The 288,358-nt window shown below is 46.2% G+C and overlaps 1 long non-coding RNA gene across 1 annotated transcript; it reads right to left on the reverse strand.

Annotated features, from left to right (window-relative positions):
- Window positions 1-5,161: 5,161 nt before the first annotated feature.
- LOC138302059 (uncharacterized) lies at window positions 5,162-174,019 on the reverse strand. Its single transcript, XR_011205249.1, has 3 exons — window positions 173,773-174,019; window positions 110,046-110,128; window positions 5,162-6,275 (listed from the first exon to the last, which is right to left on the reverse strand). It is a non-coding gene; the product is annotated as an uncharacterized lncRNA (long non-coding RNA).
- Between the last annotated feature and the right edge of the window lie 114,339 nt (window positions 174,020-288,358).

The raw sequence follows: 288,358 nt of genomic DNA on the forward strand, positions 1-288,358 counted from the left end.
GCATTAAAAAATCCAGGGAGAAAGTTAAGGATGGGAGTAAGCCCTCAAATTAAAGAAACTTTGCCATCACCTATACAGATGAATGCATTACTCCGATGGTTGCAGGCTTATCCAGATAAAGATTCAGCGGAATTGCTAGTTAAGGGCTTTTTGTTTGGTTTTAGGATCCCTGCCCTCAATGAACCCCCTTATTAAACATTGGAGAAATCTATTATCTGCCTTAAAGACCCTGGAGGTAGTGGCAAGAAAGATAGAGAAGGAAAGGAATCTGGGTAGGTTGGCGGGACCCTTTTTCTCCCCCCTACACTGAATTTTGTTTGCTCTCCTTTGGGGGTAATTCCCAAAAAGGAACCAGGCCAGTTCAGGTTAATTTATAATCTTTCAGCACCTCGGGGTTCATCTGTGAATGAGGCTATTGACCCTCAATTATGCTCAGTGCATTATGCAACTGTTGACCAGGCTTTGATGAAATTAAGGGCTTTAGGTCGGGGAGCTTTGTTAGCAAAGACAGACATTGAATCAGCTTTCAGGCTTCTTCCAGTTCACCCTGATGACTACCATTTATTGGGGTCTCATTTTAAGGGTTCATACTTTCACGATAGATGCATGCCCATGGGGTGTAGTGTATCCTGCAGTTACTTCAAACAGTTTAGCTCCTTGTTACAATGGATATTTACTAGACACACTGGGCACAAGGAAGTGATTCATTATTTGGATGATTTTTTAGTACTGGGCCCTCCGGGGTCAGCAAAGTGTTTGTGGGCTCTACAGGCTTTGACTGCTATGTTTAAAGAATTTGGGGTTCCATTGGCCACGGACAAAACAGAAAGTCCCTCTACTTGCATTACATTTCTAGGGTTTGAGATAGATTTGGTGGCTGGAGAGTGCCGCCTGCTTGCGGTGAAGCTGCAGGTGTTTAAAGAGTCCATTAGAGTTGTGTTATCTCAGAAGAAAGTCACTTTGCACCAGCTTCAAGTTCTGGTGGGACAACTGAATTTCGCTTTACGGATTATCCCCATGGCTCACCCCTTTTCTAGGTCCATGGCTGGTTTGACTGAGAAACACCATCACACTAGGCTGTCATTAGAAGTTAGGGAGGATTTGAAGGTTTGGGACGTCTTTTTACAGGACTTTAATGGGGCTGTAATTTGGCCTCACCTTCCTGTTCCTAGTCCTACCCTGGTGTTATTCACTGATGCTGCAGGCAGTATAGGTTTTGCTGCAATTCTGGGCACACAATGGTGCAAAGCCAACTGGCCAGAGGACTGGGTTGCCAAGGGAATGACTAAGAACATAGCATTGTTAGAACAGTTCCCCATTAGCGTCGCGGTCACCATTTGGGACATGACGTTTAAAGATAGGTCGGTGTTTTTTTTTGTCAGATCACATGCCTGTAGTTGAGGCAATTAATAGACAAAGGGCAAGATGCAGAATGGTGCTCTGCCTCCTGAAACGCTTGGTTCTGATCTGTTTGAAACTAAACATTACATTTCATGCAAAGCATGTACCGGGGTTCATAACAATGCTGCTGATGCTCTATCTCGCTCATTGATGCAGGATTTTATGAGGTTCCACCCCCAGGTGGCAGAGAAGATGAGGGAGTTCCCAGCATTTCTGTGGAAGATTGGTGCCCTGCCCTCCGATCCTTAGTAGCAGCATCCCTAGCAGCCCGTACAAAGGGGTCCTATGAAAATGCATTCCAGGAATACAGAAATTTTCCTGAATTCACAACAAATTTCAGACTTGTTTTCTACAATGGCCATTTGTACCTTTTTACAACATTTGAAAGAAAGGGGCAGACCAGTTTCTTGTGCCGAAGCTTACTTAGTCGCCATTCTTTTTTTTTGCGAGGTTACAGAATTAGGAGTCCCATTTAAACACCTTTGTAGTTAAGCAGGAGGTGGCTGGGTGGGTTCTAATTGAAGGTCCACAAAGGGACACCAGGCACCCCATAACTGCTTGCTTACTAGGGAAGCTCTTGGACAAAGACCCCAAGGTGTGCTCCTCGCCTTCTGAGGCGACTTTATTCACTGCAGCATTCACTTAGGCCTTTTATGGCACTTTTCGCATTAGCGAATTAGTGGGCGCATCCAAAGGTGACCACTCAGGCGGCCTCCAGCGGATAGATGTAAGGGCCAGTCCAGGATCGGTAACAATTCAACTACGAAAGTCCAAAACAGATCAACTGGGTAAGGGTTCACACACTGCACTGAAAGCTGCTCAAGGGTCTCCAGTATGCCCGGTGAGCCACTTGGGAGCTTACTTGTTGGCCCGCCCATCTTAAGGGTCATCCGCACTTTTTATACATGCGAATGGGGAATGCGCTACCAATTTTCAGAAGTGTAGAAAGTTACTCTTAGGGCCGCAGAGGTTGACCCACAAGGCTACTCACCCCATTCATTCAGGATTTGTGCAGCTACTTTAGCGGCCGGCGCAGGGATGTCAGTGGCGGATGTAAAATCCATTGGGAGATGGTCATCCAATTGTTATAAGCAATATATTAGACCTGAATTGTTGTGATCAGTGCTCCCTCACTCTACATTTATATACAATACGTGTTGGTTTCTCATTCAATTTTCTTTCATTACAGTTCAATGGTGCCACACGTGGTTTGCTTTATTCTTTGTTCGGCGGGCGACCTACCGGTTGCAACAGCTCCGTAAGCCTAAACCGGCGGTATTCCAAGAAGTGGACTTTCGCTGGTGCGGTGTGGTCGGAATAGGAATCTCGCAGCTGCAACAACTAGTCGCATTGGCAAGGAGATACGAGGGACTTCAGTTCCCGGATCTCATTATTATTCACCTTGGAGGCAATGACTTGGTGTCCATGGGACGCAAGGCACTTAGGGAAACAATTTTTGCAGAAATTACCAAGTTATCCAAGGAATTCCCGGACGGGGCTATCGCATGGTCGCATATGGTGCCTCGCCGCAAGTGGGGTCCAAGCATTAAATCAAGGACGATCAATGTGTCGGTTTGGCAGCTCAACGTGGAGATGGCAAAGCTATGCCCAGGTCCCAGACGATTATGAAACATTACGCATAAACTTTTGAAAGGACCTGATATGTTCCACAGGGATCTGGTGCACTTGTCAGATGCGGGGACAGACTAATTTATTTCAGATATGTGGTTCTTCTCTCACAGTTTGTTTGCGGGTGGGGAGGGCGAAGGACCTTTGGGCCCCTGGTCGCCCTCATGGCGGGAGAAGAAGTACTAAAGTAACCAGAACTAACAGAGGAGTCCCCAAGGCTGAGGCCCCGGGATAACACCAGAGGTAGGATCCTGAACTCCTGAACCAACCTGCGGATGTACACACCAGATTAGGGGGTAAGGAGCCCAGATTGCTGGGGTGGCCATGGGGCTCGTGCTCCTGGCCACCCCATTACACCCCTTGGCAGATTGGTGTTTGGAGAGGGGGCGGAACCCTGAGCGTGAGGACAAGGGACGGTGAAGTCGGGGGCGCCGCCCCCTTAAGGGATACAGGTGAGGTACGGTTCACCTTTGTGGTCCAAGAGAGGTTCAGGACAGGAAGGGATCCTGTCACGTTTTATGGTTATTGAATCTTATGAATATGGTTATTACATTGTAAATATGTTTGAAGTTTCTGTTTTAAGTGATTTATTGCTAAACGTGTGTTATGAAATGAACAGGTAAAAAAGTAAAATAAAACTTCTTCCAACAAATTTAATTTGTCGGTCTGCGTGTGGCAGGTGTTGTGGTGAGGGCTTTCTGGTGGTCTCCGAGTCCTATAGGTGTTGCCTGAGGAGTGCACCCTGTGAGAAAAGGGTGAGTGGTGTGCTCATGTGAGTGAAGGGTGCCCAGTGAGGTTGTGTGAGTGCAGGGTGACTAATGTGCCCCTGTGAGTGCAGGGTGAATGGTGTGTCCATCTAAGTGGGGTCCTGTCTGAGTGGAGGGTGAGAGATGTGCCCATGTTTGTGCAGCGTGAGAGGTGCACCTTTGTGAACACAGAATAGGCTGAGTGCCTGTGAGTAGTGGGCAGCATAGTTGACCAGTTTTGGCATTATTAGGTGTTTGACTTGTCCATACTAACTTGTTCCCAACAGCCTAACAGGGATCGTGACTTACACACACCAATAGAGGTTGTTTGAGGCTCTTTACAAGCAGTGGCACTGAGTTAAGGAGTACGGAGGTCTCCTGCCCACGAGTTCTCCCCTGGAATTTGTAGCTCGCAATGTGGTGGGCATCACTGATCAGTTTTGGACATACAAGGTGTGTGATTTGTCTGACCTATTTATTCCTGATAGCAAATTATACACACCAATGGATGTTTGAATTCTGTAACTTCATTGGTAAACACGTAAGCTAAATGGCGTGACGTGGCTATGATTGCTCACATTTGTGAGTGATGTTAAGATTTAGAAATATAGTAGTTCAATGCTTGCTCTTGTTTATTAGGTGAAAACTATGATGATCATAGTGGTCTTGTAGGTGAATGGATTCACACGGAACAGTAACAGCAGACCTCGTTGTGTGTCACAAATGGTGTAAATACTTAACTGATAGCTATGGAGTTAGGACATAGAGGTACTCTGACACAGTAACCCTGGTGACACAAAAAATCCTGAATGAGGTTGGAGGGTGTTTGACTATTGATGTATAGACACCAAGGTAGACCCATGTAGTGTAATTATGGACCTCTTTTTGATTTTATCCTAGATAGGATACCTCAACACCGTGGTCGTGAGCTCAGTAATATGGCCATATGTGATTTTATTAGTAGAGAGTGTTGGTAATTAGGTCCTTCCACTTTTTACTCCATAGGTGTGTCAGTTGGATGTCGGCATCCTGAGGAGACCCCTTAAAAATATTGGGGTCAAAACATCACAAAACCCCCCTGAATGGTTGAGAGCTGGAATGAACAGAAGAGGCTGGCTAATTCATAAAAACTACCCCTGATAGTTTAAACCTTTAGAAGCATATATAGCCATTGGGGATTGCACAGTGTGTCTGTGTTGTAAATATTGGTTATTCTATGTATTTTCCAAGCACAGCGTCGTCTGCACTGTTGAATCACTTGTGCACACTATACCTGTGTTTATTTTCATTTGTAATAACACATATATGACTAAAATCTGCCTGTCCAGCACGTATTTTATTGCATAGCAGCGTGTCAGCATTGAGTAATTGACCCTGAGGAACGATTGTGGTTTAAGTTAACTTTATACTTTAAGTGAAAAGTGAAATTCAGAGTCCGCATAACATTGGATGATTACTCTGACTTAAAATAGGTCCTTCATGTCTTTCTCTATATATTGATGGGTGAGTTTAAGGAATACACCAGTGTGAGTGCTGGATTAGGAGCTGTGCCTGCATGAATGCCGGTGGAAGTTGTGCCTGTGTCCCGGAAGAAAGGAGTGCTCATCGAGTGTCGTGTGTGAGAGGTGTACCCATGTGAGTGCAGGGTGAGCGATGTGCGAGTGATGTTTTTCTATCACTGTAGTATGACAGGTGTGTCCATGGGATTGCAGGTTGATCGGTATGGCTTTGTGAGTGCACATTAATGTGTACTCAATGTCAGACTTAGTACATCAATGTCAGACGTATTGGCATTGCCAGTGCGTCTTTATTGTGGTCAGAGGCGCAGCGTTTTTAGACATTTTTTACCAGATTTTTTTTTTAACTGTCAAGGATAGACATGGTTGAACAATGAAACGCAAAGTCGGTAAACCGGAAACTAGTACCTGTAGTCAACCACAGCAACGCTTCAGCACATTGAATGTGCAATAACATTAAGATTCAAGGTAACAGCAAATCACAAAGTGGTTGCAAGAATGTTTCATAAAAATGGTTTGCTGAAAGGATAATCTATAACTTGTTTACAGAGGATGCATTTCAGGTTTCATATGTAGTTTGGATTAAAAATATGATGTCTGTGACTAATAATTTAAGGGTCTGTAAATATTAAAAATAAACCATAGCATTCTTGTTCACTTTCAAATGAATGCAGTATGCAATATACACATAACGCTTTTTACTGACACTTAATCACATACTATAAAAATTATGTAAAGAAAATCCCTATTCTTTGGGTTTTTGAAGAGAGGAACGCACTTGACTGAATGTGGAAAGACGTGTATTCTTCTGCCTGTAATTTTTCTTTTTTCTGGTGCCATCAAGTTCTTTGTATGTTGAAGGAATATCGTTTTTTTTCTTTTTCTGGTACCATCAAGTTCTTTGTATGTTCAAGACAGGTTTTTCCGGAGCAGACAGGTTTGCCTTGAAACGCCTGACTGCTGCGGAGTAAGCAGAAATGTGCTGAAAGAAGAAAAAGAACAAGATTAATCACAGGAGAAATGCATGGGATGAGCACATAAACACGCAACCGAAGCCGCAATTTAAATCACTACCACCAGATCGACTGCCTTTGTCGTTCTTTTTCACTCCTTGGTAAGATAACATCAACGTCCAAAGTGTGTTTGCCACTAAGGCCCTCATTACCAATGGCCCCGTTTTTTATGTGTTATTTATCACACCTGATAAAATTCGATTGCAGCTGAGTCGGAATTTGTCGCGAGCAATACACACCGCCCACTTCTAAGATTCTGGGGAACAACATGTTTATGTTGGTGAAAAATGCCCGGTGTTTGCAGAAACGTGTAGATTTTGGTGGTTGACGCATCAATCTACACAAGTTGCAGTAAAATAGTGGACATTTTCCCCCAAGACAAATATCGCAGTTTTGACCTGTTGATACTTATCACAAAAAGTCATAACTGTCATATGTATGGAAACAGAAGTTAATCTGATCGCTCTTTATGATGACAGTGGTGTGGTGCTTCATTAGCGCACATGCTCAGGTAAAGAAACAGCCCTCCTCAGTTTCAGGGGCTGTCCAAGTTTGTCCCTTTGCCATGAGCAGAGGGTGCTTCAGTGGTGTACTGTGCGATAACTCATAGACGCACATCTGAAGGAACAATAAAATCATGCCCAGGATAGCTCTTAAGTGCACTTGTTTGCCATTAAAGTGTGGTTCAGTACACACTCAACCTGATGCTAATTTCCAGAACCCTTGGTCTCATGTTGATGGTTGGTGAAACTGCTGACTGACTTAGGCTTGCACGGAAACCAGTGATCAAAGCCCAAGGTGTAAGGGTCAAATGTAATTCAAGCAATCCCAGCTAAAGCAACACAGTGAAACAAAAAAATCAAGACAAAACTTTACTCCCTCCTGTAAAGCTCACAGATCCTCAGCAGCTTGTGTAGACTTGTTTCTATCAATAGGGAAATCCTTTTACCCTGAAAGGAAGTCTTCTCACAGTCTTTAAGAAGAATTGATCCCATGGGCATCTCCAATTACTTCCTTTTTTAGAAAGCCCAGCGTGTACTAGATGAAGTGCAAGAGTATCTTCTAAGGCAGAAGGCCCAAGTGTATTCCTGGTTCAGTGATTCATTTTGGCAAATAGGGAAGCCATCTACCTCCCATTATCACATCGTTGACCACTAGCAGGATAATATCGCTTGTTCAGCATTATCAGTTCTGTGTACTACCTAGTTCTAGCTCCTAAAATGTATTCCCAGTCAACCATTAAAATAATCCCCCCTTGATTGACCTTGCTCAAATAAAATGCAATTTTGGTGTGTCGGTTTCTGATTTATTGGTAATACATATCTTTAATTGGATATCATTTTTCTCCCTTCTCTGGCAGGTTGTCTCAGTTCCTGTTAGAACCTGAATGTTCTCCCTGTCACCAAAACCCAACAGTAGTTCCTGCTACCCTCATAATGCTATAATGGGCCTTACCTCTAGGCCTCCAGGAGTGGCTGTTCCCTGTGGCCAGATTTATATAGGCATCCGAGTCCCCCAGTAGACAGCGGTCCTCAAGCATCCAGGAATCAGCAGGGACAGCTTCAAGTTCTGTAATTGGCTGGCAAAGCATAAGACTGGAATAGGGATCGGACACTAGGCCCCATCAACCACCGCACAAATAACTGGATAGAAGTTCACACAGGTAAGTGTGATTTGACACCGGTCATTCAAAGTGACTAGGGGACATAAGGCGAGTGAAATGTCATGGCAGAGGCCCTGCAGAGTGTGTTCTCCCGATACACCTATTCCAAAGAAAAATCTTTGCCTAGGCCCGATGAGACCCACAGACTGGTCAGGGAATACCCTTCAACCTCATTTTTTTTTATATCTGATTGCGCTTGCTGAGTGCACATTAAATCTAAAATATGCAAAGTGACCATATTCTAGAGCTTTAATCTATGTGACAATTTTCTCACCTACCTTCTTTTTTAGGTTTAAATCTGTTTTTACTGTTAATGTTTTAATGGAGAGTAGAAACATTACAAATCATCTCTCACCTACATCCACAGGCCGGTGAAGCAAGAAAGAAACAAGCCAGAAGAATACAGACAGGGTGGGGGGAGGAGGAGAGGAAAGCATACATGGGGGAAGAACTTGGAAAGGATGAGGGTATTACACTCAACATTTCTCAGCAACATGTGTGACAATGAAGCCGGCTCAATAAGAACAAATTATCAATCAGGGATCCCGTTCCTCTTGGCTGAGGTGTAGTACTCTTTGATATGTCAGACAGGACAATTCCCAAAACTCTTTGGATAGAAAGCATATGCATGGTCCCCATGTCTTGTCGAATTGGGGTAACCTACGGTAAACCACTGCTGTCAGTTTCTCCATACACAAAAAGCCCCATAGTTTGTGGAGCCAGTCCAGCTTCATGAGGATGGTATCAGTTCCCCATTTAGCTAAGATGGATTGTTTTGCAACACATAGAGCTAGAGTAACAGCTTTGCCCTTCATCGATCTTAGGCAGTAAGTTAGCACATAAGGGAGTACTAGTAAAATGTAGCTGGGAAAGTGTGGTATGTCAGTGTCGTACATCTCAATGATATCGTCCAGCACCTGTGACCAAAAGGTCTGCAACTTGGGGCATTGCCCGATAATATGCATTAGTGTCCCTGGTTGACCACAATGCACCAGTAAATGTTGCCCTTGTCCAGCTTCCACTTTGCCAGTCATGCAGGAGTCTAGTACCAGTAGTGTATGATTGTTAGGAGTCTTTCTTTACCATTGGTGCTGAATGCAGAAGTGCATGCTCTATGCAAAATGTCTGCCCATTGTTTAGGGGTGAAGGAGCAGTCACACTCCAGTTCCCAATGCCACTGTGAAGAGGACAGAGTCTTATGTGTCCATGTGTTAAGAAAAGCATAGATGTCCGATAGGAGGCTCTTGTCTGAGGTGCATGTGAGAAGCCACCATTCAAATGGAATGAGCGGGCGGCTAGCGTGTGGCTTGACATGTGGTTGCATGACTCAGTGTCTGATGGATAGGTACTGTTAATGTGCAGTGGAGGGTATGTCATAGTCTGATTGGACTTGCGCAATATCCATAAGGCCATCTAAGTCAAAGAGATCACCCACCCTTTTACAGCCTGCAACCTGCCATTATGTGAATACCTTGTCTTGCAGAGCAGGGGGGAAGTCAGGGTTCCAGAGGATCGGCGTTTTGTTTGAGACTTTGCTCCAAGTGTCCACTGTTGCCTGGAATACTGGGGAGATATAAAATCCCACTGGTCTGTATGGTTTAGGGAGCCAAGACATTTTCCAAATGTGGATCCCAGCTACTGCTTGGTTGATAAAACACCAGTGTTTCTCTGTCTGTCTGGACCATTCCACCATGCTTAGTTGTTCTGCCTGGTAGTAGTGTGTCAAAATAGGGATTCCCAATTCTCCCTCTTTTAGGGCTAATATGACTGGTTCCTCATCATGCTGGCTTTTTTACCGTCCCAGGTGTACTGCTCAATTAAGTGTTGCAATTTTCCCAGAATGCGTCGAGGAGACTGGAGAGGCAAAGTCTGCATCACGTGAAGTATTCTGGGCAAGAGAGTTAACTTTACCACAGCCAGTCTTCCCAGCCAGGAGAGTGAACCCCTAGTACAGGACTGCAGGCCCATCCTGGCTGCTGAGAGAAGAGTCCCGCAGTTACACTACACAGTTTCCTCTAGCATGGGGTGGATCTGTAGGCCCAGATTTGGGACTCCCTGTGTTGCCCATGTGAAGGGAAAGAGGCGACTGAGCTGTAGGCGGTCTGCTTTGGGGACCATGAGTCCTAGTATTTGCGATGTATATAGGGTAACTATAAATCCAGCTACCCTGCCAAACGCCTCCAGCTCCAATATCAAATGTGAGAGTGACGTGAACGGGTGAGTGAGCGATATCATGACATCATCTCAATACATGGCCAGTTTGTGTTCCCTTCTTCCCATAAGGATGCCCGTTATCTGTGGCTTACCCTGTATCCTCTCCACCAGTGGCTCCATATATGAAGCAAACAGAACAGGGGACAGACCTGTCTGGTGTGTTCAATATTAAAAGGCTGCGACAATTCCTCACTGTGCCCTCGGTTTGGCACAGCTGCACCAGAACCATTTCTGAAGCCATGTGCCGAGGCCAGTCTTGGCTAGCTCTGACAGTAGAGGTAGCCAATGGATGCAATCAAATACTTTTACAGCGTTGACAAAGAGGAAGAGCTCAGTTATACAAGATCGATCATTTTTGTCTATGAGATGACAGGGGTGCTTAGTATTGTCACTACACCCTTTCTCAGGGATGAAGAAACCTGGGCAAGGTCGATCAGTCTCTGCATATAAGGGGCTAGACGGGCTGCTAATACACTTGAATAGTTTGGCATCTACATGCAATAGAGAGATGGGGCGGTGTGAGGCATAGTGTGATGGGATTTTCCCCAGGTTAGGAATCACTGTAATCGTGGCGTCTGTCATTGTATCTGTGAGGGAACCTGTTATGCTAAAAGAATAAGAGAGCTGAGAGGGGAGCCATTGTTGGTGCAAACGTCTTGTAGAATTCTGAGGGTTAGCCATTTTGTCTTGGTGCCTTACTTGGCGGAAGCCGTGTTATAGCTGAGAGTGCCTCCACTACTTGGATATCTCTATCCATATGTGTTGGAAAAGGCCAGTTTAGCAGGGTTATCCCCAACCCTTTTTGTTTCTTCCTCTTAATTGTTTTCAGATCTGTGTGTTGGCTTTTTGGACTCTTAGCAGTTTACCACTGCTGACCAATGCTAAAGTGCAAGTGCTCCCTTTCCAAATTGTATTGGTGATTGGTCTATCCATGATTGGCATATTTGATTTACTAGTAAGTCCTTAGTATAGTGCCCCAGCTGTGCAAAGGCCCAGTAAATCAAATGCTACTAGTGGGCCTGCACCACTGATCATGCCATGGGAACCCCTTCCCGTTTGCGAATGAGTTACCATCCACTTTAAGTGGATGGTAACTGCGAGTTGACGGTCCCAAATCAACTTACATTGCGGTGCGAGTCGCAAATAGGAAGGGAACACCCCTTCCTATTTGCGAGTCAGAAACGCATTTTGCGAGTCGGTTCCGACTCGCAAAATGTGTTTCTGCATTGCGTGCGGGCATTAGCGCCTCGCAAACGGCGTTTTTCGCCGTTTGCGAGGCGCTAATGCCTTGCTACATCTGGCCCTTAGTTCTTCCTCGCATTGGTCTCCTGAGTGTTCCAGTGTGTCCAGCCTTTGTCCCATCTCTTCCAGCTTATTCTTAAGTTCTTTTAACTCAGCTGCCATATCGCATTTGGGGGCCACAATATCGTCCCTCAGTGCTCCAAAGAGCTCTTCCGGGAATGTGCAGGTAATATGCTCCTCGGGCTATAGTGCATCAGATTCGGGCACTGCCACTTGAGAGGTGGTATTGGGAGAAGTGTCAGGGTGGTGCTCTGACTTGAGGGTGGAGGGTTTCCTCAACATTTCATTTCTTTAATGTTAGTGTCCTTTCTGGAGTGGTTCGCAGCCATAGCGTGTAGCGGGATACACTGGTCCAATAATAATAAGCCCCCTCATGTCAAGCTGTGGCGTATATGTGTCACGACTTATGTGCTGCTTTACCCTGGAGTCCACAGAGCGAGTGGCGTGGATCCTGTTCTTGAATGTTAGGCCTTGACCCAGGTAGGGGTGACTCTTTCTGGTAGCCACGGTGCTGCAGGCAATGGGTACGCCAAGAGCAGGCCATGTCCCTCAGAAGTAGTGCCAGAGTGGAAAAAACCCTGAAAGGGGAAAAAACCTCCAAAAAGATAGGTTCCTGCAACAGGAACAAAAAGAATAGGTAACAGCAGGAGCAAAATACAGGAAAATACACTGGAACCAACGAGAACCAGCACAGGAATACAAGGAAGCAGGAGCGAAGGAAGTAAAAGGACACCATCTTAGATAGGGAAAAGCACATACTGTAGAACAGAATGGACTAGGAGCTATAGAGAGTAGGGAACAAGGAATGCTGGGAAGAGAAGGGTGATATGGGAAAGGGAGAAAAAACATAAAGGAAGGCACAACCAGATGTCCAGAAAAAGAAGAAAAGAAAAGAACAGGTGAGTGGGGGGTCAGACCTGCCTAGACCCACGGTGCGCTAAAAAAGAACGAGGCCCCATGCCCAATTTGGGGCCTCGTAAGGTACAGAGCAGGCTGGGAGCGCAGCGCGTCTTAAGACCGCGTGCTGCGGCTCAAGCCGATTGTTCGGCTTGTGCTGCGCGCAGCGGTGTGACAGTAGGTCCCCCCGAAGGTCCAGGTTTGTGCAGAAACAAGCGGTGAAAATGGCGAATCAGAAGAGGTGCATGAACAGAAGATGCATCTTCCCAAGAGCATTCACTGAGAGGTTAACCCTTCCAATTAATCAAATACTGAAGACGTTTGGGAAAGATACGAGAGTCACAAATCTCTTGTACCTCATTTTCAGGTACATCATCCACTAACACAGGAGGAGGACAAGGAAACTGACGAGTAAGGATCAGGTACATAGGGTTTGAGCTGAGAAACATGAAAGACCGTGTGAATCCTCCAGGTACGAGGCAAGTGAAGACAGACAGTGACAGGATTGATCAGCTGAAGGATACGGAAAGGACCATAGTAACGAGGTGTGAACTTATTCTGAGAAAGGCGTAAAGGTAAAAATTGTGACGAAAGCCAGACTTTATCCTGAAGGTGATATTCTGGAGCATCCCTACGCTTCTTGTCTGCTATTCTCTTCATGTATCTCTAGGTGTTCAACAAGTTAGCTCAAATTAATCTATGGATCTGTAAAAGTTGTCTGGAGAATGAAGTAACAGCAGGAAGAGAAGAGGTAAAATGAGGAGTAGTAGGAAAAGAGGTAGGATGATAGCCATAAGAATAGAAAAAAGGAGTGACCTTGGAGGCACTATGGACAGTGTGATTGTAAGAAAATTCAGCGATAGTAAGGTAAGTGTTCCAGTTGCTCTGGGTAGAATTACAAAAGCATTAAGGTACTACTCCAATCCTTGGTTCAGATGCTCAATCTGTCCATTGGTTTGCGGATGGAAAACCGATGATAGTGCTATATTGATAGTCAATGTCCTACAAAAATGTTTCCAAAACCGGGAGATGTACTGAGGTCCTCTGCCAGATACAATGCTGTGTGGAAGTCCATGGAGACGGAAAATATGGTGGATAAATATCTGGCTTAGGGAATTAGGTAGTTTTTTCAGGGCAGTGAAGTGAGCCATTTTAGCAAAGGAATCTATGGTGACCATGATAACCCGGTTTCCTGCTGATGGAGGTAATGAACACATAAAATCAGTAGAAATGGTGTGCCAGGGAGCCAGTGGAACACGTAATGGTTGTAGTAATCCTGCAGGTCTGGTATGGGGGTCTTTACTTGAGCACATATGGGACAAGCCTGAACGTATATATCGACATCCGATTTCCAGCTAGGCCACCATAAAGATCGCAAGAGTAGTTCTTGTGTGGCCTTAATGCAACTATGACCAGCAACTGGCGAATCATGGCACATTTGTAGTGCCTTTTCTCTTACTCCATTAGTAGGGAGAAACAACAAGTTCTTATAATAATAATACCCTTGCATTTTATATATGTTCAGTTTCTTTAATGCTTGATCAGTCAGGTTGGAATATTCCAGTTGTACCTCATCCAGGAAGGACTGAGCTACTCGAATGATCTTACTGGGCTCAAGTAGATACTGTGATGGGGTAGAAGTACAATCTGGATAACGGCGAGACAGAGCATCGGCCAGAATGTTTTGGGATCCAGGAATATAGGTGACATAAAAGTCATACTGACTGAAGAAAAAGGCCCAACGAGTCTGACGACTGTTCTGGCATAAAAAATTACGTAAACATTGTAGATTACGATGGTCTGTTCTCACCTCGAAGGGCTCTTTGGAACCCATAAGAAACTGTCTCCACTCTAGGCAGGCTGTTTTCAGAGCTAACAACTCCCTTTCAAGTACTGAGTAATGTTGTTCCAATGCAGTGAGCACATGGGACAAATAGAACACAGGATGTTCAAGACCGTCATCTTCTTGTTGTTGGAGTAAGGCAGCTTCGATGGCCCTTTCGGAAGCATCAGTAACAACAATAAATTGTTTGTTGGTATCTGGGTGTCTCAATATCGGTGCTTGAGAGAAGGCCTTTTTTAGACTCTGAAAAGCTTTTTCAGCCGCCCTTGTCCAGACAAATCCTTTCTTTAAATTTTCCTTTTTTAATGTTTGAGTTATGTGGCTGGTTTGTTCTGCAAAGTCTAAGATGAACTGCCGACAAAAATTAGCCAATCCTAGAAAACATCGCGTTTCCTTAATAGAGGAAGGAGATGGCCAGTCTAGGATGGCTTGTACCTTTTCCTGATCCATTGCTATTCCAGTGGGACTAAGGTGATATCCCAAATATTTGACTTTGGTCTTGTCAAACTCACACTTTTCCGGTTTACAGGACATTTGATGTTCCCAGAGTCTTTGGAGGACTTGTTTCACGTGAGAGAAATGAAGTTCAGGACTTTTAGAATAAATAAGGATATCGTCTAAGTAGATGACGACCGTATGGTTCAAGAGATCAGAAAACACAGAGTCCATAAATCTTTGGAAAATGGAGGGGGCATTAGTGAGACCAAAAGGCATAACTCTGTACTCATAATGACCAAATGGGGTCCGGAAAGCCTTCTTCCACTCGTCTCCTTCTTTAATACGCAAACGGTGGTGGGCTCCACGAAGATCCAGTTTGGTAAATCGTTGAGCCCCTCTGACTGCCTCTAGTATATCCTTGATGAGGGGGCAAAGGATAACGGTCTTTTACAGTTATTTTATTTAGACCTCGAAAATCCAGGCAGGGATGAAGATCCTTCGTCTTCTTGGGTACAAAAAAGAGGGGAGCCCCTGCCAGAGAGGACGATGGTACAATAAGGCCGCTACGCAAGTTTTCTTGCAGATATTCCTTTAGAACTTCCCTTTCAGGTTCCGTGAGTGAATACGTCCTCCCAAAGGGAACAATAGCTCTGGGTTCAAAGGGAATAGCACAATCGTAATCTCGATGTGGGGGTAACACAGGTCTGGTTGATTTTTGGAACACATCTTGAAATTCTAGATAGTGATCGGGGACTCCTTGAACTGTATTGATGGAACATCCGGTAATAATTTCAGTAGGCATCAACCTCTTGGGTGACCAATAAGTGTCTGAAGCAAAGCAGTTCTCATGACAAAACTGTGATGACAAGGAAATAATCCGGGTTTCCCAATTTACATTAGGGTTATGTCTTATGAACCACGGAATTCCCAAAATGATAGTATGATTGGGGGATGATATTAGATCAAATGAGATGTGTTCTTGGTGGTTTCCGAATTGTAAACTTAGTCTCATGATGGTAGTATCAACTGGACCAGAGGATATTAAGGACCCCTCCACCGTGTGAACTTGTTCTGGGATTTCTTTGGGTCACGTTGGTATTTGTTGAGTCATGGCCCAAGTCTTATCCATATATATGCCACTGTCACCACACTCAAGTAAGGCCATTGTTCTTTCTTGACGGCCGTCCGGTAAATGTAACGTCACAGGTAACATAAACAAAGTTGTGGCATTGTCCTTGAATGAACTGATGGAAGGTGTAGCAGATGATCTCATCCCCTCCCTTTTTACAGAGGACGGGAACTGGCGTTTCCTTTCCTTTGAGGACGAACGTGGCAGGTACAAAGCATGTGTCCGGCAGCACCACAATACAGGCACAATCCTTTCCTACGTCTGTCTTCCCGCTCGCTAGCGGAACGTGGGCCTCGAGTGGTATCCACCTGCATAGGTTCACCTTCGGTGTCTCTGGCGGGAGGACGAGGTTCCTCGGGACGATGCATAAAGACACGTGAAGTGCTTGGCTGGGAAGATCCTCTACTCTTTCTCTTCTCCATACGTCGTTCTTGGAGACGGTATTCGATGGAAAGAGCCTGATCCATCAGACCACGAAGATCTTCAACTCGGGTGGAGTGTACTAACTCATCTTTAATCTCCTCTTTCAGTCCTCTACGAAATAAAGTCACCAGAGTTCGTTCCACCCAAGTGGTCTCAGCCGCTAGCTGTCGAAAGCAGGTAATATATTGGAGGACATCTTGTGAGCCTTGTTGGATGTCACATAAGGCTTCTTCCGCAGAGGCCTCCAATCCTGGACGACTGAATATCTGTTTAAACTGATTCACGATTCAAGAGCAGGCAGTATCCTTCAGAAGTAGTGCCCGAGGGAAAAAAAAACTGAAATGGGAAAAAACCTCCAAAAAGATAGGTTCCTGCAACAGGAACAAAAAGAATAGGTAACAGCAGGAGCAAAATACAGGAAAATACACTGGAACCGACGAGAACCAGCACAGGAATACAAGGAAGCAGGAGCGAAGACACCATCCAAACAGAAAGTGTTGCAGCGCAAGGAGAGAAAGAATCACAGCCCTTAAATACCAACAAACAGGAAACGACCAACAGGAAGTAAAAGGACACCATCTTAGATAGGGAAAAGCACATAGAACAGAATGGACTAGGAGCCATAGGGAGTAGGGAACAAGCACTGCTGGGAAGAGAAGGGTGATATGGGAAAGGGAGAAAAAACATAAAGGAAGGCACAACCAGATGTCCAGAAAAAGAAGAAAAGAACAGGTGAGTGGGGGGTCAAACCTGCCTAGACGCGCGGTGCGCTAAAAAAGAACGAGGCCCCATGCCCAATTTGGTGCCTCGTAAGGTACAGAGCAGGCTGGGAGCGCAGCGCGTCTTAAGACTGCGTGCTGCGGCTCAAGCCGATTGTTCGGCTTGTGCTGCGTGCAGCGGTGTGACAGTAGGTCCCCCCGAAGGTCCAGGTTTGTGCAGAAACAAGCGGTGAAAATGGCGAATCAGAAGAGGTGCATGAACAGAAGATGCATCTTCCCAAGAGCATTCACTGAGAGGTTAACCCTTCCAATGAATCAAATACTGAAGACTTTTGGGAAAGATACGAGAGTCACAAATCTCTTGTACCTCATTTTCAGGTACATCATCCACTAACACAGGAGGAGGACAAGGAAACTGACGAGTAAGGATCAGGTACATAGGGTTTGAGCTGAGAAACATGAAAGACCGGGTGAATCCTCCAGGTACGAGGCAAGTGAAGACGGACAGTGACAGGATTAATCAGCTGAAGGATACGGAAAGGACCATAGTAACGAGGTGTGAACTTATTCTGAGAAAGGCGTAAAGGTAAAAATTGTGACGAAAGCCAGACTTTATCCTGAAGGTGATATTCTGGAGCATCCCTACGCTTCTTGTCTGCTATTCTCTTCATGTATCTCTAGGTGTTCAACAAGTTAGCTCGAATTAATCTATGGATCTGTAAAAGTTGTCTGGAGAATGAAGTAACAGCAGGAAGAGAAGAGGTAAAATGAGGAGTAGTAGGAAAAGAGGTAGGATGATAGCCATAAGAATAGAAAAAAGGAGTGACCTTGGAGGCACTATGGACAGTGTGATTGTAAGAAAATTCAGCGATAGTAAGGTAAGTGTTCCAGTTGCTCTGGGTAGAATTACAAAAGCATTAAGGTACTACTCCAATCCTTGGTTCAGATGCTCAATCTGTCCATTGGTTTGCGGATGGAAAACCGATGATAGTGCTATATTGATAGTCAATGTCCTACAAAAATGTTTCCAAAACCGGGAGATGTACTGAGGTCCTCTGTCAGATACAATGCTGTGTGGAAGTCCATGGAGACGGAAAATATGGTGGATAAATATCTGGCTTAGGGAATTAGGTAGTTTTTTCAGGGCAGTGAAGTGAGCCATTTTAGCAAAGGAATCTATGGTGACCATGATAACCCGGTTTCCTGCTGATGGAGGTAATGAACACATAAAATCAGTAGAAATGGTGTGCCAGGGAGCCAGTGGAACAGGTAATGGTTGTAGTAATCCTGCAGGTCTGGTATGGGGGTCTTTACTTGAGCACATATGGGACAAGCCTGAACGTATATATCGACATCCGATTTCCAGCTAGGCCACCATAAAGATCGCAAGAGTAGTTCTTGTGTGGCCTTAATGCAACTATGACCAGCAACTGGCGAATCATGGCACATTTGTAGTGCCTTTTCTCTTACTCCATTAGTAGGGAGAAACAACAAGTTCTTATAATAATAATACCCTTACATTTTATATATGTTCAGTTTCTTTAATGCTTGATCAGTCAGGTTGGAATATTCCAGTTGTACCTCATCCAGGAAGGACTGAGCTACTCGAATGATCTTACTGGGCTCAAGTAGATACTGTGATGGGGTAGAAGTACAATCTGGATAACGGCGAGACAGAGCATCGGCCAGAATGTTTTGGGATCCAGGAATATAGGTGACATAAAAGTCATACTGACTGAAGAAAAAGGCCCAACGAGTCTGACGACTGTTCTGGCATAAAAAATTACGTAAACATTGTAGATTACGATGGTCTGTTCTCACCTCGAAGGGCTCTTTGGAACCCATAAGAAACTGTCTCCACTCTAGGCAGGCTGTTTTCAGAGCTAACAACTCCCTTTCAAGTACTGAGTAATGTTGTTCCAATGCAGTGAGCACATGGGACAAATAGAACACAGGATGTTCAAGACCGTCATCTTCTTGTTGTTGGAGTAAGGCAGCTTCGATGGCCCTTTCGGAAGCATCAGTAACAACAATAAATTGTTTGTTGGTATCTGGGTGTCTCAATATCGGTGCTTGAGAGAAGGCCTTTTTTAGACTCTGAAAAGCTTTTTCAGCCGCCCTTGTCCAGACAAATCCTTTCTTTAAATTTTCCTTTTTTAATGTTTGAGTTATGTGGCTGGTTTGTTCTGCAAAGTCTAAGATGAACTGCCGACAAAAATTAGCCAATCCTAGAAAACATCGCGTTTCCTTAATAGAGGAAGGAGATGGCCAGTCTAGGATGGCTTGTACCTTTTCCTGATCCATTGCTATTCCAGTGGGACTAAGGTGATATCCCAAATATTTGACTTCGGTCTTGTCAAACTCACACTTTTCCGGTTTACAGGACATTTGATGTTCCCAGAGTCTTTGGAGGACTTGTTTCACGTGAGAGAAATGAAGTTCAGGACTTTTAGAATAAATAAGGATATCGTCTAAGTAGATGACGACCGTATGGTTCAAGAGATCAGAAAACACAGAGTCCATAAATCTTTGGAAAATGGAGGGGGCATTAGTGAGACCAAAAGGCATAACTCTGTACTCATAATGACCAAATGGGGTCCGGAAAGCCTTCTTCCACTCGTCTCCTTCTTTAATACGCAAACGGTGGTGGGCTCCACGAAGATCCAGTTTGGTAAATCGTTGAGCCCCTCTGACTGCCTCTAGTATATCCTTGATGAGGGGGCAAAGGATAACGGTCTTTTACAGTTATTTTATTTAGACCTCGAAAATCCAGGCAGGGATGAAGATCCTTCGTCTTCTTGGGTACAAAAAAGAGGGGAGCCCCTGCCAGAGAGGACGATGGTACAATAAGGCCGCTATGCAAGTTTTCTTGCAGATATTCCTTTAGAACTTCCCTTTCAGGTTCCGTGAGTGAATACGTCCTCCCAAAGGGAACAATAGCTCTGGGTTCAAAGGGAATAGCACAATCGTAATCTCGATGTGGGGGTAACACAGGTCTGGTTGATTTTTGGAACACATCTTGAAATTCTAGATAGTGATCGGGGACTCCTTGAACTGTATTGATGGAACATCCGGTAATAATTTCAGTAGGCATCAACCTCTTGGGTGACCAATAAGTGTCTGAAGCAAAGCAGTTCTCATGACAAAACTGTGATGACAAGGAAATAATCTGGGTTTCCCAATTTACATTAGGGTTATGTCTTATGAACCACGGAATTCCCAAAATGATAGTATGATTGGGGGATGATATTAGATCAAATGAGATGTGTTCTTGGTGGTTTCCGAATTGTAAACTTAGTCTCATGATGGTAGTATCAACTGGACCAGAGGATATTAAGGACCCCTCCACCGTGTGAACTTGTTCTGGGATTTCTTTGGGTCACGTTGGTATTTGTTGAGTCATGGCCCAAGTCTTATCCATATATATGCCACTGTCACCACAATCAAGTAAGGCCATTGTTCTTTCTTGACGGCCGTCCGGTAAATGTAACGTCACAGGTAACATAAACAAAGTTGTGGCATTGTCCTTGAATGAACTGATGGAAGGTGTAGCAGATGATCCCATCCCCTCCCTTTTTACAGAGGACGGGAAGTGGCGTTTCCTTTCCTTTGAGGACGAACGTGGCAGGTACAAAGCATGTGGCCGGCAGCACCACAATACAGGCACAATCCTTTCCTACGTCTGTCTTCCCGCTCGCTAACGGAACGTGGGCCTCGAGTGGTATCCACCTGCATTGGTTCACCTTCGGTGTCTCTGGCGGGAGGACGAGGTTCCTCGGGACGATGCATAAAGACACGTGAAGTGCTTGGCTGGGAAGATCCTCTACTCTTTCTCTTCTCCATACGTCGTTCTTGAAGAAGGTATTCGATGGAAAGAGCCTGATCCATCAGACCACGAAGATCTTCAACTCGGGTGGAGTGTACTAACTCATCTTTAATCTCCTCTTTCAGTCCTCTACGAAATAAAGTCACCAGAGTTCGTTCCACCCAAGTGGTCTCAGCCGCTAGCTGTCGAAAGCAGGTAATATATTGGAGGACATCTTGTGAGCCTTGTTGGATGTCACATAAGGCTTCTTCCACAGAGGCCTCCAATCCTGGACGACTGAATATCTGTTTAAACTGATTCACGATTCAAGAGCAGGCAGTATCCTTCAGAAGTAGTGCCCGAGGGAAAAAAAAACTGAAATGGGAAAAAACCTCCAAAAAGATAGGTTCCTGCAACAGGAACAAAAAGAATAGGTAACAGCAGGAGCAAAATACAGGAAAATACACTGGAACCGACGAGAACCAGCACAGGAATACAAGGAAGCAGGAGCGAAGACACCATCCAAACAGAAAGTGTTGCAGCGCAAGGAGAGAAAGAATCACAGCCCTTAAATACCAACAAACAGGAAACGACCAACAGGAAGTAAAAGGACACCATCTTAGATAGGGAAAAGCACATAGAACAGAATGGACTAGGAGCCATAGGGAGTAGGGAACAAGCACTGCTGGGAAGAGAAGGGTGATATGGGAAAGGGAGAAAAAACATAAAGGAAGGCACAACCAGATGTCCAGAAAAAGAAGAAAAGAAAAGAACAGGTGAGTGGGGGGTCAAACCTGCCTAGACGCGCGGTGCGCTAAAAAAGAACGAGGCCCCATGCCCAATTTGGGGCCTCGTAAGGTACAGAGCAGGCTGTTGCGCGGCGCATCTTAAGACCGCGTGCTGCGGCCTGAGCCGAATGTTCGGCTCCTGCCACGCGCAGCAGCGCGACAATATGGAGGTACCCCGAGTATTGCCCATTCCAGGCTTCACTACAGTGGAGCCTCCTGGTTGGGGCTCCACTGTAGTGGAAAGTGCTTTCCATAGGGAGTGTGTGCTGAAAGTTCTGGGGCCTCACCACTTCTATGCTCGCCCAGTCTGTAGTCGGGATAGATATTGTGAGAGGTCACAGTGCGAGTCACATCTGCCCCTGACCATGGAGTGTAGGACTCAAATTGCTCTTCAGCAAGTCCCAGGTGTCGGCATGTTGAGGTGCTGTTTCACTTGGCGCTATGAATGTCAGTTTAACGTTAAGCCGCATAGATTTCCAAGCATGGTTCGCACAGCCCACGGCTGATCAGTACAGGCACTCTCTCTGGGTGCCTCCCCCTCCTGTCCCAAGTAGTGTGAAGCAGCAAATTAGGTGGGTGGGCACCCATCCAGCTCCTGACACACTGATCTCTCCTGTTCTCTGCTCTGCATGCTCAGGGAATAGGTGGCAAGGACCACAGTGGAGGCCAAGGATGATGCTGTCCCTTCGCACTGCGTGGCAACACACCCATGTGCAGAGGTGCTCACCCGTCGAGGTGTAGAGGGAGCCTGCGGCCGCCACTTCAATGACTGTAGTCTTTCACCCGCCGGACTGCATTTGTATGCAGCAGTTCATGCAGGGCTGGGGTGCTGCCGGGGCACTCTGAATACGTTACTCAGTGGCCTCCAGTTTGGGTTTCTGGCATCTGGCTTTGCAGGGCCACAGGCTCTGTTATCTCTGTTTTGCAGTCACTTCTCCAGAGGAGTTGACTCTGCTAGTGCCCACTGGTGTTCTGAGGTCACTCCAGTGTCGCTATTACCCTAGCAATGCCGTCGCTGTTATTTTCTTTGGTAGATGCGGCAGAACTCTGCAATAGAGCTGCTACCATGCCGCCATCTTGGACATGCTTCCCTTTACCTTCTTTTTTGAAGGGACACAATTCATGATAAAATCTCTAGAATATGTTAAAGATGTCCCAAGTAATGTGTACGGACATATCAGAAGCAGTATTCAACAGGAAGTTTTTAAATCAGAACTTATTTGATCATTTAGCAATGTTGAATTAAATCTACATCTTCTATTTCTGAGACTGACCATATAAAAATTAAAACCAGAGATGACTAGAGTGTGATCAGATAATATAATAGCTCCTGTTTCAAATTAGAAAATATTATTTAAAGCTGCACTAACAAAAATGTGCTCTACTCTGGTTATTGAGCCATGAACTGGGAGAAAGAAAGTAAAGTCAAGATTACTAGGATTACATTTTCTCTGTCTTTTTCAGGTCTTTGTAAAATAGTTTTCTAGAATATTTGTACTTTTTATTGGGAGACATACCTGCATTTGAAAAGCCTGCATGGATGGATGTGTCAAGCTACAAAAGCTGTGAGGCCTGGGAATAACAGCACAAATAAACAATGGCACACATAGATATAATGTTACACAACAAGAAACAATGTACTTGGCTAATTAGCCCACAGCAATGATTGCCATCTTGCTCTATTGAAAAAACGGACCACTATAATGATTGTATCAATTTTTTTCAAATTCGTTCATAATAATAAGCAACATTTTAGTCATTTATAGTAAATAAAAGCATGTGCACCATGTCCCCAGTGAGCTTGAGAACCACCAACATATACAATCAACTAATAAAAACTGTGTTTCTTTTAACAAACAACATCTATTGTAAAGAAATCGATTCAGCCTCTCTGGGCCATTAGTTATCATATGCTTTTTTCATTAATTATCTCGAAGACACTTCGACACTGAAACGATAGTGAGATCTCATCAGGACATAGTAAATAAGGGGAACGTCTAAAATAAAAAATAAAATAAAAATGAAGGTACCAGGGAGAGTTGGGGTTGTCTTAATTTGAAAAATTGTGAAGAAGTAACCTATACTATCTCGCACCTGATAAATGTGTGCACCAACTTTAAAGGAATGAAAAGAATGCATGACAGAAGCCCACTGATAGCACTAAGCATAATGGGTATCACCCTGAGATTTTGAAAAATTGTGACTTTGGGGTAGAAACTGGTACCTGTGAAAAGTATCACATTGATATAAGTACAGACATCAATATCAATGATATGCAATATACACATAAGAATGTTAAGAGGTGACTTATCCCGGAAAACTAATTCAAGACACACGTGTAACTAGGGCACTCCAAAAAATGTGGCCAGAGGTAGAGAATAGCCTGCATAGAACGTGGCTGGACTGTCACTGTCATGTGAGTCCGAAAAAACAGAAATCGAGAGTGAAGCTTGGAGCGCAGCATACATTCCAACTCTCAGAGGGGATTATGGGACACAGAAGGACTCCGAGTCTGCATTGGCCCGTTATGGAATGGGAGATGCCCGGGGTCCCAAATAAAGCAATAAAAGTGCTCAGACGTGAGAACAGAGAATAATAAACCAGAGGACATAAACTACATAAATGGTACAACAATTGAAAAAGAAAAAAAAAAATGGACTGAAGGGGTTAAAGAGAACTTCCCACAAATAAACAATTGCTCATCTCGCTAGAGGAATATGGCTAATTGAATATGACCCCTAGAGGAACTGTGGGAAGCGTAGCAAGAGTATTAATTGAGAATTACATCAATCATATTCCATAGTGCATGTAAATGTTTGTCTATGTTAGTAAAGTCATATTACAATCTTTGTGGCAGTGGAAGCACACAATTTCAGTCCTAAAGTAAGGATACAAGGATGCGTCATTCTACGTTGGAGTTCTGACCATTATCAATAGAGTTGCAGCGCATAATCCATCTGCATTCAAGTTCCTGTAAGGATGAGGGCACATTTCACCCTGCATGCGGTGGTTGTGCAACTTCCAGTACTTGCCATCTAATGTCATTTTTTGAGTGGTCAGCCTCAATGAAATGAAGTACCAGTGATGCTGAGATGATGCCGCATCCAATCCTATTTCTGTGTTGTCTAATGCGGTCCTTGATCTGCTGGGTAGACTTGCCAACATAGATACGTGGGCATTGACACCATATGCAATATACAACTTTAGTGGTGTTACAGTTTGAGAAATGTCTCTGCTCTACATCAATGTCACCATGTACAAAGTTCTTAGTATTGTTCATGAATAGGCATGCCACACAACTACCACATTTATAGTTTCCTTTAATGGAGGTCAAGCCCCATAAATCTGTTTTTGTGGTTCTGTGGTTGATTTTTTTTTTATTTAGAATGTACTAGACAATCTCTGAAATTTTTACCTCTTTTGTACAAAAACAATGGTAGTTCAAGGGGTGTGATCTATGCTCTGTATTCTGTGGTAATGTTTCTTAATAGAGGCCACAATTTGTTTGGTGTGGGGACAAAAGGTGGTCACACATACCCGTTTTTGACACTTTTGCTGGATTTCTTCTGGAGTAAACTTGATCACTGTACCAGTGTGGTTGTGTGGTTGAGAAAGGAGTTGTAATTTGTTTACATTCACTACCTAGAATGCAATTGATGTTAGAATGTTCACCAACATTTGTACTACAATTTCCCCAAAACAAAACATCACAATTAATTGCACCAGATGCATTAATACCTGTAAATTGTATCCTATCTGTAGAAACCTCCAAACAAAATCATTTTTGCCTCTGGATCATTGCTTTAGCTTCTACATTCAATGGCTAAAAATGTATGGAAAATAATTACAATTCATGTTTTCTTATGCAAAGCTTCTGATGCAAAGACATGACACACACCTGGATGTTTTGACTTCAGAGTGTCATCTAAATAAAGATGTGTTTTTTTCAAGTAAACAACATTAGCTTTCAAATTGAGGGTGTACTCTCTGTCTATTTTGCATTTAAGATAAAAAATGCAAGCTAAAACATATAAGTATGTTAAGCCCTCCAAAAAGAAAAAATAAATAAAGATGTAACACTGCCAAAGCTTATGTTAGATTGAGTGGTACATGTACTCAAGCTAAATGTGGTTCCTTGCGTTCTTTAGAATTGCCTAGCCAGCAATGCTCATTTATATCCACAGATTTTATTGTGGATCTACCAAGACCGAAAGTACAGACCACATCTATGATAACAGTAGATTCCTTTACTAAGATAGCCAATCATCCTCCTTTCCGCAAGATCTCAACAGCCTCTTAATTTTCTAAACTTTTTTTCTGATGTTATCAAATTCCTGGGTTTTCCTGAGAAAATAGTTGTGACGGAGATGCTCATTTTATTTCAAAATGTTGGACTCATTTATGCAGTAATTTAAAAATCCACAGAGCCCTGTCATCTGGTTTTCATCCTGACATGAATGGACAGATTGAACGATTGAATAAAACCCATAAAGAATATTTACATTGCTTTGTAAATGCCACTCAAACAAATTGGACATATTGGTTGCTATCAGCTGAGTTTATTTACAATAATGCTAAATATGTATTCACAGCATACAGTACAGTGGGCCAGATTTAAGAAAAGTGGTGCTCCACTAAGTGCAGCACCACTTTTCTTGCTCCCCTTTGTGCCCCCCTAAAGCCACCATGTGTGCACCATATCCAAGATACGGCGCACCATTGCGGTAGTTAGGGAACTAGCATCAGAATTATTTATTCTAGTTCGGAACTTTGCAGGATTACTGTCAAAAATGTTGATGCTAATCATGCAAAGCCCATTGAAGCCCATTGTAAACAATGGTGTGCCTCCTTTTAATGCATGTGCTGAGCAGGCATTAAAAGTGCTGAAAACAGGGGGGAGGGACCCCCTTTGCATACATTATGCCTGACGCAGGTATAATGTAGCGCAAAGTGTTACAAAGTGGTGCAATGCGTGCATTGCGCCACTTTGTAAATTTGGCACATAGATTTTTGCCTCGTTGGGCCACATTAACGTAAAGAAAATGACACTAATGAGGCTCAAGGAGGCACTAGAAGCTCCTAAATCTGCCCCATTGTTTGCAATGGTTAGCATCCTTGATCTTGTCTCTTATTCCCCTCTTCTGAGATAACTGTTCCAGCAGTATAATATCTTCTTCAGAATTTAAAGAAAGTTCAAGAAAATGTCTTATCCCACTAGAAGCATAATCAGGAAATGCAGGTCAAGCAAACCAAATTGAAGCAGAAGACATGCCCCTAGATAAAGTTTGGCATTCTTATGTTCATTTACCAACTAGAATTTGTCCAAACTATCTCCACACTACTTTGTATCCCTTAACATTAAAGAAATGTTATATCCAGTTACTGTTTGTTTAAAATTGCCTTCAGCCTTGCAAATTCATCAAATTTTTCATGTATCATTGCTAAAACCTACTCCTCCTGCGGACATACACAGAACTCCTGTTTATTCCTAAATCTATTCAAGTCTAGGAAGAATTAACTGTCAAAGAAATGTATAATTCAAAAAACGTTTGTTTTCTTTGGATGGTCATGCACCTTGTGATAGGTCAATTGGGTTCTTGCTCTTGGTAACAAAATGTAGTCATTTGCATACAGAAACGCCTTTCTGAGGAGGGAAGAGTGTAACGTATATCTGAAGATGGCTAAGTGATTAGTTAGCAGTTACAATAAATCTGAAGTGGTATTTTCCTTCACAGACTGTCAGGGTAATTTTTGAAGGTTAGTGGATTCACAGGAGATGATATGATGGATGCGTGCTTGGGCTGGTAGGTTTTGCAGATGCCAAAACGTTCACAGTCTCTGTATCTCAGTTCTGTGTCGCTGTTTTTCCTGTTAGGTGGCTGCTTTAGGGTTTGGCTCCAGATTCTGCTATTTTAGGAACCAAATTCCATCATGTAGCTTATTTTAGGAAACTAGCAATTGAGCTTTCCAATTCACCAGCCTTTTTCCAATCTAGATAGTGAAGGGAGTCTGTAACTGCCTAGCAGATAAATAGCTCTTTAATTTGTTTCAGCTCATTGTACTGTTGTTTCTTGTTTTTGCTTGCTCCAAACTGTTTCAGTGATGTCTCTTCTGCTAATTTTCGTGTGCTTCTGATCTGAATACTTACATGGATTTGCAAGATATTTTTATCTGGTGGTCAAATTTGTTTTCTAATGGAGAGGTGATTTTCCGGTTAGTTCTGACTGTTTGTTTTGGCATGAGTGTTATTTCAATTCATCTTGGAGCTAGATCAGACTGATAGGAGCTACAGGTCTCATGTTAACAGATGTGGCGGTTGCATTGTGTAACTGCTGGTGGAGACGGGGTCCAGGGGGTCCCATGCACTTCCCATTCATTTGGCATGGACAGTGGAGGGGCTCACCTGGCTAGCCCTGTGATAATGTTCACTGTCTGCTTTACTGCCAGTGAACATCGTGACGGGTGCTCGTGCACCCTACACACTACAGCATTGCCGCCAGCTCTATTATGTGCCAGCGTCAATGTTGTAGGCTGTTTCCCACTGCGCCAGCGGGCGGAAACACCGTTTCATCGGGAAACTCTTAATGGGGCCTGAGGGAAGGCAGTAGCACTGGCGGCAACCTGACTGTTGGGACTTTGGATGACGGCCTTTTCCCTCTGCTGAAGTCATAATCGACCTCTAAGTATCATTTCCTTTTATCTGAGCTCAATATTAAAAGGCTGTTGGTCATCTAACATGTGACTTGAAGCAAGAGGTTCCTGGAGTTTAAGTGGAAAGGCAGAGTTATTAAAATTTAGCTGAAATAGGAATTGAATATCAACAGTGAAATTGAAAAAAGCAAAGAATTACTTACAGCAATAAAAGAGGTTAAATAATTGTTGAAGATCTCCACAAAATGCACAAGTCTTAATAAATCGATGTTAATGGATTTTACTTTAAACTAATAAAAGCTGCTTCTATTTGCAAGCATCTAAATACTAAACAAAAATGTATACATGTACACAATGAAAATGGGACCTCTTCGGCACCACCTGATATCTGTGTCAAAAGGTCTTTGAATGATAATCAGTGTGTAGGCCTTCCATATGGTATTCGTCCATTGGTTCACATCAGGAGATTTTTCCTGTTGCAGTCATCACAGAGTTAATCTCTCAATGTAAAACTCTTTCTGGTGCATTTGTCAAAGAGTCCATTCCCTGACTCTCTGGGTATTAAGGCAGAGCAGTCCAAGGCTGACTAAGGTAGGTGTTGTGGGCTAGGAACTCAGAGCTGGGAAACTGACAAAAACAATGCACAATATATCAAGTCCCAAATAACATGTTTCCTTTAAATATGAAAAGTGCTTTAATGCACACACAAGTGCATACTATGTAAAAACGACACATTTTTGCAGGATTTCGGTTGAATTGCAAATTAAAACCCCACCCAACTAGTACTTGCAGATTATCCAGAGTGCAAATTACATATCCTACAGAAATGTCACGGAGGGAAACTAGATATGTAGATACAGCCTGCTCTCAATATCTCTCAGGTAGCATGTGACATTTTTCTCAGTAGCAGGATCTAAACATCAAAACTTGCAATGGTCCTTAATAGACCTATTGAAAAACATGAAGATTTTCACAATCAAAATGGTTACATCTAAAGCTTTTTCAAAACCATTCACTAGTAAAATGAGAGGCCTACTGCATTTGTCAGCACATTTAATAAACAGTAAAGCAAGTCTGTTAGCTTGAACTTGAACTTAAACATGTCCATTCCATCGGTCTAGAGAGACCATCAATCAATTTAGGCAGATCGATAGCAAAGATTGATATGAACTTTAATTCTGTTCTAGAGCCACCATGCATTTGCTGTGACAGTACCTAAACAAGCATTTGCAATGCAACGGGTCTCACGTTTACTTGAGTTAGAGCTATTCACGTTTTAAACTCCTAGCCAGACTTCTCTTACCACATAAACTGAAAAGTTAAACAGTTTCACATAGGCGATCCCACGGCCACTATGAAGCGTGACGGAGACACACAAAAGGAAACAGAAGTTTGCTCGCAGTGAAACATATCGGCAAAATTGCAATTAGCCATGTAAGTGGCAAAAGTGCAATTAGCTATGTAACAAGGTCAATGTCATGCAAAGCGCTCGACTACTGCCCAGCAAGATCGCACTGCCTCCAAAATAAAGAGAAAATGTAGTCCAGAAACTATACGGAAAACATGGAGCCTCGTATGTTTTCAGTGGCTGGCCGGTACACTAGAGGAGGGCTAAACACCGGAAAAGGCATGACGTATGCATGCCTTCCACTAATGAAATGAAGCGAATTGTAAAAGGCAAGCCCACGAACTAACCAAACTCATGGGCGTGGTTAAATGCCCTTAGAGAGATTACACCAGGGACAGAGGGCATTGCGCTCGACCCCAAAAAGGGATATATTTACTTGTTGACAACGTAAAATCCATACATTTTGTGTTTCAGAAATACTTAAAAATGGACAGCCTCTTCCTCATTTGTATGAGATTTCACAGCATATAGCCCATTCCTTTAGCAGTTATCAGAGTTCACAATGTGAAATCCCTTCCTATTTCATTTTTATAGAGAATTCATAATGTTAAGTCCCTTCCTACGATGTTTGGCAAGATGTTCACAGGACAAAATCCCTTTCCAATGTAATTGTCAGAGAGTACACAATATGAAACTCCATCCTATGGTATTGTTGACAGGACTACGGGATCTGAGTTAACAATGTGCCTATCAGTTATGAGAAGTGGGCCCACTTCTTTAGGGCACTACTATAATTCTATTTCAATTAAATGATTTTACAGACAATAAATATGTGGGCAACTCCACAGCCACTCTCTTAGTATTGCTTCTAATAGCTCTTTTTCTTTGTGATCAAATAAGCTAGAGTCAAGAGCTGCACTGCGGGGGCCTAAAACAATTCAGTTCCAAAAAACAGGGTTATTCAGAAAGGCTAGCCCAAACCTTTGTTTACTTCTGTAATCTATGGGAATCCATGCTAGAAAGCACTTGTCTACAGAGTTTAGTACTGTGTAATAACACTCCACCTGTAATGGCCTAAGGCCAGGTGTAAGTAGCTTTTTCTTGGTCGCAAACAGTCCGATTTGCAGAATTGGGCCATTTTTTATCATAAAAAGCATTTTCCAAAGTAAAAGCCCAATTTTGCGATTTGGTTATCTATTTACTGAGTCACAATGGGTTTGTGAGTCGCTATTAGGAAGGGGACTTACCAAGGGAATCCCTTTCTAATTGCGAGTCGCAGTGGTATGTATGATTGTTTTAGGACTGTGAATGCGGTCACAAAATAATCACAGTTACCACCAATTTCTAATTGGTGGTAACCCATTCGCAAATGAGACATAAGGCCTGACTCCATTTTAAGTAGGCCACGTCTCCATTTTCTGTATTTTTGCAGAATAATCAACATGTCTGCCTTTGATGCATATGTCATCTGTCCTTATCTTTCCAAGAACTTTGAAAATATTGAGTCATTTATATATCGACATAAACAAAACACCTGATGCGACATCAGTCTTGAACAAGTGCCTTGTTATCTCAATATCAAGGCTGAATAAGAACAATAGCCAAAGCAGTGTGGTCTGAACTGTTGTATGTTTACCTTATATGTTTAAGGAAATGCCTCTTAGGCTAACATCTTGATGCATATTGGTTAAATCAAACATTGCAAATTCCATCTCAGATAAAATACATTATAAAAATATTTCCCTTGACCACCTTTCAGGAGAAGTTCTTCGCCTCAGATTATCGTGAGCAAGATACTTCCAGACCAGAAGACATTCCTGCCTGCCAGAGATGCTGCTGCTGTATCACACGTTCTACTGAAATTTGATATTGAGCCTGAACCTGGAAAGAGTTAATGCGGATGCTGAATGTGTGTTTGCCTTTTGCAGGGAACACAACTTCCTTGACACCTGATAATTACAGTGTTTTGCTGTTAATAAGGTATGCATTGCCTTCAGCATACCAAAGAAAATATAGATGCAAGTTATTCTGCTTTCCATGCTCTCCTAGTTTAGAGCATAGAAGTAGGGTTTAGGGTGTTAAGATTTCAGATGATATTTTAACCATGTTAGGAATGCTCATTTTATTCTTGTTGTTCCCAACATGCATTTGTGCTGCCTTAACCATATTTCTTGTAGTTATTTCAGATGTGTATTTTTCTTAGGGCATCTTGTGTGTATGGATTAACAAGAACAAAAAAGGTTTGTTTCTGATCACCATGGTGTCCCTGGATCTCTGTTTGGGGACTGATAGCAACCAAAGAGCACTGACACCACTTCAACTATATACTGGGTGGAGTTCTGCAGGGCTACAAAAAACTGTTGTTTACATTCAAGTTCTGGTGTATTGAAGTTCACTCATTTTACCTGTGAGTGGGAAAGCAAACCTTGTAGAGCTGAACCAGAGACTCAGTTTACCCAACAGGGGAGTTGGGCAGCATGATGGAGACAAATAGATCACCAAGATCCTGCTGTGAGGGCAATGTGTCAATTCCCCTCTTGTGTGCTCAACCCAATGGCAGCCCAGTCAGGAAAAGAGCAGTTGCTTTATCTCAAGTCTGGCAGCACTGTGTTGTAGGAGCCCCTGTCTGTAGTTTATTCTGGTGGAATGTTTCTCTGCTAAGTGGAAAACCTTTTATGGCCAGTGAAGGGGTCAAGATAGTACAAAGGGAATGAGCAGGGGGGCTTGGGAGCTCTGGCTCCAAGGCTAAGATGATGAAACCAGTCTGTATGGACCTGTATGTGTTATGGAATGTAAAAAACGAACCTAGTGAATAATATTAAATAATCATATTTGGTCAGATTCACAAAAGCATTTATGAGTTTGGACGTACTACTCAGGAGTACACTCTTACATATACACAGCCTGAAACTGCCAACTTTGTATTTGTAAAAGTGCAAAGAGGACATAGTTCTTTTATATGTATTAACTGCGATGAATATTCCTTAAATTATACCTTTTTCTCATTTCAGATGTTTTTTGGCCAATTTATAAAGGTATGTAAGAATATGTAAAAAGTACTACGGGAGTACTTTTTTTTATGTGCTCCAAAATATCTCTGTGAGTAGGCCCCATAGCCATCAGTCTGTGACCATTCATGGGAAAATGTATATTATATAGCAGAAAAACTTTAGTGGACAGAGGGCATACCAATGGAATTTCTGCCACCTTGGACTCCTTCTTATGACCTCTGGTGCTTTTTGGGGAAGAGGCTGATATCAGAACATGTTTCTGCTGTCAGGATCAGGTTATCTGTGGCCAGAGACCTATAGCAAGGTCAGTGAGGGATTTACTGAAAGCTCTGCCCCTAGAGGGATCTCGGCGTTTATGCTTAGCCTAGTAATATTTAGATGTTGAGTTACTTTTGTGTAAATGGTTTGTTAAATGGTTTATCTAAGACCAACTTCTGTTTCTTGTCCTCTGTCAAGAGTTGCCCCAGCCTAGGATAAAAAATGTTGCTTTTGCATAGAATGTGGAATTACTGATTTATGTGGGAACCCCGGAGGAAGAAATGCAGGCAGAGAGCTAAAACAAGCTGCTTCACTTTAGACCTCTGCTGGGAGAAGGGAAGCCAGGTTCGCTCCAAAGAGACTTTTACAGTTTCACATTTTAAAATACTTTATGTAGAATTTGGAGCTTCTCCTCGCCAAGCCAAATGCTTTATGGCTTTAAAGTAAACACCATTATTTTGTCAAAGCTGGCTTCCACTACATTAACAATTTGAAGATTTCCGGGGGTATTATAAATAGATAAGGAAAGTGACATCGATTTCCTTGTAAAAAGCGGGGAATGAAGTGTTTTAATTTTCACCAAGCTGATCTCACGTAAATTGTTTACCTTCCTCAAACTAGTTTGCATTTTTAGAGACTAATGGGTCTGAAGTCATGCAATCGTAATGTAGCAGCCTTGTTGCAGATCACCTTTTGAAATGTATACTGAAAATTAACGAGTATCATCTTAGTTTTGCTCTATTGTAAGTGCTCATAAACTTTTATTCTCAAGACGCAGCCAAAAGCAATTCTAGAATTAGGAATCCTTTTACACGTTTTATTTCTATTAACACTTCTCTTTTAATCACTTCTTTCTATATGATCAGCATAAGATGTGCTTATTGGAATGCAACAAATGGTCCACTTCTTGTTTACTGACTTTTTTTGCGCTCTGGCCTTTAATTATTAATTTAAAAACGTATATTTTTGGGCTGGAAGCCAGTTAGCTCCTTCAAAACAATCCCACTGCTCAAATGACCCAGATCGGATAGTAAAGTTGAAGAAAAAGGGCTACCTGACAAAAGCAAAACAGTTTGTAATGGGAAACCTTGCTTCTAACTAACTGTTAAATTTCGGGAAACTAGATTTTTAGTCACTCATCTCTTCCTTCCCTATTAAACAGATAATTATACGATAACGCCGGCATTATTTGAACAAAGCTATCTCGTGGGAATTGAATGTTTCACTTTCAAACTATTTGATATAGGCGGGGTCGCCCAATCTTGGAGATATTAAAGATAACACTTGCCTTGCTGGTTTTGAAACTATGGTACAGAATCCCTTGCAGGTGTAGCATGTTTCTGTCCTGCCGTTTTAAGTGACTGGAGGTTTTTAGAACAAACATTTGGCAAGGGAACATTCAACTACAGAAGGGCAATCCTCATGTCTATTAATAGCTCAAGCGGAATTTTAATAGCTAATTTTGTGAATGCCCTTTTAAATTATTGGATGAATTTTTTAGAACGAATTGGTTTTCATTTATGTAATGGAATGCTTTGACTAGAAATAAACGTTTTACTCACTCACTCACTGTCTTGCTTTACAGTTTTGAGTACTCATTGTTTTCAACAATGTGTATTATAGTACATTATTAAATACTCCAAGCTAAATGAATAATCTAATTTTTGCTTTGGTTTCATACTGTTTTTGCATCGTTCCCCATCAGTTTTCTCCAGACAATGTACCATGTCAGACCCTCCTTCCTTGACAAATTCTCTATCAGCATTTGGATGGGAGGGGTCTGCATGGTATTGAAATGTCAGTGTGGCATAGCGAGCTACTTAATCCATGATATTATGGTGCAACGTTCGGGAAACTGAAAATTCATGTCAACGAGATATATATAAATATATATATGCAAACACACACACGTGTGTGTGTGTTGTTATCTTGTTCTTGAGACTGTTTAATATGCTCCTGCTTGAGATGCTTATTTCTCTAAAAGGAATGTGGTTAAAAATTCACTTTTAGTCCAATAATCCATGGTTTATCATGTTATAAAATGCAACACATATTAGATGTTTTGCTAAAAGAGTAATTGTTGACAGTTTTCAAACCATAAAGGCCCAATAACATAACGCACCGGACCGGGTATATTGTTAATCGGGTCACTGTTTTTGCAGAGCATCAGGGACGCTGCCAGGCCAAATCACTGCACTGTGTCCACGTGTCAACGTGTCGCAGCGCGAGGTCTCCATTTACAAGCACTTACCCTTGCTATTAATATTCATGAGGCAGAATGAATTTGGCAATCTTGTGACGGGCACTAAATACATGAACGGAGGACTGAGAAGGCCAGAGCTCTCCATCTCGGCATTCCCGCTGCTAAAGTGTCTGCATTGTGATCTCTGTCTCTTGGAGGGAGCCGGAGGAGCTGCAATACCAACTCAAGGTGACATAGCGAATGGACATCGGGGTGCACACATCAGCCCATGGAAACACTCTCCTCACGCCCCCCAACATTTAAACTTGGCACCACCGCCATCCCAACTTCGCAGATGTTAGTGACTGAGAAGGGCAGCAGGTATCGTTCAAGCTATTCTAATGCGCGAGCGGCTGCAAGCTAGTGACACTTTTTTTTGCAAATCGCAAGAAAGGAGAGGATGCTAACACCTCTTGGGGCAGCATGTATGACAAAGTGTGAGTTGCAAAGACCTTTGCAATTCACAATGTCATTTTGATACACTGCCATTCTTTGCACACCTCAGCTTTTTCAGGATAAAATAGACCATTCATAGGACCCAAAAGTGAAAAATACTAGAAGTTTAGTTGGACGTACACGCTACAGCCAAAGGCACATAAAACATTTGTATCAAGGGAGTAGAGGCAGCCGGCCTGCAGAGCGTACAAACACTGCTCCCTTTTGGAGAACCGGGATGCATTACCAACCAAGGTTTTCGGCAACTAGAGGATAGAGCATGTGGGTGGGAGACGCTCCTGTGCTTCGATTGCTGTCGGGAGCAGGGTGGGCTCCAGAGGCGTTTTAAGGTAGGGGCAAAGTGGGCGCTAGCCCAGGGCCCCAGCCTTTTAAGGGATTGCCTGACAGTCAGCTCTCTTTTGTAGAGAGGCTTGTACTGGTGACCTTGAGTAATTCTTAAACAGATCCCAATACTGGGATGGCAGTGAGCGGTGCATGTCAGGATTTAGGTACACTGACAGAGTTTTGCAGGGGTACTAATTCCGTTTTCCTTTCATTTATTTTTACTGTTGGCGATGTGAGAGAGTCTATTGCAGACATTTCGCAGAGAAAGGTGTTTATGTTTCATGCAACATCCATACAAAAAGTTTTTTAGATCAAAACAGGACCTCACGTAAGAGAAATAGGAGGGTGTCACAGGGATTATTTGCAGTAGCTGCTGCTTTGTTACAGTATTGAACGGACGCATCACTATACCGGAATGTTAGATGTAAATACATTTAGAATTTGAACAAGTGTGCCTGTGCACTATCAGTGACCTGGCCTAAGAGACATGAAAGAGCTAAAATTGGATCACAAATTGAAAACTGTCCTCAACAGGAGCCACTAAATACGTTTGGCCCAGGGCCCCCAAAATCCTTAAGGTGTCCCTTTAGGGCTCTTCATCTCTGGCTGCTGAACCCCAGTGGTAGCAGCCCCCAACACCGCAGCTGGAGGGACAAGATAATTCTGCAGAGGTGAAAGGCTGAGCGGGATGACTGTAAGTGCGGAGTGGGCCTGATATAGGCCTTTGGAGTCTAGAGTGGGACACCTGATGTATCCCAGAGGCAGAAGGGGGACGGAACTCCCCCGCATTGCTGCCTCCACTGACCTGGGCCGTGTCATTGAGATCTGAGGGAGAGCCAGCCAGGGTGGAACAGCAGGAGCTCTGGTGGAGCAAGCCTGGACACGAGGTTATGTGACTTGACGGTTGTGGTAAAGTGGGAGAGGCATTATTGAATACTGAGCCGTGAGCTAGCTCCTCATATTAGTTTGACTGCTGCTACTGGACTACAACCGCAAGTTCTGAGAGAATGCCTAATAAAGATAAAAAGAGAAAGGTGACTGTTACTTCACAATGTGGGATGTCTATTCTGGATAAGAGGTCAGAGAATGATGTCACTCTTGTGAACCACGAGGGGCATGCGCATGCGCATGCGCATGCGCATGCGCATGCTGTGGAGTCTTGAATTCTTGTGATTCTTCAAGATTTACAGAGTACCGCTATTTGCATAGTAGAGAATGTAGCCTTGATCAATGCATCTCTTCTGAAGATGGACAAACGTAACTAAAACTAAGGGCGAGACACACAAAGAATATCTCTTTGCTAGAGCTTGCAACAGAAACATTTGAGGATGGAGGTAAAATGAATTTCACAACTTTGTAGTGTCTTCACTGCTCCAGTATGAAGCCCAGATCGAATACATAGAAAACACCACACATGCTGCAAATCTTTGCCTTCTTGCAGAGCTTGCCCAGGCTGGAGAAGCTCTATCCCGCACTTCTACAATTCAGAGATTTCAGATGGAAGATGTTTCTCACCAATGACTCTTCAGACCCTGTTGAAGTGCATAGAATGTATGGCTGAGATGATAAAGTTAAAGGAGCTTCGTAACCTGGAAAAGTTAGGAGACAGAGCTGCAGCACATCAAAAAGGAATTCATCAGTCTTGGCCTGGAGGTGGCACAGTGACACTCTCCAAAACATAGGGCTCAGCTAGAGGAAAGGCAGCATATTTTCAGCCTAGGGGAAGCTATGAAGGCCTTTTTGAAGGCACAATCAAAGAGTTTGGAGTCAGCTAAAGGAAGCTCCACTGGACAAAAATGGTGATCCAGTGGTCGAGATCTGCTGCATTTTTTTCTTACTCTACAGCACAAAGACACTTCCTGAATTTGCTATGGGTTTGTGAGTGGGAACTGGGAGATTTAAAAGGAAACTTGTATCTGTGTTGATGATGCCTCTCTAGGCCCTTCTCTTTCCATCTTTCCCTCCAACCCTCTCCCCAGGCTGTAGTAGGGGGCAGTGGATATGGACAAACATAATTTTATGGAGCTTAGAGTAAACTAAATTGGGGTTGTTGCATTTCATTGTTTTGGGATGGAGCTTTCTCCTGTTCATAATTTGTACTTAACCTCAATAAAAGGTATTGAAACGTATTTGTATTCTTAGAATCTGGTACCTAAAATCGGAAGTTTGAGTCATTTTCAGTAATCAGCCCAACAGTGGTTTCAGTAAGATCTCTGAGCTTCCTGAAGTTGTACAGTGGGAGGGATGGGGGGGGGGTGAATATATTTTCTTCCCTGAAATGACATTGAGAAGTACAGTAACAAAATCTCAATCACAGTAGTCACACATTTATAAATGGAGGACCATACAATAAAGGTCAAAACAATCTTAAGCGCGTTCACTTGTGCACAACTTTATCCAAGAGAGAAATTACACAAAAATTCCAAGAATACCTAAAACACAGCATTTAAGAAGTTGAATAATTATTTTGGGTGGGTGACCACCTATGTCAAGGAAAAATTACAACTATTGTCAACGTGAACACTCATGAGTCACTAAATTACCCTGAGCGCAAACCCTTGTTAGCTACGGCACGGAGTCCCTGTAGTTTGAACAGGAGTTTAGCCTTATGAAACTTGGAGTCCACTTCTTTACCTGGGCACAAGAAAGAACAGGCGCATGCCTGCCAAGCGTCCAGTCCTCTTCTCTTCTTCCTTGGGTCCAGGCAGTGTTCTAACATGGGTGCCTGGAGGTGCCACATTTAAGCAACACAAAAGGATGATGGACAGAGTGCTGAAACGATTCAAACACTCACTCCCAGTCACAGATCTGGGTTTAATCAATCATTCTTTTCCTCACCATGCCACCATAGTTTGGACCCATCCATATGTAAATCAGTCTTGACCCTGTTCTCCATGGGAACAGTCCAGCCTGAACTGCCAGGCCAGGTCCTCCTTGGACAGGAAAAAAAGCATCCTGGGACTGTTTTCGGGGTATCTCCCTTCTTCAGCTAGGCTAGCTTGAATCTACTGGCACAGTGAGCATGGTACCCAGGTCTGGGCATACCTTCCCACTTAGGGCGACTTTAGCAACACAAACGGTTGATGGATGGGGTGCTGAAACTTTTCAAACACTCACCCCCAGTTACGGATCTGGGATTAAATCACAGTTTTTTTGCTCACCATGCCACCCCAGTTTGAACTTAGCCATATGCTAATCATTCTTGACCCTTTTCCCCAGGGGAACAGTCTAGCTCAAACTGCCAGGCCAGGTCCTCCCCAAAACTGCTTCCAGGGTGTTTGGTTCTAGTCCAGTAAGGACCTGGCCTGGCAGTTCAGGCTAGACTGCTCCCATGGGGAGCAGGATCAAGACTGATTTGCATATGACTGGGTCCAAACTGGGGTGGCATGGTCAGCAGAAGAACAATGGATTAAACCCAGATCTGTGGCTGAGGGTCAGTGTTTGAAAAGTTTCAGCACACAGTCCATCATATTTTTGTGTTGCATAAGTCACCCTAAGTGGCCAGGGTATGCCCATACTTGGGTTCCTTGCCCACTGTGCCACTGGATTCAAGCTAGCCTGGCTGATGAGGTATGATACCCTGAAACTGGTCCCAAGATGCTTGTTTCTGGTCCAGGGAGGACCTGGCCTGGCAGTTTGGGCTGGACTGTTCCATGGGGAGCAAGGTCAAAACTGATTTGCATTTGGCTGGGTCCAAACTGGGGATGCATGGTGAGCAAAAGAACAATGGATTAAACCCAGATCTGTGACTGAGGGTGGGTGTTTGAAAAGTTTCAGCACTCTGTCCATCATCCTTTTGTATTGCTTAAGTCAGCCTAAGTGGCCAGGGTATGCGCAGAGTGGATCCCTTGCTCACTTTGCCACTGGATTCAAGCTAGCTAGGCTGATGAGGGATGATATCCCAAAACCGGTCCCAGGTTTCTTTTTTGGGGTCCAGGGAGGCCCTGGCCTGGAGGTTTGTGCTAGACTGTTCCCATTGGGAGCAGGGTCAAGGCTGATTTGCATATGGCTGGGTCGAAACTGGGATAGCATGGTGAGCAAAAAAACAATGGATTAAACCAAGATCTGTGACTGAGGGTGAGTGTTTAAGAAGTTTCAGCACTCCATCCAACATCCTTTTGTGGTGCCACATTTAAGCTCTCCACTAGTTAGTGGGTGGGAAAGATTTCTGGAGAAGCCCTAACCAATATGGTAAACGTTCCTGGGGTCAACACTACACAACCTGCATAGAGGTGACATTAATGTTTAAAGGGATATTTTACCTGTCAAATGGGATTTATTTTGACAGGTCAAATTGCAGTTTTACACAGCTACAGACAGGCTACAATGGTAGACCTGAACCAATGTTTGCACTGCCACTGTTGTGGATGGCAATTCAGGTGATGCAGCCCATTAGAGTCATTTAGCTTCCAGACACTCTGTACACTTTGCACCATACAGTGGGGACTTATTGACAAGTTAAGTATGCCAGTTAGGAATATGCCAATTCAACCATGTTTAAAGAGGTAGCACAGGCACTTTAGTACTGGTTAGCAGGGGTAAAGTCATAGAATTCCAAAGCTATTAAAAATATAGGGTCCAGCAAAAGGTGAAAAATTCTGGGTAACCACGCAGAATTGTGGATTTCCTATGGTAAATTGATATCAATTATCAAAGAAGACCATTGCCAGAGATCATCAGACCATAAGATCTTGATCGATCTCTCATCAGTCTAAGTGTCTAATAAAGTGCAATATATATGCCCAGGGCCTGTAAATTAAATGCTACTTGTGGGCATGCAGCACTGATTTCGACACCTACTTAAGTAGCCCTTTAATCATGACTCAGGACTGCCATTGCAGAGCCTGTATGTGCAGTTATACACTGCCATGTCGACCTGGCACACTTACCCTTTTGCAAAATAACCCTTTTGCCAGGCCCAAACCTTTACTTCTCATACATATGTCACCCATAAGGTAGGCCCTGCACACTCCAGACTTATGGTGAAGTTGGATTTTAAATTGCAATTCTGAAAATGCCACTTATAGAAAGTTGGCATTTTCTAACTTTAGCCACATGGTGCTGCCTGTTCCTGATCACATGTCTGGGGTGGGTAATAGCTGGGCTTTGTGTTTTCTGCCTAGAAAGCCACACACAATGGGAGCTTAGGTGTGATTTTATGGGCCATCCTGGTAGGAAGAGAGGGATTAGCTGGATCCAGCCTCACTTACACTTTATTAGGCTCAGTTCTGTTCCCACACAAAGGGCTACATACCCCCTAAGGCAGTCTGGAGCCAGGCAAGTAGTGCAGGATCTCTGTGTACTTCAAAGACTTGTCATTGAAGTCCCTCCCCACTTCGAAGGCCCGACTGGGTATATGTACTGGACCTCTGACACCACCATGTCAGTACACTTCTGGACCTGTGAATACTCTGCCAGGAAGGACTAATGTGCTGCTGAAGGACTGGTACTATGCTGGACTGCTGCTTTGCTGATGCCCTTCCTTGCTATGCTGCCCTGCTGTTCCCTGCTGGGGTGAGAAGGACTGGACCTGCATCACTTGAACCCAGAGTTACTCCAAGGGCTAGCTGGCTGGCCTCCTGATCTGAAGTCTCAGGGGCATAAAAGACTTCCAACTACCTTGCTTCTGAACCTGGACTCTGCCATCTGTGAGTCTATCCTGCCAAGTGATGACACCCCAGTTCTTGACCTTGGAAGTGGGCATTAAGGGGCATTCTCAGCAGTACTGATGCATCCTCTGCTGAGAGACAAATCCCGAACAGAACCAATGCATCTCCTCAGCTAAGCAGCGTATCTTTGAGCAGAAGCGATTCATCGTCACTGTTGCGCGAATTGGCAGTGTCCCAACAGACTTGCATCACTGCCACATCCCACATCTTGGCTGCCACGCATCACCTTTAGAATCACCACTGCATGTCACTCTACCTGGTGCAAGCCCCTCGCATCTCCCATCAATAACAGTCTTGTCGAACCTGCCTCCGAAATTCGGCATTGCAGCTTCACCGCTCATTGGAACCGACGTATCGTCTAGATTGTGCAAAACATCCTTGACACCGGCCTTCACATCACAAGCCCCATCGACAGGATCCTTGACATCCACGCAACAGGACCTTGCACTACAGCCTCATCGCACCTCAGAACTGACATATCACCTCAGCTGCGTGATGCATCTTTGATGAGGATCCACCCAATACTCTGCAACCAGGATAAAGGTACTTTGGTTTAGCGGGCCTAACTGGATCCCTGTAGCCGGTCTGCACTCCATCGTGGTCAGCCTGAACCTTTGACTTTGTCCTGGTCCGGAACAACAAGATATCCCCAACAGCGCTTTGTGCTTCTTGGCGCTATTTTTACTTAAAACTTTGAAATTCCATATCTCTAGGGCTAGTTATTGGATTTTTCTCATCTTGGCCCGCTTTTATTTATTAAATTCAGATCTATTTTTCTAAACTGGCGTGGAATCTTTTTGTGTGGTGTTTTCACTGTTTTACTGTTTGAAGTGTTGAACAAATACTTTACACATTGCCTCTACGTTAAGCCTGACTGCTTTGTGCTAGCAGAGGGTAAGCACAGGTTAACTTAGTATTTACTTGTGCCTTACCCTGACTAGGACTGTGGTTGCTGCTTGACCAGAACTTACACCCCAGTCAACCACCACCCAATTTCTAACACTAAGTTGTGATAAATCTGACCTTTTTTGTGAAGGGCTGAGAGACAGTAACAGCATCTCATTTGTCCTTCTTCAACTGAAGGCCAACTACTCAAGATTGGTGCCAAGCAGTGGCATAGAGAGGACACCACAGGCCCTAAAACTAAACAGAAAATTGGGAATACCATTCCCTGGGTTTATGGTAAAAACAGCCACTGGTCAGGTAGACTTTGGCATGTTTGATCCACTGCACTTGCTGCTTTATTGATCCCTATGCTTCTGGTGCAAAGAAATCATCCAAGCACACATTCAGTGTCGCATACCAATGGGGTCATCTTCCATCTTCCTTTTCAATCTATACATTACCCCATTGGCTCAGGTAATTGAGCAACATTAAGTGAATATTCAGTTTTTTTTAATGCTGCACATATCCATCTGTGACAAGGGGATTGAAAGAGCGCTCAACGGTAACACCAAATATCTACCAACTGATTAGTGAGTTATGCCTCTTTTGTAACAGAGGTCAATCAGAAATCCTCATATTAACTTGCTGAAAGGACACAAAAATCCACCTCACATGGCCTTTGTGTCTAATAATAGACTTAAGCCCCAAACTGACAGTAAGGAGCCATGACATAGTTTCTAGTTCGTATGACCATTCCCAAATAGTTGCAGTGTTTAAAGTATGTGTATGTCTAGGGTAAAGCAGGTGTATCTAGGACAGCTGGACCCATGTCAGATCTTCAATATTATTAGTGACCGTGTAAAATTGTTCAATCCATTGGATGTACATCAAGCTTCCATGAACCTCTTGCTCATCATACAGGGATCTAACACTCCTATACATATGTTGGGCATACTTGGTTTAAAAAAAATACCTTTTTAAATTGATGGGGCATAAAATCATCTCATCCTTATTATGAACCCACTGAGGTGCTAGGAGGGCCAAAAAAAATGGTGCAGTGAAATTTAACAGACTTGTTGTAATTTTTAATGCATACTCAGAGCACCCATTTAAATCAATGGGCCTCCTTGCACTTTGCTACACTAGTGCCAAAAGTTTTGACGCTAGTGTACCAAAGCGCTACAATAGCGTCAACAGTTTTGACGCTATTGTTCCAACTACCACCATGGTGAGCCGTATGTTAAATACGGTGCAATCATGGTGTCGTTAGGGGGCGCAGAAAAAGTGGCGCATCAGAGCTGATGTGCCACTTTTTCAGAAATCTGGGCCTTTGTCTGTACCAGGTTGTGACTGTATTCACTGCTGAGTTTAGGAAACTATTTTTTCTTTGTTTGTTATCATTCAATGAAAGTATATGACTTTTTCTTGTTCTTTTCCACATTGCACCCTTGCCCCTCACCTACCTGCTTCATTTTGTAGTTACTTTACTTACTTATTAGCTGAACACTGGTCAAGGACTACTACAGGTCCACTTGCATCTTGCTCTCTGCCCCCACACCTCGGCTCATCTGTTGCGCTGCTCCCCTCCAAAGACTGTTGCTTTTATATTTATTTTAAAAATACACATTTTTGCAGAGGGCCACACAAATCCGCACTGCAATCAGACCTCTGTCTCCTTGTTGCAGTAGCACACACATTGTTTTTAATTTACTCTAGAAATATCGATGTCAGAAATCTTTGGTTGGTGCTGCTAATTGAAACAAATATTGGCAAAGTCAATAGTGTGTAAAAAAAAAATATTTTATAGATTTAAATAAAATCAATCATAATGCATATGTGGGGCCATATTGCACAAGTGCCCTGGGAGAGCAACAGGTGTTTGTGCTCGCTTTGTGCACCCTGTGGCACTTTGGTATTACAGAAGCAGACGCAAATGCTTGTGCGGCCCCTTCTGTGATACAAATAGTGCTAGTGCACATATAGTGCCAGTGCTATCATTAGAGGGTGTTCCCTTATTGGTATGGGGGTGCGGCAAAAATGAGGGAATCACTTTGCCTCTGCGCCTTTGCCATATTACTGATGTGGGTGCAGAGGCAAACATGCCTTCACAAGGCGCATTGAAAGTGCGCCACCAAAAGTGGCGCACTTTCAGTGTGCTCTCTAAATGCAGCCGTCTAAAAGGATGAAAGGGGGTCCCAGGGACCCCCCATACATCCCCTACCCGCCAGCAAAGGGATCTCAAATTCCTTTCTAAATTGCAGGCGGTTTGTTGCCTGCACAGAGAAACATGGTAATCTTTTAAGCAGCTGCTCCGTATTTATCTTGAATGCACTGCCCCAAGTGCAGTGCATTCTTCCTGATAGGGTGCACTTTCCATGTTTGCATCCGGCGCACCTGCTTTAAGGTGCGCAGTGGCACAAACATGGAAAGTGCTCCCTACCTGTAATACGGGCCCTGATGCTAAACCCTTTTCCAATCTAATGGGACAGTGCAGTGTTGAAGATCTTAAACTGGGGATCTGCTAGATATTTTTTAATAAAAATGGAGTCAAGATTCTAGTGGGTGTAAGTTGTAACATTGATGAGCCTAAGGAAGAATCAGGGTCATTTTCATATTGGCACCAGTGATGATTTGGCCACTTGCCTCATTACATTTAGGGCCATATTTATGCAAAGAGGCACAGTGCAGCACAGCAGGTCTCTTGCTGTCTGGCACTACATCATGCTCTGCATTCCTGTCCTTTCCCCGTGCACTGGCGCACAAGTGCTGCCTCGTGCCAACGCAGGCACACTCGCCCCATGCAGGATTGTTTGTGTGCAGGAAGGGGCACACATTACAGAAGTAGGGGACGGATTTAGTGCGTATAATTTCGAGATGAATAATTTCCATTTTCCGTATGAGATGTTATAGTCAAATGATGTCTAATACATTAAGAAGTCTTGACCAATAAGCATCCAAACGTTCCTGGAGTAATTAAAGGTAATATATTATTGTCCATAAATTATTGTGTTTAGTCAAAAATATTGACAATAGATTTTTTCAGTTTATGCTTTAATTATTTTTTATTTATTTTTTAAGCTGTTTTTTGGGGGTTTTGAAATAGCCTTCATACCGCAAACATGTTGGCTATCTCAGTGCAGGACATACACTTTGTATTGTACAGTACAGATGTGGAATGCCCACATAGCCCTTTGCAGCGAGATGGCATAGCAACTTTGGACCAGTAAATCCAAAACAGCAACTGTGACCCTAACCCTTATACACAGGAGGGTGATTCTTGTATGGTATGGGCAGCCCCTCCAACGTGACAGGGCCAGGGAATGAGTGGTCCCCACTATGTCCTGAGGGAGCCAACCATTGTGGATGCGTGGTATGCTGAAAGGAAGAAGGGTGAAAGTATTTAATTATTTTATTTTATGATCACGGTTGGACTGGTCAGTCTCTTTCACCAGTGATTTTACTGTTTTCCTGAAGTTGTATTTATTTACTGATATTTAGGTGCCATATTTATCTAATTTCGCCCTTGATTGAGTTGCTGATAAGTTATTCTTTGGCGTAGTCAAGAGAAAAGTAGACTGCATTATGGGGAAATAGTTTCCACTTAGAGATCATAGTTAGTCCGCTATTTCTATTTGTTATAGCTGAATTCATCAGATTATTAGAAGAAAGGTTGCTTGTAAAGTGATTTAGCATATTAAGTGATGCCATGTTCCAGCTTATCCTAAAGTTATTAGAAATAGTGTATTGTTCTGAACTTAGGGCCTCATTACGAGTATGGTGGTCCTGTGACCACCATGTTGGGGGTCCGACCGCCAACAGGCTGGTGGAGCAGACCACCAAATTATGGGTTTGGTGGTGGTGCACACAGAAGACCGCCAGAAGTCCGCCAGCAGTGCCAGGTAGTACAGATGGCGGCGGACATCTGGAGGCATAAACAGTCCAGCTGAGACCATGTTTCCAGTGGACGAGGTTGCATACCTCCAATGTGACCGCCACGGTCCAACCACCATGGAGCACCAAGCAGAAACGAACAGTAGAAAAGGGGACACTCACCTCCAGAAAGTCATGCACATCTGAAGTCGCCATGGAACCACAACTAGACGTCCTCCTGCTGCTCCTGCTCACCGAAAGACAATGTAATCATCGCTGACGAGGACGACAACAACCGTACACACAGTCACCTGTTACCTATGTAAAATGTGTATATTTGTACATCTACATAACATACCATAGCGAGGGTGGTGCGAAGGACTGCACTTACACTTAACAGCACAATGACACACACATTCACATACTGCATCAAGGACAGCCACACATACGCATCACACACACTTCAGCCAGCACACACACACACCACACCACACGTTAAAAATACACATTCACGCATGGCAACACAGCACAGGCCCTGGGTCACATATTCCCATACAACATACAAACTTGTTACAACAACTGCACAAATACATGTCACACACTCCCACCCAACACTGGCCAGGGACTGGACACATATACAACACACATGTACATCCCTGTGTAATGGAACACTCACAACAACACCATCAGACAACCCAGCAATCGACGCACACATCAGACACACAGCACATCATCTCTATCATGCCATGCACAATACACGCAGATACAAGCAGTCAAAGCAGTCAAAGCAGTCAAAGCACACAAAGCAACACATCACAACAACAACAGGAAGGAGGCCGTACTGGGACACATCTCCTGTTGAGCAAGGCCAAACTGGCCCCATTCAGATCTTATGGAAAAGCAATTGCATCAACAAATGTAATGCACAGTCACACATATGGGTGAAGGGCAAGGCTACAAAGCATACTTACTCCAAACACCATACAAGACAACAGCAAGCTCTGACAGACACACACTGATATAACCACATGCACACAAAAGGAAGGCACACTTGCACAATTCAACGCACTCCATGTCTATACTGAAAAAACTCCTGAACACACACCACATGTACACAATAACCATATCAGGGGACAATGCTTACACCATACATGACCACAGCGCCCATCACTACAACAAACACATATCACTACAAACACAACACAATACCATGACAACAACATTTCTGTTACACATATCTATCACACAACACACACCCTACTCCTGGTGGACAACAGCACTTCACACAACCTCACATACTGCTAACACAATACATGTAGCAGCAAGCAGCACACACAGCAAAATACTAGCACACAACCAATGTCGCCCAGGAACAACTCAAACCTAGGAAAGAAAATGCAGGACAAAGTTGTAACCAAAAAACCAACAACTGGTTGGCTTTATTACGATGGCAGTACAATATTTATGATCGTCCCAGGCCATTGGCCAGTCCATAAGGCATAATATTTGCACCAAAGGCACAAAATGGTGCCCCAACTTGACTCCTGACTGCCATGTAACCTCCACATGTAGTGGCATCAAGGGGGCAGACAGGCACCTCAGGGAGTATAAGAAGATGGTGGGGAGGGGTTGGGCTTGGGAGGGGTGGATTTTGGCTTTGATTTGGGAGGGGTGGACCTTCTTGGGTGGGGTGAACCTCTTCCTAGCAGGGGGGGTGGCATGAGTGCTAGCGGGGGGAAGAGGAGGCCCTGGAGGTGGAATGGATGGCCTTGGGAGGGAAACTGCTCTCTTGGCAGTGTCACGGGGGGCGAGTAGGGAAAAGGTCTAGGTTACGTAGGAAAACATTTTTGACACATGGAGACGGTTATCAGAAGGGAGTTTGGCTGTGGAGGGTGAGGGAGTGGTTGTCTGGTGTTTAGGTGTGGATGTCTTGGGTGTGGGTTTGTGAGAGGTGTGCTTGTGTGTGGTGGGTGTCTGTTGAGTTGGTGAGTGAGCGTGTTTATGTGTCTTGGGCTGAGGGGATTGTAGGTGCTGTGTGGTCAATCAATCAATCAGTATTTGCAAAGCGCGGCAACTCACCCGTGATGGTCTCAAGGTGCTGGGGGGGAGGGAGGAGCCTCATCCGAAGAGCCACGTCTTGAGGTTCTTCCTGAAGATGTTGAGCGACGGGATTTGTCAGAGGTGCAGAGGGAGGTTGTTCTAGCTCTTCGATGGAGTGTAGCTAAAAGACCGTCCTCCTGGCAGTGGTTTTGTGGATGCGAGGGACAGTGGCCGTGCGGATGCGAGGGACGGTGGCCAGGTCATCTGGGCGGAGCGGAGGGATCTGGCTGGGGTATGGAAGGAGACGCGATGGTTCAGGTAGGCTGGTCCTGCATTGTGTATCGCCTTGTATGTGTGGGTGAGAAGCTTGAAGGTGATTCCCTTCTTGACTGGTAGCCAGTGGAGGGTCCTCGGGTGTTGGGAGATGTGTTCTCGGCGAGGAAGGTCCAGAATGAGTCTGGTGGTGGCATTCTGGATGAGTTGAAGTTTTTTGGTGTCCCTAGTTGAGGTGCCGGCGTAGAGGGGTTGCCGTAGTCGAGCTTGCTCATGACTAAGGCGTGAGTGACTGTCCTGTGACAGTCTACTGCGATCCATCTGAAGATCCATCCACCTGAGGGGTTGACAGTTAGTGGATCATGTGTAGCTGTGCTGTTTTGTGTGGTGGGTGGGTTGTGCTATCTGAATGTTGGAGGGGGTCTATTTTATGGTACTGTCTCTGATTTTGGGCTCTGGCTTCTAAGTGTGGCGTTGTAGATGCAAAAGATTGTGGTGTGTGAAGAGGTGTGTTTTATAGTGCACTTTGTAGGTGTGTTGGATGTGTGAATGTACGTCAACTGTGCGGATTTTGATCCGATCCAATGTGGTGTTGTGTAATACTGTGGTGCCCGCCGACAGCCGCAGTTCACGGCACCATTGGCTGACCACAATGGAAGAACCACCATTGTAATTTGTGACTCGTAATAGTTTGGGTGGTTTGTTGACGGTCTGAGAGTACTGGAGAATGGACTGCCTATTTCCCACCCTCCAAAGTCCTTGCGGTGTCGGTTTTTTGCCTGTGTTTTGGCAGCCCTGCCTGATCAACTCATAATACAATGGTCTGTTGGCGGCCACAACCCTGGTCATTTAGGCTTACTATAATATCTATTGTCCAGATGCAGGCTGATATGGTGGCAATGATTGCTCTATTTTGTTATTATTTGAAATGAATTGGAACAATAATAGCTGTGCAGAGATATTTGAAATCAAAAATAGAACTGATGTTGTTTGCCTTAACTAGTAGGTCAGCTGGACAATCGTAATTGAGATGGCCATTTAGGGCCTGATTACGACCTTGGCAGAGGAGATTACTCTGTTACAAAAGTGACGCATAACCCGTCCACTGTGTTACGAGTTCCATAGGATATAATGGAAATTGTAATACGGCGAGCGGGGTATCCCTCACTGTCTGACAGAATAATCCCCTCCGCCAATGTCGTAATCAGGCCCATAGTGTTCTAAAGTCAGGTCATTGAAGAAGGAATAGATTCTCTTTCGAGTAATTGTAGACTGTTTTCCGTTCATATGTACAGGTGGTATGTTGTAATGAAAATCAAGCGAGAGTTGACAGGAGATGTTCATTAAAATCTACGGGGATCAAAATTGTAACTTGAAAATGGATGCCACTGAGCTACTCTTTATTGTTGTAAACTTAAAAATAAGCCTAGAAGGGAAAGAGTACACGTTCACTTTCATAAACCTCAAGCGATTGAGTTTGCCAGGGCTAGTTTATAATCTTTGCTTTTGAATTCTTATTGGATAGGCAGTTTTCCCTGGCCACAGATGATCTGCGAGAGGCGCTCAGAGCTCGTGAGGCAGCAGGCAGTGCCCCTGAGGGCAGAACTGCACACTTATGTTTTTCAACAGGGGGCATCCATCGCTGACAGGGGAGCCAAAACAAAGAGATGTGACTTGGCGAGAACAAGACGTCCTATGAGAAGACTACAGGCAGTGTCCATAATATACACATATCTTCAGTGCATGTTTTCATAACATACCACTTTATTCCATCATGTGGGTTTTCTCAATGAAGAAAGCAACTCACGCGGTGCATTCTTAACACAGCCTTCTTTTCAGTACCCCATAATACCGAAATCGTTATTTTTTGCATGCTGTATTTTTATTACGTAATTCAAGCAACAATAACGACGATTTATAGAGGGCTCGCTACACAGCCTTGCAGTTCCATAGTCCTGCAAAATAAAGTTTGGCCATGGCAATGGCTGAATCCACCTGTCTCCACTTGAACGCCTTCAAGTTACTCAGATTTCTGCAGCAGGTGAATTGATCCGCTGAACTAGCTGAGAGGCAATATTTTGTCATTTATTTATTTCCATGGCATGGACATAATATCCCTTTAGTGTTTCGTTCATATCATGCTTCATAAAAAGCAAGGTTATTGTTACTTTCATTTCAACCCCTCTGAATCTAAACCAAGTCCGCTGCAGTGTTTAGTTTAATTTTCACTTTCGGTTCAATGTAGAAGTGAAAAGGAGCAATGCCAGGCGATTTCTCTAATGTCTCCTGATCGACGGACGCCGGATGCTGACTTGTACTGGTTGTGGACGAGCAGTGAGCTCGCAGAGGGTGGGGGAGGGGAGGGGTGAGGGGTTGTACCTGTAACCTTGTCGCCATCCCCTTAGAAAACCTGGTTCACGGTCTGAGAGCGAGACACAAAGACACCGTCATTCACAGCACACGTCAGCCGTTGCCTGTTCTCCTCGCCATGCTCTTGAATTCCAAAGGTGCTGAGTTCATGTGTTTGAGCCTGACAGAAAGGCTGAAACAACACCAAGGGCTGACAAAGGTATTTCACAAACAAAGCACAGCAACATCAAGGTGGCGATGTGCTCCGCCCATGCACCTTATGCTTATAATAATGCAAACAGCCCCGACCAATACAAACAAAAAATACAGACATTCAGTGTTAATCAATTACAGTGTTGCATACTATGGGCCACAAGTACAAAGATCAGGTTTTGCGAGTCGCAAATTGCGAGACTTAGAGAGTCGCAATTTGCGAGTCGCAAAACCTGATGTACAAAGGTGTCAATGACACTGTTTGCGATTCTCAATGGAGTCGCAAATGACCTACCTCATGAATATTTAAGAGATAGGTCACAATTTGCGACCCCATTGGGAATGGCTGCACTCACAGAAATGGTGGCCTGCTGGGGTGAGCAGACCACCATGTCTGTGGCTGCTTTTAAATAAAGCAGTATTTTTTTGTTTTTAATGCAGCCCGTTTTCCTCTCAGGAAAACAGAATGCATTTCGAAAACAAAAATGAAAAGTTTTCTTTTCGTTTGTTCAGAGCAGGCAGTGGCCCGTGGGACCACTGCCTGCTCTGAAAAAATGTTTTCGCTACCTTTCACAAAGGGGCCCCATGGGAACCCCTTCCCTTTTGCGAATGGGTTAGCACCAATTTGAGACTGGTGCTAACTGCGATTGTTTTGTGACCGTGAATAATCATACATCGGACTGGGACTCGCAATTAGGAAGGGAATGCCCCTTCCTAATTGCGACTCGCAAACCCTTTTTGCGATTCAGTAAATAGATTACCGAATTACAAAAATGGGTCTGTACATACCAAAATGCTTTTTTCTCTGCGCAAATGGCCTGATTCTGCGATTTGGGCCATTTGCGACGATAAAAAAGGTATGTACATGTGGCCCTATATGCGTACAAATCGTACAATGTACAGATACATATCTGAATGTGACCCAGTCATATGGAAGTAAAAAAGGGATAGTCGGGGTGTGCACGAAATTAAGGTAACACATGGGTCTTGTAGAAAGCCATGTTTACGCTCCCTGATCCCAGAGCCTTGCAGATGCCTTCATTCCTTGCCGAATCCCTTCTAATGCTAACCACAGACACTAATGTATACAGGGAAAGCCCTAAGCAGGTAGAGACAAAGACCAGAGCACAGCCTGTGGCCGGCCCTGTTTTCAGGTCGAGCCTAATGATGCATAGCTAAACATAAACCGTGTAATCTGTAGGCCTTAGCGTGTAACCGAGACCAAAGGGGAGGCAAAGGGGCTGCCCAGAGGCTTCCTGTGCTCGCCAGGGAAGCTGATTGACGCTATAATGATTGCTCATCTTCTCAGCAATCGCCTGATGAAATACAGATATTTACCAATTTACAACAAACGAGCGCAGGCGATGTGTTGATAACTGTTTTTCAACATTTTAAGGAGAAATAAACAACTGCAATTTGCATAGCCTGGACGCAGGCAATAAACACGCCTACGAGACTAACTAGAAATTAAGAATAACGAACATGCATTCCAGAAAACAAATAGCTTGCAAGAGATGCAAACAAAACCAAGTGGAATGATCACTGCAACCATGTTGGCAGTGAGAATGGAACCCACGTGCCTTTCTTCTCTTTAGTTCTTGCTTTTTGCTTTATAGTCATCACATACTATTATGGCAAAAGGCTATAACTTTCAGCAGGGATCTGTTCTGAAATCATCTGTATCTTACCTGCATGTGTGCTGCTTGATACGTTTTTTGAAACACTCTTGACAGGTGTGGGCTCCATGACCTTCAGAGAAGTGGTACTATCAGGCATGCCCTGGAATGTCTACATCGCAACAATCATGAAACGGCACAATACGTTTATTATGAGCAAAACATGTCTGGGTCTTCTCAGAGGTGTTGAGGGGTTGTACTCAAGAAAACCTAGGGGTAGACAGCACATTTTCCATTGTCATTTCCTTACAATATCTGTCAATGTCTCATATTTTTTACTGGCAGTTCAATTGATCTAGGAATGACATTTAACAAAGTCTTTTGCCATCTTTCTAAATGTTTACATAATCTTTCTTCCATCTACTTTCCAGCTTCTTCATTTTCCTGGCCTGGCCTTTCCAAGTTGGCATATGTTTCAGTTTCCCCTGACAAACACCTCCCTGTCCCTCCTGTTTTTAACAGAGGACAGACAGCGGCTGGACTAATGTGCAAAGAATTCATAAAAGTCAGGAATTGCCTCAAACTGGCTCCAGACTGAACGTGTGGAATATAATCCACTGTCTGCAGACTTTCTAATAAGTATGGGGCAGATACCCCGATCCATGGTGCCAAGATTATTCATCGATTAATGCCAGTGGTCCCACACCAGTAGAATGTCTTCTGGTCTCCAGTGTTGGAACTGCCAACTACAAGCTCCCATTTAACAGGCATAGGAACTGGAATCTGGAAGTCCTTTTTCCTTCCAAGAAGAGCTGTCTTGAAAATACCACGAGGAAATAAGCTGATGTACAGATGAAGACGGATTTCAGAGGTACCCTTGCGTTAAAGACAAACTGTCATGAAAAGGAGGGCTGCCTAGAAGCTGTGCAGGAGGGACTGTAGTGGCCCATTGTAGCTCAGAGAAAGTTCTGCACTTCGAACTGCGTAGTGTGGCCTTATGACCCTGGCTCCCCTATCATGTGCCCTGGAATGAGGAAAAGTGTTCACAGCACTAACCATCTGCAAACTATCCCATCAGCCTCATGAGAGGGCCAGTGATGACAGAGCATCCCAAAGGACAGAAATGACAAAAGAAGCACAGTGGCACTGTGGTACTATAATACTTCATAACCACATTCAGCAGTTTATGTTCCACAATATGGAGCGACCTCTGTGATGATTTGGCACTACATGGAATCACAACCTCATTTTGCTGGTCACAGAAAAACTAAAATCACCACTGCGACTCGAGGTCGGATCTTTGGCTCGTGGGCTTGATCTTTGAGTCTGAGCCAGGTGGTCTGAGAAATATTACATCCCTCCAAATGGTTTGAGTGTTTGAGGCCCAAAAGATCTGAACAATTCCATGAAATGATGGACATTCAACAGACAAGGACACCATGATCAACATAACTGAATGCATGTGAGCAACATTAACAGTACTGCTGCCCTCTGTACCCTGTTTGCAGAAGTCTCTCCCGCATACCTAGCAACAGAGGCTGAATTCTTAAAGTAGATCTGGAAGAATGGCTTTAGGTTCCAAAATTGTCATCAGTCGATTCATAATCACCTTTCAAGAATTGTGGTGATAAAAAGAGCCCCAACTATACATCCATAGCTGCTCTGTCCAATTGATATATTGGTGTTTTTTTTTTTTTTTTTTTTAAATAAAGACGTAATTCAGTCATGTTTCAGAGATTCTGGAACCCAACTCTCAAAGAAAAAGCCATTTATAACTTCTGTGACTACTGGAGTCAGTACATGGAACGATATGGCTCCTCTGGATATTGTGTCGTATTTAGATTTTTTACAATCACACCACCTCTTGGATTATGACTTCCTTCCACGAGAATGTAGGTGGGGCTGTAAACTTAATCAATTAAGGAGTTCCTGACATGGTTAATTGTGGATTGGTCGCATTTTTAGGTCGAGTCTATGTATGCCCATTGCTTACCATTTGTTGGCTTCTGTGTCCTTCTTCTTTGGTGCCTCTCAATTGCCTAGTGCAGGTAAAGCATCACTTCCATTCCTCTATGTGATGTGGTGCATGGACCAAGCACAGATTGATGCCACTTAATTAATGCTTGTCTGCTACCCATGCTGTGATTGAGGTCCTGTTTCTTCACTCTCCTCCTCAAAACCACTGTGTGCCTATGTCTCCCAAGGCCTTTTTTACAGTTGTGCATGACACATCACCCTTTCAAAGGTTATGGGCTGAGGACAAAGCAGTGTTGCAATGAAAATTACCAGCTGCCCTACATACAGTAGTATCTGAGTAGATGTGGGATGGACTGAAATAAAGGAACCTAATTGCCCTTTTCTCCCCAGGGCTGCCTCAAAATGCTGAAAAAAGGAACCGCAGGGAAACATTTGTTGTGCGTTAAAGTGGAGCCAATCGCAAGCAACGTTACATGACCAGGGCTCGGCTTCTCTTGCATTTAATTCTTTGCCTCTTTTCTCGGGGCAAAGTTCAGTTCTGGTTCTGCTAGGGCACCATTTTGGTACCGTAAATTCAGGACAGAGTTAAAACAGACACATAATTCAGCCCCAGTTGTTTAGAGCTTGAAATAAACCAAGAATAGATAAAACACATTTAATTCTAGAGATTACTCAATTTGTATTGTGCTGCATAAGTAGTAATCCCAATTAGTAGTATTCTTCTGGTTACTCTACCCTTCTCACTCCACTCTACAACACCCCACACCACTTCTACTCCACTCTACTCTGATCCACGGCACTCTATTCTACTCTACTGTACAACATTTCCCTGTATGACACTCAGTTCTATGATACTCCACTCTATGGTACTCCACTCTAAAACGCTTCACTCTGACACACCAGTCTATAACACTCCACTCAACTATACTCTAGTCTATGCCACTATAGTCTATGGCACTTGTACTCCACTCTACATCACTCTCTTCTATGCTTCACTGCACAACTCCACCCTATGACACTCTACTCCTCTCTTTCCCATTGCACTCTACAACACTCTGCTCCAGTCTACGCCACTCCACTCTATGAAACAATATTTCACTCTAAGCCATTCTACTCCACTCTATCCCACTAACATTTAGTCATGCTGAACAGCAGCCACACTGATGTACATCATGAATAAAACACATTGCCAAAGCCCATAGCTCTTACATAGGAAAGGCCTGTTGGCTTTACCAATGCTAGTTTCCATTCATACTCATACTTCTTTCAGAGGAAACTATATTTTAGTAAGCTAACCTTCGGAATACAGAAGCTCTACACTCCCTGGGATTCAAGGACTCTTGACAAATTGCCAAAGACCAATCTACGATCATCTCCCTACCTTGTGTACACTACTGTCGTTCTCAACATATTGGCCTCTCTTCTACCTTATTTAAACCTCTTTTACTTATTCAAAATAATGCAATAAGATTGCTGATAGCCACCCCTCCTCTTCAAGTCGTACCCAAGTATTTAAATGCCCTGCTCTGGCATCTGGTGCAAAAGAGGTTTATCTTCAAGGTCCTTTGTATCTGTCGCAAGACTCTTTCTGGCATTTGCACTAAAGGGTTCATATCTTTCCCTATTATCCTGTGCATAATCTTTGCTCCTCGTCTGCCTGTATTTTGTCCATTCACAGTATATAAACACCTTGTCTTGACTGTAGATTCTTTTCATATCATTCAACTAAGATTTGGAATGAGCTCAGTTCAAGGACAGATCAGAACTCAAATATCTGGCTTTCAGAGAGAATAATCCTATAATGACTGTTCAACCAACATTCATTTATTTTTTCTTGCACCTTAGCACCAAGATGCCATTTATTTGGGTTATTGCTCAGATTTATAATTTTCATTTTTCATTTGTTTGTGTTTCTCAGAATACCACTTCTTGAATGGTCTAGCTTTACTCTTAGCAAGCATCGCTGAAAGAGGTGTGAATGGTGGCACTCTCTTATCAGCGAAGGTTTATGCTGAATCACGCAGTTGTCTGTTTCAAATGATATGAATGCATTTAGCAATTCAGCAGATAGGGTTTCAGATCTGGATAGTTCCTTTAATATCCTCTTATGGCATCCTCAAATTTTTACATACCAATGTGTTTTTCGGAACGAAATATGCAACAAATCAGAACATGAACAGTACAGGGTAGAAACAGGATATCCTTGTGAAAAGATAATCAGCCTCTGTGTTCCAGTCCAATGGTGGCCATTCTCATGTGAAGGGTCCTATTTTTTCCCAGCACTTCAAAGACCAGGCCATACCCAGATTCTCCCTCGGCTCACATAGATAAAAAAAGCCTACATTTCCAGAGTAGGTTGATTATAGCCTGCCACTGATTTGGACATGTCTGTAACACCATCTCCCACATCAGTCTCTGCTGCTGCTGGCTGACATGAGCACAGATGAAAATTCACAAAACCTCAGGGCCACCAAGACTATACTAGCCACCTCTTCCAAAGTTACACTTTTTAGGGTCGCGCGCACAAGCGCTCCCTGTTGTATTCTCTCTTTGGGAAAAGCGTCCCCCAAGATGGGGGGGTGCGGCCCCTTAGGAAACGGGGCCGCTGAGGCCCAAGAACCTCTTCGCACTAGTTGTGCGATGGGCTGGCCTGTTACTTCCGCCCCCTCGCCTCGTGAGTTGTGGGAGCAGAAGTCTAGGGATTGGAACGTTTCGGCGGCGTCAGCCACCGTCTGGTTCCAACCGCCGCATGCCAGTGGTGGGCTACATAAGCGCCCCCACAGGAAGGCTCAGCCTTCTTGCATCGTGGCAGTTGGACTGGCGGACGGCACGCAGTTGTCCCACCCACCCTCTCCTTAATTTAGGTTGTGAAGAAGGTATTAGCGGAATATGAGGTATTAAAGTAACCAGAAGCAACACAGGGGTCCCCAAGGCTGGGGCCCCCGGGAGAACACCAGAGATAGGATCCTAAAGTCCTGAGCCAACCTGCGGATGTACACACCAGATTAAGGGGTAGGGAGCCCAGATCGCTGGGGGGGGGGCATGGGGCTCTCGCTCCTGGCCGCCCCGTTACACCCCAAGGCAGATTGGTGTTAAGAGGGGGGCGGAACCCTGAGTGTGTGGACAAGGAACGGTGTAGTCAGGGCAACTGCCCCTCCTAGGGATACAGGTGAGGTACTGTTCACTTGTGTGGTCCAATGGTGGTTCAGGACAGGAAGGGATCCTGTTATAAGTAAATGATTTATGGTTACCGAATATATCTTATGGATGTGATTTATGTTTTGTAAATATGACTGAAGTTTACTTGAAGTGATTTATGTTTCAGATATGTGTGATAAAATATCATGAAAAAATTTGTAATAAAACTTCTTCCAACAAATAAGTTTGTCGGTCTGCGTATAACTGATGTTGGGGTGATGGCTTGCTGGAGTTCTCCGGATTCTACGCCTTTTAACCACGCCCATGCCAAGCCTATCACTTCCATTGGTTCGTGGGCTTGCCTTTTAAAATCCGCTTGATTTCATTAGTGAAAGGCATGCATACGTCATGCCTTTTCCGGTGTTTAGCGCTCCTCAAGCGCACCAGCCAACTACTGAAAACATATGAGGTTCCATATTTTCAGAATGGTTTCCGGACTACTTTATCTTTTTATTTTCCACGCAGTGCGATCACGCTGCGTTTTACATAGCACAATCGCGCTCATTTTTTTATTTTAATTTGTGTGGCAAGAAAAGTCCGGTTAGGAGTTTACAAAGTTAATAGCTCAAACTCGAGCAAATTGCAGACCCGTTGCATTGCAAATGCTTTTTGTTAAATGGAGGGAATATGTTCGCAATTTGTCATAAAAAACAGTGGCACAACCCATTGCTGTTTGTCATTAAAATCAATGGCGCAATCCCTCCGTGCAGCACAGTGACTCACTTGATTTTTCATGGCCTTCTTTGTCAGAGATTGCCAAGCTACGTTACACAGCTCATGGGCTGTGGCTTCAGTGAAATGACTGCACCTCAAGTCCTCAAGATATTAGCAATAATATTTTTTTATTTGTAAGATCATTTTACCGAATGGCATCTATCTTGACTACAATATTGAGGGGCAGAATGATATGTTTGTATACATTTTCTGTTAGTAACTCCACATTTACATACATCTCAGGAGTGGAGGACCACTTCTTGGTGTATTCCTATGTGTAGCCAATCTACTAGGTAGGCATCTACCACAGATCTGGAAGTTCCTTCTTGGCAGGAACTTGCTATACAGTTTGCCACAGCCACATTTGCTTGATAGGTGTCCCCGGGTTTACCTTTTGTTTTTATTTACCAGTGATACTATCTACAAATTACCTGCTTCCTTTCAGACGATTATCTGGCTCACTCGATTCGACTAATTGGTTTTTGGAATACTGAATCCATTTAGGAGCCGAGTTCATTAAGGCATCCAGGAAAGATTTTATCAAAATACTAACCTTTCAAAGAGGTAGCATAACCCTGAACTTCATCAGTAAAGATATGATTCATGCCTGGATAACGAATGCGTACGCAGTACTGCTTTTGTAGCAACCAACCAACCACACGCGGCAGCAGCACTGAAGGCTTGGAGCCCCCAAAGCTGGTTTCATTCACACTGCATGACGAGAGTGCTATGTGTCCCACTGTAACCACATGAACTGGCCTCTATAGTGACAATCTACTATAATTAGCGTGAAGTGGGTCCTTCACACCCCTTTGGCCACAGTGCCACTGCACTTGTTACAATTTTGATAGCTGCGCCCCTGTTCATTTATGAAGTGAAGTATTCTAAGTCAGAAGAGAACAAAGCAGTACAGAGACACTAAGCCAGACCACGTGACATCCTCAGCCGTCCATTTATCTTCAATTTAAGCAAAGGTCAGGCCAGTGGCAACCCAAGCATATTATTAGTAATGCAATCCATGCTTTGTTTACACTGTTCAGTGACAGTTCATTCAATCACACATTTGGCTGTGTTTGAGGTTTTCAACAAATATCTACAAACTCAATCCTAATGGCCTTAGTGTTTGTATACGTGAAACAAAATAATTTTTTTAAAAATTCGTTACAATTCCAAAGCAAAGGTAAAACGGTAGATACTTTCATCTGGCCTCCCAGGATGGCTTTGTTTGGGCCTAAAGGTATGTGGGTCAATTTACAAATCTTTTGACCATGACTAAAGCAAATTTTGTAAGCTGCAATCTACACATGCGTGAATTACACATGATTATACTTGTTATCAATGCAGCTAGTTATGATAGAATGTAAAGTTTAATTTGGTACTTTCGGCCACTCTGGCAATTCCTGCAAAACGTGTTTGATAAAACGAAGAGACATGAAATGCAAGTAAAAACAATAGCATTTCACTAAAAAGCCCTACTATGCTCTCTTTGGTATGACTTCGACACAGGCAGTCATTTAGAGTCCGACAAGAGGGCTGTCAGCCCACTTGTTCCTCAAGCCAGAAGCCAGAACCTGAAGTCTGTTTTTAAGTGGTGGACGTGAAAGGCATACATAGCAAAATATTGCATTGTAGGTACTTGTTAGACCTGGCAGCTTTTTGGCGTGTCTCCCCTGTCTTTTTGCCTTCTGACCTCCTGGTTTTGGACTCTGTTTTTGCTGGTTTATTGTCTCTGCGCACTTTACCACTGCTAATCAGTGCTAAAGTACAAGTGCTCCCTATATAAATTGTACTGTGGATTGGTTTATCCAGATTTGGCATATTTGATTTACTAATAAGTCCCTAGTAACGTGGCCTAGAGGTGCCCAGGGTCTGTGAATCAAATGCTACTAGTGGGTCTGCAGCACTGGTTGTTCCACCCACATTAGTAGCCCTGTAAACATGACTTAGACCTGCCACTGCAGTGTCTGTGTGTGCAGTTTTAAACTGCCAATTCGACTTGGCAAGTGTACCCACTTGCCAGGCCTCAACCTTCCCTTTTACTACATGTAAGGCACCCCTAAGCTAGGCCCTAGGTAGCCCCAGGGGCAGGGTGCAGTGTATGTTTAAGGTAGGACATATACTAGTGTGTTTTATATGTCCCAACAGTGAAATACTTCCACATTCGGTTTTCACTGTGCAAGGCCTGTCCCTCTCATAGGTTAACATGGGGGCTGCCTTTAAATATCCTTACAGGCCAGATCCCCTTTGAGAGTAGATAAAAATGTGGAGTTTAGGGTCTCTAAACTCACAAGTTAAAAATGCATCTTTTAGTGAAGTTGGTTTTTAAATTGTCTGTTTGAAAATACCACTTTTAGAAAGTAGGAATTGTCTTGCTTATACCATTCTATGACTCTGCCTGTTTGTGGATTGTCTGTCTGGGTCAGTTTGACAGTTGGGCTGTTTTGCACCTCACTAGACAGTGACACAAAAGGGAGCAGGGTGTAGCCTGCATATTCTGATGAGCCATCTGAGCTAGAGAGGAGGGAGGAGTGGTCGTTCATACCTGAAAGGACTGTGCCTGCCCTCACACAATGCAGTCTCCGACCCCCTGGTGTGCCTCTGGGGCCTGGCCTGGAGAAGGAAGGATCTTGCAAACAATTGAGACTTTGCCTTGAAGCTTGCCAACTTCAAAGGCAGAACGCGGTATAAGAAGAAGACCCAAAACCCCAGACTTTTAGAATCTTTCTGGAATCAAGAGGAACCTTTGCCTAGGAGAAGAGCTGAAGGAGGAGTACTGTCCATTTGCTGTGTTGCTTTGCTGGACTGGCCTGCAGTTGATGCTTCTGCCTGAAAAGAGTGCAAAGGGTGAACTTTGCTGTGTGTTCTGCTTGAGAAAATTTCCAAGGGCTTGGAGTAGAGCTTGCCTCCTGTTGGAAGTCTCAGGGACACCAAAGACTTCAGTTTCCACGACCTGCAGCACTGGGAACTGTGTGTTTTGTGCTGTTCAAGAGGAGAACCCACCGCAACGTGACCAATGACGCGCTAGCCTGCACCGTGACCTGCCGACGCCAAATGGAGTCACATTGCCCCGCTTCGCACAGTGACCCTGGCCTCACTGACGCCATCATCGGACGACGTCACCGAGCCGCTGCTCACACCACGACCTGTGGGCCCCGCACTCCAGCATCACCTGCTCACACCGCAGCCTGGGCATCCCTTACGATGACACTCCTGCTGACACCGGTGCCGCTGCCTGTACCTTGGCCTGTGGACACCGCTCGTGAGGTACACATAGCACCGTCCCGCACCGCAGCCCCGGTCCACCGACGCCAGCACCATCGACTCCTGTGTCGTCACCAAGCATCCTGCCTGAACTGTGGCCTGTGGACACCGCTCGTATGGCATCCATTTTAGGACATCCTCATTCCTCACTCCTCATCTCTACTTCTCCTTCCTGCTTCTCATCCCTACTTGTCATCCATCATACATCATCCCTACTTCTCACCCATCATTCCTACTTCTCTTAAATCATCCCTACTTCTCATCCTTGCGTCTCATCCCTACTTCTTATTTATCATCCCTACTTCTCATACCTACGTCTCATCCCTGCTTCTCATCCATCATCCTTACTTCTCATCCATCACACATCATCCCTACTTCTCATCCATCATCGCTAATTCTCTTCCATCATCCCTACTACTCATCCTTCATCCCTAATTCTCATCCATCATACATCATCCCTACTTCTCATCCATCATCTCTGCTTCTCATCCATCATACATCATTCCTACCTTTCTCCCATCATCCCTGCTTCTCTTCCACCATCCCTACTTCTCATTCATCATCCATCATCCCTAATTCTCATCCATCATCCCTGCTTCTCTTCCATCCTCCATACATCTCATCCCTGCTTCTCATCCATCATACATCATCCCTTCTTCTCATCCATCACCCCTGCTTTTCTTCCATCATCCCTGCTTCTCATCCCTCATTTCTGCTTCTCATCCCTACTTCTCTTCCATCATTCCTATTTCTCATCCCTCATCCCTGCTTCTCATCCTTACTTCTCATCCATCTTCCATCATTCCTACTTTTCATGCCTCAGCCATCATCCCTACTCCTCATCCATCATCCCTACCCCTCATTCCTCATCTCTCAGTCATAGCAACACATTTTCATTTTTGTGAAACACACCTTCACACTGATACATATGAAACTGAAACCAGAAAGGTTTTGGTTGAACTGTAGATGACCTCTATAACCCTTTCTCCAAGAACTGATTTATGGCCCAAGCTGGTGCTCCTTGTATTTCCCAAACCAGCAGAGCTTTCTGCAGAGGCCTGTGTAAACAGAAAAACACTTAGTTAAATGAAATGAAATATTGTACAGCCTTGAATTCACTGGAAACAAACATGCAGTTGTATTTTCTCTCCTCCCTCTTCACCCACCATGTGCAATGAGAAGGCTGTTTTTCAGTGAAATAGATTGCAGCTCTCTCTCATAACTCTGATTGGCTGTTCCCAACCAATCAGTGTGAAGGTGAGTTTCACAAAACTGAAAATGTGTTGGTATGACTGAGGAATGAGGAATGAGGAGTAGGGATGGTGGGTGAGGGGTAGGGATGATGGCTGAGCCATGAGAAGTAAGAATGATGGATAAGTAGGGATGAGAAGCAGGGATGATGGAAGAGAAGCAGGGATGATGGATGAGAAGTAGGGATGATGCATGATGGATGAGAAACAGGGATGATGGATGAGAAGCATGGATGATGGAAGAGAAGCATGGATGATGTATGATGGTTGAGAAGCCAGGATGATGGATGAGAAGTAGGGATGATGGAAGAGAAGCAGGTATGATGGATAAGAAGTAGGGATGATGGATGAGAAGTAGGGATGATGTATGATGGATGAAAAGAAGGGATGATGGAAGAGAAGCAGGGATGATGGATGAGAAGTAGGGATTATGTATGATGGTTGGGAAGCTGGGATGATGGATGAGAAGTAGGGATGATGGAAGAGAAGCAGGGATGATGGATAAGAAGTAGGGATGATGGATGAGAAGTAGGGATGATGTATGATGGATGAGAAGCAGGGATGATGGAGGAAAAGTAGGGATGATGTTTGATGGATGAGAAGTAGGGATGATGTATAATGGATGAGAAGCAGGGATGTTGGATGAGAAGTAGGGGCGATGTTTGATGGATGAGAAGCAGGGATGATAGACAAGAAGTAGGGATGATGGATGAGAAGTAGGGATGATGTATGATGGATGAAAAGCAGGTATGATGGATGAGAAGTAGGGATGATGTATAATGGATGAGAAGCAGGGATGATGGAGGAAAAGTAGGGATAATGTATGATGGATGAGAAGTAGGGATGATGGATGAGACACAGGGATGAGATGTAGGGATGATGGATGAGACGCAGGGATGAGAAGTAGGGATGATGGAAGAGAAGTAGGGATGATGGATGAGAAGTAGGGATGATGGATGAGAAGTAGGGGTGATGGATGAGAAGTAGGGATGATATATGATGAATGAGAAGTAGGGATGATAGAAGAGAAGCAGGGATGATGGATGAGAAATAGGGATGATGTCTGATGGATTATAAATATGGATGATGGATGAAAGGGGTTGAGAAGTAGGGATGAGAAGTAGGGATGAGGAGTGAGGAATGAGGATGTCCTAAAATAGATGCTGTACGCTTGTTAGGGTCACAAAGCACCATCCCGTCCCGCACCCCTGGCTTGGGCCTACCGATGACAGTGCTTCAGTAACGACAACGACGTTGCCTGCACCGTGACCTGTGAACACCGCACGTTGCACCACCCCGCTTCACACTGTAGCCCGCTGGACGCCGTCACCTAGCTGCTGCCTGCACCGTAACCTGTGGGCACTGCACGTCGCATCCTCCTGCTTCGCACCGCAGCCCCGACGCCATCCACGCAGGCGCACCTGACTTCTTCAGCCTGGAGTTCGATCGCAACGGGTATGACCTCAAGGTCCTGACGACTCCTGCACCGACTTTGGAACTTTGGAATGATTAAGGTACTATTTTGTCTTTTTTACCCACTAGTGCCCTGCACACAGAAGGATTATGAGTGTCAAAAATGTGCCCAGCAGGACAAACAAAATTGCAAAGTTTTATTTTTTATAGCTAACCTTCTTTTATTTTGCCAAGTCGTCTCTTCTCATTTTGCACTCATGTTTTCTTTTGTTTTTGGTTGTGGGCACTGTTATCAAAAGATGATGATTATCTTGTTCTTAATATTGCAAAGCAACATTATTGCTTTATTAAGTGTAAATTCTGAAATTACGCTTTAACACATAATCGTGCAGTACCCCCCAATCCATCCCACTACAATCCACTCCACTCCAACCCACCGCACTCCAATCCTCCCAACCCACCCCAATCTAATCTGCCCAACACCAGTTCGCCCCACTCCAATCCAAAACATTCTGCCCTACTCCAGACAATCTGCCCCACTGCAATGCAAAACAATATGCTCCATTCCAATCCAAAACAATACGCCCTACTCCCATCTACCATGCTCCAGTATGCCCCCCTCCAAACCAGAACAATCTGCCCCACTCCAATCCAAAATATTCTGCCCCACTCCAATCTGCGCCAATCCAAAACAATCTGCCCTACAGCAATCTACTGCACTCCAATCCAAAACAATTTGCTCCACTCCAATCCGCCCCTCTCCAATCCAAAATAATCTGCCCCACGCCAATCCGCCTCACTCCAATCTGAGCCACTTTAATCCAAAACAATCTGTCCCACTCCAATCCAGATCAATCTGTCCCACTCCAATCTGCCCCACTCCAGTCGGTCCCACTCCAATATACATAATTCCAATCTGCCCCACTCCAATCCACCCCACTCCAGTCTACCCCACTCCAACCCAAAATCATTTGTCCACTTCAATCTGCCCCACTCCAATTCAAAACAATGCCCCCACTCCAATCTAATCCACCTCACCGCAATCCAATCCACCCCACTCCATCCCTATTCAACCCCCTCGAATCCACCCCGCTCCCATTCAATCTAGCCCACACCATCCCAGTCCACCCCACCCCAGTCCAATCCACCCCACTCCAATCCAATCCACCCAACTTCAATCCACCCTAATACAATCTACCCCACTCCAATTTAAAGCAATCTGCCGCACTCTAGTCTGCACCACTCTAATCCAAAACTATCTTTCTCTTTCCAATCTGCCCCACCCCAATCCAAAACAATCTGTCCCACTCCAGTCTGCTCCACTCCAATCCAAAACATTCTGCCCTACTCCAATCCATTTCAATCTGCTCCAATCTGCTCCACTTCAATCTGTCCCACTTTAATCCAATAGTGCCTGATTCCGGCCTGCCCCACACCAATCCCAAACAATTCACTCCAATCCAAAGCAATCTGCCCCACTCGCTTTCACCCCATTCCAATCCAATCCACCTCACCCCAATCCAATCCACCCCACTCCATCCCAATTCACCCCACTCTAATCCACCCCAAGACACCCTACCACAACCTAATCCACCCACTCCAATCCAATCCGCCCCAATCTCATTTTCCCCAATCCAATCCACCGCAATCCGATTCATCCCACTCAAGTCCACCCCTCCCCACTCCAATCCAATTCACCTCACCTCCTTAATCCAACCCCCCTAACTGAATCCACCCCGCCTCACTCCACTCAAATCCTCAAATCCACCCCACCCCATTTCAATCCACCCCACTCTGCTCCAGTCCACCCCACTTTATCCCAATCCAGTCATCCCCACCCCAGTTTAGTCCACTGCACACCAATACAATCCATCCAGTATACCCCACTCTAATCCACTCACCCCACCCCACTCCAGTCTAATCCACCCCAATCCAGTCCACTCCACAGCAACCCAATCCACCCCACTCACCTCAATCCAATCCACCCCGCTCCAATCCACCCCAATCAAATCCAACACACCCAACTCCAGTCCAATCCACCCTTCCCCACTCCAATCCAATCCATCCAGCCGACCCTATTCTAATCCACCCCACTTCAATCCAATCCACCCCAATCCAATCCACCCCACAGCGATCCAATCCACTCCAATCCACCCACTCCAATCCACTCCACCACAATCCAATCTTATCCAACCCACTCTAATTCACCCCACTCCAATCCAACCTGCTCCAATCCACCCCAATCAAATCCTGCACACCCCACTCCAATCCACCCTACCCAGCTCCAATCAAATCTAATCCATCCCACTGAAAACCAACACCCCCCAATCCAATACACCCACCCCACCCCATTTCAATCCACCCTGCTCCAGTCCAGTCTATCCCACTCCACCCCACTTCAATCCAACCCACTCACTCCAATTCACCACACTCTCTCCATTCCAATACCACCCCATCCCAGTTCAGTCTACCCCACTCTAATCCAATGCATCCAAACCATTTTACCCCAATGCACCCCACACCAATGCAATCCACTCCATTTCAATCCACTCCAATTTAATCCACTGAACCCCACACCAATCCAATCTATCCCACTGCTACCCACAACACCCCCAATCCGCTCCAATCTGCCCCACACCACCCCATTTCAATCCACCCCACTCCAATCCACCCAACTCACTCCAATCCACCACTCTATCCCAATCCAATCCACCCACCCCATCCCAGTTCAGTCTACCCAACTCCAGTTCAATCCATCCAACCCCCCAACTCCAATCCACCCTACTGCAATCCAATCCAATCCACCCCACTCCAGTCCAATCCACCCACTCCAATACAATCCACCCCACTTCAATACAATCCACCCCCAAAGTCCTCCCTACCCCACCCCAATCCACCCTACCCCATTTCAATCCACTCCACCCAGTCCAATTCACCCCCTCTAATCCAGTCCACCTGACTTTATCCCAGTCCAGTCCACCCCACCCTATCCCAAATCAGTGCACTGCATTCCAATCCAATCCATCCAGCCTACCCCACTCCAATCCAAACCACACCAGTCCAATCCACTCCATGGAACTCCAATCCACTCCAATCCAATCCACCCTAATCAAATCAAACACACCCCACTCCAATCCAACCCAACCCCACCCAACTCCAATCCAGTCTCAATACTCACTCTACAACTTTCTACTCCCACACTCCACTCTACAACATTCCAACAAAACCACTGTACTCCCCCACTCCACTTTGACACTCCAGGTCAGTAACTTTTAGCCATGCTGAACAGTAGCCACATATGTGTACAAAACACATTACCAAAGCAAATAGCTCTTGTATAGGCGAGACCTATTCTCTTTGGAATGCTTGTTTTAACAGATGGACACTGTCATGTACACACAAGTGTGCACATTCATGTGACCAGTTTGATGTATGTTTTCTTTTATATGAAGAAAACCCATTGCAAGCACAACAGTAATCGTGAAATAGGTTGTGCTAATTTTAAAGCAAAAACATTCCAAGATGGTTTCAGTGCAGATGGCTATAGTCAATCTTGTTTGAGCTGACGTTTATGTATCTAGTTTCAGGATGTTATTTTTTGTATTCACTCCTCAGAATTAGTATTGACGATCTTCTTTGTTGTGTGAACTTTTCAGCACCCCTAACTTTGTTCTCCCACATGAACAACGCAATTAAAAACACTATTTAAAAGCAGGTACTCGCATGAAGCACTTCTCTTACGTTTGGACTGCTGTCCACAGTCCTTTGTCTCTGGTGCTTTTTTTCAGAAGATGTTGTTCCTGAGTGGATTTCTCTTTTGCAAGATGGCTACCAAAGACACATCCTTCTTTCTAGAGATGATAGACATTTGTTGATCCTGGGGATATGAGAATTCTGTTAGATGATTCAGCTTCTCTATTTTCAGCTAGGCTTTGTCCTGAGTCCTCTTGGACAGGGTTCCAATAGGTTTTCTAGCGGTTCATTTCTAGAGTGTGTTTCCCTCTTCGAGTCCGTTCGTCTATAATCAATGCTTTGGGATCCGGAGACCGCCAGCAAGCCCTCACCCCAACACCAGCCATACGCTGACCGACAAACTTTCTTGCTGGAAGAAGTTTTATTATCAATTTTTATGATACTTTTTCACATATGTACAGCATACATCACTTCAATTAAAACGTCAGTCATATTTACAGAAACCATAAATCACATTCTTGAGATATACTTCAGTAACCATAAATCCTTTACTTATGACAGGATCCCTTCCTGTCCTGAACCACCATTGGACCACACAAGTGAACCATACATCACCTGTATCCCTAGGAGGGGCGGTTGTCCTAACTACACCTTTCCTTGACCACCTGCTCAGGGTTCCGCCCCCCCTCCAAACACCAAGCTGCCAAGGGGTGTAACGGGGCGGGCGGGAGCTCCATGACCCCCCCGGCGTTCTGGGCTCCCTTCCCTCTTGATCTAGTGTGTACATCCGCAGGTTAGCTCAGGACTTCAGGATCCCATCCTTGGTGTTCTCCCGGGGCCCCAGACTTGGGGACCCTTCTGTTGCTTCAGGTTACTTTAATACCTCACTTCCTGCTACAAGGGCGACAAGGGCCCCAAAGGTCCTTCGCCCTCCCCACCCGCAAAAAGGATGCGAGCGAAAAACCGCATGTCAGAAATGAACTGGTCAGTACCGGCGTCAGACAAGTGCACCATATCCTTGTGAAACAGGTTGGGGCCCTTCAAAAGTCTGTGTGGAATGTTCCATAATCGCCCCGGGCCTGGGCATAGTTTTGCCATTCCTGCATTGAGTCGTCTCACCGAAAAATTAATTGTTCTTGACTTAATTCCTGGGCCCCACTTGCGGCGAGGCACCATATGAGACCATGCAATGGCCGTGTTCCGGTATAGTTTTGCCAACTTCGTGATTTCCATAAATATTGCTTCTCTCAGTGCCTTGCGGCCCATGCGTACCAAATCATTGCCTCCTAGGTGATTAATGATGAGATCCAGGGACTGAAGCTCCCCGGATCCTCTGGCCAATGTGACGAGCTGTTGAAGTTGTGCGATTCCCATTCCGCCAACCCCGCACCATCTGAAGGCCACGCTTTGGTCTGCCGGATTCGGCACACGGAGCTGTTGCACCCTGTAGGCCGCCCACCAAACAAACGAATGCCCCAAGACCCATACCACACGTGGTGCCATTGAACTGAAATGAAAGAAAATTGTATGAGAAGACCATACTTATAATAACCGGCTCAAAGAGAAAGTACCGCTAAACCAATTCAGGCCTGATGTACCATTTGTAACAATTAGATGACCAGCGACCAATGCACTTCACCCTGGTCACTGGCAACCCCGCTCTGGCTGCCAACATAGCTGCCCCAATCCAAAAGGAATGGGGCGAATATCCCAGTGTGTCCATCCCCACTGCCTTCAGTGATACCTTGAAAACCTCAGAGAATTGGTAGTGAGATAGGCATTCACTGTTAGCTTGAATAAACAATGCAGTAGACTCTGCCGGCGGCCGGACAGACAGGTAGGATCTTACTAGTTTTACCGGGCAAAGGGGGGACCCGCTAGCTGGGCTGAGTGTGATGTGCTCTCCTTTTTAAAGATGGTCTGTTTTTGACTTCAGCAGCACTATTGACAAAAACTCTGCACTGACCAGCATGTCTCCCCGCTGTAGCCCCGCTAGCGTGATCGCTCCTGGAAGAGCCCACTAGTTCCCTGATGCAGAAAGCACCATAAAAAGCTACAGTGAATGCTGCTGCAAACAAAGCTGACTCAAAATGAGAGGAACACACCGCAGGAAGACTGTGCAAAAGATTCTCTAATAATACTGCTGTTATCGGGCGCCTCACATATGCCTTAGTAGTGTCCCCCCTAGCCCAAACGGCTATAGCCTGTTTAATGATAAATGAGTTTAGCTGAGACTCCAAGTTTCTGAGTCTAGCAAAAAAACGGATAGCGGCCAGGTAAGCCTTCGCGCAAGAAACCGGTCTACCTCTGTCCCTCAAATGCTGTAAAAAGGCACATATAGCTGATTCTGAAAACAAGCCTGAAATTCTTTGTGCTTTCAAGAACAGCCTGTACTGGTGAAAAGCTTTCTCATATGCATCTTTGGTACGTGCTGCAAAAGATGTTGCTACTAAGACTGGGAGGGCGGGACACCAATTCTCCACAGAGATGCTGGGAACTACGTCATCTTCTCCGCCGCCTGAGGATGATACCTCAGGAAGTCCTGCATCAATGAACAAGATAAGGCATCAGCGGCATTGTTATATATCCCCGGCACATGTTTAGCTTGAAATGTAATGTTGTACCTTAAGCATGTTAAAATCAAGTGTTTGAGGAGGCGGAGCACCAACTTGCATGTGGCCCTTTGTCTACTGACTGCCTCCACCACCGCCATGTTGTCGGACCAGAAGATTACCGACCTGTCTTTAAATTTCTCAACCCAAATGGTGACCGCTACAATGATAGGAAACAGTTCCAGAAAGGCTATGTTCCTTGTGATGCCCTAGTTAACCCATTCAGCTGGCCAGTCCGCCCTGCATCATAAAGGCCCCAAAATTGCCCCGAAACCCATGCTGCCCGCAGAGTCCGTATATAACCCCAAAGTGGGGCTTGAGACCGCCGGATGAGGCCAAATTACTGCCCCTTTAAAATCCTGCAGAAAAACCTCCCCCAATTTTAAGTCACTCCTGACTTCAGCAGACAACCGGATGTGATAGTGCTTCTCGGACAGACTGGCTCTTGACCAGGCAATGGACCTTGAAAAAGGGCGAGCCATGGGAATGATTCTCAGAGCGAAATTCAGCTGCCCCACTAGAACCTGCAACTGATGCAGGGTGACTTTCTTCTGAGATAACATCAGTTTAATGGAGTCCTTGAAGCCCCGCAGCTTATCCCAAGGCAGGCGACACTCCCCGGCCACAGAGCCAATCTCAATTCCTAGGAATGTAATGCAAGTGGTGGGACCTTCTGTTTTGTCAGGAGCCAGCGGAACCCCAAAGTCCTTAAACATTGTGGTCAAGGCCTGAATGACCCACCCACATTTTTCTGACCCTGGAGGGCCCAACACCAAGAAATCATCCAGGTAATGTATCACATCCAGGTGCCCGGTGAGGTTTGAGAAGATCCACTGCAAGAAGGTGCTAAACTTCTCAAAGTAGCTGCATGACACACTACAACCCATGGCCATACACTTATCATAGAAAATTTTTCCCTGGAATTGGAAACCCAGTAGATGGTAATCATCAGGATGCACGGGGAGAAGTCTGAAGGCTGATCTATGTCTGTTTTTGCTAAGAACGCCCCCTGGCCCAAGGCCCTCAACTTTACTAAGGCCTGGTCGACAGTCGCATAGCGAACTGAGCAAAGTTGGGGATCAATAGCCTCATTCACTAATGCTCCCTGAAGGAGCCAACAGAATATGAATTAACCTGAAATGTCCGGGCTGCTTCTTAGGAACAACCCCTAAAGGGGAACACACAAAACCTTCTAAAGGCGGGTAAGGGAAAGGGCCTGCCAATCTACCCAAGGCACTTTCCTTTGATAACTTACTTTCCACTACTCCCGGGTTCCTTAATGCAGATACTAAATTCTTGCAATGGTCAACTGGAGGTACACAGGTGGCAAGAATTCTAAAACCAAAGGAGAAACTATGTGCTAGTAATTGGAAGACCCCTTCTTAGGATAAGTCATTAACCAAGGGAGCAGCGCATCAATCTTAATGGGAGAAGGCAAAGGAGACTTAACTACTGGTCGTACTCCCCTCTCTGCCTTTCTCTTTGGATTTTTTGATGCACTTACACTCTGGGTGCGAAGGATGCCCACAAAAGGAACAGTTATGCCTGAATCTGCAAGACCCAGCTGGGCGGGAACATGTCTTCCTATTCAATGCCCAGCATGACCCTTTCTTCTCACTTGAGTATTGTGTCCAAAAGGGCTGCCTCCCAGGTAATTTGTTGTTTACGCATTCTAACCAGACGTTTAACTCTGTCTGGATCCTCTACCTTAGCCCAACGGAAATCCCTGTCGTTCTCGAGCCAAACAACACCTCCATAGATGTGGTGCGCCTTCAATATTTTGTTTGATTAACAAATCATGGCAATACCCAAATCAGGTTTCTTTTCTAGCATCACTGACATTAATACATTAAAACCAAACAACCAATTAGTAATGTTCTCTTCCACCCTGGGTTTTTGTTCCCGGATGAAGATGCTTTGGTTTGTCTTTACTCTCTACCTCCCTTCTTTTTGCCCTGATCAAAGAAAAAATGTTGACAAACTCCCCTTTCCATATTTTTTCTTTCACCTTGGCACTAACATGTGCAGCCAGCTTACCTGGTCGTGACAGCAGTGCGTTGATGCCTGATCCCTCTGACAATGAATTAACTTTTGATGGAGCAGTGTTAGTCTCATTCAACCTATCTTTCTCCAAAGGAGCCGCAGGGGTCACCGTGCCAGGTGCCGGGGAGACACTCACGCTACTGGCCGCCGCCTGCCATGCCATAACATTACGCGCCTTTCCTAACGCATCTACCTGCCGCTTCAGCTCCGCTACTGTACTCTGTACAGAATCATTCGGATTCCAAGGAGCTGTAGGCGGGGGGGCCACTACCTGGGACCTTAATAGTTGCTAGTAACCTAGAGATTTCCACTAAGGCTTGGGAGGTTGGGTCCTGTGCCTGTGTGGCTTGCGCGGGTACATGAGGTGTAAGGGGGACCAAGGTTAGCGCTGCTGACGCTGGAATCACTGGCAGGGGTGATGTTGGGACCACCGGCACCGTTGAAGATGCAGACAGAGAGGCCAGAGATTTACGTATATCAGCTAATACATCAGCTACCCCTAGCCCTGGGGTCGCGCACACACTACCACCCCCCACGCGCTGTTCAGGTGCCGCGCCCGTAGAGTGAACCAAAGACTCGGGCATAGGAAACTGTTCAGTGGTCAGAACGACTGTAGGGGAGGAGTGTGTAACCTGAGCCCTCCCTTTAACTGGGGGAAACGCAGCGCAAGGAGCTACATGAGACCGTTTTGGACGACTACTACTCGCCCCATTAACCTCATTATCAGATGCTGCCTGGTTACTGTCCGAATCATCGTTACCCAATTTCGCGAGAACCAGCTTCAAAAGTTGGGATAACTCTGGGTCACTTCCCTTTCTTTTTCCCGCACTAGCCTTGTTGGACGGCATGGCGAAGAAAATTTATTTAAAACTATTAATACCTAACACTGACCATACCCTGTAACAAACAGTGAGCCTTATTTAATTTCCTGTAATTGAGACAATCAATCATCACAAGGTTAATCAACCACAAACACAATATGAAAACAATATCCGTACAAGGAGTATGCAGGAGACCACTATTCACCAAATGACATGCGCTATGCGCTTTAAATCGACGTGTTGCTGGCTTGAAATCACAGTTACATTAAATGGGCCGCGCAACTTTAAATAAGCACGTCGTTCAAGTACACTCCAGAACAAGCATGCGGTCGATCCTCAAGTACTTAAAGGGCGTCGGCTGGACTCGAGTCCCCGTAGGGGGGTAGCCACTTGACCTTACCCCTGAGCTATAGCCGTCAACAGGCCCCATTCCCCACTCACGCGCCGCGGCAGCAAGGCCTGTTCCCTGGCTCCTGGACTCCTGGCACACGCAGATCGAGTCTTCAGGAGTATACAGGAGACCAATAACAACCAAACGAACATGCGTTACGCTTTAACGCAACGTGCTGCTGGCCAATAAACACTCTGAAGTATACAGGAGGCCAAAATTAGTTACATTTACTGAGCTGTGCGATTTTTTAAAACGTGCTGCTAGAGTACACTCCAAAGGACACGGTCGCTCCCCTACCACAGCCCCCATCCCCCACTTATGCGCCGCTGCAGCAAAACCTGTTCTCCGGCTCCTAGACTCCAGATGAAGACCGCCGAACAGCAGGCGAACCCCAAAGCACGCGAAGACTGGCGAGGACAGCTCCAGGAAAATCCATTGAAAACCCTCAATCCGCACCACAACTGCGCACCGTCCGGCAGCCCAGCCACCGCGCACCAAGAAAGAGAAGGCCGAGCCTTCCTTGGGGGGCGCTTATGTAGCCCCCCACCAGTACACAGCAGCTGGAACCAGCCGGTGGCAAAACGCAGCCGCAATGTTACCAATCCCCTTGGACTTCCGCCCTCCGCCGCTCGAGAGGCGCAGGGGCGGAAGTCACTGACCAGCACAACTCACAACTAGTGCGTAGAGGTTCATGGCTTCGGCGGCCCTGTCTCCTAAAGGGCCGCACCCTCCCATCTTGGGGGGTGCGCTTTTCCCTTGCATACTCCCGCCATGTCTTGTCCACCAGGTGGGTAAACATTGGTGTGGCTCTGGGTATCTTGTGTAGGAGGTTTACTCTGAGGGTCAGGATACTGGCGGTAAGAGCAATCTCAGTTGGGGCTGTCAAATGCTCTTTTTGGCATGATCAGCAGTTTTTTCCCACAGCTTGACTCGTGAAGGATTCACATACTATGTGGGCCTAAGTTATCAAAGTCATGTGCCCAAATCATGCATACTACATGGGCATGTGATGTCGTTCTGCTGCCATTTTTGGTGAACCACGTTCAAGTTCTGTAGTGTCAAACTCTGCAAGTCTTTTAGTGTAGAACTGCTGATAAAAGGTCAAGGGTTTGCAGGTTTTGGATACAGTTTGGGTCTGTCAAGTTCATACACGTTGCGAGGAAACACAGACTCCCACAAGTCTTATCATGTCCATGTGGTTTACAGCTGTGTTGCCAAATTCTATAGTTGGTGACAGTTTTTTCACGCTGCTTGCTTTTGTTTCGAAAATATCATGGCAGGAAATCGAATTGAGATACCTTTACCAAAGAAACACAAAAACGTTTGTGCTGAAAGAGGCTGATTAACTCGAGGCTCAACTTTTTGAAAACAAAACATATATTTGAGAGTTAATTGCATTTAACCTATCAGGCTTTCATTGTTGTGATTAGGCAGATAAGTGACATATAGCATTATGCAGGTGTACAAAAAGACCAGGGAAAGTTGAATTGTTAAAACATTAGGGTCATTAAATCACAACAGAAACAAGCTTTGGCAATGCCAATAGGTCTCAGCAACCAGACAGCTGTTTGGCGTTGTCAATGTCAATGTCTTCTGGCCATGTTGAATAGCAGAACTGCTACTGTTCAGCATGGTTGTGAGTCATGTAAATAAGCGCTATGATCCAGCCTGTGCTGTATTCTGAACTCACAAATCTGAAAGCACTTTCCTGCGTTTTAATGAAGAATAACGTTTGGGTGAAATACATTATTTGGGCAAGCGCATTGGCAAAGCCAATAGGTGTCAAGTGAGAGTTACAGGCTTTGTGAATATTGTTTAGCCATGTTGCACAGCAGCGACTCTGCTGTGCAACTTGGCTAAAAATTACACAAATCTCTTCTAAACTAAACGTTAAACATCTTTCTTCTAAGTGCACACTGCCAAACAAATACAACCGACTGATGGTGTTCTGACCATCTATATGAAAGTGAACCCAGGAAAAGAAAGCGCTACAGTGCCACAATACTGATACAAAGCGCTATATAAATGTTGATAACATAGCACACCTGCTAGCAATTACATAAAAAACATCCAATTCAGCATTCCAACTTCCAGACATGAGTAATATAGTGGATACAAAGATGCATGTGTGTTAGAAGTAACATGAGCTACTTACTTAGTTCACCTTTTGATAAAATCCCAGCTGACACAAATGACAGAGCGCCACCCCAGTTGGGGTGGCATGGTGCTTAGGACCCGGGAACTCCGTGGCCTGGGCCCTGTGCGCCGGTCTAGTTAATTCTTGCGAGACGAGACGATGGAAGGAAGCCTGGAGTCGCGCAGGAGGCATGTCACTTCCGCCCGTCGGCGCCGCATCTGCGTGGGAGTATTTAGGTGCCCCCCAGATCGGGCCTTGGCCCTTTCTTGTGCATGCAGCATCGGCAGGTGGAGATCATCGTCGTCTCCCACCCTCCCATCCCTAGGATCTAAGATAACAGATACTAAATTCACCCTAAGCAACAGAGGGGTCCCCAAGGCAGGGTTCCCTGGATAACACCAAGGGTAGAATCCTGCAGTCCTGAACCAACCTGCGGATGTACACACCAGCTTGGGGGCTAGGGTGCCCAGATCGCTGTGATGGGCACGGGACTTCCGCTCCTGGCCATCCCGTTGCACCCCCATGGCAGCTTGGTGTTTGGGGAACGGAACCATGAACATGCGGACAAGGGACAGTGAGGTGTTGGGAAACGCCCCCCATGGTTACAGGTGAGGTACAGTTTCACCTGTGTGGTCCAATGGAGTTCAGGAAGGCGGGAAGTTCCTGGTGTTGTGGGTGGTAAGGATACACTAATTGCTCAGCATGATTTGTTGCCTGAGAGAAATTTGCTTTGCCTGATTTATTCGATTTATGTGTATATCCTTTGCTTTGATTTGTTCTGTTTAGTTATAATTTAAAACATTTTGAACTGGACGTATTACATTTGAACCTGCCCAGTGTTGTTTCGAATTCTATTATCAATTTTGTAAATAAACTCAAAGATTTGTCGTTTTTCATTGGGCGGGTGTTGGGGCTGCGGCCGACTGGGGGCATCCGTGTCCTAACTTGTATAGTGCTTTACGCCTCACAAGGGGTATGAAAAGCGCACTATAAATAACAATACAACACAACATAAGTTAATGTTACCACTAGGATGTGTACAAGGTTTCAAATTCAAAAACATTGTTGGTGATAGCATATAATATACATCACAGACTACAGTCGTTAGAAGGGGATCAACTACACACTTACCTGAGTTAAAATCATCAATCTTTAAAAAAAAGACAAAGGCTGTAAGATCACTAAAACACAACACTTTGGATTAGAACTGCATGTACAGTGTGTATTGAAGTCTACTCTCACACATCAGCTGTGTGTTGTCATGTTCTCAGTGTGGTCAAGCTTCTTCACTGCGCCTAACTGGGGTCCCTAACTGATATTGATCATGAAGCATGCTCACTCTGAAAACTCTCTTTAAGAGGCCATACTAAAGGCCCACAGACAAATACCAACGGTAGGCAGAAATGCAGATGGATAACAGACAGACGTAGCCAGATTTGCAGAAATGCTGTGCCAAGTGGGACAGCACCACTCACAGCCAGCCTTCCCTTGGAAATATTTTAAAAAGAGATGGCTTTTGAAAAACCCGACACAGATCTGCAATAGTAAACATTTTATTCTGCCCCCCTTTCTGCCTCCCCATATGAAATACTTCCAGTACTAGATACAAGCTGATCTGCTCTCCTGAGGCTCCAGCAGGTACTCTGCACATCTGCTCTCTACAACTTTGATATGCTGAACAGATCTGAATACAATTGACCCTGGCAGAAGTGTGGGAGCTAGCTCAGCTAGTGCAAGGTAAGTGTGTGCAGTCTGGGTGCTGGCTGTGTCCCTGGTCCCTTTGTCCCTGGTCCTGTGCAGGCTGAGGCAGCCAGTGCCTTCTGCACAGCAGTGCATTCAATGCTCCACAGAAAGTGCACAGGTGGAGGGTTTGCTGTATGCAAGACAGGGAGCAGGGAGTACTATCCTCAAGCAAGCCAAAGTCACTGGTGGCAGCCGGGGAAAGTCACCCATGCAAGGCCCGCTGCAGACAGAAGCAGAGTGGCCAGGTGAGCTGAGGACTCCATGGGGCAAACTGAGCATGGGCACTTTATAATGTCGATCTGCAACCATTTTTTTTTTTTTAATAACAAGACATCATAAACAAGTTACTCAATGGAACAGAAACATCACGACGATGGGTGTGGAAGTGAATAATCAAGCTGATCAGCAGAGGAAAAGAAGCAACAAGGTTAGGAAGGGTGGGTAGAGACAGAGCTTGAAAGCAAGACCTTAGGAGGGACGGGTCCTGCCAGGAGACGGAGTGAGTGAAAACACAAGCACGCGTGTGGACTGCTCAAAAGAAAAAAGTAGCTCCTAAAAAGAGAGCAGTGGATGGACATAAGTACTTGGTCAACGCACTGGGGGACAGCTAAACACAAGAAGAGGTATGATAAATGTATTCCATGGATAAATGGAGACAAAGGATATGACAGCGAGTATGAGGTGAGCAAATGGTAAGCCTATGGGTGGGCTGAAGCCCTCAGATTGAACACAACGCGTCTCTTCGAGACAGCACCTGGGCTATCTAGCCGAGTCTTAAAAACTAGGATGATAGTCCACAAATGCGCTAAAGTAGAATGAATGCTTGCCTGGAAGCAAAGGAATTCCCACAGCTTACACTTGCAGCACTGTCAGAAAGATAATACAACAAAATGTGACGCTTCAATATGTTAAATGGTTCCTGTTTAGTGCTGTTCAGCCAGTCGTATGGCCTCAGAGAGTTGTTTCTATGTATACAGAAACCTTCCCATGATCAGCTGGAGTCCGGTTTGTGAAGCAGGTTATGTATCAGAGTAGAAGTAGACATGATGCATCCTTGTATAGTTTCTAAACATGTTAAATAATATAAAACTTCTGCTTGGAACTACCACCAGAGATTAGATACCAGTGTGCCTGTTAATGTAGTTACAAAAAGATTCATGATTTCTGGAGATGCTTGAAATATCGGTGGCTGTTTAGTGTTATAATGATCTTTGGACAGCACCTCACTTAAATCTGCTGTCATTTAATTGAACCAGAATATAAAGTGACATTGTAGCCTAAATGTTGTGCCTGACAGGTTCCTTGAAGGAATATGTGACCTCCCGTGGGCCCTTTCCATAGAAAGTGACTGGTGTAAGAAATTCAATATACCACACAGCCTGCCATCATTGCATGGTGTCAAGAGATGGGTAAATGTGATGAAATTCAATTAAATAAAGCAGCAATCACACTTCACCATGCTGTATATTTTGAAGTTTTGCAAGTCTCCCAATGGAGTAGCCAATGGGTGGACAACCTGTCCCCCACAAACTCAGAACCAGAACATTCTTGGCCAGCTGAGAGTCCTCTATGGCTAATGGTGTATGAAAGCCAGTGTATCAGGATTGATGTTTAAGGACCAAATGTGGGTGTCTACAGACTGCATGAAACTTTCTGAAGGGCACCATCTTTGGCCTGATAGGTATGTTATGTTATGCCAATTTGTGTAATGCACTAATTACCCGTGAGGGTATCCAGGCACTTGAGCAGGCTTGTAGAAGTGTGGACTCTGCAGTGCTATTCAAAGAGCCAGGTCTTTAGCTTCTTGCTGACCTCCACAAGTGAGGAGGAGGCTCTGATGTGTTGTGGGAGGTCGTTTTATGTTCTGGGTGCAATGCAGGTGAACAAACAGCCTCCTGCTCTGCTTTTGTGAATGCAAGTGTTGTGTGCGAGTGAGGCTAAGCCTAGGTGGCTGGCAGGCTGGTAAAAATGTGTATGGCTGTTCAGGTATGCTGGCCCAGTGTTGTGCTATGCTTCGTATGTGTGCGTGAGGAGTTTGAATTGGCTACGTTTGTGAATGGTGAGCCAGTGAAGCTCTCTGAGGTGGGGTGAGATGAGGGTGCTTCAGAGAAATACATTTAGTTTATTTTAAAATATTTACATGAATGTAATGTCTAATGCAATATTCAGTTAGTAAGTAGTGCTGCAGCATTTATCTTTAGTTTTGCATTTAAAATAAATATTTTAAATTAATTTAGTTTAATATTTAATATACAAATATTTTACTAACACTTTTCAAGTTTGATAAATCTGTTCAATTTTCTCTATACAGGACCTCAAAACTGCAAATAATTTGAAATAAAATACATTTTCTTGAAATTTAAATAAAAAAATAAATTTCCACCTAAACCGAACCAAAGTGCATAAATAATTATTATAAGTGATTTACAGAATTAATTAAAAGAAATGTAATTTTCACTCGTAAGTTTGGCTTCACCCCCTTTTTCTGAGAATGGAGACATGTGAGTCTACACTTTTGAGTAACTTTACACTCAGATTTTGTGATTAGTCAAAAGTAAGGATACTCAAACGTGTAAGAGAAAAGTTACACACGTAAATTACTCACAAGTGTAAGTTACCTTTATGAACTGCCCGAATGTGTTCTAAATATATTTTACAAAAATATCCTCCCATTAGGTGTATAGTTTCTACTATTAACTCCAAAGGTGGTGATATTTTTGTAAATAATATTTAAGACTAATTTTTTGTCAGATGATATTTTGGTTATGATATTCTGGTGCCATGCTATCTTGTTTTAAAAGGTGTATTTATCTAAATGTGATGGCAAAATCCACCTGCACCTCAGTTATTCCAACCTTTGGAGTTGACACTTTCAAATTCCTATCTGTGAATCAAATTTAAAATATGTAAAATTTGACATGTGGCAAAAAATTACCAAGGAATACAGAGTCTGGCATGAAATTCTTGCTGCTTAATGCTCTATGCCCTTGATTATGAGAGTGGTGGATTGGCCTTGAGAATTTACCGCACCTGATAAATAACAGTACAACTACGGTCAGGTATTTATGGGTTGTGAGAAATATCTCCTGTTGCATATTTTGGCCTTAGAAATGAGGCATAATATGCAGGTTTAGTATTTACTACATTAAAACCACATTTGTCTTTTTGCCAGGCCTTTTCCTATGATGAATTTCACCAGGTTTTACATGGTGAAATATGTCTACGGAAAACAGTGTGGGTGCAAAAATTCTTATAGAAATCAGGGCTCTGATCCCTTTGCAAATGCTATATATGGCTGCCACGAGGTCTGGTAATCTTAGGCACCAATCTGGCACAGATGCTCCAGGAAGGGTGTGGGAAATTCTTCTACCCCTGTATGATGAAACCTGAAAACCTGCATCTTAAAACAAGACAAAGCATCACGGAATTGTTCAAAACACCAGGTATATGCTTGGCTTCAAAGAGCACATTCAGACGCAGACGCAGGAGCACAGTTTCTTTCAGAACCCTCAGAATCATCCTGCATTTTGGAGCTTGCTATCATGTTGTCAGACTGGAAAAAGTGGACTGATTGTGAAATTGATCAGGCCAAACTGACTGAGCCATGAGGTTTAGAAACAGCTCTAGAAAACCAATATTGGTCACCAATCCATACTGCACCTACACCTTGGGCAAGCGCTGGGCACACCATAACCACTCAAAGATGGCACCAAATGCTTCACTGTCTGCTGCATCTGTAAAGAGACCCAAATCCCTGTAGGTTTGCCCTGCCACATGATGGTTCCATTATAAGTCACACAGTAATGACTCCCAATTCCTCATATCCTGTTTGACCTCACTGGAGAGCCTGGTGTGGTTATGCTTTACCTTCAGTCCTAACATGGCTTTGGGCAGTAGAATGGGAGAAGGGGCACCCCATGGGAATGATTTCCAGAACAAAGTTAAGTCACCCTACTAGCACTTTCAGCTGGTTGAGTGTAACCTTCCTAGCTCTCAGGCATGCCTGCAAGACCGGGCAAAAGTGCTAATCTTTTCCAGCCAGGACCTGGACACTCCTGCCACTGAATCCATCTGAATTTCAAGAAACTCAAACGTAGTTGCTGGGCTTGCCCTGCACCAGTGGGACCTCAAAATCCCCCATCAGTTTCCGAATAGTCCCCAAAGTCTCAGTGCATTCCTCAGAGCCAGATGGACCAAGGAGCAGAGGTAGTGGAGTGCCCACTGGTGTCCTGACTTCTGCCTAAAAACCCAATGAAGAAACATGCTAAACTTCACAAAATAAGAACAGAGTACAGAGCAGCCGATTAGCATACACTTATCAAAGTAGTAGGCCCCTTTAAACTGGAAACCCAGGATATGGAAATCCTCCAGGTGGACAGGGAGTAACTGGAAGGCAGACTCAATATCAGATTTCACCATCACAGCCCCAAGCCCCAGCTCCTGCAGCATCTTGATTGCTTGATCTACGGAAGTGTAATGAACCGAGCATAAAGGGCCGTCAATAGCCTCATTCACAGAACAACTCTTTGGGATTGACAGATTATGAATCAATCTGAACTCCCCTGGTTCTTTTTTAGGAACCACCACCAGGGGGGAACAAACAAAACCATCCATGGGAATTAGGTCAAATGGGCCCGCCACACGGCCCAGACTCAGCTCCATCAGGACCTTCACCCTAGCCACCCCCTGGTTAGATCTGAGAGATTGCTGGTTTTTACAGTAAGGCGAGCCTGCATAGCATGCTACCAGAATCCTAAAGCCTTCCTTGAAACCTTCAGACAATATCAGTGCTGCTGCCTGGTTAGTGTAAGTATTGAGGTAAGGAACCATTGCCATTAGGGTAACTGGGGAGGGAGCTTTGCCAAAGACCAAGTTGTCACTCCTGCTTTTCGGTGCCCTTCTCTCTGGACTTTTTATAACACTTAGACTTCAGATGGGAGGCCTGACCATGGAACTAAAATGCAATGTTTGAATCTGCAGGTTTGCGCAGTTTGGGTGCAGGTATGTCAGTTGAAATCCCGGCAAGCCCCTTTTTTTGCCCCCCTGCTGGGCCACTGGTGCACCCTGTCTCTGCCAAAAGGGCTGACCAGTAGTACCTTGTGGCAGACTCATATATTGGAGCCAAGTGATGATATCAATCTGACCCCATGCCGGTGAGGACCTATTGGCTTTAATCCTCCTAAACTCCTTATCATAATCCTTCCAGGCCATCCTACCATATTCATCATGAATCCTGTTCTGGTAACAAGTCAACTGCGCACCCATTGAAATGCTCTGACATAATGGCCTGATAGGTCAGAAAGCCCCTGACCCAATTCACAAGAGACGCATCAACGTTCTTATTGTGTGTCCTATGTCCATAGGCCCTAGGGCCATGCATTTGTTTTCTCCTCCAACTTCTCATACTTATCCACCAGCAGATTAAAAATATCCACATACACCCCTTTCCATATCGTCTCCTTTACTTCCATTTACACAAGCAAACCCAATTGCTCATGCTCAGAATGAATATCATCCAAACCCATAGGGGATAAAGATGACCCAGTACCTGTAGTTGCCTCACCCTGGGCAGGTGGAGACATCACCACAGCCGCCACTCCTCCTGGAACGTTGACAATCATTGTGGTACTCATCCCAGCAGGCGTTTTGTTCAATGGCTGCATAGGAACCCCACCAGTCTGCGGGACCTGACTTCCCACCCCCACTGAAGTAGCAGGGGAAGCCCATTCAGCCCTGTAGAATCCTTGAGTCGAGTCACGATCCCCTGTGACCCCTGACCATTCCTTGGGTTACCCAGGTGAGACACTAGGCATTGTGCTTTCACCAGAATCACCCACCACATCACCCTTGCTAATCCCTGCCAAGGCGCCCCCCATCAGAGGGGCAGACAGCATTCCCACCTCTGACAGCCAAGGCAACAAAGATGCTAAATTAGCCACTGCTGAACATGCCCACCGGTGGAGGTCACATCTATAGCCAGACCTGCAACAACATTTTGCACAATGCCATCAGCCGCTGCAAACCCAGTTTATGCTGGGGTAGTACCCTGCACTCCCACCTGGCCAGGATTACCAGGTGCAGCCCCAATGGCGTGACCACCCTCCCATACCAGATGGGACCAATACATGTGCTGCAACAGGCTGCACTGTCACCTGAATAGGTGCATCAGGTGCTAGGGTCAGACCCACCGGCGCCAGCACCAAAGGGCTAGCATCCTGATTCCCTTTCATGCCCAAGTCACCTGCCGCCTGTCCCCTGTAGTTCCTTCCTGTGCTTTTCCTGTCCACGGCCTCTCTTTCAGCCCTGGAGGATGACTCCCTGGGATGCACTCCTGACTTCCTGGGCCTCTTTGATTGCTCCCCAAGCCCCTCAGATGGCTGTGACCTTAATGATGCAATGACCCAGTCCATATCATCCATCTTGAGCATCAATGCTTCTATCAGTGCGAGAGTCCAGGACCGCTTGGCACCACTTTGCTCATTTGCAGCTATATTGATCAACCACAGGCCTTGCCCAAAACAATCACCACAAAAAGGCAACACCAGCCACATAACATGGGCTATCTACATAACTGTGAAATCAAAAGTTGACTAGAGCTACCTGAAAAAATCTGCTGCACTGCTATCAGGCCCCCGGATCAAATAGTAAGCTTACCCCAGGAGACACAGACCTGCAGCTTCTAAAGGGGTTACCTGAAAGAAAGAGAAGGAAGAGACACAAAAGACAACACAACTAAAATCCACCTTGGCCTGCTGGTCAATCACAGACCAACTTGTAATGTCTAATAATGTCATTGTCCAGCCCATCTCAGACCTCAACAAGCCAATACCAGAGCCGGCAGTTGTATACAACAAGCAAAACAGGCTGCAAAACACCACTGCACACCCAAAAACCTTGACAAATGCCCTCAAATTACATCCCCCTCACTTGCAGTGCCAGGGTCCCTACTGGAGCCGCCACTGAGTCAGAACTTGGTTCAGGTGAGCAGAGCTCAAACCTGTGCGGCTGTCAGCCTGGGTGAGACTGAACGGCTGGAGTGTGTCCCTTGATGTGCAGAGCACGAAGCAGAACATGCCGAGCCTTCTGCTGGCAAACCTTCAATGGAGAACAAAGAAACTTGTAATGCTCAAAAGTTTTGAAGGGAGAGCGCAAGACTGGTCAGATTCTTCTCTGCGGTTGAGAGTGGGAGAAGAGTCCCGCTCAACGGCTGTGACCCCCGAAATGGGCAGGGCCAAGGCACGTATCACGTTCGCATGGCCCGGAATCACTTGAAGTGCCAGCGACCCCGCCCTGGCACTTAGACCAATCCCTTTCCCCCATGCTTAGGGATCATAAGGCACGTTGCGCCCCTGCCCCCACCCAGGTGTTCTCCCCGGTGTGGACCTGCCATATGTGCCACTCCCCCGATGTGGTGAAGCCTGGTACATTTCTGCAGAAATCAGAATTCAATTCACTTGGCTTAGGGCCTTAGTCTCCTTGAGAGAATTTGCTTTTTTTAATTTATGATGGTATTTTCCTCTCCTGAATAGTAAAACGTATGTAGGGTTTCAGGGCATCCACAAGGAATCAGTATGAGAAGACTGAAAAAAGTGAATGGATTTTATTGTAGAACTTGTTATTGTTGGTCATTCATAAACCCTAACTGGCTCATACCCATTGCTGGTTTGAGCACAGCCCTCACAAGGATTAGTTGTGCGGTTTAAGGTGCACAATTTGTCTCAAAGTGGTAAAAGGGCACTCAAACTTTAAGAAATGCCACTTAAGAATAAGCAGTGATCTCAAACCCCATATGTACATGTAAGAGAGGCTTGTGGAATTTGTACGAAATGTTACTTGTTTTTTTCGTGTATCAGTTGTCTACAATTCCTTTAAAGTGGGGCAACCTGCATGTGGACGGTACTTTTTTTTCAAATGTGAAGTTACACGAAAACAAGACCGGAGCTTATATTTTTATGTCATTACTGCTGGCTCACTTGACTTAACAAACATAACAATGTTAGATTAAACTAAAAACCCAAATGACCGCAATTAAATAAATAGCAAAACAAGAGGTTTTGGAGCCCGTGGGTTACAGCACTTCAAAGAGGTACGTGTAATGTGCGGCATGACTTCTAACAGGCACGTTTTGTCACTGGTTTTGATCTTCAGTTCGTGCAAACATTCCAAATAGAACAGTAAATCTTTAAATGTATGATTAACACACGCGTGTATAATGCAAGTTTGGTTTGAGATGTAATAGTTGTATTTATTGAACTCCATGTACTGACACTAATTAATGAAATAAGTAAAAACAAAGAGTTAATCTTTGGTGCTAAACAGAAGAGAGACTAATAGAACCCTATTGTGGTTGAATGCACAATTTACAAGCAGGAAATTGGTCACAAATCCCAGCTTCCGCACTTGACCAACTGGTGTGATCCACTGCAGGGCGTAATCAATGTGTGTGCGTGTGAGGGGCCAGTTTTCCTTGTTATGGATGAGCCCCCGCAACTCTAAAAGCCATGCCATTGCAGGCCTTGCAGAATGCATGCAGTGGCGTCGAGTAAGACATAGGTATATGCTTGGGAAAGTCACTGGTTTCCCCAGCAGGGCCCCTGCAGTATAGAGGGCCCCCAACCCACTGAGCCCAAGGCCAATGAATATCGGTACGATCTGACGGACAACAGGACCGCTCATTACATTTTGCAGAGCGACCCTATCCTTTGTATTACTCCACTGATCCACTGCACATTTACTTTACTATGTATCATTTTCCTAAACACACCAATGTGATATGTGCTATACAAAAACTTAACTTGTACATCTTTAAAATGTTCTTGCATTACATTTAGTACCAATATATGCCATATAAATAGACAAATCTGGGGCTGTATTATAGATGTGCCTCGGGGGTGCAACGGGCCTTTGCACCTGCTTTGCATGCCCCTGGGACACTTTGGTATTACAGAAAGAGCCACTTGTGCTGCCCTTTCTGTAATAACAATAGTGCTGGCACACATATAATGCCAACACTATCACCAGAGGGTGTTCCCTCGTTTGCATAGGGAGCTGGTTCCATGCAAATGAGGGAACCCCTTTGCCTCTGCGCCTGCGCCATATTATAGATGCGGGTGCAGAGGCAAAGAAGCTATCAAGTGGCACCCTGTCAGTGCACTCCCATATGGCAGCCCTAGACATTCTCTTGCAGGTGGGTGCAGTCACTCACTGCACCTACCTGCAACCAAGGCTGTGTGTGTCCTCCCCGACACCCTAGACATATAGCCCCTCTAAGGCCCTTATTTATACTTTTCTTGTGCCGCATTTGCGTCATTTTTTGACGCAAAAGCGGTGCTAACTTACAAAATACAATTGCGTATCAAAAAGTGATGCAAATATGGCGCAAAAAAAGTATAAATATGGGCCTAAGTCCTTTGCTATGGCGCTATCCAGATAGCAATACGTTTATCCAAATTGTCGTGCCACTTTTCCTTCCATGTATTCTCAACATGACAGATGTTATCTTATGCAACTCATTCGTATGTCTTAACATCACACTTACTAATATCTCATACAATGTTACACGTTATTCCATTTCGTTGTGATATTTATGGATTATGCATATTTGCCACTGAACAAAGGCCCATATTTATACTTTTTTAGCGCTGCATTTCCTCTGCTTTTCGACGCAAAAACGGCGCAAACATACAAAATACAATTGTATTTTGCAACTTTGCACCTTTTTTGCGTCAAAAAATGACGCAAATGCGGTGCTAAAAAAGTATAAATATGGGCCAAAAAGCGCTATGGCACTCTACTTTTGCAATGAGATACGCTATACACTAATTTAATAAATGAATGTATGCTTGTGGTTCAACAATTATAATTAATATTTTTAGACTGAAGTAATTTCTTTCCATCCCTTGGTATTTTATCTGAAAATGTCTATGCCACGGGCTTCTTGCTGCTAGATCTTAAAAATAAATCTGTAGAAAATGTGTGATCTGCAATGTGTTTTAGAGTTTGGCTAGTTTTGTGAAACTGAAATTCAGTATGCTGATGTGATCACTTCCCGCCTGGAAGGAGTGGAAAATCCCAGACTTGAAGTGAAACTGCCTCTGTCAAGGGATGAAAGCCCAGCATGGGAGAGGCTGGAGAAACCTGTTCAGGAAATGCCAGACCTGGAATGTAAGGTTTAGGCTCTGTTGACTCCACCCTGTCTTCACTTCTTTGAGGTCAGGGGAATAGGGGCCATTTTTCTCCCTCCCACTTCAGCATGTTGAGGTCCTGCACCGGAAGCGAACGCATGTCATGGGGATGAGACGAGGCTAAGAGCTGCTGGAGACATGCTCCAAGTTAGTTTGTTTGTTTACAGACATTAGCACGGGTGCTTTACAAAGACCCCTCTTATCTGGAGTCAGATAGCAGCAGATCACACCCTGGAGACTAATGGAGCAATTAGAGAGCTTCCAAAACACACACACAACGAGCAAAGGGACAGGGTGGGGAGTGGAGATGACGTGACACCAGCCAAACATTAAATTGTGTCATTTTTGAGAAATGTCCATTGCACACTACAGCCTACACTTTCCATGCACTATTGCTTAATTTTTAAAGAAGTCAAATGTAATAATGGAAACACGAATACAGTATAGCCTTTGCATTAAAGAAAACCTGAAAGGATGTCTCAGCAGGTACTAATTTCGCAGTGGAATTTTCTATGCTGATGCAATAAAAGTAAACTATATCGACATGAGACACATCCAATGCAATTTTTTACTTATTTAAATATAATGCAATACAGTGTGGGTAGTTATACAAAATGCATTATCTAGACCCAATAATGTATATGATTAAAATATACAAAATGTTTAATGTTTGTAACACGTTGATTCCAAATACATTTAGACATACCTTTTATGGAAGATTCTGTGACACCTAGAAAGACTAAGGTAGATACATAGACACACGTGAAGAAGAGGAAATTAAACATTTCCGAGTTTAAAAAAATCTTATAGTTAGAGGTTCAAACAGCAAATGGAAACATATAGATAGAAGATTTGCAGTAGTTGTGTTTGAATTTCTGTAGAAGAATGCTGCAATTCATGATGCCTACCTAGCGGAAATCGTACATATTTAAGAACAGAACTTGCATTGTGAGATTTCACATGCCCCTGTGTTGTTTACTGGTCCGCTAGGGGCAAAGGTCGATAGTGTAGCTACCGAAAATTGGTTGTTGATGTCTGCATGGAAGTGAACTACTGAGTACAATTGGCTGATAGTCAGGGCCACTCTACTGTGCACAGAATAAAAGGACCAAAATGTCGAGGGGGCATGGGAGTCTTTAAATGCTCACCCACGTTTGGGAATCAGAATATTGTTGCTTCCTGGAGAAATAACAAAACAGGTTTCTCAGAATAACGTTTAGCTAGGAATATGTCACTTTAGAAGTACTGAGCCCCATAGCACTTATCAGCCATTCGACAAAGGCACATTTATGTACTTCCCTTTAAAAAAACATGTAGAGACAGATCTAGGTAATCTGTTTTTTATTACTCAGTGTAGAACTTGCTCCTGATTTTCAGAAGTTTCGTAGAACCTGTAGGTTTTCTTGTGAAGAAAGAAATTACCCTAAGGTATCTGTCAGGTTAATCTTCATGATTTGTAAGTTGCTGCCTAACCTCGTTTTATGAACTGCAGAACGTTAGAGGTCCACCATAAATTGGAATTTGCATGGTCGGTTATGGCTATAGGTTGAAAGTTGCAACACCTGAAAGCTTAGAGATTGAAAATAAAAATTGGAAACATACTTTTAACTTCAGCACAGGTTACTTATATTTTGCTCTAAATTTGAAAATAAACATCTCAAAGTTGTACCTGCTTTAATTTAACATTTATTTTTATTTTGGTCTTAATTAAGCACCCTAACGTGCATCTGATTAGCCTTTCTCTAACCATAACTTTAATCCTAGCCTTGGTGTCTACCCCTACTCCTCATCTTTATGTCAACACTAGCTGTAACCTCAACTCTCATACTTACAGCCCGGACAGTTAGTCTATCTGTAGAATCCATCCTTAATTCTAAATTTATAAGTATTGACATGTCTCAGGGAGTGACTTGCAGTAATATGTGTACAACTATTTATCAAGTGAGTGAATTTGCAAAATGCGGCATACACGTATGCAGTGTACATGGTCATCACCGCCAACGGGCACAGGTATGGTAGAGCACCCCCCAAATGGGAGGGCATGGCTCTTAGGGCCTGGGGCCGCTGTGATCTGAGCCCTACGAACTAGCCGTGTGTCGGCTGGCCTTAGGCACTTCCGCCCTCTCACCTCACGTGGTGAGAGGGCGGAAGTGCTTGCCGAAGGGGTCACGCAGGTCCGCGTAACTTCCGGGTCCAGGCTGCCGGTGCAGCATCTGTTGGGCACATAAGTGCCCCCCAGAAATGGCTTGGCCTTTTCGTTGGTGCGGCATTGGCGGCTCTTCCCCTGGGATCCCGGAACAATGTAATCCCACTCTCCCATCCCATGGTTTTAGGTTTAGTGAGGAGATACTAAAGTCACCATAAGCAACAGAGGGGTCCCCAAGGCAGGGTCCCCTGGATAACAACAGAGGTAGGATCTTGCAGTCCTGAACCAACCTGCAGATGTACATACCAGCTTGGGGGTTAGGGAGCCCAGATTGCTGGGGTGGGCATGGGGCTCCCACTCCTGTCTGCCCGTTACACCCCCATGGCGGATTGGTATATGGGGAGGGGGTGGAACCAGGACATGAGGACAAGGGACGGTGAAGAGTGGGGAACCTCCACCCCCCAGGGATACAGGTGAGGTACAGTTCACCTGTGTGGTCCAACTGAAGTTCAGGGTGCGGAGGGATCCTTTTCAGATTGGGGTGTTAGAAAGATCTATGACTTAATTGATTTAATTTTTATTGAACTGTTATCAAGTTATTGATATAATGCTTAATTGAGATTTTAACTGGGTGTGTTTAATTTCATCTTTGTAAATAAATTCCTTCCAATGAAACAACACAGTTTATGTCGGTCTGCGTGTGGCGGGTGTAGGGGCAAGGGCCGTCTGGTGGCCTATGGGTTCTATTGGCCCGTGACCGCCACAGTTAACGTTCGCCTATGGCTGTGTCCACCATGGTTAAAACCGCCTACCGTCTGGATGATTTGTGCCGGCGGACGCTGGCGGTTCCTAACGTCCAGGGAAGTAGGAAAAGCATCCGCCATTTTTGCAGTTGGAAATATAGGCGGTCATTACAACCCTGGCGGTCGGTGTTAAAGCGGTGGTAAGACCGCCAACATGCCGGCGGTAAAAAATTTGCAATTACGACCGTGGCGGAAACCGCCAACAAAGACAGCCACTTTAACACTCCGACCTCCACTGCGGTACAAACAAACAGCGCGACGGTCACCGCCAACAGACAGACGGGAGACAATGTACCGCCCACACTATTATGACAGGCCAATCCGCCACCTTTTCGGGGCGGATTCACCGCGGATAAAAACACGGCGGAAACAGGAATCCCGAAGGAAAAACGCTCACCTCTACACACTCCACGAGGAACGAGGACGCCATGGACCCGGAACTCCAAATTCTCCCTGCAATAGTCTTCCTGCTCCTCTACCAGGAGCACGAACGCCGGCGGCGAAGACCACGGTGAGTACTGCACCTACAACACAGGGGAGGGGGGAGGGAAAAAACAGGGACACACACACGCAACACCCCCAGCCCCACCCTCACCCACTACAACACACACACTAATTCATATCAATACATCACAGTTACACCCCCCAAGCCCGCTGGAAGAATGCAAAGACAATAGAAAATGAGTGTAACCATTGTAATATATTGAAAGCAAGTAGGCAGAAATATATATATACACCATGTACATAATATATACCAAGCATAGTAGTCCAGGTAGTGCTCTAAGGAAGTCCGTGGAAACTGGGACCACACGGTATGGGCGGGGCCCACACAAGATCCCCGACCATGATGGAGAGAACACTGCAGGGGCATCAGACAGCAACTAAACAGGCACCTCAGGGGGAGGGAAAGGGGGGGCACCTCAGCCGCTTGAGTGCACAACGCCAAATCCACAAGGGGGCCACATGCCCACTGTTCAATCCTGGGGAGTGCAAAGCCACAGTCTCTCAAGTCTCTACAGTGGGTGCTTTGCCCACTGTTCAATCCTGGGGAGTGCAAAGCCACAGTCTCTCAAGTCTCTACAGTGGGTGGGCTGCCCACTGTTCAATCCTGGGGAGTGCAAAGCCACAGTCTCTCAAGTCTCTACAGTGGGTGGTTTGCCCACTGTTCAATCCTGGGGACTGCAAAGCCACAGTTTCTCAAGTCTCTACAGTGGGTGGTTTGCCCACTGTTCAATCCTGGGGAGTGCAAAGCCACAGTCTCTCAAGTGGATAACAGTCTCCACTGGTTCTGGAGGGGGCTTTGTGCTCAGAGTGCTTCATCCTGCTAAGGACAGAGGGAGTGGATGACAGTCTCCACTGGTTCTGGAGTGGGCTTTGTGCCCAGAGTGCTTCATCCTGCTAAGGTCAGAGGGAGGGGATGCCTTTCTCCACTGGTTCTGGAGGGGGCTTTGTGCCCAGAGTGCTTCATCCTGCCAAGGAGTGAGGTAGTGGATGTATCTCTCCACTGGTTCTGGAGGGGGCTTTGTGCCCAGAGTGCTTCATCCTGCTAAGGACAGAGGGAATGGATGCCTTTGTCCACTGGTTCGGGAGGGGGCATGGTGCCCAGAGTGCATCATTCACCCCGTGACAGACTCAGTTGCGTCAGTGCCCTTGCCGCTCATGGGCCAGCGGTGCTTGAGATGGCGGTGCCCTGTTCAGCGGTGCTTGAGATGCCGGTGCACTCCAGATTCCGGTGACTCCAGGCACCACTCGTCCCGGAGATGTTGTGGCTGAGGTGCTAGTTTGGGACCTATGAGATGGACGGGGTAGAGGAGGTGTAGGAAAGAGGTCAAGGTTGTACAGGAAAAGTTTTTTGGACGCACTGGGACGGGTAGCTGGAGGGGGTTTGGGAGTGGAGGAAGAGGTGGTGGTTGTAGGAGGTGTACGTTTGGTGACTTTGGGTGAAGGTGCATGGGCTGGAGGCTGTCATGAGGTGGATGGCTGTTGGGTGGGTGTGTGCCTGCGTTTGTGTATCTTGGGAGGGGGTGTCCCAGACACACTGGGAGAGGACACAGGGGACGTGTGAATGGTAGTGGGGGTGGTGACTGCATGTGAGCGGGGTGTGGTGGTGGGTGTGCTGGAGAGGGATGTAGTGGCTGTAGAGGTAGTGCATGCAGGTGTGAGTGTAGACAAGACTGGGAGGGAGGAGGGAGACGAGGAGGAGGGGGACACAGTGGAGGCAGTGGATGTTGGTGTGTCTGCATGTGTGTGATGCTTGCGTGAAATGGTGAGGGGTGATCCCAGTTTCAGGAGACCCAGCGCCTACAGGAGGAACAGTATATGGGTTTCAGGGAGGAACTCAGAAGCGTCAGCTCCACCCTGGGCACCATCGTAGGGGTGCTGAAGGAACTACTCAACACCAGGAGGGACACTGTGGCACTACAAGGGACCCCTGACACTAGCATGGACGATGAACTGCCCACCACCTCTGCCGCGCTAGTGGACAGGACGCCCTGCCACAGGACCACCACACCAGCACCCCACCCCCTGCAGAGGGAGAACCACCCCGTAAACGGTCCCTGAGATCCAGGACAAAGACAGAGCACAATGCCAAGACCCCCGCCAAGAAATGAGACCACCCTGATTGTCATCCTACTGTCCCACTTTGTCACCCTGTCCATCCTTAAACTGCCCCAGCTCCACTTCCTATGCCCATTTGGGCAATGCACCTGTGAGACTAATAGACTGGACTCTGCCATGGCCATTCCTCCGCCATCACCCCTCACCATTTCACTACCCCCCTCCAATATTGAGCACTTAAATAAACACACTTAAAGCACAAAACAATCTGGAGCCACGCTTTAGTGATGGGTGTCCATGCTTTGTTGTTGCATGCAGGGCTTGGTGTTGGGATGGGTGGTTTGTGATGTTGGGACATATGTGAGGAGTTGGGGTGCTGGGGGTGAGGGTGGGGGTATGTGATAGCATGCAGGTAGGGTGGGGGATGTAATAATTAAGATTTGTCTTACCAGAGTCCATTCCTCCACCTACTCCTGCGAGGCCCTCAGGATGCAGAATCGCCAAGACCTGCTCCTCCCATGTTGTTAGTTGTGGGGGAGGAGGTGGGTGTCCGCCTCCAGTCCGCTGAACCACAATGTGGTGTCTTGAGACCACGGAACGCTGCTTCCCCCGTAGGTCATTCCACCTCTTCCTGATGTCATCCCGATTTCTTGGGTGCTGTCCCACTGCGTTGACCCTGTCCACTATTCTTCGCCATAGCTCCATCTTCCTTGCAATTGAGGTGTGTTGCACCTGTGCTCCGAATAGCTGTGGCTCTACCCGGACTATTTCCTTCACCATGACCCTGAGCTCCTCCTCCGAGAACCTGGGGTGTCTTTGCCGTGCCATGGGGTGGTGTAGGTGATGTGTGGGGTGGAGTGTGTGGTGATAAGTGTTCTGATATGTAGTGGTGTGTTGTGTGAGGTGCATGGTAGTTCTGTGGGTGATGGTGTTGTGTGCCTGTGGATGCTGTTGTTCTTGCTGGTGCTGTCTCTCGCTGGCCTTCTTTTGGAATGTTTGGTTGTGGGGGTTTGTGGGTGATGTGGGTGTGTGTTTTATATTGTAATGGGTGTGTAGGAGTGTGTAGGAGTGGTGTGTATGTGTATCAGGTGTGTGTATTTCGAATTGGCCAATGTGGCTGTGTTTTGTATATGTGTGTGTATTTTGAGCGTGGCGGTGTGTACCGCCAATGGAATACCGCGGTTGAAAGACCGCCGCGTGGATTAGTGTGTTGTGATAGTGTGGGCGTATTCCTGTTGGCGTGACGGTGGAGGTTTTGTTTTTGCTAGTTTATCACTGACCCTTGGTGTGGCGGACTTGTGTGGGTGTCTGAATTTTGGCGGATTACGAAATGTGGGTCATAATAGCTGTGGCGGAAATCCGCAGCCGCGGTGGTGTGTTGGCGGTCGCCTGCGCGACGGTAAGCAGCTTTTACCGCCAATGTTGTAATGACCGCCATAGTATTTCTTGGGCCCTGATAAATGCATCACAACACATATATATCTTTATGATCATCACCTACATCCTAAAGCGGCCTTAGTGTGTAGGTGTCTAATACACAATCATCATTGTAGTATGTTGCTGGTCACAGATGGCATAAAACAGCAGTTCCCGGTTCACTGGCGATGATGATATTTTTGTTGGGTGGAACAGACCACCGAATTTCCAATGGCACATGAGGAGCAGATAGTTGGGTGATGGACAAAACGATGTTGTTGACATGTAGACAGCCGTGGGGGTCACATTTGGCCTTGTGTAGTAGACAGCTTTGATGTGTAATGAGTGTAATCTTTTTCCAGTCGACGCTTTGTCACATGGACTTTTGTCCTGTACATCATGTATGTTGGGGTGTACACACTGACTCAAACTCATTTGATGTCACAAACAGGTACCCTGGGAGAGGGAGGTGGCGGCAAGCTCCAGTCTACCGTCCTTTGTCAGACCTTGAAACCATGGAAGGACGTCACATCATTAAACAGTTCTGCCTGAATCAGCAAACTATTTTGGAATTATGTTGTCTGTTGTCCCACATGTGGTGGGAGCAATTGATGGCACACATATTCCCTTGGTGCCACCGCAGGCCAGTGAACAAGTCAATCAAAACAGGAAGAACTTCCATTCTATCAATATGCAAAATGTCTGCTTGTCAGATCTCCACATCTCAAACATCTGTGCCTGTTTCCCTGGCTCAGCCCATGATTCCTTTATAATGCGGAACAGTACCATACTCCAGCTTAAGTCACAACTGCAACCAGAGAGGGCCTGGCTGGTTGGTAAGTCACATCTGTCCTGAATTTGTGTGCGCAATGTCAGGTGCTACAATCATGAAGTGAGTGACAAATTGTGGCATTGATATCTCATTCCAAAACAGGAGATACAACATATCCCAACTGTACTTGGTTGTTAACACCACTGAGGAATCCATCTATACCAGGGGAAGTCTGCTTCAGTGAGGCCCATGGAAGAACACAGCAGGCAATGGAGCGGGTTTTTGGTGCTAAACACGACAGTATACAGTGTCAGGTAAAATAGAACATGAAGTTGTACACGTACATTTGAAACACAAGCCAAAGGGAAAGTGCACAGCAGAGATGGCTGCCCTCACAGTCCAAAATTAGCAAAGTTGTCCTGTTGGGTGGGGGGGTGACTAATGTTACCCATTCCTTGGTTGATAATTGTGTATATCACACATGTACCTGTCAATGTGCTGACAAATTCTGATGTGCAAAGATCGTGCAGCTCTGCATGTTCTGGAAGACTCCTTTACAAATTAGCATGTACCACATCATACGTAGGATGCATGTTGCCAATGAAGATGTAGGTGTGTCCAGAGGTAGCAAGTGCAGGTCACCCAAGTAACTTCTGTCCTATAGCTCTCAGTAACGTCCAATTACTTGTTTGCCTATAAGTCTGAAACCTGGTTGATCTGGGGCTGCATGTAACTTGTAGATCACTGGTCCATATCTCGTGCATGTACATGTGGAATCATCACCATCATTTTTTTGCTATCAGTAAATGGATACATATGTATCTTTACAGTGGCTGCCAGGACTACATCAGTGATAAGGATGATACCATCCAGGGATTTAGCAGACATCCTGGCTGCAGCATTCAAACCCACTGCCATCCGTCCATCAGGTAAGTGTGCCATATGGTGTGGTAACCTATTGATACCCTACCCTTGAACAAGAACCAATTCCTTGTGGAAGTGAATGACCCAATATTGCCAGTTTAGCATCCCTCCTGCAGTTGATGTGCAAAATGTACCCTAAAAGAATAGTGATGCTTATGTCAGGTGTGCATAATCACATTTAATACATGGAGAATAGTAATGAGGAGAGTGTCACCTCTATGCAGCTGGGTCACAGACCAGATTTTTTCTGCTACACACTCAAGGAGCCCCGTCCTGCAGCTGAAATCTATGGGAATCCCAGTACCACACAGACCTGGGGTTGGTGAGTTTGCTTAGGCATTTTACATCTGCATGGAACACCTTAATGCCATGGTGTGAGCTATCATGTGGAGGGGCACACTAACCAGGTCACATGTGGAACATCCGTTGAATTGAAGATATATTTTGACCAATACCTGTGTTGCACCGCATCGTGTTTTAAGTAAAATACTTAGCCTGTTGCAAACTCTGTCTCACAGGTGGTGAAAACGAAGATTTGAGTCCGGATGACGGAGCAACTATCAGTGACGGGCGCCAGGCAATCCAACTGGTTGCCTTGTCAGCTGCCAGAACAGCATACGATGGGGAGGAGGAGGAAGAGGAAGTAGAGGAGGAGGGAGATCAGGGGCTGAATCTAAGTAACGTGAACACCAATCTCCTGACCACTCCATTTGGCCTATGCAGCTCACAAACAAATCCCACATCTGCTGTGTTTGGCATTGTGCCTCATTCTACAACCAGGAGGATTGACAATTCCCCACAAACCCCAACCCACTGCTCACATCTTCACAGCCATCTCATCCAGGTCAGATATATTGGTTCCCCTAAACACTCCCACTTTGACAGTGTCTCCCATACCTTCTCTCGAACATCTGAGGTAGAAGCCAGCCCTGGTGAGAAGCAGGTAGCCCCTAGGCACAAATCTACTGCTCACAATCTCCCACTTGACACCTCCCCCCATGCTCGTGGACCTGCTGTTTGTATCTGAGGGCGTCCCAGGTGGAGAAGGCTGGCAGATATACATGTCGGAGAGTAGGAGGAAGATTTTTTTCCAGCAGCAGTCAGATGTGAGGCAGGATATTTGTGAAATGGGGCCTATACTGTTTGACATGTTTGCCTAGCTGCAGGACATGCGTCGACTCAGTTGGTGCACAGAATGTCCCAGGTGTTGGAGACAATGGAAAGATCCTGGCAAGACATGGGGAAGAGGCTGAATTAAATCATGGCCATACAAAGGGAAGACAGTGCAAGACACCATGCATTAGGTATGAAGATGATGGAGGGGCTATACAAAATAATACCAAATCCTTCACAGTCAGTGCATGGAGGGGAGCCAACACATCTATCTGCACCATCCCACCTCCAACACCTGGTTAGGCAACCTGAAACGGACCCTCCCCAAATCCACGATGTGAACACTTACCTTGCACATGCTCTCCAATGCCCTGGCCCCTCAATCATTGTACATGGGTTACAATCACTACACTGTAATATCTCATAGCAGGAAAATCCACCTTGGTTACAGGGACACACCCTCTGATGTGGCACCTTCAACCCAATAGGCAAGGCCCTTTGTGAAGCAGAGGCCTCTTTTGACACAATTTAGGGAGGTCTCACCTTTGATCCGCAGAGCCAATGGGGCCTTACATGGTGTTTGACATGTTAGTCCATGACAACATGCACAGGCAATCTTTTGACTGCTGAGGACATCTGTTGTATACAGACATCATGTATGAATCGCACAGTAGTCTCAGGATGGCATATGAGGACAGAGTGTTAAATATCCACCAATCGTCATTGACAACACACTGCAGACCACATGAAGGCCATGACACAACATGTTGCTCAAGTGAAAAAAGTGTCAACTAGCTGGCCATGCACATGCATAGCCTGCCCTCTATTTTGTACAATGGACTGGTTGCCCGGATTCAGACCTACCTGAGGGTCCAGAGGTATGTGTAAACCATGATTTAATGCTATGTTGTGCAAAACACAACAGGCGACTATAATGGTGCACACAACTTGAGGGGATTACAGCAGCACCCCCCCTGTACGGTCAAGACATCTGAATCTTGACTCCAGGAGCCCAAAACTACATTCAGTGATGGCTCATGTATGTCTGTGCGCCCTATTGTACCTCTGCTGAGGTACAGTGGTTGCACCTCTGTATGGTGTGAGGAGATGAGTGGAGAGTGCATATGCAGCATCACCTGTACCTGAGGAAGGAAATGGTGTGATTTTCAAAAAATGTCCCTCATGTATCTTTATGGTACATGCTGTATGAAGTGGTACATACTGTGTCTGTTGGGGGTATGAATGTGGGATGAGGACCAGCTCTGTCTAATGTTTGTGCACATGTAACAGACACAATTATTATACATCTCATACTTGTGTGGTGCTTGGTACTTACCCAGTATCCACATGTTGCCAAATTCTGCTGCTGCCATCCGTCGGGCAAGAGGTGACCTACATGCAGCTGTCATGGGTACTGCCTGGGAATACTGCTTGCACATCAATGAAGCTACCACTGGCATCACAGACATCCTGCATGTTGATGGAGTGCCAGCACTGTCTGTTGCAGAAGATGTGTGCATTGTGGGGAGGTGGCTGGAGAGCTACATGAGTATAATCAATTGCACCCAACACATGTGGGAAGCGAGAAATGAGTTAGAAATCCCTAGCTACCCTTTGCCTTCTGGCCAGTGTATGGGACGTTTGTATGTGATGATGGGCTCTCCTACTGATGCAGCTCAGTACCTGTGACCCTCTGGAATTACCCCGTAGCAAAGAAATTGAAAGCTGCCAGGATCTTGACATAGGCTGGGATGGCGTGGGAGAAGCAGGTCACTGAGTCAAGATCCTGCTCCCACTCACAAACCATCTCCAAGATGATATCAAGGGGAAAACAATATCTGGCCAGGTTATCTTGGCTGGACATCCCAAAGAGGTTGATCTTTTGTCTGAAATTCCTCTCTACTCTTCTCATCCTCCTTCTTCTCCTCAAATGATCCTGTTGTATAGCATGGGGCAAACAGACAAACACATTCAGCGACATGTTGCAAGGTCTGAAAGAGTTTGTTTGTGTCAGCTTTGCTTTTATGTATGCAAAAAGGCTGGGATTGGGTGTGGGCTAAGGAGTTTCAGCTGAAGCTGAAGCTGGCTGGCTGGAGCTGGGTGGGGGGTGGTAAGCACTTACACAGGTGTGTCATCATGCATTTCTGCTTGATACGGCCTGAGTGCAGATAATCTGGCCCGAGTGCAGAAGATCTGGCCTGAGTGCAGACGATCCTCCCCGAGTGAGGACGTAAGGATACTACTCGTAACTTACCTTTGTGAATTCTAAAAAGTCATAAACGTATACTTTTAGCCTAAACTTAGACCAAAAATGTAAGTTTACTTTTGTGAATCTGGCCCTTTGGCTGTACAATGAACTGTAGTTGTGATAATGTGTGGAGTATCTGTGTAGTAAGAGGGAACTGAGGCACATGCAAAATATGGAAAAGGGTGATTGATGAGCAAACATTTGACACATTCACATTCTGATGATGTTGCTTTGTTTGTGTTTGATTTTTCTGAATTACTTTGTTGTCCAGATGTTTGCTATGCGACTTGCGTCATATGTATGCTTTCATACCTTCACTCCTTGATTTATTCTTTGTTGAGGTACCTTCACCGTGAGATCTACATTTGGGCATTTTCAGAGTAGTGACATTGGCAGGTAAATCATGCTGTTGGAACATACGAAGTGGTCATGGATTTCTCTGGGGAATGTGCATCACAGACTTTGGATGTAGACAGCCTGTGTCAAGACAGATTTCACAGTCATATGATGGAAGGGCAGAAGACTCCATTGGACCTGTTTATTGTTGTGTGGTGGCCATGGTGCATCGTGTGCCATCATGTGGTGAGGGAAAATGTTGTGGTAGGACAATTTCATTTCAGTTCACCTTCACATTAGCTAAACAGTCTTTTTGTATGAACTGTGTGTAGCTATTGATGTGAGATCATTGTTTGCCAAAGTGCCTGTGGCACATCACTGATAATGAATTATGTCATACCACCAGATGCACAAGCACTTGATTTTAATGACCCTGTGATCGTGAACTGTTGTACTGCCATCTGTCTGGGTGTTGCATCCCATAAGGTGGGCTTCCTTTTGAGAGCTAGGGGATTTGGCTGCAACTGATGACATCAACCATATCAAATGTTTTCCTATGTAACAGGACGCTGTCTGATATGTCCATTCCTACAATGTTCTGGGTGTTTATACCAGTCTATTTTGTGGCCTACCCAGTCTGATATGGGCATGTCTCACTTTCAATGTTACTGACATCTTGACAGTTTATATGCTGAACAATGTAACAAGATCTCATCTGCAACAAGACACTTGTATTTATATGTTGGTGTTTAATGGCTGTAATCCTGAGCTGGACACTGTGTACATGCAACATACCCCAGCTTGCACAAGTAGCTTGTATCTTCGTATGGTTTCCATGGTCTTACACAACTACATAACTAACTGTGAAATTAAAGACAGCAGACAATGAGTTTGCGACTGGTGTGTTTATTTCCTTGATCATACATAAAATTAAAATTGGGACATGAATAAAAATAAATGTGAATTGAAGGGTTCTGTCATGGTGGATAAAATCATTGGAGTAAATGCCACACCATTGGAAGTCCAAAGTCCAGAGTATACCTCCCATTTATAATGGAATGTGGTTCCGGGTCAGTCTACAGAGTGAACGTGTGGCACACAAATAAGGACATTAAGGAAGAGGTCACTTGCTGGCAGTGGTAAGTGTCTTGCCATTCGCACCTCTTGGATTCTTTGCTGGACGTCCAAGCTTGCGAAGGGGTGAGGTCAGCTGCTGCAGAGGAAGGTGTGTCTGTGGGTTGTTGTGCCTCTTTCAGGGCCTCACTTCCTGTGGCTGTCGCAGATGTACTTGGGTGCAATGTGGCTGCCACACAGGAATGGGTAGATGGTGTTGGGAAAAGCCTTGGCCAGGATGGTGTTGATTACCCTCAGAACCCCTGTTAGGGTGCCCATTTTGTTGTTATGGGCATTCATTTTTTCTATCATGACCCTCTGAAGCTGCTTCATTTCCAGGAGTTCAGTCAACATCTGGCCCATCACGCCTTTAAACTCTTGATAGACCCCCCCAAGACATGACTGATAGTGTTGTGGCCGATAGCAGCCCCAAGGACCTTTCTTTGCTGGCCCACAGCATCCCTCCAATGCACCCTACCCCATGAGCCTGTGCCCTTGGCACAATGTGCCCTCTCCAGCCAGGTCTGGGACCCTCAGTGTCAGGAGTGTCGAGCTGCACCTCAGCATTCGGGACTGGGGGGCACAAAGTGGTGGAAACTGTGCTAGGTACACAGGTTGGGGCCATCATTGCTTGGGATGTTGATGCAACAGTGCTGGGAGGTGACATTGTGGACACAGTGACACTCACTGTTGCCATCTGACCAGGTTGCCCGGATGTGCCAGGACCATCCTCCATGTCCACAAGCCCAGAAGTGTCATCATCAGTGAGGGCTTCATCCAGGGGGGTAGTAAGTGTCTCTCCGGTGGCCCCAGTGGGCCCAGTGGGAGCTCGACCTGTTGATGAAGGAAGTACATTGTTACTGGCTGAAGTGTGACAGCTACCTCCAAAGATTTTGTGTAACAGTAAGCAGTAAGACAGTGAACATTCTTAAGTTGTAGATTAGCCTATTGTGCCATGTTACCATGGTATTGGAGTATTTGACATGACATTTGTGAAGCTTGTCTAAAATATTTGACTCAGACAGCTCATGAGATGTGCAGATCAATTGCACTTTGGATGATGGAATGAAAATGACATTTTACCAACAGTGAAGCCAACACACTGGAGGGGCACATATGCCATTGACCATTTGAAGGCCTAGTTCAGTGAAAAACAGGCAAACACAGAAATTTATTGTATATGTAAACTGCAGTCATCATGTGTGCAGGACTGTGTCAATGTGTTTGTTGCCGCTACTAATCTGGTGGTGCAGCTTAAGGCCTTAGGAATACTTGGTGTACACTCTTGGTAAGGTGTCATTCCTGTCCTCAATAGTTAAATCTTTGGATAGCAGGTCACAACAGACATGTCTCTGAGTTGAGCATGATCTGTATATTGCTCATTCACAGGTGAGTAAACTTCAATTGAGAGATAACAAACAGGTGGATTTGGGCAAGGCCTCCTCGGAGTTGCAGTCAGGTCACTCCTTCTACTTTCAATACTTGACAAATGGTATCCTCCCAGGTGAGTACACTTCAATTGAGAGCTAACAAACAGGGTTATATGGGCAAGTGAATACTGGGCTGATGGTTGGAGTTACAGAAAAAGGGCCTCCTGGCCTCAGCAGTCAGGTCACTCCCACTCCCACTCCCACTTGACAAATAGTATCCTCACAGATGAGTACACTTCAATTCAGAATTAACAAACAGGGGTATATTGGCAAGTGAACACTGGGCTGGTAGTTCAAGTTACATGCACACAAGGCCTTCTGGGAGTTGCAGTCAGGTCACTCCCTCTACTTCACACACTTGACAAATGGTATCCTCCCAGGTGATTACACTTTGATTGAGAGCTAACAAACAGGGTTATATGGGCAAGTGAATACTGGGCTGATGGTTGGAGTTACAGAAAAAGGGCCTCCTGGCCTCAGCAGTCAGGTCACTCCCACTCCCACTCCCACTTGACAAATAGTATCCTCACAGATGAGTACACTTCAATTCAGAATTAACAAACAGGGGTATATGGGCAAGTGAAAACTGGGCTGAGGGTTGGAGTTACTAAAACAGGTCCTCCTGAGAGTTGCAGTCAGGTCACTCCCTCTACTTCACACGCTAAACAAATATTGGGTATTACATATCTCTGGGCAGGCTGGATTTAGGTTTGAGCATTTATTTACATGTTGAGACATACCATGAGTCCTGGGATGATTTTTTTCCATTGAAAGACTTACAGGCACCATTTCGACTTATGGCATGTGATGGGTCTTGGTAGCTGTGATGTTGGGTCCAACAATTCACATTGACAGTGTTACGTCTCAGATACTCTGGATATTGAATGTTGGTGAAGTACATTAACAACACAGTGGCAAAAGCTGAGCTGTGAGCATGCAGGACATTTTTTGTTTTGTAACTTACCAGACTCCACTCCCCCAGGTATTCCTGTCAAGCCCCCAGGATGCAGAACTTTCACCTTCCAGGGAAAGAGTATTACTGGGGCTTTGGGAGGGCCACCGCCAGTCTTGTTGGCCTCCATCTGTTGCTTGGAGGCAGGGGAATGCACCTTGCCCCTCAGGTCATTCCACCTCTTGCTAATGTCCTCTTTTGTGCGCAGAGTGGCGCCTACAGCATTCACTCTGTCGACAATCCTTTGCCACAGTTCCATTTTCCTACTGAGAGGAGTATGCTGAACTTGGGCTCCAAACAATTGTAGCTCTACTCTTATGATTTCTTCCACCATGACTCTCAACTCATCTTCAGAAAAATTGGGATTTTTGGGACATGACATGGTGGAAACCTAAAGTGGGTGACAGACTTAATTAACAGGGGAAGTGCGATAGGGAGTGAATGGACAAAAGTGTGTGAAGGTGTTAAATGGGATGGTGAAAAAAGGGGTGCCTAATGTATGGAAAATTTTAAAAATGGTGGTCAGTATCCTTTCTCATCCAGTGGAGATGCAAAGGATTGTGGTCTGGAAAGGGGTGTGTTTTATAGTGTGAGTTGCAGGTGTGTCCACTGGACCAATGAGTGTCAGCTGTGTTGTATTTGTATTCATCCAATGTGCACCTGTCTGTTACTTTGCTGAACGCGGAGTGCAGTGGTCGAGCGCCATTGGCTAACCCCTGCAAGGGGACCGCCAAGCTGACTGTGTTTGTAATAGGCTCGGTGATTGGCCACAGCGCTGTTGAAGGTCCGACCGCCTAGATAGCACACCGCCATGCTGCTGCCAGTCTACATTTTTGCGTGGAGGTTCAGCTTGCTTACATCGTAATGCGGTGGGCTAGGGACCGCCGGTGCAGCAGTCTTTTTTGGACCACCAGCATTGTGCTCTGCCGGTCTGACTGCCAAACTCGTAATCAGGCCCTAAGTTCTTTTGTTATATTTTAGGTGTAAGCTGCTAGGTTTGTAGGGGTATAGGCTGGAAAGTTAATTCATTAGTAGTTCAGTAACAATTATGAAATGATAATTATTTTTAATGAATGTAATTATATAAATTGAGTGGTTGTTTTTAGTTTTTTTTAATGCATATATGTTTTTAAGTTAACTAATATTTTTTAGATAGACTTTCATTTTTTTCCTATACTCATGTGTTACTCTCATATGTAATATGTCTGAAGTGAAGTACTTTCCCTACTCCTGCTTATACTACAGTAGGAATAGTGAAATTAGGCTCTTCGCAGTTCAGTACTTTCTTTCCCGACTGTTGTACTGTTTGGTGATGGAATAGTAAATTTCTCCCCTCCGAAATCCAACACTATTCCTACTGTTGCACAGACTGGAGTGGGAGTAGTAAATGCTATCTCTCCAAAGTCCAACACTTTCCCTACTGTTGAACAGACTAGAGTGGGAGTAGTAAATGCTATCTCTCCAAAGTTTAACACTTTCCCTACTGTTGTTCTCTTTGGAGTGGGAATAGTAAATTTCACCCCTCCAAAATCCCACGCCTTCCCTACTGTTGCACTGTTTTGAGTCGGAATAGTAAATTTTATCACTCTAAAAATCAAAAACTTTCCCTACTTTTTCTCTGTTTGGAGTGAGAATAATAGATTCCACCCCTCAGGAAATCTAACACTTTCTTTTGCACAGATTGGCACTGAAATAGTAAATTTGTCCCCTCTGAAGTCCAATACTTTCCCTATAATTGCAAAGATTGGAGTGAGAATAGTAAAGTTTACCACTCTGAATCAACACTTACCCTACTGTTGCACTGCTTGGAGTGGGAATAGTACATTTTACCCCTCTGACATCCCAGGCTTTTCCTATTTTTGTGGTGTTTCAAGTGTGAATAGTAGGTTTATTCTTAAACTCCAATACATTTCATAATATTGGTTAAATAGATTTTATAGCACTAATTGTTTTATTTATTATATTTTTTATGTTTTTATCTTTTACTTTTAAATTTATTTAAATGTTTATGTTATTTTGTGTAAATGTATATTTAGAATTTTTCAAGTTTTAATTAAAAAAAAATCTATGTTAATTAGTATATATTTTCTTATTTAGTTTTTAATATGTTTATGGTTTTATTGTGCATGTGTTTTATATATATATATATATATGTATATATATATATATATATACATGGAAACATATGTAAACATAATTAATAAAATATATATTTTATATTATATTACTTTTATTAATATTTTAAATTGATTAAACAGCCCATAGGGAAAGGTGCAGTGTATTTAAAAAGTGTGGCATGTAATTTTAGGTTCTTGATAGTAACTAACTCCTAAATTGTTTTTTACTACTGCAAGGCTTGCCTCGCCCATAAGATAATTTTGGAGTTACCTTATTACATTTAATAAGCTGTAACTTCTAATTGGGAGCAGGTAGACAGTTTAAGTTTAATGTATAAACAATTATAATAAAATCCATCTTTAATGGTAAGTCAAATTTTAGGTCATAATTATGAAAATGCCACTTTTAGAAAGTTGGCATTTTCTTGTCCTAACCATTTGGTGCCTGCAGCCTATTCCTCGGTCACATGACTAGGTGATTACACATAATTTATATAATTCTCGTTCACAATTATGATCCCTTTCTAACCCTTCGTTAAAGTTTTAAAGGCACCACCTGAATGAGGCACCTTTAGCTTATGAGGGGTACAATCAGTATCTTCATTTCCCTTCTTATGACTGCCTCGCACAAACACTGGTTGTTCGGTGGCTGTTGTGGCAGTATATTAATAGGTTTATATGCAGGCATGGCTACCTTGACGAAGTAAGTGTGGGAGCTACAGGGAGTCACATTTCTTCTTATGGGCCTCATTTTATATTATCCTTTGAAACATCATGTATAAGGGCGGCGTGGACAGCTCACTTTATGCTAAGTACTTCGTAATTCCAAACAAGGTTGCTTTGCGTAGCAAACGAGTGGCCTCTAAATATGGGAAAACCCTATGTACATGGCATGAATCGCATTAGATCACTCATGATAACTGGTGGCTGTTTTTGATTCCAAATGTGTTTCATGTCAATGGCTAACCCTCTCACTTTCTCCCCAACCTGCCTCAGGACTTATGGTAGCATATTCAGTGGTCCATCGCTACTGTTCGGTACTAGTACTAAATTACTTGTACTCACCTGTTGATAACCTTTTTCTGTAATAGTGAAAAACATTCATGTCCCCCGAACACAATACAACCTACATATGGATATGTATCCATTTGATTGGTTCCTGATCAGTCATAATTGATGCGATCTTCTTGGAAATGTAATTACTCTTTTATACAATTTGGAGTGACTCTATTTCTATACCAGGGACGCTTTTATTGCCTTTCCCGGCATCAGTTGCTTAAATGAAGCACTCAGTCCTATAGTATGAATCATGATTTTATGATGAATATTTTTAATATTTATACTTAGATCATAAGTCTGTGACTATAGGACTGTGCCTCTCGCTTAACTTGCATGACTCCAGAATCTCCCATAATTAGGGTAAGCTGTATGAGTGTGTTTACATGATGTTGTAACATAGGAGTGTGCATGCTTATGTGTGGAGTATATGTTTGTGGTGGTTTCACTTTACAGCACCATTTTGAATTTTGTTTAATTGTTTTTAATTCAGTATCAGTCTGATATAGAGAGGTTGTTGGATGGGGGCCGCCAATATTAAGCAATTCCCCATTCTGTATAATCAATTTTCACAATTACTACTAAGATGTTAATCATGGACCTATATGAGATCAATCGTTTGACATATCCATTACTGTTTCTATACGCTTCCAGTAGAAACCTTAGAATAGGTGAGAGCCTTAGGACTCATTTTCTATGTATGGTATGGATGCGTATAGCCCTGACAGAGGCCTCCGACCTATATGGGCTTTAAGCATGGGCCTAAACATGTTGACCTAGACAGGGGTAAGTGAGCCAATCAAACTCAAAGAAGCCCTCATTACTTTTTAACCATGTCTAGGTTACTCAAATAATAAAGGAAATCCCTTTGCGTATACCCTAAGACATTTTTTTCTGTTTGTTTCAATGGATTTCTGTTCCAAATCCATTAGCATTTTATTTAAGAGCTCCCGACCTTGCTTGAGTCCGTCCTGGTGGTATTATCCTACCAGGGTGTGGATTGGCGCCGATGATGAAGTATGCCGCTATTCATAATGGGTGAAGCGTCTATTCCTAAATTTTGGGATTTCCTTCAGGATCTCTTTAGAAATTCAACCAAGTTGCCCATATGTGTTTATAGTTGTACTAGGGAGGACACAACTAGGTTTCCTATCCTCACACTCTCTCTATGTTAGAAAGCTGTTGAAAGTACTGTCACGCTACCAGACTGCTGTGTGAATGACTACTGCCCTTCTGTACTGTACTGAGCGGCTGCTCTCATGCCGCTTGCCTGGGTGAGAAGGGCTGGACCTGCATCTCTAACCCCAGGACCCCAAAGTGACTCCAAGGGCTAGTTGGCTGGCCTCCTGATCAGAAGCCTCAGAGACAGAACAGGCTTCCACCCACCTTGAACCCAGCACCTGGGCTTTGCCATCTGTGAGTCCTGCCCTCCCAAGTAGTGCCACCCCAGTCCTGGACCATTGGAAGTGGGCCTGAAGGTGTTCTGCCAGCCCATCTGTGGACTCAGCAGAACCAGTGCATCGCCTCTGCTGCAAGGCACATCGCCCTCAGAACGGACGCATCTCTTCTGCTGCGTGGACTTCCCAGACACAGGGAGATTGCCTTGCCACTGCAGCCCATTGGAGCTGCTGCTGCGTGATGTATCTCCATGCATAGACAGTGCCTCGTCCAACACAGCCCATCAGAGCTACTGCTGCGCTACACTTCTCCATGTAAGGACATCACCTCTGCTGCTCAATGCATCTTTAATGCAGGACTCAGCATCTCTCTCAGGATTAAGGTATTGTGTTCAGCAGATCTAAATGGGTCCCTGTAGCCAGCCTGGTGCTTTGTACTTTTTGCCACTATGTTCACTAAAATCTTTAAACTTGCATGTCTCTGGTTCTACTGATTGGATATTTGTTGTTTCGGTCTTATCTTATTTAATAAACATTACTCTATTTTGTCTAAGTTGCTGTGGGATTTTTCTTGTGTTGTATTTCACTTTTTTGCTGTTGAAGTGCTGCATAAATACTTTATACATTACTTCTAGGTTAAGTCTGACTGCTCTGTGCCAAGCTACCAGAAGGTTGAGCAAGGGTTTTCCTTGTGACTTCACCCTGACAAGGATAGAGGTTGCTGCTTGAGTAGGGTTTCACCCCCTCAACCAGGAACCCCATTTCTTACAACTGGCAGTTTTCTTCACTGGGTCTGCTCCTACCTTTCCAATTTATACTTGTTTGTTCTAAATGATTTCTGCCAACTGCAGAGTTCCACTGTGTTCCATACAGTCTCCTGTCATCTTCAAGTTCTACATGAAGCCACCTGGTGGTCTCCTCACAAAAAGCAGCATCAAGGTTCAGCAATATGATGATGGTACACAATTCTACTTCAGAATTTTCTCTGCTTCACACATCCAATGCCTCAAACACTGCCACCATATCATCCAGACATGGATGTCCTGCCTCTGCCTGAAGCTAAACCCAACCAAGACAGAAATCCAGTTATTTGCCAATTGTCAACATTGGCTATTCCTCAGTATTTGAATGACTATATCTTATTCTATCTCCTGGCACCACCAACTCTGAAGTGTTATGATGGCCGTACAGGGCATGGGTGTTGAGGATAGGAACAGCAGGGAGGGAGATCTGAAAGAAGTGGAATAGAGGGGTTAATAACACTTGAGCATTGATGATTCCCCTCTCAAGAATATTTATGTGTTTGTATGTCTGTGATGTTTTTAGGAGTTGTTTTTAGGAGTTGTCTCAACTTCATTCCATGGGGGGGGGCTGTCATAAATACAAGGACCTATGTTACAGCTGGAAGGTAGGGAGAAAGGGTAAACATACATACAAACTGTCTACATTCTCATTCAATCACTTGTTATATAAGATGAAAACTGACGCACATACCACAAATATGTTCGAGAAATATCCTCTCTCTCGCACGGTTACAGGATGGGATGGTAGCGATGTCCCAGGTTTCTTCACCCTGACTGTGAACATAGGGTTAACAAGTTCATTTTCTATTCTGATATTCTCAATACACAGTTTGTATAGAGCTCGAGCTTTTAGGTGAATGTTCTTTATAAAAATCTCAATTAACATAATGTACAAAAATCAAGTCACATTATCGGCCCGAACACCCTTACCGGTCAGACCCAACAGATCTTACTTTATAGGGATTTTCTAATTGCAACCTCAGAAAATCCTGAGCAGAACTCAGTCAAGTTCCATTTCTTATCAGCCCTTCAAAGGGCTGCAACAGGAAGGGTTGAGAATAATTCCTGTGATGATCTTCTTTCTGCTTCTTACACAAATAGTGAGCACGTCTCTTACAGTGGGTTGGTTTTATACTGAGGCCCCTCCCAAGATGACTACCACACTGACGCATCAGGAAAATTTAGTGTGCTGAAAACCAAGAAGCAAACCAGGCTGCAAAGCGCCATTCCAGGCTACAAGCAACAAGTGGGAGTCTGAATTCCCCTTCAGTGCATGTGGGACACTACATAAAGCATGTTGTTACCAGAAATACATATCCCTGCAACGGGGTCCACCACTGAGCAGAAACACAGGAAATATGAGTTTTGCCACAAGGAGACTGACCACAAGTTGAGGCACCAGAAGGGATGGTACACAAGAGAGGCAGTTTATAAGCCCATGGGGTATAGGAACAGGCCCTTTAGTGCACACAGCCGGAATGCTGTCACCAAGAACAAAAACAAGAATCATTACAAATCTGGCACAAAGTCATGAACCTTGTTGGCTTCAAAACCCCAACTTTCACCAAATGCAAGTCAGTTGGATTCACCCTGGGCGCCAACCATACTGTCGAGGAACATATTGCCAAAAAACAGAGATGGCTATGGTTCAGCTCTCTTACCTGAGCAAAGTGACATTGTTTCTTCCAGGATGCATCTTCAGAACTGCTGTTCAAACCCTCATATCCTTGCATCTGTATGGTCATAATGCCCTACTCCATAGCGTTCCAGACTTCACACTGGCATCTATTATGGGAATCCTACATGCTCAGCATTTCACCTCCAAGGCCTGAAGAAATATGATTCCATCACCTTCTATCCAATGGAATTTCAATGGCTCCCCCTGACTTCCTGCACCATCTTCAAAATCAACTGCATCGTCTACAAAGCCATCATGATCAGTATGTCCACTTATTAGTCAGGCTCCCCATCTACGGTGGTTCTTGGCACACTTGCAGCCAGGGCCGCATCAGACTGCAGACTAAGAAGGGTAAAAACAAAACACAAGGGAATGTGACTTTTCCATCTATGTACCCAGGATCTGAAATCACATCCTCACATCCATCAGGACCAGACCAATGCCGCTTCATCTTAGGAAACAGTTGAAGGCACACTACATCAGAATGCATTACCTGTCAACAATCCACCTTACTCTCCTTTCACTTATTGACTTAATGTTTGCAGTAGTCCCCGTACAGTGCTCCACTGCCTTTATACAAGGTTTGTGCTACAGAAATACCACATACATACAGAGATCTGATAAGCAGAAACACACCTCTCATGAAGTGCCTAGGCTCACAACATTTATAGTGCTCAACAAAACATTTTCCAGCTTCCTCTCGCCTGATCTGTTGTTGTAGCTGGCCCTCTCTGCAGGTTCACCCCTAAACCTTTTGCCTTCACTCCTCCAGATCTTCTGAATTGATTTTGTTGTTCCTAAGACTCTGTGTACTTTACCATTGCTAATCAGTGGTAAAGTGCTCGTGCTCACTCCCTAAAACATGGTAAAATTAGCTTACGCCCAAGTGTCACATGTAATTTACTTGTAAGTCCCTAGTAAAGGAGTGCTGCTGGTACCCAGGGAATGTAAATGAAATGATACTAATGAGCCTGCAACACTGATTCTGCCACCTACTTAAGTAGCCCTTTAAAATGCCTCAGGCCTTCCATTGCAGGCAGCATGTGTATGCAGTTTTAAACTGCTAATTCTAGTTAGCAAAATACACCCCTTACTAGGCCTAAAACTCCCTTTTTAATACATATAAGTCACCCATAAGATAGGTCCTAAACAGCCCATAGGGCAGGTTGCATTGTAATTAAAAAGCTGGACATCTAGTTTTAACTTTTCCATGTCCTTGTAATGACTTATGCACATATTTGTTTTTCACTACTGTGGGGCCAACCTCCCCAATAGGAAAATATTAGGTTTTCATCTTACATTTATTAAGTGGTAACTTTTGATTGGGAGCAGGTGGTAAAGTCATGTTTGGTGTCTGAGGACTTGTAATTTAAACCACCCTTCTAATGTAAGAATTAATTTTAAGTCACAAAATGGCACATTAGAGAAAGTTGCATTCTTGTCCTAACTATTTCGTGCCTGCCACCTGTTCCTGGGTCAGCTGACTAGGTGCAGATGGCCTTTATTTATTCCTCCCAGACAGCATCCACAATAGAGGTTCTGGGTATCGGCAGATGGACCATCTTGGCTTAATGGGGGCTGTATTGCTCTCACTTAAACTAAGAGGACACAATGCCAAATAATTCAGCACTCTTAGTCTAAATAATGACTTTATTAAGGCACTTCCCAAATATCAAATAAGTCATACAAATATATGAGAATAAACATATAACTCAACTGGAGCAGGACATGTATGTAGATAAAGATAAATGTGTATATCAAGTGGTCAAGACTGAAAAACAAAATGTACAATGCATGAGCAGAGCATGTATACATGAGCTAAATAATCAAGATTTCAAATACTTCTCCAATTAGGTTTACATCATCCTCGCCAGCGCGACTGGGGAACCCTTGAGTCAGTCAGAGAGGAGACCCAATGAGGATCACAAATCAGAACCTGAGCACCACGTCTACCCATCTCAACAGAAGGTTCTAGCAACCCGCTCCCCTCTGTTATGAAATCAAACGATGGCTGTATTTCATCTGCTAGCCAGGCTCCCAAATTTTTGTTCCGAGACAAATTCGTACACTCCTCTGGTAAAGCAGACTCAGCCTTGTGAACTCTTATCAAGTCTGCATCACACATAATATGTTCCAGCACTGTCAGACTCTTGGCTGGTGAAGACAAAAACAAGTTTTGTATGGAAAAACACCTGCGCTGCTCTGCCGCAGGGCACAAAATGGAGTCACTCGCACAAAATGGAATCAATGGTCAAATGATGGTTAAATGTAAATAGCATCACAGTGGCAGAGCTGTCACCTCCCACAGTTTCAATCCAAATGCACTAGCCTAGCTCACACAAAAAGGACTTCACATGTACCTTTTTTGCCCCCAGACCAACTGGGATCAGGGTAGGAAGGCAGGACATTCCAGTCACCTTTGTAGGGGGAAGCTCCAGAAGCTTCTCTCACTTCAAAGTGGGCACCAAGTATAAAAAGGAAACTGTCAGACCCAACTTCAGTACATTTCTGGACCTGTGGATGCTACAGAAGAAGGAAGCCCTGCCGCGCCAATGTGTGAGGCCTGCCCTGCCTGCTGAGATGGAAGACTGGACCTGCACCCTTCATCCCAATCGGAAGTGACTCCAAGGGTCAGCTGACTGACCTCCTGCTAGAGCTACAGGGACATAACAAGAGTTTGAGGCCTCCCTGCATCTGCCCAGCTGACCTACTGCCTGGACCTGCCTGAGCCCTGTTGGTCTCTGCTGGAGTGAGTTCCTGATCCCCAAGAGGTGTCCCCTCAGGTCCTGGACCCTTGGTAAAACATCAGCTAAACTCCTTCTTGAAGAAAAAGGAGAACCCCTGAAGCTTTGGGCTCTTTGCCACCACAAACGGGCCTGTTTGCGCCAAGTGACTTTTTGTTGCGCACCCTGACAAGGATTGAGTCTGTTGCTTGAGTAGTGTTTCATTCCACTCTTCCAACACAATTTCTCACATCTATGAACTGCAACCACCCTCAAGGCATCACAAAATCCTGAACACCTACTTAATACACATTGATGTAAATAACTTGTGCACCCAACATATTTCAAGAAGGCTGCTGCTCTTTAAAATAACTTTCCAGGTTTATTTCTCTTAGCCTGCTCTAGAGAAAAAATCCAGAAAACTAAATATTGAAACAAGTTTCTTCAAATGCCTAGGTACCCTTGAAGTGAAACCAAGTGAATGTAAGTGACAGAACTGCTTTTTTACGCATCCTCTACATGACATGATTGGTTTTACACCAAAACTATCTTTAAAAGAAAAAGCCAGATAATCAGACATTATTCCACAGCACTTATCACTACAGCATGTGAGACTGATGGAGTTTCCACCATCCAACCCTACTCAGGCAGTTACAACATTTCAGTCATTAGAATTCATCTGTTCAGGAAGTGGCATCACTGGTTTACCACCAAAACTGTTTCCAAATGAAAAGTCAGACACGCAGACAACATTCAAATGCATTAATCTCTGAGGAGACACTAAGATAAGAACCTTTAAGTATAACACATGGGAACAAAAGATAGCTCCTTATGCTGGTAATTTAATGACATATACAGCAGACATGCAGGCCTCCGTACCAGTTATTGAGGACGTGGTGTTAGACTCTGGAGGAATGTCTGGACATGCAGCAAATTCCTCAAAGATGGAAATAATGGCTTGGAATATGGGAGAGGACAATTAAAATGTCATACGAGAGCTGAAGTAGCTAGAAATTACAATCACAGAATATAAGCAAGATTGCAGATCTCATCTTTAAAGCTGTGCTGAACAATGCTAAAAGTCTCCTAGCTAGTTGGTACCATCTAACGTTAACCATCTTTGGGAGGGCAAATCTAACAAAAATGCCTATTCTCATGAAATTCACTTTCCTCTTTACTTTGATTCCTATGAATTTAAAAAAAGAGTGGTTGCGGAGGCTGCAAGAGGCTGTTAATTTCTTCACTTGGTCATCACAAGGTCTACAAATTTCATGGAAGAAGCTATGTAGAAAATGAGAAAAGGGAGGGATCTCACTGCCAGGCTTTCTGTTTTATGCATGGGCCTTTCAGCTAAAGAACTGTAGCTGCTTACTTAAAGAGGAAGTAGCCAGGGGAAGCTTAATTAAAGTAATGTTAAAGAATGTGGAAGGGGTGAATCTCACTTTTTATACAAGTTTGAGGATTGCAAAGTTCTACAGTTCTACAAAAAAGTGAGACTAAAAGTACTACAGGCAATGGCTTACATTTGGCCACAGATAAGAAGGGCCACAAAATTAGCATATAATAGTAGATACACACCAATATGGGAGTCCGCGGGCACACCGGATTGTTTGAGAGATAATCTGGCAACCACTATTGGAGAGAGATGCGAATACAATACTGTGGGCAACTTCTACAGGGTGGCAAAATGTTCCCGTGGTACGACATAGAAAGGGCAGCCTAGGGCAACCTTTCAGCTTTTAAGTTGCTACAACTAAGGAGTTGGTCACAAAGCTTGAGGATGGAGGATAGGAACTCTAATGACCTTGAAGAACAGTTACAAAGTGTGAAAACTGGGAGTAGAGATATATCTTGATGGTACTGGTTGATCCTGGAAAGCATGGGTGGAGAGTCTATGTGCAAACTTTATGATACAGTACAACACTGCATATTTAACAAGGAACCATCTCTTTTCCGTTCATAGAGCTTTTTAGTCTCCAAAAAGGATTTGGAGATTGGGGAAAAGGAGTCCAGTGTGCTGTATGAAGTGCGGCCTGGAAATGGAGGATGATATTCATCTTCTCATGAATTGCCCAGAGACTTAGCAACATTGGAAAGGTGTGAGTAAGTGCATGAGTCAGGTGCTTTGATTTGAGATTAAGGTAAGCCTTTGTTTAGGATAGTGGAAGAATCTGTGAAACTAAGCAAAGCGGACAGTAAGCTGGTGTTCTATTTAATTGTGTTGGCAAGGAAGGAGATCTGTAGGATACGTGTATTGAAAGTTCCCCATACTAAAATTAGTTGGTTAAATTTAGTAGTGTACCCCCCGAGAATGGACACACTATATAATGTGCCAAGCAGATCAAGTGTTTGGGGACCTCTGATTGCATGGATAGGGGAAAATGAGGTGTAAGACAGTCAAAAGGTCCGATGATTACACCTGACCTAAAACATTGATGCAGGCTACTTTGGAAAAGGACAATAATATCTTCTCAGGCTGATAAACCTTGCACCCCAAGTATATAAACAGGACTGCACTCAAGGGATTGTAGGTAGGCAGCTGGAGGTAAAAAGGGGTGAATTGAGACAAAAAAAACATTAATTTCTGCAGGAAGTGACATCACTGCATCCATTTCTATGAAAGTAACATTGCTGGATTCCACTCAAAATATCTTGGTACCTCTCGAACTTCAGGGAACTCCTTGGGATAACTCACTGCGTAGGATTCCCCAGTTAAGGGCAGTCACAAATGAGGGTGAAACCGATTTGAGAAGACACTGACAAGGGTATTATCTGTTTGAGCCTGTTAGTGCAAGAAAGGGCCTTGTGTCAGAATAACTTCTCCACTGCAACACCAGTAACCAACTAGGTAAGTTCTCCTCATGTGCCTAGTCAAACATACCTCACTATCCATCCCTGCACGGACACCCAGACCTAGACCACAAGAACACAGCCCTCATAGCCTATCATAAGACTGATGCAATCTTCAGCTCAGAACATGGCTGACTGCCAAATCCTTGTACATCATAGTTATTCTTGCTCCTACAGGCTACAGGCTACAGCCTCCAGTGTGCAGACCATGCATGCTGGAAGGGAGGAGGCCTTGTTGTCATTCATAATTACTTGTAATCCTCAAACCTATTAAGTAGCAATACTCAACTGCATGAAGATCCTCACATGCCACTTCCCACTCTCTGGAATTCAGTCTGCCTCCTTCCACTTCATCTACAGTCTTCCTGAGAAGAACGCTAACTTCATAGTTTAAATTTCACACCTTGTTCCCACCTCATCCATCTGATGCACCCACAAGACCGCCCTTGATGACTTCAACCTTTCAGGCAAATCAATCATGATAAAAACAAGACACACCCTACTCAACCTCATCCACTGACTCAATATGGTCCAGCATGCCCCCTAATCAGCACACCCCAAGATTAAATCCTCAGTTTCTTCTTCTCAACATCACCCAATGAGAGCCTCCAATATCCCTGATTTTGACCAGCCACCTCAGCATCCCCATCATCAGGCTTAGTGTGCAAACAACACAGTGAGGTCAACGCAAAATAGAACAGCAAACCTTCAGACCATTGAAATACTTCTCAATTGACAGACTAACACTTGAAATCATCTCTCTCCCTGCCAACACAACATCTAATGTGAATTAATTTCTAAATAACTTCAACACATTTTTTAAAAGCCTTTTGAGGACCCACACTCTAACTAAAACATACAAGTGCAAGCCAAACACTTCAGCATCCAAGTACTGCAAAGTCCTCAATTACATCAAACACTCCACCCGCTGATAGGAAATAAATTGGAAGATTAGCAGAACCCTCAATGATCTCATGCTTCTGAGGTCCATCTGTGCAACATGCAGACAACTCATCCTGTCAATTAAAGCTAAGTATTATACCAATGTCATCCAAAAGAAGCAAAACACTCAAAGACAATCAAAAATGGCATCAACCACCTCTTTCTGACCTTTCAGTCCCCACTCCACAGAAAAGTGAAAGGCCATCAACCTCTTCTTCAGTGAAAAATACTGAAGTTCCACCATCACATCTACAACATCAAGTCTGCTTCTCCTCTAACATCCACGCCTCAGTGCTGAATCTCACAGTGGTCATCCTTCATCGCAGACTTTGCTGACATCCTCAACTCCCTAAAAGTTACTTTCTCTGAAGATGAGGCCTGCCTCGTGTCCTTCATAAAAGGTGTCTGTGGAGAAGCTGTCACCATTACCTGTCTTTGTCAACACCTCCCACACTTAAAACATATTACCCTAACCTCTCAAGACAGTCCAGATCCTCCCACTTCTGAAGAAACTCACACTAGAACCTGATGACCGCCATCCACGAAACCACCACTCATTCATCTGCATGATCTGCATGGGGTCCAGGTCACTCACTGGGCTGAGTAAGAATGCAGAGCATGGTTGCATGGAAGATCAGAAATGCCAGATGGATGGAGGCCAGGATGTCAAACATTCAGCTTTCCTAGCATAAATGGGCAGCTCAATTTACCTAGTAAGGTGGGCATGATTAGTATTTTTATTCCATCCTACCCAAGTTGTTTGTCATTCTTGTTATTGTTGCCAGAGCTTCACTGATCAAGATGCTGCAAACCATATTTCTGTAATGCATTTCCTGCCCAATCTGTACAAAAGGAGGCTGTGTGCTGAGAAGGATGTGTCCCAATGCTTTTGATTCCCCTATTTTAGGTTGGGCTCATCTGCCACCTGAGATTCTCTTTGTCCCTGATATTTGATATTTTTGCACTACTTTACTTCCTATTGGATTCTCTTGCCTAAAAATCTATAAACCAAACTTCTTCCCTTCCCTTACTCAGAGTAGTTTTGGTATCTTGCTTTGCAACTCCTGCAAAAAAAGAAAAAACACCACTCATATTGACTGTATTTCTCACTGCATTGTCCCTAATGTAGGGTAATTGTGGATATGTACCATCACATTTTTCTAAATCTTTACATAATCTAAGAACAAGCTGTTTTTCCTTCTGAATATTATATATTTTGTTACTCTTCCAGATATATTTTGTAACACATTTGATTTGCGATTCATATCTGTCTGTCTATCTGTCAGGATCACACAGGTAAACAAAAATCTGCTATTCACAAGGGGAATCGCTAAAGTAAGGGAGGCTTTTAAGAATTGTTTTGGAAATTGTGTTAGCATTTTATTTGCAAATCGCACTTTGTTCTATCTGTGTTCAGCGCCACGACTGGGGCGAGTTAGACTGTGATGCAATTTTGGTTAGCATTCTAGTCTTTTGTCCTGACTCGTACTTAAAGAGCCAGAGGATGCGGACGCGTTGTCTGTCCGGATTGCATAGGTGAACAAAAAGTTGCTGTTTACAAGGGGAATTGCTAAAGAAAGGGGTACTTTTAAAAATTGTTTTTTAAATTGTTTTGACATTTTTTTGGCCTTTAATTTGCACATCACACTTTGTTCTGACTGTGTTCACCATCAGGACTGGGGCGACTTAGACTAAGACGCCATTTTGGTTAGCGTTCTAATCTTCCTAGCTCGTTACTTAATGAGCCTGAGGACACGCAGAGGACACGTGCAGCAGGCATGCCATAGGCAAGCCCATCTGTGCCTGTCTGCATCTGGATGGGGCCAGGAGGCAGAACCCTTGACCGTTTAGCCTGCCCCCCTAAAGTCTACCAAAGGGAAGAACTCTATTGGTTACAAAAACTCATAGGTAAGGACTGTATTTACAACCTAGACCCTAACAATGTTTTAAGTAATCCCATATGGATTTTTTTTTATAGAAACCTAGAGTGTTACATAGGAAGGAAGAAATCCAAAAGTGGAGTTTTTACCTTGTCAATATAGATCTCCTCTAAACATAAAACTGGGCTCTTCACTTTTTTTTAAGAGACCCAGCCTGGTGTGTTAATTTCTTATGGAAACCTGGCTGAAAGGTGACTCCACGCCAGACATTACTGTCACGCTCCCTCAGGAATACACAATTGCACAAGCTGATTGACAAAACAAAGTAGGGGGTGGCCATTATCTTCAGGAAATACCTAAATTGTCAAATCTCCTCTATTCCCATTCCTGGATGTGAAAACCTCACATTTGCAATTGAACTCTCCCATACAATCACAATCTCAGGGATACTTATGTATCGTCCCTGTGGAGCTCCATCCCATTTCATACAGGCACTGCCCAATATAGTGGTAGAACAAAGTTTGCAGATGGGAAACTAGATAGTGTTGAAAGATCTCAATTTAGACTATGAAAATACCAAATGCCCCAATGCAAACAACCTAAATCAAGATTTGGAAACCATTCAGCTCACTCAGAGAGTGATGTTATCCACACATAAAAAAAGGACATGTTCTTGATCCCATATTTTCAAATATACCCGATTAGGGATCAGCAACTCCTCTCCCTCTCTGCTGTTTGGATCATTATGTGATCCCTGTCCACCTTAGTGAAGTAGGAACCAAACCAACTTTTACTCAGCAGCCAAGGCCCTGTGACAGCTGGGCAAAATTAGATGGAGATAACTGTGACTCTATCCTCTCCAGCCCTGTCCCCATTGTAACAGGAAATATTGCCAAATGCACTCTACATTTGAAGAATGCATATAGAACTCATTGGGGAAGTTAGTTCCAAAGAGATTACAGAAAAATAGCTGCACTCAAGCTTGTGCCCCATGGTTCGCTAATAAGCTCTCAATCCTAAAAAAAAGGATGCAAAAGAAAAGAAAGAATGTGGAAAAAACATTATGACACAGCCAGTAAAAAAAGTTTATAAGGATATTGTAAAAAAAATATCACTATGCCATAAGGAAGGCAAGAGTTTCCGTCCTTAGTACGAAGATTAAAAATGCTGCTTATTCAGCAAAAGAGCTTTTTTAAAATTGTCAATTCATTTATGAAGCCTCCCACGCCACAAGCAGGCCCGATAGCTTCTAAAGCCAGATGCAGTATGCTAGCAATGTACTTTCTGGAGAAAGTCAATAATAACCGTGCAACCCTGCCTAGGGTTGCACCCCAAAATTCCATGTTTGCATTGAAACTCCAGGTAGAGAAGGTGAAAGAGAATCTTTCATCCTTCACTAAAATCAAATTGGAAGAATTTGAAAGCCTACTTACCTCAATCAAGTCTGGATCTCCACTGGGCGCCACACCCCCTAACATTCCCCTGAAAGGCAGAAAAATCATCTACCCAATCCTGGCTAATATGATCACTTACTCACTATAGAGTGGTGAAGCACCCAGCCATGGAAACACGCCATGCTGAAACCACTTTTGGAAAAGTCTACCTTAGCTCCCTCAATACCTGAAAGCTATAGACCCATCTCCCTGCTTCCATGTATCAGTAAAATTGTAGAGAAATTTGTTAGTAAAAACCTCTCTTCATTTCTGGAGGATCAAGGAATTCTCCACCCAACTCAAACTGGCTTCAGAGCGGGTAATAGTAGAATAGCCTTGTTAGCCATGACTAACGAGATTAAAGGAATCCTTTACTCAAATGGTTCAGCTGCAGTTACAGTCCTGGACCTAAGTGCCATGTTTGATACGGTATCTCACCTGATACTCATTAAGAGACTGGAAGAAGCAGGAACCACCTGCAAAGCTCTTAAATGGCTAGCCTCATTTTTAAGGAACAGAGGCTTTCAAGTCTGTGAGGAATCATTCTGCTCGGACACATTGGCTCTGGAATACAGGGTACAATAGGGTCCTTCATTAAGCCCCACCCTCTTCAATGAATATGTTCAACCTTTGGCAGGCTTTATAACGGGGGCTGGATTTTTAATGGTATAATATGCTGATGATACTCAAATGATCATCTTCCTAACATCATATACAGTAGCACTCTCCACCCAACTTAACACCTGTCTAAAAGAAGACACTGATTGGATGTCTCGTGGTAACCTAAAACTCAATGGAGATAAAATCAAGGTCCTAGTAGGTAGTAACAACCCCACTTTATGGACTGAACTACAGTGGCCCAACTACCTAGATGATCTACCCTTTCCTAAAACAGAAATAAAAAGTATCAGCTTCTGGATTAACAGCCAGCTCACCATGGAGGTTCACCTAAAAAAATTACCAGCCTGCTGCTTTCACCAATCTAGGACACCAAGAAAGGTTCTCAATTAGCTCTCCCTACCACCCGAAGAACTGTGGCCCAAGGTCTAGTGTTGTCCCACCTTGACTACAGTACTCAGTGCATATGGAAAGCCCTTTGTAAGTGGTCAAGTGACTACAAGTGGTTCAGAATGCTGCAGCGCACATTCTGTTATGGATCCCCAAGCATCAATCGGTTTCTTCATCACTTGCAGCACTTCAATGGTTGCCATTACTCAAAGAATTCAATTGAAATCTCTCTGCCTGGTCCATTAAGTGATATACAACCAAAGCTCACCTCTAATACTGTGGTTGCTAACCACTTATAACCTCAAAAGATAATTATGCTCGCTGACCATAGGCTTCTTACTGTACCCAAAATCAAGAAAGCCAGAAGTGGTGGGCGCTCTTTTGCCTACTTGGCACTGAAACTTTGGATTTCGCAGCCTTTATCCTTGAGAATGATTAAGGAAAAATCTAATTCAGGAAACTTCTCACACACACCTTTTCGAATGATATGCTGTACATTAGCTATTATGTGATGGACATGACTTTTAGTGCTGGGAGACCCGTTGGGTATCCATGTGCTTTACAAATCCCAAGAATAGCATAGCATTAATTTGTTTCTCTTTGAAAGTGTCCTTAATCAGCTCACTTCTGCTAATCCTGGAGTCAGATGTCTGTAAGATTATTTTGCATAGCTTTTGTCATACAATTTCTGAGGTTTTTTATCAACCTTCTTTTCATCTCAAGAATCACTGTGTAAAAACGTAGATTGTTGGTTGACTGGGTTATGAACCGTGGTCAAGGCAGCAACCACAACTCTTGGTAGGGTGAGGCCCAAGTCAACCTTAAAATAATCTGTGATCACCCATCTGGTAGCTTGGCACATAGTAGTCAGGCTTAGCTTAGAGGCAATGTGTAAAGTATTTGTGCAACACTTCAAACAGTCATAAAATGAAAACACCATAAAAAAGATCCCACACCAGGTTAGAAATAAATAACTGATTTCAGTAAAAAAAAGAAGACCGAACAATAAAAGTCCAAATAGTAGAACTGGAAATATTCAAGTTTAATGAGTTCATCAAAAAGAGCCAACTGTGGATATCTGGTCGCACCGGTCACAAGCTCAGGCCTACCAAGATGGAGCATGGGCCGGCTACAGGGGCCCAGTTAGGACTTGTGAACAGAGTACTTTAATTCCTGGTTTGTAGAGCACTGTGGCGATCCAACTTGAAGATACATCATGCAGCCGAAGCAATGCATGAGTGCCAAGATGCGGCAAGGCTGTGATTTGAGTGCCTGTGACATTGTCGAGGAACCAATTGATGTGGCTCACGATTAGAAGTGCAGCGTCGAGGATGCGTCACACAATCGGTGAAATGCATCAATTCCAAAGAGCTGCGAGGTTAGAATGCGAAGTTTGGCGTCATCGTCGAGACAGCCATCGACAAGGGATGTGAGGAACTACTCTGAGGCTGCATCGTGCAGTGATGATTCCAAGTATGTTGCGGTCTGTGGCTGTGGCTGCAATGCAGGTCTTTGCGACAGGTACAATTCATGCAGCAGCAGAGATGCATCTGTTCTGCTCAGGGTTGCACCGCGGAGCAGAGAAGATGCGTCAGTTCTGCTGGATCCACAGAGGCTGGCAGAGCACCTTAAGCCCATTTCCAAGGTTCTAGGACTGGGGGGGCACCTCTGGCAAGGCAGACTCACAGATGGCAGAGTCCACATGAATATGCAAGGTTGCTGGAAGCCTGTTATGTCCTTAGGCTTCAAATCAGGAGGCCAGCCAACTATGCCTTGGAGTCACTCTGGGTTCTGAGTTCAAGAGATGCAGGTCCAGTCCTTCACACCCGGGAAAGAGGACAGCAGGTCAGCACAGCTGGGCAATAGTTCCCTTTGAGCAGCACTTCCTTGAGAGCAGCATTACAGCAGAGCGGCAGTCCTTTCAGTAGCACAGCAGTCCTTCTTCTTGGCAGGGTATTCACAGGTACAGAAGTGTTCAAACGTGGTGGTATCTGAGGTCCAGTATATATACCCCAAGATGTGCCTTTGATGTGGGGAGAACCTTCTGGAGGCATGCCTTTGAAGTGCATAGGTGCCCTGCCTTCCTGGCTCTGGCTCTAGAATAACTACAAGGGATATGCAGATTTCTGCGTGGAGACAGGACATAGCCTATTCAAGTTTAAGTGGGACTGGGCCCAGCTCCTCTCTCCCAACCTGCCAGTGAGTACCCATCCTATCACACCTAAGCTCCTCATTGTGTATAGCTGTCTAGGAGGAATACACAAAGTCCAACTCCCACCCACACACACCCATGTGATCCAGAGACAGGCAGCAGGTACCAAATGATTAAAGCAAGAAAAACCAACTTTCTAAAAGTGCCATTTTTAGAACTGTCATTTAAAATCCGATTTCACCATAAATTAGGATTTAAAATTGAGACTCCAGAGACACCAAACATGGAGGGGTTACTTGCTCCCATTTGGACATTACTCTTATAAAATGTAATAAGATAATTCCAAAGTTATCCTATTGGAGAGGTAGGCCTTGAAGTAGTGAAAAACACATTTGAGAGTTTTAACTACCAAGAAATGTAAAACTTAAAACTACATGTCCTACTTTTTAATTGCACTGCACTCTCCCCTAGAGGCTGTCCAGAGCCTACCTTAGAGGTGACTTATGGGTATTAAAAAAAAAAATTGTGCCTAGCAAAATGGTTTATTATGTCAGTTAAAAATGCCAATTTACATCTGCTCACACACAGGCTGCAGTGGCAGGCCTGAGACATGTTTAAGTGCTACTTATGTGGGTTGCACAAACAGTGCTGCACTCCCACTGGTAGCATTTATCTAACAGGCCCAAGGCACAGGTAGTGCCACTTTAATAGGGACTTACAAGTAAATTAAATATGCCAATTGGGCATAAGCCAATTCAACATGTTTAAGGAGAGAGCAAAAGCACTTTAGTACTGGTTAGCAGTGGTAAAGTGTGCAGAATCCTAAGGCCAGCAAAAACAAAGTCAGGAAAAACAGAAGGTCTGAAAGCAAAACGTTAGGGGAAGACCACACCAAGAATGCCAGATCTAACATGCTGCATCTCCTCTTAGTGCACAATTATTCACTAAATAAGATATTGCACTGTACACTTTTAGAATGTTTAGACTCAATCACTATATACTCCTGCATGTATTGAATGTGACTCTGGAGTAAATCGTTCTCAACAAAACATTTCACATTCAAAAACAGTCTTGTTCTTGCTGTTTTCTAATAAAATTCAATATATTGGTAATTATTTTGAGGATGGTGTGATACTCCTTCAGCTCTGCCTCACTGCCATATCAAATGAGGAATATATCATCTAGATAACTCTCCAATAGACCACCTTTTGAAAGAAGTATATATTGTTCTTACTCCAAACTCACTCCCACTCCCTTTTATGCATCCCAGGAGGTTAGCATAAGAGGGAGCAAATCTGGAGCCAATCGTAACACGGATCCCTTGGTAGAGATCGTCTTAATATAGACCATAACATTGGCATAGTTTTAATTCACAATTTATGTGTGATACAAGTTTAAAGGCTTTTCCATCTACAGTTATGAACACATATGATTCATCCTAAGAAATGCCCTTTTCTTTTTTTTAATATCCTGCCTGCTGTATATGATGATAGTGTCATTATCAGAGGTTTAATAAAGATGTCTTATATTCATACGTGCTTCATCCCCTGATTGTTCTACCAGGGGAACATATTTTTTTTACAAATCCTAGGAAGAAAGTATACAACTGGTATTTGCTGAAAAGTGACAGTCAAAGATCTATATTCCTCATCCAATGAGATAAATTTTTCCTTCTATTGTGTTAGTATGTCACACAATTTCATTTTAATTATTGAAAGATTAGCTGTATCGACCAGTCTATAATTACTATGGTCATTCAGTTTTCTTACTGTCTCCTTATGATAATCACTATACTTCTTAATTACAACAGCCCCACCTTTATTTGCTTCCTTAATAACAATACACCGATCATCCCCCAGAGCATGCAATGTTTGCAATTATTTTGTATTTACATTTAGACATCTCAAGTTGAATCTCATGGTGTTAAATCATGTAATTCATGTCAAAAGCATGCAATACGTGTTAACAGTGAATTGAGACCCAACCAAATAACCAAATTACATGTGAGATGCAGGCATGGCGCTGCTTTGGGGAAGAGAATGTCTCTCCCAATATTTTCTGCTTGCACCAGCATCCCCTAGGCAAAACATCTGCATCCACAAAATATCACGAAAATGAATGAAATCCACTAATTTAATATTTTAAAATATATTTTACCTAGGCCTAATCATAGCACTGTCTGAAACCAGGATACTTCAAATGCCTGATACTGAAAGACCTTTAACGCAATACAAGAATGTCACCTTCACAATCAATGACACCTGAGCCTCCACTGTGCACAGTAAAATTTTGGGTAGTAGTAGTAGTACATTGATCATCCTATGCATATTTGAGCAATGCATGAGGTTTATTGAGATACTCAGGGGTAGCTGTGTAGTACCTCTCTCACTTGAACACCTCAGGATTTTCCCACTTCAGGAAGCATCTGGCCTGGCAGTTCAGGATCGACTGTTCCGATTACAGTAGGGTCAAGACTGATTTGCATATGGCTGAGTCCAAGGTGAGGTGGATTTGTGTGCAAAATACCAATGGACTGGGATGTAGCCTGAGCAGTTACCAGTTTCTGAGATTAAACTGAGCATTCCATCCATCACTTTTTGTATACTTCGATACAAATTCTGAGGGACTGTTTAATCTGATAAGATCAGACAAAACATTTGTCTTCATTATCCTGTCAAATGCTCATCTCAAGCCCATCTCAGTGTTTCCTAGTCTGTTGCTCCATCACCATTGTGCGTATGTGTCCCCACTGTACCAATCTGGAATATACCTCTGTACTTTCTTAAGTCTGTGGTAGTGGATGCAGCCCCTACACACAATTTTCTGGTGGCCTGTGAGCCACTTTTGAAAGCTCTCCCGAGAAGTGCTCAATTCACGATGTAGGCCCTCATTATGACATTGGCGATAAATCCCAGTTACTACCACGCTGACTGCCGCCAACATACCACCGCGGCGGTGGATATCCATTCACCGTATTATGGCACACACACACCAATCCGTCACTATTCAGCCACAGACACAAGATCGCCACACCAAAGGTCAGTGATAAACTGGCGGTATCAAAACCCACACCGGAACGCCAACAGAACAACGCCCACCACATTATGACCCACAAATCACCACGGCGGACATTCAATGGCGGTAAACCATTGGCGGTACATACCGCCCCGCCCAAAATACACACACATACAAAGTAACACCACATTGGTCAATTTAAATAACCCACACTGACACCCATACACACACCACACCCACAGGACTATAAAATACCAACAACCGTTTACGACCACAAACCATTGGCACGAGACGAACAACACGACCACAGACAAGACCAGAACCACACACCACCATCACCTATACACCACCCACGCACCCCACATTACACACACCAACACATCACCTTACACACCCTCACCCACTCTACTCACACAACACCCATGGGACCACAACGACACCCCAGATTCTCTGAGGAGGAGCTAAGGGTCGTGGTGGAGGAAATCCTCCGGGTAGAGCCACAGCTATTTGGAGCATAGGTGTAGCAAATATCCATTGTTAGGCAGATGAAGCTATGGCGGAGGATCGTGGACAGGGTCAACGCCGTGGAACGGCACACAAGAACCATGGATGACATCAGGAAGAGGTGGGACGACCTACGGGGGAAGGTACGTTCCATTGCAGCAAGACACCAGCTCGCTGTACAGAGGATTGGCAGTGGACCCCCACCTCCTCCCCCACAACTAACAACATGGGAGGAGCACATCTTGGCAATCATGCATCCTGAGGGCCTGGCATGAGTAGCAGGAGGACTGGACTCTGGTGAATCAACTCTCTATTACTACTATCCCCTACCTGCATGCCATCACATAACCCCACCCTCACCCTCACGTCCATCACATCACCACCTCCCACACCCCCTACCATCACATCTCACTCATCCCAATGCCAAGCCCTGCATGCCATACCAATACATGGACACCACTCACAGACCTGCATGGATACCTATCACTAAAGCATGCACACTAGAGAGAATCAGCTATCCCACCATATACCAACTTACACAAGTGAAAGCTGCCAGAGCAAATGCAACTAAATAGGGCAACCTGCCGATGCACCATATGCCACACACAGAAACAATAACACTGCATTTACATTCCCACAGGTATCCCAGCCAATGTCAGCAGGTACTAGGTGCCAGCAACTTCCAGTCCCGCCACCGAAGAGGCCCACAGTGATGACAGCAACTCTTTTCCCCTGGATCTAGATGATCAACCTGGCCCATCAGAGACCTCTGGACAGTTGGTTACCCAGCCACAATCACACACCACCACAGATCCTCCCCCCTCAGGAAACAACACTATAGCACCCACCCAGAGTACCCATGCCTCTGTCCCCAGGACACGTCAATCAGCAGTGTGTCCACCACTACAGGCACCCCAGGGCACACCTCGCCCCCAAGACAATGAGGGACCCAGGGTCAGTGGCAGTGTGCACATGGTTCGGGGGACAGAGGCACAGGACAAAAGGGAAACTGGGAGGAGTGCTGTGCACAAGGGGATGGACAGGCCCAGGGAACCGACTCTCCAGGAGGCACTCACTGAGATCCTGGGAGCATACCAACATTCCCATGATACGCTGGGCCAGATCCTGGCCAACGTGCAGGAGAACAGGCGGCTGCAGGAGGGACAGTACCAGGGGACCAGGGAGGACTTGCAGGCCATCAACGCCACCCTGGTCTCCATAGCAGGGGTGCTGGCAGAAATGGCCAACATTATGTGGGAGGTAGTCTCACAACAGTGGGCCCCTGCCACTAGCCAGACTACTGAACTGCCCTCCACCTCCGCTGCCGCTAGTGGATAGGAGGCCTTGCCACAGTACCAACAGGCCACCAGTGGCCCTCCCCCTGCAGAAGGAGAACCACCCCGCAAACGTTCCCTGCAATCCAGGCAGAAGCCAGAGACTATTGCCAAGACCCCCGCCAGGAAATAAGACTCTCCTGTTTGTCACCCTTGTGTCCCACTCTGTCAGCCTGTCCGCCTTAAACTGCCATTGCTCCCCTTCCTATGTTCCCTTGGACAATGCACCTGTGATACAAATAGACTGGAACTATACCCTGGACTTTCCTCCATCATCACCCCAGCCCAATGCACATGCCCCCCTACTCCTTAGCACTTAAATAAACACCCTTTGAAAAACAGAAGTATGGAGTATGTCAAATGATTTCAGTATGTATTTGTTTAACCAGATTAAAACATTGCATTTCAAATGTACAGTAATGTTCACATTGGAAAGACCAGTAGTTGGCTGCAGTGATCACACCAGGAGCGATAGTGGGACACCAACATCTGCAAAATGAGTTACCAAAGAGTACAGTGATTGGGCATAGAAGTGGGATATAACAACATGCAAGTGCCAAAGATAATCTAAATAATGACAATGAAATGTGAAGTAACACTGTCCTACCTGTGTGTCATTGGAAGTATTGTCTGATCACTGCAGTTCTGTTGTCCTCTTCTTCATCCTCAGCCTCCTCATCCTCACTGTCCACAGGGTCCACTGCTGCCACACAGCCATCTCCAGCCTCATCCTTATGCAGAAAAGGCACATGGTATCCCAAGGCAAGGTTGTGCAACATACAGCATGCCACGTTTATCTGGCAGACTTTCTTGGATGAGTAGCACAGGGATCTACCTGTTAGATGGAGGCACCGAAACCTGGCCTTCAGGAGGCCAAAGGTCCTTTCAATTATCCTTCTGGTTTACCCATGTGCCTCAAACGTTCTTCTGCCCTTGTCCTGGGATTCCTTACAGGGGTCAGTAGCCATGATAGGTTGGGGTAACCTGAGTCACCTGCAAATATGGAGGGACAACATTTAGCCACACATTTTCCCATATGGCCTACACCATACCCATACACCAACATCCACTGGGTTGGAACCAGGGCTCACCTATTAGCCACACCCGGTGCCTCTGTCGTTGGGCCACCACATTTGGGATGCTGCTATTCCTCAGGATAAAGGCATCATGCACAGACCCAGGATATTTAGCATTGACATGGGAGATGTACTGGTCAGCCAGGAACACCATCTGGACATTCATGGAATGATAATTCTTTCGCTTTCGGAATACCTGTTCATTTTGTCGGGGGGAACAAATGCAATATGAGTTCCATCAATTGCCCCAATTATGTTGGGGATATGTCCCATTGCATAAAAGTCAGCCTTCACTGTGGCCAAATCATCCACTTGGGGGAAAACAATGCAGCTGCACATGTGTTTAATCAGGGCGGACAACACTAAGGTCAGAACTTTGGAGAACATTGGCTGTGACATTCCTGCTGCCAAGCCCACTCTCACTTGGAAAGAACCAGTCACCAAGAAATGGAGCACGGATAGCAGATATCAGGTCAGGCTCGAGTTGGGCACACAGCTCTGTGATTGTGGCCCTGTCAAGTCTATAGGTGAGGATGATGTGCCTGTCCTCCATTGTTACCAAGTCCACCAGGGGTCTGTACACGGGGTATGTCTCCATCTCCTATTCATCCGCAGCGGTAGCAATTTATGTGCCAAAAGAGTGACGTGCCGGTCACAAACTGAACATTGGAGCCACAACAGTACAATGCATGATGTTATTTTAAGTGTATAAGTGCCATTTGTCCTGTATGTCCAATTGTGAGAAGTGACGCAGTTATAATCCAGGGCCTGCCCCCGCCCCCTCAAATGGCGCCCGCCTGTCCTGTGTGGAGGGACAGGTGGAAGTGAGGTAATTCCGCTGACGTTGTGCGCCATTGCGGGAGGCGGTTGAGAACCGCCGTGCCACTCCTCATTGGTTATAATTGAGCACTATGGGGTACAGTGGCCAATGGTGATGTACGCCGGCGGTGACGGCATGCACCACCGTGGATGTCACCGCCATGTTCTATCTGTTCTCTCACTTGCTACCAGGAGAGGACTTACACTGCATGTGCTGCTGTGACCTGTGTCTGGGACCTACAATGGCGCGTGTGACTGGGGAAAGAGCCCCTGCTTTCACTTCAGCAGCGTTGGAGCGACTGGTGGATGGGGTCTTACCCTCAGTACGGACTGCTGTATGGGCCTCCAGACCAACAGGTGAGTGCACTGTGAGCACGATGCATGGGGCATGAATGCATGAAGTGGTGTGTGTGAAGGCCTTGTGTGGGGGGGTTGGTGGATGTCCCCTGGGCGGCGTGCTGCTTGTGTGCTGGGCGCGGTCTGTGCAATTGGGGATTGGAAAGGGTATGGTGGGCCATGAGTGTAACATGCAGGAAGTTCTGACTAATACCTTTCCCTGTGTGCATTTCGTCTGCAGGTCAGTGCCCATCAAAAGAAGGGTATATAGCGTGCCATCACCAAGGAGGTGCGGACCCTGGGGGTCTACGGCAGGCAGAGCACCCACTGTCGGAAACGGTGGGAGGACCTGAGACGCTGGGCACGGAAGACAGCAAAGGCCCAGCTGGGGATGGCTTCCCAACGAGTAAGGGGTGCCTGTCGAACCCTGAGCCCCCTAATGGCCCGCATACTGGTGGTGGCCTATCCGGAGCTGGATGGGCGCTTGAGGGCATCATAGCAGCCACAAGGGGGTGAGTGCAGTGCCCGTCATTACTACTTACGCCTGGTTGGGTGGTATCCGGGTGGGGGATGTGGGTCTGTAGGTGCCCCTAGGCCAGGCCTGACATTGCAGAGTAGGTCCCCTGGTGGCAAGGGTTTTGATGTGATAGCCCTCCTACCTAGCTTGTAGGCATCCACAACTGGGCAGGGCTGTGTGGGTCCCAAGTATTGTGCAGTTGGCGGTATGTGTCCCTGCCCTAGTGACTAGCATTGTTACTGGTAGTGCATTGCATAGTGCGTAAGCCTGTTCCCTGTGTGTGAGGGTGCTGTGTACGCCAACGGTGGTGTTGGTGCAGCCATTGACCAAGTCTATCGTTTGTCTCTCCCCCCCTTTTTGTTTTGTCATCCTGTCCCTATGTGCATTAGCATCATCTGGTGGAGGAGCAGAGGCACCGGCGACGGAGGAAGCTGAATTCCACAGGACCCAAGAGGCAGAGTCCACCGACGGTGAGGGCACCAGTGGGATGGAGGGCGTGGGGAGCACCACGGCGGAGACAGGAGGGGACAGTTCGGACACAGATACCTCCTCCGATGGAAGCTCCCTGCTGGTGGCGGACTCCTCTGTGACCACCCTGGCTACAGGTACCAGCACCGCACTCCCAGCAGCCCCTCATCGAGTTGCCCGTGCACGCTCACCCAGGAGGGTGGGCATCTCCTTTGCCCCAGGCACCTCAGGCCCTGCCCCAGTTAGTCCTGCTGCCCTGAGTGAGGAGGCGATTGACATCTCAGTTGGGCAGTCAACCATTGTGAATGGCATCCAGGGGCTGGCAGCCCAAATGCAACAGACCAATGCATTTCTGGAGGGCATTCACACTGCCTTGGCAGCCCAACAGAGATCGATCCAGTCTCTGGCCTCCTCTCTGATGGCAGCCATTGTCTCTGTTTCCACCCTTCCCCCTCCAACTTCCTCTACCCAATCCCATTCCCCCCAAGCCCAACCTATCCCAAGCACACAGGCAGACGAGCATGCACACAAGACAACACACAAGAGTGGCACAGGCAAACACAAGCACCACACATCATCCCACAGGCACTCACACAAACACCATCCAGATGCAGACATACCAACATCCACAATTTCCACTGTCTCCCCCTCCTCCTCCACCTCCCTCCCAGTTGAATCTACACTCACACCTGCATGCACTACATCCTCATCCACTACCAGCATCACCACCACACCAAGCAGAACACACACCTCACTTGTAGACACCACCACAACAGCCATGCACACGTCCACTGTGTCCTCTTCCACTGTGTCTCCCCCCCCAAGGTACACAAATGCAAGCACTCAGGCACCCAACAGCCATCCACCTCACAACAGCATTCAGCCCATGCACCTGCACACAAACATAGCAGACAGACACCTCTTACAACCACTCCCTCTTCCTCCACTGCCAAACCTTCTCCCTCTTCCCGCCCCAATGTCCCTAAGAAGCTTTTCCTCTCCATCATTGACCTCTTCCCTAACCCTCCCCCCCGTCCTTCACGTCCGGCCAGGGTGGCAAAAACCCAGGCAAGCACCTTAGCCACCCAGTCAATGGGCCCAGTAGTGTCCACACCCACTCGTGGTAGGAAAGGATCCCGGGCACCAGGCTGCCTCACGGAAAGGGTGCCTGTCCTGGGTGCTGCCAGGAAGGGCAAGGAGCCATCCCCAGCTACTGCGAGGAAGGACAAGGAGCCATCCCCAGCTGCTGCCAGGAAGGACAAGGAGCCATCCCCAGCTGCTGCCAGGAAAGGCAAAGGGCCTGCACCAGCAGGCAGGAAGGACCAGGGGCCTAGTGCTGGGACTCAGTTGGAGCCCCCACCACCAACCATGGTTGAGAAGCCATCCGAGGCTGCAGAGGATGGGCTGGAGCTTCCCCCCACAACCACCAACAGCAGCAGCAGCACCACCACCACCAGTGGGCAGCCGTCTGAGGCTACAGGGGATGGGCTGGAGCTTCCCCCCATAACCACCAGCAGCACCACCACCACCACCAGTGGGCAGCCATCTGAGGCTGCAGGGGAAGGACTGGAGCTTCCCCCTACAACCACCAGCAGCAGCAGCAACACCACTGCCACCACTGAGCAGCCATCAATTCCGGCGGACGGTCTGTAGACCTGCCTCCATGGGCTGTTGTGCAGCCTGCCCCCTGCAAATCCTGTGGGAATGACACCCACTTGATAGACTGTGACCTTTCCCTCCCCAAGATCTGCATCACAGGGACCCAAATCTCCAAGAGCGTGGCCTATTAGCCAAATTGAAATAGAAAATGCCCTACGCTGAAGTTAATAGTGAACTGAATAACCAAGTTTCTAAGGCTTTCCTGAAAGCAAGCAGATTGTTCATAGTTTTCAGGTGGAGTGGCAAGGTATTCCAGATTTGTGTTACACCAATCACAAAAGCTCTTCCTTTGGGGTTCTTTTCTTTCAGTTCCATTAGTAAAGTGAATGTGCTCTTGCTCTTGACTACAGTAAGTATTTGGCTGTTTTTAAGGTGGCACTGCACCTGTGAAATATTTATGAATACCCACAAACGTTTATGGGTGTTCACACATTTTTTCATGTAGACTCACATAAATGCCCCTAAGAGCAGATTTCCTCATATAGAAATTCCACTATTCTGGCCAAATTTCATTTCTGCAAATGCCATTTACGATGAAAAAAGGGACAACATCTTAACAACAGGCAGGAACCTTTCGTCATAAAGATTGCACTTATAGTTTTTGCACAAAGACTTTTGAGAAACAGGCATTTAATACTTCGATGAAATTTAAAGATGAATAAGTTGACAGAAAATACAAACCACACATTCTTAAAACCAAAAATAACAATTTTGAAAATTGTTGTTGTTTGGGGAGTTACTGCTAAGTATTAATTCAACGAATAGCGGAAATTCCATCAGTAGAAAGTCCTTTGCTATGGCATCTATTCTGCCTAAATGCAAAGGTAACTGCCAAGTTGGATGACATTCCAATCAACTGATCTAGACCTCTGTGAAAGTAAACCACAGACAGGGTGAAAGGTAAGATTTAGTGACCTCTGCTAGAAAAACAGCCTCTAACTGGTGAAAAAATAAAATAAAAAATAAAAAACACATATATATATATATATATATATATATATATATATATATATATATATAAATATATGTATGTAAATAGCAAGGTTACAAACCTATAGGTATTATTTGTGCTTCTGGTCTGTAACTAAAAGACAATATGGTGTTTTAGGTTTAAAATATAACATGCGTGATGCCCCACCACACCTAAAGTGGCAAGAAGACATTTTGGGCCAGATGTATGAACAAACCCCTCTGTGAATCGCAAATAGCGATTTTTAAGAAATCACTATTTCTGAGTCGCAATATGCAATGTAACATATTTGCGATTCGGAATAAGCGATTTCTTAAAAATCGCCATTTGCAATTTGCGAGGCCCAAATACCGAATCACAAAAAAATTGCGATTCGGTATTTGAAAATCGCAAATTGCGAGAACGCACACCTAGCAGAGCCTAATGAGATCACAAGTAGGAAGTGAGTCATCCCTGGCAGTTTGCAGGTGCCACACCCAAAGGAGCAGTGAGAGAGAAACAGCCCAGCCACAGGGAGCAAGTCTGTGAACAAGGCAGGACTGCACATCACCATGGACAACTCTGCACATGGAAAGGAGAAGGGAGAGAGGAAAAGAAAACTCAAGTTCAGTGACCAGGAACTGGAGGTGCTCACTGAGGAGGTGGTGAGGAGCCATGACCGGCTGTTCGGGAAGAGCTCACTCCAGGTCCCTGAGAGTGAGAAGCGCAAACACTGGGCCGACATACAAACACAAATCTGCGATGTGGGGGTTGCGCAGCGCTCAGTGGAGGAGATCAAAAAGAGGTGGTATGACCTGCGTTCCCGTGTGAAGGAGAGGGTGGCCAGAAGACTACAGGAGGCAAGGAGCACAGGAGGCGGACCATCCATCGAGACACCCTCCACCCCCATGGAAGACCTGGTTGAGTCGACGCTCCTCCCAGAAGCTGTCAGTGGGGTCACTGACATAGACACGTCCGGCACACCAAGCACCAGCAAAGATAAGTGCAATACTGATATGAAACCCCATATGTGTATGTACAAATGCCCCTTAGGAATTAGCAATTAGTGCAAAGCATTGTGATAAGTAGTCCATTCCACATCTTAGAAGCTGCACAACAATGCCTTATGGGAGTGGTAGACCACAACCCAGAGCTGAAAGTAGCACATAGAATGTAATTAAGTAGAGCGACACCCAGAAGAACACAAAACCCACTACATAGTGATATGATGTAACTGTACATTTATACATAAATGACATGCTGCACATTGTCGTTGCAGATGGCCCAGGCCCAGCAGCATCAGCGGGTGCCGTTGTGGGGGATGCTGAAACCCACCCTCCATCAGACTCCAACACCAGTGAGTCAGTGAATATTGCGCCTATCAGACGCAGGGCAAGGGCTGTACCGCTCCCCGAATTGAGCCAGGACTCAGATGACATGCAGGATGACGGCCACACTCCTTCCCCAGATGGCAGATCCACTGTAATGCAGGAGTCCCAGCGTTGCTCAACACCCCGCAGGAGGCCTCAGTATGCAGGCACACAGCATGTGGAAGCAGGAGAGGTCCCATCAGTCTTCGGTGGCCTGGAATCCTCTACGCTGAAACAGCAGCGCCTGCAAAATAAGAAGATAACGGCAATGCATAGGCAGATGCAGGCACACAATGCCAACATGGAGGGCTGCATCGGCAGTTGGAGTGCCTTAATTCTAACATTTCAAAGCTGCATGAGGGACAGATCACAGCTTCCGAGAACACCAGGGAGCTGACAAATGCAGTGAGGGAACTCTGCACAGAGCTAAGGCATGACAGAGTCAGCCACCGCAGGCATAAGAGGCGATTTATGGGCATGTTTGGTGGACTCTGTCGATTGGTAAATCGCCTTGCAGCATCAATGGCCCTCATATCGCGGCGTGCTGTGGCTGCACAGGTGGAGACAGTGCACAGCAGTAGGGATGTAGACCAGGGACTGGTCCAGATAACTAATGTGCTGGATACTATGCTGGGTAACTGCTCTGCTACACCCAGTGAACTTGGACTAGGGGAGACTGAGGACTCATCTAGCCTCAGCAGCGTAGCAGTGCCCCCTACAGATCCTATGCGTTGCAGTGCCAGGCACAGCACTGCCACTGAGGTAGATACCAGAGGTGCCAGTAAGGCCACTGCGCACTCAAGTGGCTTGCGTGGCCGAAAAAAGTGACTGTAATGGCCACAGGGGACTTTCTGCTTTTTTTGTTATACAGTTAACTATGAATAAATAGTGAGACACTGTTAACAGCTTATTTTATGACACATGTTTATTTGTTTTGCTAGTGATACTTATGTTACCTGACGTTAAGGTAATAAATGTTCTAACTACCAGTACACATGTAAGTGAAGTTGTGTTGGTATTACTTACATCTGAAATGGTTGTGTGTGATGTCTACACGCCTTTGCCTGCCCTCTGCTGCACTGGTCCTGTCTGCTGGCTGTAGGGGGGTATGGGATCATCATCCTCATCTGAGTCTGAATCAGATATTTCCACAGGTATGCCCCTGGTGGTTGCCATATTGTGCAGGATTGCACATGTGGCCACTATTCTACAGGTCGTGCCCGGGCTGTACTGTAGTGCCCCTCCACTTTTGTGGATGCACTGGAACCGACTCTTCAGCAGGCCAAAGGTGTGCTCCACCACATTGCGGGTTGCCCTGTGTGCTAAATTGTATCTCCGTTCTGCTGGTGTTGTAGGATTTAGGTTGGGCGTCATCATGTAGGTGCACACTGCAAAGGCACTGTCTCCTGGAAGGAACAGAGGGTATGATGAGTAAGTGAGCCATCTGATGTCACAACGCCATCAATGCACCAGTGTACAGAGGGACAATACCTAGTAGATATCCTTCACCAAACTCCCCAGCTAGCAGTCTTGTGTGAATCCCGCTGTGACGAAAGATGTATGAATCATGTGTGCTCCCTGGGTACCTGGCCACAAGATCAGTTATGATGTAGGAGGCATTGCATATCACCTGTATATTCATTGAATGTTGGTATTTACGGTTGCGGTACACATACTCTGGCCGATGGTGGACAGATTGCAACATGTGTCCCATCTATGGCACCTAGGACGTGGGGGAACTGTGCTATCTGGTAGAAATCTATTTAAGTCTGCTGTATTTCCTGTGGGGTGTGGGGGAATCTCATGTACTGGTGTATCCTACTCAGCATGGCGTTGATAAATGCATTGAAAAATCTAGAGAGGGCACTCTGCGATACTCCTCCAGTTGCTGCTATGACCCCTTGATAGATCCCTGAGGCAAGTAGGTGGAGGGAGCATAATACCTGCACATGGGTGGGTATGCTATTAGTCCTATGTGTTGTGCGCTGCAGTATGGGTTGTAACTCAGCTATCAGGTCAAGTATCATGGCTGAGTTCAACCTGTATTTCTCATATATCTCCTCCTCAGTCTGGTCAAAAAGGGTAATGCGCACTCTGAAAATGCGCTCCTGTCTCCTCCTCCCTCTCCTCAAACCTGCCAAGATCCTCATTCTCCTCGCCATGACGTAGAGTACAGCCATTGTGGAAAAGAGTCTGAGGCATTTTGGGCCTCTTTATATAGGTTGCACCTGGTTACCACCTGGTTTCACCTAGTGGTAATTTGCATGTGCAAAAGGCCATTCTGCCAAAATTCGCAATTTGCTAATTTTTGATGCATCGAATTGCGACATGGTTTTGCGTGTCGCATTTTGCGTCTCGCAATTTCCGACTTGAAATACTGAATCGCTAATTGCGATTCAGTATTTCATGTCGCAAATTGCGAGACGCAAAATGCGACACGCAAGACCATGTTGCTTCGCAAAAAATCGCAATTTTTGCGATTCCTTATTTTTGGGCTGCGAATGCCTTTCATGCATCGCAGACCACGTTTTTGCATTTGCAAACGGCCGAATTTTTCGATTTGCACCGTTTGCAAATGCAAAATGGTTTGATACATCTGGCCCTTCATTTCTTATTTTTAAGAGCTAGAAAGAAAGAATTATGAGGTGTCACTATTATTTAAATTAATAGATTTTGGGGGCAATTTGCAGTTATCTGGCTGTGAGGCAAGTGAAGTACCTCATGAGAATGCCATAGTGGCTCAAATCACTTGTTATTTGTTCATGTTCCATGTTACCAGAGATCCACTCACTTTTATCCTGACAGTGCTTGATTTCTGACATACTGCTCATTCCCTTTGTCCAGTCTTGAAGCGTGGTGCAGTGAGGCCGGTTCACTCAGTTCCCGACATCTTGTTCACAGGACAATACATATTGCCCTTTGTAAGAAATTGTCTTTAGTTGGCAGAGGCTTGCACCCTGTCCAAGTAGGGACCACAATCCTAGTCAGGATAAGTCAGATACACAACCTAAAGTAACCTGTGCTCACCCTCTGGTAGTGTGGCACAGAGCAGTTAGACTTAGCTTACCTTACGAGGCAATGTGTAAAGTATTTGTGCAACAATTAATTACAGTAAAAGACACCACAATATGTATCTGAGTAAAACAAGACCAAAACGGCAAAAATCCAATCACTTGAAGTTGAGATATTCATTTTTAAACATTAAATTCAAAATAGTGCTTAGAAGTCACTAGCGGTCAAATGATTACTTGAGGTCATGAGGGACTGGTGCAGATCCAAACTCCATGCTGACTACAGTGGAGGGTAGGCCAGCTACAGAACCCACGCACGATTGGCTGAAACTGTACTTTGGATGGAGCAAGCGTTGATGTTGAGGAGCAAATGCGAGGTGATGCTCCGATATTTTCCAAACATTTGAGTCACTGCATTGTCGTTGAGCCTTGCAGTCAGGTACTGTGTTGGCGCTGAACTCCGTTGAGGTGAATACGATGCATCATCGTTGAGCCTAGCAGAGTGACCACAAATGCGTCCACTTTACCTTTACGAAGAAACTTGCATTCCACTATTCCCCCTGCCACTGAGGAAGACTGGAGTAAAGTTACAGAAGCGTAACTCACCAACGCTCTCAGCCACTCCCCCCCACGGGACACAGCAGACGCTAATGAAGCCGCACGCAATGTACACCGCTGGCTATAGGAATCTGCCAATAGTGTAGCCCCTCTCAGGAAACCAGTTGGAAACCAACATAGCAAAACACCTAAATGGCTCACAAGAGACCTACAAGAGTCCAAACGCTCTTGCAGAGGACGGGAAAGGAAATGGAGGAACAGCAAATCAACCTAAGACCGCATAGCCTACAAGAACGCAGTCACCATGCACCACCAGAACATCCGAGCGGCCAAAAAAGCTGCTATTCAAGAACGCCATGGCACCAGCGCTCACAAAAGCAAAGAGCTCTTCGCCATCATCAAAGAATTCATGAACCCCAGGACAGACACCTCATCCATCCATCCCTCTCAAGACCTTTGCAGCAAATTCGCCACCTTCTTCCACCGAAAAACCAAGGACATTTACGAAGGCTTCAAGAACCACAACCCTCCCACACTGCTCACAAATACCACAAGGGACCCAGCACCACACCAGATCCTGAACTCCTGGACCACCATCACCAAAGAGGACACCTAAAGACTCATGAACTCCATCCACTCAGGAGCACCCTCAAATCTGTGCCCTCATCACATCTTCAACCTGGCCAGCACCACCATAGCACCTGAGCTCTGCCAAACTATCAACTGATCCTTCGAGACTGCCACCTTCCCATCAGATTGGAGGCACGCTGAGATCAACCCGCCTATCAAGAACCTTGCCGCGGATTCACAGGAGCTGAAGAACTACAGACCCATCTCTCTGCTCCCTTTCCCAGTCAAAGTAACGGAAAAGGCTGTCAACCAGCAACTCACCGAATTCCTTGAGACACCAAATCCTAGACCCTTCCCAATCTGGATTCAGCAGCAACCACAGCACCAAAACAACACTGCTAGCAGCCACAGATGACATATGCACCATACTAAACCACAGAGGCACAGCTGCACTCATCCTCCACGACCTCTCCGTTGCATTCAACATCGTTTCCCACCCCACCCTCTGAGCCAGACTCCATGACGCCGGCATCCAAGATAAAGCACTGTAATGGATAAGGTCCTTCCTCACCGGAAGAACACAGAGTGTCAGACTACCACCGTTCACATCAGAACCCAAAGATACATGCTGCAGAGTACCCCAAGGATCATCGCTCAGCCCAATGCTTTTCAACATCTACATGGCCCGGCTAGCCAAGATCACCTAACAATACGGGCTAAACATCAACTCCTATGGCGACAATACCCAACTGATCGTCTCCCTGTCCAGCGACCCTGTGAAGGCCAAAATAATTTTTCCACAATGGGATGAAAGCAGTTGCCGCTTGGATGGAAGTCGCTGCCTCAAACTCAACTCAGACAAGACGGAGATTCTCGTAATCGGCTCCACTCCTTCCACCTGGAATGACTGCTGTGGCCCACCCCTCTGGGAAACGCCCCACCCTCACGGACCACACACTCAATCTAGGCATCATCCTGGACTCCTCACTATCCATGACCCAACAAGTCAATGCCGTCTCTTCGGCATGCCTCCACACTCTCCAAATCCTTTGAAAGATCTTCAAGTGGATCTCCTCTGACACAAGGAAGACAGTCACCTACGCACTTGTCACTAACAAACTGGACTATGGCAACGCACTCTATGCCAGCATCACCAAGAAACTGCAATTGGTACTACAAAGTATCCAGAATGCAGCAGCCAGACTCATCCTGGACATCCCCTGACACAGCCACATCTCCTCCCACCTCAGAGACCTACACTGGCTCCCAGTCAACAAGTGCATCACATACAAACTCCTGATCCACACCTACGAGGCACTACACAACATAGGACCGGCATACCTTAATCAACTGCTTGTCTTCCACGTACCCTACAGGTAACTCTTTACGTCTCAGCTCCCCTCGCAACATTTCCCAAGATCTGGAAAAGCACAACAGGAAGAAGATCCTTCTCCTACCTTGCAACCCGGACATGGAACACACTATCTCTCAAACTCAGGAAGACGGCATCACTCAAGCAGTTCAGGAAGGACCTCAAGACCTGGCTCTTCGATTGAGCAGCGTGCCCACAAACAGCACCTTGAGACCCTATGGGTAATTAGCAGCATTTTAGAAAATGATTGATTGATTGACTGAGCATCGTCATTGAGCCTTGCAGGCTGTGGACCCACTGTTGTCGAGAGGCCTCCGCGTCAGCCTTGGAAGAGTGACGTGTTGATTTTTCTCACGCAATTGGGTTGATGTGCCAATGTTTGCAGAAAGCAGCTGCAGAAATCACTTTGGAGGCCCAGGACTGGTGGGGGCACTTCAGGCAAGGGTAGGACTCACATTTGGCAGAGTTCAGCAGCACCAGGAGAGTTGTAGGCAGTCTGTGATCTTCCTGAGACTACAGGAGAACAGGGGGCAAGCTAACAAGCCCTTGGGGAATCTTGGGTTCAAGGATGTGGAGAACAGGTGCAGCCCTTGTCACTCCAGGAAAGAAACAGCAAGCTGCAGGCCAATGCAGCAATGCAAGTAGCAAAGTGGCATTCCCTCCTACAGCACACAACATGCAGTAGGCCAACACAGCAATGCAGTTAGCAATGTGGCAGTCCTTCATGACAGCACAGCAGTCCTTCCTGGCAAAATGTCCTTGGTTCCAGCAGAGTTCTGATTTTGTGGATTGTGGAGTTCAGTACTTATACCTATTTGAGCCTTTGAAGTGCAAAAGATCCCTGCCCTTCTTTGCTTGGCTTCAGACACTTTACAAGGTGTTATGCAGCCCCTTGTGTGAGGAGAGGCACAGCCCTATTCAGGGGTAAGTGTAAGTTCCTCCTTCCCATCTAGCCTAGGAAGAACCCTCAGCTTGGTGATGGGCCATCAGGATGCCAGTGTCACACCCAAACTCCCTTGTTGAGTGACTGTCCAGAGGGAATGCACAGAGCCCAGCTGTCATCTACCCCAGATGTGTATTCAGAGACAGTCAAGGGCACAGAATGGTTGAAGTAAGAAAATGCCAGCTTTCTAAAAGTGGCATTTTCAGACTTACAATTTAGAATCCAACTTCACCATCAGTTATGATTTTAAATTGTAAGTCCAGAGACACCAAACTCCAAATTTCTATATTTTACCAATTGGAAGTTACACTTAAAGAAGGGTTCAAGGCAGTGCTTTAAATGGGCTGGTACTGTCCGGTACGGAGTACCAGCACTTTTTTTTTTTATAGGATGAGTACCTGCGCTTCTCAAGAAAAACATAATACTTTTAATTGGAGAGTACAGTCACTTCTCAGAAACAAGCAGGTACTCTGGCACAGAGTACCTGCACTTCTATTTTTCCATTTCAAGCACTGATTCAAGGTTACCTCAATGTTAACCTATGGGATGGATAGGCCTTGCAGTAGCGAAAAACTATTTTTTTCTATAAATGCAAAAGTACATGCCAGACTTTTTAAATACACTGCAACCTGCCCTTGGGGCTAAGTAGCTCCTACCTTAGGTGTGACATTTTTGTAATAAAAAGGAAGGCTTCGGCCTGGCAAGTGGGTGCTCTTGCCAGGTCAAAATGGCAATTTAAAACTGCATACACAGGTTCTGCAGTGGCAGGCTTGAGGCATGTGTAGAGGGCTACTGTAGTGGGTGGTGGAATCAGTGCTGCAGACCTACTAGTAACATTTCATTTACAGTCCCAGAGCACATATAGTGCACTTTACTAGGGACTTACAAGTAAATTAAATATACCAGTTGTGGATAAGTCAATGTTACCATGTTTAGAGTACAGAGCACGTGCTCTTTGGCACTGATCAGCAGTAGTAAAGTGCCCAGAATCCTAAAGCCAGAAAAACGTAAGCCAGTAAAACAGGTGGTCTGAGGACAAAATGTTAGGGGAAACCATGCCAAGGATGCCAGGTCTAACACCCGTGATATTTATGTTTAACTAGTGTTCATATCATATGCGCCAAGGCACCTCATCTGAGATGTAATTTTATCCGTGTATATTAATTCCTTGATATTTCTTCTCTTCATACAAGAATGGACACTAATTGGAGAGTAGAGGGAAATGGCTGCATATAAAAAGACTATGGGGGTCCGCCAGGGCCGCGAACGACGGAAAGCACCGCCAACAGGCTGGCGGTGCTTCCTGGGCCATTCTGACCGCGGCGGTAAAGCCGCGGTCAGAAAACCAGGTCCGGCGGTTTCCCGCCGGGTTAACCCCGGTTGGCCCAATCGGCCATGGCGGCGCTGCAAGCAGCGCCGCCATGGGGATTCTGACCCCCTTCCCGCCAGCCTGTTTCTGGCGGTTTTTACTGCCAGGAACAGTATGGCGGGAACGGGTGTCCTGGGCCCCTGGGGGCCCCTGCACTGCCCATGCCACTGGCATGGGCAGTGCAGGGGCCCCCTAACAGGGCCCCATGAAGCTTTTCACTGTGTGCTTAGCAGACAGTGAAAAGCGCGACGGGTGCAACTGCACCCGTCACACACCTGCAACACTGCCGGCTCCATTCGTAGCCGGCTTCTGTGTTGCAGGCAGCCTTCCCGCTGGGCCGGCGGGCGCTAACAATGTTAGCGCCCGCCGGCCCAGCGGGAAGGTCGGAATGGCCCCAGCGGCCTTCCGACCGCGGAGCGGCCATATGGCGGTTCCCGCCAGGCGGGCGGCGACCGCCGCCCGCCTCGGTAGGAATGAGGGCCTATATCCACCAATACGTTTTGCCAACTATTGATCGTGTTCCTGGTATCATGCTGTTGATTTAGATGCAGTATGGGAGTGATAGCATTGGGCCTGAATAAAAGTTGTTATCAAGCATTACCCATTTTTCACATTCTTTATGAATTGAATTGCTTCTGTTTCTTCAGGGTGAAATACTCATGTTTTCAAACAGGTCCTTACTTACTATATCAATGAGGGCCCTGTACTCATACCATCGTTGGTCATTTTGATGTATTGGTAACTGTTGTGTTTCGGTAGCGAACTCCATGCTGAGTAAAGAGGAGGTCTGTACTATTCTGAGAGCTCTTGCAACCAGTTATTTTTATGCAAATATATTGCTCATTTAAGTCAATTCATTTAAACCGTTTTGTGTTGTACTTTCATGTAAAATCATATATGAACATCAGCACCCTTAGGCAACTGTTCCATTGCACCACATTCACATTTGCATCAACACAGAGGAGAACTGTACAGTTTTACAGTTTGGTGATTGGCAAAAATAAGTGTTCATCAATTCAGCTGATGAGCCCATTTTATTTTGTTTTTTGCATGAAGTCATATTGTTTATTTTTGGCCTGGTGCACTGTTGCCGTAGGAGTGCTCAGGCAATGCTTGGAACTACAAATCCAAGGTGCCGGCCAGCAACACTCCCCCTTGACCTGGATGCCCTATGGCAGACATCTTTACTACGGCCCTAGGGGCCAGGTGTACGAAAAACCCAGTTTGTGAATTCCTAATTGCGAATTTTTGTAGTTCTCAGTTAGGTGATTGCAAACTGCAGTGTACTACTGTGTGTTTAACACTGTTTTCGATTATCAAATGGGGGTGCAAGGGACCGACCTAATCAATATTCATCCGTGTGACTACTGCCTGCTCTTAAAAAATGTTTTCACCCTCATACCCAAAGGGTAAAAGGTCCTTTGTGGACCCCTTCCCGTTTGCAAATGGGCGACCGCCTCCTCTACGAAGTCAGTAACATTTTAATGTTTTGCAACAGCATTCCAGTTGCAAAACATTCATACATGCCAGTGCCATTCGGTATTAGGAAGCGACGCCCTAAACACGTCCCTTCTTAATACCGAATCACAAAGCAAAATGCCATTCGGTAACAAGTTACCAAGTAGCTTTTTGCCTTTTGTACATGGAAAAATGCATTTTATTGGTCGCAAACGACCCGATGTACCATTTGCGACCGGTAAAATGGTTTGCACATTTGACCCTTAGGCACTTGCACATACATAAAACCTGTTTGAACTAGTCTACTTATGCTTCATGTTTCTTTTTCCTGAGGTATGACATTATTAGGTTTGTTTAGAGGTCTATTTTTTGTGACCCCTCCATATGCTTCAGTAACACATGAAAATGTATCTTGTCACTAAACAATTCCTAGGGCTTTACGTTTGTCAGCAAAGAGGGGATCAATGCCCTAGGTGGACAGCTTTCCGAAACGACCCCACTGCGTTTGCCGCCGATTCCGGTGGTGCGTTGTTGATGCTCGGGGGCGCGGGGACGTCTCCACAGGGACGTACTGGTGACGGTCGCGTTGCCGAAGGCACACAAGGTTGCTGGAGACGTTTACCCCGTGGCCCATCGCGTAGCCTTAGTGTACAATATAAACGGGGCGTATGGAACATGCTGGGTGGCGCTTACTGACATACTCGTGGAGGGTGCCCGGTTGGGTGGGCCACGATGCTCATTTTGCAGAGGCTGAACCTCAGGGGAAGCACTTCCAAATGTGGACGTGGCGGGTGCCGCAGTTGGGGCTCGGCTTCTGGAAAGGACGGGCCACCGTAGCTCTTGGGCTTGGCAAAGATGGGGCAGGACTGTGCGCTCAGAGATCCCATGGCAGAGGGGGATCTGGGATCCTTCCTGGAGGTGAGCTGGTGATGTGCTGGAGCGTGGTCGGGGTCTGACTGTGACGCGCGGGTTCTGTCTTCCTCTCCTGGAGACACAGAGTGGAGGGTTCTCCCTTTGTGAAGCACCTGTGGGCTCCGCCCGCTGGGCCGCGCCCGTCCGCCCTCAGGGTGGGTAATGGAGTTCCCGCCTCTTGCCAGGATGATGGACAGCTTTCCAGGGCGGCCCCAATGCGTTTGCCGCCGATTCCGGTGGTGCGTTGTTGATGCTCGGAGGCGCGGGGACATCTCCACGGGGGCGCACTGGTAGCAATCGCATTGCCGGGGGAAAACAGGGTTTCTGGAGACGTTTACCCCGTGGCCCATCACGTACCCTTGGTGTACAATATAAACGGGGCGTGTGGAACATGCTAGGTGGCGCTTGCTGACATACTCGTGGAGGATGCTCCGGTTGGGTGGGCCACGGTGCTCATTTTGCAGAAACTAGACCTCAAAGGAAGCACTTACAATTATAATCTTAGCAGGTGCTGCAGTTGAAGCTCAGCTTCTGGAGGTGAACTGATGACGTACTGGAGCGTAATCTGTATCTGACTGTGACGCGCGGGTTCTATCTTCCTCTCCGGGAGACACAGAGTAGAAGGTTCTCCCTTCATAAAGCACCTGTAAGCTCCGCCCGCTGAGCCACGCCCCGTCCACCCTCGAAGTAGGTAAAGGAATTCCCGCCTCTTACCAGGATGATGGACAGCTTTTCCAAAACGACCCCACTGCGTTTACCGCTGATTCACGTGGTGCGTTGTTGATGCGCAGAAGCACGAGGACATCTCCACAAAGACACACTAGTAACAATAACATTGCCAAAGGCACACAAGGTTGCTGGAGACGTTTCCCATGGCCCATCACGTACCCCTAGTGTACAATATAAACGCAGCAGATGCCGCAGTTGAGGCTCACCTTTCTGGAGGGGGCAGGCCACCCTGACTCTTGGGCTTGGCAAAGATGGGGCGGGGCTGTGCGCTCAGAGATCCCATGGCAGAGGGGATCTGGAATCCTTCCTGGAGGTGGGCTGGTGATGTACTGGAGCGTAGTCTGTGTCTGACTGAGACGCGCGGGTTCTGTCTTCCTCTGCTGGAGACGCAGAGTGGAAGGTTCTCCCTTTATAAAGCACCTGTAAGCTCCGCCCGCTGAGCCACACCCCGTCCACCCTCGAAGTAGGTAAAGGAATTCCCGCCTTTTACCAGGATGATGGATGGATGACTAGGTATTTTTTACCCATGATTCTAATTATGTATTGTATGTGCATATGTGTGTGTATTCATGTGTGTGTGTGTATAAATATATATATATATGTGTATGTATGTGTATATGTTGTTTCTGTGCCTGGCATGTTTGTGGATCATTGCATGGCTCCTACTCATCAATCTTATGTCATGTCTCTATCAAACTATCCTCCATTCTCACTCGGACTCATCCCAAATCCCCTCGACCACTTTCATCTCCTAAATATCTCTGCCTAAGCTCTTCCCTCCACCTCCACATCTAACTCACCAAACCTCACTCTACCTCTGTGACCTCCCACACAACCCTACTAAATTCTCCTGCATTCATCTCACCCTGCTACTATGCTCTCCCTAACCCTTCCACATCCTCTTTCCCCTCCGCTCCCCTTTTATTCATCTCAAGCCTTTGGATTGAGTAAATGAAGGATAAACTCCCAATTAACACTTCTGGATTTCTTTCCTCCTCCACCCCTCCATTACTCCAGGCAATCTAACTAACAAACTCTCATATCCGCATCTCAAATTAACTCATAATAATACTAAAACTGTACTCCTTATTAAATTATACTAATCCATCACTAATTCTTGTTGGGTACCGGAGTAGCGTGCTACTCATCGAAAATCGCTTCGACGCCTCGTCAGGGGTAGTAAGCGCTATATAAATATGATTACAATTACAATTACAATTATGTTCCCCAACTAATGAAGCTGGTTTTGGGTGTGCATTTCCTGAATGATGACTCTGGAGTATCGTGTGCCCTTAATATCGAGATCAGTATATTGTGAGTACCAAAGTATTTAGGACGAGACTATTAAGAGTAAATATATCATTTCTTAACATAATATTGAACTTACACATATTGAGTACTATATGCTTGTAATATCATTTTTGTATGTCCTTTATTGTTGTAATTTTAAAATATAGGTATTGTTTTCAATAATTGTTAATTATATTTGCTCAATTCAAAATATTTTAATGGGTTCTGTGGCATACTGAAGAATTGGGTGGGAACATTTATTAATGGAAATACATTGGAGATTTTATAATTAAATCTTTGTGGTAATGTTTAATTATATTTTAATTTTATTTATACTGAAAGGAAACCGTTTGTTGATTGCTGAACTCGCTAAAAGCACTCTAAGGCCTCTGTGGCGCAGGACACTGTTGAATTTTTTGATGCACCTGGCCTGGGACTTTGTCTTGGAGGATGCTTTGGGCTGAGGAGGCGGCGCATAGATCGCAGAACATGGTAAAATCACTCAAAGGCCCCCGCAGCATGGGAAGCATGCAGCACTGTCTGTGTCTGTCACTTGTCGGAAGGGGCCAGGCCGGGTCCTCTCACTTGGCCCCGTGCTTTGGTGCCTATCACCCGTCGGAGGCTTCCTCTTTCCTAGAACATGAGGAAAAGAAGAACTGTATCTAGCGCCACAGCGGATGACACGATTCCCACTATCGACTGCTTCCTGGTCACGCGGCAGGGTTCTCTCAAAAAGGAAATTGAACTAACTGAAAAGTGCCTCTCTCTGGAGGACGTAAGGAAAAAGTCACCTACACTTACTTGTTTAGACTATCGTCAGGGAGCTATTGTATTGGAAGAATGCCTGGTTGCCCGCCTCCCCAGCGAGGCCGGAGAACATATGCTCAGGCCATGCTCACAATTCCTTACTCATTGAACCCCCAGACCCTGCGATAAAACCCTATTCCAGTACCAAAGGGGACCAGTGATAAGCAGGACAATGTGTTCTCAACACAGGTCTATTTTAATGCTGATGAAATCTGTAGAAGGATTGAAACTATGATGAAATTGCATTTAAAATCATTACGTGACCTCCTCGACTGTATAGAGCCAAAAATGTTAAATATTCGATTAGATTAGATTAGTTAATCTAATACCAGCGCCACCCATGAGGCATTACTGGTTCCATCTAACTCCGCTAGCAACCCCAGTGGCCATGGCAATATGTACAGAGGTGCTTGTCATAATCACTCGATTGCTCTCTGTGGCCCTGACATGGGGAAATGGATGGCATGGTCATTGATGACTCAGAACGGACAAACACTGTCTGTACACACACACTTGTGCCCAAGGTCCCCACCTCATCCACTCCTTGATCAGCACAAGACGTTTTAGCTGACCAGGTAGGCTGCAGAGGGCAGGTGGAGTGTGCTTACAGAAAAGGCCCGGAAAGTGCAGTTACTCTTCATGGGATTACTGACAGGGAAGCTCAGGTATTGAATTTACCCCTGGCAGCGTGCCCAAATGTATTCGTTTTGGCAAATGTACCCAGGCTTAAATTGGTCCACAGTGAGTCAAGGAGCAGTTGACCTTTAAGGTTCTCCACTGGTTAACTAAGTCTATGAGCTTTGATCACTCCTTATCAACTCAAGTTGTTATGGCCAGCAGGACCGACTGGGTGGGGTCATCCTCAAAGACAATACAATTTGACTGTATAGTTGTTAATTTCAAAACCCAATTACTGTCTCAAATCCATTAAGGCGATCAAAATTCCTTCTTCCAGGGTTCTCACAGATTTCGGTTCATCCTCTGGGTTTCTTTTATAAGCCTTGCAACTCTTCCCTTCCACCCCATAGTTTGGCACAAGTGACCCCTCTGGAACATAGGGCCAGATGTAGGTAGGAAAAAAATAGCGGGTCGGAAATTGTGATTCAATGCGAATCGCAATTTCCGACTCGCAAAATGGGATCCAAGAAAAAAGTCCGACACCAATTTGCGACTCGCAAATGATGTCGCACCGCATTTTGCGAGTTCGCTTCTAGCGAGGTCTCTTTTTGCGACCTCGCTAAAAGCGAGCTCGCAATTTGCGAGTAGGGTGTCGCAAATTGCGACTGGCCCGAAAATTGCCTGCAGGTGCAGCATAACAGTTTGGAAATTCACTTCCTGGCTCTTGGTGATGACATCAGAACCAGGAGGTCATCAAATACACCTGGGAGGACCACACCCTTTCCAAACTGCTGTGCAACACCCAGGAGAGAGGACCTACTGCTACTATGGAGGAAACAGGCAGTGCTGGGAGAAGGAGAAATCTGAAGTTTTCTGACAAAGAACTGGAGGTGCTCACAGAGGAATGCTGCCAGCACCATGACAAACTGTTTGGGAAGGCAGCCCTGAGTGTCCCAGACACAGAAAAAAAGAAGATTTGGCTGCAAATCCAGGACCGGATTAATGCCATAGGGGTGAGCCACCGCACGCTGGAGGAAATCAAGAAGAGGTGGTATGACCTGAGCTCCAGGACAAAGGAGAGGGTAGCAGAGCGGCTCAGAGAAATGAGGGGCACCGGAGGAGGCCCATCCCCCGTCCCACCACCCACAGCCATGGAAGAAATGGTGGAGCAGACCCTGGAGCCTGAGGCCGTACTCGGAATGGGAGAAGTGTACAGTTCTGCGCCAGGGACATCCAAAAGTGAGTACCATGAGATAAGCATTCACACCTACAAATGCAGTATCCACACTCTCCCAGTACACAGCAGCAGGCACAACCAGACTAGCGCCATTCCAGTCTAGCAACCACTAGAATAGTGCATTATGGGCAATGTTGTACAGTAGTCAGCATATAGGCAAATGTTTATAATGAGGCATAAAACAGATGTGAGAGACTGACAGTGTATTCCCTAAGTCCCACAGGTCTCCCACAAGACACCCCTAGCAGCGACAACATGCAGGAGGCTACAGCAGAAATTCCTGGGCCCAGCAGGACACCACCAGAGTCCCCTCAGGAACAAGAGCAGGAAAAGGGGGAAGCTCACACGACCCCTGGCCCCAGCCCCACAGCAAGTCGTCCAGAGCCAGCAGCACGACAAAAGTGCAGACACAGACGCCGAGTTCTGGCGGTGCCCCAGGAGGAGATAGAGTAGGCAGCAATGTCAGGAATAGAGGCATCCCTCCTTAACGGTCAGCGCCTGAAAAACAGACAATTGCGGTCAAAATCAAGTACATTGCACAGAATGGAGAGCAACATGACCACTGACCTGGTTGAAGTGAACACGCAGTTCACTAGACTGAATGAAAATGTGTGGGATCTCACCCAGGCCATCTGCCAACTTGTGACGGAACTGGTGGCAGACACATGCAGCGCAAGGCGCATGGAGTGCCACACAGTGGCACGCTTCGACCGCATGGCAGCTTCAATTGGGTGTCTTGCAACAAACACTACTGGCCTGTCTAGACGGACAGTGAGTTTACAGGTGGAACTTGGCCACTTTGCAGGGGATGTGGCACGTGGACTTGGCCGCATCAGCCACGCAGTGGACTTGATGGAAGCTAGGCAGGTGGCAAGGGGCACAGGTGAGACCCCTCAGTACAGTGAGGAGGGGTCCACAATAAGTAGTGTGTCTGCAAGTGACACCTGTGTGCTAAGGACTGCAAGTGCACGGCAAGGGTTAGCTGACCCACCTGGGATGAGCCAAGCTGGGCGCACAAGGAGGAGGATGTAAGCCATCAGACAGCATGAGTCATGAGGCAGATGATGTCAATGTGTCCTCATTACATTTGGACATGTACAGACCTTAACGGACATCACTTTTCTTTCATCATTTATTTTACAAGTAAAAAGGTTTTGTTAGTTCCACTACACAACTTGGCTCTGTTTGTCTGACATCAGTGAGTGTGGTGACAGTTGCCAAGTACCTGCCAAAGTATTGGGTTGCAATGTGGTCCTGTCTCCGTCTGCCTTGATGTGCAATGCTTCTATCTCCAGGCTGTCGGTGTGGTAGCTCATGCTCCTCATCCTCCGAATCTGTGTCTTCAGGGGTGAGATGTAGCCCACGTCTGGTTGCAATGTTGTGTAGGATTGCACATGCGCCAACGATCTTGAATGCTGTCTCTGGGGCATACTGGAGCACACCTCCACTTTTGTGGAGGCATCTGAATCTTGCCTTTAACAATCCAAAGGTCCTCTCGATGACAGTTTTGGTCCGCCGATGGGCACTGTTATATTGCCTCTCGTTCTCATTGCCAGGTGTTAGGTATGGGGTAAGTATCCATGGTCTTAGAGCATATGCACTGTCACCTGTTTGGTAAAAAAATGCAATGTTAGCAGGGCATGGATGGTTTCTACAGTGACCTGTGTGTATGGCTTCAGGGTGTAGTCAGCAATACCTAATAGATATCCGTCTCAAAACTCCCCACGTTTTAGGCGTTGGTGTATCCCACTGTGCCTGAATATGTATGAGTCATGTGTACTCCCTGGAAATTTGGCTACTATGTCAGTAATGACATTATGGGCATCGCATACCACTTGGATGTTTAGTGAGTGGGTATATTTCCTATTGCGGAACACATATTCCACATTTGCAGGAGGGCAGATTTGTATATGTGTCTCGTCCACACACCCTATAACATGGGGGAAGTTGGCAAGTCTGTAGAAGTCCAACTTGGTGCTGTTAATTTCTGCCTCATTCCTGGGTAGGTATATGTATCTGGACATGTGTGTGAGTATGGCATCTAGGAAACATCAGAAGAATCGTGAGAGTGCACTTTGGGATACCCCTCCTGCCACAGCAATCACCCCCTGATAGCTGCCCGAGGCCAAGAGGTGCAGTGAGCATAGCACTTGCACATGTGTGGGGATGGCGCTGCCGCGCATTGTCTGTCGTTGAAGCTGCGGATTGAGTATTTCAATTAATTCTAATATTGTTGCACTGCTCAGTCTATATTTGTCATAAATCTCCTCCTCAGTTTGTTGGAAAAGTGTCTGCCTGGTTCGGTATATCCTTTCCTGTCTCTGGCTCCTCCTCCTCCTCTGCTGGGCGGCGTGGACTCTCCTCCGCCATGCTATCACATACAGTTCAGCCATTTTGAGTAACCCAGATGCCTTCTGAGTCTCCTTTTATACTTTGGTTCTGGTTACCTCCTGCTCTGACTTAGTGGTAATTTGGGTGTGCAAAATGGGCTTTTTGCGACTTGTCGCAATTTGCGACTGCCTTTTTCATATGGTTTGCGATTCGCAAATTGCGACTTCCTCTTTGCGGGTCGCAAAATCAGGTCGCTATTTTTGTGAGTCGCAAATGGCTCACATCGCAATTTGCACTTCGGAAATGGGATTTTTGCATCCCATTTCGGATTTTGCGAGGTCGCAAATTGTGAAGCGGGCCATTTGCGACTCGCAAAACTTTGCTACATCTGGCCCATAATGCTGTGAAGTGAATTGCAACCTCTCCTGGGGTGAAGCTCAGTAATAAATATGCGCCTCTGGAGGGCTGTGACTGACTGGTTAACCCACTAGACACTGAGGGGGTCATTACATACATGGCGGTCTGGACTGCCATGCCAGCGGTGGTGGTAGCTTCTGCCAACGGAATGGTGGTCCAGACTGCCATATTATGAATGTGCCAGAACTGTCACGGATGAAACTCCGCCACCGCCAGGGTCCCGCCACCAGGAAGTGGCAGCATTTCTGATCCAACAGGGCAGCGCTGCAAGCAGCGCTGCCCTCCGGATAATGAGTCTGATTCCACCAGCCTTTCCCTGGCGGAATGACTGACTCAGAGCCCCCATGCATAGCCCCTTCTCGCATTTCACTGCCCAATTTACGGGCAGTGAAATGCACGATGGGTGCTGTTGCACCCACCGCATTGTCACATTGCTGCCGGCTCCATTTGGAGCTGGCGCCAATGTTCAGACCCTGATTCCAGCTGGGCCGGCTGGCGGAAACACTGTTTCCAACCGCCGGCCCAGCAGGATGTTCATAATGTGGCCGGCGGGGGGTTCTGTGCACTGGTGGTCTTCTGTTGACCATCAGCGCCGATCTCGGCAGGTTTCCCCGCCGAGATCGTAATGAGGGCCTGAGTCTATTAGCATTAGGGGATGCCCCCAGAGCTCTAAGATAATTGACTTGAATGTTATCCATTCTGACTCAGTCAAGCTTTTATCAGGGAATATTGCAGAGCTGAAGAATAAGCCTAATTGGCTAGAGTTAGTGGCAAACTATCACGTTATATGTCTGCAAGAAACCTGAGAGTTTGAGCTGAGTTACATTGATGGGTATAGCACGTACCATACCATGGCCTGAGCCATAATTGCTGGCTGGGCCAAGAGGGGATTAGTTACCTTTATTATAAATACTTTTCCCGGGGATATGATTAAGTTTTATAACAACTCAGTATATTTTCACTGCTTTCTGTGTGATGTTTCAAAGGAGTGGGATCTGTTAATAAATAACTACTATAATAATTGTTTGATGGGAAAGCCTCACAGGTGGTGGCAGCTTTAGAGGCAGTCATCCAGCTCATATGAAACAACATCACAAGCCACTGAAGTTTCTTTGGGTGGGAGATTTTAATGCCTATCATAGCCCAAAGTTCACAAAATCGGATTGTGGGCTGACAGATAACAAAGAGGACACTCTGGTGCACTTTTTACATGATTAGTATGGTAGTGCCCTAAATAACCTTTTAGTGAAGCTTAATCTTGTGATGGTGAATGAGCTGATGGATTCAGCAGTTGGTCTTGGCCCTACCTCTATGGGTATGGATCGCTGATCCACGATACACTGTATTGTAAATATGGAGGCCTTAGGTACTTTGGTGGTTGAATTTGAGTCTGAATTTACAGGTTTCAGTAAGCACACTAAGTTATGTTGTAGGTTGAAGTTGGAGGGTGTGAGCAAGCCCTATCCCAGCTTTGGATTTAGGTACATTTTAGTGAGAAAAATTGGTTCACCATTAAGTATATTTTCTTTTTACTGTACTTCATGATAAGCAGGCCAAAGTCACCTTATGTCTGCATCCGGAAGCTGAGTCTTTGTAAATCATGGTGGCTTTCTCAGACATCATGGCAAGAGTAAGGCAAGCCCTGACATGAGAAACCTGTCCGGCAAAGTCACATCCCCAGGGTTGGTTTGACTAGGCCTGCACCAATGCCCTTGCAAAGATACATATGGCATTACACACTGAGCCCAGAGACGGAGCACTTATTAGGAATGCATGGGCAGTATACAAAGAGACCCAGGAGGAGAATGCGTGGTAGGCTCTCCAGACAACCAGTCTTAAAAAGACAGCTACGCCTTATGGAGGGTGTTAAATACTCTTTCTTTTAGATAAGTTGCAGATCCTTCTACAGATGTATGCATTCAGGAATCAAAATGCATTGAATACTTCTCTACTATCTATTCAGACAAGTCAGGGATGCCTGATGAAGTGAATCCTCCTGAGTTACTAGATGAACCCCCTCCTCTAGTCTTTGATCTAGCGGAGGTGCTAAGAGCATTAGTGGAAAGCTCTAGAGGGAAGGCACCTGGCCAGGAAGAGGTTCTCGTTGATGTTTAATTAGAGTGCCAGGTGTTGTTGGGACCCAGGATTACGAATGTTTTTAATGTCATTGCAAGGCTTGGTCCTCCTGCTACTTGGAAAAGTTCAGTCATTGTCCCAATTTGTGAAAAAGGTGAGAAGTCACAAGAACTATAGGCCAATATCCCTCCTGGATGCCAGAGCCAAGCTTATAGGACGCCTTTTGCTGCACAGATTGGAGGATAGAGCAAGCTTAAAATGTACTTTAGCAGACACCCAATATGTTTTTAAGAAGGGGTTTAGGAACTACTGACCAATGTTTGAACCTGAGTTTGCTAATTGGTAAGTATGCTGTCTCTAAGAAGAGCTCCATCTTCTTGGCGTTTATGGACTTAACTGCAGCATTCGAGTGTGTCTCACACACTAAATAAACTATATGCAATTATGACTGAGATGCGTATAGAAGAGGGCATCATTACATTCATAAGGTACCTGTACCCTGAGGTGAACGCATGTGTACCTAACCGAAGGAAGGGTGAATGTACGGAACCATTTGAGATAAAATGGAGTGTTAGGGTGTGTTCTTGCCCCTTTCCTTTTCTCACTATATACAGAGTTAAATCTGCACTTACACTGAGATCCAAAGATACTCCCGACGTAGGAGCACGCTCCCTTCCAATACTCTTCTACGTGGAAGGTGTGGTTTTAGTGGCGAGAACTGGGAGGGCATTGAAAGGGCTAAGTGATGATTACATAATTTTTATGCAGGAGTTAGATTCACAGGTTAATGAAAGCAAAACCTTCATTATGATATGTGGGATGAGACCCAAGAAAAGGCCAGTGCACTACAAGAACACGATCAGAGTAGGTGATTGTTGGAAATGGCCCTTTTTGCAGGGTTATCCCCAAACGTTTTGCCTTCTTCCTCCTATTTTTTTAGGTCTGTTTTTGCTGGTTTATTTTCTCTGCGCACTTTACCACTGCTAATCAGTGCTAAAGTGCAAATGCTCCCTATAGAAATTGTACTGTTGATTGGTTTATCCATAATTGGCATATTTGATTTACTAGTAAAGTACACTAGAGGTGCCCAGGGCGTGTAAATCAAATGCTACTAGTGGGCCTGCAGCACTGGTTGTGCCACCCACATTAGTAGCCTTGTAAACATGACTCAGACCTGCCATTGCAGTGTCTTTGTGTGCAGTTGCCAATTCAACTTGCAGGCCTCAACTTTTCCTTTTACTACATGTAAAGCACCGCTAGGTAGCCCCACGGGCAGAGTGCAGTGTATGTTTAAGGTAGGACATATACTAATGTGTTTTATATGTCCTAACAGTGAAATACTGCCAAATTCGGTTTTCACTGTGCAAGGCCTATCCCTCTCATAGGTTAACATGGGGGCTGCCTTTAAATATCCTTAAAGCGCAGATTCTCTTTGAGAGCAGATATAAATGTGGATTTTAGGGTCTCTGAGCTCACAATTTAAAAATACATCTTTTAGTAAAGTTATTTTTTAGATTGTTAGTTTGAAAATGCCACTTTTAGAAAATAGGCATTTTCTTGCTTAATCCATTCTGTGTCTCTGCCTGTTTGTGGATTCCCCATCTGGGTCAGTTTGACAGTTGGGCTGTTCACACCTCTCCTCTAGAAAGTGACACAAAGGGGGCTGGGGTGTAGTCTTCATATCTTGATTAGCCATCTGTGCTGGAGGGCAGGGGAGGAGTGGTCACTCACACTTGAAAGGACTGTGCCTGCCCTCACACAATGCCGTCTCCGATCCCTTGGTGAGTATCTGGGGCCTGGCCTCGACAAGGAAGGATCTTGCAAACACTTGAGACTTTGCTTTGAAGTTTGCAAACTTCAACGGCAGAACTGGGTATAAGAAGAAGACCCAAAACCCCAGACTTTTAGAATCTTTCTGGAATCAAGAGGAACCTCTGCCCAGGAGAAGAGCTGAAGAGCTGAAGGAGGAGTACTGTCCCTTTGCTGTGTTGCTTTGCTGGACTGGCCAGCAGTTGCTGCTTCTGCCTGAAAAGAGTGCAAAGGGTGAACTTTTCTGTGTGTCCTGCTTGAGAAAATTCTCTAAGGGCTTGGAGTAGAGCTTGCCTCCTATTGGAAGTCACAGGGACACCAAAGACTTCAGTTTCCTCGACCTGCAGCACTGGGAACTGTGGGGTTTGTGCTGTTCAAGAGGAGAAACCACTGCGACGCCACCAACGATGCCACTGGCCTGCACTGTGACCTGCTGACGCCACATGGAGTCGCATTGCCCTGCTTCGCACCGCAACCCTGGTCTCCCCGACGCCATCATCGGACGACTTAACTGAGCCGCTGCTCGCACTGCGACCTGTGGGCCCCTCACCCCGACATCACCTGCTCACACTGCAACCTGGGCATCCCTGATGATGACGCTCCTGCTGACACCAGCGCTGCTGCCTGCATCGTGGCCTGTGGACACCGCTCGTGAGGTACACGAAGCACTGTCCCATCCCGCACCGCAGCCCCGGTCCACCGACGCCAGCACCATCGACTCCTGTGTCGTCACCAGGCATCCTGCCTGCACCGTGGCCTGTGGACACCGCTCGTGAGGGTCACAAAGCACCATCCCGTCCCGCACCGCTGGCTTGGGCCTACAGACAACATTGCTTAAGCAACGACGACGACGATGCCTGCACCGTGACCTGTGGACACTGCACGTCGCACCGCCCCGCTTCAAACTGCAGCCCTGGTCTCACCAACACCGATGGACATCATCACCAAGCTGCTGCCTGCACCGTGACCTGTGGACACCGCTCGTCGCATTGTCCCGCTTCACAGCGCAGCCCTGATGCCATCCACGGCGGCGCACCTGACTTCATCAGCCTGGAGTTCGATCTGCAACATGTGTGACCTCAAGGGCCGACGACTTCTGCACTGACTCTGGAACCGACACGGCGACATCAGAGACGTCGCTCTCCGGAGCTCAGGATCACGACACCCTGCAAATCCAAGGTACTGTTTGTGGGTCTTCCTGACACCGTAGGTGGCCCGCAATGCAGGGGCTGTCCTGAACTGTTGGTTTTGTTGATCACGACGCTGTGATAGCCCCAGGTGGAGCTATCGACTTCAAGGAACTGTAGTTTTGAGTAAATCTTGCAGAATTCATATTTTTCTTACTGTATGTTAGATTTTTATCGTATTTGGTCTTGGTTTATATAGATAAATATTGGCTATTGTTCTAAAACTGGTGTGGGATCCTTTTGTAGTGTTTTCACTTATTACTGTGTGTTATGTGCAAATGCTTTACACATTGCTTCTGAGATAAGCCTGACTGCTCGTACTAGGCTACCAAGGGGGTGAGCAGGGGCTATCTGAGCTGGTATCTCCCTCATCCCAACAAGAGTGAGGGTCCCTACTTGGACAGGGTGCAAACTGACTGCAAACTAGAGACCCCATTTCTAACAGTGAGGTTCCCTCTTTCTCCTATTTGGGTGTGCTTTTTGATGATGGAAAAAACGATTTTGGGGCTACAGAATTTTTGTAAAAAATTAAGCTTCAAATCTGTGATAGAGCTTCTGGCCATCTATGCAGTGAAGTCAGTAGTGATTGCTACATATGGGGCAGGCATATGGGGTATGGTTAGTACCCAAGGTATACAGCTGGTGGAAAATCCTTTTTTAAACATTTCTTGCAGTCCCTCATAGCTGCCTTAATGTTATCTGCCACAATGAGCTTGGTACTCCCCACACTGAGGACAAAATAAAATTAGCACCACCTTTGCTCTGACACTCCATTTGGTCCAGGGAGACTAGTCATTGGGGATTGCCTGAAACTGCATGCTGCCCTTGACATATCTTGGCTTGCTTATATGAAATCGACACTGGAGGAGATTGGGCTTCCTGACTTATTTACTTCTCCAAACTCTTGCCTGGGCTGTTACAAGGCCAGGTTGAAACAGTTGTTTTAGTCAATGCTGTGGTAAAGAGACAGGTAGCTGATAATCACAAAGTTGCAGAGTCCTTCTATAAATCGATGTGCCTTCAAGAAGGTCTTTAAACATCCCTATCTGCAATTCAGAATCAGCAACACTGTTTTAACTAGATTCCGTTTTATTTACTCACCCCCCCCCCCCATGGTGGGCTACCCATAGAATTAATACTCCTTGTCAGATTTAGATCCCTGCGCCGTTGATGGTACTTTGTAGATTGTGTTCTTTTGTTCTTTTGACCCTTTTATGAGAGCCCTAGAAGAAATTTAATTTCCACACTTTTTAAAGTCTTCAAATTTCGACAGTGCAGCCCAGCATTGTTGTTTCTACAAGTGCATTGCCCTTTGGTCGGTTATTCTATGGTACTTTTTTATGGCAGATCTTAAAACTAAATAGTTGTGCACTATGCTGATAGGTGGTATGATGGCACTGCATTGTAAGTGAAATCCAAATGTATTGTAGTGCATTGTAAACATTTTTTACCAGTGCTGACCCCTCTACAGTAACCACACTGCCCTTTGGTATATGTTACTCTTTTGTGCTTTTTATATGGTGGATTTTAGCTTAAGGAGATGTGCAAAAAAGCTAATAGGTGGTATGATGAAATGTGTTGTAATTGAAATATAGATGTATGGTATTTTATTGTATTAATGTTCGCAGATGAAATGGTGTCGTTTTTAATTTTTATTTCCCAGGGCATGGGTACTTATCGTCGGGTATGATTAATGAATGTATGTTTGTTGTTTCATCTGTGTTTTTATGCTACAGAAATGTAGAAAATAAAGATACTCTGACTGACTGACTATAATTTTAGGAGGTTGTGGGTTTTAGAAATAGATATGGTGGACAGTATTATTAAAAATATATATAATTAAGGGCCTAATTACGGGTTTGGTGGTCAGACCACCAGACCGCCATGTTTAAGGTCCTAAATAGATTGCTGCACCAGAGGTCCCTATCCCGCTGTATTATGATGCAAACAGGCAGAACCACCGCCCGCCAAGCAAAAAGGCAGATCACCAGCAGCGCGGAGGTCTTGTATCAATGTGGTCCAACCTCAGCGCCTTTAGCGCCACGGCCAATCACCAAGCCTATTACAAACACACAGTCGCCGTGGCGGTCCCCTTGCGGCGGTTAGCCAATGGTGGTCAACCACTGCATTACCTGCTCAGCAAAGTAACAGACAAGCACACATTCAACAAATTCAAAAGCAACACAGCTGATACACATTGCTCCAGTGGACACACCTGCAAATCACACAATAAAGCACACCCTTTCACAGACCACAATCCTTTGCATCTCCCCTGCAAGAAAGACACCAGAGACGACCATTTTGTTAACATTAATAGGTAAGGTACCCCTTTTTTCACCATCCCATTTAACTCCTTGCACACACTTTTGTCCATTCACTTCCTTTTGCACATCCCCTGCAAAGGAAGTCCCTCTCACCCACTTTAGTTGTCCACCATGTCACATCTCAAAAATGACCGTTTCTCTGAAGATGAGTTGAGAGTCATGGTGGATGACATCATAACAGTAGAACTTCAATTGTTTGGAGCCCAAGTCCAGCATACTCCTCTCAGTAGGAAAATTAAATGGGGCAAAGGATCGTGGACAGAGTGAATGCTGTAGGCACCACCCTGTACACAAAGGAGGACATTAGAAAGAGGTGGAATGACCTGAGGGGCAAGGTGCATTCCCTGGCCTCCAGGCAACAGATGGAGGCCAACAATATTGGCTGTGGCCCTCCTAGTGCCCCAATAAGGCTCTTTCCCAGAGGAGAAGGTCTTGGCCATCCTGCATCCCGAGAGCTTGACAGGAATAGCTGGGGGAGCGGAGTCTGGTAAGTTACCACACAAAACCTGTTGCTAAAATGCAGTGTCCTGCATGCTCATAGCTCAGCTTTTGCCACTGTGTTGTTTATGTACTTCACCAACATTCAATACTCAGAGTATCTGAGATGTAACAATATAAATATGTATTTTTGGACTCAACAGAACAGCTACCAAGGCCCATCATATGCCGTAAGTCAGAATGGTGCCTGTAGGTCTTTCTATAGCAGAAAATTCATCCCAGGAATCATGGTATGTTTCAGCATGTAAATGTATTCTCAAACATAAATGCAGTCTGCCTACAGATATGTAACACCCAATATTTGTCTACTGTGGGAAGTAGAGGGAGTGACCTGAATGCAACTACCAGGAGGCCATGTTTCGGTAACTACAACCACCAGCCCAATGTTCACTTGCCCATATACCCCTGTTTGTTGACTCTTAATTGAAGTGTAGTTAGCTGGGAGCATACCATTAGTAAACTCTTGAGAAGTAGTCGGAGTGACCTGACTGCAACTCCCAGGAGGCCCTGTGTCTGTAATTCTAAGCACCAGCCCAGTAGTCACTTGCCCCAATACAACTGTTAGTAAAGTCTCAAATGATGTTTACCCACCCGGGAGTATACCATTTTTCAAGTGTTGGGAAGTAGAGGGAGTGACCTGACTGCAAAGCCCAATAGGCCCTGTTTCTGTAACTACATCCACCAGCCCAGTGTTCCCCTGCCCATTTACACCTGTTAATGAACTCTCAAATGAAGTTTACTCACCTAGGAGGATATCATTTGTCAAGTGTTGGGAAGTAGAGAGAGTGACCTGACTTCAGCTTCCAGGAGGCCCTGTGTCTGTAGTCCCAACCACCAGCCCAGTGGTCACTTGCCCATATACACCTGTTGGTAAACTCTCAATTGAAGTGCACTGAGCTGGGAGGAAACCATTTGTCAAGTGTTGGGAAATAGAGGGTGTGACCTGAACGCAAAGCCCAATAGGCCCTGTTTCTGTAATTCCAACCACCAGACCAGTGGTCACTTGCCCAAATCCACCTGTTTGTTAACTCTCCATTAATGTGTGCTCATCTTGGGAGTAAGCAATATGTGGATCATGCTCAACTAAGAGACGAGTCTGTCTAACTAGCTCATCTTGACCTGCTATCCCAAGGTTAAACTATTGAGGACAGGAATGATGCTGCATCAAGTGTGTACACCAAGTATTCCTATGGCCTCAACCTGCATCCCTGTATTGGTATCGGCAGCAAACACATTGACACACCATTGCACACATGATGACTGCAGTTACATATACAACAAAGTTCTGTGTTTGCCTGTATCTCACTCAACTAGGCCTCTAAATGGTCAAAGGCATATGTTGCCTCTCTACAGTTTTCGCTTCACTGTTAGTAAGATGTCATTTTCATTCCATCATCCAAAGTGCATCTGTTCTGTACATCTCATCACCGCTTGAGTCAAATAGTTTAGGCAAGCTCACACATGTCATGTCAGTACTCCAATACCATGGTAACATGGCACAATAGACTAACCTACATCGTAAGAATGTCCACTGTATGTGCTTACTGTAACTCAAAACCATTCGAGGTAGATGTCACATTTCAACCAGGAACAATGTACTTCCTTCATTAACAGGTCAAACTGCCACTGGGCACATGGAGGCCACAGAACAGACACCCACTACCTCCCTGAATGAAGCCCTCAGTGATGAAGACACTCCTGGACTTGTGAACGTGGAGGAGGGTCCTGGCCCATCTGGGTTACCTGGTAGATGGCAACTGAATCTCACTGTGGCCACAATGTCACCTCCCAGCTCCCAGATCTGTTGCATCAACATCCCAGGCAACGTTGCACCCCCCAACCTGTGTACCTAGTACAGTTTCCACCATCTTGTGCTCCCCAGACCTGGATCCTGAGGTGCAGCTCAACACCCCTGACACTGAGGGTCCAGGCCCCAGTTGGAGAGGGCACTCTGTGCCAAGGGCATCGGCTTGTGGGGCTAGGGTGTGTCAGAGGGATGCTGTGGGCCAACTGAATGAGGCCAGGTGTTGGCATGATGAGCCAGGTGTTGACTCAACTCCTGGAAATGAAGCAGCTTAAGAGGGTCATGATTGAAAAAATGGATGCCCTTAATAACGAAATGGGTACCCTAACAGGGGTGCTGAGGCAAATCAACACCACCCTGAGCAGGGCTTTCATCCCCAAATGTACCCCTTCCTGTGTGGCAACTACATCACGCCAAAGTACATCTGTGGCAGTCACAGGAAGGGAGGCCCAGTAAGAAGCACAAACACCCACAGGCACCCCTGCCTCTGCAGCATCAGCCTCCCCCCCCTCACAAGCGGGGACATCCAGCAAATAATCCAGGAGGTGCAGATGGCAAGACTCCCACCACTGCCAGCAATACAACCCTTCCTTAATGTTCTCCTTTGTGTGTCATACATACACTCTGTGGACTGATCCTGAGCCACATTCCATTTCCAGTGGGAGGAATACTTTAGACTTTGGACTTCCAGTTGTGTGGTATCTACTCCAATGAATTCATTCACCATGACTGACCCCTTCACTTTACATTTTTGTTAATTTATGTCAAAAATATTTTCTGTTAGTAGTAGCATTGCAATAAATTCATCCGTCACAAATTCATTGTTTGCTATCTTTAATTTCACATTTAGCCATGTAGATATGTCAGACCATGTGAGCCATACGATAATGATCCAAAGTACTTGTGCAAGTTGGGATATGCTGTATGTACACTGTCTCCAGCTAAGGATTACAACCATTCCACACAAACACATACATACAAGTGTCTTGTCAAAGAAGACATTTTATTACATTGGTCAGCGCATTGGCTGCCCATATGTCTGAAACATAGCAGATCGTACATGATTGAATCATACTGGGTAAATGATCACATTTACAGGTACAGACCTCCAGACCATGAAAGGAAGGGATTTATCAGACACTGTTGTGTAGAATAGGCAAACATTAAAGTAGTTAATATCTTCAGGTGGAGCGATATCGCCTACCACACAAAAGTAATCCAACATCATATAATGCTAGACTCAGACAGATGGCAGTACAACAGTTTCTGATCACAGGGTCATTACAATCCAGTGTGTTGGCATCTGGTGGTATGACACAAACAAATGTCAGTGATGTGGCACAGGCACTTTGGCCTACAAAGATGAAACACGTCAACAGCTAGATACAGTTCATGCAAAAAGAGTGTTTAGCCAATGTGAAGGGAAACTAACATTATTTTGGCCTACAACTACTTCTAAACTTCCATCCTAATACTGTGCAAGCTGTCTTGGCACAGTTCTCCTACACCCAATGTCTGTGACCTACATTCCCTGGAACAATCTATGTCCAATCCAAATGTCCAAAGAGCATCACATGCCTGCCAATGTCACCACTTGGAAATGCCCACATGAAGATGTCATGGTGAAGGTACCTGAACAAATAACAAAACAAGTATAGGTATGAAACCATACATATGACACAAGTCACATAGCAATCATCTGGAGACGAAAGTACATTACTATAAATCCAACACAAACAAAGCAACATCATTAAGATATGGATGTGTCAAAATCTACCTCATCAAACAACCTTTGGCTGGTTTTGCCTGAGCATCACTTCCTCAACTATTTCCAATACTTTACTACACACAGTATCAGTATCACAACTACAGTTAATTGTACAATCCAAGTCATAGCATCACATGACATATTTACACTCATGAGAAAAAGCTGTTAATGAGATCTTGTTGCAAGTCAGTTCCTAGCTCTTCACCACTATCATCTTCAATTGGCATTTCAGGATTCTCACCTGGTAGCACTGCAGGCTTCTCCTCCTCTGGGATGTAAGGGATATTCCTCTGCAGGGCGAGGTTATGGAGCATGAAACATGGCAGAGTGATCTGACACACTTTCCTGGGTGAGTAGAGGAGGGCTCCACCAGTCATGTCCAGACAGCAAATTCTGACCTTTAGTGGCCCAAAATCCCACTCCAGTGCCCACTGTGTTCTTCCATGGGCCTTAATGAAGTGACTCCAGATCTGGCTCCAACTGATGACATACATACACAACTGTTTGTCAATTCAGACTGTATTGTTTTATGATGTGGCATTCCTCCAAGGTTTGAAGGTCTGGCAATGGACGGTGCACTGGAGGTTGTCGCCTCCTCCCTCTCCCAGGGTACATATGTGTGAAAATACATGAGTTTGGGCATTAGTCACTGTGTCCCTAACAACATACATGATGTATGGCAACAAAATCATGCGACATTTATGACTGGAAGTACATTACGTCCAGTACACATTACAGCTATCAACTACACATGGGTCAAATGTGACCCCCATGGTTGTCATCACATGTGAGTACCACATGGATCTGGTAAACACCCAACTATCTGCTCTTCAAATGCCCCTCGAAATGTCACAGTCTGTTCGGACCTCCAAAAATACCATCAGCAGCGGTGGTCAGTGCACCGCTGTCATATGCCATCTGTGCCCAGCAACACACTACACTGGTCATTGTGTAGCATAACCTACACAACAAGACTGCTTTAGGATGTTTATGATGATCTGACACATATATTGGTGTTGTGATGCATTTACCAGGGCCCAATACTGTATTTCCAAACGCCAAAATAGCGGATGCCTGGCCTACTTCACTGGACATTAGGAACTGCCTGCCGCCACCGGCGGAAGTCGTTCGTGCAGTGGGCAGTTTCAACTGCAGTGGATGCAGCCATAGGCTAATGTTGTTTCCTGTGGCAATCGCGGGCCACTGGCTCAGCCCGTCGGCGGTGATGGCTGTATAAGTAGCATACGTGTACGCTGCGTTTTGCGAATTCAGTCACTTGACTCTTGACACTGTTGCCATCAACCCCTCCACCACTTCAGCTGCTGTGTGCTGCCTCTGAGAGCAATCATGCCACGGCCAGCGAGTGAAAGAGACCCTCCCTTCTCTCCAGAGGAGCTGGAGAAGCTCGTGGGCAAAGTCCTTCCCCTCTATGAGCAGCTCTGTGGCTAACCAGAGGAGCAAATAAGAACCTCATAGGCACATTTGACTGTTCAGCAGCACCCTTTCCTATCTCACAGGCTACAATGTGCCCCTTCGTGCCAGTTAGACTTCTTGTGTGCCTGTTGTCATATTTTGTGTAGCATCAATGGGATGTACATGATGCAGGTAGTGGAGAAAAGTACTCTATGTATTGCACATTCACATTTTGTTGTGTGATGTGCTTTGAGGCGCTGATCATCCTAGTGTTGCATTCATATATCTAGGCAAGGAGACTTGACAGCCATACAATGACACATCTTTGGATATGATGGTTGTAAATATCAAATGACATGCAATGTGTATAGTGCCACAGATCATTCAGCCCACATCTGGCCTTTGCCAAACTGTTGTATAAGAGGCATATAATGATGGCTGTGCCCTTCAGAGTGCCACACAAGCCACATTGGGGATGGCCACATTGGTGATGGCCACATGATGTACTGTCATGCGTGTAAGTGATGGAAATGTGAGTGTCTAGTAGGTTCTGTATGCCCAGCCTGCAGAGACCGGGGACGGTCAAATCTATCTCCCAGTATGGGACATAGTCCAGGCTAGGGTAGAGTTACTGTGGCTATGGAACTGTGGCACTGTGCCCTCTCCCTGTAGACCTACAGATCCTGGCATCTGGCCGAAATGGGGTTAAAGTGGCAAGACTTGGCCTGAATACCTTAGTCTATTGACTAGATTAGGGATGGGTACTGAGCTAAATCCCTGAACTAGTACATATGTACATTTTGCATCATTGCCAATGTGTGTCACCGACTTATGACAGGTCCGTCACTCCCACAGCTATGTTTTCACCTTTACATAAGTCATATTTGTCCAGTACAGGCATATTGCACGAGTGAAAAACCCACAGTGGAGATAGTTTGTAGATTCCAGGGAGGCCATGACATGTGACTCAGTAGCTTGATTCCATGCCAAAAACTAGACAAAACATACTTTTGTATGAAAGATGCTATGTCTGTACGTTTGCCACATATGGTCAAACGTGTGTTCTGTGTTATAAGTAAATACCACACAAACCCACCAGGAATTGGCAGGAGTCCCCATTGGGTAGGCCACATGTCCACATATGCACAGGGAAGAGACTTTCCCTGCCCCCCATGACAACTCTTTTATTGTCACTCAAGTCTTAAGGTGAAGTCTGTACTATTTAACTTACCTGTAGGGACTGTATGCAGTGAGTCAATGTTGCAGAGTGTAAATGTGTCCGTTCAGTAAGGCCCAAGGAGTTTGCCCTTTAGAAGGCCACAATGGTGTGGTGTGTTTCATTGTGGCTCACATCACAATACATGTTGCTTGAGATTGGCTACCTGATGACAGTGGGCTTGCTTAATCAGTGTAGGCCATGAGCAGTGTAGCGGGTTAGTCTACAGATGAATCCAAAAGTGTGTAGTCATGTCTCAGTACTTATCAGCTTGTGTACTTTAAACTTGTGGTGTACTGACAAGTAGAAAATGTTGTGCTTGGTGTTTTTGACATGTGTGTGACACAACCATTTGGGCAAAAACTTGTGTTTGTAACCTTGTGATTTGTCTCTTGCAGCCATACAGCTCAATGCCCATCAGAAGAAGGGGATTTGGAGAGCCGACCCTGGGGGTCCATAGCCAGGCAGAGCACCCACTGTCAGAAGAGGTGGGAGGACCTGAGATGCTGGACCCGGTTGATCGGTGAGGTCCAGCTGAGGCTGTTCTCCCAACGTAGGCGGGGTGCACATCGGAGCCTGACCCCCCTAATGGCACGCATTCTGGCGGTGGCCTACTTGGAGCTTGACGGCACAGCAGCTACATGGTGGTGAGTCCAGGGCATATTCCTGCATGTAACATTGCCAAGTTGATGTGCTAGGTTTTGCCATCTCCCACTGAAGATTGGGGATGGGCCATGTGTGACACACAAGATAAGTAACTGTTTGTGTAGGTATGGAAGTTGGTGCATTCTGATGTGCCTTGCCTGTTAGCCCAGTGACCTCGGACACAACAGAGTACAGCCCACAACCAATTTACTCTCCAGGGTCTACACATGGCTGAGTACAGTGATCAATCAGGTCATATTGTTTGTTGTTGTGGGTGTAATTTGTACACAAGAGTCCACTACTTTACAGTGTGGCAGCCCAAACACTATGAAATAATAGATCACTGTCCTCAGCCACGTGTCTGCTCAAGTAAGTATATTGGCATCTGTCCCCCACAGGCCACTTGTCTTCAGTGAGTCACGAGTGACGGTGCCTCACTAATGTCTGTCATGTGAAGGTGGCCATCATGCATGTAACAGAGCATATATTGGGTGCAGTCACAGAGCAATACTTTCCCTTGGTAAGTGGTGAATGTCCATTGACATGATTTGGTGACTTTTGACAAATCATTTTCACTGCTGTTTCATGCATGGTCAACTAGTCTTCATGGGATGATATCTGAATTCCATTACATATGTATGCAGGCCAACATGTGTTTGGAATTGGACATATATGATGGGGCTACAGTTCATGTGGTGCCACAGACAGGAGTGTGTCACCATTAATTGGTGGCTCACACATACTCTCACCCATCATTGCATGTAATTCGACAGGTACTCTACATTTGCAATGATGGACATGACAGGTAGGACTACAGTTTTTACCCACAATGTACATTTCAATGCCATTAATGTAGAATCATGTAGAAAATTGCTTTGCACATAAAAAAAATGGTGATGGTCCGTTACCTAAGTGTTGAGATGCATCATGGAGTGACTTACAGCTATGTGGGAATAATATGTGGTTGTGTACAACCATTCATCCAAGGGAATCAGTGTTTGCATGACAAAAAGAGACAGTGATATGGCTTCCCATAGGGCAACATGTTCATTTCGTCCTATAAGTACTCGAGAATCCCAGGGCTACTACCACATTCAAAGGACTATCGGCTCATACTGATGCAATCCGAGAATGGTATTGTCAGGAGTACCAATCAAAAGAGGCGTTATCCCTAGGGCTAGCTGATTCATTGTGATGTGGAATTTGTAGATATTTATCTCCCTGACATTTTGCCCAACTTGTCTCCAGTGTACATTTCCATGCAAGATGTGTTATCTATCTGAGCAACATTAGTACAACCTCCATGAGTCCATTTAGGCAATGTACACATACTAAAATGACGACTGTTATTTGTTTCCAGTGTGAAATGGGTGTTTCCATGTCACCTTCTTCAGGCTATTGTGCTCTTACTGTGTCAGCAACATGACTGAGCATTTTGCCATCATTTCTTCACGATGTGGCATTGGGTATATGAATATTAGCTGGATAAATGACCTTGTATGGGATCTGAGTAAATGAACTTGGCATTGCCCTATTATTGCATGACAGCAAGTAACTGAGGAATGATACATGAGGCAAACCACTGAAAGTGACAAGGTCTCCTACTTGTTCAAAGGGTAGTGTGATTGCACAACTTCACCCATGCTAATAGAGTTGACTGTGATTCAGAATTTACTGTGGGCAACTGTTCACAGGTCATGTAGCATGCATGCATATGGTGCGGCAACTGTCGGAGTCACTTTGCTGTAGCTTGTGGTGGGGGCTATTGTATGTCATGATAATGTTTGCTAATCACAGCTGTTGTTCAAGTGGAAGGCATTCATAGTGCCATGTCTGGTCTACAGGGATCTCTTCAGGCTCTGGCCTCCTCACTGATGATAGCCATCCACCCCCAACAATGCTCCCTCCACCAGCTAACCTCTTCCCAATCCAAATTCCCTATTCGCCTACCTGTCCCAAGCACATAGACACATCCAAATGCACCCACCTCAACACACACAAGCAGCATACATAAACATAAGCACCACAGGACACACCGGCACAAAAGCACTCAACGGTCACTCATACAGACCACAACAAACACCATTCCCACAGACACCACCCCCACCGACCCACACACCATAACCAACATACCCACAGACACCACCACAACACCCAGTGACACATCCACTACAACCAACATAGACACAGACACCACCTCAATACCCACAGACCCACATACCCAAGACACAACACACACAAACACCACATCCATCGTACTCCCATATACCACCCCAACACTCACAAACACAGATACAATATCCACCATACACCCAGACACCACCGCAATGCCACACACACAGCCACCACTCCTATGTCAACCAGCACCTCCACCTCACAGCTCCCAAGAAACACCCATTATCACACACAACAGACACCACCCAAATCCAAGCATACCTCAAACACTTACACACTAGCAGCATCAACACCCACAGGAAAGACAACCACTCCCTCAACCTCCCAAACCCCAAAAGTTTTATTTTTGCACTTGCCCTTTCCCCTGTGGCTTACACCCACCTTCCAAACCCAAGAGGACCCCACCCACATCCCAACCCATCCCTTCCACATCCAAGTCCTGCCCTGTCGCACTTGCCTCCCTGTAAGCACCCATACCTCTCCCACCCAGAAGAAAAAGCCCACCCCACCTAAGGAGAAGACTACCCCGCCTAACAGAAAGTCCACCCTTCCCAACTCAAACCCACCCATCCTAAATCTGACCACATCCTACCCAAGAATGATCCCTGAGGTGGCTGCATGCCCACTTGATGCCCCTTCCTGTGAAGGTTCTCCGGCAGTTATCGGAGTTAAGCTGGAGCACAATACTGTGCATGGACTAATATATGCACTGGCCAATGGCCTTTTCTCTTCATCTTTTACAATCAGTAAACTCAAGTTGTTGTTTTTTGGGTATAGATTTCTCCTGCCATTACTTTTCTACCTTTTTGTTGTTCCTGAGTAATGTGTGTTGTATGCTCACCGTTATGTGTTTCACCCTGCTTGTTGATCTATTTGCTGTGGTAATTAAGATCTGAATTTGTGGGCAGTGATGGTGTCACCCAGGACAAGAGCAGATATTCACTTGATGGATATGTGGGTGGCAATCCAGTTGTGCTGTCATTGCATTGTGTTTTATTTGATATGGTAAATATTTCATCTTGGGTTGGCCAATGTCAGCATGTATTGTGTTAGATTTGTCCCCCTGATGTATATCGGACGTTCATCTCATGTGTACAAGTTAGAGTTTTGTTTGTCCGCACATGGAGGGTGTTCAATTGTGCTACCTTCCTTTACATTTTACTGAACATGTGTCCATTTTGATGTGGGTACCTTCCAGCTACATCATCTATATCTGTGTCCCATGCTGTTGCTGTTGTATTTGCTTTCTTGACTTCCCCTTACACATTTTGAAGATTGACATATCACTTGGCTCTACTATTGGTTGTCCCTTCGATACATGAAGGGCCAGTTCCTCTGCAAATCGTGCTTAGGGGCATGTGCAAAGTGAAATGTGTTCCAGGGAAGCATCCTCCCAGGAGAGCCCTGATGCACCCCATCCCTTTGTGCAGGTAATGTTTACATTGTGAGCTTTGGATATTTGACTCACAAAATATTGTGCATCCCATTGACCTTCCATTGTGCGGCAATGTGGATGATATGTTTGGGTCCATTACAGGTATGTTGCCTGGAATGGGTGTTTGTGTTAAAAGACACATCATACATATGTGTGTCAATCTCACAACAGTCTATTGCATGTGAGCAATGTGAGGATGTCAGTTTAGTTATGTGTGATGTTGATGTTGTGTTGGTGTTGTGTGGCACAAGGTTCTGTACACTTCACTGTCCCTGAAACTGGGATTTACAGACGTGTGTTTTTGTGGAGTATGGTGGTGCAGTGTCAGTGACCTGCCCAAAGGGGGCGTCATGTGACTGTGAATGAGTCATTCATTGTGAATGACTCCGACCCGGAACACAAAGACGAGTGTACTTGGTCCACGTAGCGTAATCCACATACTAGGTGGATAGCGATGCCTCGATCCGTTGGTGAGTTTCGGAACACGTGTAGGAGTGAGGTCTTACCATTGGTTATGTACACTGTGGCGTGGATTTTGGCCTCCATCTATGAAAAGCAGCAGCTGCAGTATGTGTGTGATAGGCTCCATGGCAGCACAGGATGTGTGACGCTGCCTGCAGGTGAGTTCCTTCCTTTAATCTCTCAGTTTCTGCTGGCTGGGACGCGGTGGTTGAACCGCTACAGTCACATTGGTGGAAGTCGGCATCATAAACTTTCCGCCAGAAACACTGGCTCCAACAGCCTCATTGGCCCCTCTTGCCACTGCAGAGGTCTGCTCTGCCTGGCAGAGCCGGTAGGTCTGCTGCAGTTTTTCTCTATGGGACCGCATGCATAGCAATGCGGTGATCTGAATGCCAAACTCGTAATCGGGCCCTAAATGATTAAAAAAGTAATAATAATACACTAAAAAAGAAATAAGCATTAAAATATTATGGTTTATAAAATTAAAAATATCAAATGTAATTGTATTATTATTGTATTATTGTATTGAGAACATGAAGCCATTTGCAAAAAATAATTTGTAATCAAAACTGAAATTATAAAATATTTATGATATGTTGTAATACTTATAAGTACTATGTACTTTTCTTGATAAAAATAAATTAAAAATGCAATTTAAAAAATGTCAAATAATTCAATATATTTACGTAATTTAATTACTTTACATTCTATTTCCTATTTTTTCTATATTTAAATATTTAATTAGTTAAATACATATCATTAGTGATTATAAATTCTATTGATTTTAAGGTATGAATAACTTTTGTCAAAAAACAATCATTTGAAAAATATATATAATTTTCTTTTTAGCATTTACCCAAATACTAAAAACAAAATCATATTTTTTAATTGTGTTACAGTTGTGTTGCAATGTTAAATCCCATCCCACACAAATTTATGCTCTAACTAATGTTTCACAATTGGGGAAGAGAGCAGCTCTGGGTAAGACAGACAGCAGCATCCGTACAGCTCCAATACCTCCAGGCGCAGCGCATTTCTTCACAGCAGCAGTGGAGCAACACACCTTTAGCAGTTAAAACTAGTGCTCGGAGGAGTGTGCTTCACTCACGCACAGAATTAAACGACAGGATGGAACTTGTTTGCCTCAAGATGAGCTGAAAAATGGCTGGTGCCAGGCCTTTGCCACAGGAATCAGAAAGAACTGAGAAAACCTGTACCACTGTCATTCCGATAATAACTTTATGAACTCACTCAGGTACCTGCACACTTACCTTCTCTCCCTGCAGTTTCCTGCAGTGTGATACATTGTCCTGCACTGCCCTGTAGCCAGAGTCGGCTGCAACTTTCCGATCGTTTCCCCAAATTTGCCTGGTCTTAAGATGGCACCTCGGAGAACACTCTCCAAGCTCATTCCAGCCTGAATACAGAAACAAAGCTTCTAAACAGGTTTGCCTCGCCTTTACAATGCACATATGATTCTATGTCAGGAGCGGAGGCTCCGATTATGCTATCTCTATCTTTACTTCACTTTCACAGCAGCCAATCACAGTACAACAAACAAAAAACTACACATCCCATGATGCCAATAACCTCCTGTCACATGGTCCAATCACCACGAGTCTCCTTGTCCATAACCGGAATCTCCTGCTACGTAATATCCTCTTTCTTTGCTACTTTGCAGGAGATAAGTACCTAAGTTTTATTGCTCTTGACAAACTGTTGTATTACATGTATTTTGCCTTTATTTACTTAGCAATACGATTTCGCTCGCTGTACTGCCTTCAGGCATATTATTTTTAGTGTCTTTGTTGTTTCTGGCATTTGTAATTGCGGCCGGTGGAGCGGGAGTGGGAGCACTGCACGCCTCGCGTGAAGTCTTTTAACTATTTTTAGAACGCTTTTGACATGCGCGCGCTGTCTCACAAGCCGAATCTCGTCCCTTGAAGTGCCCCAAGAGATCGGCTCGTGATTTCTTTAGCGCACAGTGTTAATTGAGGAGTGCTTTCTCCTAAAGACTTTCAAAGTGCCTCCCTGACGCCCAGGTCTGGTCTCCTGGGTTGTAAAATCATACTGGCAGTGCCTAGAGTGTTATACAGGCTGCTCCCTCCACTCATTATTTTATTTACTTTATAATTGTGCCTGTGAGGGGTTTTTCTACACTCCCCCTTGGTAAAGCCTGATAATTGTATCTTTTGCTTGTACTTGATTTACACCATGGCTCAATGGAGTGACCAAGATGCAGGATATTATCCTGAAGACACTGATAACCAGTTTTGTGGCAAACTTGGTAGAGGCGCTGGACTCAAGGGTTCAGCAATCAGTGAATGATGCCTTGGTGAGTGCGCTGGGTCCCTTTTCAGGGCAATTGTTTGAATATGCTCACTCTCAAGGTTGGTTAGCAGACAAATCTCCATCAGGTTTAAAAGGTGCTAAGCCTAAAACCGCCAAAAAATCTAAGACCAAAACTTAGAATTTGGAGAATGCGGATGCCCCTTCTGGGGAGCTGCATGCTGACATGTTCGCAAAACTGCGAAAAAAAAGAATAGCAGAGCATACTTATAGCTCAAAGACTGATACATCTTCTTCAGACAATGATTCCTCGGAGGAGGACTCAGACGAAGGGGTTGCGCCTCTTCCCAGCAAGAAATCAAAGAGGCAGGCTACAGTCCCTCAACTGCTAGATTTTGACCCTTCCGAGATTTTGCACCCAGGTCATCTAATTGGCTTCCGTCCTCGGAGGTGGCACAATATATTCATGCCAACATAAGAAAAGGTTTTGATAAGGAGGTGCGTTCCCGTCTTAGAGCAGAATGCCCCAGACCTGATTTGGAGGACAAAGTTACTGACACCCCAGAGATTGACCAGACCATGGTTACTTTCCTAAAAAAGGTTTGCGAAAGACCCTAAAAAAGGGCTGGATAGATCTTGGCGTCTATGCCAGGACAAACTTCTGGATATGGCCGCACCGTTAACCAATATTCTAGATTTGGCTGTGGTTTCTAAAGAGTCAGGTTCGCCCGATGACACAGATGTATTATTGGGCTGGGCTGAGAGAGCTGTTTGTCAGTTAGGTAATGGTAACTGTGCAATGTCGACTGAACGCAGGAAATCTATCCTTATGCGCATGGATCCTAAATTGGTTGATTTAGCTTCTTCAGAAGCAGGGCCATCAGCAGAAGGACTACTTTTTGGTTCCTCGTTCATTAAGGAATTGTAAAAATTCTGTTCTACTTTTTCCACTCTAGACAATGCACAGATGTCCCTTAATAAGGTTTTTAAAAGAGGCCTTTTTACCAGGGCCGGACGTTATGGTGGACGAATGCCCGGCCGAGGTTCCTTCGCTAGTCCCCAACCGTATTATCCCAGAGGAAGGGGTTACGGATATGGAGATGAGACCGATTCCACTTTCTACCCCACACGCTCCAGAGGTAGATCCAGATTCTGCAGAAGTCCTCTCAGAGGTCAGCAAGGAGCGATTCAAGAGTCCACCTAATCTGGTGAGGATTATTCCCCATTTGCAGGTTATTCTTGGAGGCAGAGTGTTTTTTAGTTTTAGACAATTGAAAAAAAAAATCGGGAGACCTTTGGGTTCTTCAGACGGTTTCAGGGTTTCACCTGGAATTTACCAGTACTCCAGTCCAGCTGTCTTCTCCTGCTCAAATGAGTTTTTCCCTAGCAAGTCAGACTTTTATAGATACAGAGGTTCAAGCCTTATTGGACAAAGGAGCGGTAGATTTGTCCATTCTACACCCCTCTGGATTTTGCAACCCCATATTTGTAGTAGACAAGAAGGGCAGAGGTCATCGGTTAGTCCTAAATCTAAAAGACTTCAATTCTTGGATTGTGTACAGACACTTCAAGATGGAGGATATTCATATGTTGAGGGACATTCTTTTAGAAGGGGACTGGATGGTTCGTCTAGATCTAAAAGATGCTTTCCAGTCGATCCCGGTTTTCCCCCCACACAGGAGATTTCTCCAATTTCTTTGGAAGAGCCACTGTCTGGAGTTCAAAGCCTTACTGTTCGGCCTGTCATCAGCCCTTTGGTGCTTCACAAAACTGTTGAGACTGGTTGTAGAATGATTGAGGACCAAGGGGGGTCCGTCTAATTATATATCTGGACGCTACACTAATGATGGCACAAGATCCCCAGTCCCTGCGTTTGCATTTGAATTGGACTATCAATCTCTTGCATGATTTGGGGTTCTCGATCAATGAGCAGAAGTCATCATTGAATCTGACTCAAGTGATCGAATTTCTAGGGTTCAAGATCGACTCTATACAGACATTACTGATTCTACCCTCATTGAACATTCGCAATATCAAGAGGGAATTAAGATCAGCCCTTATCTGTCCGACCATATCTCTGAGGAACATTGCCAGATTAATGGGGCTCTTGGCGTCTTCCATTCAGGCAAATTTTCCAGCCCCTCTTCACTACAGAGCCTTGCAGAGATTGAAAATCAGGCATCGACGTCAGGGTCTGAGTTACTCAGAACTGATTCCCTTAAACACAGAGGTCACGGAGGAGATTCAGTGGTGGCTCGATCATATGGAGGCTTGGAATGGCAGAGCCATCTTCGGGCCTCACCCAGAGGTGGTGATAGAATCAGAGGCCAGTCAGTGGGGCTGGGGAGCCCGATGCGGATCTCTAGTGACTGGGGGTCATTGGTCAATGACAGAACAGCTTCTCCACATCAATTGTTTAGAACTCCTGGTGGGGTCTTTTGCTATAAAGAGCTTGTCCCCTGTGAAGACCGACTGTTGCATTCAGCTGAGAATGGACAACATTTCAGCAGTGCGGTATGTCAACAAGCTGGCAGGAACGAAGTCCAGAGTTCTGGCAGAGATAGCCTAGGAGTTTTGGCACTATTGTTTGAATCATCGCTTGATTATTTTAGCAGAGTATCTACCGGGAGCTCAGAACCCTGTTGCGGATTGGAACGCCAGGTATCTACGGGATCCCAGCGATTGGAAGCTGGACCCGATTATCTTTCAAAAGATAAACAGAGAATGGGGTCCGTACGAGGTGGACCTGTTTGCATCACGCCTCAATGCTCAAGTTCTGAGATTCTTCAGCTGGCGTCCGGATCCTCTAGCTCAGGCGACAGATGCGTTTCTGCAGAATTGGGCCCCCTTCCGGGGTTATGCTTTCCCTCCTTTTTTACTGATCCCCAGGGTCCTGTCTCAAGTACGGAGACAGAAACCAGACCTGATCCTGGTGACTCCATTTTGGAGGTCTCAACCCTGGTTCCCTATCGCTCTTCAAATGACATGCTCTCGCCCTGTGCTCATTCCTCCTCGTCTGAATCTATTATTGAGCCCGGAGGGCCTTCAACATCCTCTGATTTGGTCAGAGAAACTGACATTGATGTCCTGGATGGTTTCAGGTCAGGATGGAAAACCCCAGGCCTTTCGAGAGAAGCTGCGAACTTTATCAAGCAGGCTTGGGCCTCAGGAACTCACAAGAGATATGCTTCAGCATGGCGCAGATGGGATAGTTGGTGCATGGGAAGGGGTAGTAATCCTTTGGAGTCTGGTATTGATCTAGTTGTCAATTTTTTTGCCGAATTGGCTTCTTCTGGTTTGGCCTATAGAACAGTTAATAACTTCAGGTCAGCTATTTCAGCTGGACATGTTCATGTTGATGGTAAGCCGGTAAGAGAACATCCTTTAGTGTGTAAATTACTGAGAGGTATTCGCCTTTCCAATCCTCCTCGGGCTAAGTATTCATTCTTATGGGATGTTAACATTATCTTAAAGTTTTTAGACTCTTGGCCTGCTAACAGGTATCTAACCCGTAAACAGGTTTCAACGAAATTAACCATGTTACTCTGTTTGGTGTCTTGTAAGATGGTCTCTGATGTAAAAGCATTGGATTTGTCTGGCAGGGTTTATTCCCCTGAAGGTGCTACTTTTGTCATTAACAGAAGGACTAAAACGAATAGCAGGTCAGTAACGTATCTTATGTATCCTGATAATTCAAAACTCTGTGTGGTACAATGTTTAAAGGATCATGAAGTAGTCACTGAAGAATTCAGACAAGATGCTGAAGGTCAATTATTGATTTCTTTACAGAAGCCTTTTAAACCAGTTTCCTCTGCCACTCTCTCAAGAAGGGTAAAATGGTTGATGAGTGAAGCAGGTATCGATACCAATCATTTTGGCTCTCATTCTGTTAGAGGAACTATGGCTTCTAAAGTCTTATGCTCTAGGTTCTAGATTAGAAGAGATCATGAAGGCGGCAGACTGGTCATCTGAATATACATTTAGAAAGTTTTATCATAAACCTGTAGTGGATGTTGCATCTGTTGTAATTAATCAAGTTTTAAACTAGCATAATCAGAGCCTCCGGTCCTGACATAGAATAAAAAAATTTTTTAGCTTACGGTTCAAGAATTTTCAGTTCTATTAAGGACCTCTTCCAGAGCTCTGAAGCTCCACCTAATGGTGTAAATATGGTTGACAAGCTACATCACTGGTGTTCCATAGCCATTAAGTTTAAATTGTGACAGAGCGAGATGACGGAATGACTGCACCCAGAAAATAATGCAGGACCAGAAGAGACCAATCTCATCTCAACACTGCAGGCCGCGGCACTGGGTGCCTTTCACTTGTTCTCCCCTGCGTCTTTAACCTAGCAATGGCTGCTTAGGTCAATACCTATAACTTCCCAACTGGCCTCTGCCCCAAACATGTCGTCAACACCAGCTGCCTCCAGCTCCCCCCAGTGCCCCTTTTCAAATCCAGCGCAAGTGCTTTCAAGACCGAATACCCCCTCAAGTCTTTCCAAACACACAATGAAAAACTTGAAACACAAGACCTTGAGAGACTTCCTGGAAAACCTTTTTGCAGACCAATACCATTGCCAACACATAGATTCCCTTAAAACCAACCTCCTCCTCTCACACACAACACTGACCTATGGATCAGATCCTTGCGCAGTTTTCTCCCATCCTCTTCCCTCTCTAATATCCCCTTTGGATGCAAACTCAAATGCTGCTCCACCTTTGGCCTCTTGTGCAACCTTTCTATATCTGTATACAATAATGGGAAGATCATGCTCCAAGTCAATGACACAATCCTGGACACAATTGACAATCTATCTCACCCTCAGCCCTCCCACGATCCTCCATGTTCTCTTTCTCTCTGTCCACCCATAATACCCTCCACCCACCATCCCCTCTTCCGATCCAACGGACAACTTCTCTCACTCCAGACTCTCCTATAATCCGTTATGCCCCCCACAACCCATATCTCACCACCTAATCCAACCGTGACCATCCCTCCCACAAACCATCTCCACACCATTCTTCTCCAACCTTCCACAAACCATTATCTCCCATGCAGGTTGCTGTTGCACCCCTCTTGCCTCACCACAGTTGGCCCACAAGTCCTCAACCCCTCTTTTCCTTTTTCGCCTTCTGCCCCAGCATCTCCAAGCACCAGACACCAACAACCATCATCTTCCCCCTCTTGCACCTCAGCCCCGCAGAGTCCATCCTTGACAGTTCAGCCCAATCCCCCCACGACTACTGAACACAAGCGGCTTCTTTTCAACAAGCTCCTTTCCTCTCTCAAAGAATGGATATCGTCACTTTGGCTTTATTCCAGCTTAGTGACTCTCTGTTTTCCCACCACTCCTATCCTCATAACCCCCTTTGGACCCTTCTCCCACACCTTTCCAGCATTCTGAGAAACAGCTGCCTATCCAAACCCAAAGGAACACAACCTCCCCTTGACAACTCAGACCTATTCCATCTCCTAAAGAGTTATGCCGCTTCAAATTCTGCTACCCCCTCCTTCTACCTTCCCACAGGGGGCTGACAGATTTCCACTCTCATCTCTGATGGCATTAAAACTCACACTCACCACCACAGAGCACGCACATCCCTTTGTAACTTGATACAAATCTCAACTACCCTCCCGGATCAGCCAAGTCAGAAAAACAACAGCTTCTTCCTGAACTGTATGCTACACAACTGTCGATCTGTAGTCAATCATTGTCTTGAGCGATCAGACTCGATCCTGACCCATAATCTTGACATTCTGATCCTCATGGAAACGTGACTCAACGCTTCATCCAAACATGCTCTTGACCTTATTCTTCCTTCCAACTACTCTATTTTGAAGTTAGACCGGGAAGATAAACACAGTGGAAGGTCTCACACTCATTCACCGAAACCCCCTGAGTTGCCGTGCCCTCCCAATGACTCACTTTCAGTCTTTCGAAATTTTGTCGGTGGAACTATCCATATCCAGTACCTCCAACCTCAGACTGAATGTAATTTATCATCCACTGGGTCAAAACAACACCTTCATCGAGAAATGCATAGATTTCTTCACCTCTCAATTTATCAGCTCTGACAACAATATCTTCCTTGGTGACTTCAACATCCACTTTGGAGACATGGGCAATAGTTATGTGGACACTTTTACCTCCTTTCTCAATGCCAACAATCTCCAACAACACTGTCATAAACCTACACACTACAAAGGTGCCATTCTGAATTGACAGTTGCCAATTCCCCCTACCTTAAAATTTGTGACCCCATTCTAATCGACTGGTCTGATCACATGCAGATCCAGTTTTCTCTCTCAGGCTCTTACACCAAAATTTATGGGCCCAAGAAAGAGAAAATGTGGTTTAGAGACACATCCAACTTTGACACAGAAGCCAAGGCGATCATGGCCCTTCCCACCCTAACTGCGGTCACACCTCATCTTGACATCAACAAGACCACCAATAAGTTCAACTCCTGCATGGAATCCCTTATTGACAAATGTGCACAACTGAAGTGCAAATTATCCAGACCAAAACCTTTTAGACCATGGTTAACTAAAGATCTTTATGAACAACAAAAGCTTTTCAGAAAATATGAGAAAGGATGAAGAAAAGCACCATCCTTCCTGAGTATGACTAAGCTTCACAAAGCGAGAAAACAATACAAAGACCAAATCCACAGAGCTAAATCCTCTCATATTAGAGCCCTAGTGAATTCTGCAAAGAATAGACCAAAGCGTCTATTCAAGGTTATTGCACAGTCTGCTAACCCCTCTATCACGTTGGCCCCTCGGACACCTGTGACCCATCGCAATGACTTTGTAGATTTCTTTGATAAAAAAGTTAGAGACATCCATATTTCACTTCCCATCAAGGAATCCCTTGAAATGGTTGAGTCTCTATCATGCAAAGCAATACAATCATAGTCATCATTCTCTCCAAATTTCCGAGCAGGACCTACCATGAACTATCTCCAAAGTAAAACTCGCAAACCGTCATCAGGACGCTATTCCAGGATCTATCAGCAAATCTCTTGACACACACATTGGCCCTCATTTCAACCCTGGCGGTCAGTGTTAAAGCGGCGGTAATACCACAAACAGGCCGGCGGCAAAAAAATGGGATTCCGACCGTGGCGGAAACCGCCAACATAGACAGACACTTTAACACTCCGACCGCCATGGCGGTACAAACAAACAGCGCGGCGGACATCGCCAACAGACAGGCGGCAGACAATGTACCGCCCACCCTATCACAACATGGCTATCCGCCACCTTTTCCGCGGTGGAACCAACGTGAATAAAAACACGGCGTAAACAGTACACAGAAGGGAAAACACTCACCTCTCCACACCCCACGAGGAACCAGGACGCCACGGAGCCCGAATTGCAGATCTTGCCGGCGATGGTCTTCCTGCTCCTCTATCAGGAGCTCCAACGACGGCGGCGACGACCACGTTGAGTACTGCACCTACAACACAGGGGAGGGGGGAGGGAAAAGAGAGTGACACACACATGCAACACGCAACAACCCCACCCTCACCCTCACCCACAACACCATACACACGAATACATGCTGCAACATTACATATACACCCCCCACCCCCTGGAAGAATGCAAGGACAAAAGGAATTGATTTCAACGATTGTAATCAATAAAAATCCATTAGTCAAAAGTCAAAATCCAGTATATACAAATATGTACACCAACTACACAAGTCCGGATAGTGCACCAATCATTGCCCGTGGACCACTGGGCTCAAAATGCATGGGCAAGGCCCGCACATGATACCTGATTCCAAACGGAGAGAACACTGGAGGGGCATCACATAGAAAATATACAGGCACCTCAGGGGGAGGGGTAGGTGGGACACCTCAGCCTGATGAAGGCACAACGTCACTGCTCCACAAGGGGGCTCCATGCCCATTGATGTTTCCTGGGGAGTGCAAAGCCACAGTCTCTCAAGTCTTTTCAGTGGGTGGTTTGCCCACTGCTTTATCCTGGGGAGTGCAAAGCCACAGTCTCTCAAGTGGATAACAGTCTTCACTGGTTCTGGAGGGGGCTTTGTGCCCATAGTGCTTCATCCTGCCAAGGACTGAGGTAGTGGATGCCTTTCTCCACTGGTTCTGGAGGGGGCTTTGTGCCCAGAGTGCTTCATCCTGCCAAGGACTGAGGTAGTGGATGTCACTCGCCACTGGTTCTGGAGGGGGCTTTGTGCCCAGAGTGCTTCATCCTGCCAAGGACTGAGGTAGTGGATGCCTTTCTCCACTGGTTCTGGAGGGGGCTTTGTGCCCAGAGTGCTTGATCCTGCCAAGGACTGAGGTAGTGGATGCCTTTCTCCACTGGTTCTGGAGGGGGCTTTGTGCCCAGAGTGCTTCATCCTGCCCAGGACTGAGGTAGTGGATGTCAAACTCCACTGGCTATTGAGTGGGCCTGGTGCCCACAGTGCTCCACATGCAGTGTGGCCGGTACAATTCCCTCACCTGGGTGTGTGTGCCACGAGATTGCCAAGGTACAGGTAGCATGATATGCCATGGAGGCAGCGACATACCCCACACTGCTGCAGCTTTGCATTCCATATGCAGTTGACAACTGTGATGACAGTGTTGCTTCATGGAAGCTGCCTAGGGTCCTGGAACTCACCACCAGCCTCGGACGACTAACCACTGGGGATGGTAGCCATGTCTGCGGTGGTGCCACTGGCTGAGGATGTCACGGGGCTGCTGGCGGTGCTTGCGGTGGTGTCAGTCGCGGCGGTGCTTGCGGCGGGGTCTGTGGTGGTGGTGCTGGCTGCTGGGTCTGTGTCGGCGGTGCTGGCTGCTGGGTTTGTGGCGGCGGTTCTGGCGGCGGGTTCTATGGCGGCAGTGCTGACTGCGGGGTCTTTGGTGGCAGTGCTGGCTGCAGGGTCTGTGGTGGCGGTCCTGGTGGCGGGGACTGTGGCGGCGGTGCTGGCTGCGGGGTCTGTGGTGGCGGTGCTGGCGGTGGGGTCTGTGGCAGCGGTGCTGGCAGCGGGGTCTGTGGCGGTGCAGGTAGCGGTGCATGTGGTGGTGTTCTCCGCCGTACAGCTTGGCGGTGTCGTGGACAGAAGGTGTGACACTGGTCCCTCAGTCGGTTCCACCATACCCTCTCCTGACCTGCCCTTCAATTTTCGGCCCTTCCCCACCTTTGATGGTGGCGCAGCTGTCTTGCCACTATCCCCTTTCGTTTTCCCTGGTGGCTGGTGTTTTCGGCTTCTCCCTCCGGGATGTTGGCACCTTTTTCACCTTGGCAGGTGGCGGAATGTCCTTGCCCTTGCTCCGTGGCACACTGGCAGCCCTGATGGTTGGCGCACTCCATGACCTCGCAGTTGCTGGCACCACTGTGCCTGGGGATGTGGTGGCTGAGGTGCTGGGCTGGGACCTGGAAAGCCTGGTCCTAGGGGAAGGACGGGGGAGGTGTAGGGAAGAGGTCAATATTAGCCAGGAAAAGTTTTTTAGACTCACTGGGACAGGTAGATGGAGGGGGTTTGGGAGTGGAGGTAGAGGTAGTGGTTGTAGGAGGTGTACGTCTTCTGAATTTGGGTGAAGGTGCATGGGCTGGAGGCTGTTGTGAGGTGGATGGGGGGGGTGTGCCTGCGTTTGTGTACTTTGGGAGGAGGGCTCACTGACACACTGGGAGAGGACACAGGGGATGTGTGAATGGTAGTGCGGGTGGTGAGTGCACGTGAGCAGTGTGTGGTGATGGGCGTGCTGGTGATTGAGATAGTGGCTGAGGATGTAGTGTATACAGGTGTGAGTGGAGATGAGACTGGGACGGAGGAGGGAGACGTGGAGGAGGGGGACACAGTGGAGGCAGTGGATGTTGGTATGTGTGCATGGGTATGATGCTTGTGTGAGTGCCTGTGGGATGTGTGGTGCTTATGTTTGCCTAAGCCACCCTTGTGTGTTGAGGTGTGTGCATGCTGGTCTGATGGTGTACTTGGGATAGGCTGAGGTACAGGGGATTGGGTCTGGGTGGAGGAAGTTGGAGGGGGGAGGATGGACACAAGGACAATGGCTGCCATCAGTGCTGAGACCAGAGCCTGAAATGCTATCTGTTGGGCTGCCTGGCCAGAACGAATGCCCTCCAGGTATGCATTTATTTGGTGCAAATGCCTCTCAACACCCTGGATGGCATTCAGAATGGTAGACTGCCAAACAGTGAGGGATCTCAGGAGGTCAATAGCCTCCTCACTAAGGGCAGCAGGGCTGACTGGGGCAGGGCCTGAGGTGCCTGGGGCGAAGGAGATGTCCACCCTCCTGGGTGAGCGGGCACGGGACACATGCTGAGGGGCTGCTGGGAGGGCAGTGCTGGTAGGAGGGGTGGCGGCTGTACCTGTTGATGCAGGGAGCACAGAGGTGCCCACCACCGCAAGGGAGCTCCCATCAGAGGAGGAGTCGCTGTCACTGCTGTCTGCTCCTGTCCCTGCCGTGGAGCTCCCCTCGCCCTCCGTCCCACTGGTGGCTTCAGACTCCGTTGTTTCGCCCTCCAGGGCCAAGTGGGATGCAGTTCCCTCCTGCTCTTGTGCCAATGCTCCTCAGCCTGATGATGCTATTGCACACAAGAACAGGGAGACCACAAAAACGGGGGGAAGACAGAAGAAAGACATGTTCAGTGCATGCAACACCACTACCGTTGGTGGAAAATACAGACACAGCAGCCCTCTGCACTACGCCATGCACGTATAGTTCCTAGATTAATCACATGCCCATGGGGTACAATGCCTATGCCCAATTGCTGCACACATGGAAGTCACAGGAGCCTGACTAGGTGTAGATGGCACTAACCACTAGTGGGGTTGAGGTGCCACTGAGCCTGCTTCACAAGGGACCTTGCCTACCAAGATCGCCCTGGCCTAGGGGAACCCACTGCCCACCTCCCCCACCCAGACACCTCGTAATGCGTGCAGAGTCAGCTGAATGATAGTGTACTCACCCCCTTGTGGCTGCTGTGATGCCCTCAAACGCCCATCCAACTCCGGATATGCCACTGCCAGGATCCAGAACATCAGAGGGGTCATGGTGCGACGGGCACCCCTCCCACGTTGGGAGGCCATCCCCAGCTGGACCTCCTCCGTCTTCTTGCTCAGGCGGCGAAGGTCCTCCCATCTTTTCCAGCAGTGGGTGCTCCGTCTGTGGTAGACCTCCAGGGCGATGGCACACCAAATAGCCTTCTTCCGGTGGGCGCTGACCTAGAGGAATAGTACAGGGGAAAAGGAACATCTTTACCCGTCTGGACCGTCCTACTCATTGCCCCCCATTTCTACGCTTGCCCTGACGCACCTGCACTCACCGTCTGCACATGCAGGCCTCAGTCCCCCCCAACCCATGTATCCTCCATCCACACCACTCCAAACAGGCATTGCCCATGCAGCATGCTCACAGTGTACACATCTGTTTGTCTGGAGGACCGTACAGTTGCGTGTACTGCGGGAGGACCCCATCCACTAGTTTCTCCAACTCCTCCGAAGTGAAGGCAGGGGCCCTTTCCCCAGACACATGAGCCATTGTTGCTTCCAGAGTGAGGTCACAGCAGCACTTGCAGTGTAGGTCCTCTCCTGTTGAAGGTCAGGTATCAAGTGAGTGAACAGACAGAAAATGGTGGTCACGTCCGCGGCGGTGCGCACCGTCTCCGCCGGCGTACCATCGCCATTGGCTCCTTGGACCCATGGGGTCCAATGTTAACCAATGCTGGATTGCGCTGTGGTCTTCGACCGCCTACCGCCAGCCCAGTTACCTCATATCCCCTTGTCGCACCTTACAGGTCAGGCAGCCGCCATTTCAGGGGGCCACATGGCATTAATATTAACTACGTCACACCAATGTAGGCCTTCAATACACACAGTAATAGGCACATTGCGGATTAATAAATGTGTGCAAATGACATGTTGTCATACCTCATTGTTGGCTGACTCTCTGCTCGCTGTTCTCGTCCATAGGGCACGTCCGCTGGGGCAGGTGATGAGATGGCGGCATCCTCCAGTGTACAGACCGCTGGTAAACCCGTCGACAATGGAAGAGAGACATGTAATAGTCACCTACAGACTTGATCGTGCAACAATCCATGAACTGTGTGCCCTGTTGGAGCCAGACCTGATGTCAGCTATCCACCATCCCACAGGAATCCCCCCTCTAGTGCATGTTCTGTCTGTACTCCATTTCCTGTCAAGTGGTTCCTTTCAAACAACAGTGCCCATTGCATCAGGGATGTCCCAGCCAATGCTCTCTAACGTGTTGTCCAGAGTGTTATCTGCCCTGCTGAAACACATGCGCACCTACATTGTGTTCCCTCAGGTGGAGGATTTGCCCATAGTGAAAGGTGACTTCTATGCCCTGGGACATATCCCCAACATCATTGGTGCCATTGATGGTACACATGTGGCCTTGGTATCCCCCCACAGGAGTGAACAGGTGTACAGAAACCGGAAGAGCTACCATTCAATGAATGTGCAGATGGTGTGTTTGGCCAACCAGTACATCTCCCATGTGAATGCCGAATTTCCTGGCTCAGTGCATGACGCTTACCTTCTGAGGAATATCAGCATCCCTTATGTTATGGGGCAACTCCAGAGGCACCGTGTGTGTGGCTAATTGGTGAGGACAAGGACCCTATACAGTGTGAATAGTTGTCTGGGTATGGGGTTGTCCCTACGGGTTAGTGTGTGTCTAACAGTTGCCCCTCGACATTTGCAGGTGACTCTGGTTACCCCAACCTGTCATGGCTACTGACCCCAGTGAGAAATCCCAGGACAAAGGCAGAGGAACGCTACAATGAGGCACATGGGCGAACTAGGAGAGTGATTGAACGCACCTGCAGCCTCCTGAAGGCCAGGTTCCGGTGCCTCCATATGACAGGTGGTTCTCTCTACTACTCACCAAAGAAGGTGTGCCAGATCATCGTGGCCTGCTGTATGCTGCACAACCTGGCTTTGCAACGGCAGGTGTCTTTTCTGCAGGAGGATGGTCCAGCTGGTGGTCTTTTGGCAACTGTGGAGCCTGTGGACAGTGAAGAAGAAGAGGATATCTTCAACGGAAACAACATAATCATGCAATGCTTCCAGTGAGACACAGGTAAGAAGATGTCACTGCCTCCCACATGTCATACTATTGTTGGACCTAGCATAAGTCTGCCATTTTCACTCAGTGTATGGACCCTGACATGTCACTTTGCCTTTCCATTTCACTCACTTTGTGCCCTCTGCTATATTTCTCCCAGCCCTACAGCTGTGTTACATCGGTATGTGAACAATTAAATTGACATTGCTATATTCCATGGTTATTGCAATTACACGTTTGTGAAAGCACAGACTGACTCCAGATTGTTTTGTGATAGAAGTGTGTTTATTTCTGTGCAAATAAGTGGAGGGGGTTGTAAAATGGCCGGGGTGATGGTGGAGGAATGTCCATGGCAGAGTCCAGTCTATTTGTTTCACAGGTGCATTGTCCAAAGGGGCATCTCATGTGGAGCTATGGCAGTTTAAGGATAGACAGGGTGACAAAGTGGGACAGAAGGGTGACATTCAGGGGGGTCTCATTTCCTGGTGGGGGTCTTGGCAATGTTTTCTGTCTTGTTCCTGGATCTCAGGGACCGTTTGCAGGGTGGTTCTCCATCTGCAGGGGGTGGGGTGCTGGTGTTGTGTTCCTCTGGCGGTGCCTCCTGTCCACTAGCGCCGGCGGAGGTGGAGGGCTGTTCATTGTCCAGGTTAGTGTCAAGGGACCCTTGTTGTGCCACAGTGTCCCTCCTGGTGTTGACAAGGTCTTGCAGCACCCCTGCAATGGTGACCAGGGTGTTGTTAATGGACTTCAGGTCCTCCCTGATCCCCAGATAGTGTTCCTCCTGCAGCCGCTGGGTCTCCTGAAACTTGGCCAGTACCGTTGCCATTGTCTCCTGGGAATGATGGTAAGCTCCCATGATGTTGGAGAGTGCCTCGTGGAGCGTGGCTTCCCTGGGCCTGTCCTCACCCTGTCGCACAGCAGTCCTCCCAGTTTCCCTGTTTTCCTGAGACTCTGTCCCCTGAACCGTGTGCCCACTGCCACAGCCCCCAGGTTCCCTGATTTTCTTGGGTAGGTGGGTTTGCCTGGGTTCCCTGTAGTGGTGGACACACTGCTGCTTGATGTGTCCTGGGGACAGAGGGATGGGCCCGCTGAGTGGGTGCTGTGCTGGTGTTTCCTGAGGCGGTAGGCTCTGTGGTGGCTTGTGCCAGTGTCAGGCGAACCGCCTGTCCTGAGGTCCCTGATGGGCCGGGCTGGTCATCTTGATCCAGTTGTGCAGAGCTGCTGTCATCACTGTGGGTCTCTTCTGTGGGGGGACTGGACATGGCTGGTACCTCCTGTCCGGTGACGTTGGGTTGGGGTCCTGCAGGGGTGTAAAGACATGATTATTGCATCTGTGTGTGCCATCGTGTGCAATGGGTGAGTGACCCTGTACTCCAGTGCTTGCATTCTTGTCTTGGTCCTTGTGTGATATTTGGTTTGGGGTCTGTGTGGGTTTCTGTAGTGGACATGCTTTGGTGATGGGTGTCCATGCTTTGGTGTTGCATGCAGGGCTTGGTGTTGGGATGGTTGGGTTGTGATAGTGGGGCATATGTGAGGTGTTGGAGTGATGGGGTTGAGGGTGAGGGTGGGAGTATGTGATGGCATGCAGGTAGGGTGGGTGATATAATGGTAAAGCTTTGACTTACCAGAGTCCAGTCCTCCTGCTACTCCTGCGAGGCCCTCAGGATGCAGTATTGCCAAGACCTGCTCCTCCCATGTTGTTAGTTGTGGGGGAGGAGGTGGGGGTCCACCGTCAGTCCTCTGTACAGCAAACTGGTGTCTGGAGACCACGGAATGCACCTTTCCCCGTAGGTCGTTCCACCTCTTCCTGATGTCATCCCGTGTTCTTGGGTGCTGTCCCACTGTGTTAACCCTGTCGACGATTCTGCGCCATAGCTCCATCTTCCTTGCAATGGAGGTGTGCTGCACCTGTGATCCGACTTGTGTGGGTGTCTGTATTATGGCGGATTCCGAGCTGTGGGTCGCAATAGCTGTAGCGTAATTCTGCAGGCGCAGCGGTATGTTGGCGGTCTTCTGCACGGCGGTAAGTGGCATTTACCGCCAGGGTTGTAATGAGGGCCATAATCCCCATATGGTCCACCTTCGTCAGTTCCTCTATCAATCAGGGCCTCTTCCCTGAGCAACTAAAAATGGGTCAAATCACCCCACTCTTAAAAAAATAACCTCTCCATCCAGTGAACCTGAACAACTGTTGCCCAGTCTCCACACTCCCATTTTTAGGCAAAGTCATTGAAAGCTGCATAGTGTCCCAACTAACTTCACACATCCAAACAAACAACCTCCCAGTCACACCTCAGTTAGGTTTCCACTAAGGTCACAGTACAGAAACTGCAGTCCCAAAACTAGTCAATAACTCTCTTAAAATCCTCAACTCTGGATACTCTTGCCTTCTGGTCATCCTGGATTTATCTGCTGTATTCAACACTGTCAACCATCATGACTTTCTTTGTATGAGATGTGAAGGAACAGTCCTCAACTGGTTTTCCTCTTACCTATCCAACCATTCCCAAAGTGTGAAAATGGGAAACTCATTTTCAAGACCAGTCAGCGCTCACCAAGGTGTCCCCCAAGGTTCAGTCCTCTCCCCAACCCTCTTCAACCTCTACCTAGAACCACTATGTGTAATTCTCAGAAATTCTGGGATTCTCTTCCCCCTCTACAAATATACCTGAAAATCTCACCACCAGAGAACGTTGCCCTGCTTTCAAATACACTCTTAAAGATTCACAACTGAATGTCCAACCACCATTTAAAACTCAACCCAACTAAAACAGTATTTATTTATTTTGATCTCACCTCTGAAAGCAAAAAGGCATGTAGAAGAATGGATGGCCAACTTTCCCCCTCCATAGGCTGCCCCATTATTGTCACAAGTGCCAGATCACTAGGCATCACCCTGCACAACTGTCTTAATCTTCACGGCTGCATAGCAGCCATGGCCAACAGCGTATGACACCAACTGTGGCAGCTTTGGGGCATCAGACAAATGATTCCAGAACAAAACCTCAAAACAGTAGTGCAGTCTTTCGTTCTCTCTAGACTAGACCATGGAATTGCCCTTTTCTCAAGCATTCCCAAAGTTCACCTAGGCCCACTGAGAGCAACACTTTATGCTGCAGCACGCTTCATCTTAGGTCTCAAGAAATTAGACCACATTTCCCCTGCTCTGCTAACCCTCCAATGGTTCCCCATTGAAGCGTGGACCCAATCAAAAAACGCTTACATCACCCACAGAGCGCTGCACTCCTCCTCACCATCCTATCTAAACGAGAAACTCAAAATCTTCAGAGAAAATAGGGGTTCCAGAAATGCCCAAACCCTGCTCCTGGAACCCCCAACTTTCAGATGAGTATGATCTATTAATCAGTCCTTCTCTGGCAGCGTCACTAGAATCTAGAACTCTCTGTCTCCCTCACGTCGTCTAACCACCTGCCTAGCAACCTTCAAAAAGGACACAAGCTCCTCCTGTTTGACAGACATCCTGGTTAAATCACCCTCGACCAGACTTATTTACTTTCTTCAATGTGCCCTGATCTGCTTTTTAGTTTAACTGTTAATATCCTTTGCCCTATTGTTGTAACTGTCTTTTATGGTAACTCTTATATACATACACTGACGTAAATGTCTGTGTTCAACGACTACTGATGTAACCTGCTGTAACCCTGTATTCTGTGTGTTGTAAAGCGCTCTGATGCCTTCGGGCCATGTCCAAGCTACATAACATTACAAAAATAAACAAACAATACATAAATTCTAATATGACTAACTAATATTGGAGGTCGAATACTAAATTTGATTACTCTCAATGTAGGTACCTTCATTAATATTGGTAAGCCTGGGTTAGCATACTAAAACTAATAGTAAATCTAACCTAGTCTCAATTTATGCACTTTTCCCTCACTGTTGGCAAGACTGGAGTTAGAATATTAAATCTGATTGACCTAAATTAATGCCTTCTCCTTATGTTGCTAGGACTAGAATTAGAAGAGTAAATCTGTTCTCCCCCAATTTATGTTCTTTGCCCAATCGTAGTAAGATTCTAGTTACAATGGTGAATCTGATCTCCCTCACCCTTTAAGTTATGCTCTTTGAGTGAGCATAGTGAATCTGATCTCCTCCAATGCATGTCTTTTTTCACTGTTAATAAGGCTGGAATTACAATATGAATTCCGAAATCTACACTGTATGTATCCTTGCAAGACTTGAATATTCATCTGGACTTTCCTTTCAACCCTTTTTCAAAGAAGCTGAAGGATTTGATAGAGGTAATGAATACAGTGGTTGCGTGGTCAAGGGGACTGAGCTTTAGAGTGTGTGAATGAGCCAGCTAACGCATGCACTCGCAGGCTCGACCCAAACAAGCAGCATCCGTCACGTCAAAGAACTCAAGCTGCTTTAAAAATAGGTTTTCGTTTATGTCTGCAAAGGGATAGAGGTCTGCTGTCCCTTGTTAGCTACCTCTCTTCACAAGCAGACCATCACAAGAGGTCGCAAATAGCCTCCTGAGTTTTGTGACGCAAATGATTAGCACGTCAGTTGAATTGCACAAGGATGGTTGGTAGTCAAACTTGCATTTAAATTGAAATGAGGTGAGACGCACAGCCTAAATACAACGCGGATATACATCCCTTTCTATGGTGCATTATTTAGTGTGATGTGTAGACACTGAGATGCACTGAAGAGACGCGATGGCAAGGTGAGGTGTTAGGTCATGCTTCCATCGGCAAGTTTATCGAAGGTGACATTCAGGAGCACACGCATGCTGCTAAGCCACTAGTATGGCCAAGGTCCATCTTGCTAGTAATTATGTGCGTCCTGAAGATAACCTTTCTAAAACTAGAAACTGCCATATTAAAGCACGAAGCACGCCGAGGGGCTGACGTATGTACTGAAGAGGCAGCATTTCAGTGTCTGCTACAAGTCATACTATATGGTTACATTAACGTAACTTCCGCATGCGGCTTGGGCAAGGTCTGGTAAGGTGCTGACACTGTAGAATCCTGCAAGCACAAAAGCATGCCGGGGCTTGCTGGTTCAGCTTCTAGTGCATGCAGCCTCTTAACTTATTAGGTAAAATATGATTCACTGAGCACTTTGAGATCATTAGAATAATCAACAGAATCCCATAATTATAATAAACAAGGATGCAGTAATTGGGTTCACACGTCGGAATCCCTCTTCTCCACTGGATAGGAGCCGATGCTCACCCCGCTGTGTATAACCTACGCTGCTTTCTGTGGCGGGCCTCTACTGCAGTGCTTTATAAGGACATGTTCTTTTGCTGCAACCCCCACTACCCATGCATTCAGCAGAGGTGACTGCAATGGAGTTACAGGAGGGAGCTGCCTGGCCTGAAAGTGCATACACAAAACATCCTTCTACTCCTTGTACGGGCCTCATAAATACTAAAAGAAATACTGAAATAAAACAGCATGTGTGTATGTTGTTCATTTACGGGGACTACGAGAGTACAGCGCAGCATGTTCTGTAAAACCAAGAGTGCGGTTTCTCCTCGCAGATGTGCTAATTGAACTCTGCCGCTGACTGAACAGAATCCATTCTCAATTGAATTTGCAGACATGGAGCACTTAAGGATGTAGCTTAAAGATACAGTCATCTCATACAAAAGCGCCTGGCATATCCAGTGACATGCTATGGTTCATGGGCTCTAGTGCAAGGAAGGAAATGGGCACCCTGGACATAGTTCGAACAGTGAAATACAAGGAAAATCAGTGTTCAGTGAGCCCATCTGGGCCCAGTGCCACTACACCTGCTGCTTCAATGGAAGCTACTCCCCTCGACATACCTCACAAGAGCTTCGCAAACCTCCGTCATGTAGCTAACCTTTTGCATGAGCAAGTAGCACAGTAAGTTGGAAGGAGCTTAGAGACACATATATGATTCACTCCAAATGAACAGGCAATATGTTATTTAAAACAATGGAATAAAACAATGAGAGAAATTAATATAAAGGGATATAAACCATGAAAGTTGCTTTATCTGATCTGTGAGTCCCATAGCACATAGTTACCCTACTTGAAGAATGTACAGGGTCCAAGATCTTTAGAGACTGTTTTTCTTTGAAATCAAATTTGGAAGCACAATACATGGAGGTATTCTAAGGATTTAAAGCATGTTTGAATGTTAACTTTGAAAGTAGGAAGTACTCTATCTCACTTACCTTGAAGGTTGATTTGTTTCACGTATTTGGATCCTGCATATGTTGATAAATGGAAAGGTTCTGTGTCCCTTCAAAGACTGTTTTAACCTGAATGATCATAAACATGATACTAAAGAAATCAATTAAGAAGACCATGAGGCAGAAGGGAATCACATTTTTTGATCAAGAATGTTTCTCTTTGAAAGAGAATGTTTTGCACATTGATTTCAAGGTTGGGTTTAATTATCTCCAAAATCAATGAACGTAGGTGTGCTCTACTATGATTGAAGACCACCCAAAGTGCGGCCAAAGAAGAATTTTTATTTGTGTTCCTTATCATGCTCTTATGTTCAGTCATCCATGTTTTAATGTTCCCCCCTGTTTTTCCTACATAGATTGAACCGCATGGGCATTTAATACCATTTATAACGCACTGGGTGTTGCAATCTGAAGTGTGTCTTAATTTTACAAATTGACTAGTTTTGGGATGTGTGACTGTCACCCAAAATTACGTTAATACAATGTATGCAGTTCTGGCATCTCCTCGTGCCATGGAATGTGACGGGTGACATTGGTTTGGTTGAAGTTAGGATGTCTTTAAGATTTTTCGTGCATTGATGTGCGAATATCGGCTTGTGTTGGAACAACCCTTCTTGATATTTCAACAATTCCCACTGTTGGTGAATGATGAGTTTAATTGTTTAATTGTTATTTTGTTGCTAATCTGTAAACAAACACCTGACGTGCTGATTTTTCTGCTGATTTATGCTGTAGAAAACGTGTGTGGTCCATCTTTTTGATGCGCTGTAGCGTGGAATTCAGCAGAGTCTCTGGATAGTATCTAGCCATATATTGTGGCTTATAAGCTTCTATGGTTTGGATACTAACCTCAAGGTTAGAGGTAATTCTCTTAATACAGAGGCATTGTGAAAAAGGCAGATGTTGTTTAAGTGCCTGTAGGTGAGAACTGTGTAAGTGTAATGAGTTGTTTCAATCTATGGTATTCTTGTGGACTCTGGTCGATAACCCCAATGATGACAAATCTGTTTGGACATCCATGTATACAATTGAAAGGTTGCTGATCGTGTGTGTGAACTGTATCCTTGGATTTATGTGGTTCAGTAGTGCGATGTTCTTCTCAAACAATTTCGTGCCACGGGCTCCCACGGCGTCCTCTGCTCGGGCTGCGGTCCATTAATCGGATTGCGGGGCTTGCCACGTCCTTCTTCCTCAGCCGCGGCATCTATTATTACCCACGGAGAGGTTGGAGGCCCGGGTTCAACGTTTGATGTGGATGTTCGCCGTGGGGTATCTGCACCCCGCCCCGCCCTTCACTTACCTGGTGCCCTGTTCTACGGCTCTTTCTTTCTTCCTTTTTCTTTTTTCTTTCTCCTTGTGGGGCCATGTTCTCTCCTTCCCAGCATGCAATTCTCATTTTGTTTCCCGGCATGCATCTGTTTCCCTATCTAAAATGGTGCGTTTTTCTGCTTTGTTTTTATAGCTACTTTCCCTGTCTAAGATGGCGTTCTTGCTTCTGCCTGCATGTCACTTCCTGCTAAGTGGTATATAATGGGTCAGATTCTTGTTCTCTTTGCCTTGCAACACTTACTTTGGTGGTGATCACCATCCAGCTGGCTTTTCTCTGATTCCAGTTGTTGTTCCTGTTTTTTCCAGCTTATCCTGTTATTCTTTTCCTGCCGTTGGAGTTCTGATTTTTGACGTGTCCTTTTCCTGTTCCAGGGAGTTCCTGTCACAGAGGTTTTTTCCCTTACGGGTTTTTCCTCTGGGACTCCTTCTGGAGGGCACGGAATGTTGTGGTGTACCACTGTCAGCAGCACCGTGGCTACCGGAAGGGGTCGCATGATATTACCTCGGCTAGAGCAGGACCTACAAGAACCAAGGTCGCACTTCAGCTCCATCTGACCAGAGTGGTAAGCGAAAGGTAGATTGTGACAAACATGACCTTGGACCCCTTCCAAATCAAGAAGATGATGTTGATGTACATGAGATAAACCAATATGTTTTCTTCCCAACTCTCACTCGCATAAATGTGTTGGTCCTCAAATTTAGCAATGAAGATGTTGGCATAGCTCGGTGCTCATGAAAAATCCATCGAAGCCCAGTTCTTCTCTGTAAATGCAAGCCATCATTCCATGAAAAGTAACTGTGATAAAAATAAAAAGTGCAAAAGGTCTAGTATGAAGAGTTTGTTGGCTCGAATATTATCTTGACATAGCAGAGCCCACTCTACAGCCGCTATGCCTTCTTCATGGGGTATTGAAGTATAGAGTGTTGTCGAATCGATGGTGCACTGCCACCACGTGTTGGGTTCCATAATAGGAATTTGATCCAAATGTTTCAAAAAATCTATTTTGTCTTAAATGTAAGATATTTAAGGTCTGGCCAAACTGTTGTAAAAATGTATCCAAGTACTTTCTAAAGGATTCATGAAGAGAACTGCATCATGATTCTAATTGTGTGTTTTTTTGTGTCCGGTCTCACTCATGCATGATAACAACCTGTAAACAAATATAGCACGGCAAAGCAATGGTTCACGTTTTCCATCCAATATGTTCGAACCATCCATTGGTGATACAAGCGTAAATGCTCTTTTTAACAAATCATCCTAGCTGATGCATGCCGGGAGCTGTAGTTTTCAGAAGCAATATCGGCTACGCCTGGTCATATATTAGAACGGATTTTCCAATTCCGTTTTTGCACTTCAGTTCTGCATCATTTTGTACTCACTTGCTATTAATGTATTGGGTTCAATATCACAGTGGTATACTGTTCGATCAAGTTTTTCACGTTACTGCTTTCGATTACACAGTCATAAGTGTGTTTGTACTTATTTTCTGCTGTCCTCTGTTGAATTGAAAGCATAAATTAGCGAGGTCAATCACATGGGGCTTCTTTTGTTATACAGTGGGCTCCCCTTCCTCTATGTCCTTGCATCCAAAACTCACTCATTTCTCAGCTTTTGTGGTTTTCTTGCATATTGACCATCTTTTGACCTCAGTTGTTTCTGATTTCATAGGCAGTTACCCCCGACAAAGAGTTTTCTATCCGAAATGCATTCCGTTATTTCATAAATTTTTATCCCAGGAATTTTGTGTTGAGTGACATATTGGTTCTTCTCTACAAGTGTGGAGCAACATTTGTATTTTACTTCGAGACTTAAGGAACATTATCGCAAATAATAGTGCCTATAGCAGTCAGAAGTGTGTGCATCGTTTTGATGAAGAATTTGTTTGTAAAAACATCACAGACTCTTCACCTTTGAAGCATTAGAGCAAGAACAGTAGTGCACTTTGCGTCTTGCCCACCTGCGTGGACCAGCTATTTATCAATGTTTGCACAAGCATTGGCAGCGCTCGATCCAAAGTAGCACACTATACGAAAACTAATATTGTGTTGAAGTGTCACTTTTGTGAAGCATTGGCTTCTTACAGTCAAAATTTAGAGTGCATTGTATAATAAACCATTTACTAGGGAATTTTAGGCCTTTTGTAAGGCCTAAACCTACCATTTTAATACCTAAGGCACTAAGGTAGGCCCTAAAAGCCCTTAGGGTAGGGTGCATGATATTTAAAAAGTAAGACGTCATGGCAGTGAAAAATCTCCAAAGTCATGTTTCACTGTAGCAAGTATGGTTTTCTCATAGAAAGGCACAGGGTTACATTATCATAGCTTATAATGAATAATTTCAGTTTGGGAATATCTAGAACCATGATTCAAGGAAGCAAATTAATAGCAAATTCAAATCCATTCTAATGGTCAAATCGGATTTTAAATTACTATTTTGAACATACAGGTTTTAGAAAGTTGCCATTTTCCTTCCTAAAGTCTCTAGTAGTCTTTTCAGAGTTTTTTTTCCAGCTGTCACCTGGCAGCCTGCTGGGAGGTGTTTATGGCTTTCATGAAAGGGAACAAAAGGCTAGGAGGAGATGTGACCTCCTTCTGACAGAATGGCCTGAGGGATCTGCCCACCAAATGCACAAGCTTCAAAGGGGCATCTCCTTCCAAAGGCAGATGCAACTCACATCTAGGCCTTCCCCTGCTGTTGTCCAAGTAGCCAGAGTGGTGCCAATCCCAGTGGGGGAATAAACCTGTACCAGAACTGGTTTGCAGGGGGAGTTCCTTATGACCCTAGAACTTACCCCAGGGTGTGCCCAGACATCTGCACTAGGGAAAAAAGTGCTGCAAAAGTGACACACTTGTGGAACTTTTACGCCATTGATCAGGAAGTGGCCGAGAATTTACTTCACCCACCTACAGGCTGACACTGAGTATAAACACGGCACCCTCAGTACTCTCTTCAGAAGACCTTAGGACCTGTAGAAAACAGAAGAAGGGCTGCATCTGCTATTGTCCATATGGCCAGAAACACTAATGACTGGACCTGCTCCCCCAATTGTACTCAGGACAGACGAGTGGACTGCAAGGACTAGTCAGCTAGCCTCCTGGTAAGCTCCCAGAACACAAAAGTTCCAAGCAGTCTTCATCTCTGCTGAGCCGAGCTGACCAGGTCCAACAGTTTTTGACCTGGACCCTGCTAGTGTCTTCTGGGAGAGTAAGTTCTAACCCACAAGTGTTGCCCAATATATCCAGGACCCTTGGCTGATGTTAGAGTGTACTCTTTCCATATCTAACACTGTAAGACTGTGTACTTGCAGATGTTTTCTAAACTTTCTGCAAAAAGAACGAAAGGCTGCCACCAGAAGCTTCCAAGCCACAACTGCTGTCATCAAACTGCCGGTTAGACTCAACTTGCTAGCTTGCTCTGCTGAAAGGATCCTGACTTCCAAAAAATCTTCTAACTCCATACATAAAGGACTTCATTGGGACCATGGCAGAACAGCACTCTGCCAACAACACCTGCCTGGGCCCAGACTTTGCCAACTTGGAGTTTACCTGCCATTAATGTAGACAGCTTCAAACTTTCCGCCGGAGCTGAGACTCCCGCTGAGGTACTGCACTTCCCCCGACCACTGCTGACAGGTCCCTCTTTGGATCCAGCTGGCACCCCGACACAGGGACACCCTGGTTGAGGGGTTACTTTTCTCCAAAAAACCAACTGGGTCAACAGGTAAACCCTCCACTGGGATGAACATGCTCCCTCTGTCTGACCTGTGCTCCATCGTAGACGGCCTTAACTTTTGACTTTGATCCAGTCTAGGATGATCAGATACCTGTGATTGATGCTTTGTGCTTTTTGGAGCTAGAAAAGTTTAATGGTTTGAAAAAATATATCTCTGATTCCCTATAACAGATTTTTGTAGTTTTGGTGTCTATTCATTAAAATGTTCTCTATTTTTATGAGTTTGAGTTGGATTTTTGTTGTGTTGTGTTTCCTGCTTTTCTCCTGTTCTGGTACCAATATATACTTTACACATTTCTCCTATGTTAAGCCTGTGTGCTCTGTGCTACAAGCTACCAAGGGTTGAGCTCAGGTTTAAATTATTGAAACCTAACTGGACCTACCAAGGAACAGCACCATTATTACATGAGGACCACTATAATTTTTTTTAATTAATAATGCACTTTCTCACAAACACCATCTGGCACTGAGTTGGAAAATCCTTGGAGATACTTCACCTGACTTCCTCGCCAGGTCTACTACACTTTTGGACCTTTCACAACCTAACTTTTTATATAAGTAACCGCTGAGATGTTATCCATTCAAATGAGTCTACAATAGTTTAAGTAGTTTTGAGCTAAACATTTCACATTGAAGGTATCTTCAAACCGTTCCAAGTAATTCATACAACAGTGAATTTCTTCGGGAGGCAACTTTCCTCCTGTGACTGGGTCCCCTCATCGTGTACCCTGGTTAATCTTGTGGGCACCTGACTAACATTATGTCTTAGAACAGGCCAAAAAAGGATCTTCCATTCAAGGCTTTAAACTGGGGGAGTCGCCAGTCCAACTCCTACCTTACCTCTGGAGAAATGAAAGTAATGCTGAGTAAGGGAGGCCTCTGTCAGGATGTAACACCTTCAGGCATTAAATAGCTCAATAATGTAGTATGGCTGGAAATATTGCATAAATTAATGTGGACAAAAGACCTACAATCCTGGCAAATCTCCTGAACAAAAATGTGTCTATTGAGTACTGACCAGATCTCTTTAGCAACTTGAGGTTTCCTTGTGGGAGAAAAAGAGACGCTTTTGCATAGTCTTTTTTCCCAAGCCTAGTAATTGAACTTGCTGTGATGGGGTTAACAAATATGCCTTTTGATTTATGACAAATCCCAACAGCCGAAAAAGGGAAAACCCACATACTAACTATTTGATTAACTGCTCTCTGAAGTTGTCTGTCAGTAGCATGCCATCTAAGTAGATCACTATTCTGACCCTGTGAGATCTTACTATCACTACCTCTGGCCTCAGCAGCTCAGTGAAATACCAAGAGACTGAGGACAAGCCAAAAATAACTTGAATTGGAATCGTTTGCCCTTCTATTGAAATTATGGAAACTGTGAGTTTGATGACCTGGAACAGACAGAGGGGAATCTTTTAGATCCCCTTTTGCTAACCAAGCACCCCTCAGCAAGGAATCCCTCAGACAAAAGCACTCTCTTCAGGTCTTTATTCAACAGCAAGCTGTAGTGAGGTCCGGTGGAACCGACAGTATCGTCAGACAGAACATTAGGTGGAGGGATATTTATTAAGATGCAGGATGCCCTCTGGGCCTTCTTATTGTGAACAGGCAGAAGTTTGTGGTGGGGCGCGGCGCCAGCATGGAGAGACAGGCTGGGCTGAGGTCTTTTCTTGGCTGGTAGGCCGAGCTGAGGAACAGGTATACGGCCAGGGGATTGTACTTAAGGCGTCTGTTACAGGCTGCTGGCCGGTATGGAGATGTCGTCCTGTTCCTTCCTACTCTGAGGGGGAGACTGAAAAGCCGCCGCTTCTTCTGTTTATCCCCAGGTCGCACCATCCCACCGCCTCCAGTAAACCCTGTCACTGGTGCGCGTCCTGCTAACAACCGGCTGTTCCCCCTGAAGCAGTACATGTTTTGTTTCGGAGAGAAGCGACTTTAAAAACTTCCCCCAATGGCAGTGTACACAAACACTGGTCATTAGTCAAGCGTGTGTGCTCATTTCTTTCAAAGGGTCTGAGCAAACACGAAAATAAAAGAAGTGCGAGCCAAGGGAGACGTCCCAGTGCCGGCATCCGCATGTCTTGTTTAACATTCACCCAGATTTATGTGTCTTTAACTGTAGCAGGGACACTCGTTCTCCAGATCCCAATCTAAACAAGATAACAATAACTCGCAACCCCAGGCATAGCCGGAGGTCAGTTTACAGTAAATCCAAACTATCTGCGTAAATCCCAAAATCAATCAAACCCACTGGGAGCAAATTGGGCTTCTTGGGTTTGATAAATACAACTATTTTATGTGTTTTTGTGTTTCTTGTTGACAGTAACGTGACTTTGCAAAAGATTTATATTGCATGCAATTCAAAAAAAAATGCTGATATCTTTACAATGGATGAACCAGAGTGTACGAGGTCGAATAATATTAATTAGGGGAAGACGCGCTTATAATTATTATTTGAGAGAATTTGGTTTAGAAACCACACGCCCAAATTCATTCCAAATAGAGTAACATTTTATTCATCAAAGAGTACAGCAAATGATATTATAAACACCACAAACACAATTTCATGTCATGTCCAGTTTTTGAAGCTGTTATAATTCTATTTTTGAGAGCAAAACGAAGTGATAGAGCTTCTGCTTCTTGCTGAATTCTGCCCATCCCGCTCCCCCACTTCATTTAGAGGTGGGTGATCGCTGCATAAGGCCGTCTACCCAAGACGACTATTGCTGTGGCATCGGAATGCCGGCCTGGCGAGCCTTGTGTCATTGCTTTTCCTGTTTGCGGCTGCCATAAAAGGCAAGATGGGCACGAACAGGAAAAGGGTAACAATGCCCCCACACCCTGCAAAAACTCTCAGTACGTCAGGAATATCGCATTCTTGTTTTTCAGAAACAAGCCGCAGATTTTGGAATTTGTTGCTGAGAAACAGGAAAAAAGCTCAGTAGGCTGCAGAGGCATGGCAAGATGGCTGGCGCTGCATTTTCACCGAAAGCGCGTCCACTCTGTCACTGGAGTTAAACTTCCCAGTGATAGGGGGTCTCTACATTGAGCAGGCCGACTGCCGCAGGGTCACCTGCTAAGTGATGGCCTTTAGCTTTAACACTGGCATATTTTGCGTTTTTAATTGGAGTGCCACCTCGCTGGGTAAATTATTTAATTACAGCTCATAACCTGTTCCACAGTATACTTGCTCCGAGCTGTATAGTTTGATCGGTATTATATGGTCAGTTGTGAGTGACAGTAGATAATCCCATTCTTTTGGCCAAAGGTCAGGGGTCTTTGATAAAAATCAGCCGTAACCTATATTCTAAAATAGCAGTGCTTGCATTGGAACTGGTTAGGAGATTTAGATGGGCAGGGATACTGGGAAATATTTAAACCCAATTTCTTACAGAATGAACAAAACTGAACTCAGGCCTAAACTTGAAGGTCAAGAGCAATATACCAGAATGAATTCTTCTTGTTGGCAATTTCACAAAATACATTTCATTGGTAGATAATGAGAACAGTTTGAGTGGTGCTGTACTGAAAAACATATTTCCCTGGATGAAATATCCATCTTGCTAGAAAAACCACAGGAACAATTCACATCACGTACAGCCCTAAGACAAGTAAACAAATGTTCAACAACTTCTAATAAAATCTATAGTGGTGGGCACAGGGCAGGCAGGATTTGCCTAGAACGATGGTGGTTGGAGTTGTTTACCTCCGGTGTCCTCGAGTCTGTCCACTCTGCAAAATGGGCCAAGTACCTTCTTCCCACACTTGACTCTCATGGTAGCGGTGCAAGCAGACAAAGGCTTTTCAGGGAAGTGGTGAGGGTAGAAACTAAGAACTCAGTTGAACAACAGATACAATAATTCATTATCTAGCCCACTGCATCTCTTATTAAAAGGAGATATAATTTAATCTCAGAGCAAATCGAAATACTAGACACATTAAAGCAGGTTTAGTTACAATGTTCTCCAAAAGGCAGTTGAAAGGCTTTAGCAAACTTCTATGTGAATCTCACAGCCGGATATTGAGTTCTATCAGCAAAGAAAAGGAATATCATCAGGGATAGCAGAGGTGGGAGCTCAAAATTGGGCTGTGTGAGCAACTACTTATGTAACCTGTATGCCAGTTTGTATCATACCTTGAACAAAAAGTGGCAAGTTGAAGGCAAGTGTTAATTTTGCTAATGTACAGAATTATCTTTATGAGTCCTAGACACAATCCTTCAGTGTCTAAATTCAGGTCTCCTGCTACCGGGGCAGGGTCAGGTGCAAGCGTTAATAATGCATCCTTTGTGGTCTAAATGCTGAAGAGAATGGCAGGCCTCTACAGTGAACACTTGTCTTTGGCAGACGCAGCATCCAGGCCGATGGAGGTCCTCAGCTACAACTGTGTTGTTGGGACTCTCAAGTCATGAAGCATGTCAAGGGCAGCAGCAGAACAAGTGCCTCATGTCACATCATGGTGACATTGGACGGCATTCTGTCACTAGTGGTTGATGATGCTCCCATAGTTTACAACAAAAACTATGCGGGGTCTGGGAGATCCCTGAAACTCTGGTCGGCACTAGTTGTATTCCTGTTAGTAAATCTACTCTTTCAGGTGCTCAACACTTTGGGACCATGGCTAGATTTCTCCTCCTGGACAGTCTCTCCTACTGCAGGTCCAGGCACACTTCTTTTCTCTCGGAGTAGGCAGGCATCTAGGTGCTAGGCAAGCCCATAGTTCTCCAACAAGTTGTGCAGTCTGCAGGTGATGTCCCTCCACCTCTGGCACACTAGTATTGGACAGACATCAGCCCTGGATCACAGGGGCTCTCCAAATACTTTGCAGAGCACTCTCTTCCTTGGTCAAGAAGAACTTGGAATGGGAGCAAAGTAGAATGGTCTGGGTCCCAACTATTTACTGATTTCCAAATTGGGGGTGTCAATCTACTGTCCAAAGTCCAGTCCTTGCTTGGGGTGGTTCCTTTATGAATAAAGTTTTTGGCTTCAGTGCAGACACATTATGTGAAGGATGATAGCTCTTACAGCAGGTAATGAGGATGCTGGTTCCAAGAAAGAGTATCCAAAACATGAGGACAAAGAAACCTGTGTACCTGGGTGCCAATAGCCCCACTTGAAGCAACACTCAGGGACGCTTTGGAAAGGCAGGCTTGATTAGAACCTTCTTGCCCTTTGTCATCAGAGTCTGCTGACTCATCTACATTCCACTAGCAATAACCAAGTGACAGTGCTCAGGAAAGTCTAATAAGCATTTCCTTGCTAAAAGCTCCATATAGAATTTCCATATTTATTTGAGTTACATTTTAGCTGTGGGGTGTTAGCTGGCTCTGTAGGGGTATAAGGTGTGACGGTAATTACGCAATAATTACTTAACAACTGATTTTCAATGGATCAATAATTATTCAATTTATTATTATTTATGTAAAATGTGTAATACTTATATATTCTGTTATGTTTTAGTTGCAAGATCCTGGGTTTGTAAGGGTATAGGGTGGTAAGATAATTAAGTAATAATTTATCAGCAATTAATTATTAACTGTAAATTAATTATTTAATTTATTATCACTTATGTAACTTGTGTTATACTTATTTATTTGAGTTACAGTTTAAATGCAGGATGCTGAGTTTGAAGGAGTCTAGGGTAGGAAGTTAATTTTGTAATAATTCATTATAGATTTTTAATTAATTATTCAATTTATTTTAAATGTGTAAGTTATGCAATTTTATTTTTTTGACTTATATTTTAGGTGTGGACTGCTAGGTGTGTAGGGGTACAGTGTAAAAAGTAAATTAATTAATAACTGAATAACAATTATTAATTGATAATTTTTTTAATAGTAATTGTGTAAGTTGAATAATTGTTTTTAGATTTTTAAAAAGATATACATATATTTTTACGTACATTTTTTTTTAAATGAGGACTTTAATTTTTTTCAACATTCATGGGGTTACTCACATATGTAATGTGATTGAAGTGAAATATTTTCCCTACTCTTGCTTAAACTGCGGTAGGAATAGTAAAATTAACGTCTTCGCAGTTCAACACTTTCCGTGCTGTTGTGCTGTTTGAAGTGGGAATATTCAATTTCATCCCTCCGAAATCTAACACTTTCTCTGCTGTTGCAGAGACTGGAGTGAGGATAGTAAGGATAGTAAGTTTTACTTTCCTTATTGTTGCCCTGACCGGAGTAGGAATAGTACATTTTACCCATCCAAAGTCCAACACGTTTCCTTCTATTGCATGTTTAGAGAGCGAATAGCAAATGTAACTCGTCCAAAGTCCAACACTTAGACTGGAGTCGGAATAGTAAATTGCACCCCTCCAAAATCCAATGCTTTCCCTACTGTTGCGTAGACTAGAGAGTAGAAAATGGCACTCTTCTGAAGTCTAACACTTTCCCCTACTATTGCAGAGATTAGAGGGGTAATAGTAAAGTTCACCTCCCCAAAATCCAACACTTTCGCTACTGTTGTGTTGTTTGGAGTAGGAATAGAAAATCTAACTCCTCCAAAGTCCAACACTTTCCCTACTGTAAATTTAATATTCTTAGACTCTAACAGGTTTTATAATATTGGTTGAATAGATTTTAAAGCATTATATGTTAATTTTTTTTTTTTAAATGTATTATTTGGTTTTATTTTAAAATGTATTTTAATGTTTTGTAAATTTGTTTTTGTATTGTGTGTTATATATATGTGTATATTTAGTGTAACATAATTAAGACAAATAAGTATTTCACAATATATATTAGTTATCAATATTTTAAATGTATTTCTATGAATATATATATATATATATAAATACATTTAATATAAAAAAGTAATATAATATACAATAAATATTTTATTATGTTACACTACATATAGATTTCTATAAATACAACATATATGTGTGTTTGTGTGTTTACATAAGTATATATTCATATATGATATTAATGGAATATATTTAATTTACATTATAATAAATGTATATACTACTTTAAACACTATATCGATCTACTACTTTAAACACTATTTATAGTAAGAAGTCGATATTTTAGTCTGTTCTTTGACAAGATTAATTTAAACAATATTTTTTTCCCAATATTTTTGTACTAACCATTATAAATATAGGGACACAATATTTTAGTAAACTATATTTTTGACACACTATTTGTGTCAACCGATATTGTTTACTTCAATAATGTGTCAATGATCCAATTTTGTTTATTCATAAGCATCAGTTTGCTTAGTTCACAAATAATCAGGTTCACATACCTTGCAGGGGTTCTTGTTTGGTATTCTCATATGCTTACTACCGCAGTTGAATTTAAACGTGCAATAAAATATGCTCCAAATTACAAATTAACTTTTATTTTCATTTCCTTTCTAATTTCTTATTCTCAATGTATTTCTATGCTTGTTTGGCGATCACTATTTTCTAGAGGAGTGCAAGATTTTTCCTCACAGCCAGGGACAAAAAGAAGGCCCGGGCACCAAATTAAAAATGCCCCCACAATTTGTGAAGCTGTTAGCTAAAATGTTTTACTATCAGGTAAATCAACATAAAAAACTGGCATACTAGGCCATAAATCCGACTCAGACCAGCTAAAAAAGAGCACACACACTCATCTGTCAGACCAGCCCATCGGGCAGTGTCTGATTGCCCTATCGACCGGTATTACGCTGCTCACAGCAGACGTATGGCAAATTAAACCTGCGCACAAACTTGTGAAAATAGGAATCATGCAATATTGAAAACACTGTCAAAGCACAGAAATTCACATGACAGCCCGATCGTGTGTAACTTTTTGACCTTTAGGCAGACACCTATAGAAGTACAACACAAACATAACATTTCTAATAATTCACAATATATACCATGTATAACAGACATACCGATTCAAACAATCAAAATTCACCCTGCACCTTCTTTTCACAACAACAAGCAGCAGGGATTTTAGCTGTCAAATTTGAACATGAGCAATTCCACATAGTAAATCCATATGTGAAAGCCTAAACTATACATCACACTCAAGGCCTCATTAAGAGTTTGGCGGTCCAAGGACGGCCATGTTGGCGGTGGTGGTCTGACTCAACAGGGTGGCGAAGAAGACTGCCAAATTATGGCATTGGCAGTGGTGCACACAGAATCCTGCCAAAGCACTGCAGGCATCACCAGTGTGGTTGGACCACCACAGTCGAGTGGAGCCTCCACCAGTCCAGCGGAGACCATGTTTCCACCGGACTCATTACGAGGTTACACACCGCCAAGATTTCCGCCGCAGTCGGACCACCACGGTGCACCAGGCGGAAACGAACAGTATAAAAGGAGTCACTCACCTCTAGGAAGACATACATGTCAGAAGCCACCATGGAACCACAATTAGACATCATCCCGCTGCTCCTGCCCGCAGAAAGACAACGAATCATTGTAGACGAGGAAGACAACAACTGTAAGTACACACACTCATGTGGTACAGTTGTAAAATATATAATTTAGAAACCTTACATAACATACCATAAGGAGGGGGATGCGAGGGCTATACTCACTCATAATAGTACAGTAACACACACAGTCACATACAGCAACAAATACACCCATGCCTACAAAGCACACACACTGCATCCTGCACACACTCACACCAGATGTCAATAACACACCTATGCACAGCAACACAGCACAGGCCCAGCCTCACATATTCACATACAACATACAAACTCGTAACAACAATACCACAACTGCACACATGTCCAACACTCCCAACTGACACTGGCCAGGGACTCCACACACATACAACACAATACACAAGCATCTGTAGTGAAACACTAACAGTTACACCATCATGCAACCTAGCAATTGACATACACATCACACACACACCCACAGTACATCAAACCTAATATGCCATGCAAAATACATGCAGACTCAAACAGTCCAAACACACAAAGCCACACAGCACTACAACAAACACACCACCATAACTACAACATTTCAGCTACATACACATACCCACCGCACAAAATACACCCTATCCCTGGGGAATAAAACCACTGCACAGCCTCACAGACTTCCCAGACAATACCGGAAGCATCAAGCAGCACACACACACAAGTACTGCCACACAACCAATGTCAGCCAGGAACAACTCATAACTAGGAAAGGAAATGCAGGACAAAGATGTAACCAGAAAGCCAACAACTGGTTGGCTATAATATAATGTACTAAATATTTTAAACAAAATATAAGTCCAAGGCCATTGGCCCCTCCATATATACATGCTGTTGCACCAAAGGCACAAAACGGTGCCCCAACTTGACTCATAACTGCCACGTAACCTCCACAAGTAGGGGCATGAAGGGAGCAGGGAGGCACCTCAGGGATCTTTGGGGGTGGTGGGAGAATGGGTTCTTTGGGCTTAGGCTTAGGAGGGGGTTAGGTTTGGTTAGAGAGGGGGTCTGACCTTTTTGGGAGGGGTCGACTTGTTTTTGGTGGGGAGAAGGGCATGGGTGCTGGCGGGGGGGGGGTAGAGGAGGCCTTGGAGGTGGAAGGGATGGCCTTGGGGATGTTAACGGATCTTTTAGGGGTGTCACGGGGGAAGTGGGAAAATGTCAAACTCGGAAAGGAAACATTTCTTAGGCACACGGGGACGGTCATCATAAAGGAGTTTGGGTGTGGAGGGTGGGGTAGGGGTTGTATGATGTTTAGGAGTGGATGTCTTGGGTGCGTGTTTGTGGGAGGTGTGCTTGTGGGTGGTGGGTGTCTGTTGGGTGGGTGCCTGAGGGCATTTATGTGTTTTGGGCTGAAGGAGGTGGAGGTGCTGGAGGATGCCATTGTGGCAGGGTGGCTATCTGTTGGGTTGGTGACTGCAGGTATGGTGGATGTGCTGCATGTAGGCGTGTCAGTGGTTGTGGTGTCTGCAGGTGTGGTGACTGGGGTGGATATCTGAGGGTCTGCTGGGGTGCTGTCTGCAGGTAGGATAGCGGCTGGATCACTGAATGTTGGTGTGGTGTCTGCATGTGTGTCAGGTGTTGTGTCTTTGATGCTGGGGTGGTGAGGGTGTCAGGGCAGGTCATGACTGTTGCTCTCTCTGCAGGTGGATGTTGTCTGTGTGTGTGCCGCTGGTGTGTCTTGTGGTGCTTATGTTTGTCTGTGCTACCCTTGGATGTTAAGGTGGGTGCATGCCTGTCTGCATGTTTTGGCTGGGTCGGGAAGGGGGGATTTGGACTGGGAAAAGGAAGGTGGAGGGGATACAGTAGACAAGGGGTGACTGGCTGCCGTCACTGTGTAGGCCAGAGCCTGAAATGATTGCTTTAGGCCAGCCAGTGCACTGTGAATTTCTTCTAGGAACGCAATGCTCTGTTGGAAGTGAGTTGCAAGTCCCTGGATGGCATTCACAATGGTTGACTGACCCACAGAGTTCGACCAAAGAAGGGCTATAGCCTCCTCATTGAGGGCAGCAGGGCTAACAGAGGCTGGGACAAAGGTACATGTGGTGAAGGAGATGCCCACTCTCTTGGATGGATGGGCACGGCCAACAAGGTGGGGAGCTACAGGAAGGGCGGTGATAGAATGGGGGGTGGCGAACTGAGATGGTACTCGGGTGGTCCCAGATGGGTCCATAACCACTAGGAAGTGGCCACTGGAGGAGGATTCAGAAAAAGATGTACTGGATCCGGTCTTCCTCGTGGCTCTCCCCTCGCTCTCGGGGCCACTTGGTCCCTCTGTGTCGATATGCTCATGACTGGAGGTCTCGTGGCCAGAAGCTTCCCCATTCTGCCTTGCCCCATCTCCTTTGCCTGCCGGAGCTGATGCTAAAAGACAAGAAAGTCTGGTATGGTCATCACATTCACAAGATAACACTTCCATCATACAGTACACATAAGTCTAATTACATCATGTTCACCGCCACCCCAGCTAGTACCGGTAAAGTGCCAACATCATGTCACAACAAAATATGATGTATGGCCCTCAATATGAACATTGTTAAACACCAGCTTAGATACCTAACTGGCACCTACAATACCATGAAAAAAGTTGACCAATCACACAACCCATATCATGACAAGGTGACTTTGCCACATGATACAGGTTCTCAATCCACAACAACATAGTAAAACACCAATCAAGCAATGGTTTAGGAATGTGAAATTGCTCATCACTAATCAAAAACACATAATCTACACATACAAATACCTTACTCTAATGTCATGTACCAGGCTATGACACATGTTGTAAAGTAAAGGCAAGCAAGCCTAGTGTAGACAAGCCATATCTTCTTCATGTCACATACTTACAACCATACACAATGGACATATGCAAGCCTGTAACAACTCAAATTGTCATACATTTAAATTTTAGGTTAAGGAGTCAGAACACATGTCACACACACATGCAACAATAGTGTTGTACCAGGGATTGAAAATACAATGTGGACCAGGTCATCTAGGTCGTTGATCTTCTGAAAAGAAACATTATCAGTCAAGTAAGGGCCAAGTAAGCTCAGACCTATGTTCCACACACAACCACATGATGTAAAAAAGAGTGTACCTAACATATGGATGACAATACTGTGCAGAAAGAAGACACTCAGACCTACATATTCATGCAATTAGTCCATCAATGGGCCACTGACTAAGTGGGTTCATCACTACACACACATCAGACACGGTAAACCTTACATCTGTCCATGGAGGATTCTCAGGGACAAAGAACATGTGTTGCTAGCATGACAGGTACACCTACCATGATGCAAGCCACAAGCCCACATATACTTACAATACTACTCATGTGTATGTGAACTACCATACCTACTATTGTCAATGTTGAAACATTGCTAACCTTTCAATTGATACAATACAATATTGATACATATCTGTCAAGAATGTTACTGTGAATAGGCTACTACTGCCTATGTGTCATGCCTACAACAGTATGCCCAACAACACTGCTGTGTGGCCATTTTTCACTAAAAGAACATTAGCCAGGTAGTAACACTCCTAGCCTCTGATACCAAAATGTGTGTGCCCATAGAAATGTTGCAAGACCTCAATGGTATCCAACATGCATCTTGTCTACTCTGATGATACTTCACAATTGTCAATGTACATCTCTCACTTACCAAGGGGGATTACCTTGTAATATGTGTGAAGATGTTAACCTTGTATGTAATGTGACTTGTCAGATGGACATCACAGCCTCACATGTTGCTATCACTCATCAGATGGCATTAGATAACTAGAGATGACTTGAATATGTCTGATTAGATATTGCACATAGACAGGAATACAGAGACATTGCAGAGGACAGAGATCAAGGACCTACACACCTTACCACCATGGCACTGAGGTGATTGACCTGTTGGCAGGTATTAACAATTACCAGGGTAGAAAATGCTGCATATTGGTACACATATGACACAGTCATATGTGCACCATAATAAGCTATTCTACTGAGGGGACAACATAGTTGAGTATCGTGCCTCTAAATACATTTGCATGTTCACAACTGTGTGCTATAGATGGCTACAGTACATCAATGTGTACACAGGAGATCAGTGACACTTTGCACTTACCACATTGTCAGAGCCAACATTTGGTTTCCTCACTCAATCACCTGATGAGGGAAAAAACATGAGTTAGCTATGTACTTACCCTCATGTGGCTGCTGTGCTGCCTTCAAATGCCCATCTAACTCAGGGTAGGCCTCTGCCAAAATGCGGGCCATTAGGGCGGTCATGGTCCAACGGGCAAACCGTCTGCATTGGGAGGAAATCTCCAGCTGGGACTCAGTGGTTTTCCGGGCCCAGCATCTCGGGTCATCCCACCTCTTCCGACATGGGGCGCTCTTCCAGCTGTGGACCCCCCAGGGTCCGCACTTTCTTGGCATTCCAGATCCCCTTCTTCTGATGGGAATTGACCTGCATGGATGACAAAGATAAAAATGTATCTCATGTCCATATGTACTATACTAAAACAGGCAGGGTTACTAACTAGTTAGTACAACAAGCCAAGCACAGACTGTCATTAACATCCCATCGACTGACAGATGAGCATATGCAGACAGGCCAGATGTGAGGCAAACAACATGCATCTCCAGCACCAGCTGTCATGTTATCACATATGACCAGAGAGCAAACACATTTGCAAATATTATATTTCAGATGGAGTCTGGAACACCAACTGCACTTATGTTGTGCAACAGTCATAAGGTGGGTCAGGGAACATACATCAAACACTCTCCACAATGTCTCAGGACTCAAAATCTGTCACCAATCATAAGTACATGACCAGGAACTCGTCCCATTCTATGCCAACGTTAGCACCCTACAGGCTTTAAGGACACAACCTGAAACATTGACCATCAGCCTTTGCTTAGTAAAACAAAGTATAGTTGAGCTAATGAAATTGTTGCGCACATGGTGCACTTACCTACTCCTCTGGTGCACCATAGAGCTGTTCATACAGGGGTAGGATCTCTTCCACCAGCTTCTCCAGCTCCTCTGGTGAGAAGGCAGGGGCCCTATCACCTGTAGGACGTGGCATGATTGCTCCCAGACGCAGTACACAGCAGCTCAAGTCGTGGAAGTGTTGCTGGCAGCAGTACCAGGAGTCATGTGAGATATGAAATATGAAATGGAAGTCACATCCGCCACGTAAGACACTGTCACGGCCGGCGGTCATCGCCATTGGCCAAAACCCCCCAAAGGCAGCTATGTGTTCCAATGGCAATATCCATGGTGGTAGTATACGCCTACTGCCATGTGGACTTCCGCCAGCGGATGTAGGTCATTTCCTGATATCCAGTACAGTAGGTCCGGCACCTGCCATTGTAAGGTCCTTAGATGGTTGGGAAAGTGAAATTAAAGATGCGTCATGGGGTCAGAAATATTTCTACGCCATAGTTTTCAGTGCTTGCTATGAGCAACCATGTTTTTGAATTCCAAATTAAATATATGTTGTAATATTCACGATATGTGAGTAATGTATCATTAGTGGCATAGTTTGCACCCTTATGGCAACTGGATAGATGGTATTTGTGTATATTATATGTGAAATATGGTAAGAATGTCATTATCACTGAGACTTTCAGTGACGTGCATCTCCATTTCAAAGTCACAATTTAGGTAAGGGGGATGACATTGCAGCAATTAGCCATTACTCCCCTTGGTATGTCTTGTGTACCATGTTTTTACTATTTCATATGGCATGTCCAAGCATCAAGTATAACATATGTATTTTCACATTTACAAGGAACACACTGACTGATAGACATACCTTCTTATATTCCTTCATCTCGTTACCCTGGAATGAGAAGGGACAGATGACTTCCAGTGTACCGTCCAATCACAGACCTGCAGACCATGGAGGACCGATGTGTCATCCATATCTACCGGCTGAATAGACAGACAATCAAGGATCTATTTCATCCGTTGGAGCCAGATCTGATGCCTGCCATTTGTCATCCCAATAGCATTCCACCCATTGTATAAGTCATGTCAGTGATGCGCTTCCTGGCCACAGGCCCCTTTCAAAATACCGTGGCCCTAACTGTAGGGATGTCACAGCCTATGTTCAGTTTGGTCTTGATAGATATCCTCTCAGCCCTGTTGAAACACCTGGACAGCTACATCCGATTTCCACAATGTGAGGATTTGGCACATGTGACGGCTGATTTTTATGCTTTGGCACACATTGCACAAGTGGTGGGAGCCATTGATCGTACCCATGTAGCCTTGGTTCTCCCAAATAACAATGAACAGGAAGAACTACCCCTCCATAAATGTCCAAGTACTATGTTTGGCGGACCTCTACATTTCCTAAGTATGAGCAAAGTAGCCGGGTTCAGTTCATGATACCTTCATCATGCAGAATAGCAATGTCCCAGAGATGATGACACGACAGTACACAGCGAGGGCCTGGCTGCTTGGTAAGTCATATATGTGATAAGTTTCAGTATCTTATGTCTGCTGCCAAATGTAGGGATGTCCAATATTTAAGTTTGCACACATGTAACGATTCCTTATAGGGGATTCTGGCTACCCAAACCATCCCTGGTTGTTGACACCAGTGTGGTACCCTACCATGCCAGGGAAAGTGTGCTTCAATGAGGTCCACGGAAGGATAAGGTGTGTCACGGAGCGGACTTTTGGGCTCCTTAAGGCTAGATTTTGTTGCATTGATACGTCTAGTGGAGCCCTCCTCTATTCACCCGCCTGTGTCAAATCATTGCTGCCTGCTTCATGCTCAAAAACCTCATCCTGAGACGTCAGCTCCCATATATACCAGATGAGGGGGAGCCAGCAGTTCCAGCAGGTGAGAAGGCAGAATTGCCAAGTAAGGATGACTGTGATGAGGATGAAGTTGGAGACAGCTGTGCAGATATTATAAATCAGTACTGCAACTGACTACAGGTATGTGGTTTTCGGTAAAATATTTGACTCAGTGGGTATGACCATTAGCAGCTCATTAGTTGCTTAGCAGCACATAGCTCAGGTGTGCATGCTAAATTGTACATGAAGTTGTGACTATCATGATGATCTCCTTGGTTAATGTTTGTCACACTGCACAATCAGTGTGACTATTGCATTTAGGACATGTCTTTATAGGTTTTCATTACCATTACCTGCATATACCTTTTGTATTACATTTTTACTCTGCAGGTTTCATCACAAGATCATCCTCATGTGATCAGATCTGAATTGTGCCACAGGCAGGTGGGATTTGCAGGCCTGACATGTGAAGTGAACATGGATAGATGACATCATATTGGTAGTGTCTGAGTTCAATGCTCAGACTGTCAGGACAGTGGGATGGTAGTGTACTGTTCCACACAATTGACCTGTGTGCCATGTTCTTTGGGTCCAATGGGGTCATATGTGCGGTCTAGTGTCTCTGACACATGTCATCCTGTGAACTCCATCACCTCAACCTTCTCATTGGTTTGATAAATATACTATTTGGCTTGTATATAGCTGTCACTGTGTTTCCTCATTGCAGACCACTGTACATGTGTGTCAAGACTGACATGTGAGTAACATGCCTACAGATACCTGACCATGGTAAGTGGAAAGCTCCATGACTGGAGAAGGTTGTACTGACCTCTGTCAGTATTAGGGGGTATGGTAATTTGGGAGGTATGGTATGGGTATATGATAAGGCATTGGCTGATGACACATTGAACCAATCTTACATGTTCCTAACTTCAGTAGTCTTTGGGGTGCTTGTTATTCACACCTATGCTGCAGCATTACATTGTGAAGCTGTACTGAACTATGTGTTATTCGGCATGTTGTCAATAGGAGTGTGTCCATTTGTATAAGGGTACATATATCTGACCCTGATTCAACAGTACATGTGAGATGGGACTTAACAGATTCAGAACATATGTGAATATCATGTGTAAGCAACAGTTTCCACTGCTAACTGTTCAATATAACTGAAAAATGGCTCTCAAACATGATTTGTGATTGAGTTGTGCTCATTTACAAGTGTACAGGTAAATTAAAGGAACTGGGTCAAATCATAAAGTGAAGGGTTCAGTCATGGTGGATGTAATCATCATGGTAGCTGCTATAACAGTTGGAGTCTCATGTCCAGAGTCCTTGTGCGATTGGAAAGAGGAGAGTGGTTATAAAGCAGTCAACAGGATGTATCTGTCACACACAAGGGAACCAATGAGAAAACAATCACTTCCTGGCAATGGTTGAAGTCTTGGCATCAGCTCCTTCTAGATGTTTTGGTGGACGTCAACGTTTGTGGGGTTGCTCTTTAGCTACAGAGGCAGTGTTGTCTGAGGCATGTCATTCTCCTTGAAGAGCCTCCATTCCTCTGGCTGCCACAGATGTAGAAGGGCCTGATGTTACATGGCCAATGGAAGCTGTCTGCTGTTGTAGACATAAACTACACAGGGTGGTATCAATGTCTCTCAGCACCCGTAGGGGAGGCCATGTTGGTATTGTAGGCCTCCCCCTTTTGCATGACATTCTGATTGTTGTCCCTCTGGAGTTGCGTTATCTCCCCCATCATGGCAGGTACCAGGCCCATCAAGCCTACCCAGATGTATCCCTAGCAGCCTCAATCTGCTGGCCCACACCACCCCTCCCGCTCACCCTACCCCCATGTGCCTATGCCCTTGGCACAGTTTCCCCTCTCCCACTGGTGCAAGGTCCTTCATTGTCTGGGTTCTCTAGTGGTGACTCCGGTACTTGTAATGGGGGGCACATGATGGTATTAACTGCCCTTGGGACACAGGTTTGGGTGCGCATGGTTGCCTGGGATGTAGAAGCAACAGTGCAGGGAGGAGTCAATGTGGGCAGGGTGAGGCGGACAGTTGTAGCCTGACCAAGTATCCCAGATAGGCCAGAGTCATCCTCATTGTCCTCACTTCCAAGGGTGTTGCCCTCACTGAGGGCTTCTTCCAGGGGGTAGGGTGGCTGTCTCAGGTGTCCTCTCCATGGTCACAATGGGTAGGTGACCTGTTGAAGTGGAATGGACTGTTACAGAAAGTAATGCAACACGCGATATCAAACTCTGACAGGTAGATTTGATTTGAGCCATGTACAGCAAGACTTTGCTTGATCCCCTGATATGGCAGTGACACCTTCTTTCAAATCTGGGGTACAGATATATGGGATGCAGGGAATTACTGTATCATACACCTTGCTACAGGATATCAAATTAGCTTGGCAGTTTGAGGTCCGTTGATAGACTCATATCTTGTCTGCTGTGTAGCTTTATATTGTTCATGCTACCTCCCAGTTAGCGGTAGTTCAGTATTGAGTCACCAGACAACTGTAGAATATAATGTGGACTCTGACCTCTCCATCAGCTTAAGAGTAACCATTCTACCTGGCCATATATATCAGGTTACACCTAGTACAGCACACTGCAGATATGTGAGTTCCCCCCACGTGATGGGTGGTAAAAGGGCCAAATTAGCAGAGGACACAGCAGTTGCTGTGTGTTGGTGGTATTGTACTTGTAGATGCCCATAGCTTTGCTGCCATTGCCCTAGACTGTAACATTGTGGGTCATTCAGGTGGGGTGAGTCAATTGTGTAGTTGATATGCAAGACTATTTTTATTATGGTACACTGTTTTGGTTTTCTTAATGGTAGAACAGTGCCTGCTGGGAGCCATAGTACTGTCAGTCCCTGTAGTACTCACGCCATGCAAAGATACTGTGCACCCAGGTGAGTTTAGTTGACATATTGTATGGCAGAGAGGGTAATTTGGACAGTTGGCCCAGGGTTGGTGGGTGTGTTGGCTGTTGAGATGTCAAAAGGTGATCAGTGGGCATGCAAGACAGAACTTTAGGGTGACATTTTCAGTGTTGTGACTTACCAGACTCCACTTTGCCAGGTATTCCTGTTAAGCCCTCAGGATATAGGATATCCAAGACCTTCTCCTCCCATGATGAGAATGTTAGGGGAGTAGATGGTGGCCCACTGCCAGTTTTGAGGACTGCCAGGTGGCGCCTGGCGGCTATGGTATGTATATTCCCCCTGAGGTTGTTCCACCTCTTCCTGATGTCCTCCCTTGTGCATGGATAGCTGCCTACAGAATTTACCCTGTTGGCTATTTTTTTGCCGCATCTCTGTTTTCCTGGCAATAGAGGTTTGTTGGGCTTGGGCTCCAAATAGGTGTGGCTCTACTCTGAAGATTTCGTCCACCATGACCCTCAACTCATCGTCTGTGAAGCAGGGATGTTTTTGTGGGGACATGGTAGTTGGGGACAACACGATAAGGTGAAAAAACAGGTGATGAGTTATGGGTGCTGTGTTGTGAATGGGTGATGGGTGGTGTCTGATGTGTGGCAAAAAAAGTGTTGATTTCTATGATGTACAGGTGTGTGATGAGTGGTATTTGGAGTGGTGCGGAGTGCCTAATCTATGGTTCCTAATTTCGTTGTCTCTCTGCCTCTATCTAGCTGTGTATGGCGTTTTTAATGCAAAGGATTATGGTGTGTGAAGAGGTGTGTTTTTTAGTGCTGTTTGTAGGTGTGTCGGGTGTGTGGATGTGTGTCAGGTGTGTGGAATTCAAATTATCCAATGTGGTATAGGGTATTACTGTGCAGACCATCGACCGCCGCACTTCACACCACCATTGGTTTTCTGCCATGGGAGAACCGATATTGTGTTTTGTGGATCGTAACTGGTTCAGAGGATTTTTGAAGTCCTGGCGGTACAAGTGGTCGAACCGCATCCTTACCTCCCTCCAGAGTCCTGACGGTGTCAGAACTGTGGCTGGGTTTCAGTGGTTCTTCCTGTGTAGCTTGGAATACGGTGGTCTGTATGACTGCCAACATGGTGGTCACCACTGTGTCGGTCTTACAGTCAGACGCCAAACTTATAATGAGGCCCTCAGTGAAGGAAGCACCAAAAGCAAATAATTGAAAGATATGACTCTAAAACACATTTTTAACACTGCATTAACAACGAATGTGAGCTAAAACACCTGGAGTAGAAGTAAAGGCGATGTTTATTTGTGATGGGAGCAGAGCTTCATCAAAAGCTAAAACAATGCACACAGAGCAGAGTGTCAAAGGCTATTTTTTCCTCCTGAAAACCAAGGATTATGAGATCCGACAAGGCCTGGCCACATGGGTGGCCCTAAGTGTGCCCTAGAAAAGAGAAAAACATTAACTCAAGGTTAGTATGTAGCTTTTAAAAAATAAGTGTCTATAGTTTTGGCTGAAGAAGATTTCACCAATGGATCATCAGGACAACAAGGGCTGGGTTTCAAAAAGATGGCTTGCGAAGAGCTAATTTAATGTACCAACCTAATACAACACAAAACAAAACTGTTGTGATGTTTTTAGAGGTATTTTTTGTTTTGTTCTGTTGTATTTGAACGCAGCAGTGTTGTTCAGTTCAGTTGGTTGTAATGTGAAGTGGGTTTGTAGCTTCCTATCACTTAGGGTACATTTGGCCTCAGCTAGGCCTTCCTGTCCCAAAATAGCCCTGTCACTGCTTTGCTGCCTCCTCCTTCCCTAGAAAAGGTCCTTCCTATTACCAGCATCCACCTGTTGATGCATGATAGCATGGCTCTTCGGACGAGTTGACTGCTTCCCCCTTGAAGGTAGCTCACTCCTAATCCACCAAACCTTCTTGCTGATGCAATTGCTGTCAGAAAAGCTGTTTCCATAGTGAGCTACCAGCCTATTGAAGCAAGCCATCTCATTAAAGGGATAAACTTGGGGAGCTTTGAACAATAATGGTAAATCTGAAGGATGAGAAAGAAACCCTGCTTAAAACCTAGATAATTCAAACTGAGAGCTCTAATGGCCAAGCACTGAGCTCTCAGTGTAGATATAGAAATATTTGAATGTAATTAATCCCAGGGGAATTGTAAAAAATGTTAAAACCACAGTTGAAAGCAAATAAATCACACTTTTCACAACACTTTCACAATATTTCAATATCAAGAATAAGATTTTAAAGTTGAAGGCCTTCTGAAATTTTGAATAGCTATGGCTAGGTGACGAGAGTGGGAGGGAATAGATGGGAGGGAGAGGTTGGCTGCCATGGCTGAATGAAGGGGGAACCAAGATCTCTAAGACCAGAAGAGAACCAAGACCATTATTTCCCTTGAATCATGAATAACAACCTGGGGATTTGTTTGTGCAGAGGAAATACATACAATAGCCTCTAAGGCCACTATAATATGAGAGCATCCACCATGCAGGCTTCAACTTCCAGATATCTGAAACAAAACAGTGGAACGTCTGTATTCTCATGAAATCCAAAGAAGTGTATGGGCAGATCCACAACTTCCTGCTTGAAAATTTCCCAGGACTCTTAGATAAATATCCTTTAGAGCTAGGAAATTAAGAGACAAATTTCTGCTTAAGGACCCACCTGTTCTTTTAGAAAGCACAGGGAACTGGATTTCATTATTCTCTAGTGGTTTTAATATGACACAGTAGGTATATTGACCAACTTCACCAAGCCATGGTGATTCTGGATATGGGGTTGAAAGTACTTCACTGCTTTTAGAAAGGTTGAAAGATCTCTCCAGTGGATGCATGGATAGATGACACTTTTGACCAAGGCCCTTGAGCGGCCATATCCTCCAGTCCAGTGTGGGTCCCCTTCTAAGATCATGTGTGTCCGCTGTCAGGACCTTCAAGAGACCATTTAAGGGACATTTTGATCTTTGGTAAAACTGGAATCTGTTCCTCAAAGTTCTCTGAGGCTAGAGGGCATAATGTCCAAATATATTTCAATAGAGAACAAGGGTGGACGAGTGCTCAAGGCATGGTGAACAAATGAGTTGACATGTGAACTTCTATGCTTAGCTCATCCTGAGCAGACACTTGAGCAAGTTTCAAAAGTTTGCTCAACAGCTGACGAATCTTCTTCACCCTGATTTCAGGCACGAAAATGATGTTGATATCTATTCTGAGCCATGACCCCATTAATATTGTAAACACAGTGATGGATTCATGTGTTACTTGGGAATACTTTGAATGAAACCATCATTCCTCAGGCATTCACAAACCACTCATACATTTTGAAAGGTTTAATCTCTTGATGGAGCATGAATGAGCCAGTCTTCCAGATCTGAAAAGACTGTTTATCTTTGAAAATTAAAATTTGCCACCAGGGAAGCCATTTCTTGTGTACAGATCAGAAGTCAAATGGAAGAGCCTTCAAATGAAAATCCCCCCCAACCCTCCCGGACACAAAATCTCAGATAACACTTGTAACAGTGTGGGTTAGGTATTAATGAAGGACACAAACTCTTTGTGATAGAAGATTAAATCAGGCATTTATTTCAATTAAAGAGAGTCTTGCATAGTCATCATAAACATCTCATAATTTCTTTTTAACAGGTTTCTATGGAAATGTTTCTTGCAATCATTTCCTCATGGGCTCCTGTCTTGTCTTTCTTTTAGACTGTGCATTTCTGCCCAGAGTCCCTTAGAAGAGAAATAAAAAAGGTGCGTACTCTATTCTAATGAGGTTGGTTTCTCTCACTTTATTCCTTTTCTCGGACAGCTCTCAGGAGTTTCATTTTACGTTCTGTATTCTCTGTGCCTTTTCTCATGAGGTGCAATTAACTCAAGTGTTCAAGTGCTTTCTGGTCTATTGCCAGGCTTTCGGACCATGAACAGTAACAACAAAAAGCCCACCGTAAGAAAAGGGGAAAGACCCTCAACTATAGTCTTTACGGAGCCTTCCTGCTTCTTATTCTGTCTGGTCCTTAGTGTATTTTCTCTCCCATTTTAAGAAACCGTGCTGTGCCAATTTTCTTCTTCTCTCGCTATTGCCTTTACGGGGTATACCACACAGGTTCCCCTCACTCTTTAGGCTGTCCCAGAATTCTACATTCGCCTGCGGTCTTTCTTTCCTCTCACCCTCCACCCCTACAAGCAGTCACGCACCTTTGTTAGCCATGCTCCTCCAGGAACGTGATGGGACCAATGGCCACACCAGAGGTTTCCATTTTCTGGAGGCCCTTCTGCAACGGCAGTGGACTCCCATTCTTTGGTCATTCTTCCTCTTCATACCGCATCTTTTCCTTTGGTTACTACAATTCTTGGTATATCACCACCTTATGGTAGCCTCCTCTATCCTTTTGTTTCTGTCCCTCCTCAATTTGTAGTCCCTTTTCCCTCTTGCTGCCATTCTCTTCTTCATGTAGGAAACAGAGACCTTTTTTGGTTCTGTACGCTTTCTGCCTGTGTCCTTCGTTTGTTAGAACCGTCTTTATTTCCTTTTCCATTATAGGTGTGGGAGTTGGCACAGACCTATGCGGAATAAGAGGTAAGTTCCTTTCTTCCTCTTACTACTGTCCTGTTGCACCTGGTCCCTCACATAACTCCCCTAAGATTGTCCTAATCGAGGAAGAAGGGATACATGGAAAGGAAATCAACATTCCCCTGATGCCTTCCCTGCATCTCGAACTGGAATGAGTGAAGGGACAGGAACCAGCAGAAAATGCTAGCATTAGAGCCCTTGTGCTTACTCAGCCAGGTTAAGGGGGCGTGGTCAGTATTGAGACTAAAGGGACTTCCCTCCAAATAAAACAGCAGTCTCTCCACAGCCCACTTATTGGCCAAGCATTCTTATTCAATCATGGATAAAGCAGTTCACAGGGGAATAGCGTATGGCTGATAAATAGAACAGACATTTCCTCACCTGTTTCATCTTCCTGAGATAGAACAGCTCTGATGCCAATTTCGGAGGCATCAGTTTGAAGCAAAAAAGGTTTGGTAGTCAGGAGATAGAAATATTGGTTTGGAATGTATCAAGGCTGACAATTGCATTAACCCTGCACAATACATCTTTTCATTCTCACGTAGAAGTGGTAGCACAGTTTTATTATGGAGCACTGGATAACACACTCCACTTAGAAAGAATCAAAGGTTTATATAGTAAGAACACAAACCTGAAACATCTCCTTCTTGTTTCCGAGGGGCATCCATCTGTCCATCTGGTGGCTCTCTGAGTGGTGGCACTACGAGGGAAAAAAGAAGAAAGATCAATACCCAGTGTTATCTCTTCTCATTATATGTGAACATTATATAAAAAAAACAATAAAGAGAGTACATTCATTCCAAGTCCCATGTGGTGATTTGTGCATATTCCAGTACTGCGGGACACGAGTTGGAGAATGCAGGCAGTCCTCCATTGATACAATTACGGAGGTGGTCAAATCGCAAATAATCTACAGCCAGAGGAAGCTAGAATGGGCCCCAGAATGACAGATATCCTCTGACAAGACAGAACTGAAGGTATTTTGGGATACCATGAAAGCCCAGATAAACAGGTTACATAAAGTGGCAGAGGATCAAATACAACTGACCTCCAGTAAATCAGGGACTTGCGGATCCACCGGGCCCAATGTGTCATTGCAGAAGTATGTCACAGGCGAAGATCCTGATGCCTTCTTACTTAACTTGGAGAGACCAGCCAAGGCCTATGGTTGGCCCGCAGCTAAGTGGCATTTTTTCCTCGCTCTTCTGCTAACTGGGGAAGCCCAAGTGCCATGTCAAGGGCCTCATTATGACATTGGAGGTAAATGCCGTCTACCGCTATGGTGACGCCCACCAGCATACATCGCCGTGGCTACCAGCCGCCAACCGCATTATGACAAAAGATGGAATACCGCCATGGAATACCACCAGAAGGCTGGCGGTATTCTGTCGACAGTCATGACCATGGACGGCGGTAAGGTGGTGCTGCTGCCAGCAGCAGCGCCACGCCAGAAAAACGCCACCTACCATATCATGAGCCATGATACGGCCTGGCGGTGTTTTGCTGGCAGACGCTACTGATGGCAGCAGTGCCGCGTCCCGTCTCCTGCTGGAGGACCCCCTGCAACCAGGTAATTCGGGTTCTCCGACAGGAGAGGAGGTGGAGGGTGTTGTGTGCGTGTGTGGAGGTGTTGTGTGTGGGGGTGTCTGTTTTTGTGTGCGTGTGTGGGGGTGTTATGTGTGTGGGGGTGTCTGTGTTTGTATGCGTTAATACGGTGTGAATGAATGAATGTGAGTGTACGTGTCTGTTGTGTGTTGTGAATGCGTGTGTGCTACAATGTATGTTAGTGTGTGTTCCGGGTATGTATGTGTGCGTGCGTTGGTGGATGTGGGTATGCGTGTGTGTATGCGTGTGTGGGTGGGTGAATGTCGGGGGGGTCTGGAGTGGGGGGGGAGAGTGGGGGAGAGCTATGGGGAGGGGGGCAGGGGAGACTCCTATCACCATGGTTTTCGTGATGGTAAGATTGCCACGAAAACCATGGCGGTAGGTGGGGTCATAATCCCCGGGGTGGGATTGTGACGGCTGCGGCTGTTACCACCCTGGCAGACGGAGTGGTACATTGGCGGTTTGGCTTGAGCCAAACCGCCAGTGTCATAATTTGGGAAGAGGTACCACCAGCCTTTTGGCAGCACCTTTCCCCAAATTAGCGTTGTCTGCTAGGGTCGTAATGACCCCCTAAGTCTTCAACGCAGATGGGAATACTCCCTATTAGGAGATTAAAACCATAATTCTAGATCTCTTGGGCATGGACAATGAATCTTACAGGGTCCAATTCCATAGGGAAAACGGGATATCAGATGACAATCCTAAGACTTTGTTTTTAAATTAAAGATGGCAGCGGATAAGTAGCTAAAACCTTTGGACAGCAGTAAAGAGGACATCATGAACAAGATCTACCTAGAACAATATTTAGAGGCCTTACCTCCTACTACCCAAAAATGGCTACATCAACACCCCAATCTCTCCAGAGAACAATCCATTGAGATGGCACCAACCTTCACTAGAGCACAACTCTGTATTCTACCATGAGAGACTGAGAAGGAGTTGTGTTTTCTGAAATCCTAAAGTAAAGTACTGGGAAACATGAGAAAAAACAACAAAGAGTCTAGGCTAACCAACAAACCCCAAAGCCAACACTTGCGTGGAAAATCTGACATCTAAAGGACCTCAGTGATTCGAGTGTGGGGAGGGGCGCCACTTTGACAGATTCTGACCTTTAAAAAAATGAGGAGAAGAACCAATGGAAATTGACTATACCCCTCGGTCTATTCTCTACACCCAAGAGTTTGGACATTGCTTTACTTAAGTCTTCAAATAAATGATCAATGGGTTACTGCCTTATTGGACTGTGTTTGCAAGCAATCGGTGGTACAAACAAGGTTTGTCAAACCCTCCCAATTCCTTACAGGAAAGATTGTATATGTGTGGTGTGTTCATGGTGATGTCACGCCCTATCCCATGGCTCATCTGTAATTTGTCACTGCAGAAGGACAAAAGAGGTCAATAGAAACTGGAGTATTACAACATGTCCCAGAAGAGATAATCGTAGGTACAGATAACCCTGATTTTCTAGAGATGTTCATAACCAGTTTAAAACAGCGGATCCCTCAAAATGACACCCTTGACCTTAAATGTCCTAGGCCCAAAAACATGTTCCTTACCCGGAACCCTGAACCATAGACCGAAACATCAGACATGTACAGGCCAACAACGCTACCTTACAGCCCATATCCATGATGATGGACAGGACCTAAATCAATTCCCTCAGTTTAGTATAAAAGGAGGACTTTGTGTAGGATAAGGGAAAAAGAGAGGAAACCCCACCTTCTAGCACCACATGACTTCAGAGCTCAGGTCATGTTCTTCAATCATTTACATCTAATGGCAGGTCATACAGGCTTTCAGAAAACTACCCAAGCAGTATTATGTCATTTTTATTGGCCCGGGATATATAGCACAATAAGGAAATACTGTCAAGAATGTATCATTTGCCAGAAAAGAAACCCCTACCGCCCTCCCTTGGTGCCCCTTCAACCCCTCCCAATTATAGGAAAGCCATTTGAATGCATGGGTATGGATCTGATCGGCCCCCTTCCAAAATCCAGAAAAGGCCACCAATATTTCCTATTCCTAGTGGACTATACGACCAGATATCCTGAGGCTTTCCCCTCAAAGTCCCTACTACTGCTAATATAGCCACAATGTTGATCGAAGTCTTCATCTGGGTGGGGTTTCCTAAGGTGATCCTCACCGATCAAGGAACTCCTTTTATGCCTGGTTCATGCAACAAGTATGCAAAATCCTAAATCTCACACACAGAAAGACCTTGGTATACCATCCCCGGATGGATGGTCTAGTGGAATGTTACAATGGCATCCTAAAGCTCACACTAAAAAGATGTTAACCAGTGAGGGGAAGAATTGAGACCCGTTATTACCCCTGACACGTAGTCTTCTGGAGATGACCAGGGATGTATGAGAAAAGGACACTGAAAAAGAAGCTGAATCTCTATTAGACTATGCTAACCAGTTAAAATATATAATTGGAAAACTCAGGGAACTAGCCCATACTAGCCCAATCTAAAGAAAAGCCAAAGACAGCAAAAGCCATTTATGATAAAAGGAAGAAATGCAATAGCTATTAAGTGGGAGAATGGGTATTAGTCCTATGCCCACCTCAACCCACAAGTTAAGAACCAAATGAAAGGGACCCTATAAGATCACTGCCAAGAGTTGCGGGGTTACTTACTGACTCCAGACTGATTTTACTACAAGTAAAGTTAGAATTTTGGTCTCAGTTTAGACTTTTGGTCTAAACTGAGACCAAAAGTCTAAACTTAGACAAAAAGTCTAACTTTACTCTGGTAAAGTTAGTCTTTTGGTCTAAACTTTGACTTTTGGCCTAAGTCTACCTTTGGGAATCTGGCCGATAGAGTCCACTGGAAGGGCATCTGCACTATTTGACTACAAATCAGAAAGAGAGTGCAAACGCTGCAGAAACATAGTGTGTTCTCTTTCTATCATGAGCCCCCATCCTCCCAAACAATAACAATAACATCACCAATGTGCTCTTCTGTAAGAAGCCAAGACTCTCTGCCTGATTCCAAAAGGTGAACTCACACTTTTGTGTAAGTTTACGATTATTTGCTATTTATAATCGTATTTTACTAGTAGTATCCTTACGTCTGCGGAGTCTCTGCACATAAAAAAAATAGTACAATGTAAGTTTACCTTTCTGAATCAGTCCATCTGTGCACATGCTTACCTGTCACAGCCTGGAGCTTTTAAATGTCGAAGTGCTCCCAAAACTCCGATTTCACTGCACAAACTAAAGTATTGCAGCTTATGCACCAAGTGGAAACACTGATGCTGCCATGTACGCCATAGATAAGTACAGAAACACAACATTGTTGCGCATCTCTCCAGTACCTTCAGGGAATGGGCATAACAGGAAGGACGAGCTCCTGATATTAACTTTTACCGTAAATCAGATTTGAAAAAATCATGCTACATTAGATTTTGTCAATTCTACCTTTGTAATTTTCCAGTACACCTAAGCCAAAGTCCCACGTAGTGTGCTTCATCTGATCGCAAGCTCAGCAGGGGAAGAGCAACGGAGGTGAATACTGCGGATTTGCTTTGTCCTTTTTCCATTAAAATGCATTTGAATTGAGCTTATGGAAACCTGAACTGCTCTTACACTGTCCTCCATCTTGCATTGATGTCATCATACACCTCTGCACTCTACAACACTCTAGTCTGCAACGCTGCACTCTCTGCCAATGCACTCTTCTCTGCACCACTGTACTTGCTTTACTGCACTATATGCCAATGCACTCTACACCACTCAACTCTACATCACTGTACACTATAACATTCTACTTTGCAACACTACACTCTCTGCCACTCAACTCTACTCTGCACCACTCTTCTTTATGCCACTGTACTGCACTCTATGCCACTGTACTGCACTCTATGCCACTGTACTCTACTCTGCGCCACTCTATTCTACACCACTCTACTGCACTCTATGCAAGTGCAATTTACACCTCTACACTGTACGCCGCCACACTATGCCACTGTAATCTACTGTGTACCACTGCACTCTACACCACTTCAGTCTATGCCTCTCTTCTCTATGCAAGTGCACTCTACCCCACTTTACTCTGCACCATTACACACTTCACTATGGACGCTACAACACTCAGATCTAGGCCACTCCAATCTACTCTGCACAACTCCACTGTACACCGCAACACTGCAATCTATGCTTCTTTACTCCATGCCAGTGCACTCAATCCCACTACTCTGTGCCACTGCACTCTCCCCTGAACCACTCCACTCTATCCTGCACCACGCCACTCTACACTACTTCATTCTACTCTATAATAATCTACTCCATGCCACAGCACTCTACTCCACTCTGTGCCACTCCACTCTATGTCATTGCACTCTACCTCATTCTGAACCATCTACCGTGCACCACTGTGCTCTACCCACTACTCTATGCCACTTCACTCTACCCTGCACCTCTCCACTCCACTCTACCCTATACCACTCCACTTTATCTCAGATCATTCTACTCTGAAACACTCTACTCTATGCCAATGCACTCTATGCTTATGAACTCCACTCTGTTCCAATGCCCTTTATGCCACTACACTCTTCTGCACCACTTAAGCCACTCTACTCTGCACCACTCAATTATACTGCCCTCTACACCACTCCAGTCTAAACAATTGCACTTTATGCAATGCACTCAACACCACACTACTCATAACCCATGCATTCTACGCCACTGCACTCTAAGCCAATCTACTCCTCACCACTGCAACACTCTGTTCTAGGCCACTCAAGTCTAGCCTGCACCACCCAACTCTATTGTACTCCACTCTATGCTACGTTAATCTGCAACACTGCACTCTATGCCACTTTACTCTAGACCAATGCATTTTGTACCACTACTCTATGCCATGGAACTCTACCCTGGACCACGCCAATCTACCTCACTTCACTCTGCTCAAAAACAATCTACTCCGTGCCACTGCAGTCTATGCCACTGCACTCTACGCCACTCTGATCCACACTACTCCATATCACTACTCTACAACACTGCACTTTACAGAACAGCATTCCACTCCACTCTAATGCCACTTCACTCTACTCTGAAACAATCTACCCTCCATCACTGCACTCTATGCCACTGCACTCTATGCTGTGCCGCTCTACGACAACCTACTCTGCACCATTCTATGCCACTACTCTATACACCACTCTACTCTTAACCACTGCACTCTATGCCAGTGCACTCAACACCAATGCACTCTATGCAGTTCTACTCTGCACCACTGCACTGTATGCCACTACACTCTACTCTGCAGCACTCTACTCTGCCACTGAACTTTATTCCCCTCTACTCTACACCATTTCAGTCTGTGTCACTGTATTATGCACCACTCTGCATCACTGTACTCTACACAAGTGCACTCTATGCCAATGTACTCTACAGCACTGCTCTCTACAACACTCTACTCTGCAACACTGCACTCTTTGCCACTAGGATATTTCACTCTATGTCACAATGCTCTACTCTATGCCACTCCACTCTACATCACTTTACTCTATACCACTCGGCTCTACTCTGCACCACTCTACTCTATGTCACTGTACTCAACGCCACAACTGTATGCCACTGCACTTTACCATGCACTATCCCATTCTACCTTACACCACTCCACTCAATGCCACTTCTATCTACTCTGAAAAAATCTGCTCTACAACACTGCACTCTATGCCACTCTACTCCACTCTGCGCCTCTGCACCGTATGTCAGTGCACTTACCACCTTACTCAAACCCAATGCACTCTACTCTACACCACTTCACTCTGCAGCACTCCGTCCCTGCAGTCTACACCAATGCGCTCTATGCTACTACTCTGCTCCACTGCACTATATAACACTCTACTCTGTAAGACTGCACTCACCACCACTGAAGTCCATGCCACTCTAATCTGCACCACTCTACTATGTGCCACTGCACTTTTTACCACTGTACTCTACTCTGCACCACTTTACTCTATGCCCCTCCACTGCAGAAAATGCCAATGTACTCTACAACACTAAATTCTATGCCCCTCTAATCTACTGTGAACCACTGCACTCTGTGACATTGCACTCTACACCACTTCACTCTATACCTCTCTACTCTATTCTACGCCTCTCTGATCTATGCCAGTGCACTATACCCCACTCTACTATGCATCACCGTACACTTTGCCACTGCCTTCTACACCACTTCAGTCTAGGCCACTCCACTCTAGTCTTTCCCACTCCATGCTATGCCACTTTACTCTGCAACACTGCACTCTATGGCACTACTCTATGCCACTGCACTCTACAATGCAGCACTCCACTGTACACCAGTTCACTCAACTCTGAAGTGATCTACTGTACACCACTGCATTCTATGCCAGTCTACTCCACTCTGCACCACTCTAGTCTATGCCACTGCACTGTACGCCACTCTACTCTGCACTACTATACTCTATGCCACAGCACTCTATGCCACTGCACTCTACCCTACACCACTCCACTATACACCACTTCACTATGCACAATTTACACTACACCACTGTACTACATGCCACTGCACTATACTCTGCTCTACTACACTCTGCGCCACGCCACTCAATGTCACTGCAATCTACACCACTGCACTCTATGCTGCGCCAATACATGCCACTCTAGCCTACATGCAAAAGTGAAGGTGTGATATGACCATAGTGAGCGCTAGTGTATTCCTAAGAGGCAGAAAAGACCCCAAGCAGAAGGTGCAGGAGATCACATAATTTATTTATCACACTGTCTACACGGTGAATGAAGGATAGAGAGGCGCAGAATAGTACAACCAGACTGTGAATGATCTGCCAGGGTAGGCATGGGGTCCCGGGCTAGGAAGCTAACTGCAGCAGAGCTTGGTTGACAGGCTTTCTGAGCCAATGTGTAGGACTTCGGTCCTGGTAACTTTTAGACATATCCAGCTTAGAAATATTGAGCTCCTGTATTAGGCAGTCAGTAACTTGTTTGTGGACCAAAGTCTTCTTTTGAAGTGTTAAGTGGGTCATGGTGTTGTCCACAAACATGTGCATGCTTGCTTGTACCCTTCTAGGCACTTCACAAGCAGTGCCAGGTAGGAACTAAAAGAGATCTGAGACAGGACCGATCTTGTGGGATGCCAGAGATGATGTTTGTGGCTTTCGACATGAAGGAGGAACGTTTGATCCAGTTAGTGCAACCTGAGAGAAAATACTGAAACCACTATACCGTTAATAGTGGTGATATCATAATCAATCTATAAAGGGACATACTGTATATAGGTGTTGCCCCATTACCAATGAGTATGGATTCAGAATAATTATTAAAAAAATATAAAATAATAATTGTTAATCTTGCAGGTAGCAAAATGATACCATTAGGTGTACAAACCAAACCTGTAATATGTCCTGATAGAAATGCCTGAGCATCACAAAACATCAGCTCCAAAAGAAGGAATCTAAGGTGACCATGAAGCATCAACCACAGAATACTGATGTACATTTTCATGGCTCATGCTTTCTACTCATTGCAGAACCTTTATTCTGCTAGCCCCAAAATCCCGCTTTCATGCTTCCTGCCACCATCAAGGGTAATGGTTACTGTATCGCCTTCATGTTGCATGAACATTTTTTAAATCCGCCAAAGAGATGTAATCTAAGAACATAACGTTTGTGACAAGACGGAAGTAATTTTAGGTAGACAACAAAAGACAACGGAGTCTACCAAACTCGAATCAATCTCTACCGAGCAAGTAGTGCAAGATGTAGTAATACTGCATCAGCAATGATAACATGTGACTTAATTTAGGACATTACACTGGGTTTTTCAGGATCATCACCTGAGTTAGTTAAAGAATATCTTTATAGACCAGGACTTTTACAAAAATTATACTAACTCGAGGCACAAGCACCATGCAGTAACTAATGGGAAGCGGAAATATGGGACTTTTACCACTTAAGAAGGAGTGAAAGAGGGTGGAAAGACGGACGAACTTCAAGATTGCCCACTCTGTAGTGACAGAGGCATAACTCTCAGTTGAGGCAAATCAAAATGGAAAATAAAGAATATAAATAGTAGCCAGATGTCCCTGGACCCTGGGGTGCATTGTTTTACTGCAAATTAGGAGTAGAACACAGGGTAGGTCACGTCATCATATCTACAATGGATGGCTTCATGCACCCTCGTTGGTTTATTTTACTCAAGCGCGAATAATGAATTTAAACACGCGTACTTTTATGGCATGCATAGAAGGCACAGTGGGTGCCAGAGGGGGGTTAGAAAAGTATAATCAGAAATTACAAGATCATGATTCCTTGAAGGGGAGAGAACAAAGGCATAATGTTCACAGATCAATAAAATATAGCAACTGCCAATGTATTGTTTTGTCTTGGTAAGAAAGGAAGAAGATGGACAGGAGAGAGGGGGTGGGGTCTCTACAGGGAGATACCTTATAGGTGGAAGTAGAAATAACACAAAGGAACTGAATTAAGGTGCAGATTAATAGAAAATCTGTTTCACGAGGACAATTAGTTTAAATTGAAAGCAGCAGGGATTCGTGCAGATAGCCGGTTGGACGGGGTTCCAAAAGACCATGATAAAAATGGTAATGGCTATACTATTACTATTCTTAATATTATTGATATTATTTATATTTATATTATATGTTTTTAATTACTACTGTTATTTGTATTATTGTTAATGTTGGTATTAGGATTAATGACATTGTTATTATTAGTGTTATTAATCATGTTAAGAATTATAAGAAGAAGAACACAAACCGTATTGTTATTAATAACGGCTAAAAGCATTATTATTATTATGTGCTAGTATTATTAATATTGTTTCGTGATTATTAATAGCATTATTTGTAGTAGCAATAACAACAATCACGTTGTTGTTATTACTGTTGTTGATATTAGTGCTATTATTATTAATATTATCGTTATTGTTATTACTACTGCTAGTACTTTTCTTGCTCTTGTTGTTATACTCGTGGGACCAAGGATTAAAATTAACAGACTCTAGCCGCCTCGCTGTAGGAATAATCAGCCCCCAACCCAGGCGACAGGGTATTTTCCTCGCGGTTGCGGTGGTGGGGGGGGCGAGGACGACGGAGGGACGGACTGGAGTCCAGCCCCCGGGGTGTCCTGCCATCGGTGCTGGATCACTTTAGCATAAAATGATGTTTGTGCTCTGCTCAGGCAGGATGCTCTCTTGGCTTAATTACATGAGGTTACCATTCAACACCCCATGTACACATAAAAGAAATATTGAGAGAACCTGTAGAACTATTCCAGTCTTACGTGTATTGTTACTGAACTGACCGGTGAATTCTGATGTGCCCATTAATTAAGAGTGAATCTTTCATGGTTGGTACTCGACTGAGCGCTGCCTGGCCCGGCGCGTCGATAGCCCAATGAATCCTTTCCGTGCTCGTGTCTTCAGTGGAAGAGGCGGACGGGGCCGCTGTCAGCACCCTTGAGCCACTTTCCCGTTTATCTGCGTGTGTATATTAATACTGGCAGCGCTATGTGCTGCTTTCGGTGACTTCAGAGCGCCAACAAAGCGTCAACGGACAGTGTACTCCTCCCGGGAACCGTCAAAAGACACTGCAACGAATCGAAAAAAATATTCCCCGAATATTTACACTGAGGCGGGAGGGTCAACACGCGGTATACAACGAACGAAAGCCGCGTCCGTTCCTCGGAGTGGACCGTCGTTGGGCGCCTAGAAGGTTCCATTCTTCTTGCACAGCCCTCAATCACACACTGCCCACGAAGTTTCCAAAAGTTGGCCACACCGGGAAGGCGGAAGTCGTGAATAAAAGGTGATAAAGACAAGATGATTGTTTTACTGACATTATCTCTACTACACAAAGTTCACAATTTTTTCATATGCAAAAACAAAATTTTTGGGAAAAAAGCGATGCTTGCATGTTTTTCTTAGTGTATAATGAAGACACATGTTCACGTCACTGCACGTGAAAAACACGTGGTTTTCTGACATGCGTGTGCACACAGATTGGAGGAACCCGAACAATGTAATTGTATGTACAATGTGTCCTGTGTCACGCACATTTCTGTTCATGGTTACGAGTGGTACTGCCTGTGAAAACGGTAGTCAATCTAACTAAATACAAGGGTCAAATACAGCCCAAAAATAAACTGGAGCTCGTGTTCGACTTAGTTTAATAGAATCAGCACATAGATGTACAATTAATGTGGAAATATCTTACATAAATAGAAAAAAGCTACTAATTGATTTTATGTAGTGGCGCCGGTTTATGCGGAATGTCTGGATAATTCCGTTTCTGGTAAAACTAGAAACAAATGATTGCAATTTTTAGCATATATATTGTTTTTCAGTCTGGCGTTCCATTTATTATTTTCCCTTTTTTTCGTTCGCCTTTTCTATATTTCTTATGTTCGTTCGGTGAATTAAATTCACTACGGAGCTGCCTGAATGTTTTAGGGGGGGACTAAAGCTGTAACAAGAGTTCTTTAGGTTTCTCCGTCGCCAGCCTTCCTTGGTGGCACTCTCTGCCATTAAATGGCAGCCCTTCTATTGGGGTCACCCAGATAGATCTTTTTCCACGGCCACAACGAACTTTTGATAAAACGTCCTCTGCTAACAGGCGCCTCAGTGGTAGCGTAGCAGATGGGAGGCGACACTGTCACTTTTTGTTTTATTAGCATTATAACGATCGGGGATTTGCTTCTGCCATCCAGAGACAAACCAATGAAAGTGAAAAGGATTTCCTGATATGCATCCTCGCGCACGGAAGTACATTGCCTTCGGTATCTCTCAGAAACATTAATTCACAATAAACCATCCCTACACGCGTTGCACTCATCTGGTTTACGCTACATAAAAAATAATCTTATTAGTTTGTATTCTATCTCGTCTTTTCGCGATTTCGCTCTCTGTGCATCATTCTTTTTTGCCCCTCTTTCCCAGTCATTTTCTTTCCTTCCTTTCTCCGTTTCTTCATCCTCATCCACTGTTCTCTCTTTACCCCTTGTCCCTTGCCCGCGACACCCCGTTTCTTTCTGTTTTGTCCGTTTTATTCCTCAGCTCTCAATGATATTTCCTCTCTTACCCATGTTGAGGGTATGGTGCAGCCTTCACGTGCCCCTCGCCGAAAAGATTCATTTCACCTTAGCCTGCCCTGTATATATAATAGATACGGGAGCGCAGAAAGGTTTGTGGAAAAATACAAGATTCCTCCAACCCGTTCAGTAGAAGTACCTGGTCTTTCCAGAAAACTTGCTGAAAAAACACAACAGGTCTCCACCGGTCCGAAATCCATCTTTAAATTCCTTTCTGAGCAGGAGCGGAGTCCGCGCAGCCAATGAGGAAGCACCTCGCTCTGTGGAAGGAGGGGCTCGGCTCTAGGGATTAAAGAAGAGCTGGTTATTATATGAAATCTGACAAAGCATGGGCGTGGAAAAGGCATTTTTACAGGTACCCGGGGAATTAAGAACGATTGGACATAAACCAAAAGCAAAGCGTGATTATTTATATAATTCATAGTCATTTTCTTAAGTACAGAAATGAAGTGACACACAAACTTCATCCAATCCAGAACAGGATGCTGGCTCGCTGTACAACGAACCATGCAAAAACTCGTGTGTAAGGAAGATTTTGTTAGTAACAATAAATGTAAAGCTTCGCTGTCAACGTGGTGGGCTGTACGCACACACGGTGGTGCTCTCGTAGAGGGTGGGCCACATGGTGACATCACCAGAGGCGCGCCCTTGCCGCGGGCCTGGCAGACACCTCTTGAAGCGTAGAAGCCGCAGGATGGATGTGCCCCGGTCTGGAGATCTTATCTAGCTCATTCTTTCCTGGGCTCTGCGGCATCCAAGCATGAACCGGTGGCGCTTAGTCCAAACCAGAGCAAACATAGTGTGTCTCCGCGCGCGGCTTCTCCACAGGCCCGGGGCACAAGCTCGCAGAGAGTCTCCAGGTAACAAGGCGCCTTTCTAGAGGCACCAACAGCGACTTTCAGTTTTACTTGAGTAGTCCCACAAGTCCCAACACAAAGCCTCACAGAAGACCTATCGGGCAAGAGAGGTGCAAATACTCCACACTCACAATTGTTGTGTTTCCCGTGGTGTAGCAGACGCGGAAAACACTAGAAAAGAAGATCGCGGGACGCCACGGTGCGTTTCAGACTGTCGGCGCGAAAAGCCGTTGTCCCCTTTATTTCCTTGCCCCTTACGTCAGGGGCTTACCATTACCCACATGCAGGGGTAACCACAGCCTGGATGGGGGAGGATCCCCCTCCCAGTTGGACCCGTCCATGCTGAAAACAAAACATTCCTCCTTTACCCCAAACAGAAAATGAGGAAAACGTAAAACAATTAAAACACCCCAAACCCTTACAGAACCCAACTGAAACATCTACTAGGAGCCCAGCATATTAAACACATCTTCACCACTCCCCTGACATCTCTGCACACCTTCTCATTAAGTCAATAGGAAGTCTCGTAGCTTTCTGGATAGTAATGGTCTAGGACTGAGGTGGTATCTCTCAGACCCAGCCCGTAGGGGAGCACTCACCACAGTCTTGACCACACCTGGTCCTGATGTCTCTGGCTGACGATCATCCTCGCATCCATCAGGTGTGCTCCCATGAGGCTCCCCTGTGTCTCTAGACACTCTCCTCGAGGTTTGGGGACCTCCAGCTCTGAGGTTTCGAGGCCACCGTCCCCCGACTCCAGGCCATCAGAGTCCGTGGGTGGTGGTAAAACGTCTGTAGCTGTAGTAGCAGTGTCAGATTGGTACAGTTTGAAGAACGATATGTTGCGAGTCACCAACTTGTGGCCCTTCTGGGCAGTGACCAGGGTGCCTTTCAGCCTCACAACAGTCCACTGCATCATCTCAAATGGGAGTCTAAACTTCCCACCGGGATGTCTATTACGAACCAACACCTGGTCACCCACTTGCAGAGGTACTGACCTCGCTCGCCTCTTCCGTGACACTCAGTCATTGACAGATTTGTGTTGGCACAATCTTTCACACACTTGCTCCTGCAGGGCTGTAGATACCTCACATTGCGGAAGGGTGTCTTCTACTGGTCTGTTCATACACAGAGCACTGGGGATACCTTGGTGGTTGTATGCGGGGTGAGTCTGTACTCTCTTAGGAATGCGTACAAAGCACAGAAGACATTATGGGCTATCCTCAATACTTTATTCAAGGTTCGCATGAAGCGTTCGGCCTCACCATTGGCCCGAGGCCAGAAGGGTGTGATTTTTCTATGGACAACCTCATGCCGCGAGAGGTAATCTGCAAATTCCTGGCTAGAAAAGGGTGGGGCGTTGTCCGTTCTGAGTTCCTAAATGAGACCATGAGTGGCCATGACCTTTTGCAACCTAGGGATGACCTGCCCAGCTGTGGTCGTGTCCAGTATTTTAACTTCAGGATATTTGGAAAAAATAATCAATGACCACCAGCATGTAACTGCCATCAGGCAAACTCCCTAAGTCGGCACCGGCCCGCTTCCACGGTTTGGATGGAGTTGGTTCCGTGATTATCGGTGTTGGAGGCTCGGATGGCCCCACGACCTGGCAGATGTGACACAGGCGCACCACTCTCTCCACATGGTGATCCAGTCCTGGGGAACATACTTTACACCGAAGTCTGGCTTTTGTCTTGACTGCTCCTTGATGAGCGGCATGAGCCAAATCCACTATACGGGATTGCAAAGACCGGGGAACCACCAGCCTCAGCCCACGGAGCAGACATCCCTCTGGTGACACCAACAGCTCATGCCAGACCTGATGCAGGGTGGCCAGGGTGTGTCCGGCCTCTTCTGTCCGTCTGGATAGATTGTGTGTCATTTCATGCCACCTCCCTGTGTGAACAGCTCTTATAGCAAATTGGAGACATTCATCCTCTTGGGCGGCCTCCGTGAACTCCTGCATGGGCACTGGTAGTGGTCTGGAGTGCTCGACCACCAGCCGAACATATTACTTCACGGCATCTGCCTCATCCTCCTATTGTGCTGACGCCGGTCTGGCATGTCTTGACAGGTAATCCGCAGGATTTTGGTTACCCTGGGCAATAGATTACAGTGAATTGATAGTCTTGTAGTTGAAGGATCCACTTTTCTATCCTAGGAGGAGAAGTGGATGTGGATCTGGTGAAGAGCGGAACAAGGGGTTTGTGGTGTGTCACCACCATGAACGGCTGGCCATATAGATAGAGGTGAAAATGGCGACAGACCCAGTGGATGGCTATGGCCTCTTTTTCAATGTGGGAGTATCTTTGTTCAGTCTCTGTTAGGGCTCGGCTGGCATAGGCCACCGGGGCCCACTCCCCTTGTTCACCACATTGAGATAGAATGGTGCCCAGTCCCACTGGGATCGCGTCGACCGCCAGCTCAGACTCTTTGGCCGGATCGAAGTACCTCAACGTGGTATGAGCTGACAACGCATTCTTGGTGGCACAGAAAGCATCTTCCTGCGCGGATCCTGACTCCCAGGGGTTGTTAATCTTCGTCAGTTCACGTAGAGGAGTCGTGATAGACGCCAGATTCTGGATTAATCTTCAACAGTACATGACCATACCGAGAAAGCTACGGACACCTGGGACTGAGGTGGGGGCAGGCGCCATCTGAATGTCACGCACCTTCTATGGATCAGGCATCACCCCTTTATCAGTAAAATGGTAGCCAAAGAAAGCAATGCGATTCTGAAGAAACTCACACTTTTATCTGTGCAGTGTGAGACCATGTTCTTGGAGACGCTTGAATGTGGCTCGCAGTCTGTCGAGATGTCCTTCCAGGGTGGGGGCATGTACCAGTATGGCATCACTGACGTTGATGACGCCATCCAGTCCCGCTAGTACGCCTCTGATAGTGTCCTGAAAGATCTCTGCAGCACTGGAGATTCCAAAGCTGAGGCGGGTGTACCTCCGGAGTCCAACGTGGGTCGAAAATGTGGTTATTGCTCGGGACTCCGGGTCAAGCATGAGTTGATGATAGCCTGCCCTCAGGTCCATCTTTGAGAGCCACCTTGAGCCACTCACTTCGGCCACAATGTCATTGATGATTGGTGTTGGGTGATGTTCACGACGGATGGCTGCTTTGGGTAGCCTCATATCCACGCAAATTCTCACTTCACCAGGCTACTTGGGCTTTCAGGTAACCACAATCGGCGAGACCCAAGGAGTGGGTCCCTCTACTCTTTCAATTATGCCAGCTGTTTCCATTTTTCGCAACTCCTCCTCCACTTTGGGGTGCAGATGGAAAGCCCTGCAGTGTTTCAAGGCCACTAGCTGTATGGCTTTGTCAATGTGAAGACGAATCAATCTTTCTCTCAGACATCCAATTCCATTGAACAGCTCAGCATATTCAGCTATCAAACCTTCAATGTTTTCTTGATGTACGCTGAATGCAAACAACACCAGCCCCAACTGTTCTGCTGTTCAGCAGCTCACTAGCATGCCTGACCCAGTCTTGGTAACATAGATGTTGGTACTAACCGTTTGAGTGTAATGCTCGATGTCCGTTGTGAACACTTCTGCTAGAGGAAGCGGACTGGATGACCCAAACGCAAACACTTTGGTGGTGGTGGGGTGGAGTATCAGTTTCAGTTGAAGGTTCTTCAGCACCCGGAGGGCCATGATGTTGATGGAGGCTCCCGTGTCTGTTAGTGGCACCACTGGCTAGCCTCCCACCACTATGCTGCATTTAGGGATTTGTTTCCAAAGACTGCCTCCCGGTTGCATGGCATTTATGATGTGTATGACACCTTCTGATTCATTGTCATCCATCTCCCCATCAGCTTCGTCCGATGTATGGATTTGTGCTGCCTGCACTGTCTTGCGTTGATTTGACTTCTTGGAGGAAGTGGATCTGCATACCCTGGCAAAGTGGTTTGGTTTGTTGCAATTTGTACACCGTTTCCCCTGGGCAGGGCACTGTCCTTGATGGGGGTCAGACCCTCCGCACATATTGCATGCTCGTGTCACTGCATTGGACTTCATGCGTGACTTCTTTCAATCTCCTAGGGCCATGGTGACCGCATTCACGAGTTCCGTCTTTACCGGTTTTTGCAGGGCTGCCTCCATAGGAGCTGCGCAAGCCTTTGATAGTCCCTTGGATCTCCCCAGTGTGAGCATACTGGCCAGGGACATTCCCGGGATTTGTAAAATGTTCTCCCTCAGCTTGACTGAATGACAGCCTTGTTTGAATTGGGCCCGAATCTCGTCCTCCGCATCTGGCAGGGTACAGGTGCTTGACAGTTCTCGCAGTCTCGCATAGAATGTATCTACCGACTCCTCCGGAAGTTGTAGAGCCTGACGTAGGAGGAAACTTTCATAATCTGGGTTGGCTAACGGCTCAAAATGGGCTGTGAGGGCTCTCTTTAGTGACTGGTACGTGAACGGTGGTCCTTCTTCTGTGATGGACTTACTGATCTTGTGGCCGCCCCTTCCAGATATAAGAGCATGGGACGGTGTCAGTCATTGTCCAGGGCAACAGCTGCAAAATACGTTTCCAGTCTCTCCACCCATTCTTTCCACTTACCCACCTGGGCTGATGGTGGGCCGTTGATTGTGAAGTCTTCCAGCGTCGGTATGGATGACATTTCGCACCACAGGCGATGACCACACCTCTCCCGGTGGCTTGTCTGGCACCTGATGGTCTACTCACCTGTGAGGTGATGGCCTGGTGTGCTATCAATGATGTGCAGGGGCCGCTCTGGAGATCCACAGCAGGGTAAGTAGTAGGTGGAGTGATGAGCGAGTATGTCCTTGTAGGCCACCGACGATGTAGCCGTTGCCCCGGTCTCTTGACAGGCCTTCCACTCTTGGTGCCTGGCGGGGAAAAATAGCAGCACAGTCTGAGCCTCCCTTCCTATGGTCAGGAGCTCCTCAGAGCAGTTCAGCACCCAACACTGCAGTAGGCGTCACAGCAGTGTTGAGGCCCAGGAGGGAGACAAGGGCCTCCTCTCAGCGAGAGGAGCCCAATGGGGGCGGGGCTAGCACTCTTGTAGCTGTGCGCGCTGAGCCCCCTAGGCAGATCAACAAGCCCCCAGGCCAGCAAACAGTAGAGGCCACGACGCGCTGAACACAGATGGAGGGTGGGGCCACGAACCCTCATCGCCAGTTGTGTTTCCCGCAGTGTAGCAGACGCGGGAAACACTGGAAAAGAAGATCGTAGGACACCAAGGTGCGTTTCGGACTGTCAGCGCGAAAAGCCTAATCCACTTTATTTCCTTGCCTCTTATATCGGGCTTACCATTGTTACCCCATATGCAGGGGTAACCGCAGCCTGGACAGTGGAGGATCCCCCTCCCAGTTCGTCCCGTCCATGCTGCAAACACAACAACAATTTTGTAAGGGATAAAAGGCCGCTTTAATAGAACAGGTCTGGCAGTAAATAAACATAACCTTGGCCATAGACATTACAAAACTACCCAGTCTCACTAAACATTACAAAGACACCAACACACCCAACCCCTCACTCTAATAAAGTTTATCCCGTAATGACCCCTCCCATCCCAACCTTGTACCCAAATGCCATACCTCTCTGCCCCGTTCTCCATCTGTGTAGTTGCGCTTGTCCCTTCATCCTTTTGGTCCTTGCTCATTGGTCTGATTTCGTACCCCACTCCCATCCCAAAAAGGGCTTTTTACTAGCCAACCAGGAAAAGTCAAAAGAGTTTTCCTGCCCCATCCCAAAAACTTGCAATTTCCCCAAAATGACGCCTAACCCCAGAGTCTTTCGCCCAAAAGGTCAGCAATTCTCAAACATAGTTCTAGTAAGTAAAATTTGTTACTAAAAAATGACAGGTGGACCCCACCTTGTCTGAAAAGGGAAACAACATCCTTGACAATCTCCTTGATGTGCTAAAACTGAAATATCATGCCTGCCACAAAAAACGTGCATCTCCCCGTTAACCTTCTTCCTCTGACTCTTGATAGCCTAAGAATTCTTGCTCCCCCCAATACCTTCAAGGCACCAGTTCTGTCCACGGAATATGTGTGCTGGCCCGTTTCTCCTTTATCTGTAACAAATCAACTTTCGATGCTTTCAGTAAACCTATCCCTGACAAAGACACCAAATCGTTTTCACGCAGGTGGACAAACAACAAATCTGGACCAAATCCTGTAGTCAATCTCTTAGATGGCACACTCAACAATTCACCTCATTGCATACCACTCTTCCCTCACCACCAAATGGATACCCAAGCTCCATCCAAACCAAGTTGATGACCAAAATGCCTATTTTCAGCATGCTTTGCAGCCTAACAAATAAAGGAATGCCCAGCTATCCAAACTGTAGAAATAGCACTCTCCGGACCTGCCACACAACCTGAAATGAGAAAGAAAATAAACCGCCAGCCTGTGTTCGAAATTGCGATATAATTTAGTCATTCATTGCAAACATCCAGCAAGTTTGACCTGATGTAGCACTTGAAACATTGCGATTTTCACCATTCCAACTGCATATTCTCACTGTCGGGGGAACATAATGTCTTAGCTTCAGTCACCACTCCTATATGAAAAGAATGTGTTCTGTATTCCCTTGGAGAAATCCCCATCTGCTTTTCTCAACAGCGATAGTACCTGAAAACAATGCAATGGGGACCCATCTTCATGCACAAATACTTGATTCATGTCAACTGGCAAGTACGGTACAAAAGAAAACCAGCAAGACCCTGGATATGACGAGGGCGCTGGATGCATCATTACTTCCCTTCCTCTACTCAATTAATCTGTTTTGGATTTAACCAACCATATTCGTCTCCCTTGAGCCCCTGCCCTGACATTGGAAATCAATAAACCGTCCTGCCCCTTGGGGCCCAACAGTTCCGATATATGGAAAGCACCATGAAACAGCCAGGACATGCAAAGAGAGAAAAGTACAATCTCCAACAGAGAGAAACAAATATTCTGTAAAACAAACAAAATGTCTCCCAACAACTTACCTGAAACAGGCTTACTGCTGTCACTCCTCATCCCTCCCTCCCTTGCCCAACTCGCTATGATCCTTCTGCATACCTCTCCCTCCACAGGATCATATCCCCAAGAGTATTTACCAAGAAAGGAGATACCAGACATCTTAACCGAAATAGTCACAGCTAAAATCCCTGCATCAATTTGATTCATTAAGAAATGTACGGCATCCACTCTTCTGTACCATAATGACATTGGGTCGTCTACCCTCCTAAAAGCCCCTGACTCAATGAATTCAGACCAAGCCTGAGCATAACTCCAGCTGGTAGGCTGTGCAACCAATTGCTGAATTGAAGTCAAAATCCTCATTTTCCGAGATCCTATAGCTCTTGTGATATCGCTATCTTTTGAGCATCTGCTCCCGGCACAAGCCCACGGAATCTCTGCCATTGTGAATGAGATAGCACATCGGCGTTCATTATTGACCCCCGGAATAAAACGAGCCTTAAACAAAATATTTGAATTTCAAACAACCTTCCAGGAAAATTTGCAGCAGCTTTAAAACTTCCTCATCTCACACTTCTTAAGAGTTTAACAAGCTCACCCCCGTTTTATTGTCTAGCTGGAAAATCACCCTCCTGTTGGCTAGTCTCTCACTCCAGAGCACTAGTGCCACAACCAATGGGAAAAACTCCAAGAATGCAATACTATGGGGGTCATTACAACCATGGTGGTCAAAGACCGCCAGGGCTGTTTTGACGGAAGCACCGCCAACAGGCTGGCGGTGCTTCCCATGGCATGACCACCACGGCAGAAGCGCCGCGGTCGCATCCCCTGGGGCTGGCGGTTTCCCGCCACAATGGCCCCGGCGGTTTTAATCCGCAAGGGCAGTGCTGCTTGCAGCGCTGCCCAGGGGATTACGAGTCCCCCTACCGCCAGCAAACCGTCAGGAAAAGGCTGGCGGTACGGGGAGTCGCGGGGGCCCCTGCACTGCCCATGCCACTGGCATGGGCAGTGCAGGGGCCCACTGACAGGGCCCCGTGCAGCTTTTCACTGTCTGCACAGCAGGCAGTGAAAAGCGAGATGGGTGCAACTGCACCCGTCGCACGGCCGCAACACCGCCGGCTCCATTTGGAGCCGGCTCCTGTGTTGCGGCCCCCGCCGGCCCAGCAGGATCTCCAAATGGCCGCGGCAGGGTGCGGCTGCATTGGCGGGCGCCCGGCGGTCCGATCTTGGCGGGCGGATTCAGCCGCCCGCCAAGGTCATAATGAGGGCCTACGTCTGGCGGACTTTCACGCTACAGGCTACTCTTCTGCAGCGCAATGACTATCCCCAAACAGACCAAAACCATGTGCACCTGCTGCATCAGAAAACAAGCATTTGCAATGCAACGGGTCTCACACTTCTCCGAGTTAGAGCTATTAGCAGTTGTAAACTCCCAACCGGACTTTTCTTGCCTCATTAAATGGAAAGAAAACAAGCTTGATCGCGCTGCTAAACAAGCGAGATCGCGCTGCGAAAATAGAGAAAAAGTAGTCCACAAACCTGACAGAAAACAGCAAGCCTCATATGTATTCAGTACTTGGTCGCTGCGCTCGAGGAGGGCTAACCACCAGAAAACGCATGATGTATGCATGCCTTCATCTAATGAAAGCAAGCCGATTTTAAAAGGCAAGCCCATGAACCAATGAAAGACACTGATGTGACATGGACGGGGCTCTGAGCCCTTTTCTAACTACTACAGCGTCTCACAAGTGACACGCATGCGCAAGCGCAAGCTACGCAGGCTCAACCCTAAAAACGTGCATTTGCCACAGCCAGTCCTTATCATTGCACCACATCGTCACACTTTAAATCTTTAAGAAAGGTAATCCAGATTCTAAGGTCCGCCCGAATGCAGGTGCATAATCGTATCCAGTGATGCAGCAAGACAGCACCCTTATCTGCAAAACCAAGTCACCTACAAAAAGGCACGGCCTACTCGAACCACTCTAGAAGCAAAATTCAAGTGACCTGGGAGGCATTGAACCTGTATCAATAGAAAAATAAGCTTGGTTACTTTTTCCTAAGGCAAACAGACCTCAATAGCTTTGAATCAAACTTGGTTCCTAGAAAAGTAATGCAGGTAGTGGGACCCTCCATTTTTTTGGTGGCTGAGGGAATCCCCAACTCTTCCATAGCTTCCTGGAAACTCTGCAATGCTTTCTGACAGTCATCTGAACCCCGCTTTCCAACCTAAAGGAAATCGTCCATTTAATGAGTGACAAGGCATAAGCCATGCTGACTCTGGAAAAACCATTGTAAGAAAGAACTTAGGCCCTCATGACGAGTATGGCAGTGAGCGTACCGCAGTGGTGGAGTTGGTGGACGCACCACCATGGGCCCGGCGATGAAGACCGCCATATCACAAGTACAAGGAAGGCACCTGCAGAACACAGCCAAGTTACTGTTCGTACCGCCACAGCGGATGGGCTGGTCAGGCAGTATCCCACGACCATATTACGAGGTTTCACACCGCTATGATTTCCGGGGTGGACCCACCGTCACCAAAAGCCTGGCGGAAACAATCAATATAAAAGGGAACACCTACCTTCAGGAACATAGGCACGTCTGTAGGCACCATGGCATGTGAATTGCAACTCCCCCCAATACTCTACGTGGCCATGGAACCCCTGGACCAGAGAACGGCGACCAAGGTACCAACCGTAAGTACACCAGCCTAATACACAATGGAGAGAACAACGTTAGTACGCACACACGACACAGGAAGCCATGCCCACACACACACACAAGCAAACAAACATCCATAGCAACACACACACACACACACATACACGCATACACGCTAATACCCACAACCACCACACATACATGTGGAAGGAAAGCCAGGACTAGGTAGGTACCATCAACACCAATGGTGTCGTGCCAATAATATATTATAAAAGTAAAAATTTGAATAAACAATTAACACAGAGTCCCAAGGGCCAGTCCAAAATTCACACAGTGCCCAGACTACACTGGGCACAAGGTGACACCCCAACTTGACTTCTGACTGCAAAGTGCAGGCCTCCACAGGGCAGGGGCATCAATGGGGTATGAAGGCACCTCAGGGGTGGGGTGGGGTCCTTAGACTTGGCCTTGGAAGGGGTGGGTTTAGCCGGCGGGGGGGTTTGGGCTTGGTCTTGTAATTGGAGGGAGTGGGCTTGGCCTTGGAAGTGGACGGAGTGGGCTTGGCCTTGGGAGTGGAGGGAACAAGTTTGGCCTTGGAAGTGGAGGGAGCAGGCATGGGCTTAGGTCTGGCAGGAGGAGCAGTGGCCGTGGCAGGTGGTGGAGGGGCATGGCCAAGGGCAGTGGTAGACTGGGAGGTGGAAGGCAAGGGCTTTGGAAGGGTAGAAGGGTGATAAGGGGGAACAGGGAGAACTCTCAGAGGAAATGTTTTCTGGGGACACAAGGGAGGTCAAGGTAAGGACGTTTGGAAGTGGAGGGAGTTGGTATGGTTGTGATGTGTGTATGTGTAGGTGTCTTGGTAGCAGGTGCGTGGGTGGATAAATGTGTGTGCTGTGAGACTGTTGGGTGGGTGAGTGCGGGCTTTTGGGTGTATTGGGAGGAGGTGGGCAGGAGATGCAGAGAGATGGCAGGGGGGACATGTGAGTGTATGTTGGGGTGGGGTCTGCAGGTAGGGTGGACGTGCTGCATGTGGGGGTGTTGACAGTTGTGGTGTCTGCGCCGGTGGTGCATGGGGTACTTGAATAGGGGTCAGATAATGTGGTGATGGTGGCAGTAAGGGCACATGTGGCTGGATCAGTGACTGATGTAGTGCTGACTGCAGGTGTGTGTGGTGTACTGACTGTGAGGGGGAGGTGGTGGGGGAGTGGGTGCAGGGTATGCATTTTGTCTACATCTGTCTGTTGTGTGTGTGCATGGCAAAGGTGGCATTTGTGGTGCTTATGTCTGTCCTTGCGTAGCGTGTCTGTTGATATGGATGCATACGGGTCAGTTGGTGTGCCTAGAATGGGTGAGGGGAGAGGAATGTGGGTATGGTACAGGTAGCTGGAGGGGGGACAGTGGTAGAAGGGACACTGGCTGCCGTCAGCGAGAAGGCCAGAGCCTGAAAAAATCTCTGAAGGCCAGACCAGGCACTGTGAATGCCTTCCAGGAACGCATTGCACTGTTGCATTTGGGATGCCTGTCGCTGGCTGGCATTCACGATAGTTGTCTGCCCTATAGAGATGAACCTCAGGAGGTCAATAGCCTAATCATTGAGGGCAGCAGGGCTGACTGGGGCAGGGGCAGAGGTGCCTGCGGCGAAGAAAATGCCCACCCTCTTGAGTGAGTGGGCACAGGCAACTGGGTGGGGAGCTACAGGGAGGGTGGTGCTGGTAAAGGGGGTGGTGGACAAGGATGGTCCTGGGATGGTCCCAAATGGGTCCACCACCACCAGGGAGAGTCCATCGAAGGAGGAATCTGAAGAGGTAGGGGTCGATCCAGTCTTCCCCGTGGCACTCCCGTCGCCTTCCGTCCCACTGGTCCCCTTGGCTCGACTAGTGTCAGCCTCCTGGGTCCCATGGACTGCAGCTTCCCCACTTGCCGGTGCCCCTTCTCCTTTGCCAGATGATGCACTCAAAGACAGAGGAGGACAGGAAGGGGAGAGAGAGAGAGAGAGAGAGAGACAGGGTGCAGTCGGTCAAAGCCAACACGAGAGTGACACAGGGTAGAACATGAGCATTTGACGCCATGCTATGATACCCTATGTCTACCCCTGCACATCCTACAACTAGGGAACATCATGGGGGAAACCACAACAATGCACATGTCAACTACTGATGGTCTGACTGATGTAAGCGTACATGAGGAGTGGCATACCCGCTACACCTGTCCTGTACCTGCCCACTACCCATGGCTGTTGAGACAGACATGCAAAGGACAGCACACCCAACAGAATCCTGCACGGCTAGTTGGCAGGCCTACTTGGCTATTGTCAAGTAGCACTGTGACCACTTGGCGCACCCACCCCACTACACATGCAGTGCCTGCCAGCTGATTGAGGTCCATGGATCCACCCCTGGCACAGTGGTTGGCAAGGACTAATCACATTGGCCTGACACTCCAGGTCCAATCATCCTGTTGCCATGAGATGGCAAGCACATCTAGCTAGTAGGTGGCCACATAGTTCCATCATTGGATGAGTCTGCCCTGCTACCACTAACTGCATGGCATTACCCACACCTGTGATGCCAATCCTGCCCAGATGAACACTTCCTATAGTGGATGTCATTGTACTAAGCACCTACGCCACAGCTACCCAATGGTGCCCACCCAGAGCCACCATAGCAACACATATTGCAAGTGAGTACTTTCTCCCATGTGTCTTTTGTGTTACTCTAAAGCACCCATCCATCACTGGGTAGGCCACCACCAACATATGGACCATTAGAGGGGTCAGGGTCCGACGCGCACCCCACCCACGTTGGGAGGACGTCCCCAGCTGGGCCTCCACGGTCTTCCGAGCCCAGCATCTCAGGTCCTCCCAACGCTTTCTGCAGTGGGTGCTCTGCCGGGCATGGACCCCCAGGGTCCACACTTGCTTGGTGATGGCATACCAAATCCCCTTCTGATGGGCGCTGACCTGCATGGGTGACACAGACAGAAGCACACAGTCATTTAGAGTTGCATCCCTGGGACAGTTATGGACAGTACACATCACACTTCCACTCCCACATGTCGTCACCCAATGTAGCTTCAGGCCCCTCATAAATGTCCATGCTCCAGACACACTGCCACCTACAAAGTTCTCCATTCCTATGCACCCAAATTATATTGAGGTCAATGACATTGGGCTCATCTGCTGCTCTGGTGCCCCATACAACTGTCCATACAGGGGCAAGACCCCATCCACGAGACGCTCCAATGATTCCTGGGTAAAGGCTAGGGCCCTATCTCCTGCATGACGTTGCATCATGGCTACCAGAGTCAGAACACAGCAGCACATGCAGTGGAGGTCTTCAGTGCACGAGGTTCAGGAGTCAAGTGAGCCTGTACACATGAAATGGCGGTCACAGCCACCACTGATATCACTGTCACCGCTGGAGGTGATCACCATTGGCTCCTGCCTCACATAGGCAACAGTGTTAACCAATGGTGAGTTGCACGGCGGTCGTGATCGCCTACCGCCATGACGTGTTACGCTGGCTGGATGATCTCACTTCTACCTGTCCCATGCATGCGGATGCCATTTTACATGTCCATTGTCTAATGTGTGTTTAAATTTGTGCGTCATAGGTGACATTTGCTGTACTGTGGCCACATCAACACCGTTGACACAGTCTGTATTGCACAACATAATTCCAACTCTCTCCTGTTCCCAGATACAATGGAAGGTTGAGGATGAGGAATGCACAAGTGTACAGGCCCCTAGCCGACCTTGCCTCCCTGGAGGAGTGTCACGTCATCCAGACCTATCGCCTGAACCGTGTGACCATCATGGAACTGGTGGCCCAGTTGGAGCCGGATCTGTTGCCTGCCATTCGTCATCCCAGTGCCATCCCTCCCACAGTGCAGGTGTTGTCAGTCCTCCACTACCTTGCCTCAGGCCCCTTCCATGTCACAGTGGGCCTGGTAACTGGGATGTCTCAGGCCATGTTTAGCAACGTCCTGAGGGATGTCCTATGTGCCCTGCCCAAACATATGGGCAGCTACATCCGGTTACCCCAACATGCAGAATTGCCCACTGTCAAGGCTGCGTTTTATTTTGTGGCACACATCCCTCATGTTTTTGGGGCCGTTGATGGTACCCACATTGCCCTGGTGCCACCCAGGAGGAGTGAACAGGGCTATAGTTACCGCAAAAACTTCCATTCGGTAAATGTGCAAGTGGTGTGTCTCGCAGACCAGTACATCTCCCAGATGACGGCCAGGTACCCAGGCTCTGTGCATGATTCCTTCATCCTGCGGAACAGCAGTGTCCCACATATGATGACACCACTCCAGAGGGACTGGGCCTGGCTCATCAGTATGTACCCCTGCAGGCTACTCAGCTCTCTGCACTCTTGTGTCCCTGCCCTATTGCCCTCCCTTCTTGACATGCCTCTTCCCTCTGTGCACACAGGTGACTCTGGCTATCCCAACCTGCCCTGGCTCATGACACCTGTGAGGGCTCCAACTTCAGCTGCAGAGGACTGTTACAATGAGGCTCACGGTCATACTAGAGGGGTAATTGAGAAATGCTTCGACCTGCTGAAGGCCAGGTTCCGGTGTCTGCATGTCTTCAGGGGTGCCCTGCTCTACAAACCACAGAAGGTGGGCCGGATCGTTGTGGCCTGCTGCATACTGCACAATCTGGCCCTGAGGCATCAGATCCCATTGCTGGATGCAGAGGAGGAGATAGCTGTTTCAAGGGACATGCAGAGTGACGAGGAGGAGAATGATGAGGATGCAGCTGACTCCAGGGCAGAGCTGATTCGACATTACTTCGGCTGAGATGAAGGTATCTGACAACTGTCTGGTATGTGTGCTCTACAACTGTCTGCCTGGTCCCTGCAACCACCTGTTGCAGTAACCACTGATGGTATTGGTTGCAGCTCTGCCTGTCGGTGGGTTGGAGGTATGTGAGATGTGCCAATGACTCAGGGAGTCATATTGTAAAGGTCAGGCCTTTAGTCAGGCAGCTGTTGTGCTGGTGCACTAGTGCCATCAACTTGTATGAACAATGACCCTGAGCTGCCAGTTCATGTGCTATGTGTGTGCCATACAGGGTTGTTGCATCAGTGCAGTATCTATTCTGGGACTCATCATTGGGTGGCAGTGCTACATTGTTGTTGGCAGTGGGTATGAGGTCAGGTCTGGTGCTTGCTGCTGTGCGGGTAGGACTATTGGATTATTATGTGTTATTTTTGTGTGTTAGGACTGGACATATGGTTGTGGACTGGACTGGCAAATCTGCTTTGGATACTTGTTCCTACAGTGAATTTGTGTTCAGTTGGCATTTGTGACTCCTACAGTGATTGTTGTCTCTGTCTTGCTCTACTTCCAGGACATTGTAGTGGTGAACTGTGGTCCCTGCCTGGCCTGTTGCATCCCTTGACACATATCTCCAGCCACTCACTGCTCCATGATCGACTTCCCTGCATTTTGCTCCCTCTCTGTCACCCTCCCATGCATGTGCTGGGCAATGGGTTGTAATTTGCACATGTCTTGTCAGTTCCATTCATACTCATGACAATAAAAGAGTAGGCAGTAGCTGTGCTCAATTGGTGTTTATTTGTGATTGACAAGTGAAAGGGGTGATGAGTGGGGTCATGGCGGCTGAGATCATCAGAATGGTGAGGCCAGCTGTGGGTAGTCCAGGTCCAGTCTGCTGGCCATGGGAAAACAGAGATATGAGAGTGGACAGTCGACAGGTGGTCTGTGCATCATGTCTGGCTGGTTGTCTAGTTGGACGTCCTCACTTGCTTGGGGGGTTCCTCAGCTACAGGGGTAGGGATGCTGGTGTCCTGTGAGTCCTGTGGCGGGCCCCCTTAAAGCTGGCTTGCGCTGATGTGGAGGGCTCTTATAGGATGTGGCCAGTGGAAGGGGCCTGCTGGTGGGTGGTCGACTCACGCATGACGGTAGTCAGGTCATTGAGCACCCCTGGTATGGAGGCCATGGTGGCATTGTGGGCCTGACACTGTTGCATGGCCTTCTGATGGTATGCCCCATGCAGCCGCTGGGTCTCCTGCACAGTAGCGAGGATCTGGGCCACTGTGTCCTGGGTCTGCTGGTATACACCCAGGACTTGGTTGAGGGCCTCCTGGGCAGTCAGGTGGTGTGGCTGGCCCGAGCCTTGGACCACGGTTCCCCTCCCACTACCCCTGGCCCCTGTGCTTGGGCCCCTGGCACATTGTGCCCTCTCCAAGTAGCAGCCGGGCCTTCATTGTCTGGGGTGTGTGCCCTTAACTCTGGCCCCTGTACTATGATGCACACCTCTGATTGTGATGTCCCTGAGGCACAGGCTTAGGGTTGAGGGGCTCGCTGTGCTGTTGTTGCCACATGGGTAGGGCCATCCGGTGTATCCAGGGTGGGTCTGCTGTCTGTGGACTATCCAGTGGCCCCAGATGGCCCAGGCAAGTTGCCCTCATCCTCAGGAGGGCTGTCTGCGCCTGGCATCCTCTGCAGGGTGGCAGTGGCAGGGGTAACTGTGGATGGAAATGGTAGATATTAGTAGTGTAACTGTAGTCGTTAAGTCCCTGTTGTGATGCATGCAGTGGCTCGACTTGCTTCCCAATGATGGCAATGACAGCTGCTGCACTGCAGACATTGATTTGGTGTAGGGGTTTGTGGCATGGGGGCTTGTGGGTGGTGGTTGGCATTGTTGTCATTGCCATGTGATGGGAGGAAGTTGTGGCAGCCAGTAGGTGTGGGCTGTGGTATGGTTGTCCATGCAGTAGTTCCACTGTGCAGTGTGTCTGTGGTGTGTTGCTGTGTGGGTTGTGCTGGATTGTGGGAGTTGTGGTTCTTCACATTGTGGTTGTCATCCGTGCATTAGGAGTGTGTGGGTAGGGATGGTGAGAGTGGGGTGGTGTGGCATCCAGAGGAGGGGGTGGGGTGTTTGTGATGGTGCAGTGGTGGGTTGGGGAGTTGTGCGGTGTAATGAGGCATGCAGCGCAGGGGTGGTTGGTGCTTGGGGGGTATTGATGACTTACCAGTGTTGAGCCCTCCGCTCATGGCAGTCAGGCCCTCGGGTTGCATGATGTCCAGTACCTTCTCCTCCCAGGGTGTCAACTGAAAGGGAGGAGGTGGGGGCCCACGGCTGGTCTTGTTCTGGTCGATCTGGTGCCTCGACGCCATGGAACGGACCTTCCCTTGAGGTCGTTCCACCTCTTCCTGATGTCCTCCCTTGTACGTGGGTAGGTTCCTACTACGTTGACCCTGTTAACAATCCTCTGCCATAACCCTGTCTTATTGGCTATCGATGTTTGCTGTACCTGGACTCCCATGAGCTGTGGCTTTACTCTGATGATCTCGCCCACCATGACCCGCAACTCATTCTCGGTGAACCGTGGGTGCTTCTGACATGACATGTTGTGGGATGGGTATGTGGTGTGTGCGTCAGGTGTAGTGAGGGGTGTGTGGTGATGTGGGGGTGTTTGGCTGTGGGCGCTGGTGTGCTATGGTGTTGATTTGTGCAATGTGTGCTGTGTGAAATGGGTTTGTTGTGTTTGCGGTGTGCTTAGCGTCAAGTGTGCCTGTGGCTGCTCGTAATTGTCGCAAGGGATTGTGGGTGTGGGGTGTTATATGGTGGCATGTGAGTGGTGTGTGTATGAGTTTCAGGTGTGGGATATTTGAACTGGCCAATGTGGTGTTGGCTTCTTTCAGTGGTGCCTTCTTGTTCCGCCGTGGTGCAGAACGCCAACAGTTTCTGCTGTGCATGTTCCGCTGTGCTGGACGTTGCCTCTAAATATGGAGATCGGAATGGTCTTGGTGTGGTGGGGCTGCCGGTTGCTCAGTCACTCTTTTGCCATGGGTTGGCCAGGCGGTGTTGGTTTTGTGTCTATTTTTGGGCGGTTTGTGCTTTGTGACTCGTAATGCGTTGGTTGCTATACCGCCACCACTGGCAGTATAGTGCTGCCATTTGGCACTACGGTCTTGTTTGAAAACCACCAAACGCGTAATGAGGGCCATAATGTTTTAAACAAAGAACATGAAACTGAGCAACCCATCAGCAACCTTTTGTCAATAAAAATAGAACCATCAAACTGCAGCCCTGGTAAGGAAAAATCATCTGGGTGCACTGGCAACAATCTAAAGGCAGATTGAATGTCTGATTTGGCCATCTCGGTACCCACTCTGCAGCACTTTACCAATACAATAGCTTAATCTACCAAAGCATAATGGACCATGGAGTGTTCCTGTGCTATAAAAGCATTGCCTGAACTTCCCATTGGCCATGACAAATGATGAATGAGACTAAATTCCCCCCTTGCTTCTTGGGCACATCCTCCAAAGGTGAAATAGCCAAATCTGGCAGTGGCCAATAAGAAAATGGACCTACAGTTCGTACCTGAGCCAATTCCTTCTATAGCTTAGCTCTAACCAGGTCTGGATTATCTAGAGCAAACTTCTATGTTTTTTGCCCATCTTCTGACTTTGGGTACCTGGTAACATGATCAAATCCCTTCAAGAAATACCCCAGTACAGACATTGGGCTTCTTCCCGCTTTGGATAGAACTGAAGTCAATTTCTCAAAATCTGAAACCTAATAGGGGTAGGGCCCTTTTCCCACCACTTGTTGCACCTGACCCCTTCCTCTATCCCACCACCCGCATTACCCTGCCATCCCCACTGCACTCCTGAAACACTGGATCAATGGATGCTTTCCTCCACAGTTGAAGCAACCGTGTTAAAAACTTACATTGGGGCTGTGTACATCCCCCACTACTGAAGGACCAGCAAGACCCATTTTGGGGTAAGTGACCTCTCCCAAAACTCCCCACTCCAATGTGGTTGGGATGCCCCTGAAAGGGCTTTAATTGCAACAGTAAACCACTGGCAGTGTGAACTGCTGGAACATTATTAGCAGTACAAAGCCACTGCATCCACAACTCATTGTCTATCTCCCCCCATTCCTTCTCAGGATTGTTAGCCATCGTAGGACGAAAGTTCTCATTATACAGGAAGCATTCAAAACCCTCATAATCCATTTGCGCTCTACGGACCACATCCATGTATTTGAAAAGTGCAACGCATCGCTCCAGATGCCACTCACAGTACAGACTCGCAAATATTAGGAAAGCAGAAGTCCAGTTTTCAATGATAGTGGGCATCTTAGGCCTACGCACAACCTCCCACTCCTCCTCTTTTGATCCTTCCTTTGCCTGCACTTCTCTGTGTAATAATTTAAAGATGTCTACAAATTATCCTTTGCAAATCTTATCTTTCGTCTGTTGGGTGAGATGCACCCCCAATGGCATTAACACCACCATATAAGGTAGTTTTTTGTTTTTTTACGCCATCCTTGAGACTGTATCATCACTCCTACCTGTCTTATCTGTTGTAGGACTAGCGTATGATTCCTTACCTTTTTGGCCATCCTCGTTAGCCAGATCCTATTTTTCAGATTTATGTTCATCTCCCCCAGCTGTTTAAATAGCCACATCCTTACCATCTGGAGTACCCACAGCTCCCCCTGACACTTGTTTCTTTGGACTATGACCCACTGCAACTGAGACCACCATGACCACCTTTGGCTTACCCCTCACCTTAGATATTCCACCCATCGGCCCCTCTTTGCCTCTAGAGACTGTCTGACTAATGATCCTCTCATCTGACATATCACCACCCAGGTCACACTGGGCCATCCTCGACACCGTCTACTGCAAAACACCAAAACACCTACAAACATTAGTAGACTCCACAGCCCCTGATGGCTTTTTGCGGACTGCTGGAGCAGCGACTGCCTCATCCATCAATTCACCCTCCTCCAATTCACCCTCCGCCTCAAAATCCAATAGTCTTCTTCCAGTTCTTGAAGACCTACAATGCCTCCTGCATCCCAGGTTCCTCTATACAACCATCTGGTCCAATGACAGGCATCGACCATGTCCCTCATTGTCGAGCAGGTCGCATGGGAAACTTCTTCTATCACTTCAGACCGGTGCCCAGAGGGTGCTCCAACCCCCACCAGCTGCCTTTCAATGGAGATGGGAACTTTACACTGTTGAAGGCACTGCTCCCCAGGACCGCCCACCCTGAAGAGGCATCACACCCAGGCAAACTAACAACCGCCCAGGGTTGCAGGCAGAAACTGGAACCTTCCCTACTCTGCGTCCCACTATGCACTTCATAAAATAAATATTGCTGCCCATTTCTCCTATTGCCTGAACTAAACTCCCCCAGCAAACCTAACCCTACGTGGCTAAATCCTGTGGCTCCTTCTGTGATGTGCCATTGTCTACAGCCTACCTCTGAACTTTGTTCAGCCTGGGGCTTACCCCCATAAGCACAAGTTGATGCTCCCACTGCTGCCCTCCTTCAGCTAAATTGAACTGCACCTTACTTCCCAACTGCCGCTACACACTCATTTCACTGTTGCAATGCATAAGGGTCCTCCTCTGAATCCTAAATAACTATAGGCTCATCTTTCCCCATGGGCGCCACCATCTTGAAAGGTTCTCCCAAGGGCTTTTCTTCTAATTTGACAAGCAACAACCAATCCGTTGCTGCCATTCCTTCCACAGAGCTGAAGTCATGGCATACCTTGCTCTCCTCCACGCTCAAAGCGGACACGAGTGCGTCATTGACTGGAAATGCCTGGTGGTGACTACGCGTCACCGCAAGCATGTGACCCACACCTCTCCCCCTTCCACCAATGCGCTTCTCATAGATGCATCCAACCGGCGTGTAAGACGAGGGCTGCTGCTCAGCACTACATCACTAAAACCATGCTGCGTCATGAAAATGGGCGTTTCGGCAGCCCTTGCGTCACCATCATTTCCAGATACAGCACTCGCCCACCTCCCGACGTGCTCTTATGTTTATATTTCTTTGGTTTTGCAAGTGAACCGCACGTCAATACTGATGTGGCCACACCTTCTGCAGACACCTGTTGTGGGCGCTTTATTCCCACCCACGCCTGCTCTAAAACCCCCTCTTGAACCAGGTTGTTGTGTTTACATTGGAATGTAATGACAGATTTCACATGACATTCCGAATGTGCGTTTGAGCCACGGCAGTTATTGGCTGGGCTTCGCAACGAGCTGGACAGAAGGTCATGTGCTGTCCTGTATTTCATGGAAGAAATAAACTCCTCTACTAATTAATCAAAGGCTTTGTGCTGGATGTGACACCTCTTTTTATTATCCCCCCAACTACCCAAGGAAAAGAAAAGAAGAAATAGCTACACAGATAAAACATATACATTATATTAAAACAAACGTCAGCAGAACAAATGACAACAACTAAAACTAGCTAAAAAAATGTATAACCCACATATCTTCACAAAACACATTTAATTCAACACATAGGGGTCATTATGAACACGTCGGGAAGAGCGCACAGCCAGCGGTGGCGGTAACTACCGCCAACAGGCTGGTGGTCTGGACAGCCAAATAATGAAGCACATGAAAAACAGGCAGCCTGAAAAACACCTACCGTCAGCAGAGGAGTGCGGACAACGACAGAAGAGGCCGCCCACAGGCCGATGGAAAGGCCCCACCCGCCCAACAAATGATGAAGCACAAGACCGCAGTTAGTTCCGGGGCGGGAACCACTGCCACCCAAAGCTTGGTGGAAACGAACCAAATAAAAGGAAGCACTCACCGTAGGCACACACAACACGCCAAAGCAGACATGGAGAGAGAATTGGAAATCATGCCAGTGCTGCTCCTTGCCATATACCTCCACACCGCAACCTACCAAACATGGGAAGAAAGGGCACAGTAACATACCCACCCACTCCACCCACCCCGCAACGCACCCCCAACCCCTCACAGCATCACAAGCCATACACACCTGAGCAAGAGGTACTTACCCGACACAAGACCAAGACAACCTGCGCAAAGTACACACATGTGCACAACACCCCCCACAATGAAACGATGAACCATGTTTCCAGAGTGTGCCAACACCAACACTGGGCACACAAACTTTATTAAATTAGAAGTAACATCAGATTGTCCAAATGAGGCCATTGGCCAGTCCAACTCAAAAAGGCTGATGGGCCTAAATGGCCCGAACTTGACTCCCACACGTGCATATGGTACTCCACCATAAAGGGACATCGGTGGGGCAGCCAGGCACCTCAGGGAACAGGGGCAGGAGGTGGCAGTGGTGGGGACTTATGTCTGGGAGGGGGGCTTGGGCTTTTGTTTGGGAGGTGGGGAGGGTTTGGGTTTTGCCTTGGAAGGTGGGAGAGTGGGCTTGGACTGGGGGGGTGGCAGATGGACCAGGGCCAGCACGGGCTTCTTGCTCACTGGGGAAGGGTCACTGGAATGGGAAGGGCGGACACAGGCGGACTTGGACATGGTAGGAGTGGACAGGGCAAGCAGGTGTGCACGTTTAGGGATGAGACGGGGTAGGCCAGTGGGTTCAAAAAGGTCAGCACGGGACAGGAAAAGTTTTTTAGGGGCAGTCGGGGTGGACGGTGTGGGAGTGGAGGTAGAGGGAGTGGTTGTAAGAGGTGTAGGTGTGTCTGAGGTGGATGCAGGTACCTGTACAGTATGCTGAGGTGTGGTGGATGTGTGTTGGGTGGGTGTGTGGGAACGTTTGAGTGTCTTGGGAGGAGGGGGGTGGACACAGTGCAACAAGACAGGCTGCCAGTGTAAATGGATGTTGTCTGGGTGTCTACAAGTTTGGTGAGTGTGCTGCAAGTGTTACTCAAAGTCGTTGTGGTGAGTGCAGGCGTGGTGTCTGGGGTGCATGACGGGATGTCTGAAGTTGTGGTGACTGCAGGAAGGGGGCCAGCAACAGTGGATGAGGGTGCAGTGCGTGTGAGTGTGCATGTAGAGGTGACAGACAGGGATCTGGGAGAGGTGGGCACATTGGGGGAATAGAATGTTGTCGTGTGTGCCTTTGTATGTTGGCTCTGTGTATGCCTGTGGTGGGAAGTGTGGTGCTTGTGTTTCTCTTTATGTTTTTTTGTGTGTTGAGGTGTGTGTGGCTGTCTGAACGTGTGCTTGGGATGGGTGAAGGGAGGTGGGTGCTGGAAGGGGTAGAGGTGGTTGGAGGTGGGACGGAAAGACCAAGGACACTGGCTGCCATCAAAGAGGAGGCCAGAGCCTGAAAAGATCTCTGTAGGCCAGACATGGCACCGTGAATGCCTTCCAGGTATGACATTCACGATGGTTGTCTTCCCTATAGAGATGTTCCTCAGGAGGTCAATAGCCTCCTCCGTGAGGGCAGCAGGGCTGACTGGGGCAGGGAATGAGGTGCCTGTGGCGAAGGAGACGCCCGCCCTTCTGGGTGAGCGGGCACGGCCAACTGGGTGGGACGTGACTGGGAGGGCAGTGATGGTATGGGGGGGGTTGGCGGAAGATGTCAAAGATTGGGTGGGCCACCTAGGGTCCGCCACCACCAGGGACCTCCCATCGGAGGATGTATCAAAGTCACTACCTCTAATGGTAGTAGCCTTCCCCGTGGTACTCCCCTCGGCCTCTAACCCACTAGTCCCCTTAGCATTGGTAGACTCTGCCTCCTTGGAACCATGGGCCGCTGCGTCCCCACCCGCCAGTGCCACTGCTCCCTCGCCAGATGATGCTGATATACCCAGACAACACAAGAGTACAGAGGTAGGGAGACAAAACAGGAGAGAAATATGTTAACATCTAAATGGATGACTAGTGGCCACAACCCTAGCATACAACCATCTTCCACATTACAGAAGGTCCTGAGGAACTGAAAACCTGTCCCTTATCATCTAATTGCCCATGGGGGCCGTATTGCTATTAGACACCAGTCAGAGTCCCTGCCACTAGACAGCTTCCATACTACAGCACCCTCAGTCGTCCATCAAGGAGGCAGAAACTGGTCTCGGTACTCACCACCTTGTGTCTGCTATGCTGCCTTCAAGTGCCCATCCAAGTCTGGATATGTCACCGCCAGAATGCGGCGCATTAGGGGAGTCAGGGCTCGACGGGCACCCCTTCCTCGTTGGGAGGACTTCCCTGGCTGGGCCTCACAGGTCTTCCTGGCCGTCCTCCGACCGCTTCGTGCAGTGGGTGCTCCACCGGTTGTAGACCCCCAGGGTCCGCACCTCCCTGGCGATGGCCTGCCTGGGTCCCCTTTTCTGATGGGCGCTGACCTGTAGGGGACACACAGAAAAGTAACATAGAGGTCATATACTGCCCATTTGATACCGCTGGCTATTCGTCCCCTATGGGACGGACACTTACCAACATCATTCCACCACCTCACTCACGCTGATTGTCAAGCATTCAACGCCTGTGCAGTTACAAATCGTTCACACATGCATACAGGCATCCACCACCATCACAGGCATCCATGCACCCCATCCGCCTACTCACCTGCAGCTCTGGTCACCCATATAACTTGGCATAAAGGGGGTTGGACCCCCATCCACAAGCTTCTCCAGCTCCTCTGTGGTGAAGGTCAGGGCCCTTTCCCCTTTGACTCATGCCATTTGAGTAACCAGAGTCAGGACACAGCAGCACACTCAGTGGAGTACTTGCATGCACAGAATCCGGGAGTCAAGTGAACCTGGGGTGACAAAATGGCATATGCTCCGCGGCGGTGTGCACTGTCACCTCCGGCAGCGATCATGATAGGCCTATATTCCCCATTGACATCCATGTTAACCAATGAATAGGTGCACGGTGGTGAACACCGCCTTACGCCATTACAACAACCACTAGCGGTATGCGGTCACTTCAACTGCTTCATATCTAGATGACGGGGGATGCCATTTTGCACATACTATGCAGATATTTCCTGGTCATGGGCCCCTTGCAGGCCCTATGGACCCCAACCCTCATTCACATGCCCAGATTACTATTTACTCACCACAACAGCCCAAACGCATAATTTAAAATGTCACTCCTGTTGTACATCCTACAATGCTTATGTGTAACCTACATGTTGGACAGCCGTGTTTTATACACAACAGGTTGTGCAAATGAATGTGTGTCCCTCACATGTGTTCTCCACTCCTCCTAGGTACAGACCCATGTGGCAAGGGAGAGCCCCATCAGTGTACAGACCTCTTGTTGATTTGGAAACCATGGTGGAACGTCACATCATTATCAATTACAGACTCACTCATGCTACTATCCATGAACTTTGTGCATCACTGGATCCTGTACTGAGACCAGGAAATCAGAATCAGCATGCCATCCCTACTGAAGTGCAAGTGCTCTCTGTACTCCATGTTTTGGCTATGGGCTCATTTCAGGTGATAGTGGGCATTGGTGCAGGGTTCTCACAGCCAATGTTTAGCCTCATTCTGTCCAGATTCCTGGATGCATTTGCACAACACCTGCAGACATATGTGAAGTTTCCCCAAAGTGCTGAACTTCCTGCCATCAAGTCAGACTTTTATGCCTTTGCCAACATTCCCCATGTGATAGGTGCCATCGATGGCACCCACCTAGCTCTCATCCCTCCAAGGGTAAATGAACAGGTGTACAGAAACAGGAAAAACTTCCACTCCATGTACATATAATTGGTGTTTACTGCAGACCAGTGCATTTCTCATGTGAATGCCATGTTCCCTGGATCAGTCCATGATTCATATGTCCTGAGGAACAGCAGTGTGCCACACATGATGGAACAACTACAAGGGGGCAGAAGATGGCTCATAGGTGAGTGTGTCTTACACTCTTTCTGTACATAGCTGACAGCCATGCTGTCTGCAACTGAGGGTGGTTTGTTACAGTCCTGTTTTGTCCTCTTTTGGAGGTGATTCTGTCTACCCCAATATTCATTGGCCCCTGACACCAGTGAGGAATCCTAGGACAGATGCTGAAAGGAATTTCAATGAGGCCCATGGACGTACTAGAAGGGTGATAGAGCGCACTATGGGTCTCCTGAAGGCTAGATTCTGTTGCCTCCATCTCTCTGGGGGATCCCTGTGTTATGGCCCTGAGAAGGTGTGTAGAATAGTGGTGGTCTGCTGCATGCTGCACAACGTGCCTGTGAGGAAATCTATCCCCTACTGGAGGAGGAGGGTGCTGTATATCCAGACCAGCTTCCTCTGAGAGGGGATGAGAGTGTTGGTCATGACGAAGAAGGGGGAAGATGTTCACCCCAGGAACCAACTGATCCAACTATACTTCCAGTAACTATGAGGTACTGTTCACTGATGATGTTGTCTGCACTGCATAATGTCTGACTGACTTATTCTCTATGGTGATGTGGGGTCTGTAGTCATTGACACTGTTACATGAATTTCAGGTGCCATGTGACATGTTAACCAACATGGTGTACATTTCTGTTTACTTCACACAATGTTGTACGTGAGGTGCCCTTCCTGCAATAAAGGTCTGATTTGTAATTTAACTGCCAAATGCATTCACACTTACAATTGATTAAACATAATGATAGGGTACATAGAAATTGGGGTACATGTGTTTTAATTGGTGTCAGGTATGCATTGGTGCTCTTTACAGTGATAGGGAGTGGGCTCATGGTGGATGTCCATACTGGCTACATGGTCTCAGCGATTGGTGGCAGTGATCAAGATGACCAGCCCGGCCCATCAGGGACCTCTGGACAGTCGGTTCCCCAACCACAAACCACCACTGAACCTCCCCCCTCAGGAAACACTAGCACAGCACCCACCCAGCGGGCCCTTGCCACTGTCGCCAGGACACGTCAATCAGCAGTGTGTCCACCACTACAGGGACCCCAGGCAACCCTTCTAACACAGGACAATCAGGGACCTGGGGTCAGTGGCAGTGGGCACATGGTTCAGGGGACAGAGGCACAGGACAACAGGGAAGCTGGGAGGACTGCTGTGCGACAGGGGGAGGACAGGCCCAGGGAACCCACTCTCCACGAGGCACTATCAAACATCATGGGACCATACCACCATTCCCATGAGACTGTGGGCACGGTACTGGCCAAGTTTCAGGAGACCCAACGGCTGCAGGAGGAACAGTACTTGGGGATCAGGGAGGACTTGAAGTCCATTAACACCACCCTGGTCACCATTGCAGTGGTGCTGGCAGATATGGCCAACACCATGAGGGAGACAGTGGCATACCACCGGGCCCCTGACACCGGCCCGAACGATGAACAGCCTTCCACGTCTGCCAGCGCTAGTGGACAGGTGGTCCCGCCTCAGGACCACCAGGCCACCAGCACCCACCCCTTGCAGAAGGAGAACCACCCCGCAAACGGTCCCTACGATCCAGGCCCAAGACAGAGAACATTGCCAAGACCAGGAAATAGGACTCTCCTGATTGTCATCCTTCTGTCCCACTCTATCACCCTGTCCACCTTGAACTGCCACTACTCCCCTTCCTATGCCCCCTTGGACAATGCACCTGCGATACAAATAGACTGGACTCTATCCTGGACATTCCCCTACCATCACCCCAACCCATTGCACATCCTCCTCTACTTATTAGCACTTAAATAAACACCCTTGAATCACAAAACAATCTGGAGTCAGTGTGTATTTTCACAAATGTATTATTACAATTACTACGACAAATATCAATGTAAATGTTCATTTGCACATGCCAATGTATGACAGTTGTTGGGCAGCAGTAAACATAGCAGAAGGCAGAATGTGGTACCCAGATCTGTGAAAAGGAAAGCCAAAGTGAACTGTCAGGGTCCATGCACAGGGGTAATAAAGCTGACTTATACAATGTCCTACAGTAGTCTGATATGAGATGAGCAGTGGCAGTCTCTTCCTGTGTCTCACTGGAAGTACTGTATGATGATGTTTCGGTTGTCAATATCTTCTTCCTCTGCCTCCTCTTCCTCACTGTCCACAGGCTACACAGCTGCCACAAGACCATCATCAGGCCCATCCTCCTGCAGAAAAGGCACCTGGCATCGCAAAGCCAGGTTGTGCAACATACAGCATGCCACGATGATCTGGCACACCTTCGGTGAGTAGTATAGGGAGCCACCTGTTAGATGGAGGCACTGGAATCTGGCCTTCAGGAGGCCGAAAGTCCGCTCAATAATACGCCTAGTTCGCCCATGTGCCTCATTGTAGCATTTCTCTGCCCTTGTCCTGGCATTCCTCACCGGGGTTGGTAGCCATGAGAGGCTGGGGTAACCAGAGTCACTTCCAAATGTCGATGGATATCTGTAAGACACACACTAACCCTTGGGGGCTACCCCATACCCAGACACCTATTCATACTGTGTGGGGATCTTGGGCTCACCTATTAGCCACACCCACTGCCTCTGGAGTTGGCCCATCACATAAGGGATGCTGCTATTCCTCAAAATGTGAGCGTCATGCACAGAGCCAGGATACTTGGCATTCACATGAGAGATGTACTGGTCTGCCAAACACACCATCTGCACATTCATTGAATGGTAGCTTTTTCGATTTCTGTACACCTGTTCATTCCTGCGGAGGGGGACAAATGGCACATGTGTACCATCAGTGGCATCAATGATGGTGGGGATAGGTCCCAGGGCAGAGAAGTCAGCTTTCACTGTGGCCAAATCCTCCACCTGGGGAAAAATGATGTAGCTGCGCATGTGTTTCAGCAGGGCAGATAACACTCTGGTCAACATGTTAGAGAACATTGGCTGAGACATCCCAGATGCCATGGCCACTGTTGTTTGAAAGGAACCACTTGCCAGGAAATGGAGCACTGACAGGACCTGCACTAGAGGGGGGATACCTGTGGGATGGCGGATAGCTGACATCAGGTCTGGCTCCAATTGGGCACACAGTTCTTGAATTGTGGCACGATCAAGTCTGTAGGTGATAATGATGTGTCTGTCTTCCATTGTCAACAGGTTCACCATGGGTCTGTACACCGGAGGATGACGCCATCTCATCATCTGCCCCAGCGTATGTGCCCTATGGAGGAGAATGGTGAGCAGAGGGTCCTGTACCACATAGGTTGCACAAGTGTTTTTGCAGTAATGTGAGTAAATCCGTGTGTGGCGTTGTCTGTCCGTATTCCTGCCCAATTGCGCTGTGACGCAGTTAGGTGCCATGCCATGTGCCACCCTGAAATGGCGGCTGCCTGACCTGTAAGGAAGGACAAGGGGAAATGAGGTAACTGCTCTGGCGTTGTGCAGCGTCCGGGAAGGCGGTTGAAGACCATGGCGCAATTCAGCCTTGGTTATCATTGGGCCCTATGGGTTCCAGGAGCCAATGACGATGTACGCCGCTGGTGACGGCACGCACCGCTGCAGACATGACCTTCATTTTCTTTCTGTTCACTCACTTAATACCTGACCTTCAACAGGAGAGGACCTACACTGCAAGTGCTGCTGTGACCTCAGTCTGAAAGCGACAATGGCTCGAGTGTCTGGGGAAAGGGTCCCTACCTTCACTTCGGAGGAGTTGGCAAGACTAGTGAATGGGGTCCTCCCCCAATACATGCTACTCTACGGTCCTCCAGACAAACAGGTGAGTACACTGTGAGCTTGATGCGTGGGACGTGAAGGTATGGAGTGGTGTGGATGGAAGATATATGGGGGGTTGAGGCCTGCATGGTAGGATTGTGAGTGTATGTGTGTCAGGGCATGGGTGGGAAGTGGTGGGCAATGAGTATGACAAACCAGACGGGAGAGACATTTCCTTTCATCCTTTACCTTTCCTCTAGGTCAGCGCCCACCAGAAGAAGGGTATCTGGCGTGCCATCACCAAGGAAGTGTGGACCCTGGGGGTCTATCATAGACGGAGCACCCACTGCCGCAAGAGATGGGAGGACCTGCGCCGCTGGATTAAGAAGACGGCAGAGGCCCAGCTGGGGATAGCCTCCCAACGTGGAAGTGGTGCCCATCACACCATGACCCCCCTGATGTTCCGGATCCTGCCGGTGGCATATCCGTAGTTGGATGGGCACTTGAGGGCATCACAGCAGCCACGAGGTGGTGAGTACAGTCTCATTCAGCTGACTCTGCACGCTTTACGAGGTGTCTGGGTGGGGGATGTGGGCTATGGGTTCCCCTAGGTCAGGGCGAACTTGGTAGGGTAGGTCCCTTGTTAGGCAGGCTCTGTGGCACTCCAGCGCCAATAGTGGTAGTGGCCATCTACAACTAGACAGCCTCCTGTGGGTTCCAGCTGTGCAGCAAATGGTGTTAGGCATAGTCCCCCATGGGCAGGTGTTTTTCCTACTAACTGCTAGTGCATGGCCTAGTGCATAGGGCTGCTCCCTGTGTGTTGTGTCCGCCAACGGTAGTGGTGTTGCTGGCATTGACCATGTGTCTCCTCTGTCTTTCCCCCCCCTTTTGTTTTGTCACCCTGTCCTTATGTGCATTAGCATCATCTGGCGGAGGAACAGAGGCACCGGAGACGGAGGGAGCTGCATCCCACATGGCTCAGGAGGGTGAATGTACGGAGTCTGAAGGCACCAGTGGGACGGAGGGCGAGGGGAGCTCCACGACGGGGACAGGAGGGGACACCAGCGTCAGCGACTCCTCCTCTGATGGGAGCTCCCTTGTGGTAGCGGGCACCTCTGTGCCCACCGCAACAACAGGTACAGCCCCCACCCTCCCTACCAGCGCCGCCCTCCCAGCAGCCTCTCAGCATGTTTCCTGTGCCCGCTCACACAGGAGGGTGGACATCTCCTTCGCCCCAGGCACCTCAGGCCCTGCCCCACTCAGCCCTGCTGCCCTCAGTGAGGAGGCTATTGAACTCCTGAGATCCCTCACTGTTGGGCAGTCAACCATTTTGAATGCCATCCAGGGTGTCGAGAGGCATTTGCAACAAACAAATGCATACCTGGAGGGCATTCACTCTGGCGTGGCTGTTCAACAGAAAGCATTTCAGGCTCTGGCCTCTGCACTGATGGCAGCCATTGTCCCTGTGTCCAGCCTCCCCCCTCCAACTTCCACTACCCAGACCCAATCCCCTCTACCTCAGCCTATCCCAAGCACACCATCAGACCAACATGCACACACATCAACACACAAAAGTGGCTCAGGCAAACATAAGCACCACACATCCCACAGGCACTCACACAAGCACCACAACCATGCAGACACACCAACATCCACTGCCTCCACTGTGTCCCCTTCCTCCACAACCTCCACCTCCCTCCCAGTCTTGTCTCCACTCCCACCTGCATGCACTACATCCTCAGCCACTACTTCCATCACCAGCACGCCTATCAGTACACACCGCTCATGTGCAATCACCACACCCACTACCATTCACACGTCCCCTGTGTCCTCTCCCAGTGTGTCTGTGAGCCCTCCTCCCAAAGTACACAAATGCTGGCACAGACCCATCCAACAGCCATCCACCTCACAACAGCCTCCAACCCATGCACCTTCACCCAAACTCAGCAGAGTACCTCTTCCTCCACTCCCAACCCCCCTCCATCTTCCTGTTCCAGTGTGTCTAAAAAACTTTTCCTGGCTGACATTGACCTCTTCCCTACACATCTTCCCCCTGTCCTTCCCCTAGGGCCAGGATGTCCAGAGCCCAGACCAGCACCTCAGCTACCAAATCGTCGTCCACTGTGGTCCCTGCAAGTCCAGGAGGATCGAAGGGGGCAACCCTCAGGGCTACCAGTGTGCCACCTACTGAAGCTAAGGACCACCCGATTTAACCACCTGCCAAGGTAAAGAAGGGGCCAGCATGCAGAAGGGAAAAGATTCACCACCCGCCCAGCAAGGCCTCACTCAGAACCAAAGAGTACAGTGCCAAGGTCACAGCAGCGACTACCAAGGTGGGGAAGGGACACAAAAGCAAAGGAAGGTCACCTCAGGGCACGGAGCCTCCTGGTGAGGGACTGGTGACCCCCATTTCTCCTGACAGGCCAGCAACCTGTACCACGGTGTGCACCGCCTCAACGACCGCCACCTGCACCGCCACCTGCACCACCATCTACACCGCCACCTGCACGACAGCTGCCACAACTACAGTCACCAACATCATCCCCAGTGGGCAGCCGTCCTAGGCTGCAGGAGACGTCCTGGACCCTGCACACACTACATGAGGCACCACCACCAGCACTGGCGCTACCAGCAGTTTGCAGCCTAAGTCGCCGCAAGGAGTATCATGCTACCTGTTCCCTGAAAATCTCGTGGCTCAGACACCCAGGTGAGGGAATGGGAACTGCCACACCTCAGGTGCAGCATCACTGGGCACCAAGCCCCCTCCATAACCAGTGGAGAAAAACATCCACTAAAACAGTCCTTGGCAGGATGAAGCACTCTGGGCACCAAGCCCCCTCCAGAACCAATGGAGAAAAGCACCCACTAACACAGTCCTTGACAGGATGAAGCACTCTGGGCAGCAAGACCCCTCCAGAACCAGTGGAACATGTCACCGACTTGAGAGACTGTGGCTTTGCAGTCCCCAGGACCAAGCAGTGGGCAAACCACCCACTAGAGAGACTGTGGCTTCGTACTCCCCAGAACCAAGCAGTGGGCAAACCACCCAGTGGAGAGACTGTGGTTTTGTACTCCCCTGGACCAAGCAGTGGGCAAACCAGCCACTAGAGAGACTGTGGCTTTGTACTCCCAGGACCAAGCAGTGGGCAAACCACCCACTAGAGAGACTGTGGCTTTGCACTCCCCAGGACAAAGCAGTGGGCAAACCACCCATTTGAGAGACTGTGGCTTTGTACTCCCCAGGAGCAAGCAGTGGGGATCGAGCTCCCTCGAGGAGCAGTGGCGTCGTCCCATCATCCGGCTGAGGTGCCCCCCTCCCCTTCCCCCTGAGGTGCCTGTTTTTTTATCGACCTGATGCCCCTGCAGTGCTCTCTCCGTTTTGAGGCAGGTGTCATGTGTGGGCTTCATCCATGCTTTTCGTGGCCACTGGTCCACGGACATTTCATTGGACAGTGTACAGACTTGTGTACTTGTTATACATATTTGTATATACTGATTATTTACTTTTCTCTTGGGCTATCTGATTGTTCGAATATTACACTAGTTAAACTCATTTTGTTTGATCCTTGCGTTCTTCCAGGGGGTGACGGGGTGTATCTGTGATGTGATTGGATATGTGTGTGTGTGTTGTTGTGGGTGGGGGTGTTGCGTGTGTGTGTCACTCTCTTTTCCCTCCTCACCTCCCCGGTGTGCTAGGTGCAGTATTCACCGTGGTTGTCGCCTCCATCCTTCGTACTCCTGGTAGATGAGAAGATACACCAACATTGGTAACACCTGTAGTTCGGGCTCCATGTGATCCTGGTTCCTCGGTGGGTGTCGAGAGGTGAGTGGTTTCCCTTCCAATTCCTGTTTCCGCCGTGATTTTGATGGCGTTGGTACCGACTCGGAAAAGCTGGTGGATTGGTGCTTTGTAATAGTGTGGGCGGTACATTGTCTTCCACGTGTCTGTTGGTGGTTACTGCCACGTGTTTGTTTGTACCGCCGTGGCGGTCGGTGTGTTAAAGTGGCTATCTGTGTTGGCGGTTTCCGCCATGGTCGTGATTCCATTGTTTTTATTGCCGGCCTGTTAGCGGTATTACCGCCGCTTTATCACCGACCGCCAGGGTTTGTAATGAGGGCCTTAGTTTGATTGCATCAACCAATTATGACTTCGGTCTGTTACCAGTTTCAGATACAACATGGCCTAAATATTTTACTTCAGGTCTCATAAAACTACACTTTTCCTTCTTGATCGTTAACCCATGACTCTCCAAAACATTTAAAACATCATCCAAGACTTTTATATGACTTTTCTTTTCTTCTGCAAAAACAAGAATATCATCCTGAGAAGCCAGAACATGCTTTTTCCCACCGAAAAGTTGAATCATGAGCCTCTTGAATACAGATGCGGCTGAGGCTAAGCCAAAAGGTAACCGTAAAAACTCAAATGCAGCAAACAGTGTATTAAATGTGGTCAACTTCTTTGATTCAGTGCATAATTCAATTTGACGGTAGGCTGCATGTAGATCTAAAATGGAAAAAACCTTTGCATTTTCTAACTGTGCTAACATTTCCTGAATCTTAGGGAGAGGAAAACAATCCACTAAAATGTTTTTATTGAGCAACCTCAAGTCCACACAAAGTCTTAGATCACCATCATTCTCTTTTGCCACAACTATAGGGGAAACCCATTCTGCTGAATTAACAGGTTCTATGACTATCAGAACATAATTTGTCTAAATGTTCTTTTAGTTGTTCTTTCACACTCAAGGGGATATTCCTCACTTTATGCACCACAGGAATAGCATTAAAAAATAAATAAATTCATGCTTAAACCCTTTCACCAAACCCAACTGATTTTCAAACAGTTTATTATGCTTCTCCAATACTCTATTAAGTGTGTTCGGAATTGTAGACAATTCCGTCAAGGAAATTGGATGCTCAGAACCAGGTTTCAAAATCATTCCAAGAGCACCTTGATCTTTCCATCGTAAAATATTGTAGCCTTTTCTTGCCACATAAATCTTTGTAACAATTGATCTTTCCTAAAACTGAATAGGTTTTTGAAGAATCCTACTAATTCAATATTGTGACCTCCAAAGCAACAGTGAGGATGTTTGGAGGGAATAACGGATTTGCAGCCCATTCAGATTCATACAAAGTTTCCGTAACTATAGAGGTAGGTGACCCAGAATCAACTTTAACCGCAAACATGAATTTGTCAATGCAAAAGTCAACTATTGGGTTTCTAATGTGAATTTGATCTGTCTCCAACATGTTAACCGATAACACTACTTGGCTGTCAAAATTATTGGTTAATTCAAGGGTGTTAATCATACTTTCCTCTTTTACAGAACTAGGCCTAATAGTACTCCTACAAACGTTTGTGAAGTGTCCTATTCATTTGCATTTAAGAAAAGGTTTGTTCAGAGCTGGACAAGTTTTTGTATTTGCCATATGGTTGTGAAAACCACATTGGAAACAGACCCCGTAAGAACTTGTTTTCCCTCCTTTCTTTACACCTTTTTTAATTGAAACAAAAGTTTTTTTTTGTAAGTAAGTGCACAAATATGTTCAGTGGAGATGAAATATTTCTCTTCATGCAGTTCGTTTGAGGCTTGACTAGATCTTTCTATTCCTCTTGCAGTTTCTAGTGTCTCTTGTAAGTCTGGATCCCGACAACACAACAATTTTTCCTGAATGCAACTGTCACAACAATTGACGACAATTTGGTCTCCAAACTCATTCTTTAAATCTCCATCAAATTTGAAAATAGCTGCCAATACTCTTAATTCCACCAGAAATGTATCTATAGAGTCATGTAGAAGTTGCTTTCTGGTAAAGAATCAATGTCTTTCCACAATGATACTCGTTTCATCTTTTAAATAATTCTACAGTCTAGATCCCGTTCTGCATTTGGAGCTTGTAGAATAGTAGGCAAATGATCAAACATTTGTTGATCTTCTGCACCCAAACAATTGAAAAGCAATGCATATTTCATTTTTGCAGCAAATTTATCACCATCAATGGCTGTCAAATAGCTATCAAAAGTTTTGAACCAGTGTAACCATTTGTATTTTCTGATGCCTGGTTCCGGTAAAAATGGTGGAGGGAAATTAGCATTCTGCATGCTGTTTAATTAAAAATACAATTAACCTTGTAAAAAAAAAATTATTTAAATTTGCTCGATAATTATAAAAGTATCTCTTGTTTGAACATGAAGTAGATGAAACTGTTGAATTGCAATTTAAGTTAATGAAATTGTTCCCAAAATATGGTCGCCAAACACATTCCTGTTGATTTCTATGGGAATTCGGGCTTGTTTTTCGTTGTCTATTTCTAATTGAACCTAAATAATTTGCTCCTAAAATATGGCCGCCAACACATTTCAGGTGAATTCTGTGGAAATTAGCGCTTGTTTTTCCACCTGATAATGATGTCACTACGTGTACGTCTATATCACGAGAGCCGGTTTGAAAAGGAGCACAAGCTGGAGCCTCCGAACGATCCAGGTGAACTTTATATTAAAAATAACGCTTTGTCGTTAAGGATAGTATCAACAGTTGTCCACAAAAACTATAAAGTTAATTTCTTCCTCGCGCTTGCGTCGTGTATATCCAGTCATCCAATCACCCATATAAATATCGTACTGGTGCTGTCCTGCCTGCGTGCAGTTTCTCCTCGTCGCCAAAAAAGAGGTGTCACATCCAATACGAAGACTTTGATTAATTAGTAGAGGAGTTTATTTCTTCCATGAAATATGGGATAGCACACGACCTTCCGTCCGGCTCGTCGCACAGCCCAGAAATAACTGCCATGGCTCGAACGAGCCTTCGGAATGCCGTGTGAAATCTGTCATTACATTCTAACGTAAACACAACACAGGTCCTCCCTCCCTTCTTCCTGTAACACATTTTTATTGCCTGCACCCCCCTGTTAGTGGTAGTCATTTTGCCCATAAACCACTACTATGATAACTTGCTGGGATGAAATACTCCAGCCTATCACTATCCCAATGACAGCTACGAATACCAAACCCTCTTCTGGGTGTGACAGCTGCCAAAGAGGCCGCCCACACCCACATCCCCTCTTAAAACCCTCCCTTATGTCCCACCCACTGCCTAGAATACATCAATCATCCCACCCAGAGAGTAGTGGACTGCACCGCTACGCCTAATTAGCCCGGGAGGACACCGGGCAAGCCTCGCTCCCCCCAAGTCCCCAGCGGCATTTAAGGAGGAGCCAAACTCAAGCAGGAAGCCTTAAAGAAAGATTGTTGGAAAGTTTGACATTTTGGAACATTCCATATTATGTTTTTTACCTTTGAAACAATTCATGTGATCAGTATTATTTCATAGAACAATGCACTGTAAACAATTAGCACATCAGTGTTAAGAAATAATTGCTAATTTATTTATGTAGCAGTGTGGCACAACACGTTTTTGGGCTGCTTCAGGGTGATAAATAAACCTATGTCTATAAATTAAGAAATGAAGGGTGTTAGAGTGCAGTCGCTAAAAGATAGGCCTCAATCTGATACTCTTGAATTACACCGCACCCGTGTGCCTGTGAAATTAATTTTCAAAAAATGTTATTTTTCAGGTATTTCATGAAGTGGGTTGTGGAAATTCGAAATTAAGTTATTTTGCATCTGGTACTCTGGATTATTTGGGGTACCTCATTTGGGCTAAACATGTTTACTTCCAATTTGGTATTTCAGAGTAATTCAGAATGAGGGCATTTGCTTTTCAACTCCTCTTTGTATCACCCCCGTGCTCAAACCTATTCTTGGTTACTTCTCACCAAACACTAGAACAGCCTTCCACTCTGTCCATCTACCTCCCATTTACATTACCTTCATTTACTTCTCTCTTGTGGCTCTGTGATGCTGATTGATTTTGTGTTTCATGTTTGTACCGTTGTTCATAGCTTGTCTAGTACTTTAGCAGAAAAGGTCTCTACATGCTTTTAAAATGAAATGAAGTTTTATTCCAAAATCTGCACAATGGAAATGTGAACTTGGGTGTAACTTAGTGGGGAACTTGGGTAGCAGTTGGTGGACAGGGAACAAAATAAACAACTTTTTTCCCTTGGTAAGAATTTTGCTGAATATTTGCTATATAATTCCAGTTATGTCTTTTGCCTGACCCAGTTCATTGCCAATTTAAAAAACGATACAGGTCAAAATTGCCCTACTCTTCTGGTGTTTCTCTTTTTTGTTGAGCTCTTGGCATTGAGAAAGGCTATAGGAAGGAAGATTCAGCTACTAGCTAACAAGGTGGAAGGAAAGGCATCAGGTTCTTAAAAGCTTTGTAAAGTGTTGACAAGGAGGTATAATTGGGAGGCTCTCCTCTCCACTGGGATGGACAATAACAGATAAGGCACTGACATCCTTATATTGCTTTCTTAACTGAGGGAAGTCAAGGCAGAAGACTTGCATGACTTAGAGTGGTTCCTATGATTTTGTCTGTGATGAATTGTATTGGGGCATCAAAGACATTTTATGAGATTTGAAACAAAACTTTCTACTTAATAGGCAGTCCGCTAGTGGAATAAGCAGAGTATAGGAGAATCATCTAGCACCAAGAACAGGGTGAGCAATAGCACAAGGTAAGCAGCTGTATCCTGAGCCCATTTGCACTGATGCAGAAGATACTTAGGAACATTCAAGGAGAGAGCATTGCAGAAGTCTCACCCAGATATGATTGGAGTTGTACAGCAGAGGTATGGCACAGGCCTGTGAAACAAGGCAAGTTTTGCCACCCCCTTAAGCTGGAAGTAGTAGAAATGGTAGAGATATGATCAACCATGGACAGTTACGCGTCCAGCTCAACCGCCATTTCCCTTACCAACTTCAATGAAAGAAAGCAAGTTTTGAGGTCATAGAACAAAAAAAAAGTGACCTTTAGTTCCACACTCTGACCGACAAACATGATCAGAGTTTTATTTGAGCCAGCTACTTTCCAACTGATCTAGTGTCTCCATGAAACATAGTTGGTGATCAGAATACAGAAGCATGTAAAGATCCAAGTTTGAATAGAAATATAAGCTTTCTGGATTTTGGTCGCACATGGGAGCAAGATGATAGGAGGATAGGTTTGCTGAATTGGGATCACTATTAGGTTTATTAGACAGCAGGGTGACCAGTTACCTGAACGCACTGATTATCAGTCCAGTGGTAGAGAAAAGTTAAATGAATGTTGAAACTGAAACAAGAAAGAAAGGTAGAGTCCTAAATTATAAACGAGCCAGAGCTCAATAGTAGACCCTCAATTAATACTATTACCACAGAGGCACATTGCATTTCCATAGGATGGCCAAAGTCATGCTAGAGTGTATTGCCCATGACAACTTCTCCACTGAGAAGGAAGGTTTATGATTAAAAATGTGGGCCCTTTGTTTCCACCCATAATTTAAAAAGTCTGGTAGGACATTTTTTCACCATGATTCCTACTTTATAAAAACTGCAGGACCCCAGCATATTACATTTCTAAGGTTTCTTCACACTACTTAGTTTTACAGTACTCACCCACCAACAGATCCAATATTTTCACATAGCACATCTTATTTCGAGCAGTCTCAAGGATATCCATTGTATCCATTGATTTTATATCTGATTCCAGTCAGAGTGACTCATTCTTCTGTCATGATTCTCGTCTATGCTGGTTTGTAAAGCACATAGCTATCCGAATGCTTCCTAGCACTGAGTGAAGCACAGCCTGTGATGGCGAGCAGTGCTGAACAGAAGAGTTAATGTGGATATAGGCAAGTCTTGAGCATTTCCCTGAAACAAATCTCATTAGTTTTGTTTCCCAGGTAAACCGGCATAGAGTTCCAGAGTTTTGGAATCAAGTACAAAAAAGATCTGCCTTACCATCTGGTCATTTCAATTCGAGGCACCTTTAACAGTTGCACGTTAGAAGATCGTAGAGTCCTAGAAGGGGTATAAGGTACTAAAAGGTCCATGATCAAAGAAGGGTGCTTCTGACTTATTCCCCTGTGGGCAAGGCAGAGTGTCTTGAAGCTGATTCTCCCTTTTACAGGGAGCCAGTGCAATATAGCTAATGCATTTTTTGCTGAGGCGTGTTACTTGAGAATCAGCTTGGCAGCCACATTCTGGATCAGTTGCAATTTCTTGATGATGTATTGAGGGGTGCCTAGATGCAAGGAATTCTTGTAATCTAAACAAGACAAGATCAATGCTTGCACTACTATTCTCCTAGAGAAAGTGGGTAGGAGATGACAAATGTTTTGTAGAGTTCTGATCGTACCAAACCAAGAGGCTGTGAGTTTGTTTGCCTGAGCTTGCATATTTAGGGCACTGTCAAGCCACACTCCTAAGGTCTTTATAGGGGAGTTGAGAGTAGGGTAAGGCCATAGACACTCTGGCCATTCTATATTCACCTGAAGGTTCGGTTTGTTACCAAGAATCAACACTTCTGTTTTATCTCTGTTTAATTTAAGTGAATGATTCGCCATCCACCAAGCGACTTCCTCTAGGCATGGGGCCAGATGTTGTTTGTCTAGGCCTGACTAAGGGGAAAGGGAGGTGACAAGTTGGGTATCGTCTGCGTAAGAAACGATCAGCACTTCAAATTCCGTGACAAGGTCTGCTAACCGGCTTAGGTAAATATTAAACCATGTTGGGCTGTATGAGGAGCCCCGTGGGAACTCAGATTTTAGTGCAAAGACTTCCGAGTAGCAAGGGGGTTCACATATTTGAAAGGATCTATCACTCAAAAATGAGATGAGCCAATTCAGGGCAGCGTTTTGTATCCCTAAGTCTCTCATTCTATCGGTCAGCGTCGCATGATCAACCGTGTCGAAGGTGGCGCTCAGGTTGAGAAGAATGATTGTCACTGAACCACCTTTGCCAAGCAACAGTTTCAATTCCTCTGTGACCTTTAACAGCGGGGTCTCTGAGCTGTGTTGGGGCCGGTAACCAGTCTGAGATGGATGTAGGAGGGAATTCGATGTCAGGACCGGAGGCTTCTGATTATGCTTTTCTCTCTCTTTACTACAAACAGCAGACAATTAAAACACTTATAACAAAAAAAACTACATTTCCCATGAAACCTGTAGTCCACAATATACACCCATCACAGGTCTGAGCCCTGTGTATCTAACTCTGAAGACATAGTCCTTCCTCTTTCTTTGGTGCTCGCAGCCTTAAGATAAGTGGTTCCTCCTTTGAATTTTGTTGTTGTAAGACAGTGATTTATCTTGTTTTTTATATATTTAGTCTTTTGCAGCATGGAGCGGGAGCGGGAGCGGGGCTTATAACGCATCGTGGTGCTTCTTTCCCCTGTCGGCGCTGCGTGCGCGATCGCTGTTTTTTCTTTAAAAAATGTTCTTTATTGTAATCGCAGTGTAGTGCTCGACAGGTGGTTTCCCTTCTGGGCTTTAGCGGACGCTCAGGGAAGCACACTAGTCTCTGGGGTCTTGTCCACCAAAACTGAAGCTTCGGAGGCCCTCCGACTCCAAGACCACGCATGCAGATCGAAAGGACTAGTCCTCTTTCTATTACTATCGTCTCACGTGTGTTTCTTCCGATCTCCTCATTAGCGTGTGGTTGATCGGAGGAGACGCAGCGTGCTAGCTCTTTTTGTGGCAAATTGTCAAACAAAGTCTATTTTTAGCCCCTGAACGCCCGACGGGACGAATATGCGCGATTAAGGCTTTGCCTTGGGGTTGTAGCAGGAGCTCCCGCCACACTTTAGCCTGCAATAAATATTGGATTTAGATCTAAATATTTTGATTGACTCTTACGAGTTTTTTCCTGCTGGACACTGGTGCCTCCCATTGAACTCCTTCACTCATCCTCAAGGAAATTATGGTGTACTACGCCAAAGAGGATGAATCTAAACAGGATCTTCCTGAGATAGCTGAAGAACAGCATATGGAGGAGAGATTAGTGGAAGCCTTGGATTACCATGTCCAGGATTCTGTAAATCAGGCTCTTACAAAGGCTTTAAAGCCCTTTACTAAATCACTGACTAGATTTGGCCAACGTGAACTGCGAGGACGTTCAATGCCTGACACTGGTTCCCAACAGGGCCAGAATATGGATGTGGGTTTTCCCAGACTTGGCTCAAAAGGACCAGCCTCATCCGCAGAGATCCTAGCGCATATTTTACAGGACCATTAATATGGTTCTTTTTCTACCCCGGAGATCCCAGAGACCAGTATGGAACCCTCTATTCATACAGAGGGCAATCCCTCATCAAATTCACTATCTTCTGGTTCTGATCATGACCAAATCGAACCCAAGCCTTCTGGTAAGCGCAAACGCAAGTCATGTAGTACACAAGAGAGTGATCAGACTCCCTGTACTTTATCTTTTGATCCAGAAAATATAATCCATCTGCAATCTACAAAATGGATACCATGTGCAGAGGTGGCACAGTATGTACAAGATCGAATCAGGAAAGGTTTTGATCGAGACGTTCCCAATACTTTACGCTCTGAATGCCCACGACCTTCGTTGCAGGGCAAGATGGCAGAGACACCTAAACTTGATCCCAATATGGCCACCTTCATTGAGAGGTTCTCCAAGGACCCTAAGAAAGGCTTAGACCAAGACTGGAAAAGCTGTCAGGACAAACATTTGGACATTTCTGGCCCCTTAACAAAGATCTTGGAGTTAGCTGTCCAAGCTAAGGAGTCTAACACTCCTATTGACCCGCAAATCATGTTAGAATGGGCTCAACGAGCCATGTGTTCGTTAGGCAATGCTATTTATGCCATGTCAATGGAGCGCAGATGCTCATTTTGAATGATAATCGACCCTGAACTAGCAGAATTAGCCACTAATGAAGCAGGTTCTCTGGCGAATGCATTGCTCTTTGGAGACAAATTTGTCAAAGACTTGGGGAAGTATGTGGCTACTTTTTCTACGCTGGATAAAGCCCTATCTTTTATGAAAAAGATGTTCAGCAGAGGCCTTTTTGCCAGGGCCGGACGCAATAGAGGGCGACCGCCAGGCCATGCTTTTACCAGACCTGAGGAGGATACAATCAACAGGGCCAATCATCCTACTCCAGATCGAGATTCTACCCTTCTAGGGCCTGGAGAGGCAGAGGCCGTAGTTTCTGAGGGAACCGAGGTGGGTTCAATTCTACCGATGGAGCATCTACAGGTGAGGATCATCCCATTCTCAGAAGTTTTCTGGGGGGTGAGATTGAAGGAACATGTCAGTGCTTGGGAACGCATTTCCCAAGATCCTTGGGTTCTACAGACAGTGTGGGGGTTTCAACTGGAGTTCTACTCTCGTCCCCAACAGATTTTTTTTCTCTGCCCATTCTTTTTTCCCAGATAGAGAGCTCTTTCATAGATGCAGAGGTTCAGGCCGTGCTTCACAAATGTGTCATCATCAAATCGAGTTATCACCCTTCCGGATTTGTAAGTTCTGTTTTCCTGGTGCAGAAAAAGGGAGGCGGCTCGCGTCTTGAGCTCAATCTAAAAGATTTAAACTCCTGGGTAGTTTATCGCCATTTCAAAATGGAAGGTATCCACCTGTTAAGGGATCCTCTGCAAGAAGGAGACTATATGGTACGTCTGGATTATAAAAGACACATACCTTACAGTCCCTGTATTCAAACCTCATTGAAGGTTTCTTCAATTCCAATGGTGTGACCATTGGTACGAGTTTTCCGTTCTCCCGTTCGGGCTGTCTTCCGCTTCCTGGTGTTTCACCAAACTTTTAAGACCAGTGGTGCAATTTCTCACAGAAAGGGGTGTGCGCCTCATTATATATCTGGATGACATTCTGATCATGGCCCAGACAGAAGAGTCAGTCTTGTTACACCTCTCTTGGACGATCCAGCTCTTGCAAGACCTAGGTTTCCTAATCAACTCGGACAAGTCAATATTGATTCCATCCAAAATTATAGAATTTTTAGGTTTTCAAGTGGACTCGGTCAAAGCCCAACTGTTACTGCCTTCCGCAAAAAGGAAGTCCATCAAGAAAGAGTTGAAGAGAACCCTTGTCTCCGACTATATCGTTGAAGACCCTTGCACACCTGGTCGGTCTATTAGCCTCTTCCATCCAGGCAATTTGTCCTGGCCCTCTTCACTACGGTGCCCTGCAACGATTGAAGATCCTACATCTCCGCAGGGGTCTAGCCTATGCGGAACAGATTGGCTTGTCACAGGAAGCCAGAGCGGAAATATCTTTGTGGCTACCTCACATGTATGCATGGAATGGCAGAGCCATTTTTGCATCAGTCCGAGAGATGATCATAGAGTCCAATGCCAGCAGGTGGGGCTGGGGGGCTCGTTGTGGTTCAGATCAGACAGGAGGCCGGGGGTCGACAGACGAACTGAAATGACATATCAACTGTCTGGAACTTCTAGCGGGAGCTTTTGCAATCCGATCCCTTTCTCCTCGACAAGCGAAATGTTGCATCCTTCTACGTATGGACAACATTTCAGCTGTCCAATATATCAAACGACTGGGGGGAACCAGATCTCGTGTTCTGGTGGAGATAGCGAAGGAATTTTGCAGTTCTGCCTTCAACATCACATTTCAGTGACTGCGTAATATTTACCGGGTTGTGCCAATCTGATAGCAGATTGGAACTCTCGGTTCCTCAGGGATGGCAGTGATTGGAAGCTCAATCATCTAGTATTCGAGCAACTGAATCTTCAGTGGGGCCCTTGCTCAATGGATCTGTTTGCCTCAAGACTCAATACCCAACTGACTCGATTCTTCAGTTGGAGACCGGATCCACAAGTGTAGAGAACGGATGCATTTCTACAATCATGGGAGAAGGGGATTCTTTATGCATTTCCTCCTTTTTCCATGATTCAGAGAACACTATCTCAGGCAAAGAGACAGAAGTCGGAATTAATTCTGGTGACCCCAATTTGGAAAGCTCGACCTTGGTTTCTAGTTGCGATGGCAATGTCTTGTGCAAAACCTATACCACTTCCCAGGGATCCAAACCTAATGCTGGACCCAGTGGGATCTCAACATCCCCTAATGATTCTGGGAGAGTTGTCGCTCATGGCGTGGAGAGTTTCTGGAGACGATGGCAAGTGCCAGGAGTTTCAGACAAAGCTTTGTTCTTCTTTTCCCAATCTTTGGCCCCTTCCACTCACAAGAGGTATGAATCTTCATGGAAAAGATGGGTTTGTTGGTGTAGTGAACAAGGTGTTGATCCCCTGGGCACAGACATTAAAATAGTTGTTAATTTTCTTTCTGATTTAGCTTCTCAAGGTCTAGCTTACAGAACCATTAACAATTTCAGATCGCTTATTTCTGTGGGTCATCCTCACTTAGAAGGGAAACCTATAGGTGAACATCCATTGGTATGTAAACTGATGTGAGGAATTAAAATGGTTAAACTTCCGCAACCTAAATATTCAGTGTTATGGGATGTAGATGTGGTCTTACGATTCTTAAAAATTTGGCCATGTAATGAGAATCTTTCACGTAAACAGTTATCCGCTAAGCTTACTGTGTTACTTTGTCTTTTGTCTTGTCGAAGAGTATTGGATGTCCGAGCTTTTGACTTACAAGGTAGACTGTTTACTCCTTCGGGAGTTTCATTTACTATTTCTAACCGTACGAAAACAGCTTCTAGATGTGTATCTTATCCAGCTTTTCCCCATCATCAGAAGTTATGTATTGGCAAATGCTTGAAGGCGTATGAGGAATGTACATGTATACATCATAGAGATGTAGAGGGGCAATTGCTCATTTCTTTACAGAAACCTTTTGGCCCAGTTTCGGTGGCCACCTTGGCCAGATGGGTCCGATGGATTATTGGGGAGGCTGGAATAGATGTATCTATGTTTGGGGCACACTCAGTTCGTGGCCTTATCAATAGGTTCTCGTTTGGATGACATAATGAGGGCAGCTGATTGGGCTTCAGATTCCACATTTAAAGTTTTTTATCACAAACCAATTGTTGATGTTATTTCCGCAGTGGTAAATCAGCCTTGAACTAGCATAATCTAAAGCCTCCAGTCCTGACATAGAACAAAATTTTTCTAGTTTACGCATCAATAATTTTCAATTCTATTAACGGAGGCAAGAATTATCCCACCCTGCAAATAATGATAATCTTTATCTTGTTATACTGTTTAATGATACTATGCATGTTTTGTAGATTTGTATGCCCTCCCATTTTATTGGACTATTTTACAGGATTATTTGATAAAATATTAGATATTATTGCACTTTTTTTCATATTTTCTTCAGGTGCTTGAAAACAAAACTACCTGATTGCTATGTATTGGTTGGTCTCTTCGGAATAGAGGACTGTCGATGTTTCTCCGGCGTAATTACAGTGTTAAAGGGATACCAAGTTCTTGGGAGTCAAGTTTTGTTAGATTTTGATTGCAAAGAAAGAGGAAGGACTATGGCCCTCATTACAACATTGGCAGTAAATCGCACTTACCGCCGTGCAGAAGACCGCCAACACACCGCCGCGGCCGCGGAAATCTGCTAGAGCTATTACCACCCACAGCTCAGAATCCGCCAAATTCTAGACACCCACACAAGTCCGCCACACCAAAGGTCAGTGATAAACTGGCGATAACCAAACCTCCACCGTCACGCCAACAGGAATACGCCCACACTATCACGACCCACGAATCCATGCGGTGGTCTTTCAACTGCGGTATTCCATTGGCGGTACACACCGCTGCGCTCAAAATACACACACATTTAAAAAACACTACCACATTGGAAAATCGAAATACACACACCTGATACACATACACACACCACTTCCACATACTCAATACAAAATAAAACACACACCCACATCACCCACAAACCCCTACGACCACAATTGCAACAGAAGGCCAGAGAGAGACACCACCATCCACAAACTAGCATCTACAGGCACTCAACACCATCACTCACACAACATCCACGCTCAAAACACTACACACCCCTAAACATCACCCCTCACATCACAACACACACCACCTTACACATCACCCACACCACCCCATGGCACCGCAAAGACACCCCAGGTTTTCTGAGGAGGAGCTCAGGGTCATGGTGGAGGAAATCATCCGTGTAGAGCCACGGCTATTCGGATCACAGGTGCAGCACACCACCATAGCTAGGAAGATAGAGCTATGGCGCAGAATCGTGGACAGGGTCAACGCAGTGGGACAGCACCCAAGAACACAGGATGACATCAGGAAGAGGTGCAACAACCTACAGGGAAGGTGCGTTCCGTGGTCTCAAGACACCACATTGCGGTTCAGAGGACTGGCGGCAGACCCCCACCCCCTCCCCCACAACTAACAACATGGGAGGAGCAGGTCTTGGCTATACTGCATCCTGAGGGCCTCGCAGGAGTAGCTGGAGGAATGGACTCTGGTAAGTCAAATCTTTCACTACTTCATCCCCCACCCTACCTGCATGCTAACACATACCCCCACCCTCGCCCTCACCCTCACCCCCATCACTCCAACTCCTCCCTTATGTCCCACTATCACAAACCACACATCCCAACACCAAGCCCTGCAGGCACCAACAAAGCATGGACACCCATCACCAATGCATGTCCACTACACGTACCCACACAGACCCCTAAACTATTATCACACAAGGTCCTACACAAGAATGTAAGCACTGGGGTACAGGGTCACCCATCCATTGCACACCATGGCACACACAGATGCAATAATCATGCCTTTATACCCCTGCAGGACCCCTTCCCAACGTCACCGGACAGGAGGTTCCAGACATGTCCACTCCACCCACAGAAGAGGCCCACAGTGATGACAGCAGCTCTGTTCAACTGGATCTAGATGACCAGCCCGGCCCATCTGGGACCTCGGGACATTCGATTCCCCTCACATAGTCACAGGCCACCACAGAGCCTCCCCTTCAGAAAACACCAGCACAGCACCCACCCAGTGGGCCCATACCTCTGTCCCCAGGACAAGTCAAGCAGCAGTGTGTCCACCACTACAGGGAACCCAGGCTAACCCACCACCCCAAGAACAACAGGGACCTGGGGGCAGTGGCAGTGGGCACATGGTTCAGGGGACAGAGGCCCAGGAAAAGTTGAGAACTGAGAGGTCTGCTGTGCGACAGGGGTAGGACAGGCCCAGGGAACCCACTCTTCACAAGGCCCTCTCCAACTTCATGGGAGTGTACCATCATTTCCAGGAGACGATGGCAACGGTACTGGCCAAGTTTCAGGAGACCCAGCGGCTGCAGGAGGAACAGTATTTGGGGTTCAGGGAGGAACTCAAATCCATTAATACCACCCTGGGCACCATTGTAGGGGTGCTGAAGGACCTCATGAACACCAGGTGGGACATTGTGGCACAACAAGGGGCCCCTGACACTAGCCTGGACGATGAACTGCCCACCACCTCCGCCGGCACTAGTGGACAGGAGGCTCCGCCACAGGACCACGACACCAGCACCCCACCCCCTGCAGATGGAGAACCACCCCGCAAGCGGTCCCTGAGATCCAGGACAAAGACAGAGAACAATACCAAGACCCCCGCCAAGAAATGAGACCACCCTGAATGTCATCCTTCTGTCCCACTTTGTCACCCTGTCCGTCCTTAAACTGCCCTCCCTCCACTTCCTATGTCCCTTTGGACAATGCACCTGTGAAACAAATAGACTGGACTCTTCCATGGACATTCCTCCACCATCACCCCTGACCATTTTACAACACCCTCCACTATTTAGCACTTAAATAAACACCCTTGAACCACAAAACAATCTGGAGTCAGTCTGTGCTTTCACAAATGTGTATTTGCAATAACTGTGGGAAACAGCAATGTCCATAATATTGTCAACATACCTATGTCACACAGCTCTAGTCCATGAGGTAACATAGCAGAGGTCACACACATCTGTGAAATCGAAAGGGAAAGTGACAAATTAGGGTCCATACACTGGGTGAAAGTGAAGGACTGATGAGAGGTCGAACAATTTTATCAGATGTAGAAGGCAGTGATGTCTTCTTACCTGTGTCTCACTGGAAGTATTGTTGGATCACAGTGTTTCTGTTGTCTATGTCCTCTTCTTCTGCCTCCTCTTCTTCACTATCCACAGGCTCCACAGCTGCCACAACACCTCCTTCAGGACCATCCTCCTGTAGAAAAGGCACCTGTCGTCGCAAAGCCAAGTTGTGCAGCATACAGCAGGCCACGATGATCTGGCACACCTTCTTTGGTGAGTAGTAAAGGGAACCACCTGTCATATGGAGGCACCGGAACCTGGCCTTCAGGAGGCCGAAGGTCCTCTCTATAACCCTCCTAGTTCACCCATGTGCCTCATTGTAGCATTCCTCTGCCCTTGTCCTGGGATTCCTCACTGGGGTCAGTAGCCATGACAGGTTGGGTTAGCCAGAGTCACCTGCAAATGCAGTGGGACAACTGTTAGACACACACTAAAGCTTAGGGACAACCCCAGACCCAGACAGCGATTCACACTGTATAGGGTCCTTGTCCTCACATAATAGCCACACATGGTGCCTCTGGAGTTGCCCCATCACATAAGGGATGCTGCTATTCCTCAGAATGTAAGCGTCATGCACTGAGCCAGGAAACTTGGCGTTCACATGGGAGATGTACTGGTTAGCCAAACACACCATCTGCACATTCATAGAATGGTTTCCGGTTTCTGTACACCTGTTCACTCCTGTGGGGGGTACCAAGGCCACATGTGTCCCATCAATGGCACCTATGATGTTGGGGATATGTCCCAGGGCATAGAAGTCACCTTTCACTGTAGGCAAATTCTCCACCTGAGAGAAAACTATGTAGCTGCGCATGTGTTTCAGCAGGGCAGACAACACTCTGGACAACACGTTTGAGAACATAGGCTGGGACATCCCTGATCCCTGATGCTATGGCCACTGTTGTTTGAAAAGACCCACTTGCCAGGAAATGGAGGACTGACAGGACCTGCACTAGAGGGGGGATTCCTGTGGGATGGCGGATAGCTGACATCAGGTCTGGCTCCAACTGGGCACACAGTTCCTGGATTATGGCACAATCAAGTCTGTAGGTGACTATTACATGTCGCTCTTCCATTGTCGACAGGTCCACCAGCGGTCTGTACACCGGAGGATGCCGCCATCTCCTAACCTGCCCCAGCGGACGTGCTCTATGGATGAGAACAGCGATCAGAGGGTCAGCAAACACTGAGGTACCAAAAAACAACTTTATTGCACACAATTGTCAATCCGCTATGTGCCTGTCCTAGTGTGTATGCAAGGCCTAGATGTGTGTGACGCATTTAAAATGAATGCCATGTGGCCCCCTGAAATGGCGGCTGTCTGACCTGTAAGGTGGGACAAGGGAATATGAGGTAACTGCGCTGGCGTTGTACACAGTTGTGGTAGGCGGTCGAAGACCGCGGCGCAATCCTGCATTGGTTAACATTGGACCCTATGGGTCCCAGGAGCCAATGACACACCACTGCGGACGTGACCGCCATTTTCTCTCTGTTCACTCACTTGATACCTGATCTTCGACAGGAGAGGACCTACACTGCAAGTGCTGCTGTGACCTCAGTCTGGAAGCGACAATGGCTCAAGTGTCTAGTGAAAGGGCCCCTGCCTTCACATCGGAGGAGTTGGAGAAACTAGTGGATGGGGTACTTCCCCAGTACACGCTACTCTACGGTCCTCAAGACAAACAGGTGGGTATGCTGTATGGGCAATGCCTGTTTAGAGTGGTGTGGATGGGAGATAGGGGGGGCGGATGAGGTGTCCATGATACGACCGTGTGTGTATACGCGTCAGGGCAAGGGTGGGAACGTGGGACAATGACTGTGACGGTCCGTACGGTTAAAGTTTTTCCTTTTCCCCTGTATTATCCCTGTAGGTCAGAGCCCACCAGAAGAAGGATATTTGGCGTGCCATCACCAAGGACGTCCGGACCCTGGGGGTCCACCACAGACGGAGCACCCACTGCCGGAAAAGATGGGAGGACATTTGCCGCTGGAGCAAGAAGACGGCGGAGGCCCAGCTGGGGATGGCCACCCAATGTGGGAGGGGTGCCCGTCACACCATGACCCCCCTGATGTTCGGGACCCTAGTGGTGGCGGTGGCGTATCTGAAGTTGGATGGGCGCTTGAGGGCATCACAGCAGCCACAAGGGGGTGAGTACCGTCACATCCATCTGACTCTGCATGCATTGGAGGTGTCTGGGTAGTAAGTGCCATCTACACCTAGTCAGGCTCCTGTGACTTCTATGTGTGCAGCAATCGGGCATAGGCCATGTTCCCCATGTCCATGTGATGAATTAGGGAACTCTAAGTGCATGGCGCAGTGCAGAGGGCTGCTGTGTCTGTAGTGTCCGCTAACGGTAGCGGTGTTGCCTGCACTGAACATGTCTTTCTACTTTCTTTCCCCCACCCTTTTTGAGGTCTCCCTGTTCTTGTGTGCATTAGCATCATCAGGCAGAGGAGCTGTGCCACCGGAGCAGGAGGGAGGTGCATCCCACTTGGTCCTGGAGGGCGAGACAACGGAGTCAGAATTCACCAGTGGGACGGAGGGCGAGGGGAGCTCCACGGCGGGGACTAGAGCAGAGACCAGCGACACCTTCTCCTCCTCTGATGGGAGTTACCTTGTGGTGGCGGACCCCTCTGTGCCCCCCGCATCAACAGGTACAGCTGCCACCCCTCCTACCAACACCGCCCTCCCAGCAGCCCCTCAGCGTGTGCCCCGTGGCCACTCACCCAGGAGGGTGGGCATCTCCTTCGACCCAGGTACCTCAGGCCCTGCCCCAGTCAGCCCTGCTGCCCTCAGTGAGGAGGCCATTGACCTCCTCAGATCCCTCACTGTTGGGCAGTCTACCATTCTAAATGCCATCCAGGGTGTAGAGAGGCAGTTGCAACAGACAAATGCATACCTGGAGGGCATTCATTCTGGCCAGGTAGCACAAAAGCGAGCATTTCAGACTCTGGCCTCAGCACTGATGGCAGCCATTGTCCCTGTGTCCAGCCTCCCCCCTCCAACTTCCTCCACCCAGACCCAATCCCCAGTACCTCAGCCTATCCCAAGCACACCATCAGACCAGCTTGCACACACCTCAACACACAAGGGTAACTCTGGCAAACATAAGCACCACACATCCCACAGGCACTCACACAAGCATCATACCCGTGCACAGATACCAACATCCACTGCCTCCACGTCTCCCTCCTCCCTCCCTGTCACGTCTCCACTCACACCTGCATGCACTACATCTTCAGTCACTACCTCCATCACCAGCACACCCATCACCACACTCCGCTCACGTGCACTCACCACCCCCACTACCATTCACACATCCCGTGTCCTCTCACAGTGTGTCTGTGAGCCCTCCTCCCAAAGTACACAAACGCAGTCATACACCCACCCAACAGCCATCCACCTCACGACAGCCTCCAGCCCATGCACCTTCACCCAAAGTCAGCAAACGGACACCTCCTACAACCACTACCTCTTCCTCCACTCCCAAACCCCCTCCATCTACCCATCCCAGTGTGTCTAAAAAACTTTTTCTGCCAAACCTTGACCTCTTCCCTTCACCTCCCCCACCCCTTCCGTCCCCTAGGGTCCCCCTTTCCAGGTCCCAACCCAGCACCTCAGCCACCACATCACCGGGCACAGTGGTGCCAGCAGTAACCGGCTTCTGGAGTGCGCCAAGCAGCAGGGCTGCCAGTGTCCCAAGGAGCGAGTCCAAGGACATTCCCCCACCTCCAAAACAGAAGAAGTTACCCACATCCCGGAGGGATAAGGCCAAAACACCTGCCACCCAGGGGTCAGCCAAGACAACAGTTGGGAGTGGCAAGACAGCTGCGCCACCATCCAAGGTGGGGAAGGGCCTGAAAAAGAAAGGCAAGTCGCCGCCAACCAGCACGGCGGACAAGACCGCCACCGGCACAGCCACATGCACCGCTGCCACGGCCACCGCCGCCAGCACCCAAGATACTGAGCCCTTCACTAGCACCGCAGACACTGTGCCCTTCAGCAGCACCAAGGTCAGTGAGCCCACCACCAGCCCCACCGCTCATGACACTGCAGCCAGCACCGAGGTCAGTGAGCCCCCCACCAGCACCGCCGCTCATGACACCGCCACCAGCACCGAGGTCAGTGAGCCCCCCACCAGCACCGCCTCTCATGACACCGCCGCCAGACCCCCACTAGCACCGCCACTCATGACACCGCTGCCAGCACCGAGGTCAGTGAGCCCCCCACCAGCACCGCTGGCCAATGACCGCCGCAAACACCGCCGCTACTGAGCCCGCCGCCAGCACCGCCAGCGGCCACGCCACATCCTGAGCCAGTGGCACCACCGCAGACATGGCTGCCATCCACAGTGGTCATTCGTACGAGGCTGGTGGTCAGTTTCAGGGGCCTGGGCAGCTTCCAAGTTGCACCACCGTCAGTGGAGTATCACATCCACTACCTCAGTCCTTGGCAGGATGAAGCACTCTGGGCACAAAGCCCCCTCCAGAACCAGTGGAGAAAGGCATGCACTACCTCTATCCTTGGCAGGATGAAGCACTCTGGGCACAAAGCCCCCTCCAGAACCAGTGGAGAAAGGCATCCACTACCTCTGTCCTTGGCAAGATGAAGCACTCTGGGCACAAAGCCCCCACCAGAACCAGTGGAGTATCACATCCACCACCTCTGTCCTTGGCAGGAGGAAGCACTCTGGGCACAAAGCCCCCTCCAGAACCAGTGGAGTATCACATCCACTACCTCAGTCCTTGGCAGGATGAAGCACTCTGGGCACAAAGCCCCCTCCAGAACCAGTGGAGTATCACATCCACTACCTCAGTCCTTGGCAGGATGAAGCACTCTGGGCACAAAGCCCCCTCCAGAACCAGTGGAGACTGTTATCCACTTGAGAGACTGTGGCTTTGCACTCCCCAGGATAAAGCAGTGGGCAGACCACCCACTTGAGAGACTGTGGCTTTGCACTACCCAGGATGCAGCAGTGGGCAACTCACCCCCTGGAGAGACTTGAGAGACTGTGGCTTTGCACTCCACAGGATAAAGGAGTGGGCAAACCACCCACTGAAAAGACTTGAGAGAC

This window comes from Pleurodeles waltl, chromosome 6, assembly GCF_031143425.1.
Source record: "Pleurodeles waltl isolate 20211129_DDA chromosome 6, aPleWal1.hap1.20221129, whole genome shotgun sequence".
Classification (NCBI taxonomy): domain Eukaryota; kingdom Metazoa; phylum Chordata; class Amphibia; order Caudata; family Salamandridae; genus Pleurodeles; species Pleurodeles waltl.